The sequence below is a fragment of the Acipenser ruthenus genome, chromosome 7 (assembly GCF_902713425.1).
Source record: "Acipenser ruthenus chromosome 7, fAciRut3.2 maternal haplotype, whole genome shotgun sequence".
Lineage (NCBI taxonomy): Eukaryota > Metazoa > Chordata > Actinopteri > Acipenseriformes > Acipenseridae > Acipenser > Acipenser ruthenus.
The window spans coordinates 65,851,858-66,126,130 of NC_081195.1; the positions used below are offsets into that span (position 1 = coordinate 65,851,858).

Genomic DNA, 274,273 nt, shown 5'->3' on the forward strand with positions numbered 1-274,273 from the left:
AGTTGAGAGGGAAGTACACGTCTTATGCTGATGTATTATTAACTGATCACTGACTACAAACCTAAGAAAAGTGTTCAGTTCCTATAGCAGCTGATTTATCTCAGGAGATGATTCCACATCAACAGCATGTCTACGGAAACCCATTGCATGCCCTCCTGTCATGTAAAGAAGACACCACTTCATTTCCAACTGTGTCCTCTTATATTGGTTTCTGTGCTGAGCTTATGGACTAGGGCATTGACTAGGCTTTACTTTTTTAATATTTTAAGACTTTAATCAAGTACCCTTCTTTATTTTAGTATAAGTAAATGCAGTTCCCTCACCTATGTTCATAGCTCAATCCTTTATAAAATCGGATTGCAAATGAACCTGGTATTCTGGTGGAATGGTAGACAGGAATACAATCCAATCCAAGCTTTTTACAAAAAGAAACAAACTACTTGCATTTATTTTCCTTCCAGCTACAACATGCTTTAGAACATTGACATAATACATCGACAAGACCTTTGAAAATATGACCACATGCATTGAATAAATCCCCTTTCTTCTGATGCCTGTTAGCCTGCTCTGTGTTGCTTTATGATGAGTGTTGACGTAAAATATATTTGATCTGCCAATCAATGTGCCCGGTGATAGTGTACAGTGAACTAAACAACATTTTCAGTATATATATATATATATGTGTGTGTGTGTGTGTGTGTGTGTGTGTGTGTATATATATACAGTGCCTTGCAAAAGTATTCAGACCCCTGACCAATTCTCTCATATTATTGAATTACAAATGATACATTGAAATTTCGTTCTGTTTAATATTTTATTTTTAAACACTGAAACTCAAAATCAATTATCGTAAGGTGACATTGGTTTTATGTTGGGAAATATTTTTAAGAAAAATAAAAAAACTGAAATATCTTGCTTGCATAAGTATTCAACCCCCACACATTAATATTTGGTAGAGCCACCTTTCGCTGCAATAACAGCTTTAAGTCTTTTGGGGTAAGTATGTACCAGCTTTGGAGTGATTTTGGCCCATTCTTCTTGGCAGATTTGCTCCAGGTTGTTCAGGTTGGTTGGACGACGCTTGTGGACCGCAATTTTCAAATAGTGCCACAGATTCTTAATGGGATTGAGATCAGGACTTTGACTGGGCCACTGTAGGACATTCACCTTTTGTTCTTGAGCCACTCCAGTGTTGCTTTGGCCTTGTGCTTGGGATCATTGTCCTGCTGAAAGGTGAATTTCCTCCCAAGCTTCAGTTTTTTAGTGGACTGAAGCAGGTTCTCTTGCAGTATTTCCCTGTATTTTTCTCCATCCATTCTTCCTTCAATTTTAGCAAGATGCCCAGTCCCTGCTGATGAGAAGCATCCCCACAGCATGATGCTGCCACCACCATACTTCACTGTAGGGATGGTGTGTCTTGAGGCATGGGCAGTGTTAGGTTTGTGCCACACATAGCGCTTTGAGTTTTGGCCAAAAAGCTCTATCTTGGTCTCATCTGACCACAAAACCTTTTCCCACATCGCAGCTGGGTCACTCTCATGCTTTCTGGCAAACTCCAGACGTGCTTTCAGATGGTACTTTTTGAGTAACGGCTTCTTTCTTGCCACCCTCCCATACAGGCCAGTGTTATGCACAGCTCTTGATATGGTTGACTGGTGCACCATTACTCCACTCCCAGCCACTGCACTCTGTAGCTCCTTAAAAGTGATTGTTGGCCTCTCTGTGGCTTCTCTCACAAGTCTCCTTTTTGTTTGAGCGCTGAGTTTTGAGGGACGGCCTTTTCTTGGCAGTGCCTGGGTGGTGTGATGCAGTTTCCACTTCCTGATTATTGATCCAGCTGTGCTCTCTGGGAAATCCAAACATTTGGATATTATTTTGTACCTTTTCCCTAATCTATGCATTTGTATTACTTTATCTCTAACTTCTGTAGAATGATCTTTGGTCTTCATTTTCCTTCAGATTCACAGCCTGACCAATGATCCTTCAACAGTGGGGTTTTTATCCAGAAAATGTGACAGCAACTTTAATGGTTCACAGGTGGAGGCCAATGGTATGGTAATTGTGTCCTCGTTAGGGCAATTTCTTTCATCAGTGTAAACTGGGAGCTTCCACAGCACAGGGGTTGAATACATATGCAAGCAAGATATTTCAGTTTTTTATGTTTCTTAAAAATATTTCTCAAAATAAAACCAATGACACCTTACAATAATTGATTTTGAGTTTCAATGTTTTAAAATAAAATATCAAACAGAACGAAATTTCAATGTACCATTTGTAATTCAGTAATATGAGAGAATTGGTCAGGGGTCTGAATACTTTTGCAAGGCAATGCATATATATATATATATATATATATATATATATATATATATATACTGTATATATAACAGATTATTGCTAGAGTGAATTACAGTGCTACATAGGAGGTCCTCTATTTTTAATGAAAGCAGAAAAGAAAAAAGGATTTCAAATAAATTCTTTATTAAGCGTGTAATCTTTTGAGATGGGGATAATTATTATAATCATCCTGTAACCAATTACTCAACTAAAATCCCTGGGGATACTTAGCATATTTGCAATTGCCAGACCTGTCATTGCTAAAGACACTATAAAGGAAATACGAGCTACTGTATTAAATCATAAGCCCAGAGCTTCTTCACGCCCCCTCCACCACCCCCCACCCTGCACATTTAAATATGGTGGTATAGCCTTCATATGGGCAGCAGTGTGGAGTAGTGGTTAGGGCTCTGGAATCTTGACCGGAGGGTCTTGGGTTCAATCCCAGGTGGGGGACACTGCTGCTGTACCCTTGAGCAAGGTACTTTACCAGTAAAAACCCAACTGTATAAATGGGTAATTGTATGTAAAATAATGTGATATCTTGAAACAATTGTAAGTCGCCCTTGATAAGGGCGTCTGCTAAGAAATAGATAATAATAAATACGGAACTACCCTATTCTAGTCTAGGAAATTCGGCTTTGTCTCTGAAAGTTATTTATTCTGTTTATTTGTAACACCGAGGAAGTTGTTTCTTTTATGAATCCCAATAGCATTACTGTTCAATGTCATTAAAACCTTAAAACACTCAGACATTACATTACTTAATACTGGTGAACCAGTTGTGACTTTTCACTCATAAAATAAGCAAATTAAACTGTGACGAGTGTACTCACATTTGGGGTGAAAGGCCTTTGGCTTTGAGATATAACTCTAAATGATTAGGCAAGCTGTCTCCTGCCATTGAAGATGGGGAAGGAATTCCTATTGTCTTACTGTAGCAACCACAGCTGCTGCAGGAGTTGAGCACTTCGGAATGCAGACCTCTTGCAATTAGAAGCCAGGAGGAGCTTAGGGAAACTAGTTTTTGTCAAATGGTGCTGAATGGAAGGGTCACTGCCCTGACCTATTGGAATACAAAGTAATGGAGTAGAGAGTTCGAAAACACTTGAATTCCTAAGCCCTTGCTACAGTAAATAGGGCTAAAGGTTTAACTGCAATTTAATGCATTTAGTAAGATGAAAAAGGAAAGTATAAGCCTAAGCAAGTGGAACTAACAGGGTAATAATTGTATTCTTTAGTCGACAGAGTTAGACCAATCCCAACCCCCACCTTTTACTAAAGTAATGTGAAAGGAGGAATGGGAGGAAAGTCAATTATTGTAGTACTGTGTTTGCACGAGTACATTGTAACATAATAACATTGTAATTTTACTATGTATCTGTTCTGTATATACACAGTAATTCGAGACACTTCATGTAAACTATTACCCAGCTTTGTAAAATAACTGCCACAGAAGGGTTCATTTTTAATAAACTGAACATCTCAAAGTGTTTTGAGATGGGGGGGTGGGGGGGAATGAAAAGGAAAACAAAGTAAAACTACCCAATATAAACTTTTTATCACATCCCAGTCACAACCTCATCATTCATATGTAACCCCTCCCATCTCTACGATAATCATCTCTGTTTACAGAATGTTTGTGTATGCATTCCATAGAGTGCATACTCAAGGAACCCTAAGGTCATCGCTTAATTATACATCATGTCGATTTTACCTTGTGATTCTTTTTCATCTGGTGGCACTTAAATCCAGTTTGATTCCTCCTGGACAACAACATTTTCTATGTAGTGCATGTCTGTACAATTTTCTAAAATGGTTTTGTTAAGTATTTCCAGGACGACAGATGACAGATTGATGAGAAAAGTACACCAGTCTTTAGTGTCAGCATGACTGATGCAGCCCAGTAGCATTTATCTTGGTCGTGTACACAGTGCCTTTGCATTATGTACATTTCCAGCAAATGGAACTTGTATGAAATATATTTGTTGACAGGAGAAGTTGCACTGAGTCTGTGTTGTTATGTGTTTGCAAATACGACATCAGCAGTTTTCCTGTTTGGAATTTTGTATAAAGGTCTGTCATTTACTCCTCTTTTTGAAAGAAGAAAAATCTACCAGGAAAATCTGTCCTGTAGTTCTTCATGTGATGTCCAGAACATGCTCCCTCCTGGAACAAATATGTAGGGTTTCTGTTCCTACAGGAGCATTGTTAAAAGAAAAATCCCCTTTCTTATGTAAAACGAACAAGATGGAAGGTTTTAGAAATGTTTTTAGGTTTATTCCTCAGTAGGTACCCATGATGTGTGAACAAAAATATCAAAGCAATTGGGCTTATGTTAAAAAAAAAAATACTGTAACACTTTACATTGTGTCTCTAATTACTATATATCTACCTAGTAGTTACATAGTAAATACATGTGTACTTACACATAGTTACAATGCTGTTATGCATAGTTACAATGTACTTAATGGGTACATTTTTTGTATGATATAAGTAAGTACACAATTGTACCAAAAAAAGGGTTAGGGTTAGGTTTAGAGTTAGGCGTAGTGGGGTTATGGTTAGGTTTAGGATTAAGGTTAGGATTAGGGTTGTATCATTGTGACAGAGATCGAATGAGTCTTAGTGTTAGATCTCCCTCTCGACCTGTGAGAGCACGGTATACGAGGAACAGAGTACCCTTAATGAAATGGCACGACAATTTATTCCGTAGGGTAGATGGAAGTCGGTCAGTTCGGAAGGGGGCGGAGCCATGGCACCCGAGCTCAGTGACCCAGACGGTAAGCGGCGTGGCATCCGAGGACTGGAGGAGCGGATGCGCTCGTTAACCTCGGGGTCATGGGCGAGGGTATAAATAGGGGGCATGGCTTGAGTGATCTGTTCCTTTGCATATGGTTAAAACATATAACCGAGAAGGAGCCCGAAACGTGAACGCGACCGTGAGTGTTTTGTGTCTGTGTCCTAACACTGTGTGTCTTGTGTGTTGTTGTCTCACTAAGATTACTGAGCACGATCCGGAGCTGCAGCCGCAGGCCAGCGAAAACCCGGACTTCACCACTCACCTGTCTCACTTTCGGAACTGTCTCTGTGTTTGCACCTTTTAACACTTGTATCACGCACTGTCTTTGTGTTCGTGTTTAGTGTGGGTGTCGGAACGGGACTTTGGGGTTGCGGGTCAAACCCGTAGGATTACAATTAGAAGTGATACACGCCGCTGTATCACTTCCAGCACTATTATTATTTACAGGTTTTGCCTTGAGGCTCTGGACATTTATTAAATTAAATAAACACCCTTGCACCTGTACCAACATCTGTCTGTGTGATTATTCTACACTGCACTCACCTGCACGTCATTACCACTTTGCCACAATCATGCAAAGAAAAATTACACATTAACTATAGTGTAACCATGCATAATAACAGTGCAATTTTGTGTAAGTACACATGTACTTACTAAGTAGCTACTATGTAAATACACAGTAATAAGAGGCACTTCATGTAAAGTGTTACCAGAAATATAGCCCCTCAATAGGTACAACAAGGGATACAGCAAAGTTAAAGTCCTGTAATGCGTTTCTTTAGTCTTTCTTGAAATGTAGTGTATCTTAACCTAATGTTTAAATAATGGGTTTATATAGAAGCAGAGGAGAAAACTGATTACACAAGAAAAAAATGAGTAAAAATAAATGAAGCCAACGTATGCAGAGAATATAAGGGTCGTATTTTACTGTTGTGCAGTACTTTCTTGATCCAGGACCAGAGCTGGGAGATAGAAGTGATGGAGACACAAAGATTGCATCCAGGTTCCCACTGCCTTTTTTTGGCCACAGTGTCACTTTAGTAACGTGACCATTACGACTTCAAGAAAGAATGCACAGGAGAAGCATATGGGCATGGAAGGGTTGGCTGTACTACACTGGTCTAGTTGGCATAAGTCATTCATTATTGTAAATGCTAATGTATACTGAAGCACTGGATTTATGACAGCAAGATAAATGTTGAGTGTTTAGTTAGATGTTTAAAAGGATTTTGCACAGTACTTGCAAAATGAAAGAAATCTGAGAGAGCATTGTAGTAGGTAAAGCTTAGAAAGAGGTCTACACTGTTATTATTACACCCTTATTCAAATTGTGCTTTTCTTGTTCTGGATGTGCTGCCATGTTACAGAAAAAAGAAGCTATGAAAATATAGATTCTATCCCTCAGTAATGTTTCTTTTATTCTTTCAGTCTTGTCAGAAGACTGGGCTTCAATTGCTTTTTGCTTCTAGCAGTTTGTAATGGCTGTCAATATGATTTAAGGGTTTTCTGTAGATGCTCTTGTATTGGGCTTGGGTCTCTAAATTACTTTGGAAATTATTTTAGATAAACTGCTATAGGCATAAGTGCTGAATAAATGCATGAGTAAGCAAACAGAGGAAGAAGATTTCTTTAACATGTGATGTGTTAATTATTGCCAGTTTCCTTTTTATATGAATGGAGATATGGATATGTTACCCATAGGCTAGTCCAGAAACCAGTTGTTTGTGCACCAGATGAAATTAAGACATGTAAAACCGCAGTTAATAATGTCAGATGTCGGAGAACATCCTTCCTGTAAGCAGGCTTGGGGCAAAGAGAAAATTGTGTTATACTTTTAAAACAAATGTGTAAAGCCATGAGGGTATACACTTAGCAATTATTTTCCAAGGCACTTTTGTGTGTTATTGCTTGAATTACATAACTACCAAGAAACAAATGTGCTTCATTTAGCATTATAGTCAAAATGTAATGGATGAGTTCACAGAGAAAAATATACCATGCGTAACATTAATTTACTAGTTTCCAGCTCGGTGTCTGTATTGTCAGAGATGGGTGAGTTGATGAGCTCACATTACAAGCCCCAGTTTTCTAACCTTACCATGGCCATTCCATTTTAAGTTAGCTTGTGTCAGGTTGATAGGGCTACAGCAGGTCAATTTGAAATCGATTTGAAAGCTTTAATGTTCAGATCTGCAGAAAATGACATATCCAAGGCAAAGGTTGAAAAATTGTCTCCACTCAACCCTAATAGATCTGCAGCTTGAGAGAGACGTACAGAATTTAAATATATATATATATATATATATATATATATATATATATATATATATATATATATATATATATATATATATATATATATATATATATCTCAATACAGACGTGCTCAAATTTGTTGGTACCCCTCCATAAAAAATGAAGAATGCACAATTTTCTCTGAAATAACTTGAAACTGACAAAAGTAATTGGCATCCACCATTGTTTATTCCATATTTAATAGAAATCAGACTTTGCTTTTGATTTTTTATTCAACATAATATTGTAAATAATAAAACAAATGAAAATGGCATGGACAAAAATGATGGGACCGTTAACCTAATATTTTGTTGCACAACCTTTAGAGGCAATCACTGCAATCAAACATTTTCTGTAGCTCCCAATGAGACTTCTGCACCTGTAAACAGGTAGTTTGGCCCACTCTTCCTGAGCAAACTGCTCCAGCTGTCTCAGGTTGGATGGGTGCCTTCTCCAGACTGCAAGTTTCAGCTCTTTCCATAGATGTTCGATAGGATTCAGATCAGGACTCATAGAAGGCCACTTCAAAATAGTCCAATGTTTTGTTCTTATCCATTCTTGGGTGCTTTTAGCTGTGTGTTTTGGGTCATTATCATGTTGGAGGACCCATGACCTGCGAATGAGACAGAGCTTTCTGACACTGGGCAGTACGTTTCGCTCCAGAATGCCTTGATAGTCTTGAGATTTCATTGTGCCCTGCACAGATTCAAGGCACCCTGTGCCAGGCGCAGCAAAGCAGCCCCAAAACATAACCGAGCCTCCTCCATGTTTCACTGTAGGTATGGTGTTCTTTTCTTTGAAAGCTTCATTTTTCCGTCTGTGAACATAGTGCTGATGTGACTTGCCAAAAAGCTCCAGTTTTGACTCATCTGTCCAAAGGACATTCTCTCAGAAGGATTGTGGCTTGTCAATATGCATTTTAGCAAATTCCAGTCTGGCTTTTTTATGTTTTTCTTTCAAAAGTGGAGTCCTCCTGGGTCTTCTTCCATGGAGCCCACTTTCGCTCAAAAAGCGACGGATGGTGCGATCAGAAACTGACGTACCTTCACCTTGGAGTTCAGCTTGTATCTCTTTGGCAGTTATCCTTGGTTCTTTTTCTACCATTCGCACTATCCTTCTGTTCAATCTGGGGTCGATTTTCCTCTTGCGGCCGCGCCCAGGGAGGTTAGCTACAGTTCCATGGACCTTAAACTTCTTAATAATATTTGCAACTGTTGTCACAGGAACATCAAGCTGCTTGGAGATGGTCTTGTAGCCTTTACCTTTACCATGCTTGTCTATTATTTTCTTTCTGATCTCCTCAGACAACTCTCTTCTTTGCTTTCTCTGGGGTCCATGTTCAGTGTGGTGCACACAATGATACCAAACAGCACAGTGACTACTTTTCTCCATTTAAATAGGCTGAATGACTGATTACAAGATTGGAGACATGTGTGATACTAATTAAAGAAACTAATTAGTTTAAAATATCACTATAATCCAATTATTTATTACCTTTTTTAAGGGGTACCAACAAATGTGTCCAGGCCATTTTAGAATATCTTTGTAGAATAAGCAATAATTCATCTCTTTTCACAGCTTCTTTGCTTTATTCTATGACATACCAAAGGCATGCAAGTATACATGATAAAATAGTTTTTTATTTCATCACTTTTCAGGAGGAATGAAGCATTATTTAAATGAGCTGTAAGGGTACCAACAAATTTGAGCATGTCTGTATATATATATATATATTGTAAAAGGATCGCATTCACCATAGTTCGTTGCCCCTTTAAAAACACTGACCCAACACACAGAAATTGATTTTTTGAAGCGCGGTTGCACTATTTTTAATTAAAACACAAAAGCAAAAATAAACAAAACAAACACCTAGCTCTTCTTTGAGCAATAACCAATACGAAACAGGAACCTAAACTAAAAGACAGGACAGCTAAGCTGTTTACCTGTAACAAAAAATAAACAGAACAACACTGTCACAAAGACGGCCGGAGTGGGTGGCGTCAGACCAGAAGCAGGAAATAAACAGACAGAGATGTGGTTTGGTGAAGCTGAGCGAATGCTTTCGCTCAGCATTTAATAAACAGAACAGAACAGAAAATAAAAGGTTTTAACAGACAAACACGGGACACGGCACTTGCGCCAAAATAAACAGGTAAACAAAACGGACTAGACAGTAAACTGACAGACAAACGAAACACGGCGAGTGAGACAGTTATTCACTTTATATTTACGTTCTTACTTTCTTACTATTTAGTTTCTCCTTCTCCACACTCGTTCTCCACTCACCGAACACCTAACAACCTCGAGTGAATGCTACGTGTCTCTATATATACTGTTGTGCTGGGATTCAATTACTAATTAATTATTCACTTGAATCCCAGCACGTGAATTAATTCTGTGCAACCCCGTGCTCTCATATTACATTTAACCAGCACGTGAAGTGATTTGTGCCCTCCTCGTGCCTAAATACAAATCTACCTTTTTTAAATCACACGTGAAACACAGACCCGTTTATATCCCGTGTACCAATCTATACACCAACATTAACACACGCACGCAACATACAACACATAATAAGCACACAGGGGCGGGGCACATTGCCACAAACACACACAAAACAAAGGCTTCACTCTACCTTTTTTTTCCTTAATTTTTACGGCTGTACCCACACACCAGCACAGTCGGGCCTCTGCCCTCTTCAGCAGCCGCCCAGAGCAGACTGACTGCTCTCCTTTTAAACCCTGCACCTGGCTCCAATTTTCAATAGTAGCCAGGTGCAGGTAATGATTAATAATAAAACAATTAACAAAAACAATTAAACAATTAAACAAAACAAAACCAAAATGTGCCTTATGCACATGTTTTTCTGCAGGGAGGTTTTAACCCCCTCCCTGCTGTCTCACAATATATATATATATATATATATATATATATATATATATATATATATATATATATATATATATATATATATATATATATGTTAGCGTTCAATCAAACAGCTTGGAGGGAATTACTTCTTCAGCAGTCTTTTACTGCAAAACTACGTGCTAGTCATTAACTTTGCTGTTTGCATGCAGAGCACCTTTTCTTGGGGGATTGTTATTTTTGACCTTTTTCATAATTGGAGTGAACTTAGAGGAATTGTGGGACACGGGGGTCTTATGGTGATTCTGCATGTACTATGTTGAGTGACACATGCTTAATAAAGACTGTCAGTGAATTCTCTGAATGTTTTACCTGATAAGGTCCCTGTGTGTGTCGTAGTAATGCTAATGCATTAAGAACATTATGTCACCATTCATCAGTTAGTTACCTTTTGCACTGCTTGTCATTGTTTATTAAGGATTCACTCTGATGGAGTTTGATAACACTTTACATCAAGTGCATCCATTTAGTGTTTATTTACACAGTAGTTACTTAATAAATACATGTGTACTTACACATTATAAAGTTATTATGCATAGTACAATGTCCTTAATGTGTAAGTATAACCCCTAACCTTTTTGTGATAGAATTGTGTCCTTACATATATCGTGCAAAAAGATTTACACATTAAGTACATTGTCACTATGCATACTAACATTGTAATTATGTGTAAGTACACATGTATTTACTAAGTAACTACTATGTAAATACACAGCAATTAGAGACACAATGTAAAGTGGTACCTGGAGCTCTTTGTATTGCTTTTGTATGGGTTCCTGATAATTAGAAGCCTACCGGCTACACACTAACAATTAGTAGCCTGGCAAATCAGCAATTCAATGCTCTGAAGAAAAAAAAGAATTGGATTACGTATAGCAGTGCAGATAAGGAACGCTGCACAGCCCAGAACGTTTGGCTTTTACAGCATATCATGTTTAATCATGGTTATGCCCCCATGCACTGAAAGGTATCATGGTTTTCTGCTTCAGTACGTTATCTTTTCTTGACCACTTCCATGTTCCATTATCCACCATAATGTGAAGGACAGCTCTGGAGTGACTCAACCGGAATCAAGTCCCAATTACTGCATGCTGCTGCATCATAAACACACTACTCCGATATATTTTAAATGTTAACTACAGCAATTTAGTTCTGCCCAGTTAGTCCTGCAGTTGATGATGTCTCATTGAGATCTTTTGAAAACCCACATAATTTGGGATCAATTAGCTACTAGGACCCGCATTGAACTGCCAAATGGCCTCCTCGTTTGTAGATTTCCTCATGAATAAAAACACAACATATCTAATTTGGATTGGATGATACTGAATATTTTTCTGTATTTTTCTTTCAACTATTTTTTTTTAATTTCAAGGGTATGGTGGTGTATATGTGTGTGGTATACGATTTGTTCTAAGAGTATGTCTCTGCAGTTCGGTTGGTTGTATTATTTGGCTAAGTGGTAAGCCTATATCAAAACGGTACTGTAGGTGGCACATGTTTCACAATCAGGTCAAATTTACAGCATCTCTCTCATCTGTGAATCTCGGTATGAGCTCAAGCTTAAATGGCCACCCACATAGGGGTAGTTTGGCACATCCTGACATGTAACTAGTTAACCATTTTTTCTTTAAAATTGAGAAGAAAACAAAGTTTCAACCAGTTTATTAACAACCAGTTCTTGATGTCAGAGAAAATAAGCAGAATAACAGGCTTCAGTCCCCCAGGGAGTTCAGCAATCAGGAATAGGAGCCTGAACTATAATGAGAATTCACATTGGAACACCAGCACTGACCAGCATTCAGGCATCACTTCAATGTTTCCAAGGCTACCTAAGTTGATCGTGTCAGCCAGTCCCATTAGAAACTGCACATGTTGTTGGATGTCAATTTTAAATGTCCCTGTAAAAAGAAATCCAGTCAAGAAATACAAGCAGGTGGATTAAACTAGCTCAGAGATTTTGCCTGGTTTCAAAAAGCTGATTTAATGGGCCAAAACATGGAGTGGCATAATAAATAACAAATCTATCTGTGCTTTAAAATACACACTGGGGAAATTCTTTAAATATAAAACATAGAGACACGAGTATAAAAGGTTACCATGGTAAATTTGCATACATGCTTTTTCCATGGTTATGTTATGCATTCATCAGAGTTTACCATGGTTTGCCATATGCTTTTCAATATGCTTTGCCATCCCTATCTGGGCTTTAAAATGCTTACCTAAGCTTCAGCATGCTTTCACTATGCTTTATTACACTTTGCTATTCTTTCACTTTGGTAAACTTCTGAATAGAATCCACCATGTTTTAAAATGTTATTTTGTATTAATTGAGAAAAGTGAAATTGTCTTTTTTGACTCTGTAAAGAGTAAAACACTACAACCACATCTTTTTTTTAAAAAAGCAACTTGCTCATTTAAACACAGAATGCAATAGACTTTCAGATCAGATTGACTGGCAGCTGTTTGTCTCATAATGTCCCTCACACTGAGTAGATCCATTAGGGTTGAGTGGAGACACACATCAACCAAATAAGCAAAATCCAGAATTCATCTTGCCATAATATGTTGTGAGATTCAGGTTTCAGCGCTGACATTGCTTACTGAATTTAAATTGCTAAAATCATTCACACATCTATACTTGTTAAACAAAATTACTGCCAAAAGGCTTTGCTATTCTTAGAAATGTTTCTGTTGCTGACAGCCACTGAACTGACAGTATGACAGTATGACGCATACTAAGTTTTCTGTCCAGAACAAATCAACTGCATCAAAATGTAATTCATTTGCCATTCCATGCATCTACCGGAACTTTGATTTGAACAGATACTACATTTCTTTAGTTATCCAAATGTCCAGTGGTTTGATAGGAATGCATACAGTAGAGACAGCTGTTTCCGAGGCACTGACGTGCAGGAGGTAGAACATTAATGCACTGTAGGTCTCATAAATAACCAGCACCCTCAGAGTCTGAAGGAAAGCAAGATTAATCATTCATGGCCAGTACTTGGTTGACCTCCATGAAACATTGGGAGCTGCAAGATATTATGTTGATGGTTCTGGGGATGACTGGGCCTCAGAGCTCAGCCCCACTGCTCCAGGATAGTATTGTACTGCTGGAATGATATATTTCAGAAGAAACTCTGGAGACATTTAACCCAGGTAACCCATTCTAAGAAGAGTCGTTGTCCTGGGTGGCCATGCTAATGCAGGTCATTACAAATCAGCTAATTACACCGTGTAACATTTTTTTTTTTTTTTTTTTGGTTCCTGGGTAGTAAGTGTTATTTCCTAATTGCTTATGCCTCAAAAGTATAGAAAATGGCTATTATTCCCCACAAACTTTGCTTTTGTGACCAGGACAGTGATATTTTGAAATTTACCTATTTTCCAGAACATTCCAGATAGATTCAGTGCTGAGTAAACTTGGAGTAACTTCTAGAACTTTCTAGAACTTTCCAGTAATATAAATAGTAGTATAAATACAGGGGCCTTAAGCCCACCAGTTCAGTTTAGTTCCAGCTGCCTAAGTGGATACATATCTGCATTTTTCTGAGATGGCATAAAGGTCATAGGAGACTTAAAAATGGTGGCATTCCTGATGGGTCTCCAAGGCGGTTTTACCAAGTTTCCCTGCTATCTTTGCCTTTGGGACAGCAGGGACACCACAGGCGGGACTGGCCACAGCGGACCGAGTTCTCTGTGGGGAGGAACAACGTCAAGTGGGAGCCACTGGTGGACCCCCGGAAGGTGCTGATGCCACCACTGCACATCAAATTGGACCTTATGAAACAATTTGTCAGAGCTCTAGATAAGAAGTCAGCAGCCTTCAAGTACCTTCAAGACTTCTTCCCTAAGCTGTCTGAGGCAAAGGTCAAAGCCGGTGTCTTCGTCGGACCACAGATAAAGAAGATCCTAGAGTGCAATGAATTCCCCAAGAAGCTCACTAGTAAGGAGAAAGCGGCTTGGAACAGCTTTGTCGCAGTGGTTCGGGACTTCCTGGGCAATCACAAGGCCGAAAACTATGTGGAGCTGGTTGAGACTCTGGTGAAAAACTATGGCACAATGGGCTGTAAGATGTCCCTCAAAGTCCATATCCTTGATGCTCATCTTGATAAATTCAAGGAGAACATGGGAGCGTACTCGGAGGAGCAAGGCGAGCGCTTCCACCAGGATATACTGGACTTTGAACGCCGCTACCAAGGACAGTATAACGAGAACATGATGGGAGACTACATTTGGGGGCTGATTCGTGAAAGTGATTTACAGTATAATCGTAAATCTCGAAAAACTACTCACTTCTAAATCTTTTGTAGTCATTTTTGTATTACTTTAGTATAAATACATGTTAATTTGGATTCATATGTTGTTTTTTTCTGACTTTATGTGAACGAAAAGACACAAATTTGCCCGTTTTCTCATTGGAAATAGGTAAATTTCAAAATATCACTGTCCTGGTCACAAAAGCAAAGTTTGTGGGGAATAATAACCATTTTCTATACTTTTGAGGCATAAGCAATTAGGAAATAACACTTACTACCCAGGAACAAAAATTGTGTTACATAGTGTTACCAAACAAGTCTTCCTCTTGCCCTGCTCACCTCTTCTCTGCCCAATGAGTTTAATAATTTGAGTGGATATTATGGCAATTTAAGATGTCCAGAACATAAGTATTCTTTAAAAAAAAACAAAAAAAAAAAACGCTTTCAAAATGAAAGGGTATATAGATAGCAGGGTTAAAGTAAACAATCCACTTCATGTGTCATTACAATAAACATATAAGTACTCTGTACTGCATTTATTCATTGTTAAGAGGTTCAATTGAAGAACAGTGATGCTTCATGCCCCTAATGATGTTTAAGTGTGCTGGTAGAACAGCATTCATCAGCGTAACAGCAAGGCATTTTTAAAATAACAAAAAACACCAACATATTAAATGTAGTCAACAGATTAAAAACAACTGTTGTTTAATAGAGCATGTTTTCTCTTCTAGATGAAAGTAAGTGAAAAGTAAAAAGATTATACATCCAAAGTAGGATACAAGTGGACTGCAGTACATGGAGAAATGCTGATGCATTACAGATAGGGTCTTTCATTTATATAAGATGCTTACTTACAAGTACTATAAAGTAAGTTTAAGTACTTGTAACTAAGTTCTTAAATGTTAATAATAACACTAATTATAAAAGATATAAAAGAAAAAATGATAACTAGAAATGGGATAGTACAGTTTTACCAATTTGTCTATAATCTGCAATAATGTTTCTCTCCACTAACTGAATCTGAATGATCGCTGCCAGCTGACTTATAAATAAATTCCCAGGCATCACAATGGCCTACCACCCTGTACTAATAACATATTCCAGCTGTACCACTGAGCGACTAATTAACTCTATGCCATCTATTATCATACATAAATAATAATAATTTACATTTACATGGAAACAACCGCAGGGGATTCATTGAGTTTGATCTTTTTTTTCAACCGTTTTGAAGATAAAAGTGTGTTGGCATACTTTGAAAAAACATTGCGATATACTGTATTAAATGTTAAATACAAATTCAGTGCATTGGTTCAAGTTAATTCACTAACCTACACCGCAAGGAGGATATATAGAAATTAGATGAAGGGAGGACATTGTGGGTCATGAATCCATTAGCAGTCATTTTGTTTTAAATAAATATTTCATCCTGGTTTTAATTCATGATACTTTATTAGTTATTATAAAAATATATAGTAGATGCTGGAATTACCAAGATTCATCATGACCAGCACAATCACATGACTGCCAAGGTACTGAAAAGTCTATTTGCTGATTTGTAGAAAACCTATGCTGGGAACCACTTAAGTAGATGTGTAAAGCTTCAGTTCTGGTTATTGCTGAAGACCCTTATAGTCAAAGCTGAGTATAAGTGGATGTTAAGATTCCATGATAAGTGCAGCACGCCTGACAGCATGGCATTTTAATGCTGCATGTAACATAGCTTCTCTTTCTCTTTGATTGGACTGTATGGCACATGGGAATGAAAAACAAAGACAAAACCATGAATAAAGCATATTATTAAAATGCTGTTTGAAAGAATTCCAGGCAGATCAAGAAATAACAAGACACAAATACAATAAGATGAAAGGGGTTTGTTTTCTGTCAGGTTCACGCAAAGGACTATTTATTGCAAATAAAATATATTGTTTGAAATGTACCTGACAGCTTGTTTAAGTAAATACTACTGTCAACAAGGTCACATAAGCTTTAAACTAAAAGTATGTTTTTAATTTACTCAGTGTAAAATCTACCACAGCTTTATTTAAGTGCAATAAGCATCTGTTAAGAAGAATTAAATCACCAACATACAACAACCAAACTCTGGTCAGCCATTCCGTTATTACTCAATAACAGAATGGCAAATAAAGCACGGCTAATTGACGACACCTGTTACTGCTTACTGATGAAATGCTTCACAGGGACACTTGAGCCCTGCTTTCAGAAAGTTAAGTCTTTCACTCAACTCAAGTGATTATTTCAGACAAACAAGAATCATCTTCAAAATATTGAAGTATAATAGTGATATTGACATTGCTGTGGTGTGTTACTCAGTTATAATGGAACTCCCTCATGAAAATAAGGCCCTCGACCTGTAAAAAAGCAATGCTGCCATGATTCAAATGCTCATATAGTTCAATATGTGTATGGCTGTGCTCTGCTATGATCAGCAAACTTTCATTCCAGAAAAAAAAAAAAAAAAAAAAAAAAAAAAAAAACGTGGTCCTAATGGTCTTAATGCTCTAAGCCAACCTGTATAGACATAATGAAGTGGACAGGGAGCTCTCTCAAGATGAGAGGTGCGAGAAGAAAAACAAGGTTTAAAATAGCAAGGAAAAGGCAAGTATCTTGCATTGTGCTCTCTTTGAATGAAATATACTGTACATATAGTGTAAGTTTAAGTGCTTATGTCCCTCTAATTAGATAATTGTATTCTCTACGGTCTTGAAAATGAAAAGACCACTGAATAAATCATCACTGAGGATGGGTTTTTTGAATCATACATTAGAAATGTGGTATGGACACTCCAATGCTGTACTGTATTCCTAAAACCTGTTTTGTTGTTGTTGTTGTTGTTGTTGTTGTTGTTGTTGTTGTTGTTGTTGTTGTTGTTGTTGTTTTGTAAGGGCCCAGTTGCTATCAGATTTATGGTATGAATCATTAATCCTGCAGGGCCACTAAAACACGAGCTACAGTACATTAAATGATGAGCCCAAAAAATAGTGTGCGCGCATTTGTCAATAATACATATAACAGAAGTACAGTCTTTTGAGATATATGTTTTCTTTCAAGTAACCATGAATGATTTAAAAAAAACAAAAATTATGACATATGTAAAGAATGGTTTTCATCTGCCGTTCTGTCTCTGCTATCAAATTAGCACTTTGCCATCGTTAATCAATTGAAATGATATTGAAATGTATTCAGATGAAGAAAAGGGCATGGAATAGGGTGAGGATCAATGGCTGCTCTTCAGTTCTATTCGCCAGACATATGTATGCAGGCTAGATCAGTGTCTATATATAAGAAAGTGCTTGCGCCATCTAGTGCACAGCTGTGTATTGCCAGAATAACAAAAAGAAACTTGATCATATGTGGCAGATCACTAGATGGCATTGGCTCATATCTGGCAGGAAACCAGAACTGAACTCAGGTGAAAGAACTAAAAACAGACATTTTAAAAAAATCCAGAACACAGTATTTAAGAAATTGTATTAAAAAACGTTTACAAACAGATGGATTGCAAGCATAGAGAGAGAACGTGGAGGAAAAAATGACTACAGAAAACGAAAGCTACTAGCTGTTTACATTTTAACCAGGACACCAGAGATAACACAAAATAAACAGGATTTCGCTTCAAAAGACTGAATCTCCAACAGCGTGTCCCCCTATGCTGGTTGGTCAGTTGATCTATTGGAAGTGTATCTTCTGCAGAGTCACCAACATCAACAGAAGGGCACAAGCTATTCATGGGAGGTCTTCCATCCAAACCGGTGGAAGTTGTGCAGATTGTCTGTTGTTTCTATTTGACATATCAAAAGGCTCTTGTTTGCAGTGTATTTTATCCAACAATTTAGAGGAAGGTTAGAAGCTCATTTCAGAGCACTACAGGAGATATTTTGTTACAAACAAACTTTCCAACTCCTAAAACTAACCCACAACTCGCAGGCATGCTTTTTTTGTTTGTTTGTTTGTTTGTTTTTTGTTACTACGAACATTTTATTTTTTATTTTTTTGTATGCTGTGTTTACATCGTAATAAGAAAACCCGGCTGTTTCCTCAATCACATCTCTTAGCTCCAGCTGTGAGGATATCACTGCCAGGCACACTGATTTTAGCAGTAATTAAAACAGCTAATTAAATTATATTAAGTTGGTGTGTAAGTGCCAAGATAAATGTTCTCCAAGCTGACAAATTGGTCTGACTAGTTTGGGGGGGGGGGGGCATTGTTACATTCTCTGGCAGTGTCCTGAACAGTAATTATCAGATGGTTTAACAGGAAATTGAGATACTGCCAAATCTGATGGCCTGTGTAAAAAGGTGCATATCCCTGATTGATGTTGATTTGGGAAAATTAGAATTGTATAATATATCATATATAATCATGTATATGTTTATATATAATATATAATGGTCATGACTCTGCAGTGCCTTGAAAAGTTCAGAGACTGCAGTGCAGAGGATGTGAGCTAAAAGGATATGAAACAGCCAGTCTGTGTGAAATCAAACATGTAATAGTCCATTCTTCCGCACATTAGCCTATCTTGGGGTACCTGCTTGGTAGTAATTTACTCTGTAAGTCAAACTGATGCGTTACTTCTACTACTTGCAGCAACAGGTAGTTATTAACAACATTTTCAAGTTCTGTTACTTCTCAGGCAAAATAGCATACATTTTAATTATGAACATTGTAGCTGTGTGGATTATACAGTATCTGCAGCTATCTGCACCGTACTGTTATGCATTGCTCCACTGCTGCTGAAAATGATTTTGTAAAAATAAATTAGTATCAGGTTTATTAAGGAACTGAAAAATCATCACTAGGCAGTTTGTGAATTAGAATTAGAATTGCTTCATAATCTATCTTTGGCATTAGGTTGGTTTCCAGCTGTTTTGAAAGATGTCTGTGAATTGGGAGAGCACCTGGAGCTCATTAATACAGTATTCTTTATTCTCCTTTTAATCCTTGTGCTGGGGAAAATATTTAAACACACATTTCTTTACATGTATTTGAAGGCAAAAAATGCTGTCACCGTCCACCAGAAATGTCACAATTGAGAGCAGTGAGAAATATGTATTATAATGTGTTTAGCCTTGCACCGATTTACCACTTTGCAAGAATGGCCCTTTAGGATGCATTGACAAAATACAGCAACAAAGATCAGGGAACCAGTAATAGCTTTAATTTCTGGAGCATAAGAGATAGGATTCACATGCTTTCAAGACCACATAGATCTCTTCTTTCCAGACAGTAAAGATGCAATGGAGCGATTCATCACTTAGAAAGTGTTAATGCTGTAATTGTTCATTTGCTACTTTTCTGCCTGATGAACCCATACGGAAAATAAATATATTTTTAATATATGGAATTATATATATATATATTAAAACCTGAAATGTATTTATAATATATTTTCTTCAACATGACATGTTGCTTAAATATATTTATAATATACTATAAATGTATTTTGTAAATCAGCTGTGACAGGGTAGACGAGTGATCTGACGTCAGGCAGAAGCAGGAACAAAATACTGACACCAGGGACTGCAGTTAAAGTAAGAAAGACTCGTCTTTTTATTTTTAAATAACAAAAATAAAATAAATATTTTTAACAAAAATAAACTGCGCTCACAGAGCAAAAGAAAAGGGTTGACAAAAACAAATCTCGCACACAAGTAATAACAAAACTCAGGTCAGGCTGGGCAGTCGCCGTCACTGTTCCTGTATTGTTTTTTAAATAAAGTGTCTCTCTCTCTCTCTCTCTCTCTCTCTCTCTCTCTCTCTCTCTCTCTCTCTCTCTCTCTCTCTCTCCGTTCTCGTTCACTCTCTCCTTCCAACACCACCCCGAGCTGGAGAGCTGCAGGCTTTTTATATCGTGGCCGAGGGGTTTAACTAGCTTGCAATTAATTATTCTATTACCCCTCGGCCACAATCTGCACAAGTTTATTAATTACAACGTGGATGGGGTTTCCCATCCACGCTACTAAATAATAACAAAAACGGCTACGCCGTCACTCAAACAAAACAACAAAACATGCGGCGCTCGCAGTCACCTACACATAAACAAAACATTAAATAACACAGGGGCCGAGGGGGAACACCCGTTCTGAAAATAAATAAACAAATTAATGTACAGGGCACCTCGCCCTGTTACATCAACATATTCACATTTATACATTTTATTTGTCTACATTATATTCAAAATACATTGTAAAATATGTTGTAAATAAATATATTCACATTAATATATTTAAAAGTGTATGCAGTTTTTTCAAACAATATATTTATATATTGCATATAATGGGAGACTGCGAAGGTTAGGCTGCACTAAATTTAAAACAAGAAGTTTATCCATGTACAGCAGATAAAAACACAGACACTGTGATTTTGATTCGGTAAATAATTTTATTCTTGATGGAACAAATATGGCCGTTAATCAATCTTTCTGCAGATACCGAAGTGTTACAGATACCTCATGAAAAATAACTGGGTTAAGCCTAGTATTTAGAAGAAAAAAAAGAGAGGTCAATAACAATCAAGGACACAATAGGCTGTTCATATTTTAAGTCACCTTATATTTAAACTGTATGCTCACCAATATGAAAAAAAGAATGAAATTGTAAAAATGTATTTCCAGTTTATTAGTGGATTTTTTTTTACATTCATAGCTCTATTTTCAGCAACAATTCCATAGCTATTAATGAATTTTTAATTGGAAGCAGGAGTTTTTTGTAACGTCTCATAGTTTCAGAAGAACAATGTTAGCAGGTCTACAGAGAAGCAGCCCAAACACCTGTTGTAATGCAAACAGCCTTTTAGCATATGTTGAAAGCGTTTCATTTTTGTACTTGAGTGTTTTATATACACTGAATTTTTACAAAATGTTGATATATTCCGTTTTGTTTAAAGATAGTAGTTATTTTTAAGTGAAATTGCGGAATTCCATTCCTTTCTTATTTATTTGCTTCATATCTGTTTGGTGGAACACATGCAAAATATGGTGTGTGTCCAGGCACTTTACATTATGTAATATATTGTGAATACATTATATAATACATGTTTAGTAAATATATTGAATAATACATTTCTGAAAAATACATGGACAATATAATTGATATATTGTTACTTGAAATTATATTTTAAATATATTTAAAATATGTTTAAGCAAATACAATGTAAATATGTTTTCCATATGGTGAAAACGGGCCAATTTTGTAATATGTTAAATATATTTTATATAACGTTACATACATAATACATATATTTTTCCATATATTTTATCATTCCCAAAGACTATGAGTTTTATATGAATAATGTTTACAAAAATATATTTAATATATATATTTTTTTAGTATGGGAAGGGATCTACGGAACGCCAGTGGAATTTGAATCACACACTTGATAAACCAAGAACTGTGTTAAATAGGGGGTGTAGCATTTGTGTTTCTATCTTTTATTTATTACAGAAAGAGAAACATGGTTAAATGTTGTCCCTGAGAATATCAATTGGTGTGCTCAGACACATGTGAATACATGACACTACATCTAGAATGAAGAACAGGAGTATTTGGCACTCCATCATTTTAAATCTAGCTGTGATCCCAGTATAGCAGACACAGGCATAAAGCCCTAAGGTTGGATTTAAATTCCTCATGAGAATCTGAACAAACAAGAGCATGTGTGGGCCCATGGTCAATAAAGCAAGCAGGCAATCTGAGTGACAGTGCTAACCTGAAAGCACGTATCTAGCACCATCTGCTTCAAGGTTTTAATTTCCTCCAGCTCAGTATATATGAGCAGCATATCATCACCATGTGGGTTTTTATTCTCAAGCTCCTTGAGCTGCATGGCTTGTTCAGTCACTCTTTAAAATACTGGCTAGCATATCTTCTGTTTAAGAATCTCCTCAAGCTGTATCTTTTAAACATGATTTCATAAAGCTGCCATCCCATGTCCGTAAGGCTGATGCTAATTGATAATCCAGAAAAGGTTACACTTTATATTAAGTGTTACTAATTAATGCGTATTTACATAGTAGTTACATAGTAAATACATGTGTGCTTACACTTAATTACAATGTTATTCTGCATAGTTACAATGTACTTAACATGAAAATCTTGTGGCACGATATATGCAAGTACACAATTGTATCATAAAAGGGTTAGGTTTAGAGTTAGGGTTAGGAATAAGGTTACGGTTATACCATGCAAAAAGATTTACACACTAAGTACATTGTAACTATGCATAATAACATTGTAATCATGTGTAAGTACACATGAATTTACTAAGTAACTATCGGTACTATGTCATTATGCAGCAATTAGAGATACCCCAGAAAATATTGCTTTTGAAATATCTTTAAAAAATGTAAATCTTTTTTTTCTTCCCACTGTTTTGAGTTCTCTGGGCAATGACTATAAAAGAACCACATCAGTGAAATATAAATTAGATTGCAGAATATTAGTGGTCACATTTTTCATTAAGTGTGTCGGAGCCTGACCTCTCTTTTATTAAAAACAGACGTGACACGGAGTGCTCGCAACCAGAAACTGCCTCATGCAAACTGATTTTTTCTTTTACAGGTTGTGAGCGCAGAGGGATCAATAGTTAACTTGTGAGAGGACCTGCTGTACCTGTGGGCAACTGCAAAGAGGATTAACAACATCCAGGTTGTGAGGGCCTACCTATGAACACCTACAGTGAAGAGCAGTAATTACTTCTCCCCTCTGCAGAAACGGTGTGGCTGTCACTCATCTGATAACTACGATTACAATAAGAACGTTTACCCTACACTAACCTTCAGTTATGGGAGCACTGTTTTTAACAGGGAAGCGCATCACCCCATGTGACACAATGCCAGTCTCACAGAGCGGTTTGAAGATTGTTCAAAGGCTGCTCAGAAACCTCCTTGAACTTAACAGGAAAGAAAAGAAAGAATATCTGTACCAGAGATGTGTACAGAACATACACAGAGGATTACTAACCAAGTAAGAAAGAAAAATATCCATTTAACCGGATAAGGTGTTGTCAATATTACCATACATGCCATCAATCATTTACTATTATTTATTTATTTTTTTATGTGTTTGTTTTACCAGAAATGCCCTCAGAGATAAACATGTAATTAGTTCTTCATTAAAGATGCACTAGAAAATGACATGCAATATAAATTTAATCTCTTGTGTAAGATGACATCAGTGCTGTGTGTCTATTGTATATTAATTGATTGATGAATATTTCAGTTTTAAATTTTTCTTGAAAGAATTTGCCATTCATACTCACTAATAACTAATAACTACTTTATGAATAACACATTTACCAAAAGACTCTTGTGGACCTGAAAATACAGGGCTGTCCCGATTAACAACCCCTATTCTTACATATTCCCCCGAAGCAAAACCATTGCCCTGCATAACGTTTTTTTGTCAACACAAATAATGCACACACACACACACAACTGTCAAGCAACATTGCAAGAGGTCTTGCGTTTCCAAACACACCATCAATAAGCCTTTATTTATTATCATACGAGTGGACACCACACCAGGGTAAATTGTTTTATAATGCAGTGTATGTCCTTTGGCCAGCATTTATCATGATATGTCGCTAGTGGAAATGAATGTCTGGTTGTCAAATTCCAAGATCTTCCTGAAATGCTAAATATATTCAGCAACATGAAAGGAAAGTTACAAGGTCAACCCTTTCCTTTAACCTATTAAGTACCAAATTCATTATAAATCAAAACACAAGATATACAACATGTATTCAATGTACTTAATGTACACATTAAGTACATTGTAACTATGCATGATAACATTATTATGTTTTATTATTATTTAATTATTTAGCAGATGCATTTATCCAAAGCAACTTACAGAAATTAAACACAATACAAAAGTATATAAGTTACAGGCAATCAAATGCAAAACAAGCACATATATGCAATATATACAAAATACATATAAATAAAGGAAAATACAAAAAGATATATAAATAGGAATTTACAAATGAAGATTGAATGTGTGGGTTTTGAGAAGATGGGGGAAAGCAGTAAAAGACTGAACAGTCCTGTGGATAACTGGTAGCTGGTTCCACCACAGGGGGACGAGGGAAGAGAAGGAGCGAGCACGGGAGGAAAGAGAGTGAAGAGAAGGCATAACACGTCAGACAGTATGAGCAGAGAGCGGGTGAGAGGGAATATAAGGAGACACGAGGGATTGGAGATAGGAAGGGGCAGTATGATGAATAGAGCGATAGGCAAGAGCAAGGGACCTAAATTGGATGCAAGCAGATATAGGTAGCTAGTAGAGAGTGTGAAGCAGATGGGTAGCGTGAGAGTAGAGGCATTGGGAGAATACCAGATGAGTATTTTGAATAAGTTGAAGAGGGTGAATAGCCAAAGCAGGGAAACCGTCAAGGAGAGAGCAGTGTGGAGTAGTGGTTAGGGCTCTGGACTCTTGACCGGAGGGTCATGGGTTCAATCCCCGGTGGGGACACTGCTGTTGTACCCTTGAGCAAGGTACTTTACCTAGATTGCTCCAGTAAAAACCCATCTGTATAAATGGGTAATTGTATGTAAAAATAATGTGATATCTTGTAAGTCGCCCTGGATAAGGGTGTCTGCTAAGAAATAAATTATTTTATAAAATAAATTATAGAGTTACAATAATCCAACCTAGAAAGAACAAAAGCTTGGACCAGGAGTTGAGTGGAATAAGTAGATAGAAAAGAGTGGATTCTATAGATGCTGTTAAGAAACAAACGACAAGTATGCGTTAGTGAAGAGATTTCTTGAGAATAGGAGAGGGAAGGGTCCAATTGTAATGATGTGTAAGTACATATGTATTTACTAAGCAACTATGTAAAGTGTTACCGTTATCATAACAATATAGTTAAAGAGAAAATTAAAATAACAGTAGATGCCAGTTAAAAAATGCTCCAAAAATTACAAAGTAGCCTGTCCTCAAATGAGGACAATGGCACTTAATGAGTTAACATGGAAAATAAATTGCTAACATACCCTTTTAATAAAAAAAGAACAGTGGTCAGCCCCCACAGTGAGGTAAAAACGCAGAAGGGTGACACATTAATATATTGACTTTCTGCCTCTTGTTTCATTAGTTTCCAAGTCCCCAGGACTCAATGCGGTCTCACGTCTGGACATGCTGGTCAGAGGTGGTCTTCTTCAATCTCTGATATGGCAATTACTCCCCTTGGGGAGTCACACGTAAAGGAGGAAGCAAATAAAGATGTCACACTGGATAAACTAATCAATTCTACAAACAGCGCATGATAAGATTTATTTTTGCAAATGAAGTATCGACAGGCTGTAGTTTCAAGAAGATTGCCAACTGTTCTGACCTCCAGTTGCTTTATTGGCAACTATCTTCACCAAGTCCTGGTGTTTAAGGAAAGTGGGGTTTTATAATGGAGATATATGGTGATTAGTTCTAACAGTCACAGATAAAAAAAAACACATTACTTTACTCTGTAGGGTTCCTTTCCCTTTATTAAAGTATATCTTTTTCTTTTAATTTGCTATTTGTGTTGAAAATACATCTTATCATCTTACTTTGGAAGAGGTTTAATGAGGGAGCCCTCTGTGTGCTTAATCAGCATTGGCTGTCAGCCTAAATAATTACTGTGTCCTTTAGATACATGTTTGATCTTGTATGAACTGTAAAATATGGTCCAGTCTTGAGGAACTTTGAAGCTGGTATATACTTCAGTCCGGTGCCCATTGTGACTAATATTCACGTGCTCCTCACCACTTATGAATAAATAAGCTTCTGTTCGCCTCTTAATGTTTGCAATGCTTCAATAAGCATAATGGATGGAGACTAATAATGCACAGAGAATCAACAACAGCTCAGCAATTAACATGTTCAGCTGGTCTTTGTTCTACAAGCCCCATGTGAGCAGAATCTTGCTCATTAATCTGCAAGCTGATTACAACCTTTGTGCAATATTGATCTTGGTTTCCACAGCGCTTTGCCTTGAACTATAGATCACTCAGTTACCAGAATAGTCTCCACAGGGCAGCAGTGTGGAGTAGTGGTTAGGGCTCTGGACTCTTGACCGGAGGGTTGTGGGTTCAATCCCCAGTGGGGGACACTGCTGCTGTACCCTTGAGCAAGGTACTTTACCTAGATTGCGCCAATAAAAACCCAACTGTATAAATGGGTAATTGTATGTAAAAAATAATGTGATATCTTGTAACACTTGTAAGTCGCCCTGGATAAGGGCGTCTGCTAAGAAATAAATAATAATAATATTTCAGCCTGCCTGGGTTGTGACTGAGTGACACAGTGTCCAATCATTTAAAAAAAAAAATCTTGCACTTTGTGCAGACTCATAAATGAACATTACTTTGATGTACAGTTTAACCACATAATGGGAATATATCAAAGAAATTCACAAATGCAACTGCAACAGAACCATTTCCCCATTGGCTTTTTTTAAATTCAATGTTAATTTGTTTTTAATCACCCAGATAGAGCCATACAAGACCTGAACTCCAATTTTACACTTGGAGAAAAGGATTTTCTTCCCTTTCTTTGCAAAAATTCAATCCACAGTAATATAATTGCTTTATTTTCTTCCCCATAATTTTATTTATTTATTTATTTTTGCCAACCTGCTGCTTTCTCTGATAACTGACATGCCTAACTATCAATTACGGAGTCTCTTCCCTATTCAGAGCCTGTGCATCCTGACTCAACCCACAGCACATTGATCAACACATTAACCTCAGGAACTGCAAGTTGATTGTGTAATCCAGTTCTGTACAAGTCACATCCAGGCTATTTGTCAATATGTCCAGAGTATACCAGACTAATATTTCCATTTACAAAAAAAGAATGGACTTCCATCAGGGTCAGTTATCGGCAGATTGACCTATCTCTTAAACTCAGCATACCCAATTATCAGCAGATTGACCTATCTCTTAAACTCACCATACCCAATTATCAGCAGATTGACCTATCTCTTAAACTCAGCATACACAATTATCAGCAGATTGACCTATCTCTTAAACTCAGCATACCCAATTATCAGCAGATTGACCTATCTCTTAAACTCAGCATACACAATTATCAGCAGATTGACCTATCTCTTAAACTCAGCATACCCAATTATTAGCAGATTGACCTATCTCCTAAACTCAGCATTCCCAATGGAACTTGTTTCCACTGGGTTAATTATCAGCAGATTGGCCTATCTCTTAAACTCAGCATTCCCAATGGAACTTGTTTCCACTGGGTTATCAGCAGATTGACCTATCTCTTAAACTCAGCATACCCAATGGAACATGTTTTCAGAAGTGACCTGAATTCTACTTTGAGATGCAGGAAAGCACTTCTACAAATTGTTTGATGTTTGATGACACTTATTTAAAGAGTACATTTAATTAACTGATTTTTTTTTTTACATTCCCCTTACTATTTTATGGTGTTTGCAACCATCCTAACTTGTTTTGGGTTATGAGGTATTATTTATTTTTATTTATTTTTATTTTTTATTTTTGAGAATCCTAAGTGCCGACAATGACTGTCCTTACTCATTCCATTCCAATCATGTGACAACGTGACTTTTCAATGACTCGCCTTCCTCACTCCATTCCAATCATGTGACAACGTGACTTTTCAATGACTCGCCTTCCTCACTCCATTCCAATCATGTGACAACGTGACTTTTCAATGACTCGCCTTCCTCACTCCATTCCAATCATGTGACAACGTGACTTTTCAATGGCTGTCCTTACTCATTCCATTCCAATCATGTGACAATGTGACTTTTCAATGACTGTCCTTCCTCATTCCATTCCAATCATGTGACAACGTGACTTTTCAATGACTGTCCTTCCTCATTCCATTCCAATCATGTGACAATGTGACTTTTCAATGACTGTCCTTCCTCATTCCATTCCAATCATGGGACAACGTGACTTTTCAACTCTGCCAACCCCACCTACTCAACATATATATATATATATATATATATATATATATATATATATATATATATATATATAGACGGGGCTGACAGAGTTGAAAAGTTAGATGTCATGTGATTTTAAAAGAATGAGATGTCTTTCATCTACTTACTAATAAAGTTTATAAGACATGTACTGTAGAAAATGCTGCATGGTAACACTTGCAACACCCCTGTTCTCTTTATCTAATGACATTGTGGATTGTGCACCATGAAGCATGCCTCTAGCTGCTGTGAATTTTACAAAAGATCGATTCCAATACCTGCATGTGATAGTTACCCAATGCTTTGATGTTCCTGCATTGCAATGATATACAGGGATTTTATTTTTAGAGAGATACCAGACATTGCTGCACTTAATGAATTATAGTAATTAAAAAACAGACAGGAAAGAATGTTGTAGGAAATGCAGGTATTGCATAACAGAAATATAAGAATATTAGGTAAGATTTTACACTCTAATTACTGTGTATTTACGTAGTAGTTACTTAGTAAATACATATGTACTTATGCAGAGTTACAATGTACTTAATGTGTTAATCTTTATGCATGATGTATAAATTATAGATACATTATACAGTATATGAATGTATATTATAGTTTTTGTTGATGCAATGCTTACTGTTTGTGTTTGTCTAAGATATGTCCACTTCTCACATCAACTATTCCTCATTCAGCACATTTTGTTCTACTGCAGGTATTCCTCTGAGGTCTTCTGAAAATGTCTTTCTTCTCCTTCTTACTCTGAACAATATGCTCTTATTGAAGTATCCCCTCCACTGCTGTGAGCAGGAGGCTTTTGCTCCAAGGCGATTCTCTGTGTGTAAAGTTTTCTTCTTATTTTGTACTGTATAGAGACCAGCATGTAATAATCCAATCAGCGTTTGGCTGCTGCAGTGTTAAATATGCAGAACATGCCATCAATCAAATACAAACACGTGCTTCAAGAGATGGAGGCTAAAGGTGAACACGTGGTCCTATTCTAAAGCAAAATACATGGTTAAAGAGAGAAATAAAACAAGTGTAACTTATAAAAGTAACAAGAGTTGCAGGGAGGGTCAGTTCATTTCTTGGTCCAAAAATCTAATTCCATCGCAGAGGTTCCATAACGTCCACTTGTGGTGATGGAGGGAGGGACAGACGCCAAGGGAATAGGAGAAAGTCTGCCTTTTGTTCCTCAAACCAAAGCAGTGTGTACAGAAGCCCTGGACATCTATCTCCATCACTGAATGCACCTGGTCAGCCACGCTTTCCAGGCAGTGTTTGTGCTCTTCGGAGTTTAAGCCTGGTCCCAGCTGAGCAGCTGGGGGTGCACACTTCCTTGCTCCGCTAACCTATCCGACATCATCACAGTGCCAATGATCCTTTGTCCCTGTTGCACCTTTACACTATTAGTTTCTGTTGTCTTTGTGCAAATCAAAACACCTGCCAGCTACTACTACAATATACGCTCTCTGTCAATGTCTGTGAGATCTGCTTCCCTGCCCATTGTGACTTGCAACTGGGGGACGCAGCTTTTTTACAATACAAAATACTGGTCATGTCAGAGTTAAGGAGTGTGTTTCTGGCTTTTTGTCCAGCTCTGAATGGGTTGGCTAATGGTGACTAATGCGAATCTATTCCACTTGTGAGGAAAACTGATTTATGGTTTTTCCCCACCAAGAAAGAATTATGTTGCATTACCCATTCAGAATAATCAGAATGTTAAAAGCTTTTTTTCTAAACCTAAATGTTTAGTCAATGTAAGGTAGTCAATATCTGAGATATTATATCTTTGTGTTAGGAATAATCTTGGCTTTATATATATATATATATAGAGAGAGAGAGAGAGAGAGAGAGAGAGAGAGAGAGAGAGAGAGAGAGAGAGAGAGAGAGAGAGAGAGAGAGAGAAACCAGGCAGCGAGCGGGTTAAAATCTTCCCTGCCAAAAAGACGTGTGTATGCACGTTTATTTAGTTTAATGATTGTGTTTAATTTGTTAATCATGTTTAATGTTAATTATTCCCTGCACCTGGTTGACATTGTAAATTAGAGCCAGGTGCAGGGTATTTAAAGAAGGCAGTCAGTCTGCTCCGGGCTACTGTGTTGAAGAAGCCCGACTGTGCGCTTGTGTACAGTCAAAATTAAAGAGTAAATGTAGTGTATAAACCTTGTTGTTTTGTGAGTTAAACTGTGCTTGTTTTGTTTCGTTTGTGCCTGTAAACAGCTTAGCTGTCGGGCTTATTCGAGAAGGTTCCAGTTTGTGTTTTAGTTAGTGCTCGTAAGAGCTTGGTGTTTTCGTTTTTCATTGTATTTATTTATTTTTTTGTTATTAAACATAGTGCATCCACACTTTAAAACCTTCAATCTTGCGTCTGGGTTTGTATTCAAAAGGGCGAAACGAACTTCACTGTATATATATAGCATAGCCCTGTTGGCAATCCCTGATTCCTGAATATCTGAAATAATATACACCACGCTGCATGCATATCAAGCAGCCGTAACTTAAAAACTTCAGTGCAAGGGCCACTGGGTCTCGAGAAAGTTGGGGGAAAATAAATCGGTATATTTAAAATAATAAAACGGGATATACAGAAGAGAGACACTAAGCCCTACAGAATAGCCCTATTTTTGCAATGTAATGCACCACCAAGTACTGCTATAGACAATAAAAATTGAAAGCTTAAACCCTGAAGATCAATTTTAGATACTGTCTAAATAGTTGCATTTAAATGAACTGTTTCCTATCACACATATTTTTAGATCTTCGCACTTGCCCCTTTCTAGCTGTGGTATTATTCAGTGTATATTGTTTACATATTGTGGTGTTTCAGAACCCAGCAACCGTGCACACACTGCTATATAAGACTACTACACTATAAAAACACCACACACTGCTATACAATAGTGTGCTACAAGACTATACAGACCTACCAATGTACTCCATATACCTGCCATTGCTTGGCAGAAGGGACAAAGCTGTTATTGTTTTTGCACAGCTGAAAAGAAAGCAGTAGGGAGGTAAAGTTGGGCTCTGCCTTTATAAGATTGTTTGGTCAATAAAAAGTCTCTCCTCAAGAATTACGGCAAGTGCAGTGGTGCCGATATCATAGCATCTTGATCCTGATAAGGCACTTGCCACTGTGTATTGGTTATGTCCATTGGTAAGTCAAAATGTTTGGACACAGACCCATTGAATTTGCAATTCTATGGCATGGAATATTAATTTGTAAGGGTATATAAAATATCACTCAGGTAACACACATTTCATGAATTCCATTTGGGATGTAGAAAAGGGTCTATATTGTCTCAGGATGTATTACTATTTTCTTTTAAATATGCTGTTTTATAAAAGTTACAAGAATTTTCTGGTGATCCCATCTTTTAGTCTATACTGTACACAATGTTATAATTCTGTTACTGTTTGCCTTCAAGTCTGACATATTCACCCTCTTATCACTAAAGACAACAAAACCCTAGAAGATTAAAACAAAAACAAAAATCTTAACCCTTTTTTCACAGAGAAATTCTGAGTAACTCAAGAAGCAACCTGTCCAGCCCCCTGTATTGGCTGCATGGTGAGAACCACACGGGTTTTGAAGACAGAAGTTCCAGTGCAATGGTAATTACTCATGTTTGATTAAAACATATGTGCAAATTCAGGACACTAAACTGTATCATTTAATAAAGAATGCTGGTCATGAATCATGTACAATATTAAACTTTCATTAAATTTGAATGTTTTATATCACTGCAATTGAATCTGCACGGCTTGAGTCCTGTTCTATTATGAAGACTGATATTCTCAGTTTTTCACCCAAAAAAAGAGCTTTTTTTTTTTTACATGTGTAACAGTTACCTTGGAGACTGGCAGTCGATGGTGGGTGTGAGGTGGGGGAGGGGGTATTGTTTACCCATAAAATACATCATAAAATACATTTTATAGGAACATACTGTATATATGAAACATATATTAATTACATGTCAGTAAATAAGGAACACATCCCAAAACATCGTGATCACAAGATAACGGAATGGTAATATCAAGATCTTCTGATGAATTATCTCATGATCTCGACATAATGACAATTTCTTTTTTTCTGATGGCCTCAACGAGCTGCTGTGTGTATATATATATATATATATATATATATATATATATATATATATATATATATATATATATATGCAAAATAACTTACCAGGCAAAAACAGAACATTAATTTAAGTTGAAATACAAATGAAAAGCAGATTTAATCTTTTGGAAATGATAAGCGAGTATATTTAATAAAAATCCACTTCGAGCTGTCACTCTCATGACTGATTTATTTGTTAACCCCTCACTTGTTTTCTGTGATATATGAAATCAGTATCTCTTTTCAGTCACAGTTAGCAGCAGAGCAGATAAGATGCACTTTTCATTCCAACTTCCCTGAAGGAATTAGAGGCGCTGAGCATTGTGGAATGGTCATTTTAACCACTGTAAAAAAAATAAAAAACTTGCCTCTTTCTCGCAAAACCTCCACTTTCTATAATCCTTGCTCCTGGCTCGATGGCATTTTTAATTATGAAAATATTGTAACGTGCATGGGGTGCTCTTATAATAAGGTTTCAGACTGGACGTTCGTGGAGCAGAGACAGCTGGGTAAGTGGCAAGCTCACTGACCTGTGGAGTTGTGGAGGGACACCTTCGTGGGCTCGTCTGGATGGTGTGTTGGCAGCAGAGCTTCATGCATCAGCCATGTATGTCATTAGTATGGACGGGGGACCCCTGCAATCTAAACCCCACGGAAATGTTGATTGTGTGTGCAAAAAGCCTTTAAAAACATTACCTTTTTACTGCATTAGGCTACAGTACCTTGAAAAGAAGACACCAGTATTGGTTTTGATCTGCATAATCTGTTCCAAATCACTCCTAACAACCCAAATCACCCCAATGCAGCCAAACTGCAGCAATACCATGTGGAAGAGTTTTAGTTGACTCAATGCAAAGCAAATGCAACCTTTAGACTGGACTGACAAACCGTGATCTATGATACAGCTTCAGAAATATCCAATTACTTTGCGATCCCCCACTGTCAGTAGCCTTCCTGCTGACGCAGTATCTTTCCTTTCCATTGGCCTTGATTCGGTCGACTGTTCAGTTTTTGTGATCACGGAATCACTCTGGACATTGCTGGAGAAGAAGTTTTCTTATCCCAGACTAGTGAATATTATTTTCTATACCTAATGAGGACATGGGTCAAAAGTATAAAAGAGTCAGCTGGCACAGGCTATGTGAGATCCATTGTGTACAGAAAAAAACAAGAAGAACCTCAAACAGACTTTGCCTAATATGCATGCACTGACTTTGGGATAACTTCAGACATTAAGCCTTTTTTATTGTGGCAGTTTCTAAGGCAGTGTGGCAATGTGCCCCGCCCCTGTGTGCATATTATGTGTTGTATGTTGCGTGCGTGTGTTAATGTTGGTGTATAGATTGGTACACGGGATATAAACGGGTCTGTGTTTCACATGTGATTTAAAAAGGTAGATTTATATTTAGGCACGAGGAGGGCACAAATCACTTCACGTGCTGGTTAAATGTAATATGTGAGCACGGGGTTGCACAGAATTAATTCACGTGCTGGGATTCAAGTGAATAATTAATTAGTAATTGAATCCCAGCACAACAGTATATATAGAGACACGTAGCATTCACTCGAGGTTGGGTGTTCAGGGCGAAAGAACGGGAGAGAGAGGAGGTAAAAATAATAATAACAAGAATAATAATACGTTTTTCTCACCGTGTTTGTTCGTCCCTGTTTGTTAGTGTCTGTCCGTTTTGTTCGTCTATTTATTTTGGCCTCAAGTGCCGTGCCCTGTGTTTTGTATGTTCAAACCTTTTATTTTCTGTTCTGTTTATTAAATGCTGAGCGAAAGCATTCGCTCAGCTTCACCAAACCACACCTCTCTGTCTGTTTATTTCCTGGCTCTGGTCTGACGCCACCCACTCCGGCCGTCTTTGTGACAGGCAGCAAGGGTAAAAACCTGAATTCAGGTGTTGTGTCACCATGTATTCCCCACGTCACACAAAAACATTACACACATAAAATCAGTATATTTAAAAAAAAAAAAAAAATATTCAGTACACAATCATTTTATTAAAACAAGAGAAGAAGGCCATTATTTATACATTTATCTTAATAGAAAATGTTTTCTTTTGCTGACAATAAAGGACCATTGCTGCATTTAAACACCTTGTAGTTTGCACATCCAGTCAGCCCTGTGGGTGGATTTGAAAAATTACGCATGTCAGAGAAAAAACAAGACCATTTCTTGTCTTCTTTCTTTTCCTTTGCTCTGCCACTAGATGTGAATCCACTTAAATGTTAATACAAAAAAAACTGGCTTATCAAGTCAAAATGGAAATATAATCACAGAGCCGGAGTTGGCTCCACAAGCCCACATCTGAACATGTCACAAATCCAGACAGTGATGCATTACTGTACAAAAAAAATATTATCAGAGTTAGAATTCCATAGATGCTTCGCTTAAAATACAGAAGATACAGACTCTCATTTGGAAAAGCAGCTCTGTCAACACTTCATTGAAAATGGGACAATATGTGTTTTTGAGGTCTACTGTATTATGCATGAAACTCAGGTCATCACTAACCTGTGTGTTAGGCTGTTACTTGAGCAAAATTAACATCTTATTTATGTATTTTTAATAAGGGTCTTGGATCAGGTGGATAAGCCTGTGAGTTCAACACATTAATTCAAAGGGATTTGTAGCGGACTAAATTAGGCAAATGATCGAAAGGGGCTCAGTGCAAACAAACGACAGTGTGTGCTTATGCCCTCCAGCAAGACACAATTCTCGGTTAATATCTCATTGGCGTTTTGGTACTGGGCTGCTAATAAAAACAGTTATCAGGTAATTCTACATAAACAGCCACCATGCTCTGGCGTTTTTAGAAGTCACCTCGTTCCTACAGAACTCCACAGAACTCATGCAGTGCATTCTGAGAGCATAAAAAGAACAGTGATATCAATGACATTTTAGTGTGGCATGACCCATATTCCAATCAAGTACATATATATATATATATATATATATATATATATATATATATATATATATATATATATATATACATACATACATACATACATACATACATAGATACATTTCTGCAACCGATAGCTCTGGTGTTGCAGCTACAGGAACATGTATTAAATTACTATGTTTGGTTTGCATAACAACATATACCTGTACAATAACTTTATATTAGTATACTGTCTCTTTAATTTGGAGCCTTCTGAAGAGATTTAGATTTTTCCAAATGAAAACACTGATTGTCATTAGTAGTTGTGCTTTAAACAATTGTATAATAATGCCCTTTTTTTCTTTTGTGTGTCGTACATGAGAGTAATTTAGCTACACAGGACTGGGAAATCTTGTAATGCAAATGAGCATGCTGGAATACCGGTGAGGGATTGAACAACCATGCACAAAAAATACTCTGCAATTAAAAATGTCTCAACTGAAGAGAAATAACATCATGCAATATTTTTTAATAACATTCTTTTGCCCTGCAAATGCAAGGGAAAATACACCACCCTCTTTTCTTTTTTTTAACAGAAAGGTTTCTTTTCATGTTGCAGGAAAATTATTAGAGCGCAATTTGCAATTCAGATCAAGTTCTTCTCCGTCTTAAATTATTATTATTATTATTATTATTATTATTATTATTATTATTATTATTATTATTATATTTTTTTAAGAGTAAAAATGTTTCAAAGAGATGCCATGCTATAAATATTTATAATTGTCACAGATTAACTGGTTGGAGATTTCCTAAGCCACTGGAAAAATTCTTCTTCAAAGAGACTGTGCCATCTCACATTAGCTTCCACAATTTCCACAGCCCGTGCAAAGGCAGCCGCGGCCCCACCTCCGTTGGTCTGTATAAAGTCCTTTAGCTGAAAAACATAAAGCAGCTTTGTATGAGGAAACAGTGTTGCAGTAGATGGATGTTGGATGCTGGAAGCTGGATGCTGGATGCAACTTGAATGTTAGTTGACAGGGAGTTGAACTTAGATCTTCTTTTAAAGAGTAAGTAGTTTCAGATTACATTTTTTTTTTTTTTTTACTGTCTCCTTACATTTTTCATGATATTTTTCTTATTGTAATTTCTCAAAAGCTGTAATAAGGTTTCAGTTCTAGTTGCCTGTAATAGGTATAGACTTTTAAAAAGTAAAACTTAACATTTGAGTAATTGCAGAATTAATGATTCAAATAAAGGTCAGTAAAAAAAAAAAAATACAAATAAGATACTGTTATTGGAAGCTACTTGCCCTTCAAAATTGTAAAGTCACCCCACGTGATTAATTTTAATTAAGCCAACAGTTATGAGTCACAAGTAACTTCCAGAGAAAACCCGGGTCCTGAGAATCAATAAGAAAAGCAAGACCCTGTGAGTTGACAACGTTATGTACAGTACGGACTCATGAGCATGCTGTTTCATTGTGCTGAGCTGAATCATTGTTCTACAACAGCAGCTCAAAGCTTAGAGTCACATACAGCTTCTGCGCAGGTGAACCCTCCTGGAAGAGTTGCACTTAGAACGCAGGGTGCCTGCTGTCTAGATGCAACCTGAATGAGAATGATAGAAGTAACGTTACAATTGGATCAGCTTATCAAAGTGAATCTAAACTTGCCTTTTGAGTGGATGAGTTAGTGCTTGGCTGGGGTGAGATGTTTACTTTGTGAATTGGAAAGACCCCATGGCACAGTTTCAAAGAAGAGAAAGGGTTGTATTAAAGAAAACAAAAACTCACCTCATTAAGCTCAGCCTCTGTGTTTAGAAACTCTGTAACACCATTAATGAGTTTGGAATTTATAAACAAGGCTTCTCCATACCTGTAAGGATACACAGTTTTATTTAAACACTTTTTAAATGATAAATAAGGTTTTTTTAATGAGCACAGTAAATCATCCTTGCGTTTGAAATGAAGAAATCACTAGATGGGGCTGGCAGTGTTTAATTTACCAAGGGGTTTCATAGTTAACACAATAAACAAAACAAAACAAAACAAAAAAGTCTATACTTGCTGAAAAGGCATTGATTTATGGACTAATGATACATGGCTTTTTCAAACATTCAGCAAACACTAAAAAGTTCAATAGAAAGTTAATAAGAATGTATACCTGGTATTTAAAATGTCCCACTTTTCTCTGAAGTTCTTCCAGGCTAAATGTCTGCCATGCGGGTTGCGGCCCACGTGAATAATGACGTCAATGACATCCTGATCGGGAACCAGATCAGAGCTCAAAGAGAGGTTCAGCAGTCTTGCAATAAAAAAAGCAAAACTATTCATTAGTGCAGGAGACTAGATGTATTCAAAAACAGCACAACAAATACCAAAGAGTCACACAGGTTCACATGAATACAAAGAAGAAACATATTAACAAAGGGTCGAACAAATTGGGTAGCAGCAACCAGGCATCAGGATTCATAATGCCCTGACCCACCCAGCCCAACTCCCACTCCCTTCCAACTTGTCCACTCTCTTGAGGCAGTCTGGCATCAAACCCCCAACAAGGTCCTTCAGAGGAACACATCCAAGAGAAACCCTTGCAGGCCTGAGAACTAGAAACCACGTCCCTCAGTTTCTCCGCCACTGACCTCTTCCTGTTATCTATTGTCAGATATTTAACCTCAGCGAGTTTAAGATGAGTTTGAAGCATTTGAAGATGCATTCTGCTTCTTCAGGGGTACTGAGAGGAAAGAGATCAATACTGTATAAAGAAAGACTGGCACAACCTTTGAGGAATCAGACAGAGCGCAATACAGGATTTAGATCTTAGGGGCAGCATGCTCCGGCTGTAAGGTTTTGCTGGTGGATAATACATAATGTACGTTTGATAAATCTACTCCTGGTGCCTGGCAACTCTAAGTCCCAATTTCTTATTTCTTCTATGATGTGTGGATGACTCCCTGTCAGTTTTGCCTCCCTAACCTAATTTTGCCTTTAACAGGTAAGTCACTTCCTGTTTTGATATTGTTGGCCAATTGTATTCTTTTGAGATGGTATATGTAATCCAATTCTCTGGAAAGGGTGTTAAAATGGAGGTTGGTTAAATAAGACAAATGTAATTGTTACCCTTATAACCCTTACAGAGATCATATTTATTATTCTGAAAATGAACAAACAACACAGACAAACTCTGACACCCCATCCAGAATTTATATTTTGTATCAATATTTTAACAGGATGATGCAGAGTTGCAGTTTTTATCATGGCACCCGTGGAGACACAGAGTTCTATTCACAGTGGCAGACCTTTTCACTCTAACAGAACTACTAAAGAAATGAACAGATTCAAGAATACAAATGGGATGTCAGCTTCTTAAATGCAAGATCAGCCTCCACAGTGGGGATACATTTATTTTCATAAAATGGACAGCAGCCAATTGTTGGAGTTCTAATCTCATGTCCCCAATGGATCATGATCAGGAACTCAAACTTACCTAAAGGACAAATGGGGCAGAGATGCATGATATGCTCAGTGCATGAGGCCTATGAAATGTGGCGCAGTAATTCACTTCCTGCCAGCCCTACTGCATATATAAAACAGCAATCTGGGTAAAGGGAACTGTAACCGTTCCGTTTGCTTTAATCAACAATGGTGCAAAGCAATACACATGTATGGCCCCCTGTATGCCACAGTAGTGATTAAGGGGAATGCCTGAGGCTCACGGATGCTGGTTCGAATCCAAGCTCGACTACTCACTGCTCTTGGGGCAAATGTCTAATCCTCTTAGTTGTCCCGCAGCTGTAACAATGGGTAACCTGGAGCAGAACCGTACAGACTTAAAGTAATTTGAATTCAACAGGCCAGTGGAGTTTATTATTCGCCTGTAGGAGTTAGTCATTTGCTTGCATTTTAACCACAGTTGAAACTATGCAATTTTAGTTAGAATTAGAATAAACATTTATCTGCCCCAATTATTTGGTAAAAAAATCTTGAAGGGGTTTCAGACGATATACTGTATAACATACTGTCGACTATATTTATATTTTGTATTTTGTATTTTTTTTAAAGCAAAGTGTTTAGTTGAGAGACTGCCTAGATGGAATGTATTCTAAGGTAATTATGACTGGTCATGTCCAGTGGGTAAGTGTATACTTAGATGTTTAATGAAGACCATTAAAGGAGGCAATTCTATAACCTGCCTAATTAAAGTTTACTTGCAACAGCTGTCATTGCATACAGTATATGCAACGAAGGAGAGAACTTATTTAATTTTTGTCCCCATTTTGTAAGAACTAGGCAAGCCTATTAGGCCCTGAGGGCTCACCTACCTGTTCAATAGGAATGTGTTATCACTGCAAGTCAGTGCCTCCAGCAGCACCTTTTTCTCTGAGATGGCAGTCGACGAGTGGAATTTCATCCATATGAACTCCCACACATCCTCGTCCATTAGTGACACTCCAGTGCAGTAAACGATGTCTCTGACATTTGGTGGGATTCTGGAAGGATATCAATGGCATTAGAAATGAAAAAAATCAATATGAAATAACCGCCGTACTGTACAGAAAACAGCAAAGATGTTAAAAATTGAAGCCCAGGTCACAGGTCGGTGTTCTGTTACTCCATTCCAAAATGATACAACGATACAGCTGGGGGGGAAAACAAGAAAAAGACAAATAATAAAGCGTGCGATATAATGGAACATTCATTCATTACAGTGCAAGATTCTAAATTCTTCTTTTAGAGGGTTCTTATATTGAAAAATATATATATATATATATACTGAAGTTCACATTTTAGTGTTTGCAGTGTGGCTAATACACAACTTTGATGTGGGTAAATTAAAAAGGTTTTCAATATATAAATAAGTGTTGGCCAGTTTTCAGATACACATATATAACACATACTGTATTCTCAGTCTAATGTTGTGTTTATCTACTTTCATTGGAAATGCTTAAAGAGAACGCAAGTTCTATATAAAGTGTAAACAAAGGCTTTCCTTTGTTATGTGGATATGAGATACATAGGCTAATAACTTAAAATGTGTGGGACGTAAGATTAATTATTGTTCTGTGAAATAACTTTACTCTTAATTCGGTTCAAAACTATATCACATTTTAAAAGAGTAATTTCACCTAGAGTAATAAAGAAATGCTTCATAAGAACAGTGTTATGATGGGGGTGGAGTGGGTTTTCTTCATCCGAAGCAACTTGTACTCACCTACCTACAGCAGAAGGCCTGCTATTTAGCAGGGAAGTTATAAAATTGGCTTATTTATGTAAAATAAGCCAATTTTTATGTAACATGTAAAAATCATCAAAGCCACCATGATATTGATTCTGACACCTTAAGAACTAATAAAGTTCAGACCAAGTTTTATGTCAATTGGACGTGGTTCTCATCATAGAGCTGAACCCTAAGTGTGACAAACAGGCTGTACTGTATGTACATCTGCGACCGCTATATCCCTGTTTCCAGGGATATGCAGTGGCTAAAAATAAAACAAGTCCATGTGCTGTCAAAGAGTTTCTGACATGCTGATTCCCCCAAACTGCTCCATTGCTTGGTTGAAGAAGTGGAGCAGTAAGAGGCTGTGTGGCAGAGCTGCTGACTTGCAGCTACACGACACACATCTTTGAGCCACTGAGGAAAGTGTGTCACCTCAATCGGAGTTTGGCAGGCTTATAATACACATCAAAACCTCAACTGCCTAATTATTGGAAGATGAGTGAGTAACAGCTAATACATTTTGAAAAATGGCACACTACCAACATATTTAGGATCTTTTCTACCTGAACCAAAAGACTTCATTTCCATAAAATGACCTTGGATGAGGCTAGAAAAAAGCTTTTACTGTCATGTGTTAGACATTACATTACGATTACATTTAGAGAAAGTGTTGGAACACACTTGAGTAAAACTCATATAAAATGCTGCCCTGTTCCAAGTAAAGGCAAAAAAATATTGTATTCTTGTATTTCAGTAATATTGGATTTCAAAGTATCCTGCAAACACACGTGCACGGACAGTGAAAAAACATCATAAAAAAACTTCAGAAAATCGCTGATGAGATTCTGCTCTGGTAAATGCTCAAGACACATTCAATGCTTATCCTTAAATTTGCCATTAAAGTAAAGCTAAGCAGTTCAAACTGTAGGAGCGCAGCAGTGTATGAGAAGCAGTGCTCAGAATGCTGACCCTACTGTCTGAGGAAATGCTACGAAGGTTAATAGTCATTGCAGTTGGAAAACGCACAATTAAATAGTTTGGTAAGATATTTCTTATTCAGTAACTGTAGCTCGGGCATATAAGCTTTACACGCAGCATTAACATTGAAGCACCTTGTTCCTACAGTCTGCTGAGCATTCTTCCATTCGTGTAATAGCTAAATCAAAATGGAGCTGATTTATAGGTACTGCATGCTCCAAATGTCAAGCATGAAATGGTCACAGGACTAATTTGTTATCGCTAATAAATGGACTGAAAATATTATAACATGTGAAGTGACATTTTACTGTATGTACATAACATGTATATAAAATAACCAGTGAGTGTAATAAGCAATTAATGCTAGTTAAGAAGTTGGTACTTCAAACACTTTCAAGACTACAGCTGCAATTTACTGAAACGCTGAGTTGAGTTTTTAGCCTTTTCCTGCTCCTCGCTGGAATGAAGCTGGAAGACAAAAGGGACACGGACAGCAAAGTGGTAAGGGAATGCTATGCTGGAACTGGATCATGGCTGATCCAAAGTGGTAAGGGAATGCTATGCTGGAACTGGATCATGGCTGATCCAAAGTGGTAAGGGAATGCTATGCTGGAACTGGATCATGGCTGATCCAAAGTGGTAAGGGAATGCTATGCTGGAACTGGATCATGGCTGATCCAAAGTGGTAAGGGAATGCTATGCTGGAACTGGATCATGGCTGATCCAAAGTGGTGAGGGAATGCTATGCTGGAACTGGATCATGGCTGATCCAAAGTGGTGAGGGAATGCTATGCTGGAACTGAATCATGGCTGATCCAAAGTGGTAAGGGAATGCTATGCTGGAACTGGATCATGGCTGATCCAAAGTCACAGGTGGAGGAGAGAAGGGTAAAACCTCCATGCACATCAGCAAGCACCGATGCCTTTGATAAACATCGTTAGTACATCGGGACTTGGTAACCAATAGAACAATCAATCAAAGAGGTTAAAACTAGAAAGTATAATGTGATTAAAAGAAGACAGCACTGAATTGCTGAAAGCAACGGGGTACACCAGTATGAATGTAAATGCTAGAAAACTACATCTGCATGTGAGAGGTCAGGTATTCAAAGTCACATGTCAAAGTAAATTATATTCTTTAACTCTCTTATTAAGTTTGTGCTGTATACTTAAAACCCATTCACTCTATTCATCTGTATCTGTGCCAGGTGGTAATTATCCCACAATAAGAACTTGTGATATCCATTTATGTGCAGTCGCAAGTGACTGGTGACACATAGGGGTAAGCCATTGCTGTCCTCTGTGACATCTGAAAGGCAGCAATCAAAATGCAGAATAAGCTGAATGCGTCAAGAGTAAGCTGTATTGACCAGAACACTGCACAAGGAGTCACTCATTATTATGTTCACAAAGTACTGGCAGTGTGGCTATTTATTATATTACGAATACAACTATCCTTAAAACTGGCCACATGATGTACCTCTGACAAGACACGTGATGACCATGAAAGAGTTTGCTCAATGCATTTGCACAAGAATAGGTTCATGCGATTATTACAATTTTATGAGAAATGTGAACTTTACTACTTGTACCCTGCATCTCTACAACCTAAAGTCTCCCACACCTGTTTTTGTTGCTTGATATCCATTCAGAAATAAGAGTTATCGCCTGCTGGTGACAGTGCTTGCTCCCGAAGCTGCAGGCTAACATAATAACTTCTCGGCGTAGCTCCCTGTGAGGGAGAAAAAAACACATTTCAATTAAGAGCTCCTCGTAATGTGTGGCGCTAATTGCAAAGACAGAGTTGAATTAAGAAGAAAGAAAGTACTCAGTCTGATAAGTGGCTTGCGCAACAGAGCCATTCACAGCACTTGTGGGCCAGCCAAGCTTGTGATACATTGAGGCAACTTGCTTCAATATGTATTCCTGTTAAGAGACACAAATCACAGAATCAGTTAAATTGTGGTACAACCAAGTGGGGTTGCATACAGAATCCTAGAAAAAGTGCTCGATCACATCTGAGATGGAGCCTCTAATGCTCCGCACTTCGTCAGGGGTTGATGATTTGCACAGTACGGATGGTAACAGGTATAAAAGGTCAAGCCACAGCTGATACAGCCCAGTTTGAAGCCACGCCTCGAAGGTGAAAGCTGTCTGACAGTCTGAACGAGGTGTAATAGTCGGGCGCCATATTAGTGGGACGAGCAATGGGGACACCTGTGAGCTAACCACATACCCAAAAACAACTGTGTGGAATGGGATTTTGCAGTGGAAGGACAAGGGGAAAACATCACTTGCAGCTAGAACAGGCTGACCAAAGAAAATCACTGCCAGGGAACTGTCAAGTCAAACAGGCACACATTGAGGATATTGAGCAGTCTTGTAGAGGGACTTCAATGACAGGTTTCTAATGGAATTCACACTGGCCCTACACTAAATGTGTTTCAATGGGTAGTGGACCAACATTGTTTTTACAAGGACACTCTACAATATAAGAACCAGTGCAGATAATTATTTTCAGATTTATAGGAAAATATACTTTGGGGTGAGATATTTGTCTGTTTATTTTGGTGACATTGAGCTGTTACCTCATTTTCAGGCCACATGTAATGTAATAGATAATAATAATAATAATAATAATAATAATAATAATAATAATAATAATAATAATAATAATAATAATAATAATATTGCAAAGTTGCTCTTTCCTTAATAACGAGTTCTGCCTTTTCAGTATTAACAATGTGTGTAATTCACCTACACTAAAGATGCTGTATTCTTCTGTGCGGTCCAGCAGTTTGTCAAGATGATAGAGCACACGACTGGCTGCGTGCCAGGGCAGAAACTCCTTCTCTTGAGAAAGGTAGCGCACTATCTCAAGAGGAATGTTCTGGGGCAAGTATCCAGCCCTGTAAGGATAGAAAGCTACAAGGTCACATCACCAAACAAAAAAGAATCATAATATATAATAATAGAAAGGGAAATGTATACAGTATATTTTCGTTAAAGAAGCTTGACGTTATATTCTTCTCATATAACGGAATCCACTCTTAATCCACATGCTTCTTTGTAGTCTGACAATGAAAAGTAGACATTTTAAAATAAATAATAATACCAAAAAAATGTATAACTTATTGCCATCAGTAATGTTGTCAAAGTGCTGACAAGCTCAATTAAAAGCAACAGCAACACTAATTTCAGCCATATGTGGAGCAATCTCTCAGAATCTTCCAAATATAATTGGAAAAACTCCCAGGTATATGATTCAGAACTGAATTCAAGATTTTTTGTTAGTGATTTTTGCTAGTCACAATTTTGTGGATCTACGGAGACAGACACAGGGGTTGAGAACTACCATCTCCTCTAAAGTAAAGCACCTCTGTGACCTCATTTACCCTTGATTCAATGAAGGATTCCAGCCCAGAAGGAGAAGTCTCCACCATCACCACAACCACACACTGTCTCCTATCAAATTAGTACAGCACAGAATCCAGAACCAGGGGGCACAGTTGAAGATTTAGTGGAGACAGAGTGGTGAGGGTATGGAATGGGTTACTCAGCCACCTTGTTGATGCTTGGGATCCTCAAGACCCCACTTGACAAAGTTTTGGGAACAGGGTGAGCACTAATGAGCCAAATCTTCTCCTTAGTAAATGTTCTTATGTTCTACTGTTAAGAACCTACCATAGGTTTGGTTATTTAACAAGATTAGAATCCACGGTATGAATGGAACAGCTTTCATTAACTAGGAGGTTTCTGTTTCTCCTGCTGTTGTTTCACAGTTTCCCAGCATTGAGGTAGAGAGGGCAGGAGAGGCCACTCATTTGAGCATTCGTCATCTTGGACCACTGTATCTACCCTCAAATAGCTAAATAACATTGAGCAGCTGGTCTTTCCCATGTAAAGAAACCTCTACAGCAATCTTATTGCCATACATTTTCACTAAGCAGCATTAAGGTGTATGTTATATGCTCACCTACAGTATGTTCATTGTAATAGAGATTGGCAAATGAGTGTTCAGAATTCAAATCCAGCCTAAGACAGCATTAACTCATGAGTCGAGGATTTGGACTTACTTCCTTTATTTGCACTAAAGAGAGGCTGTCAGATTAGAATAACAGTCAGAGGATTCCATCTTAAATGAACAGCTGAGCTGCAGTATCTGGACATTAAAGGGTTAACAGGAGGATGATTGCTCAAAGACTACCAATTTAACCATCATTTTTGCAATTGACCTCAGTCACTCTAAAAATGATCTCCTACTTGGGTTGCCATGAAACAGCAATCACAGCTGCACTGTTATAATACGCAACTCTCATCTTTAATGAGTGCAGTTGTTACAAGTAATAAAAAAAATAAAACAGCATCAAACTTTGTTGCTGTTGTTTTGTTTTTTCTACTTGAACAAAATGATGCATCAAACTTAAATTGAACAGCTTTTCACATAGCTTAGGAAAGGACTGACATCTGTTTCATTCCAGAGTGCTCTACATAGGGAGCCTGGTAGCAGTCAAAACTAACTCATAGCGCAATATGTTCATGGACGACACGCTGCAGGCAAAGCTGTCAAATGGGGTTTTGTGTGGTTCCGTTTTGGAGTGTCAGTTAAATGAAGGTACCATATGCTGGACAGAGGTACAAAACACTAGCATGGGTTTACAATACTGTTAAGTGTCAAAGTATGGCAGAGAACAAAAACAAGCAAGCTGCTGTTATAAACACCTATGTGAACAATTAGCATGCTTGATTCTGTTTTGAACATAATAAACATTTCAATGGGATACAAAATCTGTGACACAAAATAACACACAAAAAAGGAAAATGAAATCAGTTGTGTTGCCTTTGTCATCTTAAAAGAAGGATTGGCATGGTGTGAGTGCATGCAGGAACAAACACGAAGCCAAAGCAGTGAAGTATGCATAGAAGCATTAGCAAACAGTGCAGTGCTTATAGTCCAGCCCCTATAACAAACATCTGGGCCATGGCAGAAAAAATGAATTTTGCTTAAATATCAGGAGGCAAAAAAAAAACAAAACAAGGGACACTGTACAAAAAAAATCTGCTAGATTTAACTTGCTGTAAATATTGCACTACTTAAAACTTGGAATGTTTTCAGTAATGTAATGTCTAGGAAAATGTTTTGCAGATTCAATGGCTCAAACAGCTTTTGTTCTCTACTTAAGTAGAAAAAAAGCAGAAAAATAACCAGCAATGTGCTGCACCGCTGAAACTCTTCAGAATACACACCGTACCTGGCAAGATTAAACACATCGTCGATGAGGGCTGCGCGGTTACCAACGGAAATCACCTGGAAGCATCAATCACAAGCTGTTTAGTGTAAACAGAGAATAGCAGGGGGTCCACAGAGAAGAGATTAAAAAATAAAATGGTACAAGAACAAAAAGAAAATCCGTTACCTCAGGGTTCCTCATCAGCTGTTCAATTAAAAGTCTCCAGTTTCTGAGATCATAGTTTACCCTGAAGTATCCGGTTTGGTTTATGTTTCCAAGCAACCAACTCCCATCATCCACTGAGCCGATTTTGTGGGATTCTAAAAATAAAGAGCAATGTATAACACGTTTTAAACTTGCACATGTAATTTTGCAAGTTATTTATCCATTCTCCATTCATGCAATGTATTTACAGTGTTGATTATGGTTAACCATGGTTTGTACTATGCTTGAATATGCTTACCTGTGCTGTGCCATGAGTTCACAATGGCTTTACTTTGCTTTACTGCATTTGGTATGCCATAGTAAACTTTTATTAGGGTACGTATGGACCCCGTAAAGATTCAGGATTATTAATGTTTTCCTACATCTCCACATGGAAGTGTGGACATGTTCAAAATATATTCATGTGAAAGCCTTTTGAACATGCTCACCGATTCATTACACCTCAAATTACACACGTTTTATGTGAAAATCGACCTACAGCTCTGGCCAAAAGTTTTGCACCACCTATAATTTTAGGATTGAGACATAATAAAACACAAAAAACTATATTTTATTTAACATCAGTTTCTTTATAATTAAAGAAACTACAAAATGATAATGCAAAAGTCTACCGGAAGCCATGTTAGATTTCGAAAGGTCACATTTTTCAATTTTTGTCAGTTTGTCAAGTATATGGAAAAAACTACAAAGCGGTATGTAATTCAATATGTTAACGTAACATTATTCAGTAGGTTTCATTCAACTTTCTGAAGCAAAATTAGTTAATTGTATAGGGCGATGCAAATCTTTTGGCCACAGCTGTATAAACCAACACATAGAATTTAAAACAGTACAAACTGAAAATGAAAGGCTTTCATATAGAGGACTTTAAAGTCACTTGGTCACTTCACGCTGTTGTGGAAAAAAACATTCAAGCAGAGCGATGAACCCTAGAAAGCACAGACATCAGGTGATGGGCAACAACAGTTTGGGATGTTAGGTAAAAAGTGCATTAATGGCCACCATCCATCTCGAGAAAGCGTTAATCCTTGGGTCACTCAATATTGCATGATGGATGGAGTCCATCAATTCAATACAGTATTTTTCTTTTTTTTGCTATGGCAGGAATACAAAAGTCACCAGGTAATATCGTAGTCATACAGTGCAGAGGAAGAGGTACACAGAAATCTTGGTTTGGAACCCTAGCTTCTGCTGTTTCACCTTCGACCTCTGCACCTCAAATAGCCTTGGCTACTTCAGGAACTCATTGTGGGAAATAGATTTTCCAATTCTAATCTTATGTTGAGAAAATGAAACTGGAAATTGAACAGGGACTAAGGGAATAATTATATTGTATTACATATAAAGGATTTTTTTGTTTGTTTGTTTTTTTTCTAATTTATACCAGTCATGTTTCTTTGTTGAGAATTTTCTACTGACTGGAAAAAAATATATATTTAATCTATATGCTGTCTCAGTGGAATATGAACCTTAACTGAGAATAAACCCATCAATAATATTATAAATAGAACCATCATTTCCCCTCTAAATTAGTAAGACAGAGCAACATAATATGAAATTAATTTACTCTCCCTTTGCAGCAGTCACGAATTCAAACACAACCTTCCCTTTGAAATATGTTAAAAATCTAAATTGAATTGCATTGGAGACCTTGATTATACTTGGGAAGCAGGTGTACATTTTAAGACCAAGTTAGAAGAAAATCAAAGTGAGACAAGACAAATTGATCTCACTTATCACGATGCATGAGCAGCTCAAAAACCAAACCATTACGCATTCTACCATTGCTAGTCAGAAGATACACAGTAAATAACAGTGTTTTCACAAGGGTCCCTTTATGCTTGGGGAGCATTCTTAAGCCAGAACGCTTCTGTTGTAAATGACACCTAAGCAGGAGAGACAAAAGATATGAATGTACCTGATCTATTAGAAACCCATATGATTGATTCGGGGGAAATGTGACTTGAATTTCCTACTGAAATCGTTAATGGAATTTGCCACTGGAAGCTGAAAAAAAAAAAGACAGATGAGAGTGCAACACATTTACAATTAAGGCGTGCGTTTGACAAAGAGTAAGACAGTGAAACTGCACCGGCTTTGACTGGCTAAATATAAATTGGATATAAAAAAAAAGACACAAAAAAAACTAATTTCAGCTAGTTCATTTGGAGTGATATTTTATTAAAAGCAATATCATTAAAATAAAAAGGACTGACAAAATGTATTATCTACCTAATACGTACAAATGATACCCTTACATAAATGTTTTTAAAAATACCATTGGGATATCATTATACGGTAATACTGTATTACCTTGAAACACTCTAGCAGAACCATTAACAGACCACAGCACTGCCTGCAATAAAATGCCAGTGCATATTGTGTGTGATCATGATTTTGTGATACCTTTGGCATGTCAAAATATGATTATTTTTCCCATTGTGGTACGGTTTTACCAATGGTTTTACCATTGTAGCTGCTCTTTAGTTTCCATTACTTAACCATTGCATTGTCATAGTGTTTCACAGTGCTGCTACCCAAGAGCATTAACTACTGTAATTAAAAATGGACAAAAGTTTCAGTTGGCATATAATAATCCATTAGCTTTTTTTCCCATGAGATGGGTTCCTTCAGTATCTCCATATTCTTTAAACCACTGTGTTTAAAAATAGGCACACCCACTGTGTTTAAAAATAGGCACACACAGACAGATTATCCTTTAAATGTTTTTTTTTTTTTTGTATACAAATCTCTTTAGTGAGTTTCTTTAGTTTTCTAGTCTACTGTATTTCTTAAAATCAAGACTTGAGGAAATCAATACCCAGCATAATCCTTAATGGTACTACCAATTACCTATTAACACGTCATCTGCCTTTCAACAAAGAGGGGGGTCTATAATATGGAAAGAAAGGGGGTAATAGAATTTCAAATTATATGCAACATGAAGCAACACATTTAAAAAAAAAAAAAAACCCTAAGGGATTGGATTTGCTCAGTGCAGATTCTGTATTGGTAATCGCAGACAACTCTAAATTCAATCATATCTAAAGGAAATCTCATTGACTGACAGTGTATATGTCTGCTGTGCTTCCAAAAGACGCCTTTCCTCGATTGAGGCTAGTGGGACTCGATGGAGCACCCCATTGCACGACACCAACAGATACAACATATCCGCAGTTCAAGAAGACACAACAATTAGCAACTTACCTTTCCACATCAAAGTCAAACAACCACAGCTACAAATTAACCAGGCAATATAAATCGGACTGGAATAATGTACTGGATGTGGATGGCTGCCATTTTGTCAAGGTGATCAAATAGGGTACAAATAGTCTGGTTAAATGTCCTGGCTTGAAATGCCTCAGTGAATTACAGAATGTAAAGCAAGTCAGATTTGGTAATAACAGGGGAAATGTCACAGAATGCCCTTGGTTGATTTCTAAAAGGAAAGGGAGACATGGAAGTAGAAGGCTAAGCAGGTCAGGTGGTTTCTGTTTCGAATCCCATTTCCTCAGCGACTGCTACTTTAAGAGCACACATGTTTGATCTCATTAAGTAAAGTTTCAAGATAAAGAGCTCTATTAGGAATCCACAGCAGAAACACAAAGTCTGTACATTAATGATGCAAAGTGTTTTTCTCCATTTGCAGCTGAGGTGCAACGAGTGAAGGGATTTCTAAATTGCAAATTATCTTGAATAATTAATCTCATCTCAATGGCGGATTAAGTTAACCCATTACTGTGCTGTATTTGTTTTAAAAAAAGTGCAATTGGGTTATTTAGCACTGCAGAGTTTTTAATAAACCTTAACTGGTCGAATGTTACAACAGATTGACTGCTATGCAAAAGAAAAAGTGTGTGGGGAAGCAAATGTAGCAGTTATTGTGGCTGACCAGTTTCACAGGTGTGCAGTAGTACCTGTAGTGGAATGCATGGTGTTTTCAATGGTATTTATTCAGGGATCAAAAATAGTCCAAAATGGCAGGCATATGTTAGACAGATGATTTATTTATCTCTTTAAAAATTTGATATCACATGTTCTTTAACCCTAGAAGAAGCACTGTTAACTGTGTAATATAATACAGTATTTACAAAAAAAACACACAAACAAAATTTTTTTTTATTAGTAGGCAGTAATGCATGAATGCCAAGTTCTGAAGTGTTGCGATCTTGGTTGTAATTTGTAAAGAATCGTGTTTTACTCATGCAAATGTAACCTCAGTTGCAATGAAAAAACAATACATCAACTATTGGAAACATAAAAGTAATCTAACATTAACAATATCAATGGAACCTGGGTTATGAAAATGTTTATACCAATGCGCATGATTTATTTAACATAGTAACAGAGATGAATAGTGTACACAGAAATCACAATTCCAGGATGCTATTAATATCTTTGCTAGACTGGAGTATTGATTTCAGGACACAACATTTTTCAAACAGTGATGTGGAAGAAACAGGTCCGCTACAAATCAGATTTTACCAATAATTTCCTTCCTGAGTTTTACATGCTTTTAATCTCCAGTGAGATGGATAAAAGGTCACTCCAAGCCTGGAAACCCAGGAAAGCCTAATCACACTGCTTAGTAAAAACATTTTTAACTTAATCGTAAAATGCTACCTTGGTGATCCAGTGGTTAAAGAAAGGGGCTTGTTACCAGGAGGTTTCAAGTTACATCCCAGCTCAGCCACTGACTCTGTGTGAGACCCTGAGCAAGTCATTTAACCTCCTTGTGCTCTGTCCCTGGGATGAGATGTAAAATCAAGGTCCTATTGTTTATTTCTTAGCAGACATGACTCTGTAAGTGACTCTGCAGCAGCAGTTGTGATATATAGTTCACCCCCAAGTCTCGCTTTTGATAAAAGTGTCAGCTAAATGACTAAGTAATAATAATGTGACTAGATATAATATTTCAAGACTCTGGAGAACAATCCATGCAGCCAGACCGTGTAATACATTGCATTTTTGTACTGCAGCTGCAAGATACGATCAGGGATGAAATTAACCATCATAGAGTAAGTGAAGTAAAAATATATCAGAATATTGATTGTCTAAACAGAGTGCTTCATTATTGGAGACGAGAGCACTCGTTAAAGCAGCCATCTCATTTCCAAAGGCTTGGAGCGTGAACTAAAGAGACCATGTTCCTCCCTCTCTCTGACCACAACTCATAGTATCACCATCATCACAATTCCCCTGCCCCCTAAATTGTTCAGTGGTGGGTAGATGACTGACTGTTTGTTCATCCAGTAGTTCTAGGGGATTCAGCTGATACTGCATGAGGACATTTGTAGCAATCCCTGTCTCCTCCAGCCCCACAAGACAGCAATGTAAGCCTGGCCCGGTTAGTCTGTTGCTAGCAGTAAGTAGTTATTTGTGACAGAGATCGAATGATTCTTGGTGTTAGATCTCCTTCCCGACCTGTTAGGGCGCTGTGTAAAGGGAACAGAGTACCCTGGACTGGATGGACTGACAATTCATTCCCAGGGTTCAGCGGAAGTCAGCCATCTAGAATGGGGGCGGTGCTACGGTACACTAAACCATTGACCCAGAAGGGAGACGGCTCGGCATCCGTGGATTGGAGAAGCGGGTGCACTCGTTAACCAAAGGGTCATGGTTGACGGTATATAAAGGGGACGTAGTGATGTGATCTGTTCCTTGTGATGGTTATGCTAAGAACCGAAAGGACCCGTACTGTGATTATTACAGTGAATGTTTTGTTTGTTTTGTCTGTCGGTCTAAAACACACTGTTTGTTTGTTTGTTACGATCCAGAGATGTCACCCACGGCCAGCACTAAACCCGGACAACCCTGCACATTGTTTCACGGATAAAATGTACTTCACAGCGAGCACTACAGCACGCACTTTGGACTATTGTTTATTATTATTTACAGGACTGCAACTCATAATTATCCACTGCGCAATACACATTGCTGTGTATTGCCACCCATTTATTGTTTACTGTTTTGGTCATCAGACCATTTGGATTACAATAAAACAGAAACCATTTCACCCGTACTTTGTTGTCTGTCTTTTCTTGTTGGATTACTGCACCTGCACTTCACCTGCTCTACTAATTACCACTTTGCCACATTGAGTCATACAATGATATGGACTATAATACTGCACGTTACATGCTGAAAAAGAGGCACCGTTTCTCTATGACAGACAAACTAGCCTAACACAAATCCTGACAAGCGTTTGAATGCCTTGAGCCGATCAAAGTCATATCAAAGCTGTTGCTCTTCTCCAGTGACACTACTCATCAAGTGAAAAAAAGCCAAAAGTTTTACAATCTATAAGAGCTTGGAAACTGTTCCATTAGTTCTGGTCCACTGCCTCGAGCTGGAATTTCTCAAAGCATTCAAAGATTCAGTTGTCAAGACCACTCCTCCTCCTTAGGCCTCAGGAAACTGAGCCACTTGATGTGTGAGAACAGCTGGTTGGTATCCATGCCTTCATAAAAGTTTGCCACTGCAAATCTGCTAATTAATTCTTCAGTCTTCCCATGCTTTTCCCATGATTATATTAAGCATTTAACCATTTGACACCGAGCCATTCTAATTTCGGTGCTTAAGCACCAATGACACGCTCTCTTTTCCGAGATGTCTCACGGCAAAAATAAGCCATGGGGGAAACAAATCAGTGTTTCTCAGCCTTGTCATCAAATAAGGCTAGGTACTAGGAAAATAAAACTGTATCCCTACTTGCAAATTTCCATGATACATGTCAACAACGTGGCGCACAGGAAACGTGTCTACCAGCGCATATTTTGACACAACTCCTGCCACAACAGAACAGATGCCTGATCAACGGCTCTTTTTGAAGGTAATTGTCTCTGAAATTATAATTCAGTACACATTTAGATTCAATATCTAAAATAAGAACTTGAATAGTATTTCAATGTTTTTTTTTTCTTTTTCTTCAGATGCTTGAACAGGATGAGAAGAGGCATGTGCTGTTGATGGTATTTATTTGTTTGCTTGGTAAAAGTGGTTGCCACAGTCACTGCATTTTTACATTTACTGCTTTATCACCATATCATACACCATCTGATTCAACATAATTCACTTTCTAATTGTACTTCTGAGAATGAATAGAAAATACATCTGCAACCTTGCATTTTTACATTTACTGCTTTATCACCATAGCGTTCGTTTTTTCTATAGTTTTTATTTTTTTCTGCAGCTGTTGACTTGTTGACTTCTATATATTTTGTATATACATATTATTTTCTCATGATACCACTGCTTTACACCATATCGATCGTTTTTCTGTAGACTGTATATTTTTTATTTATTTTTCTGCTGCTGTTGACTTCTATAACTTTGTACTACAATGTACTACAATGCATTTAGTAGGAAAAGCGATATAACTGAGAATATTGTCTTGCTGTACTTTGCGCATGGTTCTAAACATAGAGTAGAAACAAGTGAAAAAAAAGCAATACCTGCTGTTTGAGGGCGCAGAATGCTTGATGTCAAAGATGAAGTGTTCCTGGCTGATCGTTACGCTGTTGTCCACGCTGTCGTTCTTTGTGATGGTGACCACCGGGTAGCCCATCTGCAGTGTCCAGAGATCCATCACTTCCTTTATATTTATATCCCTTCCTTCCTTCTGCATCGCCTGGAGGGAGAGTCAATCAAGCGGGGCCACTAATGAAAACCCACATTTACTCTGAATGTGAACATTATGAGACACTTCATTTATATGATCACTTTGAACGGAACTCAATTTGGAAGCCCTTCATGCATAGATGAATACTTAAAGCCAGCGTTCAGAAATTTTCAAATTTACTTTAAGTGCTTATTTAAATACAACGTAATATTATGTAATGGTGTTGGTGTTGAAACATCAGTATCTCAAAGGCTTTGGACATGAAGTGAGCATGATACCCTCCTCTGCTGTCTAGTACCATTTGATCAAGTTCCAGCAGTTGATATCAATTTTAATTTCAGGACTTGCCAAGTTCCCACCAAGCAGTTCTGAAGGTCAGACAAAAAGAGTAGGTGATGCAATGCTGTTTTATGAGAGACACATCAAATAAAGGCCTTTGATTATAATGTATGGAAAACAAACTAAACATTGCACAGTGTGAGCATTTTTTATTTTTCTTCAGATGTGCATCAATATGTGAATGTAAATTATTGCTTGCTCTAGAATGTGATCCTGCAATATGATATCAAGCTAAATGTATCTGATTATTAAAAAAACACAAAGACTTACACTGTAAGGGAGTTAAAAAAGGCTCCCTGGATGAAAGCATCAGCAGAAATAGAATTAAAAGGAGTGGTATTTAGGTACTAAAATGATTCTACATGGGTATTACCACTTGAAGTAACTTTAAGTAGCCTGATTCACTGTTTGAGACATTTTATTTATAACCAACAGGTGTGTGACTACTGTGACCATTTTGTATACTTGGGTAGCCTCTTTAAAAAATAACAAATGAATAACAAATACATTTAGTGTTTTACCTCAGAGAACTTGTTCCACAGGTCATCTCTTCCTGCATTGCCATACATATGAGTTATCAGGTAATCCTAAAATTTTAAAAAACAGCATGTTCATTTTACTTCCTAACACATTAACTGAATTTCTCTTGCTTAAAAAATACATTTTTTTCTTTTTAATTGAAGAAAGGGGAGAGAAAGTAGCACCTTAAAGGAAAAAGAGTAGGAATTTGGCCCACTAAGGCTTGCTGTTTTGAGTACATTGTTTCTCTCTAGGCTGGTGTCTTATTGATTTTTGAATGGCCCTAATGACTGAGCCTCTGCAAACTCACCTGATAGCCTATGCTGCATTCTTTTTGCACATTAGTCACAGGTACTTTAACATAAAACAACTGACCTTCACGAATCCTTAATAAAACAATTGACCTTCACAAATCCTTCCATGGATATAACTGCTAATTGCACTAAGATGGACGAAAGTATCAAGGATTTATTACTGCCATTTGAAATATTTCAATAGTTTCATACAATAACAACAGGTTTATGACCTCAGTAGCTGTTCATAAGCCACTATATGAAATTAACATAATTATTTCCAGACTCATTTTTAGACTGAAGCGTTCGTAAGAACGTGGAGGCTGGATGAGAACCTCCAACCACACGCATCGCAAGTGGGCCTCTTACCAATTATGCAAAAGAGCCAGGCTCGTCTGCATTTGTGGTCACAAAGCTTTAATCTCACCTCAACGACTGGGTCAGAATCCGTAAAGACAGTGCATCACACCCAACTACAGTACCCTGTTGTCTAATTAAAAATCACAAGTACATTCAAAGAAGGTTGATGTTCAACTGAAAGCAAGTCATCGCCAGCAAGCATTTCCCCTAAAATTGTGTTCTTCAAGTCATGTCACGCTGCTGTGATAAAGGGTCTGCAACTGAACACAACTGTTCTCTATTGTTTCATCCCAGCACAGCAGGAGAATCCATCCCAGTGACTCTTCAAAGTGATGACAGCCTCCACAAAGCTTAATTGGAGAGACACATGCAGCAGGGAGGACATCTAATGCACAGGCTTCCTATAACTTCTTATATATATATATATATATATATATATATATATATATATATATATATATAGAGAGAGAGAGAGAGAGAGAGAGAGAGAGAGAGAGAGAGAGAGAGAGAGAGAGAGAGAGAGAGAGAGAGAGAATTCTGGGAGTCTGGAACCAACTCCCCAGTAATGTTGTTGAAGCTGACTCCCTGGGATCCTTCAAGAAGCTCCTTGATGAGATTCTGGGATCAATAAGCTACTAACAACCAAACGAGCAAGATGGGCCAAATGGCCTGCTCTCGATTTTAAAATTGTGAGGGCCATTAGACCGCCTTGAACATTCCCAGGCTGTATTTGAGTTTCTCAAATTTCCACTAGGGGGTATTCAACTTTCCAAAGGTTTGATCAGGTCCAGTTAGTGTTTACTTTTCTTTTTAAACAGCTGAAGAAGGGCTTTTGCCTGAAACGTCTTGAAAATAGAAGATTTTTTAATCTTTAAAAAAAATCTTTATTTAGCAGATGCCTTTATCCAAGGCGACTTACAGAGACTAGGGTGTGTGAACTATGCCTCAGCTGCAGAGTCACTTACAACTACGTCTCACCCGAAAGATGGAGCACAAGGAGGTTAAGTGACTTGCTCAGGGTCACACAATGAGTCAGTGGCTGAGGTGGGATTTGAACAGGGGACCTCCTGGTTATAAGCCCTATTCTTTAACCACTGGACCACACAGCCTTATATACAGCTCTGGAAAAAATTAAGAGACCACTGCAAAATTATCAGTTTCTCTAGTTTTACTATTTATAGGTATGTGTTTGGGTAAAATGAACATTTTTGTTTTATTCTATAAACTACTGACAACATTTCTCCCAAATTCCAAATAAAAATATTGTCATTTAGAGCATTTATTTGCAGAAAATGACAACTGGTCAAAATAACAAAAAAGATGCAGTGTTGTCAGACCTTGAATAATGCAAAGAAAATAAGTTCATATTCATTTTTAAACAACACAATAATAATGTTTTAACTTAGGAAGAGTTCAAGTACAAGGTTGTCCTGGAAGAAAACTTGCTTCCTCCTGCTCTGACAATGTTCCCCAACTCTGAGGATTGGTTTTTCCAGCAGGACAATGCTCCATGCCACACAGCCAGGTCAATCAAGGTGTGGATGGAGGACCACCAGATCAAGACCCTGTCATGGCCAGCCCAATCTCCAGACCTGAACCCCATTGAAAACCTCTGGAATGTGATCAAGAGGAAGATGGATGGTCACAAGCCATCAAACAAAGCCGAGCTGCTTGAATTTTTGCGCCAGGAGTGGCATAAAGTCACCCAACATCAATGTGAAAGACTGGTGGAGAGTATGCCAAGACGCATGAAAGCTGTGCTTGAAAATCAGGATTATTTCACCAAATATTGATTTCTGAACTCTTCCTAAGTTAAAACATTAGTATTGTGTTGTTTAAAAATGAATATGAACTTATTTTCTTTGCATTATTCGAGGTCTGACAACACTGCATCTTTTTTGTTATTTTGACCAGTTGTCATTTTCTGCAAATAAATGCTCTAAATGACAATATTTTTATTTGGAATTTGGGAGAAATGTTGTCAGTAGTTTATAGAATAAAACAAAAATGTTCATTTTACCCAAACACATACCTATAAATAGTAAAACCAGAGAAACTGATAATTTTGCAGTGGTCTCTTAATTTTTTCCAGAGCTGTATATATATATTTCCAGGCAGTCCCCTGCTCAACAACACAAAAGTTATTTATGAAGGGTAGACAACATGAGCATTGAGGTTTGTTTCCCTGTGATAGGATCAGGAAAATTCTGTGAGTGATCCTACACTAATAATGCACAAAGAACTTCTGCTTTACATCCAATTCAAAACCACTACATGCTGGGGCATCAGTCGGTGGAAGGTATCCAAGGGATTAACACAAAAGATTTGTATCTTTTGTATTTGTAACAGCAATTTCAGCTTGGATTTTGATTGTGTTAGATCTTGGGAGCTAAGCAGGTTGCCCCTAGGCACTTTGAATGGAGATCTTCAAGGCAAGCTTTGTGCAATGTGGGACACATTGACTCCTACCTCCTACCAATGCTGTGTTAGAAGCATTGAGATGTGGGACATGCCAATGCTCTGTGTTAGAAGCATTGAGATGTGGGACACGCCAATGCTCTGTGTTAGAAGCATTGAGATGTGGGACACGCCAATGCTCTGTGTTAGAAGCATTGAGATGTGGGACATGCCAATGCTCTGTGTTAGAAGCATTGAGATGTGGGACATGCCAATGCTCTGTGTTAGAAGCATGGTGATGTGGGACATGCCAATGCTCTGTGTTAGAAGCATTGAGATGTGGGACATGCCAATGCTCTGTGTGTTAGAAGCATTAAGATGTGGGACATACCAATGCTCTGTGTTAGAAGCATTGAGATGTGGGACATGCCAATGCTCTGTGTGTTAGAAGCATTGAGATGTGGGACACGCCAATGCTCTGTGTTAGAAGCATGGTGATGTGGGACATGCCAATGCTCTGTGTTAGAAGCATTGAGATGTGGGACATGCCAATGCTCTGTGTTAGAAGCATGGTGATGTGGGACATGCCAATGCTCTGTGTTAGAAGCATTGAGATGTGGGACATGCCAATGCTCTGTGTGTTAGAAGCATTGAGATGTGGGACACGCCAATGCTCTGTGTTAGAAGCATGGTGATGTGGGACATGCCAATGCTCTGTGTTAGAAGCATTGAGATGTGGGACATGCCAATGCTCTGTGTTAGAAGCATTGAGATGTGGGACATGCCAATGCTCTGTGTGTTAGAAGCATTGTGATGTGGAACATGCCAATGTTCTGTTTTCTTTCTGGATATTAAAGATCCCACAACACTCCTTTTTCAGAAGAGCAGGGTGTCCAAACAATGTGCATCCTGCCAGTACTGTAAAGTGACAATATGAATAAACTGCATTCAAAGTATAGCACCGGTAACTGCCACTAATTTATACCAGTATGTCTTTAGTTTTTTCCAACGGCTAAAATGAGAATCTGAATGAATTAAAAACTCAGGCACAATGCAACAGCGGTATTTTTCCATAATGAGTAGGTAGCTGATATTCGATATTTAAAAAAAAATAAAAAATGCCAAGGCAAATTAAACAACATGGCAGAAAAAGCACTGATTAGAGTTATTTTGCAGGTTTTGTTAGCATACAAATAAAAGTAATGAATGTATGGAAAATATTTCTAGTAAGTAAAATGTTGCCACGTGAAAGCTTGAAAAGTTAATAATTTGGGAAGTATTTGGTGCTCACTATTCTCTTTATTTAATGTATGTATGTATGTCTGGTTGTATGTATTTTATCTATTTATTTATGGACACTGTATCTCTTAAGGGAGTTGGTGCTTTACAGCTATGTGACCAGGTTTAAAAGATTAATTTGCTTTTGTACTCCAACAGACACCTTTTTATTATGTTCTGTGCTTTTGTGAAACAGTATCTGTTACTTAAAAATGTCTAGTTGACATTTAATGGAAAAAAAACACACCATAGCTCAGCTTACACTAAAAGGAGAGATATGTAGTACAGATTCTGTGTTACCTGTGAATTTTATAAAACTGAATTATATAAACTTTATTATTCTATTTGTCTCCTATGTGTTAAAACCTTGAAGTAATATCTCAACATGAAATGAAATGCCACCAAATTTCCTTTCATTTGGTTAATGTATCTGCAACAAAACTATAAGGGAGTGTCAGTGTTGAGAAGTGAGAAAATATTTAAATATGTTCTTTGTTTTGTGGTATCATTCATTACTAAACATCCAACCCAATTGAGCAGAGAGAAAGGGGTCTTTATACAGTGGCAAAATGTGCTTTTAAATAGATCAAGGAATCAAATTCACTAAAATGGAAAGATGAAAACAAAGCAGAAACTGTGGACTTTTAATGGTGCATCCTAATTTTGCATTTTTAACAGATTTATTTTTTTATGTATAGATTTCTAATCTCCTGTAAAACTAATCTGATTAAATCAAGATATCTTGAACTGTCAGAACTAATGACTTGAAGTGACTCGAGCCAGATTGGTGACTCAACTCGACTCGATTCGAGCTTGGCATTTCAAAGACTCGACTCGACTCGAGTCCCAATTTTGGTGACTTGTTACAACTCAGTTTGATCCTCTAACATCTAAACATCTGCTGTATCCTAGGATACAGTGCAGGGCTGCTTATTACAATGTCAGAGTCAAAATAAAACAGCATTTTAATCAAAATATTGTGTATTTCCTAGAAAACAGTACCGGGAAAATGCTGAATAATAGACAAAAATTGGGTATAAATCAGTAAAAGCCGATGTCAAGTTAAAAAAAAATCCTGTAATTTTTTGGTAAAATTCGGAATAAACCGGAGACGCAGAACACTACTTATGCTTCACCATGCTTTCACTATGGGAAGTGTTACAAGGCAAGTGGTAATGGATTAACTACAACCCTTAAGCCCATGTGAGTGCCCGAGCCTTCTCCAAGGTGCACTTCACTTCAGGAGGTGTGAGTATAGAGAAAAAAAGGATGGAATAACAAGGTCTACAGTGTAGTTTCCTCACACCACTGTTTTTAATAGCAGAATGATATATATTTTCTTTAAAAAGTCGATCAACAAAAAAAGCTGCTCTCAAACCCTTCCTCTAAAATCCTTTCCAAAAGGGAAACATCCCCTAATGATTTAGCCTTTGAAAACCACAACATTGTGTTACTCTTGTAAACACACTTGCAAATGATGCATAATACATTGGCTGCAGCAAAGTCCTGATTGTCTTATCAGGGTACAACAGAAAACAGTGCTGCTAACACACACCTAATGATCTGCTACACAATGACACCCACTGTTATTGCTCAGCTGCTGCATATTTCAAGGCAAGCCTGCAGAACAGGAGAGCTTTGAAGTTACCAGGAGGTGGAAAGAAATAAGATTCCACAGACATTTCGGGATATTCTTTCATATTTGAAATGATGCTGTATCACACAGAGCTAGCAAGATAACCTTACTAAGCACCTTACTAAGCCCCCTCGTTCCTTAAGAGGCACCCCAATAATTTGAAAGGTTTGTAAATAAATTAATTAGCAGGACAGGTTTTGCCTTGATTGACATAAATTCACTACTAAAATATCTCAATTGCCTGATTTCTTAATTCATATTAAAGGTACCTAAATCAAAATAAAAACTGTCACATCAGCAAATCAGCACGAAAGTGGATTTAGCTGTAGAGCACATGCCTAATCCTAAGAGAGAAATAAGATATGTATGAATCCATTTATCAAGCATCAGCACTACAGAATAAGACCACTGTACTTTACTGAAATAACTCATTACAAAGAGATGTAATCACCAGACTACTGTCATTATACAACATGATAAAAGCACAGCAAAGTGAAGAAGACAAAGAAGAAGAAGAAGAAGAAGAAGAAGAAGAAGAAGAAGAAGAAGAAGAAGAAGAAGAAGAAGAAGAAAGGCAATACGATTCCAGAAGCATATGGGGTTACCTCAGGTTTCAATTTAAGCCATATCACACAGGGCTCCCCTTTCCTACAGAAACTCACTTTCTTCAAACTATGAAGACTGCAGTCCTAATTTACAGAGCTGATTACTATTGACTAAATGAATCACACAAACGCCAAGATGTTAAAAAATACAGATAAGCTGAAAAATAGTGTGTAGGTGGACTCCATAACAAAGATCAATGTTAAAGTTACCTCAATCATGCTCTGTATTGATTTACAAGGATTATTATCATGTAACTGATTTAACCTTAACCAGCCTTAACCATGTAAGCAAGCATATCCCATTTAACATGCTTATATATGTAAACAAGCATGTAAGCAAGCATATCCCATTTAACATGCTTATATATATAAATCAGTTACATGATAATAATAATAGGAAAGGGGAGCCCTGTGTGATATGGCTTAAATTGAAACCTGAGTAACCCCATATGTTTTATATATATATATATATATATATATATATATATATATATATATATATATATATATATATATATATATATGAGAGTATTCCGGGTCAAGTTTCATTGCACGGTTTCTGCATTTGATCTAAACAGAGTTCCTTTTCTTTTTAGTTGGCAGGTTGTGGATTTTCTCAATACATTTTGATTAGGCAGAGTTATTACACCAAAATTGAAGCCGATCCCCAGATACAGCTTATTAAAATTGTTCCCTAAGAACTGATAAGATTGATTGCTCTGTCACTCCTCTCTTGGTGTAATTGTGCTGTAGGTGAACATCAATTTACTTCAAGGGACTACTCTGAATGCCAGACTGCTGCAGAAATAATTCATAATTTACTGCTGTTCATAACTGCGTTTACCACAAACTGATGTAAACAGAATAATACAAGCTTTATTCTGCAATGTGCTTACGAAATGTCATTTAGAAAGAGTCTAAGTAGATTGTTCAGGGGGCGTTGTGTTGTCTATTTCAAATTGACCAGCAAAGTGACTCTGCTTAGCTGTGTCAGGTGATTGGGTGATAAGGGCTTTTGAAATACTGAGTACATAAAAATGTGATTGCATTTCTGATGCACTCACTAGGTAGATGAATTGCACTGCGGATCCTTTTTAAAAAAATCCTATTTTGTTAGACGGCATGGATACCATTCGTCTCTGATTATATCTTTCATCGTAAAGGACAAATTTGTGCCTGTTTCAAAATGATAACGAGAAAAGAAAGCAAAATATATCCATCTTACAGAATTTCCATGTACAGTATTTATACTGCTGCGTACTAAAGTGATCAACTATTTTGTACAAATAATCAGTTACAAATCGTTTTAACTTTGTTGTATGTCCAAAGTTTAATGATATGCTCGCTGCAATGATCTGTGAAATTACACATGCAGCCCATTCATGTCTTTGTTACGGCTGAACAGAGACATTTTCAAAATCATCCAAGGTGCGGGCGTCAGGACCTCATTTTCCACTGTGCTATAAGGCATGGCTTGTTTTATTTAGTAAGCTCAAAAAATTATTGGACTTCCTTTTACTCTTAAATTGATTTAGTTTTACTACAGCATCGCCCTTAAACTGGGATATTTAACTTAAATGAAGGGGAAGCAAACAGAACAGCCATTCAAGGTAAAACTATAAAACAACTCAAGCAAACAAATGCTTTGGCTAATGCATTCATAGGTATTATAAGAAACAAACAGCATCACAATTAGTTCAACAAACATCTAGTGATCAGGAATAGAAAAACAAATAACTCCTGTATTAATCAGTCACGCATGACACAGTGAACAGACTCCAAACGTGAAACTTAGACACATGGGAATGATGTTCTAACAGAATGTGTTATAAGTGGAGTGCACCTGTATAGTAATATATATATATATATATACTTTAATCTGTATTCCAGTTTGAAAATCATCATGAGCTAGATTTACTAAGCGTTTATAAATGAACAGTTTATTTTATTCCACGATGAGCAAACGTTGCTTAGCAGGCTAATAATGCAATAGTTACGTTTTAATAAGCACTGCATTCTCATTCTCTTTGAAATCAAACACACAAACAACTACTGCAGTAACTAAAACCATTGCCAATTGTTATTGTTCAGGTCCTAAACCTGGCAATTACATTATATCCCCAGTACTGTGCATAGAGCATCAAGTTTCCAGGGGGCACTTGTAGTAAAGGCAGGCAGACAATCTAAATGGATTTAAAAGAAATCATAGTATGACCAGAATTAGTCGATCAGTACTCTGGTCTCCTGCTAGGGAAGAGCTGGTAATAATCCTACAAAGACTTAGCATGCACACCTGACCAATGATTGAAAATACTACTGAGCCCTGAGCAGCACAGATAATATGCTTGAAAGGAAATACAATATCTGGAGAGTCCAAATAATGTTTCATGCTACAGATATAAGGCACTGTTTTACAAATAGCAAACAGCTCTAAACTTACGTTTAATCCCATCTGGAACACTGGCTGTCCCATAACATTTGCAAGCATTCGGATTAATGCAGCACCCTGTGAACAAAATGGGCAGAGTTCAAAAACTGTAATGATAATAAGGTATTAAAGACACATAGTTTTTATACTTTAGACTAAAATATAACTTCAGAAAAAAAGTCTTTAAATTAGGCTGTTCTAGAATCCATTAAAATTCTGAATTATGAAACCCATACTCAAGACCATTTCAAAATGGCTTTCTGCAAACCCACATTGCTTTTTGGAACACTTCAGTTTAATGGTCTGTTATACAATAATACAGACATTCGCATTCAGAAAACCAAAGCATTCGGCTCACAGAAGAACATTTTTACTTTAAAGTGTGCACACTTATCTTAAGGGATTAGGAAAGACTACAACAAACTGTTTACCTTACTTTTTAGCAGCTTTGTCTGGGTATGAAACGTTACCGTTTTCCTTCCTGTTGATTACAATCACTTTGTATTTCATATTCTGTTTCTCTGACATTTCATACCCATATCAAGTTGCTATTTAAGACAAACACATTCCTGTGCAAGTAGCCTGCGATATTAGATGCTCAATGCTCCTTACTTTTCTCTGTTACGGTGTGTGTGTGTGTTTATAAATGCTACTTTTTAACTGTTTTTGCTTGTAGTGGAAAATTACATGAATATCCAAAACTTTTACAAAAAAAAGTCTTTAAATAACTAGTTAAAGATTTGTAATCAAGTAGATAATAACATGTTTACAGATGCTTTTTAAATGGATAAACTGAATCGTATTCAGGTGATGTCATCAGAGATACAAATATAGTCACACCACGGATATACCACAAACTACAGAGCCATATGGAAAGGGTGTTTTTAATGAATGTGTGATGTTGTTCACCTTTTTATAGGCAATCCAGTCAAACACTCTGTCTATGTCTGTTGCCTTCAGCACCTCCTGGGATATGGGGTGGGAGCTGGCGAGGCCATCAAGTAGCATCACCTCGTGTAGAACATCCGTCAGGAACCTCTGCTTCTCCTGAGAACATCACAAACAACAAGGACATTGGCTGGCTTACCAGCCTCACACTGCCCAAAACATTTAATTTAATGCATAGGCAAAATCATTCATCGACCGACACCCAAAGTGAGATTGTTAGCCAAACAGGACAGAAGATTACATACTTTACTTTCCCCTGAAAAAGATCAGATATAGTGTTCTAGAGTTCAACTGCAAGCACAGGCGGTGTGTATAAGAGGTTTCGGGAGGCTAAGCCTCCCCAAAATAAATTGCCCAAACCGTCACAAGAAATTGTTCTGACCAACACAAAAAATATTTGTGAGAGAAGAAGACTGATTCTTTTTTCCTGCACACGCGCAAAGCAGGTCTAACAAACATACTTCTCGTTTTCCTACTGCGCAACCGCCAGACCGCTAGGGCAGCTGGGATATCAACATCAGCACTGCAGTACAGATACAGTTGGATTTCAATGTCATTGTAGGAGACAATGCTTGGCTGGTTTAACGTCAATTCTTCCCGCCGATCTGAGCCCCCCATACCGCTGCAGGAGGCAGCCGACGAAGCTCTAAATCCTTTTCTCTCGTTCCCTTGCCTGGAACATCCTCTTCACAATTTCTACATTTATTAAAATTGCTGTTATCTATACAAACAGCTTGATCCGAATCTGATTTTATAGAACTTGTGGCAAAATATTTTCGTAGCATACTGTCTGTTTTGACACACCACCATTTTGTGAGAATTTGATCATTGTGACCCTACAGTCAGTACATACTTCCTTTGACTGTTTGAACAAATGCCACCTTTCACAACACTGTTTGTGGTGCCAGGTTATGAATGTTTCTGATGTTTTTTCTTTAGATTTTTCCAGTCCTTAATTTTCAGTGAAAGCAGGGTCTTTTGAACTTCTGAAAAAGTGTCTTCAAGGAAAGCAGAAAACCGCATCTGCCTGCTTACTGTACTCTAAATATGAAAACATATTTTAATATTCTCATGAAAATGAATGGTTTTGCTTACCAAAGACAGTTTTCGGATACACAAGAAAAAAGGCTATGACGGTCCTGTTGCAGTATCACCGAGGTCCAAAATATAGGATTTAGTTGGAATTTCAATGTCATTCGAGGAGACATTGCTTGGCTGGTTTATGTCCATTCTTCCCGCCAATCTGAGCCCCATATAGATATTTGAAAGTTTACGACAAGAGTGCAGTTATTTTTATTGCAAATATACCTTATGAAATACGTTGAATGCCCCTTGATTATAAGTACGAGAGTAAGTGCATGTTTAGAAGCTTAATAGTCAGTATTAATAATTGATTTAAATTGGTGTGAAGTGATGGAAATGGTGTTCAAAATTGGTGTAGGTACTGTACGACTGCAGAACAGGTTAACAGATTTAAAGGTTTTTTTAAAAAAGTGCAGCTTGTTATCCTTACTGTTTTTTCTAATTTGCTTAAATATGCATAACATGTTTTAAAGTACAAGCTAGTGCTATGTTAAACTTCATTTATTTTGGCCGCCTTATTTGGAAAAAAAACAATGTCAAATATATGTGTAGCATCCCTGAGTGGTTTCGAGGTCTGTTTTGTGCTATAAATTATTATACAGTACAAGTTCTCAAAAAGATGCAGGAGAATGAATCTGGTTTACAGCTTTTATTTCAAACTCAACACAATGAATTAAACTTAGTATTCACAATCACTAGTAACAGAGTAATAAAAATGCAAGTCTTAATTTTTTTTATATATATATAATATCTGTGTATATCTTCAATAAATGCAGGGGGGAAGTGGAATAGCCTACCCAAACAAAAGACTCACTCACCACCTATGACTGCAAGGATTCTTTTTTTATGGAAACATTAGATTTATACAGTGCCTTTCACTGGTACCATGCCAAAGTGCTATGTGACAAATATTAGAAACAATGCGATTGTTTCTAAACAATGTGATTCAGCCTGGTAAACACATTCTGCAGTATACTACAGAGAAATGGGTTATTTGAAACCTGTGGGAACAGAGCACATACACACCTCAGTTTACAAGCACAGCACACATAACAACACACTCAGGTCAGTCCATCACATACAGTATTTATAAATATCAATTGTCTGCTTAATTGTCCAAAATGATTGCTCTCTGTTGCCAAATTATGGAAGAGATGGTCCCATCTGTCCTTGTGTGCCGTTACCAAATTACACTGAATGCATAGGCCTAGGAATTCTCAGGACTAAGCAATTAGCACTGTCTCAGGTATGACAATGAGAAGCCAGTGTATTAGAACGTTCCTCCCTCAGCAGCTTGAAACCCTGTCCCACACAGTAATGCTATGACCCCGCCAGCCTTGTAATCTTCAAATAAATCAGAGAAACGGGAGAGTGAGCTGCGGCATCCTTAAGGGATATTAACGACTCATTTGCTGTGAAAATGTATTTTTCAAGTGTCAAAAAAAAAGAATGACAGTTTGCACCGTCTGGGGAAAATTACAGAAGTAGACAACCACAATGTGTGCATCATGTAGTTAGATTTTTAGCTCTCGGTGTTTGTAGATGCATGAAACCTCTTTTCCACTGAGACCCTGAGTGCCAGAATTCAAAAGCATGAACACACAAATGCTGTGATGAAGGCTTAAGCTAAATTAAAATATATGTACAGTTGTAGACAAAAGTATTGGCACCCTATGCTTGCATGTTTGTCACCTGTTAGGCGACCTTAATCCCTGCGGGCCTTGAACAGAAATGTAGCCATCTCTTCTTTCCTGTTTATAATTCACAGTAGTGACTTGCATTTACGATACTCTAAGAGCTGAGCAGCTAACAATTGTGAGTTCTAAATTTGATTTGACCTTGCAGCTCAACTTTTAGAACAACTAGATAAATGTATCCATGGTATGACATGCATTAAAATGTCTCTTTTTAATACCGACCAATAAGCTTATGTTACAGCAGTCTTGTAAGCTGATTACAGGCAGCATATTTAGACCTAATGTCTTTCTCAGGTATAAAAATTGCATTAATCACACTATAGATGCCCAGCTGATCAAACTACTCATCCTACAGACAAGTGATTAAAGGGGCACTACACAGCATACCAGCAGTACTCTTGTAAATATTGTAAAGGAAAACATTCATTCTCCAGCGGGATATCTTCAAACTTCATTACCTCCTTTACAACTGGGTAGACCTTTCTGGTATGACATCATTCCTTTGGTACATTGTGGGTTTTAAAGGTCTGCAAGGTAAAGGATCTGTTTAGGGAAAGGACCTCTTTCCAGGCTGCAGACCCAAGGCAACATCTTGGCATCTCTCAATCAAGATGGTCTGCGAAAGACCTGCTTCCCATTGTCTTTGCAGAATTCTTTACCTGCAGTTACACAGCCTTTTATCGAGCCTCTGAACTTTGATGAATAAAACTAGTTGGTAGACTGAGCCTTTTATGGAATTGTTTTCAGTTCTATTGAAATGCTAATGCGCTGTTGTACTGTGGTATTCCATTTCAATGATGTCTAGTTGCAGCCAGCCCTGTCCATTTCCCAGGGCACTCTTGAAAATGAGACTGTGCTTCTCAAGAGGTTTTTCTAGGGAAGGTTTTTTTTTTAATAAATAAATATATAGATACATACATACATACATACTGTGGCAGACTAGGGGGAAGAGGAGAGAAAAATGTAGTCCATGAGGGGCTGAGGGACTACATCCCCCAGAATGCCACAAGAGGGAGCCAGGATGAGGCTCACCTGGCTCTAACTATGAAAGAATGTCACCTGCCTGCGATTAGCTGTGAATTATAATTGCACACACTTGCTGGAAAGTAAAAGTCATACCAACACCAAGTATGCCATGAATATTTGAATCAGTCTAATTGTTTACGAAGCTCATGCATGTTTTACTCAAGACGTCAGTTGTGCACGATTGCTTTATTATAACTATCTTCCTATTGTACCTGCTCCTCTGCAAAGCCAGGTCACCATTAACAACAGATTATTTTGTCTCTTTGTTTTTTGTTTTCTTTTGGAATGCGTTTATGGCAATTTGTGTTTTACAGAGCTATCATTAGCTGGTAATGCAGCCTGATTATTAAGACATCATTCTGGGTATAATCTTTTTTATTAGTCTAAATATGCAATTTCCATTAGAAAATAAATCCATTTGAGATAATAATATGGTACGTGCTATTAAAAAGTTTCACATTGTAAATGTAAGTCTTTATGTCCGACAGTGTTCTAATTACCTGCTAGACAACTGATAATGGCTACAGTTAGGTGTCCCGAATGAAAGTAAATTATCCACAGGTTAATGATTACTGTGGAGAAACCAAAAATCTTTTTTTTTTTTATGTTGTGACAGGGTGCCCACCCCTTGTGCATATTTATGTATATATTATTTATATAATATTTGTATTATTATTATTTATATATTTGTGTATAATGTATTTGTATGCGGGCAGATGAAGCCGTCCGTCAGTGTGGATGGGGCAAATACCCCATCCCTAGAACTCTCGTGGGAATGTGGCTGGAGCCTTACTAAGGTAATGTATTAATAGGTAATCAAAGCTCCAGCCACAAATATAAAATGACCCACTCTCGGCTCATTAGGGAGAGAGAGTATCGGAGGCAGAGATATACGTGAGGTAGAAGAGAACGATTAAAACATTTCTATATTGAAATATACTTGTTTCATTATCTGTTCTGTGTTTATTTCGTTGGCCAACGTGCCCTTTCCTTTTGTGTTTTTATAATAGTGTTTTTGTTATTTAATTTAATAAATATGCGGCTGCGGCCTATTCAGCCCTGTACCTTTGTTTTGACTGCTGCTTCCTGAACCTGACATCACGACCCTCGCACCACTCTGGCCATCACTGTGACATATGTGTATGAAGGCATTTTTAAAATGTGTCTTTAGGTTTTTGGATTGCATCATTCAGACTACTTATAATTTGAGTTGCTGTTTGAAAGTGTGTTTAGATCTTCCAGCCTAGTCCTTCTTTGAACTGTTCTTCCATAGTGACTACCCACCAATGCATTGAGCCTGCACCAGTAAATGGTGTATATGGAGCGAAGTAAAAAGCAACACTGTCAAGATGTATTCAAGTATGAGAAAATAAAAAGCTGAAGAAAGTAAACAGTTATGTTTTAAGGCTTTTTCTATAAAGTAATGGTGTATAATATCATGATTTGTTTTTAATTGTAGTGAACTCAGAGATAAGCATTCTGAATTATAATAAACAACAAGGCCTAAAAACTAATTATCACTTAATTAAGGTGGAAATGACTAAGGTGTACTTTTTATGAAGGACTGAAAAATGAGAGTGATTCACATCCCCACTTTTTCGATGAATCTGGAAAACTTGAATGGGTGTACTTTAATTAACATTTATTAGGAGACCGTGATTAGTCATGCCTGCTAATTAATGTACGTTTTGAAAATAAGGAGAAAACTAAAAGGACTGCAAAACAGTTCCGGGGTACATTTAGGTGTTTATTTTTTAAATTTTTTATCATGTAAATAACCACTTAAAAATAATGCTTCCTTTTCATGTTTTACTTTTTTCTGCAAAAACATCATCATCATCATCCTCATCCTCATTTTTTTTTTATTAGTAGTAGTCAATTACGTCATCATCATCATAATGATCATCATCATCATCATCATCGTCATCATCGTCATCGTCATCACCATCATCGTCATCATCATCATCATCCTCATCCTCATTATGTTTTATTAGTAGTAGAAATCGTAGTAGTCAATTCTGTAGTCGTGGTACTATTATTATTACTAGAGTGCATCTGCAGGTTAGGTTTGCTTAGACTGCTAAGAATCTTACTATAGGTGGTAATTCCTGGAGTTATAAAGACCGGGTCCTGGCAAAGATTGAGCTGTGTTTCAGAATAAGGAAACATCATTGGTCCCTTACATATATATGCCAAAAGCATTTTAAACAAAATAATATGGCTAGCACTTTATGTTAGTGGGCATACATAAATATGTAATTCTATTGTAATAACTGGGTAGCTACTAATGGTCCATGCTATAACACGGTAACTGCATGTATAAATGGTCTTCATCATGTCTTTACAATGTAATCACATTAGGTAACAACATATTGTTCACAAAGACATTTCCAAGTAATTACACAGCATGTACTGTGTATGAGCAGAATCGAATGGTAATTACATGGTTATTATAAGGTAGTGACATTGCTATTCATGTCCTGTAATCTAAACTGGATGAAATACAGGTTTTAGAGTGCTCAATAAGGTTAATGCAGTAAAGGTCGGAGCGCATAAAAGCAGACAGCTCTACCCAGCAGTGAATACAGGTCAGTCTGAGGAGACGTCAAAGCATTAACTGGGTTATGTATAGATTAAGCCTCACACTGAGCTTGACCGCAGAAGGTCATGCATTTGAAACTAACCACAGTAATTAGTGGGCGCTCTGCCCAAGAAAACCCATATATGAATAAGGATCGGGAATAAAATCAAGCTATCCACTCTACTATCGTGTCTAACATTGCAGAACTAACTGTTTTGACTGTTCCAGAATGTAGAAATGGAATGACTATTTGTGACAAATTTAGAGTAAATAGACTTAGGAAATACAGGAAGTAGTAAATAAGGTGCAGGACTTGGAACACAGAGTTAAAATACTGTCCAGTTAGATGCTGTACACGTGGCTGTATGATACTATGGTGATCAGGTGCGATTCTGGCCATACTTAGTCCTCCACAAAATCAAGCTATTCCAAGAACGCGTAACAAGAAAGCTTGGATTTAGATCTGTAGGTATTTGTCCTCGGGCAATGCTAATTTGTTGTGTCTGCACAAGATCTGCCACAGGCATGTAATGCCCTTTCAAATCCCAAGCCTACGCTCCTTGTTGTTTCATTATCGTTGTGCACGACTGGTAAGTTGGTAGTGCAGAAAGCAATTGTCCATATTTACCAAGGTCTTTAAACCAAAATGTAATTTGCACTGACATAAATAAAACTGTAAATGTAATTTGCACTGACATAAATAAAACTGTAAATTTAATTTGCACTGACATAAATAAAACTGTAAATGTAATTTGCACTGACATAAATAAAACTGTAAATGTAATTTGCACTGACATAAATAAAACTGTAAATGTAATTTGCACTGACATAAATAAAACTGTAAATGTAATTTGCACTGACATAAATAAAACTGTAAATTTAATTTGCACTGACATAAATAAAACTGTAAATGTAATTTGCACTGACATAAATAAAACTGTAAATGTAATTTGCACTGACATAAATAAAACTGTAAATGTAATTTGCACTGACATAAATAAAACTGTAAATGTAATTTGCACTGACATAAATAAAACTGTAAATGTAATTTGCACTGACATAAATAAAACTGTAAATTTAATTTGCACTGACATAAATAAAACTGTAAATGTTTGCAAAAAAGTTTATTTCAGGACTTGAATGTGTGTTGAAGGTGTTTGTCACATGTTGTAATATTTGCATGTTAATTTGCCTTGCCAAAAAAACTGCACTTTGGAGCAGAGGCCTTGATAAATCTGTCCCACACAGTATGTTGTCGTGTTTGAAGCAGTTTCTTCCCCTGACAAATACTTTACTTTGTTTTCTATACAGCATCGTCTACAAACAGGCACCATTCTTAACAACTGTGTGTTTCATTTAGCAGAATCCAGACAGGATATGGTTTTGATCTGGTGAATTCACTTAATGTGTCTCAGTGGCTGCTTTGGGCCACTATTTAATGAACCTCGTGGGCAAAAGTACTGGACTTGGCCCAGATTAATTTAGCACTGAATGTTTTTGCTATTCATTTGACCCAACCACTAGTAGACAACACAGTCAAAAGCAGGTTGACAAAAACAATTGAGAACATGGAATGCCACCTACAGCTCATTATTGGCAATTATTTTGCAAACATACTTTTTTATTGTTCAATTTGTTTTTTTTCTTTTTTTCATAAAGTAATAGAAATTCAAATGAAATGCTGATAAATACACAAGGCTTGTTTCTTTAACTCCTCTGCATATACATGTGGAACACTGACAGTATATTTTACACTTAACTGATTCAATAGATACGCTTTGCTGGACAGCTGATGCTTACAAGTGCACCAGCTGGTACCGCTCGGCAATCCCAGAAATAGAACAGACAGGAGTACTGCGGAAAGGCAAACTAAAAGCCATCTGAGGTAATCTGACATATTGGAGTTAGGTAACTTACCATGTGCCAGTCTGGGAAGAGGAAGTCTGCACCCAAGAATTCAAAGAAATGGGCAAATCCCTCTTTTAGCCAAACATCCTCCCACCACACTGGTGTCACCAGGTCCCCAAACCACTACGGGAGAGAAGAAAGAAGGTTGAGTCTTTTAATTACCAAGGACCTGAAACATACCGGTCTTTACAGGTATACTTTGTTGCATTTTCATAAAGTTTCATCTTGTTCCTGTTCTGTATCATAATTTATATTTTTTCAATCGTTCTGTGGTTTGGTAGTTTGAAAAATGACCACTAACGTTGTACAGCTGTACTTTCTGTGCATCGGCAGGTTGACAGACATGGTCAAACTTGGGAAGGCATTTATCTCCACTGGTGTTTATATCAGTTGATTACACCCCTTCTTTGGAGCTGCAAATGAACTTTGAGCTCCTTACAAAAGGTAGATCTTCATTCATCAGTGACAATTGCAAAGTGGTGTCGGTTCTTGCTGCAGTTTTGAAGAGCGGACAAGTTTGCCTACTTAAATTCCCCTAATATAGTAGCTTTCTTCATTATCACAAACTGCAAGAAAAATAAGCTAGCACAGTTGCTGGTAATGGATCTTTGGCCATAGCCATCTATCTATTTAAAAACTTCTACTAAAGCTCCAAGACAAACCTGTATATCAGATAACCTAAGGTGGTATGCGAAGAGAACCAGATCTTCCAAATATTTCCTAAATGCCCCTAGCATCACTAACTCTTTTCTATCATGTATTTATAAACTGTTAAAATGAATTTTAGTTGGACTGTAAATTCTGATCTGTATGCTGAACCTGTAGAGTTCAGTCCCATCCTTCTGATTCAGGCATGAAGGAAAAAATAAATGTGACTCTAGGTTTGCGGATGTTGTGTTTAGCCTAACAAATACATACAGTATATAGAAATAGTATTTTAATCACCATAATGCTGGCTTGTTTTTTCTTTCTTTCTTCTTTTACAGCTTTTTGTTTTTTCAGTAAGCATTCCCAGCAGTGTTGTACTTGGCCCCCCGTTGATACACAGCAGAAAGATTACCATTCCTCCTGATCTCATTCCGGATTTAGAAACTCTTTAATATGTGTACATTTATGAAAGTAGGCATGACGAACAGCAGCTCTACTTCTATGTCTGTAGTTGGAATTATTGGTGGGTATTCTAAGGATGACATGTCCTGTAAAAATGATCAACCATCAAAAACAAACACCAGTATGACAAAACAGGATACTTGTTAGCTTGTAAAACTAGCCCTGTAATTTATTATTGTGTTCAAATATCTTTAATGGTTTGAGAAAATGTAAAGACACTGAATGCACTAACAATGCACCCAGATCAGTGCAACACTACATTTAAACATCAAGCACATTCAGCAGGTGACCTGTTTAAGTAACATTAACATGATTAACTGCTGAATGTTTTTGTTTTTTAGTAATACATTTTTTGTGTAACTCTGATTACATGTAGACTGTTATGTAGGACAGGGCTACTTTGTACAGCGTGATACCTTCAGAGAAGCTTCAAAGTTGAATAAATTGAAGAAAACCGTGAAAAGGGAACTGAAGCTAATGAATGCTCTGGAAATTGGGTTTTACAAGTTTAATTACCACAACTTTAAACACAGGAATGTGAGAAGAGGCTGGTCTGTGTACTGTAGATATGTGACTTGAACAGCAGGATCAATTAAATACTTCCATACGTTTGAAATGAAAATGCAACTTTGTTCCAGGTGCCTTCTGTGCACTCCCCTAAGCATGCCTTGGTTTATTTACTGTTATGAGCTTTCTGCAAGACAATATTAAGGATATTGAATGCAAGAGCACCTTTGAAGTTTCCAATCCTTGCTACTGAGCTGTGGTTCCAGCTGGGACTTCATTAGTCACCCGCAATATCTGCACTTGTCAGAGAATGTAAATGGCTAATCTGAAATCAGAGGTTAATAAGTGAGTCAACCCAGATGAGATGTGGTCAGACCTGAACAGCAGAAGTTACAAGACGAAATAATCTGCTCCATGTGGAGTCTTCACTTTGACAAGAGTGGCATTTACTGTGATAAATCCCAATGGAATTTCAGATTATTTTTTATTTATTTTCATTTAGTTGTCATATGATTTTGAATATCCAGTCTATTTACATGAAGAATGAACAAAATTATACAAATAATGAATATGCGTTGGAAGCTAGAGAAAAAAATGATAAATGGAAATATTAATTTCACCAAGTGTTTTTTTTTTTCAATTGACACAGTGATTAATTTAGCTAAACTATTACAAAACGGAGGCTGTTATTCATTATAATTAAATACCAATTCATAAAAGTCGAACCATTTGCAAGTCTTTTTAAAACCTTTCAGCAGATCGACTGGAGTGCAGCATGATTGCATTATTGTTTTACTGAGTATATGCAGCTGCTTTTGCAATAAACTCCACGTTCTTTGCTGTGTGTGCTCCATCCACAGTACAGTGATTCCAATAAAATGTTTCATGTTAAAGTCAGCTTCATCTAATAGTCCCCAAAGCAGAATCAGCTTTGTTTAGTGGAGCTCTTCGCAAGTTGATTATAAAATGTCAGTATGTATTCAACTGTGTCACTGTTTTATAGAAAGGTCTCTCCAGCATGGTAGTATCGTAATGCCATTTGTGAATGCTTGTGGAAAGAGATGAATAAGAGCTATTCTCTGCCAGTACACCTCAATTCTGACCTGACAGAACACTGCTGCCATTTAGTCCTGGGGCTCTACTGAACAGAAGGTATTAGCAGATAACTATACTGAGAATCACTTGTGACTGCAGGTGTTACAGAGTCAGTTAAGTTTCTTATACTTTTGACTCATTTAACTCATTTAAAGGTATAAATCTTTGTAACCAAAGTAATCAGGAGACCCCCGCCCATCCCATCCCCATTAGGCTACATGTATGTGTATAAGACTACAGGTGCACAACTTTTCTGTTATATATGTTAGCAATATATAATGGCTCATATATATACATATATATATATATATATATATATATATATATATATATATATATATATATATATATATATTATTTTTGAAGTGTGGACAGAGTCTGCCTCTGAGTCTGTAGGGACATTTCTCTATGAGCACATAATTGAGAATGCAAGGATCCTCTCTCTTTTTTCATTATCATTTAATGGAGTTACAAGGTACAGCCAAAGGCTCCTGTGTTGCAAAGCGGACTCTGGTGGGCACAGACAGCCAGCTGGCTGGAAAAGAAGCTGGATCCACAGAATGCCAGGAAACAGTACCATCCACACACCAAGCCAATGCAACAACTGAGCAGAGGCTGAATCCAGACTGGACTAAAAACAATATATAATGATTACAACTGAGGAAGGTATACACTGATCACCCATCTCTTGATTTTAAATTGGTGCAAGGTGCCAGCATGGTTGCTGGTATGCCAGAGCAGAGTTTTTTCACTGTTGTTCTGTTCAGGGTTTCTTTGCACTTTGTGGGGTCACTGATCCAATGATCTAAAACTTTAAGTTTGGTGAATCAGGATCATTTTGTTTGCTGTTTACTTTAATATGTATATGAAAAAACTGAGTTCTGAGTTGCTAATCTGAGCATGTATTACTCCATGCAGCAGTTGTGTGTCTGTAAACTTGGTATACACATGCTTTACAGCTAATTATTGTGGTTCTATCTCTAGGTGAGTTACTTCTGCATGGTTTCCATCTCACCACACTGTATATAATGTTGTATTTATTGTCTTTGAGAGGCTGAGTTTTATATTTCAAGACTTCACTGGGAGCTGGGTAGACAGGTGGCTGGCTTGCTATTTCTGCGGTTAGCTCTTCACTTCTGTTTTTTCCACTCTTATTGATCAAACGGTGAACAAAGCCAATATCAAATTAGTAGAAGTGTGAAAGTTCAGATATCCATGAATAACTGATAGCAGGCTCAGCAGGCAATGTAGCCAAGCCCAAGACTTCACTCACATATAGTCTATTGGGAAACTCCTCACATCTAAAAACTGGTTGTTTGCCATGAAGCACAAAGATTTGTACCCAAAGACATTTTATTTGACATACGAATACTTGGACGAGACCAGACAATGACTTCCTAAGGGTGATTTACTGTGCAGTCTCATTCAGTTTTGGGCTACAGGCACTGTGGACTGTGTAACTAAGTTCCCGAGGGTGAGAAATGAACATCACAAAGACTCCCTTGACTTAGATGCTCCTGATTGATAAAATACATTGTCGTCTTTGATCAGACCCCAGGTAAACTCTGTTTACAGTAATTATTCTGTGATATTTTGAAGTAAAAAAAGTTGTCTGCATTATCAGAATGCTTTTGGATATCTAGATCAGGATGCATCCTTATGTATATAAAAAAGTTGTTATTTTTAAAGATAATGTTTAAAGGCAAGGTGAAATCCAAATGGCTTGCACTACTATCTCTGTGTTTAATATTTATACATTTATATGTAGAACACTGAGTGAGAGAGTTCCAGGCATCACCAGATGTCCAATTACTCCTAAAGCAAGGCCACACACTTTTCTATCTTTTTACTAAACTTTATTTTCCTGTCTCCTGCCCTCAATACAAGAGTTCAAACCCACTCATGCATGAGGGGAACTGCAAGCAGAATGGAAATCTATCAACTTAACTCTCTTCATTCAACCCAGGCCAAGACAACAAAAGGTTTATTTTGGCCACGGGAAGGAGCTCAATCAATGGCACAAAACAGTGATACATTTTTTTCTTCATATATTTCTGTATGTGACAAATACTGTGCGGAGGTGCATGTATAACTGGTGTACTTGGTCATGGGAAAAGGGAACTTGTGATTTTCAATAATACAAATGTTGTTGCGCTATTTCATTGTGTGCATAGCTGCTAAAACTAATAATTTTTTAAAACAGCAACATTACAAATGCATGCAAGGAAAGTGATGCCATAATCATGGGGGGATTTCAGATGGAACAGCCACACTGGTTGTGGAGGATCAGAGCTCTAAATGGTGTGAATGGTGAATGGAAAATGATTGGGTGAGGCACAAGCCAGGTGGAAGATTTGGTCAAAAATGGTGGTATACTGGACACACATTGCACTGCAAACTCAACATGGTATCTCAGCCATGTTCAGTTTAAAACAGAAACAATGCGACCCTACAATACACTAACCAATTTATACTAGATACACACTGTAGGGACCTATCCACAAGAGAGTCTTCTCCAGTATGTGATTACCTTCTGTTTCTGAAGATGTAAAAATCTATTTAATATTACAAAACAAGAAATTGAGAGTTCTTCAGAGACCATACATTAAGCTACTGAGTTATTTGGTTCTGGTTTGTTTTGCCTTTCTAAACACAGACTGGAGTACAATGCTTTGATAATAGGCCCCATAGCTGTTAGGTGCCATTAAGCTGCTGAAACATTGATTATCCCAGCTGAAATATTGTATTTAAATGAAAACTGCTGAGCCAACAAGTACCTCTACTTCCTCAGAGGGAAACACCTTTGTGGTTCTTGGTTAACACACAGCTCTGTCTTTTTAAAAGGAAGAAAATGACAACACAAACACGTGAACAACTAAATGTACAATAGATGATTTTGCATAGGAGTACTTCAATGGGGTATATCTGGCTTTATATGATCAAACTCTTGAATATGTATTGCTGGCTGCTGTATACCAAGTCTTTGCTTTCATTTTTAAGAGTAAGTAGTTTGAAATATTTTTTTATTGCTTTTCCTTTTTTTTACATTGATCCTACTATTGCATGATGTTTGCAATCTAAATGATAATCCAGGTTCAAAACCTGTATGTAACAGGTCAGTCAGATGCATGCTTTTCAGCAGATCTGTTACAAACTGTGCATGGTGCTTGCATCATGGAAATCATTTTTATTCTGTTTAAAAGGGCAGCAGTGTGGAGTAGTGGTTAGGGCTCTGGACTCTTGACCGGAGGGTTGTGGGTTCAATCCCAGGTGGGGGACACTGCTGCTGTACCCTTGAGTAAGGTACTTTACCTAGATTGCTCCAGTAAAAACCCAACTGTATAAATGGGTAATTGTACGTAAAAAAATAATTTGATATCTTGTAACAATTATAAGTCGCCCTGGAGAAGGGTGTCTGCTAAGAAATAAATAATAATAATAAAAGTCAATAAACTATAAAGAAAAAGAATGAAACTGATCATACCTGGTGGCATATTTCATGTACGATAACCATAGTGACATCCATCAAGTATGAAATTGATGAGACTCCTGGATCCAGTAATATCTTCTGCTCGACAAACACACTCAGTCCCCAGTTCTCCATCGCAGCATACGGGTGTTTAGGCACAGCTAAAAGATCTAGAAAAAAAAAAAACATCATAAATGTACTGCATGGTTTGCAATCATTGATTTTGGAAAGCACCCTACATTTATATAGCACAGTTCAGAAACATCTTTGACCCAATGCATGTTACAGAGGTCCAATTCATAAAAGAGATACTGTCGATATTGGATACACATTAAAGACAGTGGAGGAATGGAAACGTACATTGTATAATTTATTAAATCTCAGCACATTTACAAAACATGGTTTAAAAAACACACTTGTGGTAATATAGGGATTAACATATATAAAAAGCAATCCTCACATGTTGTATTATATATTATATTAAGTTGACTCCCCTATTGCAAGTCAGTTTCAGTAACAATTGGTAATGCAGCAGATCTATCTGACTGGATTAGGGCTGATAGTAGTAAGCGCTAGGTTGACAAGACTTCTATCTCTTTGCTCTATGCAATGTGTAAGCTCTTTGGAATTTATGCAAGGGTGAAGCACTATTTTCTTAATGAATTGCTACAACTTGTATTTTTTAAAATCATAATGTGTGCATTATGAAGAGATTCACTGGAACATTTTTGTTAGCTTTATGTCATTTTAAGCATAAAAACAAGTCTGACAGCCAAGTGGCTATGCAATACATTAGAAGTCAATGACAAAATCTTAAAACTCTTCCTTTTGTGGAACAGGTGATAGGATCAGAGCTGTGTGGTGATGTGTTTTGGAGTGCCTGAGAATGGTATTGGCCTCTGCAGTAGCCAAAGTAATAACTCTGGTAATCAACCGAATGTTGCATTTGAAGGTTTAGCTCAGGGTCAGTCATAAGGGCAAGGATCATAACCTCCACACGCAACAGCACCCTGACATTGCCTGACTGAACTTCTTAACGGTGTGACATTCCCAGCATTAATATAAACGATGATTAATACAATTAAAACAGCACAGCAGGGATTAATGAGCTGCATGAACACACACATTACATGACATTTGCATCACATTTAGTTTATATTACAAATAAAACTGGTTAAAAATGGAAAGACAGTTTCAGGTTTAACTAGAATACAGATAGCACCTGGGCATTTAAAACAAAACAGAATACAATTCAACCTGACATGGCAAATAATCAAACATCAGCAAGCCATTCTGGACTGAATGCCTGGCTGAGTCCTTGAGCTCTTACACAGTGCCATATCTCTGCTATCCAAAAAATGAGCACGTCTGGAAAAATTAAAAGACAGCAACGCCAGCCTGGAGAGATTCCGATTTGATTATTAAACATAACGCCCTGCTGGTACTCCATCACAGACCTCTTTCCATCATACTTGTATTGTGTTTAGTGGTGTTAATAACCAGATAAATTAATCCCCCTGAGGATACACCAGAATAAATAATGGGATTAAGCATTTACAGCCACCCCTGTTTAGGTTATTAAAATAGATCCCTTTTATTTTGTCTGAAGATACATATTATTTAAACTTATTTAAACTAAATCATGTTCAAATAATCAAGAAACTGCCCTTGGAGCTGTAACCGCAACAGAATAAATAACATCTCCCTGTCTGCTTGCCTTTGTCTTCTCGGCAGTAAACTCTGTGGTTTGTGACAAAGAATGGACAGCTCAATTTTTATATTTTCCCTGCCATGACAACCCATCTCATCACTGGACTCAGACACCCCACCACCACACCAGCCTGCAGTGCTGGAATGCAACCAGCTGAAGAGAAGTGGGACACAGGCACCAGCCTGTCGGGTCACCCTGCCACTTGAAATCTTGCATCCAGATGAAAATCTCAGATTTCACGCTGCACTGTTGAACTTCCCCGGCTTGAAGGAAATTGAGGTGATTAACTTGGACGTTTCATTTAAAATGAAGACAAATTTACAAGGAAACGCTGCTGGATATTAAAACATGGGTTTAAAAAAATGTCATTAAAAAAATCCACTCAGATGTATACAGGTTTTTTTTTTACCAAATTTATTTATATTTCTATCATATTTTTTGATATACAAATTATACCCAGATGGCTCAGAACACTGTATCCAAAATAATATTATGCAAAAAAAAGGACAAGGTCATGAACTTTTGCAATTCATTCACATTTACTCTGCAATCTTATATTCCATAACAGTTTGGAAAGAAACTGTGATGGAATGCTAAGGATAAACTGTCATGGAATATTCCAGCAGCAAAAACTTCTCCCTTGTACGCAAGAGGGTGAACCTCAAAGATTATCTCCAGGAAAGCAGACAACAACAACAACAACAACAACAACAACAAAAACATTTATAAACGGACAGCGGCAGGCACTTCTACTCAATTATTTAATTTAGACAGTGGAATAAAATCAACACTGTAACATAAAATAGAAGGTGTCTGGTATTCTTGATTTTAAATTGGCCTGTATTGGAACCCTGTATGTGTTGAGTTAAGATTGCACGGATCCGCGGCATCTATGGGCCGCAAGTTTAACTACATTAATATAACTGCATGTGACAGGGTGCCCCGTCCCTAGATATACGTGCACTGTATTGTTATTATTTTGGGTGTTTTTCATTTGTTTATTTTGTTGTAAATATTGTATTGTGTTTGTTTATATGCGGGTGGACGAAACCCGTCCACTATTTAGCATTGTTTGATTTGGATCGGCAGGGAGGGGGTTAAATTCCTCCCTGCCAAAATACATGTGAGAATGTGGCTGGAGCCTTAATTATGTAATTGTTAATTATTGGTTAATTGGGCTCCAGCCACAAACTGCAAAAGCAAGGAGAAATCCTTTGGCAGGTGGAGAGTAGGAGTATGTTTAACAGACAGACAGAGAGAGTGAAAGAAAGAAAGAAAGAAAGAAAGAAAGAAAGAAAGAAAGAAAGAAAGAACGGAAAAGGAATATGATTGCTACCTTTATTGTGAGACATATATGTACTCGTTTCTGTTTGTTTTGTTTTGCCCCTTGGGCTTGTTTGTTTGTATTTTGAAAGTCTTTATTTCGTTACCTTAATTTATTTAATAAAATATGAGTGCAGCAGTGCCACCACCACCAGCCAGCACATTTAGGGTATACACTCGAAAGCTAGGGCCAAAAGTTTTGCATCACCTAGAATTTTAGGATTGAGACATCATTTAATAAAAAAAATATATATGAACATATTTTAGATCTTTTATTTAACGTCAAGTAATCAAAGAACATACAAAATGATATTGCAAAAGTCTACCGGAAGCCATAATAGTAGTACAGTATTTCATGTTAGATTTCGAAATGTCACATTTATCAATGTTTGGCAGTTTTTCATTAAGTATATAGAAAACTACAAAACTGTATGTAATTCAATATGTTAATGAAACATTATTCAGCAGGTTTAATTCGACTTTATGAAGCAAAATTAGTTAATTCTGTAGAATGATATAAAACATTTGGCCATAGCTGTAGTTTGAATGGATGGTACGGAATATAAATTAGCAATGAAATGTTTAATCGCAACTTGATAAGCAATTGTCCAGAAATATGCACAAATGTATGTGTAACATAGAGATAGAAGGGTGTATGGACAGATAGCCATCCCCACATATCCTCAGTATCTGGTATCTCAATAACTGATGCTAAATTATTTTAATACTGCGTTTCATGACAATTGGATAAGTGGTTTCCCAGACATACACCAAAATGCATAGTGTGACAAAGTGTGTACAATTCACAGCCTCCACTATTTATATATATGTGCTCTGATAAACACTGCAATATCAAAATATCAGCATTATTCTAAAACCAGCATGTCATTATACTGTCAATGAGAAATCCAAAACACAATGTTTCATTTTTAATGGCAAATATCAGCAATAACTAAAGCATATATAGCTAAAAAGTTACCAGCCTTATATACAAGTTGCTTTTTATAAAATGACATACCATGACATAGAATCGTGTTGCTGAATACATTCTGTACTGCTTTCTGTGGAACTGTTTTTTAAGCTCTAATGCACTAAAATTAAATTGCCATGTTGTTATGGAAAATGCCACGTTCATTAATAACAGCTGGATGAAGCGTATTGCTAGTCTGGAATTACAAGGGGCCACTGGTAATTACATTATTATTATTTTTATTATTATTATTTATTTCTTAGCATACGCCCTTATCCAGGACAACTTACAATTTATTTTTTTTACATACAATTACCCATTTATATAGTTGGGTTTTTACTGGAGCAATTTAGGTAAAGTACCTTGCTCAAGGGTACAGCAGCAGTGTCCCTACCAGGGATTGAACCCACGACCCTCCGGTCAAGAGTCCAGAGCCCTAACCACTACTCCACACTGCTGCCCTACATACATCAAGTTCCCTTCTAGTGCACCATGACCTACAGCAGGAGAAACACTAGCTACAGTGCTGCAGGCTTTCCATCTGTGCCTCTATTGATTACATGCACATAGTCAGCATTACCTACTTCATATCGATCCTCCCTCTTTAAAAACAAAATGTGCAGGTCTGTCACTTCTTTAGGTAGTTGATGTGTTAAACATGAGAGGAGGTCTTAAAACATGAGAGGAGGTTTTAAAACATGAGAGGAGATGTGAAAACATGAGAGGAGGTTTTAAAACATGAGAGGAGGTGTTAAAACATGAGAGGAGGTGTTAAAACACGAGGAGGTCTTAAAACATGAGAGGAGGTGTTAAAACATGAGAGGAGGTTTTAAAACATGAGAGGTGGTGTTAAAACATGAGAGGAGGTGTTAAAACACGAGGAGGTTTTAAAACATGAGAGGTGGTGTTAAAACATGAGAGGTGGTGTTAAAACATGAGAGGAGATGTGAAAACATGAGAGGAGGTTTTAAAACATGAGAGGAGGTGTTAAAACATGAGAGGAGGTTTTAAAACATGAGAGGTGGTGTTAAAACATGAGAGGAGATGTGAAAACATGAGAGGTGGTTTTAAAACATGAGAGGAGGTCTTAAAACATGAGAGGAGGTTTTAAAACATGAGAGGTGGTGTTAAAACATGAGAGGAGGTGTTAAAACATGAGAGGAGGTGTTAAAACACGAGGAGGTCTTAAAACATGAGAGGAAGTGTTAAAACATGAGAGGAAGTGTTAAAACATGAGAGGAGGTGTTAAAACATGAGAGGAGGTGTGTGATAGAGAGAGAAAGGATCGATGCTGTAAATCTCCCTCCCGATTAGAAAGGGCGCTGTGTAAGGGGGACGGTACGCTGCCTCCTAGATCTACCACCTCGGTGGTAGGTGGAAACCGGAAGGTGACCATATTAGGAGGGGCGCGTAGCTGCAAGTACTCTGGACGATTCCAGTGCAGTCAGCTGCGGGGCAGCCCTCTATTGGAGAAACCAGGCGACGCGTTGACTGCAGGGAGGAGTTTGCTGGGTACAAAGGGGAAGCAGCTACGTCAAAACCTCCTCTTGCGCTGAGTTTAAAAGCGATCGGCCGGAGCAGATGTTTGTTTTTGTGTGATTACATGTTTTGTGTTTGTGTGTCAACAGAGGAGCAGGAGGATGGGAGGCTGTAGCCAGCGAGCCAGCACATACCCCAGAGCACGCCCCTCATCGCACAGCACTTCACAGCACAGCGCATGCACCACAAACCCTGGAAAAGAAGAGCACATTTTCGTGCACAGAGGATTGTGGTTATTGGAGTGTGTTTTTGTTGCTTTTGTTTTAGCTGGATGCTGCTGAGTTTTGCCCCATTACCATCGCTGGTACTGGGGCTTATTATTTATTATTATTATTATTATTATTATTATTATTATTATTATCATTATTATTATTATTATTATTATTATTATTATTACTTATTTTTCCAAGTGGATTTATTTTATGATTTTTTGTTTGTTAATTATTAAAACCTTTTTGTTTTGGGGAGAATTCAGTCTGGACATTCACTTTCTACTGCACAACACCATTCACCGTGTCACAGGTGTTAAAACATGAGGAGGTGTTAAAACATGAGAGATGTTAAAACATGAGAGGAGATGTTAAAACATGAGAGGAGGTGTTAAAACATGAGAGGAGGTGTTACAACATGAGAGGAGGTGTTAAAACATGAGAGGAGGTGTTAAAACATGAGGAGGTGTCAAAACATGAGAGGAGATGTTAAAACATGAGAGGAGGTGTTAAAACATGAGGAGGTGTCAAAACATGAGATGAGATGTTAAAACATGAGAGGAGGTGTTAAAACTTGAGAGGAGGTTTTAAAATATGAGGTGTCAAAACATGAGAGGATATGTTAAAACATGAGAGGAGGTGTTAAAACATGAGAGGAGGTGTTAAAACATGAGAGGAGATGTTAAAATATGAGGAGGTGTCAAAACATGAGAGGAGGTGTTAAAACATGAGAGGAGATGTTAAAATATGAGGAGGTGTCAAAACATGAGAGGAGGTGTTAAAACATGAGAGGAGGTGTTAAAACATGAGAGGAGGTGTTAAAACATGAGAGGAGATGTTAAAACATGAGAGGAGGTGTTAAAACATGAGAGGAGGTGTTAAAACATGAGATGAGGTGTTAAAACATGAGAGGAGATGTTAAAACATGAGAGGAGGTGTTAAAACATGAGAGGAGATGTTAAAACATGAGAGGAGATGTTAAAACATGAGAGGAGATGTTAAAACATGAGAGGAGATGTTAAAACATGAGAGGAGGTGTTAAAACTTTTTTATGCTTGCAATTTTGAGAAAGATTGCAGCATCAGCCTAATGACCTGCAGTACATTTTCCGTAGTGGACCTCAGGAGAAAATGCTTGATTACTTAATGTCAGCTAATTGTGTGTAGAAACATATAAAACACCAATCATTTCTGTGTTTCTTTCTTTTTTACAAATTAGAACATAAAGAAGCACAGAAACCAATGGAAAATGGAATGAGCATAATTCTGCTGCATTTCTATATGCATAGTAATACATTTTAAAAAATCAATAGAATCTAAAATAACATAAGCCCAGTGGGAATTTGGTCATTTTAAAAGTGTTTTTTATTTCAGTAAATGTAACACATTTTCACAGAACAACGTCAATCCATCGTGCTGACCGTGCATTATTAATACATGCTAAATAATGACATGATTTTTTTCTTTTTGCGGTAAAATGGCTTTGGCATTATAGTACAATGCTATAATTGAATCACACCATTGCTGGCATTAGGAAGCAATCATCTTTTATGAGCATCAGTTTTGAAAATGTTCTATCCTTGCTATTGTACAGGGTCAGTACTGACACGGTGGAACATTGCCAAAAGCCATTTTCCTGAAAGAACAGTTAATAGAGCATGTGATACAGGGGAACCCATAACACAACATATCCTGCAACTGCATGCACTCACTGACAGCAACCACGGCAACAATTTCTCTCATTTCAGTTCTGATTTTCTTTCATCAGCAATTGGAAAAATAAAGTTTTAATACAAAGCTGCCTTTAGTATGTGTTTTGCTCCAACCGCTATGAAAATTTATATATACAGTGCCTTACATAAATATTCACCCCCCTTGGACTTTTCCACATTTTGTAGTGTTACAACCTGGAATTAAAATGGATTTAATTGGGATTTTTTCCATTTGATTTACACAACATACTTAACACTTTGAAGGTGCAAAATATTTGTTATTGTGACACAAAAGTTAATTAAACAAAAAAAAGACATTTGTTGGTTGCATAAGTATTCACCCCCCAGAGTCAATACTTGGTAGAAGCACCTTTGGCAGCAATTACAGCTGTGAGTCTTTTTGGGCAAGTCTTTACCAGCTTTGCACATCTGGATCCTGCAATTGTTGCCCATTCTTCTTGGCAAAATTGCTCAAGCTCTGTCAAGTTGGATGGGGACCGTTGGTGAACAGCAATTTTCAAGTCTTCTCAATCGGATTCTCAATCGGATTGAGGTCTGGGCTTTGACTGGGCCATTCTAAGACATTCAGGTTCTTGTTTTTAAACCAATCCAGTGTAGCTTTGGCTGTGTGTTTAGGGTCTGTCCTGCTGGAAGATGAACCTCCGCCCTAGTCCCAGGTCTCTTGCAGACTGAAACAGGTTTTCCTCTAGAATTTCCCTGTACTTGGCTCCATCCATCTTGCCCTCAATCCTGACCAGTTTCCCAGTCCCTGTCGATGAAAAGCATCCCCATAACATGATGCTGCCACCACCATGCTTCACCGTGGGGATAGTGTTCTCAGGGTGATGAGAAATGTTGGCTTTGTGTCACACATAGCGTTTTGCACAAAGGCCAAAAAGTTCAATTTTGGTCTCATCAGACCAGAGAACCTTTTTCCACATGTTTGCTGTGTCTCCCACATGCCTTTTGGCAAAATCCAAACAGGATTTGATATGTTTTTTTTCAGCAATGGCTTTCTTCTCGCCACTCTTCCATAAAGCCCAGCTTTGTGGAGCGTCCGGGTTATAGTTGTCCCATGGACGGTTTTTCCCATCTCAGCTGTGGATCTCTCCAGTACCTTCAGAGTTACCATTGGCCTCTTGGTTGCTTCTCTGACTAATGCCCTCCTTACCTGGTCACTGAGTTTTGGTGAACGGCCTTCTCTAGGCAGAGTCGCGGTTGTGCCATATTCTTTCCATTTTTTAATAATGGATTTAACGGTGCTCCAGGGGATGTTCAAAGTTTGGGATATTTTTTTATAACCCAACCCTGATTGGTGCTTCTCCAGAACTTTATCCCGGACTTGTTTTGATAGCTCCTTGGTCTTCATGATGCTGTTTGTTTAGATATGCTCTCTAACAAACTCTGGACCTTCCAGAAACAGGTGTATTTAATCTGAGATCATGTGACACTTTAATTGCACACAGGTGGATTCCATTCAACTAATTATGTGACTTCTGAAGGCAATTGGTTGCACCAGATATTATTTAGGGTGTCACAGCAAAGAGAGTGAATACTTATGCAATCAAGACTTTTTAGTTTTTTATTTGTAAATCATTTTGAAAAATATGTAGATTTTTTTCCCCACTTCGACATTATGGACTATTTTGTGTAGATCAGTGACAAAAAATCCTAATTAAATCCATTTTAATTCCAGGTTGTAACACTACAAAATGTGGAAAAGTCCAAGGGGGGTGAATACTTATGCAAGGCACTGTATATATAAATTTTCATAGCGGTTGGAGCAAAACACTTTATTTTTCCAATTGCTGATGAAAGAAAATCAGAACTGAAATGAGAGAAATTGTTGTCGTGGTTGCTGTCAGTGAGTGCATGCAGTTGCAGGATATGTTGTATTATGAGTTCCACTGTATCACATGCTCTATTAACTGTTCTTTCAGGAAAATCTTTATTTTATATAGCGCCTTTCATAGTGGACCACCATCACAATGCGCTTTACAAGATAAAGTAAAAAAAAGAAATAAGCATAATACATTAAATACAGTGAAAAACACTGCATAATACATTAAATACAAGGCTCGGATGTGAAAAGAATTCTAAAACATTGTGGATGCAAGAAAAAAACAATTGCAACGACACAACAGCTAATAACAGATATCAGGCTTAAAGAGCATGGAAAGCAAGAGAGAACAAATGGGTATTTTTAAAGCGAGCGATGCTGGGAGCATCATGCACCAAAGCTGGGAGAGAGTTCCAGAGAGTCGGAGCCATGAAGCTAAATGAGCGTTCTCCAAGTGTGGTGCACTTTTGCTCGGGGATAACAAGCAGGTCAGAGTCGGAGGACCTCAGCTTGCGGGCAGGGACATAGCAGGTCAGCAGGTTGAGGAGGTACTCAGGACCTGTGTGATGAAGGGCATTGTAGGTGAGCAGGAGTTTTGAAAGTAATCCTGAACTTTACAGGTAGCCAGTGCAGCTGGGTAAGACGGGGGGTGATGTGTTCACGTTTTTTACATGTGGTAAGGATCCTGGCAGCGGCATTCTGAACTAGCTACAGCTGGTTTATGGCACATGCCGGGAGACCACCAAAGACAGAGTTGCAGTAGTTGAGTCGAGAGGAGACAAATGCATGACAGTATCTCCACATCTGGGAGGGAAAGGTAGGGACGGACTTTGGAGATGTTTTGAAGATGTAATTAGAAGGCTTCATACTGTGGGGGAAGGCAGCAGCAGACGGTTTCCAAGGTTCAGGGCAGCTATATTGAGATTCTTAAGTTGAGTTTTAGATCCTACTAGAAGGAATTCAGATTTGCTAGTGTTGAGCTGAAGAAAATTGGCAGACATCCAGGCCTTGATGTCTTGAATGCAAGCCGAGAGCCGGACCATGGCAGAGGGGCTTCCAGGGTCGAGTTTTAAGTAGAGCTGGGTGTCATCAGCATAGGAATGAAACATGAGGCTGTGTTGGAGGATGAGATAACCCAAGGGAAGCATGTAGATGTTGAAGAGAAAAGGCCCAAGAACAGACCCTTGAGGGACACCACAAGTGACTGGGTTTGCAACACCACTGCATCCAGCATAGAAAACAGACTGCATGCATCCAGATAAGTAAAAGGACATCCAGGAGAGACAGGTTCCAGAGATCCCTGCATAATTCTGAAGGCGGTCAAGAAGAATGCTATGATCTATGGTGTCAAAAGCGGCTGTTAGAGGTCCAAGGGGCACGTGGCAGTAGTTGATTTCAACAGTGGACCGGAGACATCAGTAATGGAGAGAAGGGAGAAGGAGGAGAGAGCAGGAGGGGCAACCAGAGACAAGTCAAGGTGGTCAAGTAGTAAACTGGGTTTGTGGCGGGAGACCGTAGAATAGAAAGAGGAGCAATCATGACAGGTGAGAGGAGGATGAACGGGAGATGGATCTATCGGTGGCTGGATGTAGGATTTGGTCAATGGTCTTAAACAGAACATTGGGTTTACCGTGTCCCATAGTTATGATTTCAGAGTACTTCACCTGGGCAGCGGTGAACACACGTCTGAAGCTACCGAGGTGGTCGGTCCAGATCTTTCTGTGAACAGTTAGTCCAGACGACCTCCACTTGCACTCAAGCTTGTGGCAGGCAGACTTAAGCAGTCGAAGTTTGAGGGTGTACCAGGGGCAGTTTTGATCTTTCTTGACCGTTCTGGTTGTAAGCAGGGCAACAGTGTCGATGATCTGAGTAAGGGTGCTGTTGTAGAGGGTCACAGCATCGTCAACCAAAGACGGGAGAGTACCAGTTATATATATATATATATATATATATATATATATATATATATATATATATATATTGCTTATAAAGCCAAGACATTATGACAGAACAGAAAATGATGTCCCTCTGACTTTTTTGTGTCTAAATAATGCCAAAAATGGATTATGATTGGAGTGAAACATTTGTTCTATATTTTCACTTTCTGGTACATGTAATGAAAAAGTTATCCAAACGTCATCATTTTAGATACAGCAAAGGCAAGTTATAATCCCCCAGGGCTACTACAGCAATAAAGATACCAATGCAACATATAAGAAATCCTTTACAAGAATTCAATTAAATATATATGTGTGTGTGTGTGTGTGTGTGTGTGTGTGAACATTTTAAAATCTAAAAATAATATGACAGGGACACATTAAACTTCACGAAGCCTATTGTTTTTCATCTTAGGAAGCTTGTCAATAAGTTTGTTGGGAGAGATTAAAAGAAAACAAAATATTTGCTTTCGACAAATTACTACAGGAACAGGTTTGACTAGTAAAAAAAAAAAAAAAAGAGTGGTGTTTACAAACGTCATGCTTGAAGTTTATTGATCTTATGTACTTTTTCCCGTTACCAGTTCTTGCAAAATGGGCCCACAGAAGACAGTTTTAATATCCAAAGAACTGAAATACAGAAACACAGAGATTCCAATATTACATAATAATGATGTGTCCTGCCCTTATCAGTCCAATGACTGCAGCCTGATATACCTCTTCAGCTCATTCCCTGAGCCGTTCCGCCCTGCCTGTGCTGTGCCCGGGGCAGCCCCATCACACGCTCTGCTGTTCATCTCTCCCTCGTGTCACCCAGGCAGGGTGCACTGCCCTGTCTGACCGACCTCTAGAGTCCTAGAGTGCAACTGTCCTGATTTCACTTTTAAACAGCATGACACCACACAATCTATGCGTCCGTCAAATTAAATCGTGAAGTTATTATTATTATTTTTTTTTTTTATAGTTCATTTTGGTTATGGGTGACAGTGAATCTTTTCATGCACTGAAGCTTGAATAATGATACACAGTAACTTTATAAAATGGATGCCATTATGCACTCACAGGTTCAATTTCACTGGATTTTTGTTTTTTTGAGATACCCCTATAACTCAATTCACTTTATTTTGTTTGCGGGAATCACACCCCCAACCCCTACCCCCCTCTTTACACACTGCAGTGCTCCACAATGACTACAACGTGTTTGGTTTCCTTTATACACGGAATGTCGAATGCATCCAGTGGGATTTATGTTTTTTCAAAAGGTGGTATGCTATGTGATGAAAAATTGACAGGAAACACCTACAACTATAGCCAAACGTTCTGTATCACCTACAATTTTAGGATTTAGACATAATAAAAAAAAGAGTATCATTTAGATGTTTTATTTAACGTCATGTAATCAAAGAAACTCTAAAATGATATTGCAAAAGTCTACCAGAAGCCATAATAGTAGTACAGTATTTCACGTTAGATTTCAAAATATAAAATTGTTTAATTTGTCAGTTTTTCGTTAAGTATATGGAAAACTACAAAGCTGTATGCAATTCAATATGATAATGTAACATTTTTCAGCAGGTTTCATTTGACTTTATGAAGCAAAATTAGTTAATTCTATACTGTATATAATTACCTGTACATACCTCCTCTGTGATTTGAAATATAATGAATGTATAGCAGCACATTATAATCGCTGCCAAAAACTTACCGTAAAACGCAAATAGTGTGAAAACAGGCGATTTGAAAAAAAAAATGATTACACTGGGATTACAGACTGGAAAGCGAGACCCAGAGTGGTCCAAGCTTCAGATTTAGGTTTGACCTGATCCCTTAATGGAATTGCAGGGTTGAGTTCCCAATCTGCATGGATCAGATTCCAGAGCACTGGCCACAATGCTGCGCACTGTGGCCTAAGATGGGACACTGATTACACGGTTCACTGTTTAGACAGTAAAGACAAATGGTTTTGGTGCTCCATCATTCATCATCAATGTAATTAACGAAGCCCCTGTGAAGGGGTGCATGGCGGTAAGGAGACTCAGAGACCAGAAACGCTGTAGTTAAACTCTTATGCACATTTATTTACATTACATTTTCACACAAAACAAAACACAATACTCACTGCCTTCACCTCCACACTACCTGTCCTATCCACATCCCCACGTGTTTTCGCAGGAAGGAATTCAACCCCTTCATCATGTTAAAGATGCAGACTTTTTTTTAACACTGTACCCATACATACATACATACATACATACATGAAATCATTGAAAATAATATTGTAAGTTTTACAGTTACAGACTCAACTATGCTGACCAATTATATTCTAAGAAAATATCTATACATATTTTGTTTATTTGGTCTGAAAAAAAAAACCCCACATAAAAGCAATTCAATTTTTTGCACCCAGTATATCCAGTACAATGCATTCTAAAATGGTAATGGATCTAAATACCACCATATTTTAAATAACTAAACAGGACCCTCCCTGATGTTTCACATAGTTTTACACTTCAAATATAACTAGAGACACCCATGCACCATTAGAATCAATCGGTGCACAATTTGAATTTTATAAGTGGCAGTATTGAGATCCACCATTGTCTAGATCAATTGAATTAACCCACTAGCCTGTCAAGGAATAAAGGGTCTGCAAACAAACCTCTTCTTTTTTAATGAAGTCTCCATAGACAAACACTAGACGCGAGAGTTACTGATCATAGCCACATTATCAACGGGGTATTGTTTCCCTTCTGCAGAACAGTTACCTTCTTTGTGAAACAGAACAAATAAATCAGCCTTTCAATGCACCTTTCAAGCTGCACGGAGAAAGCTGTGATCTGCAAAGTATAAATAGGTCAGCAATTGACCATGCAATTGTCTTATCTGCTGTTTTGACCAAGGCAACACATGGACCACCTGAGAGTAATTCTTCTGTCATCTCTAAACTCTGCAGGACATGGATTGGCCTTACAGACTCAAAGGAAAATGAAGAGAGCAAAAGAAAAATTGAACATGTACTCTATTATTTGATGTGTTGGACACTTCGGAGTTGTGGCTGCGTGGTCCAGTGGTTAAAGAAAAGGCCTTGTAACCAGGAGGTCCCCGGTTCAAATCCTAGCTCAGCCACTGACTCATTGTGTGACCCTAAGCAAGTCACTTAACCTCCTTGTGCTCCGTCTTTCGGGTGAAACGTAGCTGTAAGTGACTTTTCAGCTGATGCATAGTTCACACACCCTAGTCTTTGTAAGTCGCCTTGGATAAAGGCATCTGCTAAATAAACAAATAATAAAATTAATTAATTTTGGTCTGACCGTATTGACAAAATAACTACTGTACTAAAAGAATGGGTTGACTGATCCATAACCACATGACCATCTGTGGACTGTGTATGACCTGAATCCTGGAAGAACCAAAAGATTGCATTGATGCTGCTGACAGATTCAGTCAACCTCGGATCCATACTGTACATCCATTCAGCTTTAGCCCAAAATGAGAACGCCCCAAACCTTTTCTCTTGAACAACGTACAGCTTAACTACGTGCACACCTGGGATTCCTTCAGATATATAAAGAAATGTCTCTTCTGTAACTTCTGCAAGGTTCAATAAATCAGAATCCTGGTCTTTGTTGCAGGATCAAGTCTCATAAGCTATTTGATCGTTTCTCCCTGCTTCCGAGGCATAAAGGTCTGAAGCAACTGTGATAAACGTCAAGTCATCATTAACCTTTTAGTCTCTTAGTTAAATGTCTTTTTAATATACAGGATTGCACGTAGGGTTAGGGGTATTAAAATGAAGGTTTTAGTTGAAAGTACATGGAAAAAAATAAAGAGGTACACATATTCGGTTATTGGTTCCTAGGGATATACTTTGCTGAGCGTTAATAGAACATGCAACAATTGTGGAGCAAATAGTTGTTGTCTCAGTCTCCATCATCTCACCGTACAATAGGTATAATAAGAGAACCAAAGACAGCACCTTTGCCTTGATCCTCAGCCTACGGCAGCCCACAAAACAGATGGAACAAACTGCAAAGAGCCCAGCAGATATTTGCTTCGGAATGTATTTTGGAAGCTGTCATTTAGATAAATCTTATACAGTTACCCCTGTGGTTAATCTAAGGTATGGCTGTTGTGGATACCAGCATTCTGCGATCCTTTCATGTGTATTCTTCCTAGCACAAAAGAGCCCAACAGCAGTGCATTAGGAGCAGCAATCATTTAGCTGCAGGGGATAATTAAAATCAGGATGCCACCTTTATGTCAAGTTCTAAATGTCAAAAGCTTTTTATAATTGAACTGAGGAGCCCGACTCATGGGGTTTGTGTAAAGGTTAAAATATGAGCAGATAATGCTACGCATTTGAAAAATACTAATGCTGGGACAAATATTTGCATATTGAAACAATATGTTCTGCGGCAAACAACAACATTTACAAATGACTGCATCACAAAGACATCATTCATAGAAAACCCATGCATAAATTAGGGTTGAAATAAACAACACTCATTCTACTGTACAGAATAGTGTTTCTCTCCTTTCTTTAATAGGTCATTTGATGAGTTACCTTGTTTATTTTACTCCCATTATATATGGTTTGAATTATACTTTTGTGTTCCAGCTATTTCAAAATGTAAAAGATATATAAGAATATTCATTCAGACATGAAAAACTGCCAGCACTAAATACTACATCGTGACTTGCTTAGTTGGAGCATTGGTGTTATTATGTAAGGCTCTTCGTAGGGATCTCTGTAACCAGTTTGATGTTCACAATCTCAAATGATTCAAACCGGACTGAAGTTCCATGCAGAGACAGGGCTTTACCTTACAAAACTCACAAACACAGACAAAAGTAGTATATTAGAGACTGCTGTGGCTGTGAAGCGAACTTTAACGGTTGAGGTGTTAAGGTCAGAGTTCTCTGGGAATCACAGTAATCCCTGCTGATAAGGCTGAGGACTGGATTCAGGCTGCATCATCCTATGCACAATTTCACAAATGTTTACACGTATCACTGATAAAGTAAATAAGGTTTTCTTTTCTTTTTTTCCTGTGGCAGAGCAATTGTGTTAATGACTGCTGTCAAAGGGGCCCGAATCGTTTTTTCATGATCAACAGCCATGCCCACAGTTTCATTATAGCAGACAGAAGTAAAGGTTTAAAACTTGTTTTGAATATTGAGTAGCCATAATGAGGTGAGGAAGATGGTGGAAAAAACACATTTTTTTAAAAAGTGCTAGCAAAACGATGTTGTTGCAGCATTCAATACCAAAAACTATGAAAAGAAAATGGCATTACTATTTTCACAGTAGGAAAATAAAAACACCACCACAACATCCTTAAATTCACACAGTGAATCGTAAATCATGCTGTAAAAATAATAATTGACTGTACAAGCAAAAACAAAGCACGAACAAAATGGGTTCATTTGGTTTCCCTTATTAAGAAGTTCATTGTCATCTATGTTCCTCATGTTAAGTAAGCTGAAGTGCGAGGCAGAAGCCAGTACTAGTTCCGTAGCTCTTCAGGAGACAAGACACACACACCAAGGATAAAAAGATAAGGGTGCACTGTGATATCTCTGATCTCCTGCTTCACATCTGCTGTGTTCAAGTAAAACTCCTTTACTGTTCACTGTGTTGATGTGGAGGTGCCCTACCTTACCCCACAGAATTGAAAAGCCAAGTTAAGCTAACAACCAGGTTGCTGTCAACACCATTTCCAGAAGTAGAGTATAGTACAAATCATGCAGTTTCTTAGCTAAAGTTCAACAGGGATATATGAAGTTCTAAGTAAAGTGTGAACAGAAATAATGTTTGTGCCTGCGTCTGCCTATTTCTACATGTCCCGTCCTGCCATCGCTTAATTGGAATATAACTGCATTTTCGACACTGGTACATAGATATAAAGCTGCTGCCACATTTTAGTCAAGAAACTCATCTCAAACTCACCTATCTGTGACGGGGTAAGCCTGCCCCTGTATTATTTGTGTGTTGTTGTTTTGCAGAGTCCTGCATTGGGTCGGGTACCCGCGAGGCCCGCAGGTGACCCACAATAGCGGGTCGGGTTCGGGTCGGAATGTGAACTTTTTCGCAGTTTGAGGTTCGGATGAGGCGATTAGGGAGGAGTCAGCTGACTAAGCAGTGTTGTTCTCTTTTGTTTCATACATCGCAAGATCTTTTTTATCACGTCTGCTTGGTGATATTAAAAATGCCTGTGGATGAGGTGAAACAAAAGATAGCGCAGGGTTTATATCATGTAGTGGATAATAGTTCAAGAGGTAAATCACAAGTGACCGGATTATTTGCTTGTAAAACCTGTCATTATGTTTTTGTAAATAACAGCCACAAAACTCTCTGTGAAAGCACAGGTGTAGCTCCCTTTCAACTGGTGGCACGAAAGGAAGACAGGTATTTTATAGTAAAGTAAGTAGAGATAGTTAATGTTACAATGTTAAAATATATTCAGACCACTAGAAAAAGCTACCACACTGTATAGCCTATTGTATAAACTCAATCTGTGGAGAATGGTAGAGATATCTGTGTGTGAATGTGAGAGCGTGAGAGAGTCAGTGGACGCAGGCAGTAGGTAAAGGACAGACACTTGTGGGTTCGGGTCGGGTTGCAGGTCTTATTAAAGCAGGTCGGGTCCAGCACGATACTTGTTAAAATAGTTGGTCTGTTTGTTTTGGCCAACGTGCCTTTTTGTTTGGTGACAGATCAAATCTTTTGTTTTGTTTAAATAAAAGAAAGAGCACTGTAGCGACTCACCCCGCAGCCCTTGTGAGTGTGCTTGTATTTCCTGGTCTGGTGACGTCACCCACCCAGCCATCCTGCCACACTATCTTAAAATTATTTTGCTTGAGCTTACAAGCGCAAATTAGTTACTACCACTTTCTCTGTAATTTCTTCTTAAGTTTTTGCTAAAGAAATTAATTGAAATTATACTGTTGTTTTTTTTAATCCATTCCTGCTTTGTGAATGGATGAACTGGCTACAGGTTAGACAAAAAAGTTAAATAAAATAAATCTTGTTTTCCCCTCTGCCAGTATGGCTTTCCTGTCTGGAGGCCGAGAGTCTCAATTCTGTGCAGCTTATCATTTATTCCTTCCAGAAAGCATGAACAAATTTAAAAATGGAAAATACTAAATATAGAAAGTTCAGGTTCAAGAGCCTTCACAACACTGCACTACCATCCAATAAATAAAGTATTAATACACCAGCAGCTGTTAAGGGACTGGTGATCAATGGCCCTGACAGATTCTTAGTGACCCTGCCCTGGCCTCTGACTCTGTCAGGTCCAAAAATGAAGCACAGTGTGCTGTACCAGATTTGTTTACAACCTGTACCCTTTAACCCTTGCCTTGCTGGCACTCCCAGCTTGATAAGACTGCTGCTGTTTTAAACAGGTGTTAGTAGATGGTTAAGTCTCCCTCCCTTCAAAGAGCATAACACTATGAGGATTTTTTTAAACTGGATTCCTTATATACATACTTTACATACAGAAATGAAATGGCAGCCTATTTAGTCTATTTCAACTCTATCCTCAGTACAAGTCCAAATGATAAAAAAAAAGAGCTGAACCATGCGATGAATCGACTGGCCAGTACACAAAGTCTAGTGCACCTTATCACATGAATGTAGAGAAGTAAGCCTACTGATTTGATTGGTCAGCGTGAAGTAGGAAGTGACTGGTAATTATGGCTGCAGAGGATTTTGACATCTGAAAAGCCAAAGACGTCAATCAACAGCAGATTAAAAAATAATGATTTATACTTCCTTCTGCAGCTTACATTGCATTCAATCTTGGTGCCACTTCAGTGTTGTTCTGCCTGCGTTCTTCAATGAGCTTGAAAGATGGCTTTTGTTTCCGCACTGGTGCTAATAAATGAACAATGTGAAGCCCCTGTAGCTCTAATAAATTCCATCTGAGAACTGGAATCCTACAACCCTAACCCTTGGCAAGATTCCAGTAGATCTACGTCACAGATGAGGCAATGGCCTTAGGCCACGCTGATCACACACACCACACAGTATCAGGGTAAAAGGGTCACTGTAGGGATTTCAGATTCTGGTGGAGGCTGTTCACCAACAGCAATGCCAATTCCCTTTCTGTATCACCCAACATTCACAGTAGAGCATACTTTTCCATCCTGTTCCAGAGCAGCACCCAGTGTTACAGAGGGCAATCATGTGTTTACACTGACACTAAGATTTCAGTCTCAATAACACCAAAGCCCTGTTGGCTGATGGTAGTTTTGCTTATTTATAGGCTGTTCAGCAGTGATTTGTAGGAAGTTATGTAGGAAATTAATGCAGACAAGAGACAGAATCAGCTAGGAAATCTGCTACAGTATATCCAGACCTTCAGTGTCAAAGGTCCAAGGTCAGTTATTTCTGAAGTAATAAATGCAGCTTCCCCAAAAGTCTTGCTAATTGGTGCAAAATAATAGTTTGCAGCCCCTCAAGCTAAGATAGTTTCTAAAACTAAAGAGAGCTTTGGCTGGTAGAAGGAATTGAAGAGATTGATTTGCTTGTCTCTGTGGAAACCAATACAAACTGTGCACATGTTCCACATAAAGCAAGGACTGCATTAATTCAGAGACAGAAATGACAGGGTACATTTGTGACACAGTAAGCATCTGTTAGCTGATCCGGTCTTCACTTGAAATTGGTTTTCAGTCCAACTGCAAGGAGCCCCTATTCATTACAGTGTAAGCTGCCGTGTCAGAGCAGTCTCCTGGCAGGAAATGTTGTACAGAGGACCACGCTTACCATTCGTAACTTTAAATGCCCAACTGAAGTCCTAAAAAGAATCGTTTTATTTTGTGTCAATGTCTTCTGCATTATAATTTCTGTCAGTTTGTGCCCAGCCTCTGCTAATTACATCAGGGGTTATAGATGGATAATACTAAACATTGCAGGAAAGATGAGGCAATGAGATAAACATCTTTGACCTCATTAGTCTTGCAGCCCTGTGTATGCAAAATGATCTTACCCTTTTGTACAGTGTTGGCTTGGGGTTAGTGAGGTAGCTGGTTCTGCAAGCAAAACACACATTGTGCACTTCTTATCACATCACGTTGCATGTTTAATATCTTAATTTACTTAACCTAACTTAATTGTGTAGACTTTAGATCCTTAGTAGAAATCCAGAGTTAGTGCAGCAACCAGGGACTATCCCCTAACAGAAATGTCAACCCCTAAGTGTTCATACCAGTGAGACCCTGCTGAAAAACCTTGGGAGTGATGAAAAACCTTAACCTAGACCACTAGATTTTGTTTTAGAGGGGGGTTTGCTGGTGTCGGATCAAGATTTTTGCACATGGCTGACAGCTACGCCACTGACCTAGACTTAAGGGCTATGCACACTAATACAGCACGAGTACATAAAAAAAAAACACAACTGTAGCTAGTCATGAAAAGAAAATACTGTCTGCTTTCGCTCCTTTTGTGGAGACGAAGCAAAAATAAATAAAACAAAGAAATAGTCTGTGTACACCACACACAAAAAAAATGACATTTAGCAGTGAATGTTTATATGTGATCTGGTTTAACATGTAAATTATTCAAAAAGAATACATCTACACATATTTCTTTGTAAATATTGAGAATTAGTTTTAATATACTTTTTTTTATTGATTTTCAGTTTTAATAAAATCGTCAGTTAGTATGTGATTGTGATTATTATTATTGGTCAACATTATTAAAACAAAGAAGTGTCATTTTACAGATGTACAAAACCAGTGTGTGGTGCTCCCCGTCACTTTGACTAAAATTAAGGTGAAATAAAGAGAGATAGACATACCGCCAATTTCCAATTGTTCTGTTATTTCTTACCATATGGCGTCTTTCTTTTTATTGTCTTTATAATCACTGACACTGGCATCATAACAAACATTATATTTTTCAACTTTAAGAATTATCATTGATGTCCATTTTTTATCATTTATGTCCATTTATTTCTGTGGTAATTTCTGCGTGAACGAGACAGTGACAGTCTGACAGCCTCTCCTTCGACTGTCTGACTACTGACGTGCTGTGTTCAGAAACATAGAAGGCTCGCGCAGAAAAACTGTCAGTTTGAGACAACAAGGCAATTCTATCTTTGGAGTAAGGGGGGAGTCTGCGTAGCAGCTACAGGAATATAGAATGGTAATGTCCACCTCTTCATGGTGACCCCCCCCCCCCCCCCCCCAATGAAATAATACGCTTGGACAGTTGTATTGGATTTACCGCTGTATCATGTATAAAGGGTTTCGCAGCCTCGCAAACAATAACAAGCTTATGCACAAACGTGAGAATCCATTGCACAGCCGTGAGACTCAAAATTGTGAAAAAACGTGAATTTCACGGGTAAACCTTGAGACTTGACATCCATGATCTAAGAGTAAAATGTGCTTTCAGTATTGCATGTGTCCCCACTGTTCATCGTAACCCAGAAAAAGTCAGATAACCCCACATTGATCTCCAAAGCAAATGCTGCAGGATGTGGTTAATGTATTCTGTTTTCTGGGAAGCTGTAATGTTGCTGTGCTGAGTTCGCTGTAATTGTCTGACACAGTTCATAACACTGAGAGGTGTGCCAGTGGTACCAGTATTTCGATTCCTGTTCTGTAAAGTGATGAAGAAGAAAAAAAAACGCTAAGCAGTTAAGTTTGTTGTCACAGTCCTTTCTGTAACGCTTTAATTCACAATAAACAAGATCGTTTTTGTTTTTTTAATCGATTTAACCTACTGCTGTTTTTTCCACTTAATTAAAAAAACAAATGTTACTCCGACCTCCCTTCACGCTGCCAAGCCAATCGCCTACCAAGCAGCTGAACCTGGGAGACAAGGACTCGGCCTGGGAGGTCTCCACCAGGACGGGTTAGCACCTCTCCTCCCTAACACCACAGGAGCGCACAGATCAATACACATTCCCGTGGGTCCTCAGCTAAGACCCTACGAGAGTAAGATTGCACAGATCAATACACATTCACATGGGTCCTCAGCTAAGACCCTACGAGAGTAAGATTGCACAGATCAATACACATTCCCGTGGGTCCTCAGCTAAGACCCTACAAGAGTAAGATTGCACAGATCAGTACACATTCCCGTGGGTCCTCAGCTAAGACCCTACAAGAGTAAGATTGCACAGATCAGTACACATTCCCGTGGGTCCTCAGCTAAGACCCTACAAGAGTAAGATTGCACAGATCAGTACACATTCCCATGTGTCCTCAGCTAAGACCCAGCGAGAGCAAGATTGCAACCCCAGTCACAGGACCTACCCAGCTTTCCCAGCGGCAGAGCTTTTACTGTGTGAGTCACTGGGAATTCTCATGTGATAAAACATCACACTGTTTTATTCCTTTCAAATGTTTTTAAAAAACTGTGCACATGCGTTTCCTTATTTTCTGAGAAGCATACCGACTTGGCACCATGGCTTTGCTTTCCAAAACCTTCTCCAGACCATTTAAAATGAAATATGTACGTAGAAGAAAAGGGACCTTGCCATTTTTTTTATTCCTACAGCTGTTACTGAACTTGATCCAATTTTTTTTCCAGTAGTCTTACATGTGATGAATTGGGGTCCAGCTTTAGGCTGACAAAGTAGCCCACCAGGATTAGTTCAAAAGCCAGAAGAAAAACGGGAGTGTTTTAAACTAAAAGATTAGTTAAGTAACAGAGTTTAACAAGGTTTCAAAAGGTAACACAAGCATTATGTTAAAATAAATCAAATGCCTGAGCAAAACATGAACCTTTGTGTCAGGCAAGCCTTTGTTAAATTGATTCTGATCCCTGTGGGTTTTTTTTTTTTTCTCAAATCCAAAAACAAAATATTGTGGCAGCAAATCCAAACACCATGCTGTATATAATTCTTCACTTTGAAGGCTGTTGGTATTTCCAATAAAGAAGATAATAATCAGCTTGAAATACAGCGTAAGCTGCTGTGTTTAACTCCCTGCCAAAAGGATTCTGTTCCTCTTGAACAAGAAATGAGCAGGTTGTTTGGCAGGTTGTTTGTATGCCAGTGTGTTGGACAAGAAGAATATACAGTACAGTTTATCAGTGCTGCTTTCCAGTACTACTAATTACAAAGAAATCTCTCACTTAACATTGTTATTACGGTAGTGAAAAAGTCAAATATCTGAAGACCAGAACTCAGTATATTTGTAAACATCATAAGATGGTAAGGGAAAGGTAAATAGAAAACAATACAGTGGCATTTAGCTAATTACCCTGTGAATACCATGTGAAGCAGATATTGTCTATTTAACTTTTTTTTTTTTTTTCCTCTGCAGTCATGTCAAATTAAATCATGCAGTTATAAGCCTTCCAGCAGTCGTAGATTGCAGAATGCACAATTTTTCCACCACAGCTTCTATTTTGTAATAGCAGGGTTATTGGCCTGTATTCACCTAGTTTTATTGAGTCAATAAACACTGCTTTTTTCAATGTAAAAACGGTAGGGGAAAAACAAACAAGAAGGGAAAAAAGGAGTGTATCAATGTGATAAAGCTCATTTAATGTGGTCTACTGGACTCTAAAAGAGAAGACTATGCATAACCTCTACAAAGCTTACTGAATACAATCATTGTTTTAAATAAAGCTGTTGGTTCTAAGTAAGTAAGGCAAAGCTGTAAAAACATCCAAATTGCCAATTAACTTCCTGTCAAATGAACTGCAATATACTTCGGACCTGAGTCGAAAGAGCAATGTGCCTTTTGTACTTGTTCCTACAAATTAAATAGATAATTAGCTTTTCTTGTAGCTCTAATCGCATTTAATTCAGTTTTACATGGAATAATGTTTATAGGCAATTGATGTAAGCCAGACCAGTGGTTTGCAGATTTACTTTATGATCTTTATTGTCTGCTGTGTTACAATACAAATTCATTTGTAATGTACCACAGCATCCCAGAGCGCTGTACAAAACTAAAAACAGAACAAGAGAGCTCATATGTACAATATACTCCAACTACAACCAATTATATAAAAGCACATTCAAAAAAAGCACATTTTCAATGTATACTTTAAAATAATCCAATGTTTCAACCTGCCTCATGTCAACCGGAATAGAGACCCACAAACGAGGAGCACACAGCTGATTTAAGACAGGTTTTTTGGAATAACTAAAAGTTACGAATAGTTAGGATGGCCCTTCTTACTGGCTTGTTGATCTTAAAAAGAAAACCCTACATTTCTTCCAGTAGACATTATTATTATTATTATTATTATTATTATTATTATTATTATTATTATTATTATTATTATTATTATTATTATTATTGTGTTGCACATAATGCTCCCTATAGGTACTAAACACAAACTTCTTCACAGACTTCACATCAGAACAGTTGTACAAACCAACCAGCAAAAACAGCAAAGCAAATTAACTTTTTTTTTTTTTTTTTGTGAAAGTACTCTTGTTTGTTTGGCCTCCATATCACAATGACAAGTTATCTGTGCCACTGATTGCCAGCTGATCATTGTTACTATTTTGGAATTAATCAATGGACTGATTCAGTCTGTTCCCAACGGTGCTGACTGATTTTGATAGATCTGTTTCTCACAGCAGGGTTCCATGACCAGCTTGAAAGTGAGGAGTTACTGTGCAATTTTTATTAATATATCCACACGACCTGCGATCGGCAGACATTGCAAACATGTTGACTGTCACTGACTTCCTTCCCAAACACGTTTCAAACATGTGATGTGTGAATATAGTAGTAAGTGCTTAAACATTTTTAAAAAATACAAACAGCTAAATTAACAGCCGTCGCCTTAACAACTCACTGGCCAAGCAAGCATGCCTGATCTTGAAGTCTTAAAAGCAACACTAATGATTCAACCTCTGACACGACCTCATAAGCACACAGGAGTGTGTGAGGGAATAGATGTGCTTCAGAAAAAAATTTTTTTTGCTTGGCAGTCTGACTCATCTATTCTAACCAATGTCTTTAATTCCCCCCCCCCCCCCCCCCCCACTACTGAGGTTATGTCTACTCCAAAAGAAATATGGCATGTTTCCATCGCACCACGAAACCCGTCTATAAAAATCAATCTTATCTCATTCTCTTATCCAACTGGGACTGGCCTCAGATCCACCTGCAGTCGACAATCCAACCCTCAACGGGTATTAAGCAAAGGTCAAGGATCGACAATGTAATTCCGATTTTAAAATACATTCACATTCATCCAATATTTCCCTGACAGTACAATTAATTAACAGTCTTCAGTTCTGTTTCAGCCTATTCACACGACTGAAATAATACGAGATCATCACATTTTGAAAACGCTATTGGAAATGGAGTGAATGGCAATCATGTGGAGCCAACATGTGTTGGCCGCACATTAATAAGGCAGTGGGAATGTGGTATTATTTCCTCTGCTGTCCGAGGTCTGTCATTTGCATTGGGAGCTCATTAGTCACTCACTACAGACCGGACGATCAGGAGTACCAATTCAAACCAGTTTCATTTCAGTCTGCTGCAGGTGGAAATGAACAGGACTGATACTGCAGCGTTGCCACTCACAGACTGAGTCACAATCAATTTTTGTTTTTGATGGCTGTAGAAAGTAAAGACCAGAGAAACAGTACAATTATTAACAGCTATTTCAAAAGAGTCAAGCAGTTTAATACAACATTTACCAGCAAACTGAAGTTGTAATTGAAGAGACTGTGAGATTAAGGTCTGTTTATAAACTGGCACATGAATATTCTTTGAAAATCAAACACGTTACCGGCACACTACTGTTTTATTTATCATCCATTTCCTGAAAAGCTACTTTACTTTTAAATCCCAGCATGACACATACAGATATAAAATCTAAGTAAGAAAGACCCAGGCACCAAAATTAGGACACACTGTAGTACTTTACCAAAGCACTTTATCATCACGTAACCTAATAATGTTGCATATATACAGCACAGGACAATACAATGAAAAAAAAGGGTTATACAGTCAGCATTCGGATATACGACACTCAGATACATGTCAGTCACATTTTACCATCCTTGTATTAAGAATAAAATCAATCCCCTTATGTAACTAATTAATGCACTTACCCGTCACATGTGATTTCCGACTCCATCACCAGTTTTCTGATACAAAGCTCATCTCTTCAATGTTACAATTGACTTGTTTAACCATCACAGCCCACGTTTTTTTTGTTTTCCTGGGATAACAAATCAGTCTTTATTGTGCACTGCAGTTACACAGCACTTCCTCCAAAGACAAAGCGAACTAGACAAGGCACGGTAATGTAAAAGTTAATCATTAAACAGTTTTAGATACTGTGATGCATTTTTTTAAATCTGTAATCTTTAGTTGTGTTTGTGCATTTTCATTTGCAAGTGAACTGTGCAATTAGGGCCTTATTGAGCACTATATTCTGCAATTTTGAATTCTGACTTTGGATACGGTTTTAATTCTGGAGACTGTGTTGTTATTTTTTTTAACTTTTGCTAAATTGCATTGCGTTTACGTTTTAAGCAGTTCTGTGCGTGGGTAACATTTTGATTTAATTTTGCTGTTGGGTCGTTAATAGGGAATTTTACATACTGCTACAATACGTACCGGATTTAAAAGTATGTATTGTATTACAGTCCACATGTACAGTTGTCTCTTTTTGCAAGTGACATTTTCAGAATCATATCGTTCTGAATTAAAATACTACTTCTGTTGAAAACATAGTACTGTACCAACAAAACCAACTGCAGTACATCAAAATGGAAGCCTACTTATTTTAAAAAAGTCCTTTCAGCTATGTGTTTTTGACATTGTATTTTTTTTGTGTTCCCTGAAAAAATGTTTTTGTCTTTTACTGCTGTTATTCCCCCAACTCGTGCGCTAACAAATTTCAATGAAAGAATCAACGTCTTCATTAAAACTCAGTTGGCTACAACATCCATTAGAATTCAGCCTCCTAAAAAGATTCAAATGGGACTCGACATGGACAGATAGAGGCAGCTCTTTATTTATTTGTTGTAGGTGACACACTGTTACAACCTTTATGTTTAACAATATATTTATGACAAGACCTCTCGTGATTCCTGCCTTAGGAGAGATAGTAAAATGACAAGACCTCTCCTCAAAGGCACTGACATGTTAAAGCTGGGTGTGTAATTATGATCAGCCCCCTGTATATGACAGCTTGCTTCCCTTGTAAAACATGAATAGCTAAAGCGCTTCTCGAAAGGCATGAGAGCCTGCGTGTGTCACAGACTCCAAGTCTCCACACGGAAAACCTTCCTACAACAGTTGATAGCTTGTTGCCGATTTCAACACTAACAGAATGTCGGCAGTTCAGCTACCCTTTTGGTTTCTAGAACAGTTTCAAGGGCTCTGCTAAAAGATTTTCTTGCATCACGTATTTTCTGCTTGCTCTCGGCATCACGTCTTCATATTTTTATTTGGACAGCAGTGCCTCTCCTAATGTTCCTGAGGGCAAGCAACTGCTGCTTGCACCTATCACGCAGATGGTGCCTTATATAACCACAAAAAAAATAAAAAAATAATAATTCCATTTAGTTTCAGACGTTAGTGTAATTTGTAAATAGTTTTCATTAACCCTTTGTGTCAGTTTCCAGATTCTGCCAAGTTTACTGCTTAGGTACCTGTTCACAAAATGTTTTCGATTCCTATTCAAGTTTGATATATCTTGTTAAATGCCACAAACAAGTAGTAAATTGATAAATGGATCTGGTGCACCCCTGGGATGTCTTGCTTATTAACATATTTCTCCTATTTATGGATACCAAAAGAGTTTGTTTGGATTAAAAATGGGCAATAATAGCTTTGTTCCTAGAAAATTTATACATTTTTGTTCCAAACATGTGAAAGGTCTTGCTCATTAAAACCATTGGCATATACTGTACAGTAGTGCCCACCGTAAGTATTAGCATTAGTTTCAATATTATTCTCACGAATAGCGTGCAATAAACGGTTGCCCAGATTATCTTCACTGAATCAAATCGAGATATCGAGTTGAGGGGGTTGGGAATAGGAGCAGGCTTCAAGTTATTGTACAGGCTATGAAAGTTGCCACAGTTACAGAGGGGGCAGAAATTAGAGCTGCACAGTCTAGTGATTGACAGAAGACATTAGTTAGCAAGCCAGGTAAATGCTGATATAAGCAGAAACACAATGGGACGTGACAAAGAACACAGAATGGGATAGAAAGTAAATATTAAGAAAATGGTGTTATAAAGTATCCCTTTAATTAGTTAATTAACTAGTAATGGTTGTTCGCGTTTCTGAAACCATAGTGATGCAAAAAATGAATCGATGAATCTATTATTAGTTGTCATGGCTTTTATTTTGCGAGCCTCAATTAAGCATTCATCGATCGATAATGCCATGATTTATACATTGTTATAACAGTGCATGGATGTTTTCAGTTGTTTGTAGGCTTTGTGAAGAGTCTACACACTTTTCTTTCCCTGCCTCTTGCTATTGAATAATAATGTATTCTCAACGCATTGATTACTATTGATTATTAACTATCTGAAAATTGATTGCACAACCAGCACTACTGTAGCTGAAGAACAGGTGATTAGCTTTTCATGAACTCTATGATACATCCCATCTCGCAGTACTACAAAGCAGCGCAGACTGCAGGGTGTAGTAACAGCATGTTTATGAAATGCCATTCTGTTTGTTCAAAGCATGCCCCACCAGAACATAAAAAAGAAACTGATGCTTTCAGCTGAACCCCATTTTCTCATACATTCACACATACATACACTGAGAAATGTACCAGTTAGCCTACCTAGTTTGGGTAGAGAATACTTCACTTTGAAATAGTCTTCATAAAACCCTAGAAGTCTCTTTGTGATATGCAGCGCATAGTCTCCCGATCCTCTTTGGATTGCGTCAGGTCTGGCATACAACCGTATCTATACAAAAAATACAAATAAAAAAGGAAACATTAGGGTTTATTTATTTGTTTACAAAAAGTGTGCACAAGCTTTAGTTTAGCTTCCATCTACCAAATATTAAGCTAGTCATTGAATGTTTAAATGAAACATTGACTGAACCCTGCATTTGACAGCACATTAAACTGCATTTGATCTGCACATCAGTACAAACATCAGGATCCAAGCGGCATGACCCAGATGCAGAAAAGCAGCTGAATTCAATGATTTTAAACAACCACTAACTCCAGAACCAAGTAGTCAGGTGGGTGTTCATGTAGGGAGTAAGGAGCCAGGGAGTGCAGAGTACACAGGAGTGGGTATTCATGTAAGGAGCCAGGGTGTGCAGAGTACACAGGAGTGGGTGTTCATGTAAGGAGCCAGGGTGTGCAGAGTACACAGGAGTGGGTGTTCATGTAAGGAGCCAGGGTGTGCAGAGTACACAGGAGTGGGTGTTATTATTATTATTATTATTATTTATTTCTTAGCAGACGCCCTTATCCAGGGCGACTTACAATTGTTACAACATATCACATTATACATTATTTCACATTATACAGATATCATATTATTTTTAAATACAATTACCCATTTATATACAGTTGGGTTTTTACTGGAGCAATCTAGGTAAAGTACCTTGCTCAAGGGTACAGCAGCAGTGTCCCCCACTGGGGATTGAACCCACAACCCTCCAGTCAAGAGTCCAGAGCCCTAACCACTACTCCACACTGCTGCCCATGTAAGGAGCCAGGGTGTGCAGAGTACACAGGAGTGGGTGTTCATGTAAGAAGCCAGGGTGTGCAGAGTACACAGGAGTGGGTGTTCATGTAAGGAGCCAGGGTGTGCAGAGTACACAGGAGTGGGTGTTCATGTAAGGAGCCAGGGTGTGCAGAGTACACAGGAGTGGGTGTTCATGTAAGGAGCCAGGGTGTGCAGAGTACACAGGAGTGGGTGTTCATGTAAGGAGCCAGGGTGTGTAAAGTAACACAGTATTTTTCAGTAGGGATATCATGTTCCATTTCATTTCCTAAACTTTAACATATCTTAGAGTGCTGTTACTTGTTTATGATGCACTACAATGTAATGTGTGCGAGAACACATGTGTACAAAATTAATGTATATGGAAAGAATACTGAATAAAATAACAATAATGGTGAAATGTTTAGAACAAAATCTATTAACTCTGCTACACTAGTTTTACTGCACTGTACTTTTTTATTTTGCAATTAATTGTGTATCGAAACCACCTCCGGGGGGAGGAATTGCTCTTTTAACAGAACAGATAGGTGAACTCTCTCCCCGGGTCCACTTTGCTGTGAAGGTGAACAGTAGGGAGTCCAGCCCAAGGGAACACTCACTATCATATTAAAGCCAAGTATGGAAACAGAGTTAGTTCAAACAGTACAATTGAGTCTACTGCAGATGAGTGCACACATTTACAAACATCTGTAAGAGTGGAAGCTGTACTTACTGTATGCCTTCAGACATCTATACAAATCACTCTGCAAAATTGTCTGCTAACTCTGCTCTAAGGCAGATGCTGTGCAGCTGTAAATAGTGGTTTGTTTTTTGAGATACAGATTTCCAGGAGTGCAAGAGAAGTCAGTTTAATAGCTCTGCTTGCTGATTGGAGCTTTATTTTGCCTGCTCCCATGGTGAATAATGACAGGAGTCAAAAGTGTGAAAATTGACCTTGTTTTGTGTATCATCTCACATCTTGAAAATGTAAACAGGGTCATATCAAGCCTTCAACTAATTAACCAAGTTGTCCCAGAATTCGTTGCCCCCATGGCACATACCAATCACATTATCCGTTGCAAAGTCTCCAGTGTAAAACTAATTTTACTTTAGTCTGATCTAAATGCATCATTTCAAAAAGCACTGCAGGTTGCACATGCTAATAGTTTCTACATGGCAATCACTGAACATCAGCAGCATGAATACAACATTGTGTATTTCCATGTATTCATTCCTGTAATTAGGGGGTTTAATGGAAATCAAACAAAACTCATAGAGGTGATTTTTTTGTTTACCCTTTTGTGCTTTATTCTTTTTTATATTTACTATATCAGAAATATCTTTCTGTTTGTGAAATAAAAAGATACAATGTTTTGCAATATGCAAAAACCTTTTCAAATAATGCATGGAGAGCCTTCTAACTTTCAAATCAATTGTAAATTCTGTTTCCTAAGATTGTTGTTTAGTCATTAAAAAATAAAACCCTGTGCATTCAATTTCTCTTGACAGCTGGTCTATTTACACGGGTTCTTTGATGTGCGGCTTATTTATTTATTTATTTATTGTATGTCTGCGTGTTTCTATTTCTAGCCTAACTCTTCAGTTACATTTTAACAAGATAAAACAAGCGTGGAACTTCTGAGAAAAGTAAAACCCTGGCTTTTGCACTTGTTTTAAAACAGGGCCCTCTAAGATCAAAGCTGAATTAAACCAAATTAACTTCACACAATAGTGTATTTTGCAACTTCTTAAACTGCTATTTAGTAATGTTGTATATTTCAACCCAAGGGGAACTGTTTTCCAATATAAGGTGAACACTGCAGTCAATATCTGTTTGATAAACTCTTATCTGTTAAATTATTAAAACATTTTCATCTAGAGATCTCTGTGGCTGCTCTGCCATTTTGTGTTTTCTGGGCTGGTGTCAGAGGGCACTGTTGACTGCTTGACTGCAGACCTTTTTTTTGTGACCATGCATTAGCCAACTGGGAGGTAAGTTTCTATCTAATAGTTCAATCCATATATATAATAGGAGACGTCATTTCAAAATGGGATACAGCTCACAATTTAAAAGATGTGATTAAAATTCAAAAATGTTTCCTGAATGGCTTACTGTTTAGTAGTGAGCTAAGCAAGTGTTTATATAATTAAAGTCAGCAGCTCTACATATAACACAAGAGCAAATATTATTGAATAGGAATAATTAATATAGCAGACATTATGATCAGAGGTTCGTGCCGCATTGCAGCAACCAATCAGAATACAGGTGCATGCGTTACACCTACAGTACAGCCAATCATATTCATGCTTTGTGGCACGAGGTATCCTCAATAAAGTCAAGCAAGAAACTTCAGTCCAACATAATAATAATAATTTGCTGCTGCAGGAGAGGTTATTTTATTAACAACATCACCCTATTATGCTTCTCCGGCCCTCCAGCTTCATATCTTAAAATCCTCTGTGTGACTAACTTCTGTAGTTTGTGGTCAGATAGTGGCTTACTGTTTTGTGTGGTTCTTACAGTACATACTGCAAAGATTGTATTCTGCTAGAGCCAAAGGCAATTTCTATGGCCCGACACCATTGCATAGTCTCTTAAGTCTAAGGGACTGTACATTCAATATGTATTAAAAGTAACAGAAAAGGTACTTACTGTGATACCGCTATCTGTAACAGTTTCCTTGAATGTGAAATTGCACACTGCCCAAGCAAGATAGTAAGTGGACATTCGAGGAGTCCTAGAAAAATAGTCAGTGACCCATCCATCTTCTTCAGAAATTGAGGCTTCGACCGGCATGTTGGACAGAGACAAATATGTGCTTTCGTGCTTCATGCTGATTTTAAATGTTGCTTTATAGATAGGTTCGTCAAGACAGGGAAAGGCCTTTCTTGCATGAGTGGGAGAAAACTGGGTTACTGCAAGATACCTGAAACAAAGACAAGGAATAAATAATTAGCTAAAGCAACAAAAGAACACAATAAAGAGACAATTGCTCAAAGAAAGAAAATGTCAACCACATAATTATAGTACGCCTTGACATTATAAAAACTATGCAGAATAATATTAGAGCTGTAAAAGAACAATTAACAAGATACAGCCTTCAACAGCTTGGTAATATGAAAAAGAAAGGCAGCAGAACAAACACCAGCAAATGCATTTTCATTTCCCAACCAAGCAGAGATCAGAACTCATGTTAAAAGTAGGTTTCCATGATCTTAGAATATGATTCTCTGTTCCTCTGTACACGTAAAAACAAAACAAAAATGAACTACACTTAAATGGTCTCCACTCTCGTGCACTGGCATTTTGTCATTTCCACATTGGACAATTCCCATGAATCACCAGCATCTTCCTCGCTGAACTCCAGGGTTTGATGAGTACCGATGACAAGCTTCTCAGCGTCTCTCTCTGGCTTCAGGAAGTGAATAAATAGACTTGTGTTTCCTGGAACAGCTGGTCCTTCAAACCACTGCTCATCCAGGTGGGGTCTTACAGATCTGATGCAGATAACCCTGCACTTGCATTCCTGCCTCGCAAGCATCAACGAGTGCTGCCAGCATCCCCTTGACCAATTTCCCATGCATCTCACTTCAAAATACTATCAGAGGTTGACCCCCGGCTAGACTTGTCCCTGTTAAGATGTTTGATTTGCATAAACTTGGCACACAAAGGGCTCTGCTTTGATTATCTACAGCTGCATTTTGTCCCGTCTGTTTTAAATTAATTTAATAGACCCCCTATAAACCACTTCAAGAAGTATTTCAATCTAGTGCCTCCAAGGAGTGCAAAAAGAGACACTGCTGTATTAAAATGCAGGGCCATCCCTGGCAGCATTTTCTGAAATCAATCCTTCTTCTCTGCACAAGGAAACTGATCTAGGACCCCTAACAGATGGAATACAGCTGTTAGCATCTGTATAATTTCCCAAGCATTTCAACTTTAGTATTAAACACATTCATATTTTTTTAATGTTAACCTATTGTGGAATGTTTGTTACTAATCAATTATAAAAAGCTCATCGTCACATTTGTTATGTTTCTGCAACATGTATTCGTGTAAAAGTCTGGAGCCAGATTCTCAAAGCTATTTACTCCTAAATGTGATTAGCGCAATTTTGCAGAACGCAAAAAAAAAACACCAATTAAATGTATAAAACGAATAAGAAACTTAATACGTTGTTTCATACAAGCCCCTGAATTAACGTGTCTTTGTTGTTTATTCTGGTTTGGTAACTTTATTGGGTGCATTTCTCCTTTCTGAAAAAAAGTGCTAATGACGAATTGGAGTTTAACAGCATTGAGAACGCATCCCTGTATATGTGTACAGCATTTAATAGCATAAGGAAACCACCATAAAGACATATGTAATAAATGAGCTTACACTGTACACTTACTGCTGTACTATGAAATAAATGAGCTTACACTGTACACTTACTGCTGTACTATGTAAACACTAAGGCTAGCTCCTATATTTGGCCTGTATATTCTTGGAAACGGTTAAACGAAGACAAATTGAACGTTTACAAACATTGAAACATTTCAACTCTAACACCCCTGAGATGGACCATGGAGTGCTGTTACCGTGTTTCCTTTATTTATCCCAAGAACATCTTTCTTTGCATCTAAGAAAGACAAAAATATAACTTCTTAACTATTTTGAAAATGTTCCAAAAGTGAGATGGCTGTGTGGGAGTCATTGGTGGAGCTGGCATAGATTGGAATAAACACATCGTTCACTGATCAACAGATGGCTGGTGCTAACATTTAGAAAACTGCCACCTGAAGTATCCACTACACACCCTGTGGCCCATCAAAGGATGTGTTGCTGATTGAAATAAGCACTAAGATACGTGTACTACATTTACATCCCACAATAATAGCTACAATAACTACCAATGGCACCATAATGTTTATGAAAACAACTAACGGTGGGAATAGAGCATGACTGCTTTACTGCTTTATGTCAATGCAGGGGTGTTATGTAACATTTGTATTACTAGCGACAGAGTGATTTGTTTATTAATAAAGACTGAATTAACTTCATATACTGTTGCCTTTGATTTTTTTCATGAATGTTTTTCTGCTAGTCAGGATAGAATGTACGTTTCAGTGCCAAGGAAAAAAAATTCAGACTTAATACTGCAACATAATCTGTTTAATATCCTCAGCAACTAGGCCTCCAGCTGGGTTCAGTATTCAGGTGGCTGACAAACTAGCATATTACACTTAAACTGTAATTTTATTCACAGCAGGGGTTATCATTAGAAATAATAATGAGGTTCATTAATGGAAAGTATCAGTAAAGTACATATTTTGGTCTAATAGAAGTCTGCAGGTGCTAAGGGGATTAGCAAAAATAAAATGTCATTAAATTGCCTTTCTGAACTAATCTTTGGAGTTCAGTACCTGCCCTAAACACTTCAACTTCATGTGTAATGCAACTTTATTTGGATTTTAATGCAAAAGTGAAACATATCCAAAGGCTGACATTTGCATATGCCTATATATATACTAGTGTACATTTCATTAAAAGTGCACAAAATGTACCACTGTAGCCACCTACACCCTATAGCGAGTGAACATGTTTTTCAAAATTCCTTTTGTGGAATGCAATCCTGTACTGGGGCAAACTTCATTAGAAATCTATACAGTTCATAAACAAGAAAATGAAAGTGGCAGTGATATCTAATGGAAACAGTTGAGTAACCCCTTTGATTTGCAGATAATCTGTCAGGTGTTGGTATTGGAAGTGTGGAGGGGTGATTTCATAGATGGATATTCCACATGCCTGGACTATTTCTTAATCTAACCTATGCCTTATGTTGGCAATCTGATCTGCTACATTGTTATGCGTGTGCTTTACATTCACGTCTGGATGCAGACTTGTAGCTCATGAGCTCAGACAGCTTATGCCAGTCTGGTAACTTTTGACATTAGGTCAGGCGTGTTTATACCGAAGGGGCGGCCAAGGCGTGTGGAAGTTGTCAGTATTCCAATATTCATGTCTTTTATAACGTTACGGCGTAATATAACTATGTGGATTAAATGTAAATAAAAGAACGCAATTCGCAACAAATTGGTTGCTTATAATCTATAGGCTGATTTTAGGTCTCTACCTTATACATCTATGACCAAAGGTTCTGCATCACCCTATACCTAATTCTGCTTCAGAAAGTCGATTGAAACATGACATTTTATTTTACATGTGACATTTTGAAATCTAACTTGAAATAATGTACTACTATTATGGCTTCCGGTAGACTTGCGATATCATTTTGTAATTTCTTTGATAACATGATGTTAAATAATATCCAAGTTATATTCATATCTTTTTTTATTACTGGGATGTCTCAATCCTAAAGTTCTAGGTGATGCAAAACGTGTGTCCATAGCTGTACATACTATATATTAGCCTAACCCATAGCAATGAGCAGTTAAAGCCTGGGCAGAGGGGTGCTTGCGCATTCAATCGAGTCATGCTTGACACTGTGACGTTTAAATGACTCGGTTTGGTACAGTATCCCTTCTGTGATAATGCAGGCGGTTCCAAACATCTGTCAAAAAATAAACATCAACGGCAATTAAAACCGAGAGCTAGCTAACCTGTCAAGAGTCCCGAATAATGCTGTCTAAACACATTTTTACGAGCACATTTCACAGGCGCTTAAAACAGCATTATCTGCCCTGGAGTAGTACGAAGAGTGCATCTAAAGATCAATCTGACATATTCGAAATGCATTCAGAACCAGCAATAATACAATTGTTTTACTTATCATTTTTATTTTTTTTATCCATACCTTTTTTCTCCGTACAATACATAGGAACTGCGAAAAAAACCAAGTAGTTCATCCTCTATGTGAGCTTGAAAAGTTATGTTTACTTTGTAATTTTTCTGGGACTCTAGTTCTCTGTGCATAGCGATAACAAAAACTTGATTCGCTGGATATCTAAATTGCCGGTGAATCTTGAGCGCTCTAGTCTTTTTGCCTTCTGAGTACACCACTGCTTTCTGCACCGCCAGCCTGTCCGCGTGCAGGACGACGTACTTTGTGGAGTTGAGACACTGCAGTTCAATGCTGACCTCTCCAGAGAAAGTAAAGTTGTCCATGAAGACGGTAATGTGCAGGTCATACTGGAGAGGTCTCAGTGAACCGGGTAACCTCAACTGCCGCCAGGGCTGGAAGGAGTCTTCGCCCCTGTGGTTGAAAAGCGCGTCCCTTGACTGGTTGAACTTGGTGAGGTTCCCATGAGAGGCGCTGGTGGTGCTGTCCGCGTTGCACTCTTCGAATTTGACACTGAGCAGCACAGCGATGACGGTCACAACGATGAGGGTCAGAATGGAGATAGCGAAAGCCAGAACCAGTCGTTTGTGTACGGTGATGTGCCGCTCCGTGGTCCTGGGTCTTACCACTACGGTGTCCGCCCACTGATCTGAAAGGCCCCTGCCGTTCCTCATTGTGTCTTCTATTACCATTGAAGTAAAAGATAAGCTTTTTTCACGTGTGTTGTCCAAAGCCATGCTACTCTCGGTAGCTGTTAGTTTGAAGGCAACAGGCAAAAAAAGGGAAATAGGTTACCGGAGTAACTCAGCTTCGGTAGCGACACATTTGAGAGTCGGCATAAAAGTCTACCCCGGCATTCTGTACATGCAATAGTAAAATGTTTATATTCACAATATGAACATGATACGAATCGTCTTTACAGTTCCAAAATAGCAGGTTGGTCTACTTTTATCTTATCACGCTCTGAAGCACAGTCCACAGCAAGCTTTTTCGGTTTATCCAAGATTACATTTCCTTATTATTTGTGTTTGTTTGTGTCTGTGTTATTATTCTTGTTTGTTTGTTTTAAGATCCCAGTCTCACAACAGGAACGACATTGCAAAGAAAGCGAGCCACAGACTGCACACATAGTTAGAAAACCTCTCACTCAGTCACTTACTCGTTCTAGGCAGAGCTGTGCTCGAGACCACGACCTGCAAATTGCAGCCCACTCCAAAAGGACTCACGGCGGCTCTCGGGCAGTGGAGTAGGCAACGTGTGAATCACCAAAGCAACAAGCCCCCTCCTATTTTTTTCCTCTCTCCCTCTCTCGTCTCTGTATATGTTGAACAAAAAAATATATGTATATTCAGCTGAAGCGTGAGGAGAGTCCATGCGATCCGAGCTGACAACATACACTCCGACAGCAAAGGCTCATCATTAAGTTAGGAAGTGTGGCACAATGTCAGGGACACCTCTAACTTTTTTTTACATGTCTTGACCAGAATGGTTGATATTTCACCCCTTTAAAACAAACACAGCATCCAAGCACAGCAGGCATGCTTCGTTCTCAGGCGCTAAGTGTAACTATAGCCTGGTGCGTGTGTGCTGGAAGGGGCGCGGTTTGAGACGAGCCTTCACAGGGTTGCGAGATTAGTAAAAAGGTGAATTTATAGGCAGATAGTCTCTCTGTCATCGGTTGTCCTTAGAGCACAGGGGTTAATAATGCATAAACTGTGTGTTCACTATAAAATATGCTACACAATTTCTTGTTTTAAACATTATACATATAAAAGTACAAATGATCTGTGCCGTAAATAATAACACAACGTATTATTAATACTGCAGGACATGTTTATTATTATTATTATTAGTATTATTATTAGTAGTAGTAGTAGTATTATTATTATTAGTAGTAGTAGTATTAATAATAATAATAATAATAATAATAATAATAATAATAATAATAATAATAATAATAATAATAATGTAAACAGTGATCCGGTTATTCAAATGACACTTTGTAGCTTTTTGTTTGTTTATTTGTTTTGCAGCTTGTTTTAAGGAACTGAATACATATTGTCATTGTTTATCTTCACCTAGTATTCTGCGAAAAACGTGAGACCGTGTATCATAAAGGTTTGGGTTTCTATTTTTAATTATTGTTATTAGGTTTTGGATTAGGCATTCAGTACTATTGTACAGTTTTTACTTGTAAAGCTCGTGTAAGCTTTCAAAGCGCTTGCCTCCTCAATTACTCCACCTTGTGGCCTAGTGCCGAACATTATCCTTCGTGCAATAATTGAACAAATACCAAATGTTATTATTATTAGTAGTAGTAGTAGTAGTAGTAGTAGTAGTAGTAGTAGTAAATTATTCCTGCAGTATTAATAATACTGTAGCGATCCTGGGGTGGGTGGAGGTGAGAGAATCATGATAGTGTAGGGCGGGTGTGTGTGTGCAAGGGGTTGCATTTTGTGTGTGTGCGTGCATTGAGTGTGTATGCGTGCAGGGTGTGTGTGTGTGTGTGTGTGTGTGTGTGTGTGTGTGTGTGTGTGGAAGAGAATTGGGGTGCAGGTTTGGCGCGAAAGATAATGGGGGAGCGGGGGCATGGCAGGGAGAAGACCGGGAGTTTGCAGAAAGAGACAGAGAAGTGTGTGGGGGGAGAGATAGCGATCGAGAGGGAAAGGATCAGAGGAATCAAATACAAACAATTTGCAATCGTTTATTTTCATTTTCGACTCCCAGGTTCCCTTTCCCTCACTTATGATTTTATTTTGTGATTACTTAATTACTGTAAATAATAAACGGCTTGAGTCTTTATCTACTCACGGTTGCCGTCTCATTTCTGTCCCAGGAGAACCCGAAAACGTCTGTAAAATTGTGACACTGTGCCATTAAATACAACGCAAGCAATCTTTAAAATGTACAATACAAATTATTTCAGACATGTTTCATGCGCCTTCTTCTTCTAAACAACTCCACATTGATTTACAGCTATTGCGAAGATAAACGTCGTTGTTATAGGCATTTTCTTCATAGCTTCAATAACTTATTGGGGAAATTACATCTTCATTGCAGTTCAGTGCACAGCATTCAGCATTTCTTGGAACTGATCCTTATTGACACTGCAGAAGGGTTGTGAAACTAACCAGAAAATGATGACATCAATAAATGAGTGCAAAGATCCAGACAGTGCACCTATCTGCAACATCCAAACAAATGGGTCATTAATATGCCACCACATCTTACATACAACCTGGACCAGTTTCCCTCAATAACATTTCAATCTGGGTTATTGTTAATTAAAATGTAGCTCTTAGCAATGGCATTTTAAAGAGTCAAAACTCAAATGAAATGACCGCAAAGTGAAAACAGAGAACAGGGGAGAAGTACTTAGGAGAACACTGACCCAGTCTGGTTTTAAGCAGAGGGGCTTCTGTTGTTGAGCGACAGGTGGTGTAGTGTATTTTACACACCACTAGGGGCAGTGCAGCAGAGTCTCTACTACGACAACCCTATGGTTCCATTTGCAGCCCCCAGTACAGGACTTTGCTTAATTGTTGACTTCTGTGTAACAGGTAACTACATTACTACCCCACTCATGCCTGTGGCAATACTCCCAGCTCAAGAACTTTGGTACTAAAAATTCACACTCTTGTTTCCAGGCCCTGAACTTCTCCACCAGACCCATTTACCAACTGGCCCTTTATTAATGTGTTTTGATTGTGCTATGATTTCACCTTTATTAATGTGTTTTGATTGTGCTATGATTTCACCTTTATGATTCTGTTTTGAAGGTGCTATGATTTCACCTTTATTATTCTGTTTTGAGGGTGCTATGATTTCACCATTATTAATGTGTTTTGAGTGTGCTATGATTTCACCATTATTAATGTGTTTTGATTATGCTATGATTTCACCATTATTAATGTGTTTTAATTGTGCTATGATTTCACTGAAACCTCTAGTGTAATTTATTAAAGAACTAGTAGCTTCAAATGACTATGATGTTTGCAATCATTCTAAGTGGTTATGGCTTCTGTTTCTCCAGTAAAAAAGATTATTTTTCTCAAAGTCTACCTGGATTGGAGCTTGCTTTGAACAGCCTTCCTCATTCCATTCCAGCCCTTTGACAGTTTGACCTTTCAACTCTGCCAGACCCACCTACTCTGTCTGTCTATCTATCTATCTATCTATCTATCTATCTATCTATCTATCTATCTATCTATCTATCTATCTATCTATCGTCTGTAGAGTTGTGACACTGTGCCAGTAAATACTACGCAAGCAATCTTTAAAATGTACAATACAAATTATTTCAGACATGCTTCATGCGTCTTCTTCTTTTAAACAACTCCACATTGATTTACAGCTATTGCGAAGATAAACGTCGTTGTTATAGGCGTTTTCTTCATAGCGTCAATAACATATTGGGGAAATTACATCTTCAGTGTAGTTCAGTGCTAAATCAGAAAGATGAATGGTTCATGTTCATGCTGTTTCACTGGTTCAGATGAAACCAGAATCCTGCACAGGGCCTATAGACCTGGAGCTAAAGCAATCAGGGCCTAGGGCAAAATTCAGCGACTGGGTCTCATTGCCAGTCATTTTGTGTCAGTTTATTTAGATTTTTTTGTTTGTTTGTTTGTTTCCAAACAGATTTATGTTGTTTTATTATTGTTTTACTTATAGTAGCACTGCAGGCAATATAAACTGGGGAGGGGGGGGAGGGGAGTGCCGCTATCAAAGGGTGAATAACTGCAGTTGTTTCAGAGGGACTGTCTAGTAGATCGCAAACCTACACATGAAATATGATACTGCTCTCCAAACTGAAGGCCTATTAGAGCATGGAAATAGATGTCAACTGGGAGTGCGTGTGGTGATATATTACAGCATGCAGTAGTTATAAAAGTTTAGGGCGTCACACCACTGAAAAAGCATAGGAAAGGCATGGTGAAGGAATGATAAAGCATATCTGAAATGCTTGGTATAGGGAATGCTTAGCAAAAAATCATTCTTAATGTCATGCACCATAGTTGGGGCAGTGATACAATACATCTATGTCACCCAGTACTTCAAGATACTCAATTCAAAATATCGGGTAAACTTGTGAGGAAGTAGCGTACACTGAGATCAACCTACACCCCACCAGGATGAAAGTGTTTTATTAGAGAATTTTACAGCACTGAGGAATCACCCTGGATTGAAAAATACAAATCTCCCTGTTATCTCAGGATTTCCTTTTAAAATAAGTAGCTGGTGCAATCCAGATATGACTTAACCAGGGTACAGGTTGATCAGATCAGCCTCTTAGTTTCTTATAAGAGGCACATCTTCCCCATTGATGTCCCACAATATTCCCCCCTTTGGGGGGGTGTTTTTTTCAGTTAATCACAGAGTCTGTGCCTTTAATACTGCAGTTGGAAATGATCACATGTATCTGTGTGTTCAAGGAGCTTGGTGCCCTAAAAGAATGCAGCACTACATCACTGTGTACGCAGTGAAATGCATATACTGTATAGTACAGCTCCATTGGAAATAACATTCCTTAATGCTTCTTTTCACTAAAAACACTGCAATGGTACCAAATAAAGTGCATTTTATTATTTTACCCTACCAGAAGTATTTACTCATAACATATAACTAAGGGAATTTCATTTAGACCAGGCTTCATCAATTAACAGAGCTAGCCACAGCACTTGTTCTGCATCATGCTGAAAATCATCATAAATACATACTGGAATCTATACCATAGCTATTCCAAGAAGGCTGGTATACTAACAGACCCCCTCAATACTGTGTGTACTAATAGCAGCGTGCTTTCAAGTGCTAGTTAATGACGCACTGTCCTACACAAAATGCTTGGCCTTCAAGAAAAGGCACCAATTATTTGTCTTCCCGTTTTCTTTACTGTATGCTAAGGGTTTTGTAAAGCATTGTAATTGATACTGACAGAAGCTTGGTTTCTGGAAGCACGACTACAGTTTGCACAATTAAATTGACAAGTGCATGCAGGGCATCCAGGATCAATTGCACAACGGAAACCCAGAGAGGACAACAAAAACGTCCCTTAATACAATAACTGATTGTGAGTTGTTCACATATATTAACGTATCCGTGAGCAACGCCTACAGTAAGTCATTTAGTCCCAGTTGAAGATTAAACCTGAAGCAAATTGAAACACCTGCCATCACACTGTCAATGGGGTGTATGGCAACCATGGGCAAGCAGGGTGGCCCTGTGAACAAGCTGGTTAAATTGTTCACTTGTAACAGAGAGATGCAGCTTGTATATATTACAGAGGTATTTAAGTCTAAACCCTTAAAGTATATACTGCCTATGTGTTATTGTGTGTGTTTTTAGGTAAAGTGTTTTGTCTGTATCTGTTACTTTAAACATTAGCAGTGTTTGACAATTTGGGAAATAGTATAAGTTAAGGTACAAACATACAAAAATCCATTTAGATTTTTCTTTCTACTTTATAGCCTTTAGAAATTCAAACTGTCATTCTGTAATACAAACATACTGCATTGCACTTTAGGTAACATACATTTACTGTGCACATATAAAAACCACATTCAGTAGCATACGTCCAGACAGCTTAAAAGCACACTGAGAGGCAGGTAGATAGGGATACAGTTTATCTAATCCTTTTGTTTAGTCAAGCTACTGAAGCAAAAGTCACCCCTAATTCATTTCATTAATGGAGAAGTGGTTAGGGCTCTGGACTCTTGACCCGAGGGTCATGGGTTTAATCCCAGGTGGGGGACACTGCTGCTATACCCTTTACCTAGATTGCTCCAGTAAAAACCCAACTGTATAAATGGGTAATTGTATGTAAAAATAATGTGATATTTTGTAACAATTGTAAGTCGCCCTGGAAAAGGGCATCTACTAAGAAAATAAATAATAATAATAATAATAATAATAATAATAATAATAATAATAATAATAATAAAACATGGCATTCTTTCATACATTACTTAATGCATGTGCATCCCCAATGATGCGGAGTACCGATGATATTTTGACCCTTTAAATAATGTTGACATTCATTTATAGGAGGCTGTGTGGTCCAGTGGTTAAAGAAATGGGCTTGTAGCCAGGAGGTCCCCGGTTCAAATCCCACCTCAGCCAATGATTCATTGTGTGATCCTGAGTAAGTCACTTAACCTCCTTGTGCTCCGTCTTTCGGGTGAGATGTAGTTGTAAGTGACTCTGCAGCTGATGCATAGTTCACACACCCTAGTCTCTGTAAGTCACCTTGGATAAAGGTGTCTGCTAAATAAACAAATAATAATAAGACCTTGCCTGTGAATAATTTGTTACAGTATTCCTTTTAATGATGATGCTGTATTTCTGCTGTTGCAGTCCAAAGTTGGTATTCCTTTTGAATTTGCTACAACTGTTAGCAGCTTCAGTAAATGAAAGCAGGAGTATTTCCATACAGTCAGTGACTGCTGATCCCACCAACAGGCCTCGGTATAACGTGCACCTTTTCTGTCAAATTGCCTGAGGTTCCTACCAGTTTAAATTGATCTCCTACACAAAATAAGAAATGAAATAATTTGTCATGATACCTTTAGTTTAGCAAAACTGTGCAGTGAATGTTCCTAGTGAATAGCAACTTGTCTCATGTCTTTCAATTAGTATGACATATAAAAGCATGACCCTTTTAAGGTAATACGCTCAATTTACAGCCAGTTAACACACAGCAAACTCCTCTAGGGCTTATATACTGTCAAGAACATGACACACCAAGTGGATCAATTCCTTTTTATAACACTGGATCATTATCTTTCAGCTCCTGAGGAAATGACCATGTCCTGTAGAGATACATACTGTACACACACAATACCAATAAAGAGACAGTGAAGGTTGCATAAGCAGGCTGCAGCTCCTCTTGAGTAAGTACGTTTCCTCACAGACAGATGCACTGTGCCGCTGTGTTCACTGAAACACTGCAGCAGACCACTGTCTGAGGTTATGCCAATAAGATTTGACATTAATCACATTTGACGTGACTTGTCTCGATCGTTCCTTTCACCCACGGAGAAGCATTTATTAAATATCTTTTAGATCAAGGACTAATATGAGTGTTATACACTTCACATTCAGTTATATGCTTTCAAGTACTACTATATATATATATATATATATATATATATATATATATATATATATATATATATATATATATATATATATATATATATATATATATCAGCCTCTTAGTTTCTTATAAGAGGCACATCTTCCCCATTGATGTCCCACAATATTCCCCCCTTTGGGGGGGTGTTTTTTTCAGTTAATCACAGAGTCTGTGCCTTTAATACTGCAGTTGGAAATGATCACATGTATCTGTGTGTTCAAGGAGCTTGGTGCCCTAAAAGAATGCAGCACTACATCACTGTGTACGCAGTGAAATGCATATACTGTATAGTACAGCTCCATTGGAAATAACATTCCTTAATGTTTCTTTTCACTAAAAACACTGCAATGGTACCAAATAAAGTGCATTTTATTATTTTACCCTACCAGAAAATCATCATAAATACATACTGGAATCTATACCATAGCTATTCCAAGAAGGCTGGTATACTAACAGACCCCCTCAATACTGTGTGTACTAATAGCAGCGTGCTTTCAAGTGCTAGTTAATGACGCACTGTCCTACACAAAGTGCTTGGCCTTCAAGAAAAGGCACCGATTAATTGTCTTCCCGTTTTCTTTACTGTATGCTAAGGGTTTTGTGTGTATATATATATATATATATATATATATATATATATATATATATATATATATATATATATATATATATATATCTTAGTAGCTGTTTCTCTTCAGCGTAGAACATGAACCTCTACTGGCCAGGTGCCTGCTGAGTTGGCCTTTGTCCTCCAGGGTCTAGTAGCTCACCTACTAGCTCAACACTGGAGCTTCTGGATGTGAAGAGGAAATTGGCTTAGTCGTGGGATCGGAGTGTTAGAGTTATTTATTATAATTTGTTCTTATTCTCTGTAATAATTATTCCATTTTGATGTATGGAGATTTTTAATCAAATTGATATGTACCACATACAGTACAGCTAAAAGTATAGTAAACAGTCATTTTATCATGCATCAAATTATATTGACATGACATATCAGATTACAGTTATAACATTATTATGAGATCATTAACATTAAATAATAGACCATCACTCAATGTGCAAGGTAGTGATTTATGCCTTTTTATTACCAGCAATTAATATTAGTCATAGTAGGCCTGAGAAAATTACAACAACTTATAAATATATGAGTTTACAGTTAATAGTCTATTTATAGACAAAAGGTACATTTAAAAAATGATGTTCCGGTTGTCTGACGGTTGTATGGAGCGCAATGCTCAGATTTTCATTTTTCACTTTTGGGTGTGGTCTGTGTTTCCCATTCCTACCCCTCTCTGCATAGTGCCTTTGCCCATACATGGCCATGTCAGCTTTTTGCTGTGATTTTACACAGAATTAACACCCTTCCCCCAGGAATAAACACATTGTTGAGGATCCAGGACCCCAGGACCCCAGGACCCCATCCAAATGAGTTATACAAAGAAGAAGTTTTACAAATTTATAATTGTAACAATGTGTTTTCAAACACAAACACACACACACACACACACACACACACACACACACATGTTATACAAAGTAAATGTTATTATTAAAATATAGAAAATTAAGCTTATTCCAACAGGAGGACACCCACTGACCTTCAGTTCTGCTGATCTCTTGGGGATTGCTGTGAGGAAATGTAATTGAGGGGAAAAACTGGGGTAAAATGATTCTTGTCAATATTGAAACAGGCAGGAGAAGCATTCAGTACAGCAACATTTCCAATGATTCCTGTTTCTTCTGTTTTTGGGGTTCACTTACTATAACTTTACTCTTTGTTATCCCTGATGTGACAAAAAATATCTGTATGTCATAAAGCAGCATTTCCCATTCACTTCGCTGGTGAGTTATTATTACTCTGGGATTCAATGTTATTGAACTCCAACCAATAAACTCTGACGTCCCTCCTCCTAGCTACTACATGCCTTGTCTGAATGTGGTGAAGATACAGTTTACCTCCCTCATACTAATTCTCCCTATCACCTCTGTCCAGACCTTGGCAGCTCTATGAATAGTATTAGAAAGCAATGTCATGGATAATGTATTTCATCTTCACCTGGCACAGTGGAACCAAAAACATTCAGAAAGAACCCTACCATATTTTCCAATCTCTACAGTTGTATGTATTAAATTATAGGTTCAATTATGTACAAAAAATAAAGTCAAACTGTAGCTTTTGCATTAGGAGTTCCAACAGTAATCTTGTCCTCCTGCTGCAGAAGCATTGCAAAATGTAGTGAAGCACAGTGAAAGCATGGGAAAACATAGGTGAGCATTGTAAAGCCCAGAGAGGTATGGTAACACATATTTAAAAACATGGCAAACCATGGGAAACTGTGGTAAATACATAGTAAAACCATGGGAAACTGTGGTAAATACATAGTAAAACCATGGGAAAACTGCAAAAATGCCATGCAAATGTAACAGGGTAAAGTTGTATAAGGGGCAATATTAACATGTCTAGGTTGATTCCTCTGTACGCTGCAGACAGTCGTTTGTGATTAGGCTGTGCAATATGCCTTTGCAGTCTATGCAGTGAATTGTCAGAACCAATATACAGAGTATGTGTTCCACAATGTACTTTTACTAAACCCTTCTTATTTTCACAAGTATAGCACACCAAGACAAATACTGCCGAATGAAGAATGATTTTATTACAATATTTAACAGTTAATTTTATTACAATATTTAACAGTTATACTTCGAACCCTGGTTCAAGAAGGGTGATACACAGTACCATAAATTCTACCATCACAGCATAATGTATCATTTAAAACATATCAGACAGACATGGCTTCTTATTTTTTTCTACCAGAGGGTGTATCGAACCTCTCAGCATTGAAACAGGTTCCAGTGTCTACAATGATGTGCAAATCGTATGTCAGCCCGCCACCCCCTTCAAACAGCTACCACATCATTCCATTGTGAGAAGCAGAATACATGACAAAGACGCAGTGCAACCCAAGGTTATTGTTACAGCTGTACTGAAGCATGCCAGAGCCCTAACGCTACACTGAACAGGTATCAATGCGTGTCATTTGAATGAATGTTCTGTTTTATAATGGGTTACAGGTGAAAATAGTCTATTGTCCCAAAAAAAATAAATTCTCAAATTCCCCTTTTGGATGAGTGCTTTAACTCAGACCTTTGGTATGAATATACACAATGCTTTGAGAGCAGTTAAAGCTACAGTCATACTGTACATACGCAATGTTTGCACTGCACTGTATATACAGCTCTGGAAAAAATTAAGAGACCACTGCAAAATTATCAGTTTCTCTGGTTTTACTATTTATATGTATGTGTTTGGGTAAAATGAACATTTTTGTTTTATTCTATAAACCACTGACAACATTTCTCCCAAATTCCAAATAAAAATATTGTCATTTAGAGCATTTATTTGCAGAAAATGACAACTGGTCAAAATAACAAAAAAGATGCAGTGTTGTCAGACCTCGAATAATGCAAAGAAAATAAGTTCATATTCATTTTTAAACAACACAATACTAATGTTTTAACTTAGGAAGAGTTCAGAAATCAATATTTGGTGGAATAACCCTGATTTTCAAGCACAGCTTTCATGCGTCTTGGCATGCTCTCCACCAGTCTTTCACATTGATGTCGGGTGACTTTATGCCACTCCTGGCGCAAAAATTCAAGCAGCTCGGCTTTGTTTGATGACTTGTGACCATCCATCTTCCTCTTGATCACATTCCAGAGGTTTTCAATGGGGTTCAGGTCTGGAGATTGGGCTGGCCATGACAGGGTCTTGATCTGGTGGTCCTCCATCCACACCTTGATTGACCTGGCTGTGTGGCATGGAGCATTGTCCTGCTGGAAAAACCAATCCTCAGAGTTGGGGAACATTGTCAGAGCAGAAGGAAGCAAGTTTTCTTCCAGGACAACCTTGTACTTGTTGTCAGAAATGTTGTCAGTAGTTTATAGAATAAAACAAAAATGTTCATTTTACCCAAACACATACCTATAAATAGTAAAACCAGAGAAATTGATAATTTTGCAGTGGTCTCTTAATTTTTTCCAGAGCTGTATATATATATATATATATATATATATATATATATATATATATATATATATATATATATATATTTGGTGTTTGAATGCCAGCTTGTACATTGAAAGAATCAGAAAGATATTCTTAAACAAGGTTTACATCTGAATAGACAGACACACAGCCCTATGGCACTCAAATTCCTAGGTATTTGTTCATTTTACTTAAAGCATCACACACAGTGTTGAGGTCACTTCTCAAGTCCTGGACAACATTCTCAATGCTTCTGGTGTCTTTCAACATTTCCACACTTTGAGTGTAAGGGTTAAAATACACTGAGAATGGACGTTTGATTGTTTTCGCAAATTCCCTGAAAAAAAAAAAAAAAATGCCATTCAGTTATAAAAACAAGTCATAATCATTCCATCATAGTTTTTTTTTCCCCAAGCTCAAACAATTACCTCATCTTGTCTTTGGCTTCTTCGAAACTTTCAGAAACAAAATAGACATCTTGGAAAGTTGTAATGAGACACTCTTGATTGCAAGTGGTTCTAGGGTCGAACTGCTTTACACTCGCCTTATCAGAGAGCGCATGCTGTAAAGACACCAGCGTAACAGCATTCAGAACATTGCGGGTCTGCTTCAGAGTGGAAATGACCTGGTTAGAGGCCATGAAAGCCATTGTATACCTTCAGCTCTCCAATAGAAGACAGCAGCCCTGCCCCATAGGCCCGGAGCTGCCCTTCCTGTTTGCAAAGTCCAAACTCTATGGTGAAGAAATAGCACTGAAAACAAAAAGAAAGACAATGGTCTTCACTCCAAAATAATGTCAGACAGTGGAATATTTGAATTTTACATTTTCCCTTTACCAGAACAGTGAAGTGTATCTGTGCTCATAAAATACTAGGGGTGGGTATTGGGACTGAGGATCTGTATTGCAATATATTACAATACTGAAGACAATATTGTGATATATTGCGATACATTCAATGCCAAATGATCTTCTGTTGCCAAAATAAATCTACACACACATATATATATATAAACTTTGCTTTTTGTCATTTTTATAAACTTTAAAGTATTAGAATGTAATATGAAACTCTCATATGAAATGCCCAGTAACACATTTGTGTTGGATCATGTGCACCTGCTTCCAATTTGAAAATGAGAAAAAAACAGTCCTGGTTTGAAACCTATTTAAAATTCTCTAAAAACATTGATTTTAAATGTATTTTTTTTTATTATTATTATTATAAATAAAATATTTATTTTAATTTGATATTAAACATGTTTTTCAAAAGTGCATCCTATGACTGTGGCCTTAAACACAGGTTTAAAGCTGCTTTTTATATCAGTGCAGAGCCCCGGGGTTTGGAATAAACGACTGACCTTGCTTTTAAGATTTAATATATATTACAAAAAAATAAATAAATGCTACACATTTATTTAAAATGAACTGCTGTTTTTTTGTTGTTGTTATTTTTAAAGATCAAATGCGGTCCAGGGGGGGGGAAAGATAACCACCAAAGAAAACATTTACCCGCTAGCTGCTTTCAAAACAAGCCAGGGTATACCAAGAGAACATGCCCCACACCAGGGTCAATGCAATCCATTAGACTGGTCATAATGAAGTGCATTCTTCCTTATTATCCAGGTGAGAGATTCACAATTCTGATAGCTTGTTTCATGCTTAAAGAACCCTAAAGTAAAACTAATGTACACAGAATGAGTACTGGCCTCCAAAAAGCAAAACTTGGGTAAAGATGTGTCTCAAGGGGGTAATTTGTTCTGAGTTCTGATGCTATTCTTTCTACCAACCAATTTATCTACATGAATGTCAAATTTCAAACGGATGTCAAAATATCACATCAAATATACTTTGACACGGCTAATAAGCAAGCTGGCACTGATTGGTTTTAAAAATAAACCGTAACCAATATTCCTGATTCCTGATGATTTAAATTTGATTATGAATTCAGAAACTCTGCTATACCTACTTGAACAAGCATCAAGCCAATTTATGGAACCTACTATGTTTTTTGTTTTTTTTTGTAAAGAAACCTAGCTTAGATTAATTATTAACTCCCCCGCACCCCCTCCTGCTCCAACCCCTACACCCACTGCATCCCCTACTAACTCACCCTCCTTCTCCACCTTCTCTCCCCTCTCAGACTCTGACCTCTCCTCCCTGCTTCAGGGTAACAAACCCACCACGTGTGCCCTGGACCCCCTCCCCACTCACCCCTTTCAAGCTGCTGCTCCTGCTCTACTTCCCTTCATCTTCTCCCTTCTCAGCACCTCCCTCCATTCTGGTCTCTTTCCCTCTGCCTTCAAACAAGCCTCTATCACTCCCCTCCTCAAAAAACCTACCCTCGACCCCACCTCCCTCCAGAGCTACCGTCCTGTCTCCCTTCTACCCTTCCTCCTCAAAACCCTCAAGCAGGTTGTACACCACCAGCTCTCTGCTTTCCTGTCCAGCCACTCTCTGCTCAACCCTCTCCAATCTGGCTTCCGCTCTGCTCACTCCACTGAAACCGCCCTCCTGTCTGTCACTAACTCACTAAACTCTGCCCAAGCTGCCTCTTTCTCCTCTGTCCTAATTCTCCTCGACCTCTCTGCTGCCTTTGACACTGTCGATCACTCTATTCTACTATCCTTTCTCGCTGACCTGGGAATCTCTGGCATTGCTCTGGCCTGGTTCTCCAACCGCACTTACCAGGTAACTTGGCGTGGAGCAACCTGAACACCTCACCCGCTCCCTGGACCCCCTCATCGCATCCTATGGTTTCTCATACCATTTCTATGCTGATGATGCTCAGATTTTCCTCTCCTTCCCCACCTTTGTCTGCACCATTCCCTCCCGTATCTCTACTTGTCTTCCTGCTATCTCCTCCTGGATGCACTCGCATCACCTCAAACTCAACCTCTCTAAACTGACCTCCTGTTCTTTCCCTCCTCCCCCTCCTCTGATCTCTCTATCTCCGTTCCTCTGGAATGTACCACACTCTCTCCCTCCTCCTTAGCTAAGAACCTCAGAGTCACCCTGGACCCCTGCCTCTCTTATTCCCAGCACATCTCCACTCTGGCATGCACTTGCCGATTCTTCCTGAGCAACATACGAAGAATCCGACCCTTCCTCACCAACTACGCCACCCAGCTCCTGGTCCAGGCCCTGGTACTCTCCCAACTAGACTACTGCAACTCCCTCCTGGCTGGCCTCCCTGCGTCCGCCACCCGTCCACTCCAGCTCATCCAGAGCTCCGCTGCTCACCTGGTGTTCTCTCTGCCTCACTTCTCCCACGCAACTCCACTGCTCCGCTCACTCCACTGGCTCCCGATCACCGCTCGCATCCAGTTCAAGACTCTTGTACTAGCCTACAGATGCCTTGACCAGACTGCACCCAGCTACTGTTTAAACAGTAGAATGTGTTCTGTGGAAGGTTATTTATGCTAGTGTGGCATGGTGCTGAATTTATATCACTGGTCAAAGCACTGTCAAGCCCTTGGATGAATGTGCCATTCTATATTAGATTGATAACGGACTCACTGTTGCTAGTTTCTGAACATCCTCATCGGAGGCTCCCAGTGAGGCTAGTCCAATCTCCTGTGAAAACTGGGCAAACTTTGGATCGGCAAGGAGAGGCATGTGTCCCAGCAGCTCATGGCATGTGTCCCTAAAGTAAGGAGCAGAGATTTTTACATGAAGTGTCTCTAATTAATACAGAGTAGTTACTTAGTAAATACACGTGTACTTACACATAATTACAATGTTATTGTTACAATGTATTTAATGTATACCATTTTTTTGCAAGATTCTAACCCTAACTCTAAACCTAACTGAATAATTCTAATCCTAACTCTATCTAAACCTAATTCCAAACTTAACCCTAAGCCACCAAACCCTAACTCTAAACCTAACCCTAATCCTTTTCTGATACAATTGTGTACTTACATATATCGTGCAAAAAGATGTACACATTAAGTGCATTTTAACTATTCATAATAACATTGTAATTATGTGTAAGCACACATGTATTTACTATGTAACTACTATTATTACTATTAATTTCTTAGCAGACGCCCTTATCCAGGGCGACTTACAATTGTTACAAGATATCACATTATTTTTACATACAATTACCCATTTATACAGTTGGGTTTTTACTGGAGCAATTTAAGTAAAGTACCTTGCTCAAGGGTACAGCAGCAGTGTCCCCTACCAGGGATTGAAACCACAACCCTCCGGTCAAGAGTCCAGAGCCCTAACCACTACGCCACACTGCTGCCCATGTAACTATGTAAATACACAGTAATTAGAGACACAATATAAAGTGTTACCAAAAAAACAAACAAACAAACGAATCTAGTTTAGCAAGTAGCCAATGCATGTCAGCACATGCATCTATATAATACAATGTACCTGCAGTGTCAAATAGCTTGAGTTGGTCTCTGTTAAGGCCAGACACTTACGGTTCAGGGGTGTAGAGTGGGTCCGTGCCGTGGCGTATGTACTGAGTACAGTTGAACACTCGGTAGGCTAACCCAGCTAAGAAATCCCTGGGTGACAGGTATCCTGCCACAGGCCGGACTGCGAAACCAGATCTCTCTGAAAAGAGAGTGACATCCTGCTGTGATTCCAATCATGTTACAGCCACTGCTCTGGCCCTTTCAAATGGGATTTTGTCACCATGGCAACAAAAAAACCCACAAAAAAACAAAAACATATGGATCTCAATTTTGTACATGTAGTGCCAAGGAATGCACAGTTGAGTATGCCTTGGGCTATATGTTTGTTCTGTATTTCTATACTATTACAACATGTAAAGGCGTTCATCAAAATGTCTGTAGTACGCGTCAACACAAGCTTACTAGCAGCTTCTACCAAGAGTAATTACAAGAGTGCTAGGAACAGGAATGCAGGGTCTTCGGAGGTACTGAAATGTCTGTGATCGGATTATTTTCAATGATTCAATGTATGTTACCATAGTAACAAAAGCTCTGCGTCTTTACCATGAGAAATAATAACGATAAAACAGCAAATAAATAAAAACAGCTGTGTTTAATTGGGACAATTCCCAGCAGCACCTGCAGGTTCCAGAGCCATAACTCGTATTTGTGCTTTCGAGCGCAGTGTACTGTTGATCGATCGGTGTGTTAGTGATCAGCAAAGAAGCCCAGGACTCATTCACTTTCATCCATATCTACCACTCTACAATAACATAGGATAATGCTATAGCCAAGGCTCATACTTTTCACGTCTTATAGTTTTCACAGAATTTGTTGCAATATTAAAGTCTGATATAAGTATAAACTGCACCATATCAACTGAACTGCAGAACTACGAGTGGAGATTTAGCAAAATATCAGTTTTGTGCAACTTATTTTTCAACTCATGAAGTAGGACTGGGGCTACAGTTATTATCTGTAATGTTGTTATCTGTTTTAAACTGTAGAGCACAGATGTTTTGACCAGGATAGGAAATCAATATCTTCAAACATAACACACTGTACTTATTGGATTATCAGAGTGTCTTTATGTTTTACATGATGTATTGAGACCATCTCAATAGCAGTTTCCTATTATAGCTCACAAGTTATTTTAAATTTCTGAAAGAGTAATTTCTAATTCAATCTACTGGCCCCCGGGCTGATGATGTTTTACGATTACATATGTGCTGTAAATGTATGGAGTTACATCCTCGTAAGAGACGCATGTAGTAAATATTAGTAAATGGTAAATGGTTTACCCTACAGTGTGCCGGCATTTTCAATGAAACCGAGTAAGACACATTGTGGAATGCCAAAATCTGAATATTTTTAGCCCTTTATTAACCAGTATTATTGGTTCTACAGTGAAGTGGTCAACCATGAAACCCACAGTGTAACAGCTTGTGACATTTGAGAAAGAAAGACAGCGCTTCAAAGTCTCAACCCACATGAGTCATTTTAATCGTATAGTCCCCATGCTCAACCAGCCACTTCATCCACTGCATTTTAAACAGCTTCTCAAACTAGCAATTATCCCTCAGATATTTGACTGTCAGGTTTCATTTTGAGGTGATTACTAAGAGTGTGCTCGGAGCTGCAGGGCAAATCTTACTGAATAAGGGGGGGTTGTATTATGCAGGATTGTTTTCGTGGTTGAGCCAATGAGATGCCAGGAATGGTGTCCTTTCATCAAGAGGCAATCATTTCTAACTTTGTTAATCACATTTTCAGAATTGAACCCAATCCAAAATATCTAGACTCTTGAACCAAATATAGGTACAGTACTGGCTATTAAAACTGCTGCACATCCCATACAATGTCGCCCTTGCAACTGGAATTATTATGCCCTGGGTTGCTGTGTCTGCCACCTCAGTATAGTAACCTTTTTTAAGTTTCTAGTTTTTGTTACATAGTAATTATTATGTCCAAAAAATGCGAACTTCATTGGGTTTGAACCCTACCATACTGTACTTACAGTAAACGGCACTATGGTTGACGGGGGACTTAAAAATCTCATTCAATGGTCGTAGTTTTAAGGAATCCACTGTGGTGAGGACAAGGCATTAAAAGGGACTACCAGATGGGGTTTTTTTTAGGTTTGAGTGCCTCTATTTATCTTGCGGACATCCTATTCATAAATGACAGGGGTACAAGACATACCTTTCAGGAATTTAGAAACATCCTCAAGCTGTGGCACATTGTCTTCCCTGTACCCGCAGTGTTTCATCAGCAAAGGAAGGTTCTTGAGATATTCCCGACAGGCGTGAGTGGGATAAAGCTTCGTCAACTCTCTGAACACTGTGCCCCAGGTCTTCACTTCCTCTTCCGTGTACTCGACTCGGGGGATGGGCTGCCCACTAGAGAGAAGAACAGAAAAGATGTACCGCTGGAATGCAGCATTTTGCTTAAACAGCTACAATTCAAGACTTTGGTACAGTTCAGTGGTTTCAACTCCCCAGCAGAAATTCCTCTGGGATCATTCAGAACGTTGTCAAACTTCTAAACTGAGCCGGAGTTTATCCTGCTGATGGGATGTTTTCCATTCTCGTGAAGCACAAATGCCGATTGTGTTATGCCTTTCAGCAAGCTCTGGCTCTAAAGGTCTCATGAGGGTATCTGGTATGCCTTCTGGACATAGCTACTTATTTATTAACAAATTGATAGTTTGGTAGCCATATTATGATTATTTTTTAATGAGCAAATGATTAGTTGGCGATGTTCGTGATCAAAGTAGGTCAAGTTAGTTTCAACCTTTTAGTAATCTACCACTATTGCTTGATGTTTCTAACAAAAGTCCTTTCCTAATTTTTTGTGATTCTTTAAACAGTAAAATCTGTACATCTGTGGAGGTGAAATTACCAACTTCTCACCGTTCTTTGCTTGGCCGCAGCAGCTACGTCTGGTTAATTAATTTCTGTGGACATTTTATTTAAAAGGATTGTTATATGAATACCACAGCCGCGTCCCAGTCATCTAGGGCACCACAGTTACTATTGTAATGGGGTCTTGCTTGCAGCAGTTTACATAAGATTTCAATGAAAGGCAACTATCTGGATGTTTCACACAGAAACGTTTGCATATATCAGGGTTTGTTTCTTGTTTTACTCAGTTATAAAATACGGTATCACTTTAGATAGTCTCTAATTACTGTGTATTTACATTGTAGTTACTTAGTAAATACATGTGTACTTACACATAATTACAATGTTATTATGCATAGTTACAATGTACTTAATGTGTAAATCTTTTGCATGATATGTGTAAGTACATAATTGTATCAGAAAAGGGTTAGGGTTATGATTAGGCTTAAGGTTAGGGTTATATTGTGCAAAAAAATGACTAAGTACATTGTAACTAAGCATAACAACACTGTAATTATGTGTGAGTGTTACCTAACAGCATTTTTGTTTTCAAGCTGCCTCTAAAACCCCTTTCACTTATCAAGCCTTGTACTAATTATTCTGTTCTCAATAGGTTATTTAAAATATTTATTGATTGATTGACTGAGGTAGAAATCTTTTTTGGGGAATAACCTGGAGATGAAACATTGTTGTTATGATTCTACAAGGAACACTGTATTTTAAAGTGTCATTTAATTTAAGCAAGTCTACCAATCATGCCATACACCCAGGCTCTGAATGTCTGAGGTCTCCGACATGGAGAGGATTTCTGTTTAATGTCTCATCCCTTCTGAGCTACCAACATCGTTTCTGCAGCTCTGCTTAATTCCCTTTAAGCATTGACCAAGTACTGCCCTGATCAGAATCTACTGTGGTGCTTATGCAGGCATCATAATGCTGTCATCGGAAATTAGATAAAGCACAGACCAACACAGAGAGGAAGAAAGTCATCCCAAAATCCCAAATGCACCCTTTACACTTTTAACAGCTTATTTGTTCAACATGTTTTGGTCCACTAGCCATTATGGTTTGCAAGTTTATTAAGACAAGATAAGGGTGTTGGCCTCTGTGCTATATTTACTGTAAAAATAGGTTTAGTACTTACTATTTGTAATTCATGGCAACATCCACAAAATATTTTCGCCTTTGTCGATAAACATTGTCTTTAAACCCCTAAAAAAAGGAGACATGTAGCATTCAATACAGTCACATAACTGAAAATCTGAAAAGAAAAACTAAAATGACTAAAGTGAATCAATAAAGAGGTTTTATTATATATATATATTATATAGGAAGGTTTGTTATTATGGCCACCAATTGCACTTTGAGTCGCTGGACAGTGCAGCCCTCTGCTCCACTTGATTGAGCCAAGGAAAATAAATACAATTTTTGACAACACAATGATGGGGAGGGCGTGAAACACTGTACTAAATGCGAGAGGGCTGAACGATAGATGCTTAAAAGGTATACATTAGACACAGAATTATACTCCCTTCTTGCATCCTGCTCTGTTTCTAGTCTCCCCCACAGTGTGGAATAGAGGGGACATGAAAATCACTTTGCCTTCTAATAGGACAATAACTGTGTTTAGCCTGTCAGATATTCACTGCAATATTCCAAAGTGTGCTACTTAGCGGCAAGACTTTTTAATGAGTCTGAAGTTTACCATGGTTACAGCCTCCCATACTTAAACGATTAAGATGGCAGTAATTAACTCCAACACGGTCTATTTTTACCCCAGTGTGAGTGAGTTCATGAAAGCAGCGAGGTGTTGGTTCTACCGAGATGCTGTAATTAAACACCGGGGGTGGGCTGGCACTTCAAGAACATCAGCCAATCAGACCTACAAACAGAGCTTCCCTGTTACTGTGGCGGTCTCACATTCCATTCATTTACAATGCAGCAACCACTTTCATTGCCACTGGGAATCATTAAAACAAATTTATTTATAATCATATGTCACACCTGTAAGTATGTCTACTGATCCAAAAAGAACAGACCGGTTTCTCCATTTTCGATATCGCCAAGGATTAAAAGTTTGCCGTTCGCCTCCACATAGCACACTTCAGTTCCAAACTGCTTGGAGCTGTTTGCAATGACTTCATCCCTCAGAGCTTTTCATTTAGCTTTGCTAACCTGTTCTTTACTCTCTGTATCACCGCTGTCCCTGAGTGAAGGATATAGCAGGACTGTATCCTTCATCTACCCAACACCACTCGAGCAGAGCTGGAAAACTCTTCTTATGCCCCATAATCATTTACATACAATTAGCCCTGCTATTGGCTTCAATTAGTATGCTAGCCTGACAGTAAAAGCTATAGAGGGATCGCAAAATCTTTACAGCATGTGGTAACTACCTGAAGGTAATTTTAATGCAGCAATAAATTGCCTTGTTTTGTATATCTGCCTTGAAGTCATTCACTTTAACTGTATTATATTTAGTCATTTGTATTAGCAAGTGTTGAAAATATCAGAAGAGTACAATAGTTTGCTATTCATTTACAACTAAATGTTTTATCAAACTATTTCAATGATTATTGCCCAGTAACTTAGTTTTCCCCATGTATTTCCTATGGTATTACCATGGATTTTTCATAGTATTAATATGTGTAACACTTTACTTTAAGTGCCTCTAATTATTATGTATTTACATATTAGTTACACAGTAAATACATGTGTACTTACACATAATTGCAATGTTACTGTGCATAGTTAACATTTTTTTTTGCATGACATATGTAAGTGCACAATTGTATCAGAAAGGGGTTAGGGTTAGAGGGGCTAGTCTTAGGTTTAGAGTTAAGTTGAGAGTTATGGTTAGGATTTGGGTTACATCATGCAAAGAAATGTTGTACATTGTAAACATTGTAATTATGTATAACTACACATGTATTTACAAAGTAACTACTAAATAAATACACCATAATTAGAGACACGTAATGTAAAGTGTTACCAAATTACTGTAAGAAGAAAGGGGGGTTCGTACCTGTTTAAAACCCTAGTATGTGTGTTCTGTAGGATTCTCTATTGTTGTTTTTGCTAAGATCATTATTTGCCAAGATTACTAACTATTCCAATACAAATGGTTCTGAAAAGCTTCCTCAGGGCTGATGACAGGAAAGTGACTTACAGGATGATCAGCGTCCAGTTCTGAGCCGTACATCAGCACTCTGTGGGAGCACTGATCCAGCTCTGCAATCTTTCTGGGGAACCAAGGAACACCATCCAATCCTGTTAAATAAAACACAGAACACAATGAGCTCCAGAACTCAATCGGAATTTAAACACCGTCCAATCCTGTTAAATAAAACACAGAACACAATGAGCTCCAGAACTCGACTGGAATTAAACACCATCCAATCCTGTTAAATAAAACACAGAACACAATGAGCTCCAGAACTCGACTGGAATTTAAACACCGTCCAATCCTGTTAAATAAAACACAGAACACAATGAGCTCCAGAACTCGATCGGAATTTAAACACCATCCAATCCTGTTAAATAAAACACAGAACACAATGAGCTGCAGAACTCGACTGGAATTTAAACACCATCCAAATCCTGTTAAATAAGACACAGAACACAATGAGCTCCAGAACTCAATCGGAATTTAAACACCATCCAATCCTGTTAAATAAGACACAGAACACAATGAGCTCCAGAACTCAATCGGAATTTAAACACCATCCAATCCTGTTAAATAAGACACAGAACACAATGAGCTCCAGAACTCAATCGGAATTTATTAGTTAAAAAGGCAATCTACAAAGTTAAGAGGAGGAAGATTTTCTATGGTGGAAAATTCACCTATATTATTTTAAAATGAATTCCTGGCTTGAAAGTATAGATAAGATTTATACTGGTGGGGTTAAATTATTACCAGAAAGAGGGTAGTTGAGGTATAAACTATATATGTTTTAATTACTTTAAAGATTAAGTAGCCAGGTTCCGAAAAATATAGCATTATATGTCACCACATGTTGCTACAACTATTTAAATAACATACCTGTCATTTTTCTTCTCATTGTTAAAGTAAAGAAGCATTAATTACAGTGCAGAAAAGTGGAAAAAGGATAAATTACTCTGAGTGCATTTCCGTGATAAGAATACCGCAGGGTCATTTAAAGATTCAAACATCTGCTGTCTATAGTTTCTGTAGATAAATAGCAGTTGTCAGACGTAAGGTTTCCCAAAAGGAATCAGACACTGCATATAGCATAATGATACAGCAAGCTGATTAGAGATAAGACACTGTGAAGAAAGTCATTAAACAAAGCTTCCTGCAGAAAACAATTAGCAAAGTACAAAGGAACAAGTGGCTTATAGGTTACAGTGCTAGCTAGCATTATAAAAAAGAAAAGCCTTGCAAGAGGCTAGAGCTTGGGCTGGAAATACAATTAAATCAAATAATCAGTGAACGAACAGCAGAGTAGATCAGCGGAAGCCTGGAAGTCTCAGGTACAAAGACAGTCAAGAAATTTGTGAGCAAGGGAGTGAAAGACCAGCATGAAACAAATGACTAATAATGCATTTTCTGGTGGACTTAGACATTGTAAATATGGACCATGGTGTTGTCAGATCTTAATACAATGCTTGTTGAAATTATGGCTGGGTGTAATATTGACCAACATCTGGAGTCCCATGCAGTAAGCATCATAGATGAAGTCAAAAGATGATCTTCTTCTACTTTGATAGACTTTGATTTATGACTGAGAGTGGGGGCATACCTGGTATAATCTCTGTGCAAAGCTCTACAGAGACAATGCCTAACAGCTACAGGGTGGGTTTGAATACTGAATCCCGAATGGAGAAGGCGCCCTTACCCCCCTCCTCCTCCTGCTCTGTCCACATGCTGTCGGGAGGGTTCAGAGTGATGCTGCTGCTGTGGAGTTTCAGAACCAGGATCAGCTCGTTAAACTCTTTCTTGCTGCAGTCGCAGTCGGCGTAGATTTCTACCTCAGAGTTTCTCCGCTTGGACTTTCTCGATTCGATGTGAACAAGATTCACATGCTTTTCCTAGCAGGTGGAGTGAAGAAAAAGTGACAAGTGACATCTTGTACATTGACAAAAGGTGAAACATTTCTGGAAAAGCAATTAAGAGTGTTGCTTGCTTTCAGACAACCTTGAGCAGTCTATGGCTGCCTTATTAGTAAATACAATAAAGCAGTTAAAATATAGTAGGGTGCAAAATGATGGAAAGGCAAAGAAGGGCAGGGTGTAGGGATTGATCCCACTGTCATTTACTTACACAGCTGATTTCACTTTAAGTACAAAGGAACCAGTAGTTTTTTATCTTTACAAAATTGGTATTTGCATAAAGACTCATGGCTAAAGCTCTGACTAGCATGCATATAATTGCTTAAAAAATTGTAGGTTATATGGGCACAGGGGCCTCTATAAAAATAATCTAAGGAAAATGCATTTAAATATTTGACAGGTGCTGAAAACATTCAGGGGTAAATGTACTAAGATGGGCCAGTCGCAGTGCAAACATACTGCAATTTGCAACAGTTCACAAAGTATACATTTTGTCATATGCACTAAGAGAAAATATGTTAATAGAGTCGCAATATACTAATTGAAATATTTGTTGTGTCATCTTAGCGAGATCTCTACCACTGCGAATGTCGTGCAACATCTTTTAGAATAAATAACGAAAGGCAGTTTAAACTCATCAGATTCTATAGTGGGGCCCCCACCTTCACCCCCAAATAAAAAATGTGTTTCTATCAAAAAGCTTTTCATAATCATACAGTAGCCCCTCACTAAACCGGATATGTTGTCTGACATAAGGAGGTGTTGGGTTTTTAAAAAAAATGCAATAAAATCACACACACATACATTTATAGTGCTCAATGTATTTTAAATGTATAAATCATTGCACTGAAATAACACCTATATGTTTTGGGCAGGCTATACATTACATTATGAAAAAGAAAATCTGTACTGTATACAATACAGTAGTAAAATCAAATGAATACCTAGTGCACTTTCTATTTAATTTTGCCTGTAGGCTACCAGTAACACAAAATAAATCATGCTGCTGCATTGTATACATTGGTGTACAATGCGAATAAAAGATTATTTTAAATTGAAACTAAATGATTTTAGCTTTTTTTAAATTATACCACTAATTCATACTATCATGAGTAGCCTATAAGCCAAATGTATACTGTCAGTTTGTATTTAAGTTAGTCAGTGGTGCAGTGCTAAATTGTGCACAACTACAACCCACCTGCACATTAATAGAATAGGTGTGTTTCCTATTCCTATACAGATCCTCAGAATGAGCTGGAGGGGTTAGCAGCACATGTGTGCAGTCTATTGCTCCCAACACGTTGGGGAAACCAGAAATGTCATAGAAATTTGTTTTCAAGGCTTGTAAGTACACCTTTCTTTTAGGGAAAAAATTGTATTTGGGTGTTCGCCTCAAAAATGCATTGAGCACAACTGGCAATACACGAGAAGAAGCAGACTGGGAAATGCCAGCAACATTTGCGACTGTTTAAAACATGCTTTCAACAGTTCTTAATATTTTAATGCAATGTAAGTGTCACACTTGCCGGCAGCTTTAGTACATCTCATTGTAATATTTGAGAACCCTCATTTGCACTATCTCCACCTGCTTTTTGCGAATTTATGCAGGAACACCCATAATTACATATTCATCTGAGGTTGAACCACAAAGAAAAACTGCTGCTGTAAAGCATTCCCTAAAAAGTCGCTAACAGCATTGCGCATGTTTCGTACATTTCACCCTAGGCTTCCGACTCGTTTGCAGCTGGTTTGCGACTATTGCGACACCCGCAACACTTCAGTGCTTAAAAATGCTCAGCTCATCTTTGCTGTTAAAAAAATTAATAAAAAAGAAACTCATTCATTATAATGCAAAGTCCAAACAGAATGTGGTGAGTCTGAGTTGTGTCACCCGCATTCTGCATTCACAGATCAAGCACAAGCACGTGACACATTTTCATTGAACAACTGCTCTGCTGACCTTCCACGCCTTTTAAACACAAAACAAATACAAATTGCAAAATACAAATTGCATTACAATTTTAGGAATGCTTGTGCGTTTAGGCAACTCAAAAATATAAAAACGTTACTGTCCAGTGAATGGTGCCATTTTCTCTCTCCCCCTCTTTAAAATGAATTTAATAAACACAAACCTGAAAGATTCTGAGGGCTTTTACCAAGCAACCAACTTCGTTTTTCAGGGAGAACACCACCGCCATTTTCCCACCATCAGCTGCCTTGTTTTTCACTTTGCCAGCTTCCTCAATTTTACTAAAAACACTCTTGTATTGCTATAATAGATAGGAGAGTAAAGTGAAAAAGTGTACATGACAATTAACATTTGTATATATGTACTGGTGCTTAAATGTGTCACCCATTAAAACAATGATGAAAGCTATAGAATTCCACAAAATAAAAATTAAGAACATTTTAAGAAACAAGTCAAACCACAGGGCTAGTTGAAGGGTAGCTTTGGCCAAGCCTGGCTAGTGGCAGGAACAGATGCAGGAGGCAGCAGGCCTAACATTTTTCCCAAAACTTTAAAAAAAAGTTTGCAAACGGCTTACATAATTTCCGTATTTAAATGGTTCCACTGGTTTAAACTAATGTATCAGCGTATTAAAGAATGCAACATTTGTAAAGAATGGCTTAATATAGGTAAAGTTACTGTTCTTTAAGACGTTATACCCTTTCTTGAGTTACTCAGGCCATTTTCAATATGATTTAATATGTTGCAAGCTCATTTCATTACTATGGAACTGAAAGGCAGGATTCAGTCCAACTCCTCGCACGCAGGGGAGCTGGAACTAGGGGTGCTGGGGGTGTGGCAGCGCCTGCTGGATTGAAGTGCTGTGCACCTGCTTCCATCATATACAGGGGTTATGGTTTTGTTCAATGGCTTTCAGCACCCCCACTATAAAAATTGTTCCAGCACCACTGCTCGCACAGCGGAGTAGCAGAGAGGTTTCAAGAACTCGAAATAACAAATAGTCTGGATTACAGCAAGTCAAATATTAAAGGTTAATTGAGGGGGAAAAAAACTTCATGAGTGTGGAAAGACAAACCCAGAGGGTAGAAGTCCTGAGTTGTTTACTGTATGTCTTTACTCACCAATGGACTATTATTGAGTTACCTGTGCATGCTCTCTCTATATAATAGAATCTTCCTTCACAGATAAAGTATTATTGTGATATATATTGTAACGGAGTGGCACTCACTCTCGTTCGTTCTGTCCCTTTAAAACACAGACCCGACACAAAACTGGAGGTTCAGCGCTTGCGTGCACTTTTAATGAAAAAAACAAACACCTAGCTCATTTCAGAAGCACTGACTAGCTCGCAGGACAGCTAAGCCGTTTACCTGACATAAAACAAAAACACAGGGTTGTTTTTTTTTTTTTTTTTTTAGAATACACACAGTACTCACAACCGTGACTGCACGGAACCAGAGCACACAGCCTTCTTCTTCCTTCAGCAGTGCAGAGTGCAGAACAGACTGGCTGTCTCCCTTTTAAACTCTACAGTACAGTAGAACTGTAGAACAAATTGTTGCCAGATCGTAGATTTCATTTTCTTTAAGATTTTTCCTAGTGTCTTCTTCTTTTGTATAAGATTATGTTTTTGTTTATTGTTGTGCTTGCCTTTGCAATGTCATTATCTGTGGTGAAAAGTGGCTCATTTGCAGACAGTTTTTTATTTTTATTTTTATTTTTTTGAGACACAACTTTTGTAATAAGTCAGCATTACTTTATTTGACCGAATTCATTATAAAGCCAAAAACTAAACAACAGAGAAGCAGCAGATGCGCTTTCCTGTTTAAAATATTACAAAGAATAGGGTCCAGGCTAAGATGAGGTCCTCGTCTGAGTGTTGTACCTAATTTGGTTGTTGCCAACAACAACTTCCTTAATTTAGAAAATAACTAAAAACTGGATGGTACTTAAATTGAAGGGAAAGCATGTTCTGCCTCTTGAAAGTACCTAGAGCCCTGTTCACTAGAATACAGCGGCAGATTGCTCGCTCTGCTTCACTTGAGGAGGTTTTGGAAGACTAACACACTGAATCCCTCATCTTAACTGAGCACCACAGTGTCTTTTTTTATTTTGTATCCAGATTGCTGGATGTCTTGGGCATGACGGTGAAGAGAGAAACTTTTTCATAGAGTCCTAGACTGAGTTTTATCTGGCACATGATCTTAACAGATGTGCACACACTAACTTTAAGCAAGTACAACTTGGTAGGCTGGAGGGAATGAATGCCCCCATGTAAGCAAACTGACTGTGTCTGCTCAAAAAATACCCTTCAAGTGATCCATCTGAAGTTAACCTGGTGTTAGAAAGGCAGGATTTAAAAAACAAAACAACATCAAATGAAATCTGTTAACACCGGCAACTATAAGTGGTTTATAAAAAATAGATTTGCTTTATCGTAGTGTATTTAATATATATATATATATATATATATATATATATATATATATATATATATATATATATATATATATATATATATAAAATCTACTAAACAAAATCAAGTACTCACTGTTTGGTTGCCTAAATGGTGCTCATCAAACATAGCAGAATCCAAGGATAATCCTCTTCTTGCCCAGTATTTGCTGGAGAACATCATCATTGCTGGTTGCATTGTGGATGCAATTAGTGATCAATTTCTTACAAAATATAGTGTATGAGAAAACAAAAGTAACTGAATGCTAGCGATTCATTCAGCACTGTGGGTCTTGGTGCTTTTTTCTCCTGCCTGAATCTTCCGTTCTTTATATACTGTCCCAGCTGATGCAGCTGATGTAGATAAGGCTCCCCATTCAAGATAATCCTGACATGCCCTTTGTTGAGAAATCAGCTTGCTGGTGGTTTATAGAGAAACACATTTAATGTAAGGGAACATTTTGTACATTTGGATGTAAGATGCTAATGATAGGGAATTTAGATGTTTATGAATAATAATAGCTCAAATGTATGGACATGTTGCATATACAGTAAAACATTATTGTCAATGTCCCAATTGAAATTCAGTGGGTTTTAAAGTCTTAAATTGCAGAAGGTGTAATTTGTTCTATATTTTATTGTATTCAGCTCTTTACATTTTATACATGTTTTTCTAGACTCTATTTTAACTGTTTGTTAACGGCAATAATACACCTCACACATGCAGGTGGAAAGGGGTACAGCAGTATATGAAACACACATAATTTTCAACACCTTCAGTTGGTGGAATGGGGTGCAAAACTACCTGGAACATTAACCATGAGCGCTTTGAAGAAGGATTACTCCCATTTCCCGGGTCGGACAAGGATGAAATCTTGTTTAACCTCGTTTCCAGGGATATATTCATTTTAAGCACCCGTGGGTGCAATGCACCCCTTGCCGCTGACAAACAACTCTGGCATTAGGGTGCTGTTATTATCACTGTGAAAACCCATTTTCTAAAAGAAGAATCATGCATGACATCTCGTGCAGTGATGTGTTTTGCACACATACATTAATTTAGATTAACAACAAAGCTCTAAAAAATGTTTTTTTTTTTTTGAAAGGCATGATAATGATCAATTAATGAAATAATCTCTTATCTCCATCGAAAGAAAAATGCATTTCAGATGTGCCCACTTTATAACTGTTAAACTCTCTTTTGTGATCCCTGTTCATCTACATCAGTGTAGCTACACTCCAGAGGAGATGTGAAGATATCACTAAATACACTTTTGGCTTTGCATTACCCTGAAGCATTTTTTCAATGTATTCAGATGCTTCCTGAGCCCTTTAAAGAAACGTTTTTAATCCTTTATACACAATTCTGTTTTCAGATAACTAAATTGTGCTTCCAACCCACAGCTTTCTCTGCTTCCCAAACAAGTGTTGAAACACAGATTTTAGTAAGCTATTTACACCCGACATTTATTTGCACAAAAACTGCCATCTGCAGCACAAACATTTAGTGTACACGTCTCTGAAGAGCCAGTATTGCTCCGGAACAATTTAAACACCTTGCAGACTCATCTGGGTCTATCCAATTGATCTAAAACTGTGGATGACCTAAATACTGCCATTGTTTAAATCATGAACTCAATCATCACAAAGCGCTTTACAAAGGTAGGCTGTGAACTGTGCATTATATGCAGAGTCACCTACAATAGGACACTGATTTAACATCTCATCCGCAGGATGGAGCACAAGGAGATTAAGTGACTTGCTCAGGGTCACGCAGTGAGTCAGTCAGTGGCAGAGGTAGGATCTGAATCAGTGACCTCCTGGTTACAAGCCCTGGACTTTAACCACTGGACCACACTGCCTCCTATGAACTGTGGAATGTTTGATTTGATCAATAGACTAATGATCCTTTACAACTAAGATCCCTTGAGCCCTATTTTAATTGTGAAAAAAGTGGGCAGATTTGATCAACGTCACTTTTAATGGTAAAATCTATCTGTTTACTTAAATAAGTTAAAAAGCTCCAGTTCGTGGAAAGCTGCCAATGCTGCTCAGCGATGTTGTCAGATTCAACAACATACCACTATTGTTAAATCTCACATTGACTTTTGATATCAGCAAGACATTCCAAAATTCAGTATTACCAAGGATTGTGGCCAGATTTACCAAACTAGCCTATACTTCACTCAGTCTTACTGCTTCAATACATTTTTTTTTTATTAGACTTTCATTTACTTGTATCACAGTCAGAGGAGAATACCCATCTATAACTTTCGCTTTAACACTTTTATGGAGACGAAGACCTAGTAAAACATAAAAATATTGAACAAATTGATAAGAAACAACTTAATACAAAGAGCGCCAGCTGACACTGCAAAAGTGTTTTTAAAGGCTCTCCAGATTGCAGCCATGTGAGAGACAAGCCTCTTAATACAAAGTTTTAACTACGAGAGCAGTTCCTATGGGAATAAAATGAACATTTGACAAGAGGGAATCATAATTTCGTTCAACATTTTGGTTGGGTTTTTACAGTAAGTCTTGGTGATCTACAATAACATAATCTCCAGTATGCAGCAATCGATCAATTCTCCAAGATATCGAATATATAATTTTCAGTCTGGAGATACTTTTATAATTTTGCGGAGTAAATGACAAGCATAAGGAGCCTATAAAATCTCTCCAAGGTCACTCAGGGTGATGGTCAGTATCCTATCACCTGCCACACTCAACATTAGACCACACCACCTGCATCCTGGGACCATGGCCAGATGTATATAGTATTGTCATTTACTATTCATGTTTCCTCTAATATATGATGTTCAATAACCTCTTGGGTCCATTTTGTTTATTCAAATTCTATAAACCATTGGTATTTATGATAACAAGATTTTTTATGAATAACTTTAACAAATTTTTATTCAAGCTTTTAAGGTTAAATACAAAAAAACATTCTATTTTTAACAAACAAAACAGGCACATTTGTTCTAGTGAAAAAAAGATAAGAGAAAAAGTATTACAGGGAACAAAAAGCTATCATAAAAGTGAAGCAATTTCCTGTGGGACAGGATATGAAAAAGCCTGGAGATGGGAGTAAGCCTTAGATACCTCTTTATGAATCTGATGATGTCTTATGAACAGATTAAAGAGATTTCAGTCAACAGCTTTTTCTTTTTCTTTGTTGCCTTATTTTTTTTTATTTTTTTAATACTTCAGCACCCTTCTGCAATCTGCTCCTAAGTCGTGTGTGTTAGGGAAAGCTGTATGGTCAGTGATATATTCAACATCACAGTCAGATCAAGAGACCATCGCTAGCTGCAACACTACAACGCACATCCTGCCTAAAGTACATTTCCTTTACAAAAGATGAATACAACAGTGTTTGATGTGCCATGTATTTTAAACAAAATGCAATATGATGGCATACAGTTGCAAAAGTTCGTAGTTACATGAAAAATAGTTGCAGAAGTTGCTTTGCTTCGTTTATTTTTAAGTTAGTTTTCATATTCACAGGTAGTCTGCAAACTCTGTTGAAGAAAATGTTTACCTTGACAGTTCTAACAACTTTGAACTGCCAACATGACAAAAGCTGTTTACACATTGTCGAAGCCACTTAAAACCATCTCAATTGTAAGCTCTATCAATTGAAAATTACAGCTGAACACTGTGACACTATTATACAAAGCATACAAATCACGTTAAAGTAGGTACATAAGTCTGTAACATTTTTCTTTATCGAAAGAATGATCAAACACATACAGTAAGTTCATTGAGCATATACACCTGTATATATCCAAATACCCACTGTACCTTGCTTTTCAGTAACTATAATTTATAGAAGTCAAATAATTATACTGATCACAATGTAAAGTAATTTTTGAGCATATTGTTTGAATATACATATATGAATGAAAACAAACTTATTGTCAGGCTGTGCAGTTCAAATGTGTAAGTAGCTTCACTCTTTTGCATTCTTGCTGTAAGATAAAACATTAATGAATGCGGTCTTTAGAATAATTTCTATGTGTCTTCAATCAACATTTCCACAAGCAATACTGTCATATGCACCTTAGAATTAGCATGAAAACTGTTCTTCTTGTCCATGATTATACCATTCCATGATTATCACAACTGCTCTCCTTTAACCCTTTTTTTTATTTTTACAAAGCCGATCAACTTTGTTACAACTACCAAGATTTAAAATGTATTAATACATGGTTCAGAACATTTTAATTAAAAAAGATCAACCTGATCTGAACCCCAACTTTCTTTATAGTAAGAAATATATGTATCATCAATAAGCGAAAAGGAATGCTTATTTAGAATGAAAGGACATAATGGTACAAGTAATTACAAAAATAATTAGATCTTCAATCTTTGTTGATCATTTTTTTCATTATCAACAGTGCCAAAGTATAAGAAACGTTTTTAAATTACCAACCAAATATTTAAAATCAAACCCTTTGTATCTTTGAGGTTGGTGGGAAACAAAAATGTTGTTGGTATAAAGACTGCTCAGGTTTTCCAGTTCTATACATGTGCCAATTCATAAACATGTGGTGCAGTCTCCCTGCGCCCTGAATTTCCGTCCCTTCCATTTGGCACAGGGTTTGGCTGTAACTCATCTGTGCAAGTTGCATTGGGTGGGCTCCTGGTACCAAGTGCTCTGTGTTCACATATTTCTGCTGCAGGAGCTGCTGTGTCAGGTATCACTTCCAGGATCTCACGAACTGCATAAGGTAAATCCTAAAACAAAAACAAATAAGGATTTCAGGATTAAAGCAATGCACTGCACAGTGCATCTGTGTACAAATAAAAAGCATCCCTACATGCATAATGTGTAACAGAATGAAGCAAAAAAATATGTGAAAATATTTATTTCTCAAACAATACAAATCAACATACCTTGCAATTTTTGATCTGAAAACAGATTGCCTCAGCTTTGCGAAGTACCTCTTCCACGTCCAGTTTCATGGAAAGCTCGTTGATGTGCTATGATAAAAGTGAACTATAAAATTCAGAAAGCAGCACACTAAAACTGAAAACCTGAAGTATTTAAAAAAATAAAGACTGAAACCCATGTATTACTTTTGTAATTGATATGTGAACCAAAAGGAACTGCATGTGTTTGTAAAATACTGTACAATATAAATGAGAAAGCATTGACGATGTATATGGTGAATGCATTGTTCATGAAGGGCTTAGGGTCAATTGTACTGACAGATCATTTGAGACAATAGTGGCAAACTGTACATTTGTGATGTAATCTGCTATACAGTGAGACTGGAATTTAGAATTATTGCATGAACCCACTGAACACCACATACCCTGAAATCTGCTATACAGTGAGATTAGAATTTAGAACTAGTGCATTAACCCACTGAACACCACATACCCTGAAATCTGCTATACAGTGAGACTGGAATTTAGAACTAGTGCAGTAACCCACTGAACACCAGACCCTGAGGAAATTAAAGTGCATACTTCAACAGAAATGTAAATACATACCATAATTAAATAATACAAAATTAAGAAGACACCAATGTTATCACCTTGAGAATTTCATTAAATCCGTAATGTTCATCCATTATTTTCTGTTTCTCAGAATCCAATATGGCACAGCAAACAAGCAGGTGGAAGTTTTGGCAAGGCAATCCAGTCCACATCACCTTTAACAAGAATATTGTAAAAAGAGGTTTTAGGGTTTATTATTTTTGATGAATAGATCACGTGCCTCTCGCAAAATAAAACTAAACTGCAAGTACAGAAGTGTTCCATAAACCAGAAGAGGAAAAAAACTAAAATAAATATGCCCAAACTGCCACAAGAAGTAACTGGAGTAGCAAATAAGCACCAGTAATAAAGGTTTATTATATTAAAGTTACAGTTTTAACATTGTTTTGCTGTATAAAGAAGATGCAATTGGGCTTAAATTGCTTCGCCTCTGTGTGATGTTGGATAAAGGTTGCTCCTATAAATAGAGTATTAAACATGTTTCTCCAAGCTCTTTCTAACTCTAATTCTTGGCTGGCAGTAGAGTCTCACCTCCCATAGCCGCAGTACATCCTGGAAGCTGAACTCCCGTTTGAAGCGGATTAGAAGCCACCGGAAACAGAAGTAGAGGAATCCTGAATCTTGCGATTCTGTGCAATAAGACAAACAGCGATTTAGCTTCTGAATATTTAAAATTACACAATGAACAATCAGTTTCAGCAAGCATGGTTTGTTTGTTTTTTCTATACATTATTAATAAAACTTCGAACCCTAAACTAACTTTGAAGCGGAAGTTTTGACCAGAGATTCACCAAACAGCAAATCAAGGACAGATCATCTAAAAATTGATATCCGTTGATAAAACCTTAATTTGCGCAATTCCGTACGTTCTCAAATTTTAAATTACACATTGATCATACATTCCAAATCTCCAGCTGTTCTCTGAAGCATCATGCAATTCAGTATATATCTCCACCACTCCAGCAACACATGGAATTTCAGTCAATTACGATGCAAATCTTAACATGTCATCTTTACAGATTATGCTTTCAGAATTAAGCAAACAAGGTTTTCATTTTTTAGTTTTTATCAAACATGCAGAATGTGCCAGGCTACTTGAGTGTTTCAGAATCAAATAAACTATTGCTCATATTGATAAAGACATTTACTAGCATATGGAACTATAATAATATGTGAAAGTGCCTATGTGAGAATCCATGAAGTAAAGCTTCATCCCCTTACCAAGGTAATTCCAGAATGCAAGGTCTAGCAAGCGCAGTAAAGTGCTGAGCTGAATCAACTGGGTCTTCATCCCCTGCATCTGCTCCTCAAAATTATGGTGCTTAAAAATAAATAAATACACATAATTTAAGTAAATTCCTTTAATGTATAATTAGGGCGTCTGATTTTCGGGTTTTACCCAATTTCCGGTTAAACCTGAAAACTCCCTGAATAAACATATACTGTATATGAATAAACACATGCGCAGTTGTCTGTGATTCAAATGCAACAGAGCAGAACTGGCAGTGATGACAGTAAGCTGATTTACCTATTAGAAAAATGTGGCTTCTTTTTTTTTAATTTTTTTCTTTAGATTTTTTTTTTTTTTTTTTTTTTTAGATTTTTCAAAATTACAGCAATATAGCTTCAAGGTTTTTGCTTTTTTTGCACACTTTTCTTCCCAGTTATTTGTTTTATGAGTGTGTGTTTAAGCCAAGAGCATTTAGATGTAACAGTTGATCGTTTCTCTTTGTAAAACAGCATGGAGTACAGTTGTTTAGTTTTCCCGTATGTTCTGTGTGCAATTATTTATGCAACTCCACTACAAAATAAAACTTGATTGGAACGGAGAAATGCCTCTATATACAGTACGTGTGTGTGTGAGAGAGAAAGAGAGAGGAGAGACCGATGTTGTCAAAAGTTTGCATACCCCAATGTGTGGAAATATACATACGTTTGGGATTTAAACTGTTCGATGACAACTTTGTTGTCAACACTTTGTGCTTAAGCATTTGTTCATTTCTTTCTAAATAAAACCAGAAGATTTCTACCTGAATATTTATTATTTCTTGATTATATATAAAAAAAAAAAAATACACCTGATTTCTTCATTAAATAATTCTACCCGATTTTAAAAAAAGCATTCACCCGAATTTGTAAAAACATTTCACTCGAGAATCAGACACCCTATGTATAACACAGTAATGATGGGGTCCAGATGAGATCAATTTTGGTGAAAGTATATAGTGTAAAATAACAAGATTTAGCTATTTTTCAGTTAATGTGGTCTGTCTTAGTAACCTATGCAGTAGCAGAATTGCATTTTGAATCTTTAGCTTGCAAATATTGCCTACTGACCCATTATTTAGCACTTACTATGCTTTTTATACAATCAAAATGCAAGAGAACATGTTTTTTTTATTAAAAGAAAGAAGATTTCTAATACTTAATTAAAGCCCTTACCATCTGATCCATGAAGGACACAAAACACCAGAAGGCATCCACTTCATTTTCCATTACATAAAGAACTGGAGAAAGTAAATCACTCATTCCCTGAACATACCCTTGTGGGGGAAAAAAAAAAAAACATTAAAGTGAAATTCATCATCGTGTAAAGAGAACAAATTTTACCACTCCAGGACATGTATTTAAACTTTAAACCAAACAGTTATGTTTTTCTGAACAAATGGTGTCAGATGTGAAGTGGTGGCAGCGGATTTATTAAAACAAGTAACTGAAGTCATTTATATTATTTTTATCACTTGGGTGTCACCTCGGTTAATTCCGTTTTTTCAAAATCAAAAAAGGTTTCACATTTTTAGAAGTTCTAGGCATTATCACAATTCATTATACATATATTGGTAATACCCAAAAATACAAATAAGAAAGCACAGGTTTATTTTCTTATAATAACTACTAGTTATACTGGGTCCAGAACATTGTGAGGGTAGAATACACAATTTAAGACTTACCAAGATCAAAATCATACATGCAGTACGTCATCAGAATATCATGAAGTAAAATAAGTCCTGGATTATCTGGACCTTCATAAAACGTGTTGGTTCGGTCTGTTCTGTTCACATCTTTCTCTAGAAACATAAACAATGATTATTTAGCATATATCTTTTTCCCTGTAGTTTACAGTTTCACAGATTGTGGTGCAGAAAAACATGTGTAGAAATAAAACATTTTGTTTTGCATTGGATCAAAATAAGGCTTATTTTGGTATGTAAATACGCATTACACACGGAACCACGTGACTCAGCGATGAACAGTGAAGCAGTTTTGGTCACTGATATGTTGACATCTCCAGCATACTGCCCATAGCTATTAAACAATGGTACTACATTTACAAATGCTAAAAGAAACTTAAGTTCAATGACAAATGTTTGGTCTAGAAGTATTTTTCAATGAAGACTTCCAGTTTGAAACAATTAATACAATTGATACATTTATAGAACTAAACTAGGGGATTTCAGAATGGAAATGTCTCTTTTCCTACTGTATACGTTAGGTCTCTAATACGACAGGTCAAAACTGTTTGTGCCGTAACGCTTTTATTATAAATGCTAAATTATTCTCAGAGCCTAACAAAGACCAAGGACTACATTGTCTCTACACCGATAAACCACGTTACTGTCCAACCTAACACCATTATGCTGCAAGGACTGGACATATATCAATACGCTCAAAACATCGAGGCTATAAATGTTTCTATGGCAAGCAGTGTTCATTTTTGCTCTTTCCAAAAACTGTCAAACACTGTCCTTCACTGAGAGGAACAGAAACTAAAGCAGAATATATTTTCAATACGAAGGGGAATTTGAGCTCCATTTACAGCCTGTTAAAAGCAAATAGGACTAAAAAGGCTAAAGTCAAGTTTGAAAAGCTTTCATTCAAAATGTTATAAAATTTGTTATCATAACATCAATCCAGTGGCATTTTGGCAAATGCAGACAGCTTAATAACGTGGTTTATGTAAAGTATTTAAATACTTTCAAATGCCAAAGTAAGTCGGCATCAAGTCTTTCTCTTTGAATCATTATCAGAGCAATCCGCAAACCATGATAGCAGTGTGGAGTAGTGGGGTAGCAGTGTGGAGTAGTGGTTAGGGCTCTGGATTCTTGACCGGAGGGTCGTGGGTTCAATCCCAGGTGGGAGATACTGCTGCTGTACCCTTGAGCAAGGTACTTTACCTAGATTGCTCCAGTAAAAACCCAACTGTATAAAAGGGTAATTGTATGTAAAAATAATGTGATATCTTGTAACAATTGTAAGTCGCCCTGGATAAGGGTGTCTGCTAAGAAAGAAATAATAATAATAATAATAATAATAATAATAATAATAATAATAATAATAATAATGATAACTAAGTCACACTTCTAAACAGCACCAGAAAATATTTTATAGATTAATAATCTGAAGAAGTGAATAAAGGGATGCATTGCAATCAGTGGGTTCAAACAATGTAAAATCAGCAGTCCTATACTGAAATATAGCGTAGTATTAATTCCTGTCTATCGTAGTTTTGAGATACCAAAATAGCCTGATATTTCTTTTCGTTTTACTTTATATAGTTTATCAAAAAAAATGGCAATACTTCAAATGATTCATCATTACCTATGAGGCTTCTGTAATCTCTTAATCTTGAATTTCTTTTTTCTTGCTCTTCGCTGACTGATTTCCACTGGAGTTTCATTCTGAAGTATTCGTCACTAATTAAGAAATAAATGAGAACAAGTGAACTATGCACAGACCCACTGGCATGGGGAGACTGGTTTAACACATAACCATACATGTAACAATGGTTTACTTACTTGTAAACTCTATAGTGCAGTTTTCTGCAACCATTCTACTACTGTCACAGAAAAAAATAAATACTTACGTTTTTCTTTTTTGCGAAACCTTTCTGTCATCTCTCGTGCTGTTCCAAGGAAAATAACCCAGCAAAAATTTCCAAGCCTCTTTTCTTACTGCATGGCAAAGTCCCTAAGGAGGCAACAGCTATTTATTAATACACCAAAAGAAAAAAAACAAAAAACAGAATAACAGACTAAATTACAATCAATAACCTAACGGCCCTAGAACAAAATATATATATATTTTTTTAATAATCTGCTGTTACATTATTTTGTGAGGCTATTACAAGGTAGGCATCAAACTACTAGGTTACCCACTTGTTACCCACAATACACGAGGGACAGCGTTAGTAACACCTATTTGATTTAGCCTTTGGACTTATACCTCGACTTTCCCTTACAAGATATATACATCAGTGTCTACTGGGGGTGTAAGTCTTTAAGAGGTTTCCGACAGCCAGCAGCTGTAAACAACTCTCAAGGTCAGCAGCAAGCTCTCTGGTACAAAATTGTAATCAAACTTTAATTTTTCAGAAGGAAATTTACTGCTTGCTTACAAAGCAATAAAGACTACCTTTTTGATTGCCATTAAAAAAACTGTGGGTTCCATTCACAGATAACTGTAAATGGACAGGAGTCAAACTAAAACTCCCCAAATAAAAATAACTTGACCATCCCCAATGTAATACATTTGTATGCATGCAGAAGTACCTGAAGAATTTACAGTGCAATCACACAAAACATGAAATGCACAGTTTTTCATTTTTCCATACTGTAACGCCCTTTGGCTTAAATATTTTATTTATTTACAAGTCTATTTAGTTTTGGATCAATCAAGTTGGATAAAAAATGTATAGGGTTATAGAAACAATTACCCCATTGAAAATTCTTTGCTTTAAATCATGAACATTTTGTATTCTTCCTTCTGTGTCCATATTCTTAGTCCAGTCTTCAACAGAAACTGGTTCTCTTCTCTGAACATCTGGCTTTGTGCCCAAATCAATCTGAAATGCGCAGATAAGTTATTAACATTGCTTGTCTCTCTGTCAGCCAGCTTGCAGGGATGTGCTGTCTATAAAGGTTAACCCATGAATAAAGGCAATAAAGCCTTTCAAGATGATCTAACAGGTATTCAACATTTCAAACTGTTTTTACAAGCTTAGCTTTGTGATTTGCATTCGATTTTTCCCAGCTATGATGAACAATGCCAATCAATAAGTTCAAAGCAAGCTTATAACACTGCAGGTCTCTATAGACAGTACAAGAAACTAATACAAGTAGCCTTCAAATACACATTTTCACTCCTTTTCATTTTTTTATTTTTTATAAATGAAGCGTCTGATGGCATACTGATTTCAGCCCAAACATACTGTGTTCTGCTTTCATCTGCTTTTATTATTACCATATGCTTACTTGGAATTCTCAAGAGCATGGTTTCTGTGAATTAACACACAAAGAATTCAGCTATCAGTGACTGCTCCATACATTAGAAAAGTCTTACATCCTGTGCCACAGAAATCACAAGCATGTACCTCAGCTCTGTGAATCAGGCAGGAATCTGAAAACAATCGGAGACATACTTAACAAGCTGCTAAGCCTTTTAAAAAAAGCAAAAGTTGTTTCCATGGGTACTGCAAGTGATACAAAGGGTAAAGGATAAAGGCCAATTAAAAATGAATTATGCAGCTAATGAGAATAAATGTTTACTCCTTATAAAAAGGAATGGCTTACTCTTTTAATTACTTCAAAGCCTGGCTCCTCCTGATGGTTGATTTCAAGCCCTGGAATGACCTCATTCAGAATGTCTGCCATTTCTGCGGCTGGTCGTTGTTGGTGTTCAACATCAGCCCCTCTAAATGCATCAAATAAGTAGTTGGTAACTTTAGAAAAGCCTCCCATTGTTGTTGTGTAAGGATCTTTCCTAAATTTCTGGAAAAAAAATAAAACAGCAAAGAACCAGGTTAAAGTACATTGTGCTAATAACATAATTCCAGTAAATCTTATCTAATATATGTTGCTATCATTTTTTCTCAGGTTTTTCTAAATGAAAAACGCACACGTTATTGTAAAAGGTGAATTTTTAAACGGTAATTGATTTGAAACTGTTGGAGAACGTTTAGAGTTGCTTTTCCTACAAGGACTCAAACTACCATAAGCAACTCAGATGTGCTGGACACATTCCTTTAATGGGATGCATAGCATGGAAAAAGAGTGCAAGATATGCTCAAGGTTTATAAATGCCATGAAAAAAATACCATTCAAATTAAAATGTATGTTTAACATAACGTGTGCCTCTTTCATACAGCAATATATAGGATTGTATATAGGATTAACTGGATTCATTTTATTAGCTGTTTGTACTTTTAAGGTAAGCCAAACAATATTTTAATTGCTATGCAATATAAGAAACCTCTTCCAAAAAAAAAGTGACAGCCAAAAACCATACAGGAGCAAGGGACACACTTCATTCACCAGTTTAGCCAACATTAACTAGCAAATGAAGGTTGGAAAATAGATGGTCAAGGTACAGATGGGTATCAAATTACATGTTTTAAAATGAAAATACATGTTTGGTAAAACATAGGCATGTTTCAAACCATTTGAGACCTATACAGTGAATGAATGATTATTGTGTTAACTGCAATCCCTTTAATCTTGTGGGATTCCAATATACAGAATTAGATAAACTGAGTTTGTCTGCCAAGGAAATGCACATTCAGTTAAGAACTCCCACTAAAGGGTAACAGCCTTAATTTTAAACCACTTAACAGATACTATTTAACATATTATTTCCCAAAGATACTTGTGTGTTGAAGGAGGGAGTTGTCAAATTTAATAAAAAAAAATAAAACAATCCCAAGATTCTGAACACGTATTACATTACAATGTAATAATGTAATAAACAGCAGTATAGTACATTATATTGAACTTGGCAGAGCGATGCTGCCTATGCATATAAAGAAAAGGAGTACCTACTTGAACAAGGCCAAACGTGGTATCATCAAATAAGTTCTCAAAGGACTGAGAAAGAGCCTTGTTGTAGTTGCTGACAATTAAAACTCTTTCATCAAATAGAGACCTAATGGGAAATAAATCACTGTTGATGACCTTGACATAATTTAACATCACCTACAGAATCATATAGAATTTGAATTACCAATGAAATATTTGATCACAATTTGATAAGCAATTCTCCAGATATATTATTAATATTGCATATACAGACAGATGGCTGAGCGGACAGACAGACACCCCCTACAGTATATCCTCAGAATCCGATACTCTCAATAGCTTATTCTAAATCATGTTACTACCAAGATTCATAACAATTGCATACTCTGTTTTCCAGATATATGCAAACATGTGTGAAGTGTGACATACAGAAGGACACCTGGCTTCACTATATCTACTTCATAGACAGTTTCATCCTCAGCAGGGAGTAATAATAAATAAGGGCTAGTCCCAGTGTTAAGAGTCTAGAATGGTATCCACTTCCTATTCCTGTTATGTAATAATTAGCACTGAAGGTATAAGTATGGGTTGTGGGATAGGATTTATTCATTGATAAATTATTATAAGTTATATATTTGAGAACATGTTTGTATTATAAGATTGCATGTATGTTATTTAAAATGTTTATAAAAAGACTATTACAAATAAGTTTCATAAACTGGCTCTTGGAAAATCTTTCACACAAATACGATGATGTATTGGTTTTAAGTCTCAATACACTGCCTCTCTCAAAAACAAGTCATTTGTACATGGAGTACATCCAGGTTATCCCCTGCACACTGCCTCACTGCCTCACTGCAGTAAACTTGTAAACTCCTTATAGTGAGGTTAGTGTGCTACAGGAGGAAACACCAATGACATACTACACAATACAGCCCAGGAAAAACGGGGAAAAAGAATGACCAGTGAATACTATGAAGACATGTATGAGAGTTACTTCTATTTCAGCCTATTCCCTCAGCCAGAAGCTTCTGGTTTTATAATCTATGGAAAGACTGCTTTCATTGCTTGTTTTTGCAGCAGAGTTGATATAATACCTAGTTAATGACATTGAGATTTCCATGTGGTTTGGTGACTTGAAGACTTTCTGAATTATATTTACCAGGCAGTTTTAATCAGAATTTAAGCAAGCATTGGTCTTCCTCTTCTTCAGGCTGAGTTTAGCAAATCCCAGTTGTGAATTTAGAGACCTTGCTTTCTAATTCAAAGTATTAACACAATTTAACACGGAAACATGCAATATCACTGTGGCTTTGATAGCTTCATTAGCAAACAAGGAATTTGAATAGGTATTGTATAATTAATTCCAATGCTGATGAAGGTACTGTTATTTTAAATCCAGCAACTAAGATATTATATTCAAGTCAAACACAAGGGAGACTAAGGTTGATTTATCCCACCAGCACCTAATCCTTACAATTTGATTATTAAAGCCGGTGATAAGAACTTTAATAACTGCTATCTGTTTTTTGAGCTTAGACATGACAGGATGGTAAGTATGAGGTGATGAGAAATCGGACGTGACATTTTCTTCTAAGAGGTAGGCAAGGGATTGTGTAAGCTCTTTTGAGGAGTCAGTAGTTAATGAACAATCACATCTTCTACTGCAGTCAGTGGGACTGACGAAGGGCAAGTCATTCATGCAAATGCAAGCCTTTTCAACAAGCAGAACTGCTGACAGTTCATAAGCAAACCTTTAAAGCAAAACCATAAAAAGAAAACATTTAAATGAAGTCAGAAAAAAACTATTTGTTACTAACTGCTTTCTATTTTAACTGCAACACTTTTTTTTCCCTGATAACTGCATTTCTGCATTACAAACAACACATTTATAAGTGCTGCTTATAAACACTACTACTGAAAAACTGAGTAAGCTATTTAAAAAAAAAAAAAAAACTATTATAGTCATAAAAGTACACATTCTAAAGCTGTACATACAGTACAAGCCCTAAATGAAAATACTTCAAAAAACTGTGGTAATTTTGGAGCAAACAAAAAAACACTTTAAGAACCTAGACAAATGACTTGTTTGGAAACCCATGTCTGCCTATCTGGACTCAACATCGAATGCATCATCCATATGGAACTAAATCACCCTGACGGACACTAATGACATTTATAAACAAGGACCCTACACATAAGCCACGACGAGTCACTCTCCATAAGGATACCCAGTAAAATGCCATGTCTTATCATTGCTTATCCACAATGTCCAGTCATGCCTTTTTCACAAACTCTTTCTTTAGCTGGCCATGTGTGGGGGGAACACAGCCTCCAGTGACATATTTAGATTTAGAATGCTTTCTGAATTGCAGTATTTACAAAACCTGCTATTTGCTGAACAAAATTATTATTAAACCACATCAAAGGGCCCTTTTAATGATCCGCTGGCATTTAGATTAATTTTACCATACTACGGACCATAAACAGGGTGTGTGTTATATTCTAAATAAATGACAGTATGTTATTAACACAATTGTAATTGTCATTGTGCTCAGCATACACAAGCCTTTTCCCATACACAATGAAGCAGAAAGGCACATCTTAGTAATAGTAGTATTTAAAATTACCTATACATGCACACTGGGCCAGGTATCAAAATATTTCTGTTTAAACTATAATGCAACTCGGTGCAATTATATTTTACGATCTGCCTGAGCAATTTAGCTCTTAGAATTAAAAACATTTGGGAATCAATCCTTTTCAGACATGCCCCCTACTACATAAGCTAAAATAACTTCAATAAGGTTTTCTTGTTAAAACCACTTGTCCAAGTCTCTTTAATTGTTAATTGCAGGAAGTCAAATGTTTTTTTTTAAGTACTTACTCATTTATCAGCACATATTTCTTAAGGCAATCTATGAACAAATCACTGCCTCCTTGATGGAAATGAAGGGCAGGTAAGGAAGTTTCGTCTTTAAGGCAGAAGACGAGATGTGACCAGCCCTCCAACTTTATTTTGATTGTTTTCAGGTCAATCACATTAAAGAAGAAGGCCCATTTGCTTCTTTCATGTACATGGTTTGATGTCCCTGAAATAATTACAAGACGTTTGTTTGTGACAGTCATACAGAATATCAAGGTTAGAGCTTTTGTGTTTGTTTGTTTTGCTTTTTCTGGTACAGCAATTATTATTTTACTAGACTTTATTAAAAAATAAAGAGAGATAAATAAATAATAAATAAGACATATATTGCAACAACAAATCTACACATCACACATCACCCCGACTGTATTAATATTCTAGCAGACCTTTACCAGTCTTGGGTGTTCAGTGATTTTATTACTATAAAGTGATGAAACAACAACTAAATGTCATTTTTAATGTAAAGATAAAGTACAAGATCCCTAATGTTACTTGCTTGACATTTACTGCTTTGAAACCAACTGTTACTATGGCAACTATAATTAATATAAATAACTCTCAGCCTGGTCAACATGTTTTTGTTTTTTTTATGCATACAAACTGTGATACAATTGATCTTTTTCAGAATTGTTTGTATTCTATGTCAGTATTATGCAAACTGAACTCAAAGCCAGTATTTTTAAAGACATATGGTCGCATTTTTTGATCACTCAATAACCACAGGTTTGGGATTGAAGAATTGTGGAGCATGTTCATATGTATATTTCTAAAAGTCAATATCCACTATAAGGGGGCTAGATGTGTTCAGAGACTCTGGATCAATAACACAACTTTGAGGTGTAATCTAAAGATTTGGTTTACATCTCATCTATAGAAATTAGCAGCCACATAGCACACCTAGACAGAATATACTAGGGGGATAATGTTAGATTTAAATAATATTGCCAGAGAGTTCAATCCACTCTGGGGAATACAATATGTCCTGGTCTCACCAATGAAGGCTTCATGCAGGTTGTAGGTTTTGCATGTACAGGATACACCACAGAAGATTGCTGTGTGATCCACAAAATCTCTGACATATGGTGCTGATGTGTGTTTAACTGGGAGGTTCTGGGCAGGCATTCTTGCTGTACACTTGCTGTACTATTTTTTCTCAAAGATGTTTTTCTAAACTGACAGACAACTGCCAATGTCCTGCTTTACCTGCAGTCCCTTCCCAAGTGTTGGAAGAGATGATGCTATATTAGTATTTATTTTCTTCAGAGTACCTTCTTGTCACATAATGCATGACTACACATGCTGATCTCTCATCAATTCTACTGCATATGTATATAACAACCATTGGCAGTTGCTAGGTTACTGTACCGTAGCAATCGCCAAGGGCTGTGATTGATGGCTGAGAGTGGGTAAAGAAAGTTCAACACACCTTCTCCATTTGTGTAAGGTTTCTTTTTGAAGGAGACAGTGTTGATCATGTCCCATTCAGCTTCACAGCTGTGCTGATGTTCTGCATTCTTTTGTGTCTTGTCTGTGGGACTCTGCGTCCATTCTACAACTGAACTGGAATCCTAGAAAAGAGGCAAATGTTATGTATTATATAGAATTTCTGCATTGTGCGGTGTAAAAGAATAACATAACCTAAAATGTAACATTTTAAACTCTTTATTTTTAAAACATTTTAAACAATTCAGACAAAATATCATTTTAAAAAAATATAATAATTAGATAGTTTTAGGAAAACTGTAGAAATAGATGCATACAAAATGCAACTGGCAATACTTTAATAACAGCTGTTTAGTTCTTTGAAAGAATAAATTAGGTATACCTTTCCAGCATAAAGCATATTTGATAAATCAACACCATCTTCCAGTGGTTTATATTCCACCACTAATTCACCATCCTGGAAAAGAAAGAATATCTGTATCAGTATTGTACCCTTGTATGTCTTAAAATACCAACCTCTACCCTTTGTAATACAGCCAAAAAGACAACAAACACTCATCCAAATGTTTTCACCCCATTACAAGTCTACCTTTTCAATAATCCGAAGTATGCCTGAAATGAGGGAATCTTGGTCTTCGGTGCTCGAGTGAATAAAAATGCCATCTTGCTCATACACAACCTGTAAGCAAACAAGAATCAATAATAAGAGCAATATTGAGTGTGCATTTGTAATACACCATGAACCATACAGTGCATGCTACACTTAACATATGGAATTTAAAGCAGGGTCAAATGATTGTTTAACTAAACAACACATTGCTTGTGGACATTTACAATATTTATCCACCCAGGCAATCCCTGCAGAAGATATGCCAGATAATCTGTAGTTATTTATTTTGACTTTCTGCCTTAAAACGCCTCTCTGTTCTAGTTTATATATATATATATATATATATATATATATATATATATATATATATATATATACAGTGCCTTGCAAAAGTATTCAGACCCATGACCAATTCTCTCATATTACTGAATTACAAATGTTACATTGAAATTTCGTTCTGTTTGATATTTTATTTTAAAACACTGAAACTCAAAATCAATTATTGTAAGGTGACATTGGTTTTATGTTGGGAAATGTTTTTAAGAAAAATAAAAAACTGAAATATCTTGCTTGCATAAGTATTCAACCCCCACACATTAATATTTGGCAGAGCCACCTTTCGCTGCAATAACAGCTTTAAGTCTTTTGGGGTAAGTATGTACCAGCTTTGCACACAGTGTCGGAGTGATTTTGGCCCATTCTTCTTGGCAGATTTGCTCCAGGTTGTTCAGGTTGGTTGGACGATGCTTGTGGACCGCAATTTTCAAATAGTGCCACAGATTCTCAATGGGATTGAGATCAGGACTTTGACTGGGCCACTGTAGGACATTCACCTTTTTGTTCTTGAGCCACTCCAATGTTGCTTTGGCCTTGTGCTTGGGATCATTGTCCTGCTGAAAGGTGAATTTCCTCCCAAGCTTCAGTTTTTTATCGGACTGAAGCAGGTTCTCTTGCAGTATTTCCCTGTATTTTGCTCCATCCATTCTTCCATCAATTTTAACAAGATGCCCAGTCCCTGCTGATTAGAAGCAACCCCACAGCATGATGCTGCCACCACCATACTTCACTGTAGGGATGGTGTGTCTTGAGGCATTGGCAGTGTTAGGTTTGAGCCACACATAGCGCTTTGAGTTTTGGCCAAAAAGCTCTATCTTGGTCTCATCTGACCACAAAACCTTTTCCCACATCGTAGCTGGGTCACTCTCATGCTTTCTGGCAAACGCCAGACGTGCTTTCATATGGTATTTTTTGAGTAACGGCTTCTTTCTTGCCACCCTCCCATACAGGCCAGTGTTATGCAAAGCTCTTGATATGGTTGACTGGTGCACCATTACTCCACTCCCAGCCACTGAACTCTGTAGCTCCTTCAAAGTGATTGTTGGCCTCTCTGTGGCTTCTCTCACAAGTCTCCTTCTTGTTTGAGCACTGAGTTTTGAGGGACGGCCTTTTCTTGGCAGTGCCTGGGTGGTGTGATGCAGCTTCCACTTCCTGATTGTTGATCCAACTGTGCTCACTGGGATATCCAAACACTTGGATATTATTTTGTACCCTTTCCCTAATCTATGCATTTGTATTACTTTATCTCTAACTTCTGTAGAATGCTCTTTGGTCTTCATTTTCCTTCAGATTCACAGCCTGACCAATGATCCTTCAACAGTGGGGTTTTTATCCAGAAAATGTGACAGGAACTTTAATGGTTCACAGGTGGAGGCCAATGGTAAGGTAACTGTGTCCTCGTTAGGGCAATTTCTTTCATCGGTGTAAACTGGGAGCTTCCACAGCACAGGGGTTGAATACTTATGCAAGCAAGATATTTCAGTTTTTTATTTTTCTTAAAAAAATAAAACAACATAAAACCAATGTCACCTTACAATAACTGATTTTGAGTTTCAATGTTTTAAAATAAAATATCAAACAGAACGAAATTTCAATGTACCATTTGTAATTCAGTAATATGAGAGAATTGGTCAGGGGTCTGAATACTTTTGCAAGGCACTGTATATATAAACATGTTTGTGTGTATACTGAAGGGCATAATAGAAGCTGCCAATATCAAAACCACTTATCAATTATTAGTAGTAGTCGTAGCAGCTTTTGAAATCTCTAAAAACACCGAGTAAAAAATATTTGCTCAGGGAATTAATACAAGTACACATACTGTACCTGCAACTGAAAAACGTACATTTATTATAATTAATAAGTCAAACTAACATTTTACCTTCTCAGATAACCAACAGTGCACACTCTATTTACACATCCTAAAATGACAGAGCGTGTTTCAATACTGACAATGGAAGCGACTGTTCTATGCTCGAAAGTGAGGAACACCAAGGGCAGGCCATCATCAGCTTCTATCTCAGTGCACACAGTTACTACAGCAGAACTCGCCAAGCGAAACTCGTGAAAACTTGAAAACATGTTCAGCAAAGTCAGAAACAAATGCTGTTCTGAATACACGTCATCATGTCCATTTTCTCTCACTGTCTGTTGAACATAAACAGTCAGTACTACACTACTATGTAATGGGGTTTTCTCGGTAAAGTTTCATTTCAGGAACTGGCATAGCAATTTCAAAACGGATGTGTTACATTTTGAAACAGTTCCGATTTGCCGTAGCACCACCACACAAACTGTATTAATATTCGAATTTGTGACCTATGAAGCTAGTATGACCTTAATCATATTTTTCGGCACTAAAAAACACAACATCAGCTTGTAGTATTGTATTTCTTAGTTTTTCATCGTCTTGGGTTTGCCAATTTTAAACAAAAAGCTTTTTAATAATTTAATAAAATGCATGTTAAACAGTGTAAAATCTAACCACGGGTTTACATGTTCATCTTAAACACAAAATGATTTCGTGGAATGCTAATACTAGTAGTAAAAATAATAATAAAAAAAAACATTCAGCTGTGGCATCCACATCACTCTTGTTTTCTGTTTACATCTGTTAATTAACAGTCACAGAGCGCCACATGTGTTGAACCTGCGATCTTCCTGCTACCGATACCCTCTTTATAGTGTAACAAATCAGTCCTATGTTGTGTTAAATCGCTTCTGTGTAGGTTTTATTTCAGTACCTTGCCAGCTGTAGGAGCCGCCATGTCGCCCGCTGGTGTTTACGATGACGTAGCACTGCTCACGTGCCTGTCAGCACTCCATAACAACACAGACCAGTCATCGAGTGGAGGCGGAGCGCAGGCGCACAAAAGACAGACCAACAGGGAGGTTGGCGCCTGCTTGTGAGCAAAGGGAAGCGCACGTAAATGTAACTGTGGGAGTGAATAATTGGTCAAGTGGTTATGCTATGCTGGCTGCTGACAAGATTTCATGCGTATAGCACTGTGTGTCTGACCTATTTACGGGTCACGATACTGATGTAAAATACGCTTTTGAAAATCTGGGATGGGATTGAAGATATCAGTGGATCTGTCCTGCTTTGGTATCTTCGGAGCTTCAATCCAGAACTCCCTGTTTTAGTCCTTTAAAAATGTGACTCACTACCTCCCTTCTTGGTGAAACCCAGCATGTATACTGGGTATAAGTGTGGGCAGCAGTGTGGAGTAGTGGTTAGGGCTCTGGACTCTTGACCGGAGGGTCGTGGGTTCAATCCCCAGTGGGGGACACTGCTGCTGTACCCTTGAGCAAGGTACTTTACCTAGATTGCTCCAGTAAAAACCCAACTGTATAAATGGGTAATTGTATGTAAAATAATGTGATATCTGTATAATGTATAATGTGGTATCTTGTAACAATTGTAAGTCGCCCTGGATAAGGGCGTCTGCTAAGAAATAAATAATAAATAATAATAATAATAATAATAATGTATACCAACGCCACCTGCTAGATACACAGTACATGAAATGAAACTGCAGGATATCAGTAGCTGTCTTAATTAACGGTGGATGACTGGTGCAACTATGTAGCCAAAAAGCAGTATTTTACACACATAGGTAATTCAGTGCCTTCACATCTTGACTATGCGAGAGATATAACCTCGTCACACCACTGCAGAATTGGTGAATCATGTCTGTGTACCGTAGATTCTGTAAACATGGGGGGGGGACGTGGTAAACTTTCTTTCTGAATAAACACTTCTATTAATAATATTACATTCTAAGTAAACTGGTCGCAGTCTGAAGGTTACATTATACGATTAGGTTTTGGATCAAATCCAAATTTAGCCAGTCAAAGCCTCAGGTGTCAGAAGCATGCAGATTTGTCGAACTGTACGTTTTTCAAATGCGTTGACGTTTCTACTTATCCAAATATGTCTGTTTTCCATCTTTTTTTGTGCAACTTCCAATGGCAAATTTAATTTACAATTTTCAAAGTAATATTTGTTGTTATCTTGCTTTGGAATCATTTACAGCAAAGATGCTGCATGAAATGAGCACCGTGTTCCTCATAAAGACGAGTGTTAGAATGACTTATAGAACTTATTTACAGATACAGTATACTGAGAGGCACTGTATGTATTATCTTGTAAAAATTGTAAAGTCGCCCTGGATAAGGGCGTCTGCGTCTGAATAAATAAATAAATAAATAAATAAATAAATACTAATAATAATAATAATAATAATAATAATAATAATAATAATAATAATAATGATGATGATGATGACGATGTGTATAGAATGCACTGTAATCTGAATAGAACCTATATTTGTGAATGATGAACTGAGCAGTCCCCAGTGGCTCAAGTATATGAGTGCAGGGTGAGTCATACAATTAGGAGTTAGAATAGTGGTCATGTTGAGTTGCCAGTATTGGCAGGGTGCCCTCCTGGAAACCTGCACTGGCCTTTGTGCACCCGGGGGTTAGGTAGGAGAATGGGCTGGGGATAGTCCACCTGGCTAGTTCCCCGTTCTTCAGTGACCCCTACTGGTCACCTACAAGTCCAGACGGAGACCAGGTTTCAGCAGTTTGGTATCATCTGTTTTTTATGCTGACCAGGTGAAAACAGGCAATTGGTAGCTTGCTGATGTTCAGTCCTCCATGATTGGTAAGTAGGTTGCTGCAATGAGGTGACATTCGAATCAGGCATTTCAAATATTGTGTAGAAAAATGGGAGCGAAGCCAAATAAAAAAAATATAAACAACAGGGGACCTGCTTAAACACTGCACATGTGCAGCCAGTGCCTTCATAAAGCAGTTTCATGGTTTGTCTGAGAATAATATACATGTTCACCATTGATCTAGCATTATATGTTTTGTTTTCAACTAATTAATTACCAGCTGCAGTGAAAAGACATAAGAATTACAGCCAAACTGCAAGTGTGGCAAAGGGGACGACTGACATGAAAGGGATGGGAGTTCTTCCTCTGTTAGGATGATGTGAGGAGGCCTCTAAATTAAATTTTACGGTTTAAAAACTCTCACAGGAGGAAAAGCAGCACACACACTCCCTCCTCAGAGGTACCATAAAGCCGAGATGTATATGTTTAATAAATAATTCACACACGCACATTGGGGGGATTAGCAGAAGCAGCACGTTGCTGTTTAAGAGCCTTATTTTGTGATGTCTGTCTCTCAGCGCTTTTCTGCTGGGAAATAGCCTATTTCATAAACTCAATTCCAGTAGAATGAAAATGAATAAATAGCAATTCCTGTTAAAAGGCTGACAAATACCTGACAGATAACAGATATCAAGAAGAAACAGGTCCCTGGCTTCCTATGTGGTACTAAAGGGCTGTGTCTTATAAATAACGCTGTAGCAGATCTAGCCTTTTATTATATTATTTTCATTAATGGGGCAGTCTTAGATACATTTGTGCACAGGTTCAAACTCAAACTACTGTATATAAATAATAATAAAAAACATCTACTCATACACAGGGGTCAATAAATGTCTGAGATCTAGGAATTACTGTCCACCAAAAAGTATTAATCTTCTCTTGTCTCTTTCGATTTTGATGTGGAACTGACTAGCCATCCGATCCTTAAGATATCAGTACAATCTATGCTCTCTAGATACACTTAAAATATGCTGAACCCAGGGCACCCCCCACCCCCCTCCCCCCTCCGAGTGGCTCCCCTGGTAGAAGCGCAGCCGGGTGGTGCGCAGGGTGAGTCATACAGCGCAGCTTTGAGTCCTGGTGGTGCAAAGTAGGCTGGTCTTCGCTGGGGACTCCAAAGGGAGTGTCGTATTGGCTCAGGGTTAGGGAGGTAAAACCAGCATGGACTGTTTCTCCTCATCACTCTACAGTGAACCCTGCTGGCCAGGCGACTAGTGAGCTCAGAGCGGACACCTGCAGGGCTGGCCTTTGTCCTCCAGAGTCCGGTAGCTCTCAAGTTCCTGGGTGAAAAAGGAAGCTGGCTTGGTCGTGGGATCTAAGAATGCCCACTCAATCTTCAGTTCTCCTGAGCCATGTGGGGAATTGCTGCAGTGAGGTGCGATTGGGCATTCCAAATTGGGAGAAAATCAGGGGGAAAATTATAATTTGGACACACTAAATAAAAACAAATAAAAAAAAATCAAAATTCAAGCTCTGGGTTTCTGGATTCCAGAAAACTACAGTGCCTTTTCAACTGTACTTGCTCTACCAGCTTCTATATACACTGTAACACGAGCTGTCAGAAAGAGACAAGGATACATCTATGGACCTTGTTATTGCTCTTACTGTATTAAAATGAATTCATCTTCTCTGCTCGCAGATTTCTCCATTTCATTTTCAGCGCAGATTATTTTGCTGTTGCTTTATCGCTTGTTGTAGCCAAGCTTGTACTTCTTGTGGTTTGGCTGCATAGTGTTTTATCACCTTCTACCACTGGCTTCATAAACTATATTATTTAAAGTGTATTTCTGCATGTGGTTGCTTTTGAATTTCCTACAGAACTATTTGTGTCCATGACACAAAAAACACTTTTTTGAGCTATTGTTTTTATTGTTTGTGTCAGAACGCTCACAAATACTCTCTTGTATCAATATTGTTTTTTTGTTATATTGGCACTAACCTCTGGAATTCCATTCAGTGTGTGTATCTTTTTGAACAGGCATTCCATAAATAGTTTCTATATCAGTCCCAATCAGACCCCACGCCAGGGTCATCTTAACTGATCATGCAACATTATTATTATTAGTAGTATTTTCTTAGCAGACACCTTTATCCAGGGCAACTTACAATTGTTACATCACATTATTTTTACATACAATTGCCCATTTATACAGTTGGGTTTTTACTGGAGCAATCTAGGTAAAGTACTTTGCTCAAGGTTACAGCAGCAGTGTCCCCCACCTGGGATTGAACCCACGACCCTCCGGTCAAGAGTCCAGAGCCCTAACCACTACTCCACACTGCTGCCCATGTGTGGCACTATTCCTTTAATTCATTATTTTACCCTTTCTTGACTTCCGTTGCTTTCTGGTTTGTGGATGACACCTTCAGTCCTTCCCCCCATTCGTCCTGGTTCATTGTGACGTTATTACGATCTGTTCTGTTTAGATCAGTTGAATAGACCATCTGAACCCTGGGCGCTGCTAAATGCTCCAGTTTTTTTCACCAGCTAACTAACAGCAAACTACTCATACTACACAGCCGATTGTGTGACATGTCACATGACTCACCTGATTTGCATAACATTGACAGTTCATCATGTTCTGTCCCTATTATCTCTACTGTAATCTAAAAGAGCAGCTTTGGCACCTGAATTCTCATATAGCTGTCCTCTGCAAGAGGAAATTAACTTTGTATTCTAAGATGATATAGGAGAGATACCCCTTTCAATAATGGAACAGGACATCGCCTTAATTATTGCAGGCACCCTGTCTGCAGCACAATGTGCATTGTTAAATATCAGCCTGTCTGAGGCTCTGCAGCTGCTTGCCCCTGTCACAGCATGCCAATGGATGGCATATCTTTCACTGTTCATGAATGTGTCTCCGAAACTGGATGTGGCAGAACATCCAACACGGCACACAAACTGTCTTTGCCCTGGAGACAAATCTTCCCTGGAGGGGAGGGGGGGTGTTGACGCAGTTGTCGGTGTTGCTATTTTTATCATCTTTTAGATTGCATACAGCATAAGCAAATTAAATAAATTGGTTGACATCATTTTGCATTTTGAGATACTGGAGCTAAACAAAGACAGTTTGTTTCTGAGCTGATACAAAAGAGCCACCTGGTGATCAAATTGCAGCACTGTTCTGATTTTGGTGCAGCATGACAAGCTGGAACACCATTTCCTATGTTTACTTTGTCATTTATTAGTGAAATTCATAATTACCCATTACTGAATGGCATAGCAGCAGCAAGTCTTTTTGTAGAAACCGTTTTCTGATTACTTGGAAGAATGTTGTGCAGTTACCCCATTCACAAAGATTTTACATTTTTTTAAATATCATTTTTTCAGTCTGTTATGCCTATTTTGTGGTGGTTTTGTGTTTTTTGTATTGTTTAGAGTGAGTTTGGGGTGTGGTTCAGTGAGTTTGTGTGAGGAATGTGTGGAATGTGCCTGGGCTAATGAGGTGCGAATTGCCCAATTAGCCCAGGCACCTGTATAAAAGGGAGTGGTTGGGTATGTTAGTTGGTGAGTGTTTGTGAGAGTGAGTGGTTATTTTTTGGTATAGTTTGTTTAGAGCCTGTTTTTGTGTTTGTCTTTTTGGTTGGCCATTGTGCCTTTTGTTTTGTGTATTTTGTTTAATTAAAAGTCTTATTTTCCCTGCACATCCTGACTCTGAGTCTCCTTACCCCGGTCAGCCTGTCACAGCTATATATATATATATATATATAGATAGATAGATAGATAGAACCGCTTCTAATTGTATGAGTGCACGTTATCGGGTTATTGAGTGAGTCAGCATGTGGGAATATAAGGAGGTGGTTATTGTCTGTTGTTACGTATGTACACTTACATTTCTACAAGTTTGTCTGACGGTCTTGGACTAAGTAGTTCCTTAATGTACTATGCAATTAAAAGAATAGCAGTTTCACTTGGGACCGTTGTAGTTGTTTTGTAAATTGATTGAACTCTTAATGTGAAATTCAGTACTGCAAGCGTTAGAATAAACCGTAGGAATAGATCTGATCTCTTCCTCTGATAAGACAGCAGTTTAATTTACTCCAAATGAACAAGTGGAATTAACAAGTTTTTATTTGAGAGGCAATGGGGATTTTTCAGTGTCTGCTAGGGTTATCATTAAACAGCTGGCAGATTCAGAGGAAGCTGATGAAGTGCACCTTCTGTGTGAAAAACACAACTGGTTCAGTTGCCATTAACAAAGTGGCACCTATTGTATTTGCGTGAGTATTTGGGGAAGGGGCAGAGGATTAAAAGCAAGACAATATATGTTTGAAGAAGTGTTTTGTTGTTTTTTTTATTTTACAAAATGGTGCTGAATTCACATGTAAAATGAAGAAACCCTGGCACCGGTAACCATGTAATAAATTGTGACTCTGAATGCACTGCTAGACAGATTCGGAAGAAACAAGCCAAGCATTCCCGTTCCCATGAAGGAGACATGTGCGTGTTTTGGAATGTATAATTGACTTTCAACTGATATCTATAACACTGAGCATTCCTCTCATTAGAGTCTGTAATGAATATGTTATTGGAACATTCATGAGGATATCCTGAGAAGCAACATTTAAAATATAGCAATGTATCAGGGCTTCTCAAGTTTCCCTAAAGTAAAATACAGAATAAATATTTAGCAATGTATCAGGACTTCTCAAGTTTCCCTAAAGTAAAATACAGAATAAATCCAGCAGTCTTTCTGATAGACCAGAACCAGGAGAAGGTGAAGTTCTGGTGTTTTCCGGATTGTATGTCACCGCTACCTAGCAGCAAATGACCAATAAACAATGACAGTAAATCACAGAAATATGAACAATGTTTTACAAATTCTTCATTGCCTCAACCCACAACTGCACTCAAATTATTATGTTTGAGAATTGCAAACAGTGTTCTGGAAACTATTACGCCAGTAAGGGAGATGAGGAGTCAAGAGTAGGCAAAAAGAGCACGCTCTCTTCGGTTGGACAGGTAGGAACTGAGTTAGGACAGAGCAGAATCAGCAGTATATACTGCCAAGAGTTGCCAAAGAATTGCGTGCTCAATTGTGCTGAAATCTGCTGGAACTGAACCAGAAAGCACAATGCTGTCTAAAGCCCCTTTCACACTGGTACTCCTACCCAGGTCCAGACCCGAGTTCTGGCTACCCGGGTCACAATCCTGCATAGTGTGAAACCACGTACCTGGGTCCTACCTGGGTTTACCTTGATCCCAGTGACCCACCTCAGCATGTGGATTGACACGCTTTGACCCGGGTTGAGCGAGACAAAATGCAATAACAAACAGCCATGCCTGCATAAAGGTTTCACTTCTAGGTTTCTGCTAGAGATCTGTTTGGCTATTTCAAAGACAATGCTATAGAAGTCAAGGTAGCTATTGCATTTCTGTACGCGAATGGCTTTCTTTGCTGTTTTACTCCAGTAGTCTAGCTCAGGGCTAGGCAAAGTTGGGCTTTTCAGTCCAACTCTTAATTTCTAAGATGTTCTTAATTGTTTCATTGAATCTGTAAGGCTCTAAAATAGTTAATTGTTTAATTATACCTGTTAAACCTGGAGTGGAATGGTCCATGACTGCATGGTCTCCCTGGTCTAACTGCAATCATGCAACGTTACCTACACCACACAGGAATTGTTCAGAGAGATCTACAGCGTTGTATTTGAAAAACTGAATGCATCCTGAATTAAGAAAGGAAGGTTGGCTCACAGTATGATAGCCAGTAAACACCTCAGAAGGTGTTCCTATGGCAACAGTCTACCACCTCATGACCAAGCTCAGATCTGACGACAACACACCTCTTGTCTCTTTTCTTTGTCTTCCTCCTCTCTCTTTTTACTCTTTCGCACAAGATGATGAGCAAGCAAGTTGGTGGATTGAGATGCAGTTTGGTGTTTTGTTGTTTTTGATGGTGTTAATCCGGGAGGGAAAGTGAGGCAGGGTCACCCCACATGGGATTTTACAAGTAGCTAAACAGATGGGGTAGAAATTGGTAAACTGTTATTTCTATTCTCAATGCACTTGAATGTAATGTATTTACATATATAAGCCTTCTCCTCTCCAATGTACTGTGCTCAGTCTTCTAAAGAATAAGGTGTCAGTAGTTTCTTTTCTTTTTGGTGCTAATTTATGTTTACTTGGTGTTTTTCAGTTCATTGTTTCACACATTTGCATCTATGCTCTTGGGACACAAACTCAGTCTTCCCCAGTTTTTGGACAATTGGAAATCAATATCTTGATTAGGAATGAAGGGATTGTGTTTTCTACGACCAAGAGGGTGAAGTCAAAATCTATTTAATTGATTTTTAACTGACAAATCACCCAATTGAAGCAACTTTGAACAATAGGACTTCTAGGGACACAAGCATGTATATCCAGACAGAAATATGTCCAAGCAGCCCTATTATAAGAAAGTAATTTCTCTTGTTGTCCTCACAATGCAATTTCACATGCACTTCCATTCTTGATCTGTGGCGCAACACACAGTGCTGTCTCTTATTGATGGCTCCCAGCATTATAGTAACGGAGCACTGTATCTACTAAATTAGTTAATGGGAAGCCATACCTATTGGCTTGCTACAAAGCTATTCCATTTGTCTTCACATTTGTGGAACAGCTGCTAACACAGCTGTGCATATCAACTGTCTCCTGATTTGGGAAACTTTGGTTTCATTCTATAATACATGCCACTTAAGATGATCTTTGTTCACATTATATTTGAACTGCGGGAGATTTAGTCCACACCCGAATTGAATATTATGGTATGTGACGTATAGCACACCCTTGTATGAGAGACATCAACAGTTACTCAAAGAAAATAAAGCTGGCTCCACGAAGGCACGTCAGAGATGGATTCTGTTATTTCTTTTAATAGCATTACTCTGAACTTTCAATCCCAAGTGAAATACAGATAAAGAAGGGATGCAAGATCAGTTGCTGAGATCAGATGGATTTCATAGTTTTGTCTCAAACCACCAAGCTTATCAAATTACAGAATGGAAACTAGGACGATTATGTTCTGTCTCCCACATGACTGAGTCCTGTACCGAACAACACTCCTGATCTTCAGTCTTCATTTCAATAACTGTCTTGGGTATCCATTGAAAAGCCTTTGCCACTGCAATTTAATTAAGAGCTACATGATTCTATTGTACATGGTGTAGCCCTCTGATGTGCACATTAGTCTAAAAATAATGTATTTTTTTTCCAGCATTGCAAAATCTACTGATTTTTAATAAATAAAAAATATTTATTTAGGAAGGCCATATGAGCTTCAGGTAGCTTGTTTTCAAAGGCGTCCCAGTACAACAGCAGGTTACAGGTTTCAAAAATAAAAATAATAAAAACACATAATAACAATACACAAAGTACACATTCGGTTTACACAGTACATACACATGGCCTACTTATGTACTGGAACAGTTTTTTTTTTTTTTTTTTTAATTACAACAAGAGATGTCACATCTAAGTCCTGTGGGTAACAGGTTCATCTGTAGCAGCAGAAAAAACTAAATATTTTCTTCCTGCAGCACTTTTCACAGATGGTATATTGAAATATGTTGTGCCACAGACATTACGTAGGCTGTATTTATAGGTAAACTCATGAAATAAGCTGTTTAAATAAACTGGTAATGTGTTATGTGCCCCTTTAAAAAGAATCAGATTCCAGCGATAATTCCTTCTGTTAGCAGGCGATAGCAAGTTTAATCTAGAATACAAGCTGCAGTGATGCTCCAGTGGAGTACACTGAAGTACAAACCTACAGATCCTGTTATACATTGTATGGATCTTCTTCAGTGATTCCTTACTAGCAGTCCTATAGATCACATCATTATAGTATAGAATAGGGGAAAAAAAGTTGTTGGGCTAATTTAACCCTTACTGTAAAGCTTAAACAGTGGCACTGACCATACAGTACTGCAAGCTTCCTACCAATTTTACTAAATACATCTTTAATGTGTTTTTCAAATTTAAGAGTTGTGTCAATATAAATCCCTACATATTTAAAAGTGTTAACTCTCTCCAATGGTGTAGTATTACAAGGAACAATAGAAAAATTTGATCTAGTATTTTGTATCATTTTCTCCGAACTAAATAGCATGATATTGTCTTTTTTTCATTTAAGATAAGACCATTTTCATCAAACCATTGTTGAAGTTCAAGAAAATCACTCTGTAATATCTTAGTTAAGTCATGGATATTATCAGAACTATAGTAAAGCACAGTATCATCCGCATACAAATGTACAGAACTCTTCTTGCAGATATTAGGTTTTTCTTTAATAAAAACAGAAAATAAGAGAGGACCAAGAATTGACCCTTGCGGGACACCTAGGGATATAGGCATGAAGTCAGATTTCTTTTTTCCCCCCAAAGACAACATCCTGAGAACGTTCCGATAAATATGATTTAAACCACAACAATGTAAAACCAATAACTCCAAGATTACGTAACTTGTTCAGAAGTATTGTATGGTCAACTAGATCAAAAGCTTTAGAAAAGTGGCGCCAGTGAGTTTCTTTTCCCCTGTAGCCTGATAAATATAATTTTACTTCACCCTCATTGACCGGTTTAAATTTAAAGCAAGATTCAGAATTGCAGCCAGTAAGGGTTTCATAATCAATAGTTTTTAATGTACTTGTGTATTCACTTAGATTTGTAAAGTAGTGGTTAAAAGCATTAGAGATTTGCACTGGGTCACTAACCATTTTTCCTTGCAGGTTTAAGTGCGAGGTAAAAACCCTTTTCCCTCTATTACATTACTTATTAATACCCTGCCAGAAGGTATGTGGATTTTTTTAAATTTGTATCTATATAATTAAAGAAATATTCAGCTTTTGCTTTTCGTGTTAAGGCTGTACTTTTAGTTCTCAGGTGTCTGTATAAGGTCATTTTGGCCGGTCCTTTATTCGTTTTAACCTTCCAAATGCGACTGGACAATGGTCGCTAAACTCATCGGCTAGTACCACACATTGGGTCTCTGCCTGGGTTTTCGAGACCATAATCCAGTCTATAAAAAAGTGATTACCTGACTGCGAATTTATCATAGTAGGCTGATTAATAATTTGATATACGTGCCAGTCATCCAGCAAGCTTTTTGCTTTTTCAGAACTCCTGTCTTCCAGTTTAGGTTTACATCGCCCATTAAAATCAATTCCTTGCCTAATTCCATCTCTCCTAAAAACTTACTCACGTTTTCAAAAGTAGATGGATCAGAGGAGGGGGCTCTGTATAGACAGCCAACAGTCAACTCCTTATTTCTGCCTAATTTAAGTTTAGCGAATACAGCTTCTAAAGGGTCAAGTTTTGCTTTGGTTTTGTAAAACGGCAGATTGTATTACTGTAGTAATCCTCACTTTGTATTACTTGGCACCTTGCATTAATATACAGGGGTGTTCATTTTACATTTTTATATTTAATACTTTTATATTATTTTTGTAAATAATATTAATACACACATAATAGACAATACAAAAACCATGAAACCTTTTGCACTAAAGTTCTATTTGTCAGTATCTTAGTTCTAATGCTAGTAAAACAGAAAAACAGTAACTTGTTTGATAATGTCACAATCATTAGTAAGATTGATGTTTTTAATCTTGCTGACTACTGTAAACAGTAAGCATTGCTTTAGCTCACTGCTGCCACCTGGGGCATACCTTCATCACTACAGCAGGACCTCACAGCGGGGCTGAGGATGTGAACTCAAAAGCTGCTCAGTGTTTTATGTACGAATACTATCCTACACACGTCAGCAATGGTAATTTCATGTTCAGATATGGTAATCCAGCATTAAAATGAAAAGCATTAAAAAAAAAGACAGCTACCATACCACTTGCGAACTGATTTTACCAACGCTGCAGCTAAAATTAAGGATGAAAGGTGATATTTCTTGGAGATCCAATAAATAAAAGGTTATTAATGTTGTATGGCCAAAAGTTTTCCATCACCTAGAATTTTAGGATTGAGATATAATAAAACTATATGAACATAATTTAGATATTTTATTTAACATCATGTAATCAAAGAAACTACATAATGATATCGCTTAAAGTCCACCGGAAGCCATAATGTCACATTGTTCAATTGTTATCAGTTTTTCGTTAAAAATATGGAAAACTACAAAGCGGTAGGTAATTCAATATGATAACTTAACATTATACTCCAAACAAGTATCTGTTTCTCTCTGTGCCTATATGTAGTTCAGAAAAAAATATATTTATGGTTAAAAAAAAACGTAAGCAAAGAATCCTTGATCATCATATATTAATTTATCTAGAGATTTATAATGGAGGCAAAAATATATGACACTAATTAATAATTAGATGGTTAATCAGGGATTTTATCCTAACTGATCGTTTTGAGAGAGATCTTGATAAAATAGTATGTTGTTCAGTTGTACTCTGTTTCACATTGCTATTTGGGTTATTATTACCTGTAGTATCACTATACTTAACTCTGTTATTCTCCACCTTTTCCAGGAACACCACTAGGTGTCAGAAAGGGTCTTAGCAAACATACTGCTGTAAAGAGATCCTACAGCAAACAAGAAAATAATACTGAAACATAGGATAAAAGCATATATTTAAGCATAATTAAACACAATTCACTCTTAAATGTTCCAACCATGGCCCCCCAAATTGTTTTGATATTAAGAAAAATAAATAAAAGTGCATTATCAAAAGTCTATCAACCCTTCGTGTATGTACTATATGCTCATGCACTTTGCAAGACTTTATATATACACACAATTTCCCTGGCACTTAAACAAACCTGATAACTAATGCAACGAGGACGAAAACACATGTTTAATTGTTAAATAAGAAATAATCTGTTTCTTATCTCTCTGTTGCCTGATATTTTTATCACACATCTTCAGAGTTGCAGAACACCCTTCAGTGGATATATGCTCCATAATGTGTGAATAAACAAAGTATACCCCTAGGGCAGAGAACACAAGATACAACAAAGGGAAATAAATTGGGTTCTAGTAAACACTGCAGTGTGCTGTAATGCTTTAGCCAATATGATATTATAAATGTTTCTAGATTGCATTTTTTTTTTTTTTTTAAACTCAAAACAGTAATGTTCATAATAATGACAATGTGTTTTATTACAAAACACAAGAGGTTTCAAAGAATGTAATTCAAATGAAAAAAAAAGATTACAATTCAAAAATATGTGCTTTCACCAAAAATTGTTATTTTCATTTTACAATCCTTAACAAGACTATTGTACACATTTCTACACCTGCAACTCTTTTCCCAAAGCTTGTAAAAGCAGATAAAATATTTAATATGTATTGTACAATGTTTTTTATATATATATCAAGTCAGCAAACCATGAAATATAGTATAACAAAGCATTGATAGTGATGAGCCAGTGCAAAAAAAAAATAGTATGTTGGATATCTGCCAAATTAAAAAAAAAAAAAAAAGATCATGATAATTGTTTGAAACTTTGGAAGTGACACAATTCACCACAACAATAAAAAAGGATTTGAACATATACATTTCCAAAGAACATGTACATAAGTTATTAAATAATAAAGATCTGATTTAAAAGAAAAACATAATAGAAGCTCTTCCATTTCTACATGCGCATTAACTGTGTCATTAAAGAATAAAATGATGAGGGGATGGTGCGGGGGAGAAAGCCATTGTTAACAGATGAGTAACTGCATATTCATTGGTCACACTCCACTAGTTTAGCACTTTCACAAGTCTCTTAAGTGTTAGAAACGGGATTACATGAAAATACTGTTAATTGTATTCCGTTGGGTGAACGAACTTGTGACCTTGAACAGCGCAGTCTTCATTTAAATGGGGGGGGGGGGTGGGGGGCAAAGATTCCGTTTTGAAGGTTAGCCGGATGAACAGCACCCTCCACCCGCAGTGGCAGCATTTTGGGGTTCATCGTCCACTATCTGTACCCCTCGTCGTGCTGTTCCTGATTGGCTGGAGCCGTTACCTTTTGCTCGCTCGTCTGCCTGTGCCGTTTCAATCATTCCTGTTGATTTAAAAAAATATATATAATAATAATAATAATAATAATAACAACAATAATAATAATAATATAAAAAAATAAAAATAAATAAATAAATTATGGTTTGTCAATTCTAGAAGTACACCTATAAAATAAAATCATCTACTGTCTGTTGATCTGCGCTACAACTACTAGACCAAAGTCCCCCTCACTAAACATGCTCGGAAACATACCTGAGGCATTAACTTACTTTTACAAAGGTCAAGAAAAAGTTCTTCAATTCCTTTGTTCAGTTTGGCTGAAGTATGATAGTGTTTTGCCCCAACTGACTCTGCATATCTGAATGGGAGTGAGAGGGGGGGGGGGGGTGAAATCAATTATTTAAAAACAGTATCAAAAGCTATTTAAAAAAAAAAAAAAAAAAAACACACACCACTGTGGACGAATATCTGATGTTCGCGTCAAAGTGGGGAGCATTCTGAAAAGTTTAAATGATGCATGTTTAAATCCACCTACCCTTCTGCTTCTTGTACTGATACGTGTCTCTCTTTTTCCAGGTCTACTTTGTTACCTACAAAATAGAAAATAAAACAGTATAATGGCTTTCAACCAACCTCATTTTCAGTAAGATTAAAACTGCATTGAGATGAGTTTCAAGTTGAACTGTCTCATAAAACTCTTACTTCCACATAGAAATACACAAGAGGTTTACACATCCCAGGAGCTCTCATGTGTTACTGATCTTTTGTTCATATGTGCCTTAAAGAGTTAAATCCACAAATGTCAAAAAAAAACCCACAATAAATGGTACTAGGAAGCATAAGGAAATGTCATTTTAAAACTTACCTACTATACATAAACATATTTCATTCCCCAACATTTTTCTTAATTCTTTAACCCAGTTTTTCACCTACAAGACAAACATGAAATACATTAGCAATTCATATTTCTTTTAGGTTAGGCAATTTATTAGACTTTGCTTTAATAGAACACAAAAAGACGCATAAAGAATTTGTTGGACAGAGAATCGCTTGGGCTACCAGCATTAGAACTGCAATTTGAGCAATGCAATCTGCAGACCTGCCAACCTTGACATTTTTTTTTTTTGAGTAGCACTCTTTCACGCGGACATCTCGGGGGTCCAGGGGGCTTCCCCCCAGAATTGTTTTAGGGTATAAAACGGCTAAATGCTACATTCTGGTGAGTTTTGAGTATGAATTTTTCAGTAAAAAAACATAATTAGATTAGCTATGATTGTTTCAGTTTAAATTTAATTTGTTTACCATAGTATAGATGAAACCTTTTTAAGTTATACCAACTGAAACTTATTTCAAGTACAGAAAATAGCCATTTTTGTAGTATGTTTGTATTTTATTTACTGTCAAAAAACATAAATTGAAATGTATAAGCTTCTAGAACAGAGAAACAAAGCACTTTCAAAAAAGGAAAAAAAAACTTGTAAATAGTCACTGAGTCAGCACCAAATGTAATAGCTATCCACAAAGTGAGCTGTTTGGAACAGAAAGGAATCCAACAGGTCAAACTGCACTTTCAGATCCTGAATGTTTAGCTTCACAGGTGCCTGACTTGGCTTTTCTGAGCAAGGTGTCACTAAAGGGTTGTGTGTGACACACTTGCTGCTTCGCTGACATCATGACTTTGTGCGTTACCAGTGAACTTAGCATGTCTGTGCTCAGGCTGGCTCTGTTGGGTTTTGTTTTTGGTCACCAAGCTGAACACTCTTTCACAGTCAGCATTACTGTGGAAGATGACCAAAATGCCTAGCGTGGTAACATTACAGTAATACCCAATTCTTTTGTTCTGGACAGAAATATAGTTTTCTTCTACAGGATTCCTGCTGATCCAGACAGGAGGGTATATGGATTTCAGAGATTAAAAGAGAATAAAAAAAACGAAAAAGACTGGAACCATTCGTTTGTAGTGAGCGCTTCATAAAAAGTTACTATCAGTGAACATATATTGGTAGTTCTGATATTACGTTATTATTATTAGGAGTAGTAGTATTAAGTCCTTTAATACACACTTTAACACACTTATTGTATGGCAGTTTTTTTCATAAATATTTATCTATACAGTTAAACAGGATTACACTTATGCGAGTCGGTGATTCCCAGTCCTTACATAAAAAAATATTTTACCGTTAAAATCCATAATGCTACATTAATGATCTTACTGAACTTCAATATAAAATCACAAACCAGCCATTTATGACTTGTTTAAAGCACAATGAAACGGCATTTATCTACAATGTAACTGTACGCTACTTGCAAAGTAAACAGAAGCCTTATGTACTTCAACCACATTAACAATGTTAATGCTGTGCTCATTTTTATGAAATCAAATTTTACTGACATCCCTGTATGGTAACAGGCGTTTGTGAAAAACGGGACAACGAGCCAAAAACAGAATATTAAACTTAAATATTGTACTATATTATTATAATAAATGTTTGTACTTCCTCCCTCGCCATTCTCGTAAAATCCTCATTCAGCTGTATTTTCTTTTCATGCGATGCAGTTATCTAAACCAAGCACATTTTTTTTTAAAAAACGCAAGTGGGTTTTTTCCCCCCCCAGACAAAAATGAATGCATAACGAATGCATTAATAAAAAAACAAAGGTACTGTAGCCAGTTTGAAATAATTTCCTCACAAGTCACAGAACTTCACACTCCCTCCAGTGTGTCCGAAACTGGCAGTTGAAACACAAGCGAGTCAGCTCAACAAAGCCTGATAGGCTACAGTAGAATGTCAGTGATTACACAAAGAAACTGGGTGGTAGGAATTTCTGTCAGTCAACCCATGATAACTTTTTTTTTTTTTTTTTTTTTTTAAACAGAGGTTGGATCGTCAACTAAACTCAAAAGCCTGACTGGTTATTCTATTACGTGAAAAAACTCAAAACCTAATTGGTTAATTTATCTTGCTTGCCTTGCCCTAAAGCCGGCTCCGACGTTAGATGCAACACTTTCTCTTAACCACAGGACACATCATAGACGATGAGCGAAATACTATTGCGTATCATCTCTGATAAAAGCGTATCCACGTATTACCAACTCAAAATGCGTAGCGGATACGCAAAATGCGTAGAGGTTAGCAGGTCTGAAATCTGTCATTTAATATGTGTCATTGCGACAGCTTGCTCTTGCTTTTAGGAAAACTCTGAAGTGAAAAAGCAAGTCACTTTCCAAACTATTTAGTAACCTTCTAGCTTTATTAACAGAACAGCCCATTATGCTACCACACAACTGTAGAATAGATTCCATGTCTGTACTGTAACACTGCGTCTCAATATGTCCAACGAAATAAGTCACAAAAACAGTCTGTTGGTTAAAAAAGTGGTTCTTAACACACCGATTTGTATTTTAACCGTTATTTGAGCAGAATTAAGACAAAGACACTTTAAACTTAATATTATCTGCATGGTTAAAACCAGGGACTGAAACTAAGAAACACCGGTTTTAAGCATCTGTTATATTATCTAGGTTTTGCAAAAACTGTATAAAAGGTGTTGCTATCGAGGCTAGCCGTACCTTCTGAAAAGAATCCTCGTCTGTGATGTCATACACTAATATGGCTCCGTTGGAGTCTCTGTAATATATTGGGCCCAGGGCGTGGAACCTTTCTTGGCCTGCTGTATCCTGTATCGATAAAGAGAAAATAAACACTGTAGGTTACCAGCATCTAAGTGGAGTGGCATGATCTTCCTATAAAACAACAAGTTTATTATTAAGTACAAAGTTTGTCCCCATTTTTCTGAAAAGAAAAAAATAACAATTTAACACTGCAAAACTAGCAGAAAAAACTCAGAACAATGCTGTGGGTTCAAAAAGCGTTTCTTTGATAAAAGGTATATTAAAAAATGGTTCCATTAACAAATCTTTATATATTTCATCATGACATTCATAAAAAAAGAAAAAAATGACAGTACAAAATGTAAATAAGCAGAATCATCGCGAGCCATTTTTAAATACTGGAAATGTCATAGATGCGCAGTACCAGCAAAGCAGAAAAAGTGGTGTGGTGTAATAGGGACCACCTTCCATATTACTGGAGGTCATTAATGATTAACACAACAGACACGAGCAGCAACACGCAAACCTCACGGCCCAGGGCAGGGTGACGAACAGCCGTGGAGACGGCAGACAGTTCATTCTCATACTCAGGCCAAAAGAAAATAAGAACGCTCTTACTCATTGATAATATATAGTACAAAAAACATACCCATATCGCAAGGTTAACTCATTGATAACAGTACAGAAAACATACCCATATCGCAAGGTTAACTCATTGATAACAGTACAGAAAACATACCCATATCGCATGATTAACCCATTGATAACAGTACAGAAAACATACCCATATCGCAAGGTTAACTCTTTTCCCTCCGATGTTCAATTTCTTTGTTAAGAAGGATGCCTGAGGAGAAAAAAAAAAGTACACATTAGACATGCAATCCTTCTTCTGCATGATTTCAGTTATTCTTGCATTATATTGCATGGTGATCTCCAAAACACTAAATCAGTTACCAAAACACAATCAAGGCTTTAAGCCAGGTGGACAAAGCTGGCCCTTCCACTGCTGGTCTTTGTTCCAGCCCTGTTCTAAACTGTTTAATTGAACCAATTAAACCTCCATCCACACCATGAAGTATGTTAGTGATATGACTTTATATGACACTGATGTATTGTTGTTCAGTGTTGGTTTTGCACAATAAGTGTGTTTGACCTTGGTTAATCTCACTCACAACTGCCAGAAAAAAAGAGCTTACCACTGCTGAAATTCATCCTTACGGTAGCTGTGTGTAAAGCTTGCAATGCCTAGGAAGGAACAAGCACTTCCGACAGTGCAGCTTCTATAAAAAAGTTAAAGCAACGATTTTAAACTGAAACCCAAGACGATCACTTTATGCTCATTACAATTTCCTCAAATAAAAAATAAAAGCTAGCTAGCCCTGTACATCATAAAATAACTAATTCGATTTAACACACTTACTGGATGCCAAGACTGAGTTTAATGGTCTGTATCATACGTACGCTTTGTTAACAAGCATGCGCCAAAACAGGACCTGCCGAATCACTTGACTGCCTGTGCCTTTAAAAGGATGTAGTCTAGGCACACTAGCGGCACACTCATTCGCTCTTGTCAGTGGCAGTCAATGTTTCTTTCTAGCTGCTCGTCAGACCTTTTGCTGCCAGTCAAACTGATGGACATGTGTCTCTGCCCATCAACTAGCTTCTGAAAGCGTCTCTGGCGGGTATTTCCCAGTTAACGGAAACGCTGGCAGATCAAGCAGCATTGCACAGAACCATGTGGACACTGCAAGAATGTTAGGCATGAGCCTGGGCTACAAATCTTAGGTCAGCAATGCCTTGTCTTAAAACAGAAAAACATCAATGGCCACAAGCTTGGGCATAGCTGAGTTCAGACTGAAGTCTGCAGTCCAACCCTATGGAAGTAAAATGAAATACATGCACTTTGAAATGTATTTTATAAGCACCATGTGCAGCTGTGCGACAGAAGATTTGTTTCTAATTTAGCACAAGGGAGAGGGCAGTGAGGTACACTTCCTTAAAAGATAAGACTTCAAAACCACAATATGATACTGTGATAACATGGGTAGGATTCAAAATAAACTATGCGTTTTTCCAAAACAAAACAGTGTGTATATGACAATTATTCCCATTTCAATAATATACTTAATTGAAGGTAGTTCTGAAATGAAGCACTGTGTGCAGGGCTTGTGTGAGTTTCAAGCCATGTGGCCTGTATGTTTTTTGTTTGTTTGTTTTGGTGCTATGTTAAAGTTTATCTACACATCTCAATAAAAGTAATCACTACTGCCACTCAGGTTAGCTTTTTCCTATAACTAATGCAGACAAAATTGTAACTTTTCTTTAGTGGAAAAAGTAACTTTCAGTACTCAGGAGACACATCACCCAACATGTGGTTAAAGTACTGTGCAGCAAATGAATGTTTTCTGTCTGGCAAGTACTGTACTGTCTGCTTATTGTATCTGAAACAAAAACACATTGGACATGTGAAAAAACGCCAGGTTATGAAAAGTGCCCAGCCATTTAAAAAGTGGAGATATCAAAAACACAAGCCACGTTTCAAGAACCATTGGGGCAACCTTGTGTTTTTGATGCAAGTTCGATCCGCTTTTATTGCGCCTGTAAAACACAAGCCAAAGAGAAGGACATTTTTACCTTAGTTTGGTGACTGATTTATCTTACTGTATGACCAGGTATTGACTTTTTTATTTTTGTTTATTACATTTTACCTAAGAGTGTTGGGAACTACAAATTAAAAGTGAAAAGGTGCTTTTGGCTGATTTACGTTTGCTGCGCCAATACCCTGAAAACATGTAAACTGTCCTTGCTGTATAGAGAGTCTCTGGATTATGGAACATTTTGTTATGTCACATAAGGCAAATTAGCAAAAAATAAATAAAAACCAGCTTAGTAAGATGTGCGTTCTCATTTGTGAAGAGGACATGTGATATTATGAACTTGAATTGGACTGGTTTCCTCTTGATTTGCACCTCCCGCCTCTGTGACGTTGCTTCAGCCACATTATTACGTGATCCAAAGACGTTTATTTGCATTTTGTATGTCCTAATACAAACAAAAGGAGTATTGTCAAAAACAAAAAGAAGAAAATGCCAACTGCGTGCTCTGAGAAACACCAGCTGTGAGTACAGCCAACCTGACATTCCTACTTTTTTCCCCCAAAACATTTGTATGCTGTTGCTGTATTTTATTTTTAAAACTAAGCATACTGTCTCCTTTATTGTATGTAGGCTATCCCTGCACTATATCTGTCAACATAATCACAATGATATCTAGGCTAGTATTCACACACATTATGCTGTACCCAAGGCCACTAAATAAAACAGCTTTGATAAAACCAGAGACCTCTTCACCAGTCTTCTGCAGTGCAGTCAGTCATACTGTAGCTTCGGTCCTGTGTATTCATCATGATCATTTACAAACTGTTAAACCAATAAAACTAAACCCTGAGACATCATTCACAAGCTATTTACTAAATGACTTGTGTTTCATGTTATTGTATTGCTCACTTCTTGCAGGGGATGGGGAGAGGGTAGTAAGAATGTAAAAAGAAAGGAACACTAGCAAGCAATATTTATTTTGAGCTTTAACCTTAAATATTTTGTTTTCTCCAGTGCAAAGAAATTTTATTTATTTATTTTTTATGGAAGTGCACGCATCCTTCACCTCCTTCATTGTCCTTCTAGGACAATTAATTTTCAGCCTGGAGATGAGTATTACACAAGCATGCTTTCAACAAAAAAGCAACTTCACTTCCTTCCCTTTAAGGTTTCGAATTACAGCCAAACCGAGACATCCTCCCAAAAACGAAAGGAAAATAAGAAACCTGTCAGCATGAGCAGAATCTTGTGAGGCTGCAGAGGAAGATTACTGGGCTATTTCCAAACTGCACCCACGTTATCCAATTACTGTGGAACTCAAAAGAAGAAAGTTTCATTATTGCTGTGGAAATCGTTTAGTGCGGTTTTCTGCCATTCAGTTTAATGTTAAAAAGACGAGTTACCGGTCAGGGCTTTAGGCAGCACTGTTCTGTATATTGTATAGTATTTGGTTAGATATATACTGTACTTAGCCACAAATGTCTTTATAAAGTATGTCTTCTTTACAACAACAGTGTACGTTACAAAATTACACACACTTCACTAGCTTGGCCTAATGTACATTACATAGGAAACGGCTTCCTCATAATGAACAACTGCTGGATGTAATCAAGTCAGACTTTTTGTTTCTACTTTAATAAAATTATCTATAGGCAAAAAATAGTAAAGGCTAATAAATGTTCCGTACCATATTTCTACTGTAACCTGCAGTTTGATCCAGTTTTGGGGCAAGACGCTTATTAACCTTAAATCTATAATTGCTGCAGGACTACTCTTTCCTCATGGGAGCAAAAATCAATAAATACATGGATAGTCTTAACATCTAGGCTACCAATCTGGTGCACACTTAGCTATTAATTCCCTAACCTACAGTATATAAAAAAAATAAATAAATAAAATGATCCTCAATCTGATCTAAAGCAGACCTCCCACTTAAAGAGATACTTTATTTAAATCTAGATTTTTCCATAATGTTATTTCTTATGTCATGCTGACTACTGTACCTATTCCAGCAAAGATTACTCCTACAAGCTGATTGTGGGGAAGCATATTAGTGTTGCATAGGCTTCAGGGCACTGTGCGTCACCTATGGGTGAAGCACCCTATTGTGCTTTCCCAACTCACAGCACTATATTCAGCCCTAATGACTCTTTTTAGAAGCATGTTCTGCAGGGATAGTTGCAAGCGTGGAAAATAATGATCTAAGCTGAAGCAATAGAGAATCAGATTCAGAACATTCATAACAGGACATTACAAAGATTAAATGTTAGGATAAGGTAGGTGTATTGAGTATGAGTGTTTTGTAGATCATGATGATTCTAAATTGTAAGTTTGTGTTGAAGCGCTACAGGTAGATCTGTCAACACTGACTACAATAATAATAATAATAATAATAATAATAATAATAATAATAATAAATGTGCGTGAGGCATGTATGTTCTTTGGCAAGGCTTCATCAGGAATGTTTTTTAACATTTTAAAGTGTAAACACAGAAAACCACTTGCAATTTCTAGGACCTTGTTTTGAAGCAAGTGCAAAAACATTGTCACATTTTCTGAAAGGAATAAAACAATTATGTATTTGATTCAAATAGGAAAACTCAGGCACTGCCCTGAATTACCTATAAACACTACACACTCAACAGTACTACATTCAGAAATACTAAAAGAAACGGAATATAGTCAGCGTTGTCTCGCTGAAACATCTGCCATTAAATGTATTGCAATAAAAAGTTCTCCATTCAGTATTGTAGGCACACTGACTGCCAGACCTTCCTCGTCAATGCCAACACGAGGTTTCTCAGGAAGCTCTCTATGTAGTAGGTCCATTTTAAGGTAACTGTGATTCACACTGAGACAATGGTGAACAGTATGAATGAATGGAAATGCCCTTTAACATACACCAAAAAAAAGGGCTTCCCATTCAAGTTGCACTTCAGAACTGGTTCCTTATCAGAGGTTAATAGCAAGTCTGTTTTTGCTGTTGGTGAAGGGGGGGTGGCAATTTGTCTTTTAAAAACTACACTTTCACATCACTCAACCAGCACACGACCTCAAAGATTATACAAATAAGGTAAATTCCCTTAAAGGTTCATTTAAATGTTTAAGCCAAAGCCTGAGTGCAGGTAATTTAAGAGATCTTAAGTAAGTAAATAAATAAATAAATAAAATAAAACAATAATAAACAGTGGTATGCGATTATAAAGGGCACAACTGAACGCGTCATACCGTTTCCACAAATACTAAACGAGAGTCTTCCATATTAAATTACTGTGCCCTTGCTTTTTTCTACAATTTGTGTAATATAAATGGTTAATGATGTACCGGTAAGATGTTTACCCCATGGACACACACACACACATAAAATAATACAATAAGAGCCCTTAATCGATCAACTACTTATGTCACTCTTCATAATTCACCTGCAAACGACACTTGAAAATATCCACGACACTAAATAACGCATACTCTACCCTACATTGATTTGGGAACTGGCACCGTTATTTCTCATACGCATTTTTTATACTTTACAATCTACTGTATGTTAATAAAACGCGTGATTCTAGTGCAATGTAGGAGTGTGGCTTCCAGTACACCCCCTTGATCAATCCGAACAGACGTACTCTCCTGATTGGTTTTAGCTATTCTACTACAGTCCGATTCCTCACCTGATCAATCCAGGTGTATTTCGAGGCCCAGCCTGGGCGGTTCCAATGTCAATTTGAGGCAGCAGGCTACCGCTGTTGCTAGATATAGATATATATATATATATATATATATATATATATATATATATATATATATATATATACACACACATACACACACACACACATACATACATACATACATACATATACACACACAGATATAGATAGAAACAACGCAGTTAACCCCTTCCAGTCCGGCAGTGAACATACGCAAAAGCCATACAAACCTGCAACGTTGTGATGTGTTTGTCGTTGAACTTGTTCTCGCAGTATCGCAGCACCAACGATGTCTTCCCCACACAGCCTTCTCCTAACAAAACCACCTTAAAAGAATAGGTTTTATTACCGCCCCCTGTTCCACCAGCCGCCATCGTGAAGTCCTTGCTTTAAAAAAAAAAAAAAAGGTAATTCAGCAGAATTCCAATTGGCGTGTCACATCCGACATCTAAATCTAAATCTAATAGCTGGAAACAGAGAGGCGATCCAATCCCAGCGTGAAACGCGGCCGATATCAATAAGCTAGGCACAATCACACACACACACCCTCTCTCTGTCTCTCTCCTGTCTAATGGCGTCTCTTTCCTCTTACGTCACACTGAGCATCACATGATGAACCGGGCCGAGGCAAACGAAAACAAAGTGCAAGTTCAAATTGGAGAACGCAGTGTAGTCGTGTGTGGGACTCGGAAACAAACAAACAAACAAATGCATTATGAATGAGCAGTCCGACGTTGATATCCGGAGATCAAAGAGAAATGAGCAATATTTTAATAGCAAGCCACGGTATAAAATTGCATGCAAACATACCAGAACGGTATGATATGAATATTTTAGTCCAAATTCTAAATTGTAGTAAGATACCGTAATAGCTGACATTAAACAAAAAAAAAAGTTTTGTAGCATATTACACATTTAGTTAAATTAAGAATATATATTTGTCAAGTGCAACCTGAAGATCAAAAATGGGTGCATACATATTACTGATTCACTTACTTTGCTGCAAGTCACATGGTCAGATTGCAGTTGACCATTGGACATATTTGACAGATAGCAAAGGAAGTGATTAGGTACCAGGAAACAACAGCATTATTATAATTTAATGCAGCTGTATTTCGAATGTCTGCATATTCTGAATTAAAATAATAAAAAAGGAAGCAAAGAAGCAAAAGATAAAGGAGTATAAAGAGTAAGAAATGTGATTTTAAAATCTTTCTTCTCACTCCTTTAATATGTACCAGTTGTGAGAGTTTGGCGCTGTGCTGCCTGCTGTAAGTGTGTAAGTCTAAGATATGTAGCAGGCATCTTGCCTGCACTGCAGTTAAGGTACATATTAATAGCCTGGGTTTGGTTTTCTTCACATAATGGACATAGAACTTTCGACCCTTCAATGCTCACCCCGCTCCTAGTAGCTTGTTGATCCCAGAAGTCGGGTCTTAAAGAATCCCAATGATTAAATTTCAACAACATGACTAGGTAACCCATTCCATACCCTCACCACTCTCATGACTAGGTAACCCATTCCATACCCTCACCACTCTCATGACTAGGTAACCCATTCCATACCCTCACCACTCTCATGACTAGGTAACCCATTCCATACCCTCACCACTCTCATGACTAGGTAACCCATCCCATATCCTCACCACTGTCTGTCCAATGAAGTATTTCCTACCCTCTCCACTTAATTTCCAACTGTGTCCTCGTACCGTGCCAAGTAGTTTGTTTAACTTGTCTGCAATTAGTCTAAATTATTCTGATTTGCTTTAATGTTCAAATTTATTTTTAATTTCAATCTCAGTCTAACTGGTTGCAAAGAATAGTTGGTTAAAGCAATAGAGAGGAAATAATCAAAAAAATAGAGCAAGAGAGCTCAGACTGGTTGCAAATATCATAAACAGATAAGAGAGGAGTAAATTAAAACATTGCAGTGACATTTGAAACTTCATGAACTTTAAACCCAGATGTTATGAGTCTGCATACAGCACGTTTTAGCATGTGACACCTGACATGACATGACTTTACAATGTGATCCTAGGGTCACATTCCACTTGACACCAGTTCTTAAACACATGATCTGTTCGTTTAGAGGCGTCTGTGCAATTGCACAAAAACATTTTGAATGTAGCTGATCATTTTTTTATGGAAAAAACTAAATGTTACAGTTTGGAAATTCATTTTCATGGGAAAATGTTACAGGGTACATTATAGTGTGTTGTGGTACATCTAAGTTGGCAATAAAATGCTGGCTGAGAGTATAATAATAATTTGGTCATAAGCAGTATCCAGTTTTCTGTCTCGTCCCTAACCCCATGCATTACTTCTGTTTCTTTTTTTTATGTAGTTATACTCTGAACAGTTGCTGACATTAACAGCAGTGCCTCTTATTCCTGACAATTGCTGATTACAATTCAGCCTGCATTGCTTGTTAATGACAAGAAATCTTAGCCGTTGTGACCAACATGAATTCCGAATCATGAATAACCAACCACTGCTCTTTCAATTGCGTTATATTAAGCCGACTGTGTCGCAGCTCACAATAGAGGTCCTTTTAGTGGTGGTATGAGGCTGCTTGAGAGTGCTTGACTGGTAAATGTCAGCCCTCCTGACCTTGTTTGAAGAAGACAAATTGCAGCAAAGGTTGTAGGCTGAGCCAACATGCACAGCACCAAACAAATAAGGGGCATTTAGAGATCTGTGTATATTTCCAGTATGCATAATCCATGCCAGACATGTATTGGTGTAACTGGTGACCACACATTGTATATTCAGTGAGTTTAGAGCAGTAATGTTGAAAGGTCACATCACATGTTTGTTGGGGCCTCTCTCACAATTGGAAGTGTACATCCGAGAAACTTGCATGGATTTATTTAAAACAAAGGGTCCCTTGACTTACCGGCCACCAATTGTAATTCTAGTCAAACCTATTGCTGAAAGTTATGTAAATGATCTATTATGAGTGCTGTAAGCAAGCTAAAACCATCTTCTAGAATCTCTTTTTAGTTTAATCAAATCAGAAATGTCAAAACTAATCCTAAAGCTAATAGGTGGATTGGTAAAATGCCTCATAAAATATTTTTTAGCATAATTGCGTACGGTAAGCCATACATAAATCCTATTTCGGTCTGTGGTATTGAAATGCCTGTCTATGTGTTGGGCCCTTGTTAATGAGCCATGTGATATTGAAGTCGTCAGACTTGTGTCCTTTAAGCATTTTGCTACCACATAGTGAATATACAAACCCATGCCTGACACAAATCTATTCGTTGCTTTGCCTTGTTTTTAAAATTAAAAAGTGAGGTTGCACTTTTAAAGGCTGATTCAAATTCTGAATTGCATCCTCACAAAGACCTATACTGGGTATTCAAAAAAGAGATTGCTGTATACGGGAACCTTCTATAATTACATTTGCATCTGTATAGCATTATCTTGCACGCTATTCAGGTTAGTGTCTCATCTTCTTAAACAACTACTATTGTACTTTGCTGTCTATTCTCAGTAACATGCCTTAGTACTGACTCCGGCAGCCCCGGTAAAAGGTGTATAGCAGGCTGAGGGAGGCGCTAGTGTAGGACGGAGACCCGGGCCGTGCGGGTAGCGACGGTTGGGGTGAAGCTGCCGAGCGCAGCACCTTTTATTTGTAGTTTTGTTTACTGTGTTTTATTTCCCCTGTTCCTTTCGCCTTTTGATTATTGTTTTGTTTGCAACACTGTATCCTGTACCGCCCCTGGTATAGTTGTGGCTCTGTCGCTACCATAGTTGGTACGGCAGACCACAGACAACAGCGCCCTCTGCGGGCTGAAAAGAAATTGAGCTCCCATAATAAAACTGGGCACCTGTGCGGTGTTCCTAAATTACTTCTCTGTGTCCTGTGTGTCAGTGAATTACCCACCACCCTTCCACACCTGTATATACTATTTGATTTTTTTAAGGACACTGTCAGAGTGTAGGGAATTAATAGCTACATGTGGCAGTAAGGATATCATGCAGCTAACTGGGATGAAAGCTACGGAAATACTAGATTTGGAAAGGCGTGATGAGTGTTCTAGAACCCATTCTAAAATATCACCGCATCACATACACCCCCTATCCTGACAGCTGCACTGGGTCTGTGCTGTGTAAATTGTTAATCACATTAGGCATGTCATACCAGAATATACCACATGGGGGCACAAAGCTTACAGACAGGCATGGTGTGAAAAACAAAAGTATACTGACCTTGAACAATTAATGAGGAAGGAATTTCAGCTTAAAGCAGAACTGTATTGACCAGAACTGCGCTGCCCAGTGTTTATTTGAGTGCAATGTAAATAAACGGTTCAAACTGTCCAGAAACCATATCCCTTTTTTCACCTAAGATGGATTATACCTGTGAGAATTTCAAATTATTATTTGATGCACTGCAAAGGAATGCTTAAAAGCACATTTTGTCCCATAACAACATACATGCCATTATGTCTGATTTGCAGTGCAACAGTTGCAGATATGAAAGATTATACCATACAACGTCACTATGATACGCTGTACAAAGCAACATATTTTGAGTTTATTAGAAATTAAAGACGCTATGGAGTCTCAACGAAAGGAAAGGGCTTTTTTAACATCAAGAAGGCATGGAATGTGCAGAATTACCTTGGAAGAAACTGCTGGTGGCATTACAACAGAGGGTGTGCGCCATGACTGAGCAAAGAGTTGATTGGCTAGCAGAGTGCTGGAAAAAATTAAAGAAAGAAATGCAGAAGTAATTATTGTCTTACACTGGATTCTGCATCAACAGGCATTATGTGGAAAAAATGTGCTGAATTAGAACACGTAATGAGCATTGTTATCAAGAGTGTGAGAAAAGAAGTGCCAAGAAGAGCGATCAGAATTATCCCGGGTTTAAAAGGCATGTCGTATGCAGACAGGGTAAAAGAATTGAATCTATTCAGTCTTGAACAAAGAAGACTACGCGGAGATCTGATTCAAGCATTCAAAATCCTAAAAGTTATTGGCAATATCGACCCAAGGGACTTTTTCAACCTGAAAAAAGAAAGAAGGACCAGGGGTCACAAATGGAGGTTAGATAAAGGGGCATTCAGAACAGAAAATAGGAGGCACTTTTTTACACAGAGAATTGTGGGAGTCTGGAACCAACTCCCCAGTAATGTTGTTGAAGCTGACACCCTGGGATCCTTCAAGAAGCTGCTTGATGAGTTTCTAGGATCAATAAGCTACTAACAACCAAACGAGGAAGATGGGCTGAAATGCCTCCTCTCGTTTGTAATGTTCCTTCTTATGTTCTTATTTTTTTAAGTGCCCTGACAGAAGTGATAAAAAGGTACGTTTCAAAGTGGTACTGTTTACTATTTCGCATTTTCACAGCTTGTCGGTATTGGCCTACATACAATTTATATAGACATTTTCATGTACGCAGGTTAGGGTCACACAGCAACAGGGAGAGTCAAACAATGGTGGGGAATACAGAGTGGGAAGGGAACACAATTACAAACAATGGGAACAACATAACACAGCATGTAAACACACATACACAGGAGAAGTACAGCACAACACAAATGCACAGATCGGTACAATATGTATATATATTTTTACCAAGTGAAAAGTCTTAACTTAGATGGCCATTGCTGCCAGATCTTGCCATACAAACAAATTTTCATAACCAAGTGTGGCAGAACGGCAGAAGAGAGCCCTGCACACTATTAAAGGCGGCAGGACAAAGCCCTGCTGATTTAAAACGTATTATTATTATTATTATTATTATTATTATTATTATTATTATTATTATTATTATTATTATTATTTATGTATGTATATGATGGCAAGAACACTGGTGTTTGAGAGGAGAGAAAGAGAAAGAGGAAGAGAGCCTGAGAACGAAACATACAAACCTATAGGATCAGTGAAGACGATTGCCAAGCCTGACTGAGGTATTGTTTTGTTTCTTTTGTGTTTGTAATTTGGTTTGTTTACTCTTTTTATTTTCGCTCTGTGAACAATGTTTTTTTTTCCTGTCTGTGTAGTTCCTGCTTCTGGCCTGATGTCACCACTCAGCCACCCTGTCACACCAAGTAATTCAGCAGGATGTATTTATTATGTGTTAGTGAATCAGTGAATCAAATGAACAAATCTGTTGAATTGATTCATTAAACTGAATGAATCCAACAAATAGAGTCAGTTAAAAAAAAACTGCACATCACTAGTTTTCAGGCTAGAAAAATAGGTTTAAACAGCACGCCTATTGGTGGGTAAAGCCTGGTATCCAAACAAACTGATTATCGCTCACTTTAATGTGTACAATATGATTATCGCCCTTTAGTAAATACGGTGTGAATGAAGCTCATCTCATTATTCAGAGCGGGGCGCCTCATTTAAATACATTATCATGCATTACCATACACATCATATATTCATTCTGATTACCATAGTGTGGCACAAAATTAGTGTGCACCATAATATGCCCACTATTTCACGCAATAATGAATAAAATTGCAATAGTAAATACGGAAATCATTAACGCGCACAGTAATTGCAATTATCGTGCACCATAAAGTTTAGCGCCCTTTTGTAAATGAGGCCCTATGCATGCACCAACACAAGAGAAATACATATTTATTTAAGTTTGACAATTAATCAGCAAGATTTAGTCTCACGATTCAGAGTGCAAACTATTTTTATTTTTTTTGAGCAGGAGTGGTATTTAATCATAATGTTTATACTTTTATTGGTTTTGTCATATCATCCTATACATTACATTGACCTGTATGTGATTAAAATCTTTACAGTAAATAAAATATGGTTTAATTACAATATATTTACATTGGACCAGGAAGGAAATTTTAAGTCATCATCAGACCCATCATCAGACTCAAAGTCGTTACTTAACAGAATCTCAGAGACAGTGACGTTCGTGCAGTCCTTACATTTACACATGTCTGTACAACACAAGCCACAAGACCGACACGAACACCTTCCTGTCTCGCATTTCAACTGTCCACATCCGCAACTGATGACCTGTACAACACTCTCTGGGGCTTTCACTGTCATCCAAACCACCCACAGGTCATTGTTGTCCATTTTTCAACTATGGCCAGCAGGTGATGGAGCTTCAATTTTTGGATTCAGAGCTTGCCGACAGATTGCTGCCTGGTAACTGGCATGTTTTGTGTGTTGTAGTAGTGCGTCCCTTGTAGGAGGCATACTCCGCTCAGATGGTGACGATGACGCAAGGCAGAACACCCTGTAACGAACATCATTAACATCTGATGATGAAGGCTGACTATACAAATGACACACACATTTCTCAAGAGCAGTGACAACAGACGCTGATGGTACAAATTCTTGTCCAAGCTGTATAAATGCTTCAATGAATTCTTCATTTTTGGTTGCCACAGTGAGCGCCTCCTTATTTCCTGCTGGCTAAGACTCACCCCTCATACTGTGTTTCTGAGGACTGGGATGCCTTGGTCCCTTTTGAGAGGATTCGCACATACTCCTTGTAGGATATTGTATGGTATCGCACTTCTAGTGCAACACAGTCCTTCTCCCTGACATGCACCAAGATGCTCTCATCAGTTGAGCAGCCTGCCTGCAACTAACTAACTTGCATGCAACAAAAGCAGGAAGATAAGGCCATGGTGTTCAAAATAAGCAGGCGGCCAGTGCATTTCATTGGTTACTTTGATGGTTGTGCCTCCCATTCTTTTCACAATGAAAAAGGAGGGAGAGCTCTTTTTAATAGGCTAAAGTTGTTCTCTATACCATGATTTCTCTTTATCTTTATTCTTAACTCTGTGACACATATTCCTGTTCTTTTGCTTTTCAGATTATTAACATTAATATCATTTATTACTATTATTACTGCTACTTTTTTCCTTTTATTTATTTTTTCCTCTGGGGAGGTGGGAGGGGTAGAAATTGGATGGCGAAGATTTACAGCGATATAAAAAGCAAAAATATATAGACTAAAATAATATGTAATATTGTTGTGTTCCAATAAAACAAAGCAAAAAAAAAAAAAGAAAAATAAGGAGACACAGCTCTTGGCTCTCTGCAAACTCAGCAACTCATTCATAAATGTGTAAATTATTTTAAAATCTGGTTAACATTAATTAAAATGTATAATTATATGTAATACTAAATCCAAAATGAATATACCACAGGAAAATGAACATTGTAAAATCATATCATGTAATAGTTAATATGAAGTCAAATCAGTCAAAGTATATGGAGTGCTTGAATTGTATGTTATTTCTTTTGGTATTTACAGATTACCAGTTGTATTATTTTTACTTGAATTTTAGCACACTGCTGCCATTTATGCTATTCTGAATTTTAAAGTATATGCCTTTTAGCCAGACTGTCTCTATAGGTGATATGGTTTTTAACATAAAGCTTAATTATTCACGCATGCTTACTATACACGCATATGGGATATTGAATTGATTTATAGGATTCACAGTCAAAGCAAAGGTTGTGTATATATTCACAACTGTCCAGCTCTACATTAAAGTTGGTTTGGAAAGCCTAGGTGATGCAGTTTCGAATATCAAATGAATATCGAACGTCAAACTAACTTTACCACGGTCCCGAACCTACCTTTATTTCACCTTTATCTTTCCAATGGCAATGTACACAATATCGAAAATAAAGGTGTACTTTCTTTTATATGTGTTAAAGTAATTTACTCAACTAAATTTAGTGTGCAGTTCAGAGTTATAAATGGGACTACTTTATTGGCATAAGGATATTTAATAAAAAAACAAATAATTTTTTGCCCATAACATGATTTATGCTTTTTTCTCCCTTCAAATCCACTGTTTGACCTGGTTCATAAATGCAATAAGGCCCTTCAGCGTGAATATACAGACTTCTCGGGGGTTCGATGTATACGGACACCCTGTCGGGCCTTATTGAATACATATATACATATATGCGTCATATATGTATATATGAAAAGGATCAATGGTGCTGTATAAGGTAAAGCCAGGTGGCTTGGTTCTCCTGGCTTCTGTTCTTATGTAGAAATCAATGTAAGATGTATATAATGCATAAGTTGTATAAGGATAAAAACGCTGTTTCTCCTCCACTATCTGCTTATTAAACATTTTTACCAAACTCTTCCCTTTAAAACACAAATGCAGTATAAATCCATCAAATTATTAAACTAATAGAAGATCACTGGTGTATAAAAGGAATGCACAGTGGGTCTCAGTGATCAGTCTCCCTTATCATGCACCCCAGATATGTACTGTACCCTCCCCTAGATAAGATGTTGCATGCTCCAAATGCTTACCATTGAAACTGACCACTTTCCAGATAAGATGTTGAATTATTGCTTTTCTTGTTTATTTTTAGTAAACACATACACATCAATTTTGAGATAGTGGTTCGGCCTTAATACCCCAGGTGGGGAGTAATCTGGATTTATTTCACTTACATCTTAAGAGCCTTATTGCGGTACACTGCAGAAGGACCCTACCTTCCCTTCACTTGTTAGGGGGTGGGGCAGCACTCCGTCTCTTCTCAGCATTTTCTGGGACCTCCACTGCCTGCTCAAGGTTGTATAAAATAAGGGAGACAGAACATTTTCTGAAAACTGAACTAAGGATGCATATCATACTGCTGTGACTTGAGAACCAGAAAGAAAAAAAGTCACAATAGAAAACTACAAAGCAAATGTGTGCAACTAAATTAGGGACCATTTTACTTATTTTAAGTAAGGAAGCATTCATTACCACCTAACTGTACATACACAGGTACAGGAAAGTCCCTAAATAGTTGAGGGCAGCAGTGCTTGAATTGTAACACGCCGGTATAATAAATCCTTTGTTTGAAGATCGAGATAATACATTAAAGTACTGCCTGCTTCCCAATATTTAACAGGGGTTGCATTCTGTGAGTTTGGCATGTTGGTTAGTATCTTCATGGTAATGACAATACCATTTTACTGGGTTATCAGCATTGAAATAATCTAGCTCACACACACAAATCATTTGCATAAAAGTAAGTAGATAGCCACGTTTTACTATAATTCTCAGATATGCCATTTAGGTACGGTACAGACTGCTGTTTCTAGAGAACATCACAAGGAAATACTTATAAGGAAACATTAGTTTGAGGCATATCTGTTAAAAAAAAACAGATCTACTGTTTCCCCGACAATGTTTGAAAGGGGAGAGATGAATTTAGGTGAGTACATTTTTTTTTAATGGTAACACCTTTATTAACGTTGCTTTATCGAGTAAGTCACATTGGGTCAATTGTAATGAACTTGACAAGTCTGTCCGTTGTCCTGTCCTTATGTAAATGTCATGTCAGAACGGTGCTAACTGTCTGTCTTCTCAGATTCATCTTAGTACCAAATGCAAAGAAAAAGCACAGGCAACATACCTATGACTGTTTGCTACCTTTTACACTTGGACAGGAGAAGAAGTAGGATCTTTACTTTTAAAAATCAGATTATTTAAGGCAAATATTTAACTGTGCTGCTTTAAAATAAATGTTAACATCATGACACAGATGGAGGGTAATCTTAATTATATATTTACATTTCTCTCTATAGACTGAGTTACTCTTTATTGGGTTTCCTTTAATTTAATTGAAACATAATTTACAAAAAAAAACATATATAATCAAATGTAAACATTTAAACAAGTGTAAAATCCATAACTTTATTTACCATAACATATAGCATTTAACTGTGTGCCACACTGTTTACTGTATATATTTTAATTATATTAGCACTTTGAGATGTGTCAGCTTTACATTTGCTATTAAATACATGTATTTGGTTTATTAACTTTTAATAGTATAAGGAACACACAAAGAATTTTAATTTTTTTTTTAATATTACGCTTTACTTCGTGGCATAGATACAACTAAAATTAGTTCTGTGACATAATGATACAATGTTTTGTGTTTCGTCATTTACACGAGTAAATTAGATTTACCCTATCCCTCTCTTTGGCCGTTTTTTTTCGTCCACAAACCTGATTTACACGAGTAATTCTCCCAAACGTGCACGCGCATCGCTATTTCACATGTAAATTGACACGCATGGAAACACCATGAATGTATTTGTAAGTTGCCGTTACAAAATATAGGAGGAATACTATATTTAATATATTAAACTAATATGAGTTATGAGTTGAAGCACTCCGGGCAAGATTTTCAAAAGTTTGTAAATGTTAACTTCAGTGTTAATCAAGAAATGTTAATATCTTAACGAGCAGTGCTTCTTGTGACTATTTATTTCGTTTGCGTGGGAATTTAAAAGCAAATCTGTGTTAAGTATCATCATTTATCAGGAGTTAATTTGTACTTAGAAAAATAGGGTTTTAATTAACGAAAGAGTATATAACTCACCTTCAAACAGACATTTAACAGACTGCTTCTGTGATGCTGATGATACAGAGAGAGTGAACAAGTCCAGTGTTAATTTCTTAGACTACCTCGATAATTCAATATTTGTAGTTATGAAAATATTTTAGCCTTTCCTATACCTGTGGTTGTGAATGAAATGTATTCACTTATTTTAATCATTTGTAACAATGTTTGTTCAATTGCTAAAATGATATATCGTTATTTGCACCCAGTGTAATGTTACTACCAAGAATGTATCAATGCAACTATTTTAATTCTGCATATGTACATTATATGACAGCTGACATCTACTGTAGATGTAATTTGAATTAATCAACTTGGCTTTTAACACCTGTGTCTACTCCACACAAGAACGAAGAACAGGCATCAAGGACACACAGCGATGCACTAGGAATGTGATTGTGATCATTGACATGGATTTTGCCTAAACGTATTTCGTAATGTTGTCAGACTCCCCCCACACTTTATGTACAATGTACACTTTCACCCTCACACGTTTGTATGCATATAATATGTTCTTATAATACTGTAAGTGTTCGGTGGCTACTTCTAATCTAATAATAAATGATTAGAGGAATTTACAGATCAATTAATTATAAACAAATTGTGTATTGGGTTGGGGAGCTCTATCATAATTTGAAAAGCTTAATAAATGTATAATGAAGTGTTACATATATGTTATACATGTATAATAACTAACACCAATGGCACTTGAAATGTATGCATATAGCCTACAATCGTACATATTAAAATACATACAAAAGTACATGTCATCATAAGAAAATAAATTCCAACCAATATACACAGACGGCTTACGGTATTTTTTTCTTTTTAACCAAAAAAAGATTGCGACATGCACATTAAAAAGAGTTGTATATAGTAAACTGTGGCAAAATACCCTCCGAATGAGGGTAAATGACTAATGGGGTTTAATTTTTATTTTATTTACGGTTTGGGAGCCGTCAGCCTGTACCCTGGTAGTTTCCATAACAGCGAATTATGCTTCCATTTATTTTTCTTGATCTCATTAACATGCATTTTGATTTACGAGTTCCCATTATTTGGTCGTTGAGACAGGAAGTGATGTAGGTGACCTGCGACAATTAAGCTTTTTAACGAGAAATGCGTTCATTAACGATCTCATCGACTCAATTTCAAAGCATTAACGGATTGATTTAATGAACACTTTTAGTTTGAAAATCACTTTCTACTACAGCTCTTGTTACTATACCATGAGTTTGATTCAATAAAAATGGCTTACGGTTAAATGACTGTGCAACAGATAAATAATCCTGAGGTCTCAGATAAATATAGACTAATGAGCATGATCAAATGTATTTTAATGGGTAGGCTTCAAGAATTATCAGCATTATTATTAATCTGAAGTTATGACTCTTTGGGCGGGAGAAAATGTGGATAACCACTGTTTTAACCGTAGGCTGTTCATGTAAATGTCAGATGTAATGGTAGCACCCAACAAAACTGCATTGTTGGATGTGTGTCATGTCCATTTGTCTCTGTAATGCCTGATTGTTAATTACATGCACAATTGTTTAATACATATTACAGCTTTAAATTCTCTAGTTTATTGTGAAATTTGTAGGCAGGATAGCGCTGTGGCCCAGGATGTTATTACCAGGAAGGAGCTACAGTTATTAATACAGGAAAAAAGCAGGTACAAGAGCCAAAATAACAGGTTTAAACAAAACACTAAGTAGGCTGGGCATTCCCGTTTACAAAACCATTCAGAAAACCATTCACAAACTCTCTTCAGCACACAAAGAATTTCTCCTCCTTTATATACAGGTGTCCATTCTCCAATTAGCTGGGGATTGTTGACACCTGTGATTGTTGGCAGGGGCAGATTTAACCCCATCCCTGCCAGCCTTAGTGTTTTCTACTTTTATAACAACCTTGACTTGCATAAAGAAGGAAAAACATTGATTTTCAAGGTGTGATATCTGAAGCATAATCAACAAGCACAGAGAAACAGCATGTGTAATTGACAAATCCAGGACTGGAAGACCCAAAAAGCTGTCTAACAAGGATGAGCAATACTTGAAGATAATATCCTTAAGGAATAGAAAGAAAACAAATGTTGAATTGACAACAGAACTGGCAGAAGGCACAGGTGTCGTTGTCCATCCATGAACAGTCCAAAGCACCTTTGACCATAGTTCCACAGTCCAATTTCTGCATTCTTATGCATATTTTAGCCTTTTATTCTTGTTCCCCTTTCTTAACAGAGGTATTCTTACTGCAACATATCCTTTAAGTCCTGATTTCAAGAATAACCTGGACAATGACACCTGTGCCTTCTGCCAGTTCTGTTGTCAATTCAACGCTTGTCTTCTTTCCATTCCTTAAGGATATTATCTTCAAGTATTGCTCATCCTTGCTAGGTTTGTCAATTACAGATGATGTTTCACTGAACTTGTTGATTATTCTTCGGATACCACACCTTGATGTTTTTCTTTATGCAAGTCAAGATTGTTATAATAGTAGAAAACATTAGTGGAGGCTTTGAGTAAATTGCTGATGCTCATAATGCATCAGAGCAGAAAAATGCAACATGTCCAAGACTTTTGCACAGCAGTGTATATATAATGAAAAGGATCAATGGTGCTGTATAAGGAAAAGCCAGGTGGCTTGGTTCTCCTGGCTTCTGTTCTTATGTAGAAATCAATGTAAGATGCATATAATGCATAAGTTGTATAAGGATAAAAACGCTGTTTCTCCTCCACTATCTGCTTATTAAACATTTTTACCAAACTCTTCCCTTTAAAACATAAATGCAGTATAAATCCATCAAACCATTTAACTAATAGAAGATCACTGGTGTATAAAAGGAATGCACAGTGGGTCTCAGTGATCAGTCTCCCTTATCATGCACCCCAGATATGTACTGTACCCTCCCCTAGATAAGATGTTGCATGCTCCAAATGCGTACCATTGAAACTGACCACTTTCCAGATAAGATGTTGAATTATTGCTTTTCTTGTTTATTTTTTATAGGACTGTTAAGTAAAGTTCAGTATGTATTGTAACCTGATCATCAGTGTGGTGCTGCTTTGTTGGGGTAAGCTGACAGCCTCCTCTCCCCATTTTACAGACTCATCTCAATGTAATTACACCACTTCTGGTGATTTTAAAGAGGGAATATGTTAAAATTTACCATTTAAGGGGAAAAAAACACTATGTATACCCAGCAAATCTCACTTCAAAGAGGAATTGGGTAAATCAAGGATTCAAATGCATTTCTTATTGTTTTCGCAGCAAGCTGTGTTTCTTTTCTTTAGAAAAACATGCAAACACTGCATGAAAAAGCTGGGCAGTAGTTTAAATTTAGTTTAAATAAGTTATTGAGTCAATTTCTTTATGATTGTGTTCATGGAGTGTGTATTATTATTATTATTTGCAAATAAACAGCAAGTAAAAATTGCATTGGTAATTCCAGTGCAGAATTATTGCTCTAAGCAATACTGATTATTGTTTGTTTTTTCTCATTTTAGCTGAGCAGGTCTTTGCACAAGCAGGTACTGTATTTATTTAAATACTGTTGTATGATAAGCTGTCACCTGAGACTAAGATTAGATAAATAGCAGATAGTTAAATATGTGATAATAATGTGTTACACAAGTTTACTTGGAATTCGACAAGCAAGATTTATTTTAATAGATAATCCTTTCCACAAAGAAATAGGAAATACACAAGTGCACTCCATACACAAGTGCACTCCACAACTAAAGCTCCAGCTTCACAGTCAAGCAGTTTACTTGTGCAGATAACGAGAGTATCAGAATCAGTATGTGTGGATATATATATGTACCCTGTCACAACGTTTTGCAGACCCTGTATTTCGCTGACATGCTTATTCAAGAATACAAAAAGTCCTCTGAGAAAACACATCACATTCTCATTTCACTGAGCTCCAAATAAGCGCTGTTCTTACTACTGTTCAATGTGTGTGACGTTTTACTTGGGAATGTGCTTTTTATATTTCAGGGACTCTCTTCTACCTTTCTGGCTCTGCCAATGGAGACACAATTAACACCAAGGTAGATGATGATGGCTCAGGTTTGATTAACATTTCAATGAGCATTTCACTATTTGGAGAAACATACAACAAGCTTTTTGTAAGTACTGCACGATGTGTTTGTGTTTGTTCAAGCTTTATGTAAGTACTGCACGATGTGTGTGTGTGTTTGTTCAAGCTTTATGTAAGTACTGCACAATGTGTTTGTGTTTGTTCAGGCTTTATGTAAGTACTGCACGATGTGTTTGTGTTTGTTCAAGCTTTATGTAAGTACTGCACGATGTGTGTTTGTGTTTGTTCAGGCTTTATGTAAGTACTGCACGATGTGTGTTTGTGTTTGTTCAAGCTTTATGTAAGTACTGCATGATGTGTGTGTGTTTGTTCACTGCCCAGCTGTTCAACAATATAAATATCCAAAAAGTAAACTTGTAACACTGTATAACGTCCCACTGAATACGTGTTTTATCAATGATATCTAAAAGATACAACAACATCACTTCAAGGCACAACCATGGTTTTAACAAAAGTACATTCTCGTCATAGAGAAGCATTTGTCCATATTCTACAGTACAGCACTGGCTGAATACAAATCACTCAGAAACATGCTGGCCTGCTTTATTTCTGGAGGTCTCTTGATTGGGAGTATGATAAAAAATATGACAGTAATAATTTTAACAATCTTAAGAACAGTGACATTTTCACCAGCTTATCATGATTATAGAGGTTAACTGTCCCTTAAATTCACATTTTTATATATTTGAATTAGGTACAGTCCTGTGTATCAATCATACTACACATTCAATGTGTAAGATTATGGTACCAGGAGTAGGGTGGCTGCACCTTTTAATGATGTCAGAATAGGTGCCGAAGGTGTAGGAAGAAGAAAGAAAGCACAACAATAGCGGTGCATCTGAATCACAGCACTTTATTATGAGTCTCTATAGAAATGCATTCAATATAAGCAGCAGATATAACAGTGAAGGTGGATATTACCCCAGATTCTAGTGGGAGCACAGGCGACGGGCGTCTGTTCTTCAGCAGGAGGGAGCTTTGGAAAAGATCGGCTGCCTCTGTGTTTTGTCCTCCAAGTCTGTGTCTCAGTCTTGCACTATAACCAGCCTTTTTATCTGTCTTACTTTCTGTCTTTGCTGGGTCATCCCCAAGCAACTACTAGGGCAAAGCAAGCGGTGGCTTTCAACTATTACTCCTGATTCACATTCCCACACATCTTCAGTGGACCCTTCATTATCACTGCCGTCTCCAGTATAGACCTTCAATATGTTCTGGCCTATCTTGACTTGGCAGGCAGTCCTTACTTAACAAAGAACAGATGCTACCTCTCACACATGTATAAAAAAGTTCAGTTCTCAGCAAGAAAGAGTTATGCAATTAACATGATTAGTATAAGTGTATTAAAATACTACAATGGTTAAAAGTACTAGATGTTACAAATGCTGTAAAAAATTGTCCATGCTTAATGGCAGGCTTTGTCATAAGACCCCTTTATGCTTGTTTTAAACGGTGTACCACCAAAACCAACACAGTAGTTTTAACTAGAACAAATGGGTATGTGTATAAATACCACTCAGCTTTTGCTTGGGATCATGATTTGCTTGGGATCACAATAAATGGTCAATCTGCAAAGCGTTTTCTTTTTCAATTGTTTTTAAATGTGCCCTATGCATGTCCCAGCCTGTAACATGGTAAATAAAAGCTCATGTTGACTTGTATCCCTTTTCAAACTTCTAGTTCAATTGATTGATTTATAATTTTCTAAAGTCTAATTAGGAACTGTTTATCCCTTTAGGTCAGCAACAATGGCTTGATTTCATTCAATGAAGTATTCACTTCCTTTACCCCCAACTTATTCCCATCACCTACTACCCATACTATCATTGCACCATTCTGGACAGATCTGGACAACAGGGTTAGTGGAAATATTTCTTACAGAGAAAGCAACGACCCACAGCTTCTCCAGCGGGCAACTCAAGACATCAACAGCTATTACCCTCAACTGGACTTTAATGCCACCTGGGTTTTTGTTGCCACATGGGACAATGTGCCGTATTTTTCAAGCGCACAAACGGTAAATTAACAAGAACTTTAAATACTGATATCTGAAAAACACTAAATATGGAAAAGTAAAATATGTAATAAAAATAACAATTGTACTCGAGTAGCGATCATGCAAAATGATGATAATGCATATTTCATTAAAAGAATGAGAGACAGGGAGGGAAAGGTTATACCCGTGTACGGTACCAGTGTCATCCTTTGTGATTAGTTATTATGTGTTGTTATTGTTGTTGCAGAAGAACTCATTCCAGGCTGTTTTAATCACAAACGGACACAATTCCTTCATTATTATGAACTACGGATACATAGATGTGACAACTCTAAATGTGTCGGTAAAGACTTTATATTTGTATCCTATAGTAATACATAGTAATGTGCTGGTCAACAAAATCTAGGCACATTGAGAAACACAATATGGTGTTGATATACAATACAAGTTATTTTTCAAAGTAATTTACTACCTGAATGCCATTGGGGGTGCACATACAGTATAAGATACATATATTGCTCTAAGAAGTACTGGGGATTGTCAGAAGTTCTCATCAGGTATGGTTTCTAAAGCACATAAAAATATAGGTAGCAGTTCAGATTACAGGCCATGTATAGCCATGTAATGACATTGTAATTACCACTGGCTTCTGCTCTTACACAGTACCTACTCATATAATAGATTTATCATCATAACTATTACTGTCAGTTAATGAATCACCTGCAGATCATTAACACTATAATAAGGAATTATTCATTTCCCTAAAATATTACTACAAAAATTTTTCATCACAAGATCTTTCCAATTCAAGAATCGAACACATTTAACAGACAACTGGGGATATGAGAGGTGGATCATACTATTAGGTAAATGTCACATTGTTCTGAATAACTAATCTTCTTTTTCTTTTTCATCTGACTTCCAGGCTGGATATGAAAGCAAAAATGTATTTTTCAACATTCCTGGTTCCATGCAATCTAACATTACCCAAATCAATTCAACCAGCAATGTGAATTATCCAGGGCGCTGGGTGTTCCCTGCTGATTTAGGAGGTACATACAATGGTATCAGTCCCCACATAGTCTATTCTGTCTCCATGTGGAGAAGGTCTTATGAAGGAAACAATGGAGTTTAGCAGTCTGAATGAAGCCATACAGAATAATGATACTGTGATATCTCTGGAGCAAAGCAAAGCAACTAGAACTAGAAGAGACATCCTATTTGAAAGAGGAACAATTACATTAACTGTCAATATTCACTTTTAGATCTGCATACTTTTATTATTATTATTATTATTATTATTATTATTATTATTATTATTATTATTATTATTATTATTATTATAACTGTCTCATAATGTCTTTAATATGTAACATTCCACACCTATAATGCTAATTCCAAATCTAAAATGTAACTGTAATTAAGTGCATCATACATATGCCTCCCTCCCCTGCAAGCCAAAAACTACCAGAAGCTGCTGTTTTAACACTTTCATAAGAGCTAAATCTTTAGCTTCTGTTATCGAATGAGAAAGAGACACTTTCATTCAAATAAAGCCCTACAAGCATATTGGGTACACAGACATAAGTGAAACCATGTGATTTTATAATATATTTACAGTATATTATAAATAATAACAGATGACTAATAAATTCCATTAGTAACTGATAAAGCTTTTGAAAGACAATAATTAGCTTGACTTTTCATCTCACAGTTAAGGATGTTATACAAAAGTCCCTTCTTTTCTTTTACTAGCTTAATAATAATAATAATAATAATAATAAATATTATTATTTTTATTATTATTATTATTATTAGTAGTAGTAGTAGTAGTCGTAGTAGTATCAATTTGGGTAAAGATCATAGAAACTGTGGCAACTCTCAAAGATTAGAAATGTCTGGTCTATTTATGTAGCAGGATAACGTTAGAAAAAAGACTCAGAGAAAGCTTCAGTTGAAGCGGATATACAGACTTTTAATAGACAAACAAAACACAGGAGCAAACAAACAGGCACGGTGGCCAAAACAAAAGGTTTACACAAGACACTACTGCACACAAAACACTGTTTTCAGGCTGGGCATTTGCCTTCACTGACCAGTACAGCAATTACACACACAGTTTACCAACTCACCACCTCAAACACCTTCACCAAACGTGGACACTGCCCACTTAGCATAAATGAAATAATTGGGGAATGGCCACACCTGTGATTGCTGGCAGGGGTGGGGTTAAATCTTACATTCGCCCACACACCTTACATTCCCCCACACACACTATTTAAAGATGCAGGGCTAATGCCCTGCCATAATATCACATAGCTAATGACAAACTATTAGATGCCATGTAACAATAGATATGATTAGGTAGGGAGCAAGCCTAGTGACACCCCTGACTAACTATCAATCCTCTTTTAAAGGTCTTTATCCACCTGGTGATGTAAGAATAGACTCTGTGGGCACCGACTCAGTTTCTCTAAGCTGGGGGAGACCACCCGGTATGGATGGAATCCTGTATACCTTTAACATAACCTACTCCAGCTCCTTTACGGGTTACATTGGAACCACCAACGCAACTTCCAATTCCACAATCATCTCTAACCTGATACCAGGAAGCGAGTACGTCTTCAATGTCACCACAGTACAGGCCCATGGGAGTGAGAGCACATCTGTTTCAGTGTCTGTCTATACAAGTAAGGAGCATTTCTGCATTTCAGAATTCAGAATATTTGAAGACTGTTTACATCACATGGAAGAAGCACCCAGGACTTCAGATAAATGTCTCTTCCACAAAAACAGCAATTCTAGCTGCTTTGCTTAACTCCTCAGAACTGATAGGATCATAATTCTGTCTAGATATAGCTTCAGTCAGACTGCTAAACTCTATTGTTTCATTCATAGATCCTACTCCACCAGGAAACATAACAATAGACTCTGTGGGCACCGACTCAGTTTCTCTAAGCTGGGGGAGACCACCTTCTATGGATGGAATCCAGTATACCTTTAACATAACCTACTCCAGCTCCTTTACGGGTGACACTGGAACCACCAACGCAACTTCCAATTCCACAATCATCTCTAACCTGATACCAGGAAGCGAGTACATCTTCAATGTCACCACAGTACAGGCCCATGGGAGTCAGAGCACATCTGTTTCAGTGTCTGTCCATACAAGTAAGGAGCATTTCTGCATTTCAAAATTCAGAATATTTGAAGACTGTTTACATCACATGGAAGAAGCACCCAGGACTTCAGATAAATGTCTCTTCCACAAAAACAGCAATTCTAGCTGCTTTGCTTAACTCCTCAGAACTGATAGGATCATAATTCTGTCTAGATATAGCTTCAGTCAGACTGCTAAACTCTATTGTTTCATTCATAGATCCTTCTCCACCAGGAAACATAACAATAGACTCTGTGGGCACCGACTCAGTTTCTCTAAGCTGGGGGAGACCACCTGGTATGGATGGAATCCAATATACCTTTAACATAACCTACTCCAGCTCCTTTACGGGTTACATTGGAACCACCAACACAACTTCCAATTCCACAATCATCTCTAACCTGATACCAGGAAGCGAGTACATCTTCTATGTCACCACAGTACAGGCCCATGGAAGTGAGAGCACATCTGTTTCAGTGTCTGTCTATACAAGTAAGGGGCATTTCTGCATTTCAAGATTTTTCTTCCCTGGGAGGATGCAAAATAATTTGCACAATCAGGAAATTCATGTTGAGTGAATTAGTATTATAAGAAGTCATTTATAATAAGCGACTGCTTAAATTTGGGAAGGGAGGGAGCATGTAGAAAACTTGTAGTATCAGGAAATTTGTTGAATCTGATTTCTTTTTTATACGAATTGACTGTAGAATCATAATCCTATAGTTATCTGGCTTCAGTCAGACTGCTAAACTCTATTGTTTCATTTATTCATTCATAGATCCTTCTCCACTTGGAGAAATAACAATAGACTCTGTGGGGTCCAGCTCAGTTTCTCTAAGCTGGGAGAGGCCACCTGCTATGGATGGAATCCAGTATACCTTTAACATAACCTACTCCAGCTCCTTTACGGGTTACATTGGAACCACCAACACAACTTCCAATTCCACAATCATCTCTAACCTGATACCAGGAAGCGAGTACATCTTCAATGTCACCACAGTACAGGCCCATGGGAGTCAGAGCACATCTGTTTCAGTGTCTGTCTATACAAGTAAGGAGCATTTCTGCATTTCAAAATTCAGAATATTTGAAGACTGTTTACATCACATGGAAGAAGCACCCAGGACTTCAGATAAATGTCTCTTCCACAAAAACAGCAATTCTAGCTGCTTTGCTTAACTCCTCAGAACTGATAGGATCATAATTCTGTCTAGATATAGCTTCAGTCAGACTGCTAAACTCTATTGTTTCATTCATAGATCCTTCTCCACCAGGAAACATAACAATAGACTCTGTGGGCACCGACTCAGTTTCTCTAAGCTGGGGGAGACCACCTGGTATGGATGGAATCCAATATACCTTTAACATAACCTACTCCAGCTCCTTTACGGGTTACATTGGAACCACCAACACAACTTCCAATTCCACAATCATCTCTAACCTGATACCAGGAAGCGAGTACATCTTCAATGTCACCACAGTACAGGCCCATGGGAGTGAGAGCACATCTGTTTCAGTGTCTGTCTATACAAGTAAGGGGCATTTCTGCATGTCAAGATTTTTCTTCCCTGGGAGGATGCAAAATAATTTGCACAATCAGGAAATTCATGTTGAGTGAAAAACAACATTTCTGGATGCTTTGGTAAACTCCAAAGATGTTCTAGAATCATAATTATATAGTTGTATGGCTTCAGTCAGCCTGCTAAACTCTATTGTTTAATTCATAGATCCTTCTCCACCTGGAGACATAATAATAGACTCTGTGTTCACCGACTCAGTTTCTCTAAGCTGGGGGAGACCACCTGGTATGGATGGAATCCAATATACCTTTAACATAACCTACTCCAGCTCCTTTACGGGTTACATTGGAACCACCAACGCAACTTCCAATTCCACAATCATCTCTAACCTGATACCAGGAAGCGAGTATGTCTTCAATGTCACCACAGTACAGGCCCATGGGAGTCGGAGCACATCTGTTTCAGTGTCTGTCTATACAAGTAAGGAGCATTTCTGCATTTCAGAATTCAGAATATTTGAAGACTGTTTACATCACATGGAAGAAGCACCCAGGACTTCAGATAAATGTCTCTTCCACAAAATACAGCAATTCTAGCTGCTTTGCTTAACTCCTCAGAACTGATAGGATCATAATTCTATCTAGATATAGCTTCAGTCAGACTGCTAAACTCTATTGTTTCATTCATAGATCCTTCTCCAGCAGGAAACATAACAATAGACTCTGTGGGCACCGACTCAGTTTCTCTAAGCTGGGGGAGACCACCTGGTATGGATGGAATCCAATATACCTTTAACATAACCTACTCCAGCTCCTTTACGGGTTACATTGGAACCACCAACGCAATTTCCAATTCCACAATCATCTCTAACCTGATACCAGGAAGCGAGTATGTCTTCAATGTCACCACAGTACAGGCCCATGGGAGTGAGAGCACATCTGTTTCAGTGTCTGTCTATACAAGTAAGGGGCATTTCTGCATGTCAAGATTTTTCTTCCCTGGGGGGATGCAAAATAATTTGCACAATCAGGAAATTCATGTTGAGTGAATTAGTATTATAAGTCATTTATAATAAGCGACTGCTTAAATTTGGGAAGGGAGGGAGCATGTAGAAAACTTGTAGTATCAGGAAATTTGTTGAATCTGATTTCTTTTTTATACGAATTGACTGTAGAATCATAATCCTATAGTTATCTGGCTTCAGTCAGACTGCTAAACTCTATTGTTTCATTTATTCATTCATAGATCCTTCTCCACCTGGAGAAATAACAATAGACTCTTTGGGGTCCAACTCAGTATCTCTAACCTGGGGCAGACCACCTGCTATGGATGGAATCTGGTATACCTTTAACATAACCTACTCCAGCTCCTTTACAGGTTACATTGGAACCACCAACACAACTTCCAATTCCACAATCATCTCTAACCTGATACCAGGAAGCGAGTATGTCTTCTATGTCACCACAGTACAGGCCCATGGGAGTCGGAGCACATCTGTTTCAGTGTCTGTCTATACAAGTAAGGAGCATTTCTGCATTTCAGAATTCAGAATATTTGAAGACTGTTTACATCACATGGAAGAAGCACCCAGGACTTCAGATAAATGTCTCTTCCACAAAAAACAGCAATTCTAGCTGCTTTGCTTAACTTCTCAGAACTGATAGGATCATAATTCTATCTAGATATGGCTTCAGTCAGACTGCTAAACTCTATTGTTTCATTCATAGATCCTTCTCCACCAGGAAACATAACAATAGACTCTGTGGGCACCGACTCAGTTTCTCTAAGCTGGGGGAGACCACCTTCTATGGATGGAATCCAGTATACCTTTAACATAACCTACTCCAGCTCCTTTACGGGTGACACTGGAACCACCAACGCAACTTCCAATTCCACAATCATCTCTAACCTGATACCAGGAAGCGAGTACGTCTTCAATGTCACCACAGTACAGGCCCATGGGAGTCAGAGCACATCTGTTTCAGTGTCTGTCTACACAAGTAAGGAGCATTTCTGCATTTCAAGATTTTTCTTCCCTGGGGGGATGCAAAATAATTTGCACAATCAGGAAATTCATGTTGAGTGAATTAGTATTATAAGAAGTCATTTATAATAAGCGACTGCTTAAATTTGGGAAGGGAGGGAGCATGTAGAAAACTTGTAGTATCAGGAAATTTGTTGAATCTGATTTCTTTTTTATACGAATTGACTGTAGAATCATAATCCTATAGTTATCTGGCTTCAGTCAGACTGCTAAACTCTATTGTTTCATTTATTCATTCATAGATCCTTCTCCACTTGGAGAAATAACAATAGACTCTGTGGGGTCCAGCTCAGTTTCTCTAAGCTGGGAGAGGCCACCTGCTATGGATGGAATCCAGTATACCTTTAACATAACCTACTCCAGCTCCTTTACGGGTTACATTGGAACCACCAACGCAACTTCCAATTCCACAATCATCTCTAACCTGATACCAGGAAGCGAGTACATCTTCAATGTCACCACAGTACAGGCCCATGGGAGTGAGAGCACATCTGTTTCAGTGTCTGTCTATACAAGTAAGGAGCATTTCTGCATTTCAAAATTCAGAATATTTGAAGACTGTTTACATCACATGGAAGAAGCACCCAGGACTTCAGATAAATGTCTCTTCCACAAAAACAGCAATTCTAGCTGCTTTGCTTAACTCCTCAGAACTGATAGGATCATAATTCTGTCTAGATATAGCTTCAGTCAGACTGCTAAACTCTATTGTTTCATTCATAGATCCTTCTCCACCAGGAAACATAACAATAGACTCTGTGGGCACCGACTCAGTTTCTCTAAGCTGGGGGAGACCACCTGGTATGGATGGAATCCAATATACCTTTAACATAACCTACTCCAGCTCCTTTACGGGTGACACTGGAACCACCAACGCAACTTCCAATTCCACAATCATCTCTAACCTGATACCAGGAAGCGAGTACGTCTTCAATGTCACCACAGTACAGGCCCATGGGAGTGAGAGCACATCTGTTTCAGTGTTTGTCTATACAAGTAAGGGGCATTTCTGCATGTCAAGATTTTTCTTCCCTGGGAGAATGCAAAATAATTTGCACAATCAGGAAATTCATGTTGAGTGAAAAACAACATTTCTGGATGCTTTGGTAAACTCCAAAGATGTTCTAGAATCATAATTATATAGTTGTATGGCTTCAGTCAGCCTGCTAAACTCTATTGTTTCATTCATAGATCCTTCTCCACCTGGAGACATAATAATAGACTCTGTGTTCACCGACTCAGTTTCTCTAAGCTGGGGGAGACCACCCGGTATGGATGGAATCCAATATACCTTTAACATAACCTACTCCAGCTCCTTTACGGGTTACATTGGAACCACCAACACAACTTCCAATTCCACAATCATCTCTAACCTGATACCAGGAAGCGAGTACGTCTTCAATGTCACCACAGTACAGGCCCATGGGAGTCAGAGCACATCTGTTTCAGTGTCTGTCTATACAAGTAAGAGCATTTCTGTACATCAAACGTATGTTTATTTGGAAAATATCTCCATCAGATAGAAATTGCACCAGAACTGCAGTTAAATGTCAGTTCAATAAAAACAGCACTCTTAGCCACTTTACTTACCTCCTGTGATCTTATAGTATTATACTTCTATAGTTATATGGCTTGAGTCAGACTGCTTAACTATCCTGTTTCTTTCCTAGATCCTTCTCCACCTGGAGACTTAAGAATAGACTCTGTGGGGACCAACTCAGTTTCCCTGAGCTGGAGCAATCCTTCCGGTATGGATGGGATCCTATATAGCTTTAACATAACCTACTCCAGCTCCTCTATCAGTTACCAAGTCTCCACTAGTGGAAGCATCAAATCCATTATCATCTCTAACCTGATACCGGGAAGCAAGTATGTTTTCAATATCACCACAGTGCAGGCCCATGGAAGTCAGAGCACTCCTGTCTTACAATCTCTCTATACAAGTAAGAACCATTTCTTTATAATATTGAAAGCAAATGGAGTTGAAAAATAATGTTGACATTTTTTTTCTTCCTTAGTTCTCTATATGCATGTGGTTCTGTGAAAACAATATTTAACTACATTGAAATCAGGAACTAAAAAAACTAGCTATAGACCCCAGTTCATGCTAATGTATCAGTATGGGCAATTCAATAATATGGAATGGCATTTCCTGTAAAAGGTCAAAGTGATTGGATGAGGTCAAATGCACAGCTATCAAGAGCTATCCTAAACTCAGTCTAATTTAGGGTAGTCCTTGTCTAAGAATTTATAACTTGTCCTAGGTCTGGGCTATTCCAATCTGAATTACATTTGTTTGGAAAGGTCAGTGTAACTGTTAACCATTTAATAGCACCTAACAGTATAGAGTGCAGCCCTGCTGTGGGGAGAAAAGTACTTGGTGGTCTCTCTGGATTTACATTTAATCAAGGCATTTGAATGTGTTTCTTCCTCAAAAACCCCACTAGTTGGTGGGATTGTCAAAATATGCACAGAATCATCAGCATCAATATTAACAAAAAAAAAAGAAATAAGTCAATGTCAAGAAATCAACTGAAGTGATCAAGTCAAACATGTCTGATCCAGAAAAAAACTTGGAATCTAGGTAAAGCAGTCTTCACCAAGTGAGTCAAATAAAGTATTGTTAATGTCTTCATTGAAGTGTTGCAGCCATCAAAACACAACATACACTTCAATCGTGCTTCTGTGTGTCTAGGTTTCTGAGATACAGTACAAGCACCTTTGTGATGTATTTCTGTGTTGTTTCCACCGATCCACATTCATATATTCAAAATGTGGAGGGGGAAAAAAAATCAAGCATCTGCTAAAGGCAGCATAATTTGAAACACTGAGATTCGCCCAATCATTCTGTCATTGGATTTGAAAGCAAATAGCCAACATGTGTTCCCAGAGGGGTCAGTAACCCACATGCCACCTTGCCCCTGGCACTCTCCTGTTACACGCCTTCTTTTATTTTTAAAGTTCCTTCCCCACCTGGAGAGATAAGATTCGACTCGGTGGACACTAACTCGGTTTCTCTGAGCTGGGGGGAACCTTTTGGTATGGAGAAGGCATCGTACAGCTTTAATGTAACCTACTTCAGCTACCTTTTGGGTCATCAAGGCTACACCATTGCCAACTCAAATTACACTGTCATCTCTAACCTGGAATCAGGAACTGAGTACTTCTTCAATGTCACCACTGTGGTGGGAAAGGGAGCCAGCAGTATACCAGATAATGGTGGACAAAGCACACCTGTTTCAAAATCTCGCTACACAAGTAAGGAGAATTTCTGGACAGCTTTCTTTATGAATTTCAGCCTATTGTACATATTCTTTCTCCAAGTAGCATTATCCAAACTGTTTAATGCTATAAAATAAGCAAGTTTTTTTTTTCTATTCTGTAACATATAATCAGGCCTACTTGAAATCTTATTTGAAAGAACATGATTGGAAAATATTGTTTTGTATTTTATGTATTTATTTATTTATTTATTTTTTTGCATTGACTTTGTTAGACCCACACAAATGATCTTCTGACCAGAAAATAATGAACATTAAAATCAGGGACAGGTTCTCAGGCCACCCGTCATCAATTCTTCTTTCTCACTCACTGTATGTTTCCTTTACAGAAGCTGCAAACCGTGCAATTCTTTCTGTAAAATACAGGTGCTCTGATGAACCACAACAGTGCCAGAAGATAGTAGAGGAAAAGGTAGCTATGTAATTATTAACTATATAAACCCTTGGCTAGCTTAATAATTTGCACTTCTGTTACTGCAACTCCCTTGCAAAGTGACAAATATGTTAAAAATGTTAATGGTCTTTTTTTATTATTATTATTCTTCCTGACGACCCTACAAATCTCTATTTCGCTTTTAAGGAGCACACTAATAAAAGCAGTGGCCTTATTTGGGAAAACTGTTTATTAAATGTTTAGCCTTGGCATAGTTCAGGAGGCAGAGCGAGGGATCCTGCCTACTAAATTAACTGGAAACCGTTTATACCCAGTTCCTGTGTTTTTTTGCTGCCTGCTTCCTCCCCTCCACCACCTGCCAAGGGCACTCTTATGGGGACCCCCGGGCCCACACAGCCATTGCTCCTATCTAGTGAATTTGTGGTATAAAGCGAGGGCACTGAAACAGTGTTACTTAATGTATATAGCTTTATTAAAGAATCTGTTTCATCCTGACAAATTATGCCTGTAAAAAAAATAAAAAAAAAATAATAAATTGACCGGGTAGAAAAATTTATATATGTTTGTATTAAATACAGTGGATACTCCATACATGTTCATGGAGTACTGTAGTTATTCCATAAACGAGAAAAGCCTAATAACTGACAAGATCAATAATAAACACAACACTCAGTGAAGAGCAAGAAGCATATTTAAACCTAAATAACTGAATCTAGAATGACTTTTCTTTGATCAAGTTCTGTGCATTACAGTGTAACAGTGCAATTCACCCATTTGTTAGGAATCTTGTTTTCTAGTTACAAGGTATTATCTTTTATTACTATTACAAAATTATTAACAAGGTGGGTTTTCTTTTTGTGCTGCAGTTTCGAGCCATATTGGGGAAGTATCTATCTGGAGTGCCCTGGAGCATGAAAATTCGAGACAACCGGAAAGGGAATTAATCATAATGCTGATGATAAAGAGCATGCATATATAGTACAGTCTCATATTCATGTGATTCAGCTATCTGGCATTTCTGTGTATCAGATGCAAATGACATTGCATTCAAATTAGCTGTACGGATTTTTCATAACTATATATTTAAAAAATATATGCAAGTTTTTACTTAAGGGACCATGGTTTAACTGCTTTTTCTATTGTGTTGGTGACATACAAGGGAACTTGCTCTAACTTGTTAATAAATACCCAAGATCTCAAGTTATATAAATTTATATTTTAAACATAGCACAGGAAGAAGGAGAAAACACAACACATTTGTTTGAGTTGGTTCTTTGGGATACTTCCAGTGAGATGCATTTGCAAGGTTGCAAAATTTACCCTGATTTTCTGAATCATTAAATTCATCTGCAATTTTCAATAAATTACTTTTATGTGTTTAATTGATTTAGGGCTGTTTCGAGTTTTTTTTTTTTTTTTTTTTTTTTAATGTATTAAAACAGTTCATATAACCGTTAGCAACAGAAATAATACAGTAAACTTTCCATATACATGTTTATAAAATCATCATACAATGTGACTTATTTATAATACATAAAAGAACATCTTACATTATAAAAAAACATGTATAAAATGTACAACTCTAAAGGCCGCCACACACCAGACGCAATGAGATTTTTATTTGGGTGACTGGTTTTTATTCAATTGGAATTTTACTCAGTCCTGTACAATTATATAAAAAAAAAACAAAAAAAAAAACGTGCTTACTATGTATGAGAAGATTTAGTTTCGGTTTCTCTTACAGAGAAATTTGAAACAAGCAGGAAAAAAATATGTATTTTAGTTTTAACAGAAATCAATTTTTCGTCTTGAAAAATAACTCAACTACCGTTATCTTTCCTCTTCTTGTCCCGCCCCATAGCAACCAATACACACTCCTCATTCGCTGGTACAGTACTCCCCTGACCTCCCAACTCCCACCTAATAGGCTCTCGTTAACTGTCAGTAAATGTACTGTATTCAAGCCCCAAAATCACACAAGAGTATATTGCTGCAGATCGGAGCCTCTCATGGCGCCGTTTCTAAAATGCCTTAAATCAATTAATAAAATATTGCAGCGTTTGTAAAGCATAGTATTATTAATAAAGGCCGCCCTCGTTTAAGGGCTGCAGTCATTTTGATCAATTTAAAATAAACGCCGCGGCGCCAAATTGAAGTAATACGGTACTTATCAAAAGTGCAAGTTCCGTTTGTTTTCTCGCTGCAGTTTCGCTTGTCACATCGTGTCTGGTGTAGCAGCCTTTACAACTCAACAGTTCTTGCAACTTGTACAACGCATACTCTTTTTAACAATTTGTTTGAACAAATCTCTCATAAAACAAAAGCGAAAACCCCCTTTAACTTTATACTACAATTTATTTGCACGCCATATTTATAGCTTGCCTTATGAACAATGGCATAGCATATGAGTATGTATCAAGCTGAGATCAAGGGTAGAAAAATGTACCTCAGATTCACCTCTGTTAATTTTCAGATCAAATGCCTTCTTACCAGCAATCAGTTTAGTGCATTATAATAAAGTTAATCATAAGCGCTAGTGACCCAGCATAACTCTTGAAACAAGCAGAACACCCTGAACCCAGGAAACCTGCCCAGCTAATGCTTGGCTGTTGATGAAGGCTTTTTCTCCATTTTACATGATGGAAGCATTTTCTTTATCCTCAACAGTAAACTTAGGCACGTCTGGTAATGTCTTGCTGGGATTCCTAAAAACAAAACAATCTGTTTTAGAAGCGGACTGCACATCAGCTATTCTGACTACAGTTTGAGAAACAGTTTTGCTATACAAATAGGGGAGTTTATTCTCAAAACTACATGTACTATAGGAGACACTCGTCCAGCTGGAAAAAGGGGGGCACTCTATCGGGATTTCTTTTAAACCAATTTGCTCTTTAAGTCAATGCAGTGTCAATTGCTTTTTGATTCAATAAAAACGGCCAGACAAACTTACACAACTTTATCAGTTTTCTTCAGGAGTCTGCGTGTACAGGGAGACACCATATTGTCTGTTGGACTTCTGAAGACTTTGCTGGAAAGAGAAGTACAATTCAGTGATCCTGCAGGAATTAAACAAAGCCTGGACAGAGAGGGACTTTCTCATGACAGTTTGATTAGCACGACACAAATGCCTTTCATTGACTTTCCACAGTCGTGAATTAAAAGCTGCTCAGTCTTTTGCAGCTCTTATGACACTGAGGAGGTTGAACCCTTGTTATGTTCTGGGACTGAGCTACAAGTGAAAGTGTCTTTAACAAGCTGATTTGCTGTTAGAATGGTTTGGATGGAATGCATTGCATGAATTGCTGTTAGAATGGTTTAAATCGAATGCATTGCATGAATTGCTGTTAGAATGGTTTGGATCGAATGCATTGCATAAATTGCTGTTAGAATGGTTTGGATGGAATGCATTGCATAAATTGCTGTTAGAATTGTTTAAATCGAATGCATTGCATGAATTGCTGTTAGAAAGGTTTGGATCGAATGCATTGCATGAATTGCTGTTAGAAAGGTTTGGATCGAATGCATTGCATGTTAATAGGATTTCTGTCTAGATATTGTAGCTTTAGGCACGCACTAGTGGATATAATAGTATTTAACCTCTTTTTGATAGAATTGGTGACAATACAATATATTAAACTGAATGGTAACAGCCTATAAAGGTGTATTAAAGCAGTTATATTGATCAATGTGGTAGCTATGCAAAGATACATTCTGAATAATAGACCTGTATTACTACACACACAATTAAACATTTTTGTAGATCACAATACATTCAGGTGTCAATTTAATAAACTGACAAAGATTTCCCCTGGATTTCCCCATCAATTACCTTATCAATTATGTATATGTGTTCCTCTACATGCTATATACATTTATATAATTTAGATAATTTGTTACTCTACATCTGCGCATTAACTGAATATTTTACTGGAAAATGTTGAGTAAAAAGAATGAGAGATTAGTGCTAATCAGTGTTAAGCGAAGGATGAGAATTAAACATACATCTCTTGGATTTTCTTCCGTTTCGTTAGACTTGGTGTGGGAGGCTGTTGGGTTGGATTGGCATTCTTCTGCAAACATTTCTCTGAGCTCATGTTCAGTACTGTGAAAAAAAAAGTTTGAATAATGGAAATATATTTATTTTGTCCTTGTAAGTCGTACTATATTTTTCAGAAATATAATATAGGCAATTCAGACACTGTACTGTTACACATGCATCTATTCTGACTGTCAGTAGTTCACTTGGAATCCCCGTATCCCGCAACTGTTCAACTGCATGCAGTTCAATATCTATTAAAATGTCGGCTCAGATCGTTAAACACCTTTGTAAAACAAATATAATACAATAACAACCGCACAATGGATTTAGTACAGCATGTAGCTTACCCTTGTTTGCACTGTACCACTAGCTAGTCTACAGAAAATAAAAAATGTACACGATTTAATAAATTCAGTATATATCAGTCTTCATTTCACAACATTTAGGCTAAGCAATGAAAATACATCTGCAGTAATACATACCCGACTGTTACAAGTCTTATAAATCGTTGCTTCTGGTTTGTTTTTTAAAAAGTCAGCTGTTATAAAGACGGTTCGAATCTGGAGCGCGTTGACGTATTTCAAATACTGTAATGTAATTGGTGGTTGCCATAGCGATGGTAGTTTAGGATCACACCACCTTCTGAAAAATGACACGTGAACTTCATAAAGAAAGAAAAAAACCTGTTTGACAAGTAAGTGTAACCGAGAGGAGCGGTTATTTATGTATTCATTTTAAATGCAGTGTACACCTAAAAAATAAAAAATAAAAATAAAAACAACTTCAAACAAAATGTACACTGTACCACCGACATTTCTCGTACATTTAAAAACATGGATAGCACGGGCAAGACATACTGAACAGCAGATTGCAAAAGTCACAAGTCTTGTAACAGCCTATGTGAAGGTAATAAAGGCTATTCCGGTTCCTTTAGTTTCTCTCATTAAATGCAATACAATATTCTGGACGCACTCCATCATACCCCAGCTTATTGGTCAATGGCTTGGAGGGGCAATTCTTAAGGCATTATTCCCTAAACGGGACAATACATTACAAAACAAGCCTTCAAAAAAAGCGGCCGTGCTGTATTTAACTTTCCCAAGAGTAACAGAAACTCATTACAAACTATGTACCGGTAGTGATGTTTATCCAGCAGTAGAACGACTACATAGAGCATTGGGTATTGATTGGAAACATTGTGCTTTTTGTAAATATAATGCTAAAAATGCTGCCTCTCTATTATTATTTACATTTATAAGATGGATCTTCACAATACACTGATCTTGGGTATATAGATATATGTGTAGGCCTATGCGTATGTCATATAGAAATATCTGTTCTTTTGTATGTTTTCCTTTAAATGTAATGAGTATTTCCTCTTGTTAATCCAGTTTATTTTATTCTGCCCTTGATACTATTATTTGTATTTATATTATGTACTTTTCTTATATGTCAAGATTTGTATTCTCTATCCTGTGTCGTGAAAATCTACATTGTAAAATTGCATTGTTAACAAAAATAGAATTAAAAAAGTTTTGTAACAGCCATATGCAAAAACTGGCCTAGAGCAAAACGTTTAAAGTAGACCCACCCTTTCATAAAATGTGCTCAGTATCTTGCAGCTCCATTTCACTACATAACGTTTACAAGGTATGTAATCACATTTTGTTGAGATAGACTGAGCACATGAACCCAATGCTAAGCACAGTAAGAAATGACAAGTACAGCGGGTGATTTTGGAGCCCTTTATTTAACATGTCTGTTTAGTTTCTGCTCCAGTACAATTTTGCAGCACCTGCTTCTAAAACAGAAATAAACAGACCAGATAATACAAGATCCCCTAAGCATACAGCTTTACTTTCTGTTTGAAAACTTGCACTCCTCAATTTGGTGCTGTGGTTTCCGTGATTAGTTGGGTCCAGTTCCAGTTGTATTGTACAATTAAATCAGCTAAGCTCATCACAGAAATGGTCACGTTTAATTTTATTTTGCAGAAGATCAGATCAGATGTACTGTGTTATTTTTTTTTAAATGTACCAATGAAAAATACCCAATCCAACAGCATTTTTTAAATTTAAACTAGGCTCACATGCCAAGCCCTCCCTGTGGTGTGATCTACCTGGTGTGATGTAACTGTTACATCCCTATAGCTGACATCACCTCAGCACACAAGACAACTGGAAAAGAGCTCACAAAGACAAGCAACATTTTCAATTTCCTCTTGGGGGCGCAGTAAACTAAACAGGTTTTGCATTACCCTATAGAATTCACACATTTTGCTTCATAAAGTCGAATGAAACCTGCTCAATAAAATTACATTTACATATTAAATTACATAACGCTTTGTTTTTTCCATATACTTAAAAACTGACAAAAAATGATTACATAATGTTAAATAAAATATCTAAATTCTGTTCATAGTTTTTCCTTTTTTTAATTATGGCTCAATCCTAAAATTCTAGGTGATGCTAAACTTTTGGCAATAGCTGTCTGTGTACGCTTCCAGTCCCAATATCAAAAAGACATTGAGGCATTGGAGAGAGTACAGAGGAGAGCAACACGATTAATCCCAGGATTGAAGGGCATGTCATATGAACATAGACTGAAAGAGCTGAATCTGTAGAGCCTAGAAAGGAGAGGTGACTTAATAGAGGTATTTCAAGTTTTCAAGGGGTTTAACAAAGTAACTGCTGAGAATTATTTTTCACAGGTCACAGAGAACAGAACCAGGGGCCACAGGTGGAAGCTGAAGAAGGGAATATTCAGAACCGAGGGGAGAATTAGCTTTTTCACAGAAAAGGTGGTGAACCATTGGAACAGGCTGCCGGACAGAGTTGAAGCAGAGACATCGGATCCTTCAAGAATAGACTGGATGCTGTCATGAACAATACGTATAGCCCTCTCTGTGACCATAATAAGACCTTTAGCTAGGCGTCTGGAGGAAGGGCGGTCCATTTAGCCACGGGTTCCCAGAGGTTTCATTTGCCCTACTCACTTAGTTAGGATCTTTTTTGTTTTCCCTCTCCTGAGTGCTAACGGACCACGCTTGCATCAAAGCGAGTGAGCAGATGTGGGCCGAATGGCCTTTTCTTGTTCTAAAATGTCTTATGTTTTTATCTGTGTGATTATATATATATATATATATATATATATATATATATATATATATATATATATATATATATATATATATATATATATATACACACACACACATCGTAAATAAACAAACTTCAACTCCCGTGATTCCGAGGGTCAGTAGTAGTCAGGTGACATGTCCGCGGGAATCCAGGGGGTTTTAAAAGGCAGGTCAGCAATTAGAAAATGGGAGGAGGTAATTGTGAAACGTACTTTGTGTATAGCAGCAACTTTGAAATGCCGAGTCGTGTTGTCGGTTCGTTTCACTAGCTGAGTACAGATTGTACAGTAACTGTTTTAATGGTGTGTGAATGTCAGCGGAACACAGAGTCGACAGCAGCCGTGCTTCGTTGTGCAGAAGTACGGGAACAAAGAACATACTACTTTATTCCAGAACCGAAGGACCTGTGTGGGGTGACTGCAAAATAATAAGCGAGTAGGGCTTGTGTTTTGGTCTGGCCGGAGGAAGCTGCAACGTGTCTGCAGTCTGGAATGAAGTGAAGCTGGTGCACTCGCCAAACACTGATCCCAGACCGCATACTGGCGGGATCCATTTGTGCTTGGTTTCTTTTAAAAGAAAGACCGCGTTCTGTTTGTACCTGTTTTGAAAAGGAAGACACCGTATTAAATGGACTGTTACTCACCTGCTTACTTGCCTGCTGGGTGCAGTGTTCAACCCGTTTTCTACAGCTGTATTAATTTTTGCCAAACTGAATACTTTTAAACAGGCAACGTTTTATATCGGCGCGTATAGTGTGCACGTGATGAATTTAAAAGCCGGTGGTTTGTGGACTGTTGTTTTACTTGTTCTTTTAAGCAACCGCATTATTTTCATGGACTGTGTTATTTGAGTAAGGCTGGTTGCTTATTTCAGGAACAGAAAACGCCATTTAGTTCTATATGCTGTGTGACGCTGAAATGGCTGCAATCGCCTGGGGTTTAAAGTGAAGACCCAGACTTTTTTTTTGTCTATTGAACCGGGACTGTTTGGTTTAATGAACGGTGTTTAATAATATACCCTGGAAGGAAACAAACCACACGGACGGTGGTAGTTGTGTTTTATTGTAGTTCGTCAGGATCCAGCCAAGCAGCGGACTGTCAGTGTTCACCAGCAGAGGGCGACAAAGGAACCAAAAGAACGCAAGGATGGCAATCGCAAAGACTGAGGGGGCGCTAAAGGAGCATCTTCACCTGTTGTTCCTGTGTGGACCGCACGGGGTGCAGTCTTTTTGGTACCAAGGGACTTGCTACTTGGTATACTTACCTGTTCACCTGGAAAAGTATTAAAAACTACATTTACCGACAGCCCTTGTGGATTATAAAGAAAGTGAACAAGTGACACTTACCTGGCGAGACTTTCTGTTCTGAGACCAGATTTACCGTTGCCAGCAGCGGCTGGATGGAACCTGGACTGGTCTCTGATTGTGAAAGTAATACATTTTTCCTTGCAACGAGGACAGCTCGTGCAAGCAATAGAGAGGGTTGAAGTGAGATTAGTGGGCAGGTTTTATTTTTGTTTATATTCATAAACGTTCTGTTGAGTCTTTGAACTTTGTTTAAGGAAATAATAAAACTGCCTATTCAACCTCACAAACTGCCTCGGTGTCACCTCTCATGCTGCCAGTTGGCTACCACATTAAAATACAGAACAAATCGATTATTTTATATATATATATATATATATATATATATATATATATATATATATATATAATTACACATTAATACCCCTCTGTGTAATTATTTTGATTGTACTGTATTCAGTCTAGTGTATACTATTTAACCTCTTTAATCAGAATGAATATTCATATTAAGGGGCAGAAGTATCTAGTTCTTGGCTAAAGGCGCTATAAAAATGTAAAAAAAAAAAAAAAAAAAAAAACTTCCGTCACTGAGCATTAAAATAAACCCAGTATAACATAGAACTACTGCATGTACAGTACCACAGACTGCCACTAGGTTGCGCACATGTACACAGCAGGGTGGGAGTTGTCCTTACTGTTCTCAGTTAATTCTAAATTCCAGAACTCAGGAAGACAGGCCAGAGAGCTGAACAGAGTGCTTCCATCCTGGTCATACGCTTCTTCCATCCAGCTCTTTTTAAAGCAGGCACACCAGTTCACAGTATGAAAAAAAAAAACTCTTAAATTGTATTGTGCCACAACTCAGTTTATTTTGATTTCAATCATTGTAAATGTGTGCTACAGTATTCTTATTTTGTTTAATAAAGAGTAAGTTAACATCACAGTGCTTTTGTTAATAATACTAAACATATGTATCCATGTGCTCATTTCAAAGCTTGAACCCATTAGATATTTTAGTGTGTTTCTATGAATTAAACGTATTCATGAAACTTGTTAGAGTCCACATTTTCTCAAAAAAAAAAATATAATCTGTCTATTCATGAAGTAGAGCTTTTTTTTTTTTAATAGGCCTTATGTAGAAAAAAAAAAACCACTAATATTTTAACTGTGCATTGAATCTACTTCATCTACAGCACTGTAAAGAATTTCAATATAAAAGTCAACTGATTTCTCTATTCCTTCCTATTTAAAAATAAACATAACTTTATTTGAAAATACTATTGGAAATGAGTATACATTAGGAAGTGGATTGTAAAGTCAGACCCCAATGCGAGACATGTAGAATGATTTCTGATTAATGTGCATCAGGGGTACAAAGCTGTGGTGTCCCCCATACCACAACTCTAATGCATAATAAAATACCCTCTTGCACAACCTTGTATTACATTTGTTTTTTAAATCATAGTGTATACTTCATATGAATAGATACAATAATCACATTTCTTGCCATTTCGATTATTACACCACCAGTTGAAGGTAACCTTTGCAGAAAATCAATTGCATAGCACATGGGTATAAAACTAACACTGAAATTGATCATGCAGATCCCCCTCCTATTTGCTATGTGCATTACAAAATACCATGCACTTCATATAATGGTTTCAAACCCCCAGCAGTGTGAACTCCTTTCTGTAGCTGAGTGTTGACGATACAGTGGAAGTGTATGTACAGTAAAGTACTGTGACACCTACCTGAATTTCCACTCCGTGACACTATACCACCACTGACAGCAGACATGCTTGAGTTTCATACTTTATTGTAAACAGTTTCAAGGTTCTCTGATCTTTTCTGTTTCTAGCAGGTTAAAACATGATGCGACGTGGCATTTAATTACTCATACAAGAAGACTCCCTTGAAAAAGAGAAACAGCTGACTTTCAAATTTGAACCGCTTAGATAAGTGACCTAGAGTTACAAATAACTTGTTATTTGACTGTTTTGATCGGACAAAAAAAAACCAAAATGTATTGATCAAGCTGTTCTAGGCTGCTGTTGCTTTTGCCAATAACTTATCAATACACTTTAGAAAACAAAACAACAAAACATGTCATGAGTCAATGCTTTGGGGATTGGGCCAATAGTTTTCACTCTTAAAAAAATAACATAATACTGTAAAATTAAAAACATAAGAAAAAGCCAGAATGAAAAATGAAGACTTGAGTGAATCAATTACTACAGAGCCCTGTTTCTTGTATCCCACTGTCTGGTTGGACAAACAGAGCATTTGCTTTTTTTCCCCCAGTGCAAAAGTATCTACTGCACTGGCCAAAACCCCCAGGCCATTCCAGGCAGTATCAGCGCGATCAGTATGGAAGAAAACAGGTTCACAGCATTGTTGTCCAGAATAGGTTTTCCACATATCCGTTGTGAAGAGTTTGTTTGGTGGTTCACAACCTTGCCTTTATCATAACCTGCAAGAAAAGAGGTACATTTTTCAAATGAACGCAATGTATACATCGTATATGTTGCGTTCCTGGTGGCAGGACTATCAAAGTTCTTTTCAGAAATTCCACCAATGCTGCCAGGCGACAGGCATCATGTTGTAATCTGCGGTGAAGGGGTTGCACGTGAAAACAGATCTACAGTATCATTTCAAAAAGGGTGGATTTGTTTATGTTTTCAACTTTTTATGCCACAACCAAGTTTTAACACAATTGGATAAGCACATCAGTAAAGATACAAGTGTGACGCAGATACTTCTCTGTTGTTACTGATGCACAATGACTTGGTAAAGAATGTTGTGATCAAGCTTAATCACAATTGGTTAAGTGCTTCTCTATAGAAAAGTGTGGCATACATATGTACATACACCCACCCCTCGCTATACTGCGGATTCGGATATATCGCGGTCCTGGAGTTGACTCCCCATTTTTACAGTTGAACTGCACATGCCTTAGTTGCAATATACATAGACAGTTTCACTTACAATTACTGTTCTTTTTATTTTGTACTGCACATCAAACTAAAAATATACAGAACAATTAAAAACAAAGCATTAATATCATACTGTTATCATATACACACGTATTGCACAATAACACAAAGCAAATTAAATCTCTACTTGCTGAAGCGATTTTTTAAGCAATGCACTATCAAGTCACAGGGCAGTGACGTCAGCTCCCGAGCAACAAGCCTCCTATGTTGGGAGTGGATTCTTTCAATGCAGCGGTTTGGGCATTTGAAAAGGAAGATTCATGAAATTAATTAACCCTTTGCAGTCCATTTATTAAGTGCGCGTCAGGTCCAATTTATTTTCACACGCGCAGTTAATTTTAGACGCGCTGTTTAAAATGTATTTTATTTCACAGTCAAACGGGTTTAAATGGCCCTGCATATCAACAAAGCACTCACTAGGTTTCTCCAGCCCCGCCCCACCCTTTCTTTCGCTATCGCTTTCATCTATGTAAGAAATAAATAATAATAAAAATAATAGTCGTACATACCGATCAATCATCTCCGGATCACTCGTTTTATCACCAAACTCCTCAATATTGCGATCAAAGTCATTATTTTATTACTATAACATCTGAAAAAAGCTCTGCAAATGTCCACGATAGTCTCTGTGCGCTGACGCACTCAGCCAGCTTGTTTACTATGACAGCCCCGTTATCTGATATCAGGGCCATATGTATGACTATTCATGAGATACGCCTTTTTTTTTTTTTCCCGACTTGTCTCGGCTCCTGTCGCTCCCACTCGGCAATTGAATGGTTTTCTTGGCTTTTTCCGGAGAAAAAAAATGCTATAATGATGTCGGACCCAGTCCGACAAAGGACCTGAGAGGAATAATTGCAATGTCGGACCCAGTCCGACAATGGACCGCAAAGGGTTAAGTTGATGAGAAGCAATTACCCTCCGCAGGACAAATTAAAACGGTGTGCTGCTTTTTATACGAAAAATGAGAAAGCAGGTTGCGTAGAGGATTTATACTGGACCCTGACGCCCCCGATAAAATGAGGGAGTGGTTGTACAGTACTATTTGTTATTAGCCTATTTGTTTTTTCTATGGGTCTCTCGCTATATCACGGCCCTCAGTACCTAGCGGATTTGTATCCGACCCCGACACCCGCGATAGATCGAGTGGGTGATGTACATATGTAAGGGTGCCTGCTCCGTATTTATATTCTTTCAAGCATGGAAGCATCTCTGCAGGCTTGACTGAACAAGGGCAGTGATTGCAGTCTCCAAACGCAGACATTACAACAATAGTTTGACTACTGACAATGTTTTTGCTGTATTTTGTATTTCAGTGCCAGTGAAGGCCAGCATGCCAAGTTAGAACTTAACTGTGCAGCCCAATTTACTGCATGTTTTCACCACAGACTGTCTTATACCAACCTGAATATTGCATAGTGGCACCTATGTAAGAATCCAGCAATGACCCCAGTAATCCTGCCATGGCACCATACACAACAATGGGCCACTGTGGAGCAGCGAGGTTCAGATCCTTCACAAAGAGCAGCTGACTGACAAAGTAAGCCAGTCCCACCACCATTCCACCCAGGAGACTGGCAAGAAGACCCACTGGAGTGACCCCCCCATTCGTACCTGAAGAGGGAACAAAGAATAGAAATTATAAGTAAGGAGGGAGAAAGTTAGCCCATAACATGTTGGTAAGCATAACCAAGCAAACCAAAAACAAAAAAGTGTCTATCTGAAAGATATTCAAGTATTCCTGGCGAACACCATTGCTTTTAAATCAGGAAACAAATGGCACAACAACCCATGAACGACAAGCCCCCCCAAATGAGTGCTCACTGTTGTAGGTGGGGACAGCGATGCCAATAAACTTAATATAGTAGTTTAAAAAAATAACTAAAATAAAAACAGCACAACCTACCCACTGGGACTTCCCTCCATGTCGTTATTAATCTTGGTGAACTCGGACTAAGGACAGGTGCTATTTCAGAGGCCCACGTGTCCCCAGCACTGCAGGCCAAGGCACCCAAGAGGGATAAGCACATCCATGTTGCACTGTACTGCTTCCCAAAGTCCACCGGAATCTCCCCAGGGCCAGTTTCAATCATGTACAGCAGAGCAAGTTCTGTAGGGACGCCTCCATTACAGAACACCTGCACCCAATTCCTCTGACCACCTGCAACAAGAAGCAAAGAGAATGGGGTTCCATAGACAGTGAAATAAACCATGGAACAAATATGGAATGCATTCAAAGCACATTTTACCTTCTTTATAATCTGCGTCAATACGCTTCTTCACCTCCCCCTTCCATTTTGTTAGTCTGGAAGATGTTAAGAAGAATGCCAGCAAGGAAGCAAAGAAGCTCATGTTAGCCATGGTAAGAATGAATCCGACCACAATCGCTGAAAAACAAGACAAGAGGAGAGTAGACGTGAAACGTCTGTGGCGATTTCTTAACCATCTTCAATGTATAGGCGTTGCACGAATTATTGAAAACACGCTGTCGACAGGCTGCAGGCCGGAAATTAGCTAAAAAGTGAGTTTTATTAAATGGCCACAGAATCATAATGTTTGAGAATGTTCCTTATGAAAAACAGCCGTGTTAGGAACATCTCCGTACACAGCCGTGTTAGGAACATCTCCGTACACAGCCGTGTTAGGAACACCTCCGTACACAGCCGTGTTAGGAACATCTCCGTACACAACTGTAAATACAAAATGAGAGCAATTAGTATGAGGAACAACGAACAGCCCTGTGACCTGCATATGGACACCAATGTTCTCTCAGTAACTTGTTTCTTTACCAAGTGATTAACATGCAGAAAACTCTAAAGTGGGACCTACAGTAAGGGATATTTGCGGATACTGAAGCACCTGGCAACAGTGCACCTACGAGGACAGACAGCTCTTACAAGGTTGAATGAGTCAGTGAAATGTTCTCAGTCCCACCGTTGCACAGGCAGATCAGCTGCACGTTGCGTTAGCATTGCACACAAACACAATTGTTCTTTCAGAACAGTATGAACAATTTCATTAATGAAAATGCAGGCCTTTTATCACACAAACTTCTAGCTTATCACCATTCATTTTAATGAACCCATAATGTGACTCCTCACTCCAGTGCCCATCCACCCTTTCACACATCGTGTGCCCTTATGCAAACCATGTGCTCTGTAGCCACAGATTTCAGACAGGGCTGTGAAAAATCGATGTATCTTCCTTTAGCCAGTTTTCCATGCTTAACAACACAACACAATTTACTGTTAGCATGGCCGAGGAGCTCAGTGTAGTTCCTAGAAACAGGACGTGATGATTACAATGAATCTTATTTATTGCTGCTTTTGTTTTTTCCTTCAATAAAAGGTTCTTATGCAGTGCAGTTGACACATGTTTTATGTTCTGTACTATGAAAACACTACATGTTACAATATGTAATAATACAGAACACCAATTATTTAAAAAATGTTTTGTCTTTCTTTGAAGGCATTGAGAAATATGTCTACTTGAAACATTTCTCAAAGAGTTTATTTTAATATTATTTGTTTATTTAGCAGACATCTTTATCCAAGGCGACTTACAGAGACTAGGGTGTGTAAACTATGCATCAGCTGCAGTCACTTACAAATACGTCTCACCCGAAAGACGGAGCACAAGGAGGTTAAGTGACTTGCTCAGGGTCACACAATGAGTCAGTGGCTGAGGTGGGATTTGAACCGGGGACCTCCTGGTTACAAGCCCTTTTCTTTAACCACTGGACCACACAGCCTCCTATATTACTGAATCCCGGTTTCCAGTAGTTGTGTGTAGTGGCACATATACAGTATTTACCTCCCAACGCTCCGCTGCGGTCAAGGCTTTTCCTTCTGAGACTACGCGAGGTAAGGATGAGGGGAACCAGTACTGAGAATAGCCAACGCCATGGGGAGACAGGATGTAAAGTACCTGGAGATAAAAAAAAAAGGATTTAAGCAACTTATTGCAGTGAATTTAAAATTACCATGAAGAGATATTTGACAGTACAAGAACAAAAGAAAAAAAACATTCTAGAGGCAGCAATTAAACAAACGAGGTGCTAATTCGTTACACTGGTGTGCACAGAGAAAAAAAAGATGACAGCTGTGTGCACATGTACAAACAGACAGATTCCTTCATATTGTAACCCCCAGATTCTGACACTGGAATCATCTGAATTCACCTAAACCATCTGGATTAACTCGAAGCGCACACATCTGAACACAACCTCAAAAACAATACCAGCCTGTTGTACATTATCAGCAGTGAAGACAGCCACACATCTTACGAGTTCAACATGCCTAGAATTGCTATCTTTTGTGAAACAGGTAGCAAGACAACTTGCTAACTAGAAGCATGGTAAGAGTGCGTGAAAACCGTGACGTCATCGACCTGTGTAAGTAAAGGCAAAGCTCATATTGACTGATACTTACCATAATACGTACTAGCAGTAAGCGAGACTATCCAGAATGACAAGGAGATTGCCAAAGTGAAGCACAAAATGATCATATCCATCATCATCTTTACATACTCTTTAAACAAAATCTCCTCTTCAAACTGTGGCATTGGTGCAACTGGAAGCGAAACCTGAGAGAACAAAGTCCAAATTAGTGGCGCACGTAATCAAACACCAACAGGCACTTTTCTTGTTATGGTTAAATAACACATTTTTGTATTTTATTTACAAGTAATCTGCATACAATATTTAATTGCGGTAAATAAAATAAACGATGAACACTGCTAATATAAAGAACAGATATCTCGTACTAGAAAACCGGAAGGCAATAACATTCTTAATTAATAATAATAATAGTAATAAAGCTATACATTAATGACAAACAAACCATACATTTTAGAAAGAAAACACAATTAAAATAGTTGTGTAGTCCTAGTAGATTAAGGCCTGTAGATACACAAACACGCTCAATGTACCTGTGTTGCTCCATGATATATGGCATCTTGCACTTAAAATACACATTGTGAATAATTATTTCTTGTTTTGGCTAATTGTTGATACTTAAAAAAACAAACTAGTATGCTTTACAAGAACCTATAATCGCCATTTACAATCATAAATAATGTACAAAACGAGACGGTTACTACAAAATCAAAAGTCAAAGAAATGAAATAACGTCACTTCTGCAATTAGACCCGCCCCATGGCAAGTTTTCAGTTAAAGGGCCGGTGTCCAATTTGTTTCACTTTTCTTAAATTACTTTTTACACAATCCACTCGGTTTTGGTGAAAGGCATTGAAACCAATATTCTTTTAATATCTCTACAATTAGCTGCTGTCATAATATTTTGGGGCGCAGACCTAAAACTATTTTGTCCTAGACGACAGTGCTGTCTGTCTGGACATGCTACTCCTCACCATGGCAACTGTTACTGACCGCATTGGCGTTATTATGTTATAACTTATATATAGCACCATGTTCTGTAATAATATACAGCTACATAAACAGGCTAACCACAGGATTTGCCACAGACAGCAGAAGTTCGTTCGTTAGTGTTTTTTTTTTTTTTTTTTTTTTTTACTGGTTACCCATAAAAAAAAAAAAAAAAAGACAACATTTTCCTTAAATATTCTGCAGTATGTACTGCACTAAACTACAGTGTTTTTGGAAAGTAGTAAATTCATTTTTATATTGATAACTACCTGGTATATAAAAACCTCCCCACAGGTTTACAACAATTCGATTTGTTTAATTGAAGACACCAGTCAATGGTGTGTGTGATGATCACGAACGAATACCCTACACTACCTGTGTCTGACTGACACCATAGAATTCATTGGAAATGCAATACTCTTAAGACTTAACACCAAAGCAAGTGTCTGCTCAGTCCCCTAAGCAATAGTTTGCAGTATTATTATTGTTTTCATTAAAAACACGTGCAGAATGTTTAACTCTGAGTAAACAATTCTAGAATCACTTGTGCGTTTTGAGAATCTTTCATTCTCCATTGGTCCTAGAATGTACAACATCATATAACATTATCAAAAGCATTTCAATACACTGTGAAATCTTTGTATGTTAAAATTCAACAGGAAACCCAAACTTACTAAGAAAACTTTTGTGATTGGATTTATTTTTAATTGTTTTTAATCTCAGAGCTCAAGAAAGGACAGACGTTTTTCATAAGCTGCTTTATCACTCTTTCCTCAGTTTTGTATTTCCCTCGTACAAAACATACCATTGTGAATCATTTGATGGCCCTGGACCATTTAAAGAGAAATAATATTCAACAAGTACATACCGACATGCAAAGAAATGATTGGATCAAGAGATGAAATCCGTTTCAGGCATCAAACTCCACAAGTCTATCCGCAACTGCTTTTAAATTGACAGGGTTGTGTTGTTAAGTTATCCATCTGGTTTTTCAAAGCATGTGACTTGTGGTAGATTTTCTCTAAAAAATGTTAATCTAGTGTATGAAAAGGATTTTCTGTGGCAATTAAAATGTTTTTACCCTAACTGGGTTGCAAACAGGCAGTGAAACTTCTAGACACCCATGAAAAGCCTTACATGCACAGCGCTCTGCTTGCTGTAGACCTATGACTCTTTGTGAATTATTGATATTTCATGTGTTTTTTAATCAACACAATTAAGAGGTGCCGAGGTGCAAGCAGTTGCAATTAGGAACTGGAACTGCACATTCAAAATTAGCAGTGTGGAGTAGTGGTTAGGGCTCTGGACTCTTGACCAGAGAGTCGTGAGTTCAATCCCCGGAGGGGGACACTGCTGCTGTACCCTTGAGCAAAGGACTATACCTAGATTGCTCCAGTAAAAAAAACCAACTGTATAAATGGGTAATTGTACGGGTTAAAATAATGTGATATCTTGTAACAATTCTTCGCTTCACCGTGCACCAGCGAACCCTGTAGTCTGGCCGGGCGCCTGTGGGCTTGCCTGTAAGCTGCCCGAGATCTGCTTTGTCCTCTGACGCTGTAGCTCTTGGGTGGCTGCATAGTGTGTCTGCAGTGTGATAAAAAGCGGTCGGCTGACAGCACAAGCTTCGGAGGACAGCGTGTGTTTGTCTTCACCGCTCCCGAGTCAGCACAGGGGTGATAGCGGTGAGCTGAGCCTAAAAATAATTGGCCATTCCAAATTGGGAGAAAATAATAAAAATAATTGGCAACGACTAAATTTAAATAATAAAAAAAAGACTGCCAACTGCAACACATTGTGTGGAGGTTTTGTGATCTGGACTAAAATCACAGTGCAATCTGATAGAACATATAACCAATTCCTGGGTGTGTGCACAACACCATAGCAGGACAAATACTGTTGACTTCTCGTGGGTCTCTTATCAATCGTGCAGTGGAATCCTGCTTAAAAATGTGTATGACCCACTTTCCACAGCAGCCTCATTCATTAAAGGAAACCAATACTCTGTTTGTTATTTCACTTAACTGAGTGTGAAAAGGGATGTACGTATGAGTGTGTGCATGACATAAAGGACAATACTGTATAGTTTTTCTTCCCTACAAAGCTGTCTCGACATGTCTGCAATTAGTAGCGCTGAACCTAGGGATAGCTGTGCTTATCTAATGATCATTCTACCCTAGTTCACTCAGACTTAAAAAAGCTATGGCATTACTGCACTTGCATGTAGGTGCCAATTTGGTTGTAAAAGACCCTAACTTCAAGAGCTCATATCTTCCACAGAAAACACACATTGATTGTACCATACTGTGATATTATTTTTAAAATTTAGAGTGCCCAAATCTTTTAAACTTGTTTTTCTCACCAATCTAGAATGTCCAATTATGTCCCCTCATCGCAGGAACACCCCTCAACACCTCAGAAGAACTGAGTGAGTGTCCATCCAATCCCAAACCAGTCGCCTCTTACACCCAGGAGCTCTGCAGCGGCTCTTGGCAAACTACTGGCCCCTCACAATATTATCTGGTTTCTTCTTGCTGTAAGGCAGGCTGCAAATCTGTACGAATGGCACCACAGAACAAAATATGACTAAGATGTTATCCATCTTCAAAGTCTAACTTGAAAAGGTCACTTATCTGCAGAACCAATGTAAATGACATGGCCTAATGATGTGCCAAAAAAAGCCTCCATTTGCAAACAACGCAATAATAATACTACTAATGCTTCTGATAACTATAATAAAAGCAGCGTTGCCTCCTTCATTGTTAACACTTGGAATGAAAGTATAAGGAAACAAAAGACAAGGTCTTCAGTAAAGAGTGATTAAGGATTCGAGAATGTCGCTTCGTTAACTGGAAGAGTGTGCTCCCTTCAACACAGCGCCCAATGAGCTCTTATGTTTCTGAATTACTAAATGTAGTGGTTCCTAGGAGGCCATATTCCCGGAATCCACAGGAAGCACAGCTAGGCCTAACTTCATTTTTTGTAAGTATAAAAAAGAGGTTTATTTGAAGGTCTACCAACCTGCGCTACCTTATTTACATTATTCTAGTCTTTATTATGATTCGGAATGATTATAAGTACGTAAGTTACCAATATCCCGGAGGGAGCTCAAGCTATGACAAAACGGGCCTCACTGAATCCATAAACACACGGTCCCGAGAATTAGCATTGTAACAGGATGATTTTTGTTAGCAGCAGTATTGCGCTGCTAATCAGAAACTGTGCTTCTTTTAGTGCTTGATTTGTAGTTGATGTTGAGTAGACCGTGAAAAATCACCAGAACTAAAACGTAACGCACTCTCCTGACGTTTTAGCTGACTAGGTCAAACTTTCCCATTAAATGAAAAAGAAAAAAATACGAAAAAATACAGGGTTTTTTATACAATTAAAGACGTTCTGTTTTCAGTTTTGACAGATTTGTACCCAGACTGCAGAGCCATGTAATACATTGTTGCTATCACTAGACAGGGCGGCTAGTTTAGCTAATACCACCATGGAGATCTCTGTGTGGCAAAAGGGGCTTCAGGTGTAACTACACAGTACAGGCCTACACTGGATTTTGAAAGTTCATTATAAATCTCACCTTGTCTCTTATTTGTAGGGCTGCAAAACAGTGAATTACTTCTTTCAGTCTCCATAGTATGACGGTTTAGCTACATTGGTGTAAACATTCACACATTCATTGCAAAAATAAATATTAAAACATTAGCGTATTACTGGCGCCCTCTTGCGAAAGCAAAACATAAATAAAGAAAAATAGCGTCACTCGACTGTTCTGTCAACTATTTCACAATTGATCTTTTTTAAAGCACCACCAGCTATAAACAAATCATGTTAATTATAATTTTTTAGTGTTGATTTTTTTAAGCAGTCTAAGTTTTTTTTTGTATACTGTAAACCATTATTTACGCTACATACGTACGTTATCTATTTTATGACTTGTATCAAAACACCTACCCATACTAAGGAAAGTTGAATAACATTAACTTAGTTGTGGACTATATATGCGGACACAAAAACACAAGAAATACAATAATACTTCAATACTTCTTTATGTTACAATTAACCAAAGCGACTGAAGGAAAGGAAACACGGCATATTTGCGTAAAGTGCGCAGTTTCCGTCGATTATTTTAATCGGGTACTTCGGTGTGTTCTCGCGATGCATTGCAGAGCAGGCTTGGCAGTCATGAAAAGGGACAGAAGATAAGAGACGCTGTGAGAGAATTTCTGCGTGCTTGATCACCGGAACTGGCGGAACTTAGAGCACAGTAGTGCAAATTCTAAAGATCCAGTCGAAAAGAACTAACAATGGCACTGAATTCGAGTAGCCGGTCGCCGAGGGAGGAGGGGGAGCTGGAAGACGGGGAGATCAGCGACGATGACAACGATGAAAACCAGCTCGTGTGCCCGGACAAGAGGCCCAGCAGCAGTAACAGTAATGCAGGGCGCTCCAGTCGGAGCTGCAAGCCTCCGCCTCGGCCACTTTCTCCACACATTAGTGGACCCGGACACGATTACCGCATGAATATGCAGTTTAACCGGGGACCCCATCCCCCCAAGTCAATCGGACACAGGCAGAAAGGTGGACCGAACGGACCGGGCAGACCCGGTTCGGGACCGCTTTGTGAGTCTGGTCCCAGGTCTTCGTTCTGGGAGCGCAGCAACAGCGCTTTTGACAGACTCGGGCACCGGGGCCGGTGGAGTGCGGGGAGAGGAGATCGGGGAGAGAGAGGGATAGGAAGGCCGCCCCCGGGCCGAGTTGGATTTACTGGAAGTGCAAACAGAAAGGAGTCCCCTCCCAGAAAACGTATCCTTTACAGTATTTATTTATAACAACTGCAACAAAACAAAAAAAAAACAAATAATATAGTAAATGCTGTATGTCTTGTAAGTGTAGTGTAAGCATGGTACCATACATATAGGCAGAACAGTGCCGCCTGAACAGATTATATTATTGGGGACAAATGTTCATGCAGTGTAACCTTTGTAGACTTGGTCATACCGGTAGTGTAGGCCTTTCGTACGTAAGCACTAATGAAACCGAATGCTAACAGGGAAAAATGAATAAACGAAACCGGGGCACTGAATTACGTCACCTTGTGAAATTGTGTAGCTGAGGCCATTTGCTAGCAGCAGCTGCTGGGTTTCGTTTTTTTTTTTTCTCTACAAAATAAATTCCTGTTGCAAATGCTTGAGTTTGTACAGTGTGATATCAACAATGATATGAATACCACAATGGAATGGTATTTAGTTCATCATGTTGGGTAATAACCAGGTCGTTAAAATATGCCATCCAATCAGAATATGATATTATTATTATTATTATTATTATTATTATTATTATTATTATTATTATTATTTAAGTGAAACATCTAGATAATTGGAGAAAACAACGTTCTGCAACAGTTATGGAAAATGTGTCGTTTGAGAGTGCGTGCTATAGTGTGAGAATGAAAAAACAGATTCCATGGGCTCGTTTTGTTTGAAACTAAAAGTTGTCCAACAGGTTTTAGGGCTGCTAGTGAATCTTTGATTGTAGCCAGTCTTTAATGCAGTAGTGTCCAATATGTGTGTTTTAATGTAATACGTTACACATATTGGGTACTTATCCTTCTGTTTCCTAAAACATGTAGCACAAGACCTAGATTGGTGTGGTGTTGGGGCCTGTGCAAATACACAGAAGATTGATAGAGAGTGAGTCTTGGGCTGGCCACAGTAGTCTGATTTATGTAAAACATTAGATTTGTATGGAATGGCCCTGTTGCTAGTAGAAAGCGAATTCTAGTAATAGCTAACATAGGGAGAAGTAGCAAGCAGGTTTGACAGGGGAAGGGGGTACACAATATGTGCCCCCTACAACCTGGAGGCTTAAACAAGAGGCTGATTTCTTATAAAGTACTAGGAGATTGCACAGAAACCTTAGCTATGGGGGTTTGGGATACTGCAGCTTTAAGACACAGGTGGAATGGTGTACAATACATTAGTGGTTCCTAACCCTGGTCCTGGGGACCCCCCTGTGTCTGCTGGTTTTCATTCAAACTGAGATCTCAATTACTTAACTAGACCTGTAATTGAATTTAAAATTAGTTTAATTAAACTTTTAATTGTTTTCAGCTCTTAAACAGTTGCAGATTTCAAGTTAGCTATAACATTTAAGTAACTTGAACTCTGCAACTGTTTAAGAGCTGAAAAACAATGAAAAAGGTGTAATTAATTAAATTCAGTTAAGGGTCAGTTAAGTAACTGCAAGCTCAGCTGGAATGAAAAGCACCAGCCATGGGGTCCCTGGGACCACTGCACTATATCATGAATACATTTGTATGTTGGGCTCTAAAACACCCAGGTTTGATAACCCATCTCCCTGGAAGACAAACACAGCTAGCTTCCTTTACTGCTTGCTTAGCAAAATCATTTGGGAGACCTGCGTTGAGAAAACCAAACTACAGTACAGCCAAAAATGTAAACAGTATTGAGGACAGCTTCGAAGACCTGCTTATGAAATATAAGCAGATTCAGCATGAGCTGGAATGTATTAGGAAGGAAGAGAGGACAGCCTTTACCTCCAAAGAGGAGTCCCCGCGAAAGGAGCCAGCAGTGTCTGTGAGCGCCAGGCAGAGTATTCTAGTGCCCAGCAGTATTGAAGAAGTGGAGGGAGAAAACGCGGAGGAAGCCGTTGCTCAAGATGCCCAGAAACCTTTTCAGGCCTTCAATCTGAAGCCTTTGAGGCAGAAACTTCTGACCCCGGCTGAGCGGGATCAAATTAACAAGGTTCCTGGCAAAGAAGAACCCACGCTAGAAGAAATTGAATTGAGCCTCGCTGAGCCCAGCAGCACTGCAAAAGGTACACACAATCGGCCAGGAATAAAATGGACCACAGTGTTAGGGGCATTAAAGCTGCAGTAATGGCTTTTAAAAAGATATATGTAGGTATTCTCTTACCTCATTAGCCATAGCAGCCTTCTTGCCCTGATATGCCCCTTGTTGTTCTTTAGCATGTTTAATTTGATGTGTGTTTATTTTTTTGTATTTTTTGCTGTAGTGAAGACCTTTTAACCTGCTAGGGAGATTCACTCCCTGTGCAATTGCAATCAGTATTGGGTCCATTCTAAAGCGCTGGTCAGGGCTGGAAATAAAATTCATATTGTATAACAGTTTCACCCATTTCAGGTTTTAACAGGAGACTGATAGGCCACAGTGTGTAGGCAACAAGCTTAGGTGTGACTTATTAAACTCACTAAAACCAGGAGTGGATCAAACTTCTTATGCAATGGGAGTCTTATTTCCATCCCTGGACTTGGTTACTTCTCCTTTTACAGTATCCTATTATTGGGTGTAATTTGCACAGGGAATTGTTACTGTAAAATGTAATAGCCCTACACTTCTGGATAGATGGCAACAAAGTTTACCCAGATTGGTTAGTGTTAAAAAGGGTAGTATTTGAGTTAAAGCCAAATGCTGTCTAAAAATGCTTTTCAATCCTACTTCATCCAAAAAACAGCTTCAGAAACTAAAGATGACAGCTGTTCATCTTCAATTTTTGCTTGTATACTCTTAAGCCACTATCATTACATTAAAGTAGGTATGACAACCATAACATTTTCATGATGTTTTTAAAGGGATTAGCAATGTTCAGAATTTAGCATTGTTTGTTTAATTACTGAATTAATTGTTTCTTTGTTTGTCTTTTAAAGAGTCTGTAGAGACGGACCTGAGTGTTTCCTATGCAAGCAGCAAAGAATCAGATGATCTTCCTGAGAAGGTAATTTTTTATCTTATTTTTCTTAAACATCACAGAAACCATTATCTTAAATGTGCCATTTCCATGTCCAAGCTGCTAACAAATCTGAACATGCGCTTTTAACTGAACAAAAGGCGCGGTTCATACATCATACAGTATGACCTACATGCTCTCTGTTCCTCTAAGGAGGTCGTTAAAGACGACGATGACGAGGTGTCAGAGATGCAGCTGCGTCTCCTCGCCCTGCAGTCTGCCAGCAAGAAGTGGCAGCAGAAAGAGCAGCAGGTGCTCAAAGAGAGCAAAGAAAAACTGAGCAAAACCAGACCGGCACAGCAAAAGGGCAAAGCAGCCGTCAAACCCCACTGTGGCAAGAAAAGCAGCAGCGCAGGTGAGCATAGGTGCATGTGGTATGATTTCTCCAAAGAAACTAAAACCATTGGTGTTAAAGTTTGAGAATACTCTTTTAGTATATCGTCCAAACATTTCTCCAAATACTGGGCTGAACCCAGACTACTTCTATTACTGTACCTATTTGTTAACCTTATTACAGCAATGCTAGGGAGCTGTGATCTTCAATTTGAGAGACTAATGTATACAAAGTTTTCCCTTCAAGTGGCCGTTGCATATATTGGCTAGTGCATTTCTCCACTACGCTTGTACTAGAAGTTTGTTTTAATTTTAAATGGTGTATTTTATTATTAGGTTCAGCTGCAAAACAGGCGTGGCGGAAGCAGCAAGTGCGGACGTGGAAGCTGCAGCAACAGAAGGAGCAGGAGAAGCGGCAGAGAGAGGACGAGGAGAAGAGACGGGCGGAAGAGGAGGAGGAGCGCAGGAAACGGGAAGAGGAGATCCGCAAAATCCGAGACCTTTCCAACCAGGATGAGCAGTACAACCGCTTCATGAAGCTTGTCGGAGGGAAAAGGAGTTCGAGAAGCAAGGTAAAGTCGAAACAAAAAAGCGATTTTATTAATATCTGACCACTTAGCATAAGGATACCCACATGTAATCCCACCTGTGATCCATGGTAGAATATATAGTAATACTAAACTAAAATAAATTAGTTTACAAATGTTTTCCATTGAAGACATTGAGAAATACTTATATTTTTCAATTGCCAAAGAATTGAATACGTCTGCTTTTGTATTCCTACCTTACCAGTAAGCGTTCACCCCTGTTTTGAAGGAACCAGCAGCAGTGGCTATGTATTACAAACTAGACTAAGACCTCCGTAACTGCCATTATTTAGGTGTACATTCCATGCCAGTGTTCTATCAGATACTGCCCCCTAGTGCCTCATTTGCTTTCATGTACAGGTACTGGACAAAAAATGGCAACACCTGGGTAAATGAGGGACACCAATGGCTTCCACACAGGTGTGGCTCATGCGTTAAGCAAATAACATCCCAGCATGCTTAGGATCATGTATAAAAATGCTGGACAGATCTGGTTGCCTGTAATTATGGCTAGCATGGCTACAAGAGGAGACCTCAGTGACTTTGAAAGAGGGGTGATTGTTGGGGCACGTTTGGCAGGAGCTTCAGTGACCAAGACAGCTCAACTTGCTGATGTTTCACGAGCAACGGTGTCTAAGGTGATGTCAGTATGGAACTCCGAGGGAAAGACATCATCAGCATAAGGCAACAGTGGGCGGAAGCACATACTCCAGGATCATGATATCCGTGCATTAATTCGAAGTGCAAGGCAAAACAGGCGAGCAACTGCAGATCAATTGACTGCAAATTTCAACCTGGGGCGCGAGCAGCCAGTTTCATCAAAAACAGTCCGCCGAGAACTCGGAGCGGAATACCATAGTGACCCAACGCCCTATTAAGTGACTTTACATTGGTGTTTCCATTTTTTTGTCCACTACCTGTACCTTTTCTTTTTTATTTTTACATTGACACCCTAAACCTTTTCTTTTTCCTACACCACCATTGCAAGTTAGACATGTGTCTCTGCACCAGGCCAATTTGCAGGTTATTGTAATTGAAACCTAATCACAGCAGAACTCCGCTGGGACGCTTTGGTCTTTTCTCCTTTCCTGGGGAATAGTTATTCAGTATGGGGACTGCAGGTCTCGGGTATTTTTAGTACAGCTGATGGTTTTTCTTTTATTATTCTGCTAATGAGTATGTTCTTTTGCTTAATCAATGGCGCTGCAGAGCGCATCTCAGAGCTGGTGACCTGTGGTAAACAGGTGCTGTTCCTGCGCTCTCCCTTGAGGGACGTTGCCAGCCATTGTTCTCAGCAGCAGCAGCCCTGCTTTAGCGGCTTTTGAAGCTAATTTACAACACAGGTGTTGTAGTGCTTTGTAAATCGGCAGTACTTGCAGTGAGAAGAAACCCTTGCAATGGATATTACACTTTTTATAAGGTGTTCTTCGTGTTCGCAGACTTCAGACTCGGAGCACAGGAAATCTCTGAATAAACAAGGCACTGATGCTTCAGGAAACCTCTACCAGTATGACAATTATGACGAGGTTGCGATGGAAACAGACAGTGAAACCAATTCACCAGGTAAGACGAATGTGTGTGTATTTATGTACACATTTTTAAAACCTTTAGTCTAGCATTTGGGGATGGTGATGCCACGCCCATGTGGTGAAAACTACACAGCACAGAAGACCTGTCCACCTGTCCATATATATGTGTGTTGCAGAAAATAAATATTTAAACAAGTAGTATTCTCTTTGTGGATTAGTTCTATTTGAATTTGCTCTTTTTAACACTTTTTTTTTTTTTTTAAATCAAATATTAATTCTTGTCACATTTTAATTTCAGTATCCTCCCCCATGCATAACCCATTCGTACCTGAATTACCACCATATTTTCAAATGGCACCCTTCCCTATGGGTTTGCCTCCACATACAGTGGTAAGTTCCAGTCTTGATTGTCTCATTATTTCATGACCTTATATTTCAATGTACTGTCAACTTTAGGGTTACTACTCAAGTAAAACTACTTTATTAAAAACATATTGCATGCATGTCTACATCCCATAGGTCATTCCAATAATAACTTGGATTGCTTCATTGTTCAATGCTTCTCTTGCAGACCATGCAGTCTTTGAATGAGCAGTACCTGGACAGTCTGGATCCAATGGAGCCTCCTCCGCCACTACCACCCCTCCCCCCAGACGAGCCAGAGCAACCGCCCAAACCCCCATTCGCTGATGAAGAGGAGGAGGAAGAGATGCTACTCCGAGAGGAACTTCTTAAGTCATTAGCTAGCAAACGGCCTGTCAAGTCAGAGGTAAATGCTGTGAGCAGTTGATTTCAGGCCAGCAGGTGGCGATCTTTCATAAGTTACCAGCATCCCAATGCGTTCTTAAACCCCTGGACGAAGCCTTTTCAGATCTCAACTTCTGTATTGCTTGGTACAGATGTTAAGAAGGATATTTTAATTTAACAACCAAAAAATAAACTCGCTTCCATTTAAAGTATGTGTTTCTAGGTGCTAATTCCATAAATGGAGAGTCTCATTTCCTTTTACAGAGTTATGTGCTCTGTGTTAGAAACAAGTAGTCTTAGATACTTTACTGTCTTTGAAAAAGAAGTCCATCGCAAGGAAGGGCTACAGAATGAAATATTTCCTGTCTTCCATTTTACAGGACACGTCCAGCAATAGCTCTCCACCCTCACCTCCTATGACGATCACAGTGCAGTGTTTTCCAAGCAGTAATTTATCAACTGTCAGTATAAATACTGCTTCTCATTCACGTTCCCTGAGTACCAGGTTTGTTCGCGGACCTCCAGCCCCACGTCCCCTATTGGTGGTAAGGAAACATATATTTCTACAAATGTGTTTTTTATTCGGTACTCTTATTATGGGGGATTATTTTATTTTAAATAAGCTTCTATTTGTAGTGGTACGTGACTTTGTAAACTTGCCTATGTAAAAGCAGCTAACTCCTTTTGAATGTTTCAGTTGTCTGTTAGTTCTGGAAGAATCTTGATATGCTTTTAAATAAATAAACAAATACAAAAAACTTTACAGAGAGAATAATGCAAGATTAATTTGCTGTTACTAGGATACCTGGGGACCCACAACATTAGTTGGTAAATTTATAAGAATTGTTATCTTGCGTGGCGTTGAAGGTCGGTTACTTTGTTTTTAAATTCTTACAGGTTCATGCAGGTACCAAGAAAATGGGTCTTCTGTTCATTTCGGAGTCTTTCTGTTTTCATATAGATAATTTAGTTAACAGGAATTCTCTATTCTTTTGTTAAGTGACATAGCCTTCCCTTTTCCCTTTGATTGATAAACATCAGAAAGCTTGCGTGCAGTACAGGTGTCGGCACAGATTATAATATATATTTGTTTTAAATAAACAGTGCAGTAACATTCTGCTTTTGAAGAAATAACGATCAGCTCGGTTTGCGTAGAAAAAGTAATTCAATGGGGAAGTAGATAAAGCATGAAATAGAATAATAGAGGCATGCCCGCGGTCACACACCAATGATTTTGTTTTGCAGCTTCCCAGGCACAAAGCCGTGGTTGTGCAACTGAACAATTCTGATGACAGTGAGTCTGACGGCGAATCCTCCGGCTCATCCAGATTTGTCTTTGGGGGTCTTGAGTCGATGATTAAGGAAGCAAGGAGAACAGCAGAGGTATTTTTCTAATACACATTTTAAGATGTGTAATCTCTTTTAGATATTCAGCCAACAGCTATGGTTTTTAATGTCACCATGGTTAAAAATAAAATCTAGTTTGGATTCCCTATATGCAAACTCACAATGGGCTATCCCTATAAATATGGTGAATACACTAAAAAGACTATTAAAGTTCTGGTTAAAAGCTATATCCTTTTAAAATGCAATATACGTAGGGCTTCTGTTCGGGTTGTATAATTTTCTTTTTTGGTACTTTATTTTTTATCTATTTAAGATACCCCGAAATCCTGTGGGCTCTCTCTCTCTCTCTCTCGTCGCTTTTTATATACTGTATACAATTATTGTTTTCGGTTACTTTGTCACAATATGTATAGTAACTTGACAGTATTTGCACACTTAAGTTGTACCTTCTTTCCTTTGCTGTCTTCCTCAACAAAATCCTTATGGTCACGGGCACATCTTCTGGGGTTTTTGTATGTCTAGGTATTTTTTTACATTTGCTGCAGTTTGGAATTTTGTTTGAAATCCTCCCTATCTAACTGTAATATGGTCTTAAAGTCTCCGTTCTTCCTGTAATTGTAATCTTGTTTTAAGTCTCACAAGCGGAGTCTCCAATAGAAATGTAGGAATTTGCTGCCACTCAGTAGTTGGGGTGGGTTTAAGGTATTCACATCTATTCAATCAGTGCGTTTACATGAGCATAAGAATTCCGATATTTTTCAGAAAACTAAGTTTTCCGAAAACTAATTCCGATATCAAAAGTCATGTAAACACAGTTTTCGGAAAATGTATCGGAATATTCCTAGGGTCAGTTTTCGGAAAACAGCACCTAGAAATTTCCGATTCAATCCCGAAAACGAACCAAATGTATATCATGTAAACGCACTTTTCGGAAAACTTAATCTGATAGCGTACTGCACATGTGCAAACTCTGACCTTCATTCCTGCACGTGGCTTTCGAAAACAGAGAAAATAATAATATGTAGTCGGTCTGCATGGATCCATTTGTTCTGTTGAATCGTATTTTGTCATATACTTGTACTTGCTAGAACCGAAGTCATTGTATTTTATCTTGCTCTTAATTGTATTAATACTTGTACTGTGATTCTTTTGTTTACGACTGTGAGTCGCCCTGGATAAGGGCGTCTGCTAAGAAATAAATAAATTAATAATAATAAATATTAATAATAATAATAAAAATAATAATAATAATAATATTATTATTATTATTAAGTTTTGGATAAAGTAATATTTGTCCGTATATTTTTTTAATAGCCCATACTGAAGCAGCACGTATTCCAGCTTTAAAATTACGTGATAATTAAAGATGTCTGCAAAAGAAACTGGTAATATTGAACAGGATGAGCTGTTGGAAAGGCTGATTCCACATTGTGGTGAATCTGAATAGAGGTATAGGATAGTAATCTTTGAATTTAAGACCTGACACTTAGATAAAGCACTTGTTATTGGTTATTGGATTGGTCTCGTCTCTATCGCAGAAAAAAATGTCCGGTCTGTTCAAATCGTACTTAGGGTACTACAGTACTTTGCATGCAAAAATATCCTGCGTTTTCCGAAAACTTCAATCCATGTATACAGTTGAATTCTAATTAGACTTTCTATCGTTAATTATGTAAACACAGAAAAGTGACGTTTTAAGAAAATCCGTTTTCTGATTCAGTTTTCGGAAAACACTTTGTCATGTAAACCTACTGAATGATAGATACAAGTCAGGAAGGACAGACATTGCCCAACTGCACTGGGAGAAGATAGTGTCTGTGTGTTTTTTTTATATATAAAATGTGGAAAGGGGTGAAGTCATTGTTAAGTAACCATTTTCAGTGTTTTTCCATTGTTTATTGGTGATACACCGGTTTTTTTTTATTATCTAAAAGTGAAAATCAGAATCCCTAATTATAAGTCACGTCCATATTGGCAGCAGCTACACTTATTTTGCTGAGAAATCTCAAACTTGAGATTTCAGTGACAAAACGGTCTAAATGTTTAAACCTCAACCGGTACTATATAAACAGATTATATACATGAATATAAGATGTGTCATTTTTTTTCTTTAGCTGTAATGACCTGTAATACGTTCAAGTGTTTGGTGGCTGTCTCTAATCAAGATGAGAGTGTACTTTCTCTTGCACTCTTTGTATGACAGACCTGGCATGAGAAATACACTCATCATTATTAGAGATCACCACCGAACACATAAACATACAGTGGAAGCAGCAAGCAGCTGTAGGCACATCTGCAAATGCAGCAGCACACGTTTATCTGATGACAGCATTCTGCTAAACGTGTTGTTGAATAGGTGAATCGCACAGTTGTGTATGAATCCGTCCTTTCAGCACAGCAAAGTGCTGGTGCTGACTCCTGGTTTATATCAGGCTGTTTGTGAATACAGATGGTTTCTAAAGGTGTTCTGCAACTGCGAGGAGAGGGTCATGCAAGGTCTACGTCATTTTCCAGTCATTGGACATTTTACTGTGCGTTTTTATCATTGATTTCATTATTCAGGATTTTGCATTCTTATATTTCATGTGCACAAGATAATCCTGCCAAGATCCTTGGCTGACAATGACATTTTAACATTTTTAATGTCTCTTAAAGTTAACAATTTTATTTAATTTTATTTGTTTTTTAATCTGCAGGCATCTAAACCAAAAACTCCATCAAGATCAGAGAAAGAAAACAACCAAGTAAAAACACCAGAGGCACTACCAGTTGACAAGAAGATTGAGTATAGGCTGCTGAAAGAAGAAATTGCAAGGTATTGTGCAGTACAAAAGAATTTAACTGTAAACTTTCTAGTGTTTCATTAGTTTCTTATACCACAGCTGTTGCATGACTCGTACTTTTTGTAGGATTTATGTACGACTTTTTATAATTTTTTTTGTTTAACACTAGAACCGCCGCGGTTATACTGAAACCTAAAACAGCCGCAGGCAGTTGTCATAATGGTTACATTTTAAACAATATCAATATTAAAACGAAAGACGAACTATCGGATACAACTTACACGTTTTATTCAAGCACGTTATATCAAACATCTGCACGGCCGAAACAACGTATCTAAATTAACAATTAAACATAAAAGGGTTTCTTTTCTAACTTACCACACATAAAGCACTACTTGAAAAAATGAAAAACTATAATAAAATATACATTTTAAAAGAAACTAGTTTGTAAACCGGTATATGTACATACAAAACTGTAAAAACAAAATTGATTTTTTAATTTAAAACAAAAGCAACATTTGTTTTCTCTTGCGTGTGTCACTCAGTGCAGCACAGAATCCAGGTTCAGCTGCAGCGGCCTGCTGCTTTGCAGTTTTGTGGTTGACATGTCTCTGCCGAAGCGCCGCGGCTAGCCAGGTCCAGTAGAGAGAACAGGCTTGTATATAAAAAAAAATAGAATATTGTAGGTTATATTCAAAATAAAATATATATTGTAAAAGGCAGTCAAAATAATTGCTTTGGCAATTCTAGGTGGGTGGGATTATAACTTCCTCGTTTTCGTGATCCTGCCTCTCAAACGCCATTCAGGTATTTAATACATGTATTTAAGAAAAGTCATAAACGGACAACTGCATAACTTTCAGACACGCAGAGTAATTTCAATTTGAAAACCTAAAAACGTCAAAATGACTGCCATGGCAGCTCTAGTGTTAAACTATTGTCTAGGTTGAGGAGTAAATTCCCACAGTTGCCCCATTTCTAGAGGCCTGTAATAACTTATAATATTCAACTAAATGGACAAATGATCTAAATATGTATCAAACAGTAATTCAATTGCAGTGTCATCATTGTGTGGGTTTTTTTTTTTTTTTTTAATTTTATTTATTTTTAATTTATTTTACTTATTTTGTAGTCGAGAGCAGCAGAGGATATTGAAGTCTAGCCAGTCAAGGGGCAGCCCCTCGCCTGCCAGCTCTGACGTGGAATTAGATTTTATTGGAAGAACTGTGGCCAACTTGCAGGTCTCGGAGGCTGAAAACAAACTGATGAAGCACAAGTAAGGACTTGCCAAAAACAAGCCAGCATGACTGTAGGAGGAAACGCTTGTCATCAGCTAAATGGTGGACAGTGGCTTCAAAGCCACATTTTGTAACAGAAACTGGGGGAGCTGCTACGTCAACCATTGTGCTAGCTTTCTGATTGGTTTCTTATGTAATGCACAGAACACAATATTGTACATAAAGGTTTTTTAAATACATTTTATATATATATATAGAGATATATAGATAGATATATATTACACAGATACAGTGGTTTTCAGAAGTATTCACCCCCTACCAATAATGTCACATTTTGTTGAATTACAAATAATGTATGCACAAACTTTTTTTGTTCAAAGCTGTAGTAGTTAAACTGAACACTGTTATGTGAGGAGGGGCTTAAATGTCAGGATAACTTGCAAAGAAAATATACAAAATGACATTTACGGGTTGCATACGTTTTCAGCCCCTTAAGTCAATACTTGGTAGAAGCACCTTTTGCAGAAATTACTGCTATGAGTCTTTTTGGATAGGTCTCTACTAGTTTTGCACTGTAGGATGGTGACATTTTTGCCCTTTCTTCATGGGAAAATTGTTCCAGTTCTGATAAGTTTATTGGTGATTGTCGATGGACTGCAATCTTCAAGTCTCGCCATTAATTTTTGATTGGATTCAAATCAGGACTTTGACTGGGCCACTCAAGAACATTTAATTTTCTTCTTGTTCAACCACTCCAGTGTGGCTTTGGCTTTTTGCTTCGGGTCATTGTCCTGCTGAATTGTGAATTTCCCAATTTCAGAGTCTTGGCTGAATCAAACAGGTTTCCTCCAGGATTCGCTGTACTTTGCACCATCCATTCTCCCCTCTATCCTGATAAGCTTCCCAGTCCCTGCTGAAGAGAAGCATCCCCATAACATGATGCTGCCACCACCATGCTTGACAGTTGGGATGGTGTTGACTGGGTGATGTGCAGTGTTGGGCTTGCACCAGATGTAACGCTTGGAATTTAGACCAAAAAGTTCAATTTTTGTCTCGTCTGACCACCAAACCATTTTCCACATGTCTGCAGTATCATCTACATGCTTTTTCGCAAACTCCATACATGCTTTAAGATGAGACTTTTTGAGTAATGGCTTCTTTCTTGCCACCCGTCCATACAGGCCAGCTTTGTGTAGGGACCAGCTTATTGTTGATGTATGAACACTGACTCCCATCTCAGACACAGAACTTTGCAGATCTCTCAAGGTCATTGTTGGCTTCAGAGTGACATCCCGAACCAGTTTCTTGCTTGCCCGGCTGCTCATTTTGGGAGGGCGACCTGATCTGGGTAGTGTCTAGGTGGTATGATGCATCTCCCACTTCTTTATGATGGACTTCACTGTGCTGAGAGGAATAATCAGTGCCTTTTGAAATGTTCTTGTACCCTTCTCCTGCTCTGTGCCTCTCTACCACTTTATCCCTGACTTGTTTCGAAAGCTCCTTGGTCTTCCTGGTTGCTTTGTTGGATCACTATGTGAGTTGCAGCTTGAAAGTCTTTATATACCTGAGGGAAATTATCTACAAGTTAAACCACTTTTGAGCACACGCAGGCTGATGCCTTTTCACTAATTTTGTGACCTTTCAAACAAATCATTTGCACCAGAGCTGATTTAGGGCTGCAGTAGCAAAGGGGTTGAATACTTATGCAACTGAGATTAATCTGCTTTTCTCTGTAAATCTTACTTATTCATATTCTATATGCATTTTTTAACTTTATCAATGTGGAGTAGTTTGTGTAGATTCTACATGTAAAGTCTAATTTGAAAGCATAGTGGAGTACGCTCAGGTGCCAACAAAATGTGAAAACTTTGCAGGGGGGGGGTGAATCCTTCTGCAAACCACTGTGTGTGTGTGTGTATATATAATATAATCTCTCGTAACAAGGAGTATATTCCACTCCCACTGTAAATTGGTTAAATGTTTCAGATAGACTTTAATATTTGTTCTTGGATAACGAGCTATCTAATACAGTTGATGTGTGCTTTTACACTGCAGCTAAAAAAGGTTAGGAGTCTGTAAAGGAGCATCACAATCACTGGACCAGCGGTTGAACTTGTGGTGTTCTGTGATTGCTGAAGCAAAGGAGGACTTTGATTTGTAATATCTTTTATTTTCTCAAGAAATCTTCTGATGAAGGATGAAATGCTTCTGAAGCACCTTGTCCAGCAGGAGCTGAAGAAGAAGGAATCGCTCAAGGCGTCTGAATCCAAGTCTGCCGGGCTTAAGGAGCAGTTGCTGGCAACTGAAAAGATTGTTAATGCCAACAAAACGCTTCTGAAGAAACTTCAAGAACAGGTTTGTCTGAGTTCCTACTTTTAATATCATTAATGTGGTAAACTTCGAATCAAATCCCCCAGTGTATGAGAATTGTTAGCTTTATTTATTTATTTTTAACAAAGCAAAATAAGGAGTATGAGGACTGAAAATTGGAGTTCAAATCCTAGTTCACTTATGAGGTCCTGGTTAAATAAGTGTCTGTTAAATTTGTTGGCAATACATTGTAGTCGGTCATTTATTTCTGTTAGTCAGAGCTGTAATTTGTCTTAAGTGACTAAGCTTTTTGTTTAAATTGCTCATAAACTTTAAATTTTGACCTTGGCTTTTAGTAATTTTCTGATTGCTTTGTTCTTCCAGATCCACAGAGTACAGCATCGAGTATCTACAAAGAGAAATCAAGCTTTGAAATTTGAAAAAGATCTTGCTCAAGCCAAAGCAAACGCTGGTCATGGACAAAGTAAGCGCAAAAGTGAAGCGAATTACCTGCCGGTAAGTTTAATTGAACCCAACATCTGCTGTCTTATCTTTTACACTTTGCTGTTATCTTTATTATCCATACAAACATATGTCACAATTTAACCTCAACATGTATCTAGAGAGCGGTGTATCAGTTTGTGATAAAACTTGGTTAGGATCTTCTCAAGCATGAGTTTACTGAGAGTAGCAGAGTCTTGGGGTAAAAGGAGCTGCCCGTACGTTTGTCTTTACAAAAGCAAAGAACTGTTTATCTAATTGGTCTAAATCTTAGTTGCATTTTTTTATTTTTTTTTTATCACAAATGTCAGTGTACATTGCGCTTGCATTGTTATATGTACATAAAGTGAATGGGGGTCACATTGATTTACTTTTTTCATGATGGCTGATATTTTATTTTCAGCTGTGGGGTTCTGATACCTTTTTTTATTTTTTTCAAATGATTCCATAGAGTTTCTACCTCGGTTAAACAAAATTGGTTATACTGATCTATGTTTTTTTATGAAGCAATATATAATATGTAAATATTTACAAGTTAAATCCTGTATTAAACTTGTTTTATGCTTCAATTATACAGCCAAGTAAGCTTCTCAGACTGGACCCCAATTCCCCAGGAAGCCCCGGGAAGCAGTTCACAGAGCTGATTGCCCAGGAGAAGAAACGTCTGCAGCAACTCGAGTCTGAGTACGCCCTCAAGATCCAGAAACTTAAGGAGGCACAAGCCCTGAGGAGCAAGGAGCTGTCTGCTGAGAGCGTGGTCAGCATAGAGGAGGAGCTCCCGGAGTTCAGCATCCCACAGCCCTCTCTCCACGACCTCACCCAGGACAAGCTGACCCTGGACAGCGAGGAGAACGAGGTGGAGGACGAGGTGCTGTCCCCCTCGGTCAGAGAGCGGAGGCGCTCCTTCAGGGAGTCCAGCGCCTTCACCAAGCCTAACCTCAAGCACACAGAGAGCCTCAGCAAACCCGCGAAAAAGACAGCGGGGGAGCCAGAACTGTTCCTGGGATTGAACGTGGACGACCTGCAGAAACTCTACAAGGAAGGGGACCGCTTGAAGGAGCTGCTCGAGAAAAGCACCGCCCCGAAGCTGGCGTTGACGGGCCCGCCAGCACGCGGACAGGTAACAGCAGAATTGAGTGAACGGCATGTGTGCACATGTGGCTTGAAGTACGCACTAGCCCAGCAACCGGTCCTGGAGTTTGATGTTAAATAAATGTATTCATTGTTCCTCTCCTATAAGAACATAAATTCAAGAATGAGAAAAGGCCATTTGGCCCACCTATGCTTGCTCACTTTTTGGTGCCAGCATGGTCCGTTTAGCAATCAGGAGAAGAAAAACAAAAACCTTTAACCATGTTAGTAGGGCAAATTAAACCTCTGGGAATCCGTTGCTAGACAGACCGCCTTTCCTGCAGGTGGCAAGCTAAAGGTGTTATTGTGGTCACATGTAAGTCTATTCTTGAAGGATCCAATAGTCTCTGCTTCAACAACTCTGTTATAACTGCAATCCCTTCAGTCTATTAACCTAAGCTTGTTACCTATACACTGGGGCTCATAGTAAAACCAGGAATGGGTGAAACTGATATGCAATAGGAGTCTTATTTCCATCCCTGCTATACACATACAGTTGAGCGATAGAAAAGTAATTTTCTGCCCAATACATTATTTAAAAAAAATTTTCGTGCAGGAGGTTCCTGTGGATTTGGATACAGTAACGGCTCAAACAGTACGTGGGGACCTGAAGCCAGCCTCATTTGGACCCTATCATAGCCCTCTCCTTGTTTTCAAATCATACAGGTATGATATCCCAGGACATTTTTATATAATAATAATAATAATAATAATAATCTTTTATATAGCACCTTTCATAATGGACCACCATCACAAAGCGCTTTACAAGATACGTGACTAGGGTGTGTGAACTATGCCTCAGCTGCAGAGTCACTTACAACAACGTCTGACCCGAAAGACGGAGCACAAGGAGGTTAAGTGACTTGCTCAGGGTCACACAATGAGTCAGTGGCTGAGCTGGGATTTGAACCGGTCAAGTTGAATTATGGATAGCATTCAAATTCATTTGAATTAGCAGTGGGATTGGATACATAGTTATATTTAGTTATTTGATACCCACAGTTGTGCTTTTAATATTTATTTATTTATTTATTTATTTATTTATTTATTTATTTTCTCTAGGTTTAGCCCATATTTCCGTACCAAGGAGAAGCTATACCTCAGCTCAGTTTCATACAGCAATATCATTGAGCCAAAGAAGTGTTTCTGTCGGTTTGATTTGACTGGCACATGCAATGATGATGATTGTCAGTGGTAAGTGGTCACACCACAAAATGTGTCTATTCAGAGCAGCAGCTTCCACTGCACTGTTGACAGAGCTACTTCACAGTACTTTTATCACCATGTCTTTACCTAAGCTCTCTGAGAGCGGACATTGACACTCAATTAAGAAACATTCCCTCGCTTACTTGTTTGTATTAGTGTCCATATAGTCGGCTACAATCAATGCCCAGAAGTCCATTGAAAAGCAAGTTTCTAAGTGGTGAAAGTGTACTACAAAACACAGCTTTTAGCGGCAGCTAGCTGTAGTTTAATGAACAGGGTTTCATTTTTTTGCCCAAAGCTTTATTTAGTGTCTTTTTATGTAACTGTGTTAAGATCTACCCCCTAATATAATATGTAAGGCACCACTCCTTAAGTGTAGTTGTTATTTTTCAGGCAACACATGAGGGACTGCACTTTAAGTAGAAGCCAGTTGTTTCAGGACATTCTTTCCTATAACTTACCTGTGGTTGGCTGTTCAGAAACCAGCACTGGTGAAGAAATCAGTGTTGCAACAGGTAAAGTTTCTGTTCTGTTTTATGTAACCTTTTTTATGATGAAGCATTGCACACAAGCCTAACATGTTTGAGGTGCAGGCATCTTGTTTCTGACAAATTACCAGCTACTAAATTATTGTCTTGTACAAAATACACCATAAACTGCAGAAATAGAAAGGGGGAGACTTTCTGACCTTGATTAAGCAAGGTAAATAGACACAATGGCTAGATAGATTGGAAGTATTCTGATGGCTCTGATTCAATAAATACATTTAAGACATTTTGAAAAAGGTCAGCAAAATGTGTTCATGAACTGTCAGGAATGCATTTTAAAGTAAGTGTTGTTTTTCAGAAAAATACCTTGACAAACTGTTTGGTATGAACAAAGATCGAATGGCAACAGACCCAATGGCTGTTCTGCTTGTGAGCAAAATAAACGAAAGCAAGAGCCACAGTAAGTATTTAAATATGAGTTTGTTTGAAGGGTAGGGTGCGTCCTTTTTCAGGGGATAAAGTTTACATGGTTTTGCAGCAGTTCTTAAGTTTGAATATCTTTCTCATGAAAAACTGAGTGGGTTTAGAAAGAATTGCAATTACATAAAGTTCCTGAATTTGTTTGCATTGGATTTATTTATTTTATGTATTTATTTATTCATTTATTTCCACCCCCAAGCCCCACCTTATACAACTTGCAAAGAGTTAAGGACATGGAGGCCACAACAGCGGAGAAAACCTGACCCAGACAGCAGCAGCAGTGATGACGAAGAAAGCAAAGGATCAGTCAGATATGGTGAGAAATCCCCCCCCCCCCCCCCCCATATACACAGTTACGGTTTAGGCCGTCTGTTTAATTCTGATCTGATCAAAGGAAAAGTAACTGTGCATGCAGTGCTACAGACCAGCAAATGATAATCCAGTTTTGTCTTTGTTTCCAACTTTTCTTTCTGAACTTGGAGCTCTTTGTGTTGCAGATCGCTCTTGGAAAGCCAGCTGTGCACTCGATGTGTGCGTAACTCCCGATGATGTCAGATACTTCACAAGTGAAACGGACGACATCTCCAACTTGGAAGCAAGTGTGGTGGAAAGTCCTAGAGATGTCCAGCTATGGATAAAACTGGCATACAAGTACCTCAATCAAAAGGAGAGGCAAGTCATTTTATGCTGTGTGTGTGTGTATCTATATATATATATATATATATATATTACACATACCTGTGTGTGTATGTATGTATTCCTAGTTCATAAAGCAATTACTCAATGTGTTGGTTTGTGTGTTTTGATGTGTATGTGTTAAGGTACTTTGACTACGAGTTAAGGAGATGCTTTTCTGTTCAAATATGCCTGCCGTAGACATTTTGGAATGTGGCCTAGACCTGCCAAAGTGTTCTGATGTTAGTAAGCGCCAGCACCATGCTTCTATAAAGTCACCTTTGGCTGATCCGACCTAGTTCGCATATATTTGGCAGGCAGCCAGAACAGAGAAGTTCCTGAATGTTTCGGGTGAAACACTGTTTTATAAACAAGAAAGAAATGTAGTAACTGAGTGATTGAAATGACAACCACTGTTTTAAGGTATGTGTCTGAGATCTCCCTCTGTCTCCATGGTATTGTTCACCAGTGTTAAACTGCACTGAAGCATGAACTTGTGGCAGTTCTGGTTTCCACAAGCAGTAGGTGGTTCACTGTGGAGGTGTGATTTTTTTTTTTGCATGCAACTGTTTCCATCACCCAATAATCAGAATCAGAAATGCTGTAATGTTGTCATTCATTGATGTTTTTGTTGCTCTCCCATCAGTACCCCGTCGGAATGTTTGGATTCTGTCTTAAATACTTTGGCTAGAGCACTTGAAGACAACCGAGAGAATCCCGAAGTTTGGTGTCACTACCTCAATCTTTTCGCCAAGCGAGGAACAAAGGACGAAGTGCAAGAAATGTGTGAGACAGCAGTGGAGTATGCTCCTGACTATAAAGTGTGGTGGAACGTAAGTCAGGCTTTCTGAATCGTGAACTTTTAGAAATGAAGAGGAGTAATTTTAAGATAGTAAGATAAGTAGTCAAATGTTTTGGCTAGTGCCTCTACATCAGGATAAACTGACTTCATTCCGAGTCTGAAATGCAGGTACGATGTTGCTGTCTGCATCAATGCAATTATTATTTTTTTGTCCACTGCACATTACTTGGATCACTAATCAGCTTGCCAGGTATTTTAAGTATTTGGATTTGGACACACAGCTGTAATATCTGTTCACCTACCAAGATTGCTATAGTAACAGCTAGAAGTAATATTTAAGTATACATTTCTTGAAACAAAAGTTGTTTATGGATTTAAATAAATCTGCAATGAAATGTTGGAGTTGCTCAAGAGTAAGCAGTGAACAGTCTTGCAGCTTCATGCATACAATATTTTTGCAGTTCCTGAACTTGGAGACTTCGTTTGATGGCAAGGACTATGTCTGTGGTAGGATGTTGCAGTTCCTACTTGGGACAGCAGGGGGAGACAACAAATCGGAGCTGCTGTCATTTCAGTTGTTGGAGTCGCTACTTTATCGAGTGCAGCTCAGCCTGTTCACTGGCAGACATCAGAACGCACTAGCCATCTTGCAGGTGCGTAGGGTCCCAGGGCAGTTTGAGTTAGAATATGATGGTTTAAGGTTTGTATTCATTGGGTTGCACACCATATTCTTTTTTTGGGGATGGATTAAAACTGCAATATTTTGCATGCTATAAATTGAGAGTAAATTGCATTGCTGAAAACAGTGTTGAGGCTAACATAAACAGAATTTATTATTTCAGAATGCATTAAAGTCGACTGATGGTGAAAGAAGCCTCGCAGAACACCTTATCCTCAGTGATCGCTGCCTGGCCTGGTTGGCTTATATACATCTTATTGAATTTAATAGCCTCCCTGGTAGACTGTACGATCCAGCTCACGCCAACCCTGCAAGGATAGTTAATAAGGAGCCCTTCTTAATCCCATGGCAATCTCTGCAAGATGTAAAGACAGATCCTGACATGCTGTTTGCTTTGTTTGAAGGTAGGTGTAAACTGCTGGTTGACATTCATTATTGAATGAGTAAAAGCTCCTGAGGGGTAGATTTAGTAATAATACAGCATAGTTCTGCTTGATAAACCACTATTATTTTGCACCTGGACTGGCCTGTGTTGGAAGAGAGATATCTAGGTAACACTCACCTGGATTTTTCCAATCGATTTGCCATTATAGATCCAATAAAGTTCCAGCCCAAACCATTCCAGGTACCAAAAAGTGTCAACTGTTTCTTATACAAAGTTCTGCATTTAAGTTTTTGTCCCACTTTAATGCTATTACACTGTGATATAAAATGAAGGCATTGTGGTATAAAATCAACTATTAGACAAAGTCAGAACAAAAACACAGTGTAGTGTGTGAAATGTTTACTGCAGTACCGTGACCCTGCCATGTCCCTGAATGTAGACCTTGGCACTGCAGTTTGTGTGTGTTTATTTAATTTTTAATCACTGACGACCTTGAGGGCAGGTGCTACTTATCTAAGTTAGATATGGCACCGCAGATTTAAGAAAAAAAAAAAAAATATATATATATATATATATATATATATATATATATATATATATATATATATATATATATATATATAAAATAATGAGCTTTTCCCCTTTCTTGTAGATGCTGTACATGCATGTAGCGATGAGAGCCTGTCACCTGGTGAGAGGACTGCTGCCTGCCTGCCTATATATAGAAATATGATTGTGTTGAATCAGGTTTTGGACAGGTAAGGGCTTTTTTTAATTTGGTGGAAATCTTACTTGTTTGCTCACTTTTAACAAGCTGGTAATGTGCTTCTGTTTGTTTAGGTGGGAGGCAGCTGTCAAGCTTTGTGAGACTCTGTTAGTGCCTTGTCCTGACTGTTGCATGGTGCTGGAATCTCTGGCACAGCTATATATAAAAAGACAGGAAGCAGATAAAGCCATTGATGTGTGGCTTGGTGCTTTCAGGAAGAATCCTCACAATGCCCAGATCTTTTATTCTACCTGCAAGTTTCTTGTGTTGCAGGTATGTGCAACAGATGCATAAAAGGTTTATTTCTGTGCCTTAAATAGTCTGATTTATACATGTCTGAAGTAATGTATTCACTTCTTCCACTTTGCTGCTTGGTAGAGGAGTAGTAACCAACCTCTGCCCTTGTTTTAAACGAATGCCATGGATAAACAATACACCAATGCAATGTAGATGATTCTATTACTTGCATGTAACACTTTGCAATAAATAAGTATATCATGGTGTATAGCCTGAATATTTAACACGCAAGTCTGACTGAACTAATCTTATCTCTCTTTCCCCCCTACACAGGAAAAATCACATAACATAGCCCCTCTATTTCAGGAATTTGTTATGTCTTTCTGTGAAAATACAGCGAGTGAGCAGCATCCTGTAAATGTACTGCGGTAGGTGGTGGTGTTTTTTTTTTTTTTTAAGGGATGGGTGGAGAAAAGTGAATACAATGATTTGCATTGTTCATCAAATGAAGTCCTCTGCTTCAAAAACACTTCTCTCTGTTGTGGTGATGGTCTTGTAAATGGTAGTTATTCACTTATGTTGTAAGATGAGGAAGCAAGCAGCATTAGTCATTTTAATGGGACAGGAAGGTAAACCCAGAACTGTGGAGCATGAAAAGTTCTCTCATAGTAAAACAATTTCATCACACCTTTGATACCATTTCGATTCCTTTAAGTAAACATTATTCACAATGAAATTGAGTGCAGGAGAACGGAGACTCGCTACAATGCAAGATTGCATGCTCAAAGAGGCGTAAAGGTATTTATTGCAGTAAATAATGTTGACAAATGCACACCTCTGCAGACAGTTATACAATGAACTGTTCTTTTGCTTTTACCCTTGTAAACGGCTGAAACTGTCATTATACAGCAGTAACCCTATTGCCATTTCAAAACGAAGGGCTGTCAAAAGCTTGTCCTGTCAGAAATCGCCTTGCAGGCCAGGGTTTAATGTACACTATCTACAGCTAACACCATTTAGCTTTTATAGTTTTATTGGCAACTTCGCTAATCACAGTGAAACGGTAACAATGTGCCATTGTTGGCTCTTGCTCCTTTGATGGTTAGAAGTGATTATCTAAGGCCAGGAAAGGTGATGGGCATTAAATCTAGGCTGTAAGAAAATGCTTATAATTATCTGTTTTATTGATGCCTGAAGGGAGTGATGATGAGTGACACGGCTAGAACGTGGGACAGGTGTTTGAGGCTGTTGTGAAATGAGTGCATTCACAACAGTATCTGTATGACTCTGTATTGTGTGGTGTTGGAACTGTGCCAGCAAAAAAAGCAATGAGCTCAACTGAAAATCTAAATGGGGCCCTGTTATTCTTATTGCAGTGTTGTAAAGGTTTTTTTTTTTTTATTTTGTGTGTGGAAGTAAACCAGGGATCTGGGATATTCTCACTTATGGACTTGGGTGTCAACCTATTTCTACTCTCTTTTTTTCAGATGGTTCATCTTGTCCACCGCATGTAGTCTAATGTCAAAAACAATGCAATACACAAAACATGTTTGTCCATGTTAATCCATTATCTTGATGTGTGGAAAACATGCAATATGCTTTGCAAGTTGAGTTAATTATCTCCCTTTTTTAATATATTTTAGATATCTTCTAGATGTCCCATTGCAGTATAAATTCAAAGCCCCTTGTGTTAAACCAGAACTCAGTGATCAGCTTAGCAGCCAGATTCCCTACATGTGGCTCATCCACTGGTAAGTAAAACACATTAAGTTTATATTTGGTATAATATGTTGTAATTTATGCGAGACAACTGAATTTATGCGAGACAACTGAATGTTTCAACAGCATTGTAATCTGTGTGTTTTTAAAACGCTGAATCTCATTGTCAACATACAGTTTGTGGCAGACTATCCATGCCAGTGTGGGAGACGCAGTGGATGCTTTTGAGAGGGCTTTGGGCACAGTGATGCAGCAAGACGTGATGCAGAAACTTTGGCTGGAGTAAGTAAATTACTTTCCCCCCCCCCCCCCATATTCATTTTGAGTCATCTGTAATATGGGTTACCCAGCTTGTCTTAAACTCTTGTTAGCAGAATCTAGGACAGGTGTTTCATCCTGCTTGCCTTGTTCTCCTTGATTGCCCTTTTAGAATGTCTCCCCTGCAGTACCCAAAGTAGCTTGCTGCTTATAACACAAAAAGTATCTACTTTTAATCCTTGTAGGAAAGGCCTGTATGGGGATAATGCTGATTTGTGCTATCAATTGCATATACTTACAAGAGCCACAACCCATTCTTGTGATGTATTACCAGCTACCCTGTGGCCTGCAAGTGCATGCATGTTGTTTTGTTTTATGAATAATAGTTAATGCAGCAGCGTAGTCATTTTTTGTATGTTGCCTAAAACTTTTGACAGTCCTGTTTTCTTTCCAGTTATCTCCTTTTTACTAGTAGTAAACTCATTGGATCCAAAACTAAGAACCGAGACTTCAAAATGTTTACAGATCTCGTGCATAGATGCCTGGTGACTGTCCCCACGAGATTTATTATTCCTTTAAGCTCGGCAGATTACTGGACCAACTTTGAGTTTCACAATAAGGTAAAGAAATTCCTATTGTGTTGCACTGAGCATCTTGTCCATCATCAGATGGTTAAGAAGTTAAGCCTTTGCATTACATATGAAAAGTCATGTGCTTCAATTCATTTCTGATATCAAAGCTGTGCTTCCTAAATTAATTGTGTGTGTGATTTATATATTATTGTTTATTATTATTATTATTATTATTATTATTATTATTTATTTCTTTCTTAGCAGACGCCCTTATCCAGGGTGACTTACAATTGTTACAAGATGTCACATTATTTTTACATACAATTGCCCATTTATACAGTTGGGTTTTTACTGGAGCAATCTAGGTAAAGTACCTTGCTCAAGGGTACAGCAGCAGTGTCCCCCAGCTAGGATTGAACCCCACGACCCTCCGGTCTAGAGTCCAGAGACACACACACAGTGGAACGTTTCACATCCGACCGTCACATAACCGCCCTGACCAATTAACCACCCACGATCATTACAGGGGTAATGGCGTCAGCAGCATGTGCAACATCTGCAATGGCAACAAAAAGAACGTGTGTTGTGTTTAACAACCCAACAAAAATTGGAAATCCTCTCACGACTTAAAGGGAGAAACTAGGGAAAAGATTTTGGGATAGGCAAAAGTACTGTGACAATTATTAAGAAGGCAGAACCAAATCTAAAATCGTTCAGTGCTTGCAAACAAAGACAGCTGTGTATCCAAGACAAGAAACTCTGCCACTGCAGAAGCGGCAGAGGCAGACCCAGCATAGCAATATATTCTTAATCTTGTTTACATTCGCTTACTTTTTAAAGTATTTCCCTATGTTTAAAGCAGTTTGCGCTTTGTTTTTGTCCAGTAACCTATTTGTGCATGTGTAAATGTCATTTTCTATATATGTTCGCAAGTCTGACATTTTCACATATCCGCCTATACCCCAGCCAACAGTGAGTTGGATATGCAACGGTGTACTGTATATATAAAATCTCTTGCCTGTGCTGGTTTTAGTAAACCAGGTTGTCTGTGACATGAGACTTGACAAGAAAAAAATGCTCTGAATTTTGCTGTTCAAACGAGAATAGGAATCAACAGAGGCAACCTTTTTATTGGTGGTCACCTGTAAACTGCAATGAAGCATGGGCCTCGATCTGTTCAGAAACTGTTTATTCTGATGTTGCCATTGTCAATTAGAACCTAGATAATGGTGTCATTTGTATTCAGATTATTTTTTGTAAGTTAGTAATGCCAATTAGGTAATTAAATTTTAACCATGTTGACCAATGGGGATTATTTTGAGGTGGGTCATTGATTGATTAATTTCAAACCAATTGGCTATGGAGGTCCCCTTCACACCTTCCTTTCGTCCAGTGTATTGTGACTAAAGACGTAGCAGTCGACACTTTAGACAGATTCCCTAACCCTCCCCTTCTGCATATTGTTTGCTGTGTGTTCTGCAGATCATATGCTTCTATCTGAGCTGCCTTCCTAAGTCTCAACATTCCAAGGCTCTGGAAAGATTCAGATCCGTCATGCCAGCTAATACTGACCTGGCACTAAGGTACTGACAGATTTGGGTGCTGAAAGTGCATACCTACAGTACTCTGAAAGGCAGCTTTCCATCCTTTGACTGTTTTTATGGTAGGAGAACGATAACCCAGCTCACTTATTTTTTGTTTAAAATAGGGGAGGAGTTGTCATCTCCTGTGGTCTTCACCGTCCAATCCAATTTGAGAAGGGTGTCTTTTAATAATGTTGCTGTAGAATCAAAAACTTAAACATTGTTTTCTGTGAAAAGCGTTTGTTTTGGGGAGGTGGGGGTAGATAGTGACATTATGTGTGTTTTTGTTCCCCTAAGCTTTGTTTCACAACATTCACAAGTGGTTGTGTTTATTTATTGTGTTTAAGTCTGTGATGTAGCTGAATTAACATGTTTTATTTTCTAGGCTGCTCTGGCAGGAATGGCATGATGGGAACATTCAGCATCTGAAACATCAAGCCAGAACTCTGACCAGCAGCTCCCCAATGTGTTTGACCATCTGGAAAATGTAAGGGAATTTCAATTGGTTCATCAAAGCATGTTTTTCATTTCTCTAGCCCCATGACGTGATTGTATTTAAGCAGGGGGAAAAAAAGCGCATTTGTTTTTCAATTGCTATGCTTTATGGGGTCAGCTGACATCAAGTGTTTGTTTTCCCTCAGTGCCATTGCTGTTGAAAAAGAGCTCAAGGGACTGGCAGAGGTAAGTTGATCTGTGTGTGTCCCTGCTTGTGAAGTATGGAAGATATACATTTTTTACTTTGTATTATCTTAACCCTTTTAAGGTACAAGGGACATATGTGTCCCACAAATAAAATTAAGCTAACTTTATTCATGCAATCAGGTGCAAGAAACAGGGTTTTCCGACTGGTTGGATCTGGTCGTCCAGATTGTCAGTTTCCTCCTCGTGATACTGGAGTCCCTCCTCAAATGTATTTTAAGAAGAAAGCGTTTTGAACAACAAGCGCTCAATCGTGTCCCTGAAGGGGTTAGGGGACATACACGATGTGTGTGGGTTGTACTCATTTTGTCATTAAGAACCTGGGCAGCATTGTCAAAGTTCCCATTTATTTATTTTTGTTAATCGGGAACGTCAAAGAGGCGCTAATTGCTAACTTAAGTTTTTACCAGGTTGAACTTATTTTGATGCTGGTCTGGACTCTGATTAAAAGCCCCTTTCACATTAGACACTTCAGACCTGTGCCGTAACCCTACCCGTCTACATGTTTAGGACAACGTGTCAGTTTAGGGTACAGGAAGCTTGCAGTGGGTGCCTTTGTAAAGGGGGTGTGCTGTCCACCTCTATAACCTGTTAACATTGTAAAATAAGGCCTTGATCTGTTTGTGTGGCACTGACTGTGCCCCGCTGTCTCATTGCTCTCTTTCAGGCCCGTCACCTTTATCGACAAGCTCTCCAGAAGCTACCTCTTTGTGCCACACTATGGAAAGATGTAAATTTCCTTTTTTTTTCCCCTCCCCCAATATAAATAATTTAAATAAGTATTTAATATATTATAACCCTTTTTTAATGTGGTACCGGTTTGCTGACAAGGTCTTTGTGCATTCCCTGTTTTTTTTTTTTTTTTTTTTTTTGTTTTGTTGCAGCAACTCCTGTTTGAAGCTTCAGAAGGAGGTAAAACTGATAACCTGAGAAAGCTTGTTGCCAAATGCCAAGAGGTTGGAGTCAGTCTAGACGAGCTCCTAAATTTAAGCTCAAACCGACCAGAGGGAAAGGATCACTGATGCAGGGGTACAGTTAGTCTTCTGTCCCCCAAGTCCGAATGGCCAAATGAGAATAATTCTCTCAAGAAAAATAAAAATAAAAAGTTTTATGTCTGCGAGAGGCAGACTGCACCAGCTGTCAGTACTCCCCAATACAGTATTCTTTCCTGGAGCCAGGGAACATTTCCAAACCAGATGCCCAACAGTCAAGAAATACGAACTCCTCCTGATTGGCCCAAATCTGGGTCCTTTATAGAATCTCCTTACATCATGTACGTAAGTATGGTTCTTCAAAATGATACACATGGTTTTAACTTGTTTTTTTGGTCTTTTGTCTTTTTTTATTATTTCTTTTCCTTTTACAATATTTTTTTTGTTGGTACTGTCATTGAATTTACTTGAAGTTCAAGTTTATACCCGTGACATCTTTCTTTGGTGTTAATGTTTACATGTTTATTGGACAGCCAAGTGAAAAAATATATAATTTTTATATTTTGCTTTACCTTAAATATCTATATCGATTATATATATCATTTAATTTTTGAAAAACAAGCTTTTGTTAAGATTCTTTTACAGGTTTTTATTTTAACAAAAGAAAGCAGCAGGTATTGTGCTGAAAGTAGTTGCCACATTTAAGCGGACTGGCATGTGAAGTAGCTGCCAGTGGAAAGCTAATGAAGTGGTGCTCTCTCTGATTCTGGGACTCTGCTGCACAGACTACTGAACCATGACAATGTAAGCACCTACTGTAAGCTGTTGGGTGATGCACTTGATTCCATGCACCCGAGTGCATCGGTACCCGAGGATGATTACAACAAAAACAAAAAAATATTAAGAATTAAAGTTGATGTGCAATCTTGTTTTGTAAAAAATACATTAAAATAAAAAACGTTAGAAGTCCAAGAGCCATGACGATCTTTCAAATGTTTTGTATTAAATACTACTTTGTAGTATTCTTATTTTGAATGTGTTTATATTAAACTTTTTTTCAATATATGATTTAAGAAAAACAATCCATCTGTCTGCCTTTTTATTTATTTATTTATTTATTTATTTATTTAGTATTTCATTACCAAAAAAAATTGAGGAAGGGTCTTTTTACTCAAACATTTGATTCATGGTATGCTTGTAAAGACAATAAATAACATTGCAGGCCCTGAATAGCGCTAATCCTGGACTGCCCAAAGGACCCTTAGATGAGGCAGTAGATTAGTGCTGATCAGGTTTGTGAAACCAGCAGACAGTGAAATGACACACATTTTATAAAGGGTCTCTTGTGTATTTGAAAAATACACATCTCTGAGCATGGTAGCAGAAAGACAGGAAGAAATGAATGGGTATACTAGTGGTAAGGGGGAGCCGAGACAAAGGGTATGACCTGAGGGTTTAGGAATTTATATTAGATTCAATGTGGGCTTGATCCGCAAGTGGAACTGAACAGTTCAGTCTGAAATTAAGCTTTCCAGTAGAACCTCTGTCATTTTAAACCAGTAAATATTCTTGAACAGAATACAAAATAAGGACACAAAGACATGATCTAAGCTGCTCCAAACGGGTAAATCTAACTACTGCCATGCTTTCACTTCATTCTGCTGTTGTGCCCCCCATCCCAGGGTTTATAGACCCCATTTCTAAAATGAAAATGCAGCCACATACTCTCTGGAAACCAATTTAACTTGATCACACCCGCACAATAAATATTTTTTACCATCATTATTATTATTATTATTAATTTCTTAGCAGACGCCCTTATCCAGGGCGACTTACAATTTTATTATTTATTTACATACAATTCCCCATTTATACAGTTGGGTTTTTACTGGAGCAATCTAGGTAAAGTACCTTGCTCAAGGGTACAACAGCAGTGTTCCTTACCACCAGGGATTGAACCCACGACCCTGCGGTCAAGAATCCAGAGCCCTAACCACTACTCCACACTGCTGCCCACACTGCTGCATCATCTGGAAAGGATAATGAGTCAGATAAATAGATCTGATTAATTCTGATAAAGGGTATTGGATACAAAAAATTACCATACAGCTGTATTTGTAATTTGAACATGTAGTCTTGGCATACCTTGGAGATGGGCAAATGGAAAATGAAGCATACTTTATACATTTCTTCAAATAGGTTGCACATGTGACACTGTAAAGCACTTAGTATTATTAGATCACAGTGAAAAATGTGTCAACAAGCAAGTTCTAATTCATTAAACAACCGAGGCAAAGCGGCATGGGCCTTCAATCGGATGTGAAAACTGGTACCTGTCCTTATGGACTTAACACATCTGTGAACTTTGTGCTCCTTCCTCCACTAGAGTTTGTTTTTCCACCTAAGAAGTGCTTATCTGTATCAAAATGTACATTGATCAATATACGTTTTGAGTATAGTGGTATAATGTGTCCTTAGGAAAAAGGCTATACTTTATCTTCTGTATGGTTTGGTTGAGTACTGTAATTCAGATGTTTAGTACATTGAAAGGTACCAATAATTTCAGATTCATCACATTAGTAGCAGAAAATGGCTCACAATTCTGAAGATGCAGAGCAGAAATAGTATAATTGATGGGTGTACATATGGTAACCTCTATAAACCATCCCGTACTGAAGCCAGTGACATTTGAAATCAGCATTGTTTTTCTTCTATTACAGCTAATAAAGCACACTGTAACTGTAAATACTGTGCACACAGATGGCTGTTCATTATTCATTTTTAATGTAATACTATTTTCAGAAAACCCGATTTTTAAAACTAATCACCTGTGGAAAGTGTTGAGTTGTGAAGACAGTGTCATCCTTCTAATGGTGTAAATGATACATCTGTAGGCCAAAATAATGCAGTCTGTCTCAGGGAGGACAACCAGAGCAATAAGAGCTACTGCTTAAGCAGGCTTTTCTCATTCGGCGTTCATTCACCCACACTCATTAGCCAGATTTGTGATCATTTTATCACACTTTATTTGTTTTTAAAATCCATGTTACATTGTGGCACTGAGAAATGACTTTGTTTTTGCCACCTTAGGGGGTTTCCTTCATCTGAGAAATGTTGCTTCTGAACTTGAATGTTTTGTGTAAGGAAAGAATCAAAGAAAGAAAGAGAAGGTTAGGATGTTTGAAACTTGGTTCTCAGGCCAGGTAATGGACCCTTAGGGCAAATGGGAAGGAAGATCTCACCTTAAATAACCCTGTCTCTACCCCAGCTAGGCGTGAGGTGGGAAAGGTAGCAGGGTAGACACTGTTGCTAGCACAGTTAGGGGTGAGGTGGGAAAGGGAGAAGGGTGGCTTTTTATTTGTTTTATACATAACTTCTTTTTTTTTTTCAAACGTATGTTACTCTTAACAGGAAAAACGTGTGCCACATTATGAGTACGGTCTAATGCTCACATACCAGCAATACACTCGAATGAAATAGAGGGACAAAAAAAGTCATTATTCAGTGACCAAAGTAGATTTCAGATAAACTAGTAAAGCTTTTAACATTCCCCAATAGACTTGGTTTGATATCTTTAACATTCCCCAACAGACACGGATTCTCAAACCGCTTTACTCCTTATCGCCATTACGGTTTTTTTTTGTTTTGTTTCCACAACAATCCAATGAAGGGACGTCTAAACACTCGCAAGTTGTTTGTTATTCATTTTAGAATTCTGTTTTATTTTTGGTTTTATTTATTTTTTGGTTTCAAGGAATCGTCTCCGTGTTTCGTTCCTTACAATTGGGAGTTTTGATAGTTTTAGGGATAGTAGGGATAGTTTTGAGAATTTAGCCCAACATGACAACATGGACCACCATCGTGACAATAATAATAGATCATCGTACACCTGCTGTGGGGTATGAATCTCGATCAAACTAAGCGCCCCTGAGAGAAGATGCAGTGGACCATGTTATTAAGCGCAGACTCCCAGTGCAAGCTGGCATTATAGAACGTATACTTCATTCAGCTTTCAGCAATGCTGCATGCTTCAAAATAATTAGATTTATTAAATTTCGAACACATTTTTAAAAAAAGATGATTTAATTAACTACTTAATTAATTAATTATGAACCTACAAAGTGAAAATGCCCTGGATCCAAACACTGTCCTAGTTTTTACAGGCAGTAATGATACACTTCCTACTGGATTCACTGATGAAACGTGAGAGCAGTCACAGTACGATTTGAGGAGCGGAGCCTTGACAATACCCGTGGGATGGACAGATGACAGTAAGTGGAGGTCGTTACAATTTCCTTTTTTTTTCTTTTCTCTTAGACAATGACGACTCAGTCAAAAGAATGATATAACAAGAACGCTGTTTATTTCAAACAGCTTGTTTGAACTTCATATATTGTACATTCAATTTTAAAAAGTGGGTCGTTGTTTCATTGTGAGGGGTTTAATCGCACATCAACCACCTCACAATTCAGCACAATCAACCCAAGGAAAAGAAAGGAAGGGGTCGGGAGAGGACTGAGGGTGTGGCGCCTGTTTTGTTTTCTTTTTTATTCCTTTAAAAAAACAGTTTTTTTGTTTTTTTTTTGTCTCGTTGATTTTCCAAATACAAAAGTGTAACATCAACCCCACAACCGGATGAGATCGCATCTGCGGTAAAATAGTTTCCCTAACGTTTTGTTTACTGCTATAATCAGCTCACTATACTTTTAGATTCAATCTGGTTCCATTGCTGCGTTCGTCGCAATGACGCAATCTGATTAGTATTTCACCTTGAGCTGTGTTGCAGGAAGTCATCCCACATCTTGAGTTAGACTGTGGTGGGGTGGCTATCAAATCTAATGAAGCGCAAACAGCTTTCTGAGTTTTGCGGGAGTACCTCCCCTCTAATCTACAGAAAACTGCAATTGATTTGTTTAGTTTTGTTTCTGTTTCATTGTCAAATGAACCAAAGCTTTTATCTGAACCCCAATTCCCACTTAAATACGCATAGTAAACACATCAGTCACGTAGCCTCCCCCAGTATTGCCAGTAACGTTAAGTAAACGTTGCTGGACATGTGTGTTGTTGATTAATATTCACAGAGGAGTTTGTTTTCTGTTGTTTGTCCGTTCCAATAAATCTTCTCCTTGTTTTGTTTCGATTCCATGTGTTGTTAATTGCAAAACCAGCTGTCAGTAACAATAACCCCCAAATAAGTGCTCTCTTCCATGCCAATTGAATAATGAATGTTTCCTTGGTAAATAAGGTCAGTTTATAGTAACATTTCAGGTTGGTACACATTACATTCCCATTATCATTATGCAGTATATGCTCCCATTTCAAAGCAAACTTAAAGCCACACACACACAGGGAGAGAAATAAGTAAGTACATTTTGGCACAATAGAACCCACACCACACAGAATGAATTCAAACAAGAAGTATGTAATTATGAAGCTATTTACATTATTCTGGAAATCATTTTGAAGAAATAATTGAGGATTCCCAGAAAATGGTGGAAATAATGTATCTTGCATATGGTGGTGCAGCTGTTATCACGTGTAATACTGTCATGGTCTGTCTGCCTACCAATAAAACCTATCAATAAAATGATCGATTTTAGCAGCTATCCAAACCACACGCTTTGGAATGGAGGAATCAGTGATATGTAATAGGCCTAAACCCTAGAGCTTCCCATAACATATACATTGTTTTATTTACACTCTTCTGAAAGTATCATTTTGTCCACATCTTTTAACATAAGTTTGTTTAAATGACGTAACCAGAGATTAGCTTTGGGTGGAGTACTGACGTTTATGCACACAAACAATTTTGGATTCTGTTTTTTTTATACAGGGTGCATTGCCAAACAGGACTATAATAATTTCTTCAGCGCGGAGATCTGATTGAATTGTATGTTGATGCTTCAGTTTAAAGGCCAGCAGTTTCTAATCGGCAGTTGGAATGGGACCAAGGCTTGGGTGATGATGTGCAAAGCTTCCTTCATGAATAACCACAATCACTAATGATATTTGCGTTCTTTTCAAATTTCAAACAACATCAATAAGCTTGGTTGCAATCACTGTCTCCTGTGATTAATATGTGACTCATTTATCTGCTTCAGTACCACTAAAACACTCTCCTTATCTAGTGCGGTTTCTACACTTTAAAGTCTCAGGTGTAACACTATAATGCATCCCTCTCTTCCGTGTCCGTGCTCATTTGCACCCTTGGTTTCCTTTTCCAGACAGACGCTTACCAATGTGAACCACATTTAACACACTCTGGGCTAAATTCTCAAAGCTATTTACTTCAAATTGTCATGAGCACTTTTTTTCAGAAAGGAGAAACACACCCAATAAAGCCATCAAACCAGATACACAAAAACTCTGACCTTTTAACATGTTAAGGAGTCTTGAGATGTTTCCTATTTGTTGTTTAGAATCGTAATGTTTTTTTTCTTTCTTTCAGATAAAAATCTCAGTGCTGATGATTAGGAGTGATTAGCTTTGAGAATCCAAGCCTCTATGTTATTGAAATGTGGGACAAGGCAAGCGACACACAGTTAAATATTCATTCTGAACAGGGACATTCTCCAGCCCCCTCTCAGCAGGAAGATGTAATACCAACATGAAGGAGGGGCTGTCCTGTCACTTTCAAATCTTATCTTATTATTGGTTTTCTTTCCACTCCTCTTTCTGTTTTCGGATGGTTGGCTGTCATCCCGAATGGCTGTAGGGTTTGTTACTACAATATGAAGTTATTTGTTCTCTACATCTATCTGAC

The 274,273-nt window shown here is 37.8% G+C and overlaps 7 protein-coding genes and 1 long non-coding RNA gene across 14 annotated transcripts; 2 read left to right on the forward strand and 6 right to left on the reverse strand.

Annotated features, from left to right (window-relative positions):
• Positions 1-34,716: 34,716 nt before the first annotated feature.
• On the reverse strand, positions 34,717-118,450 carry LOC117414806 (thyrotropin-releasing hormone-degrading ectoenzyme-like). The gene is made up of 19 exons (XM_059027630.1): positions 116,858-118,450; positions 112,714-112,987; positions 109,178-109,304; positions 80,195-80,349; positions 74,008-74,121; positions 65,665-65,802; positions 64,768-64,833; positions 55,761-55,826; positions 54,734-54,909; positions 49,198-49,286; positions 47,241-47,374; positions 47,076-47,131; positions 44,585-44,732; positions 43,652-43,749; positions 43,448-43,555; positions 39,947-40,114; positions 37,789-37,929; positions 37,419-37,500; positions 34,717-36,560 (listed from the first exon to the last, which is right to left on the reverse strand). The coding sequence occupies exons 1-19, from the start codon at positions 117,577-117,579 to the stop codon at positions 36,417-36,419; spliced, it is 3,006 nt and encodes a 1,001-aa protein (XP_058883613.1). The 5' UTR covers positions 117,580-118,450; the 3' UTR covers positions 34,717-36,416.
• A 10,646-nt stretch (positions 118,451-129,096) lies between these two features.
• Positions 129,097-146,155, reverse strand: LOC117415915 (tryptophan 5-hydroxylase 2-like). Its single transcript, XM_034026845.3, has 11 exons — positions 145,937-146,155; positions 143,549-143,686; positions 141,203-141,395; positions 139,510-139,610; positions 137,485-137,552; positions 135,640-135,836; positions 133,462-133,597; positions 132,539-132,665; positions 129,681-129,776; positions 129,453-129,586; positions 129,097-129,361 (listed from the first exon to the last, which is right to left on the reverse strand). Exons 1-11 carry the CDS (start codon positions 146,036-146,038, stop codon positions 129,187-129,189), a joined length of 1,467 nt encoding a protein of 488 aa, XP_033882736.2. The 5' UTR covers positions 146,039-146,155; the 3' UTR covers positions 129,097-129,186.
• Positions 146,156-148,737: 2,582 nt separating this feature from the next.
• LOC117414460 (TBC1 domain family member 15-like) lies at positions 148,738-167,346 on the reverse strand. Its single transcript, XM_034024214.3, has 17 exons — positions 167,200-167,346; positions 164,099-164,188; positions 163,892-163,966; positions 163,493-163,634; positions 162,028-162,232; positions 159,165-159,267; positions 157,920-158,117; positions 157,064-157,192; positions 156,215-156,318; positions 155,950-156,044; positions 154,302-154,418; positions 153,793-153,893; positions 152,572-152,671; positions 151,882-151,979; positions 151,389-151,505; positions 150,742-150,828; positions 148,738-150,582 (listed from the first exon to the last, which is right to left on the reverse strand). The coding sequence occupies exons 1-17, from the start codon at positions 167,221-167,223 to the stop codon at positions 150,367-150,369; spliced, it is 2,001 nt and encodes a 666-aa protein (XP_033880105.1). The 5' UTR covers positions 167,224-167,346; the 3' UTR covers positions 148,738-150,366.
• A 12,346-nt stretch (positions 167,347-179,692) lies between these two features.
• Positions 179,693-191,654, reverse strand: LOC117415909 (ras-related protein Rab-21). Its single transcript, XM_059027631.1, has 8 exons — positions 191,555-191,654; positions 191,239-191,395; positions 185,489-185,548; positions 184,663-184,770; positions 181,957-182,020; positions 181,627-181,681; positions 181,361-181,449; positions 179,693-181,134 (listed from the first exon to the last, which is right to left on the reverse strand). Exons 2-8 carry the CDS (start codon positions 191,380-191,382, stop codon positions 180,989-180,991), a joined length of 666 nt encoding a protein of 221 aa, XP_058883614.1. The 5' UTR covers positions 191,383-191,395; positions 191,555-191,654; the 3' UTR covers positions 179,693-180,988.
• A 25,256-nt stretch (positions 191,655-216,910) lies between these two features.
• Positions 216,911-220,113, forward strand: LOC117414629 (receptor-type tyrosine-protein phosphatase eta-like). The gene is made up of 4 exons (XM_034921953.2): positions 216,911-217,158; positions 218,177-218,473; positions 218,826-218,908; positions 219,757-220,113. Exons 1-4 carry the CDS (start codon positions 216,966-216,968, stop codon positions 219,832-219,834), a joined length of 651 nt encoding a protein of 216 aa, XP_034777844.2. The 5' UTR covers positions 216,911-216,965; the 3' UTR covers positions 219,835-220,113.
• A 180-nt stretch (positions 220,114-220,293) lies between these two features.
• Positions 220,294-223,518, reverse strand: LOC117414779 (uncharacterized). The gene is made up of 4 exons (XR_004546291.3): positions 223,412-223,518; positions 222,893-222,992; positions 221,841-221,918; positions 220,294-221,595 (listed from the first exon to the last, which is right to left on the reverse strand). It is a non-coding gene; the product is annotated as an uncharacterized LOC117414779 (long non-coding RNA).
• A 5,652-nt stretch (positions 223,519-229,170) lies between these two features.
• On the reverse strand, positions 229,171-239,635 carry LOC117415058 (transmembrane protein 19-like). Of its 6 annotated transcripts, none has more exons than XM_059027636.1 (8): positions 239,334-239,635; positions 238,113-238,304; positions 234,795-234,948; positions 234,178-234,291; positions 232,614-232,751; positions 232,271-232,525; positions 231,769-231,978; positions 229,171-229,841 (listed from the first exon to the last, which is right to left on the reverse strand). In XM_059027636.1, exons 3-8 carry the CDS (start codon positions 234,925-234,927, stop codon positions 229,684-229,686), a joined length of 1,008 nt encoding a protein of 335 aa, XP_058883619.1. In that variant the 5' UTR covers positions 234,928-234,948; positions 238,113-238,304; positions 239,334-239,635; the 3' UTR covers positions 229,171-229,683. The 6 variants fall into 6 exon arrangements, with proteins under 6 accessions (XP_058883619.1, XP_058883618.1, XP_058883617.1 ...); XM_059027635.1 differs by lacking the exon at positions 239,334-239,635 and adding an exon at positions 238,841-238,921; XM_059027634.1 differs by lacking the exon at positions 238,113-238,304.
• Positions 238,672-268,586, forward strand: LOC117415643 (zinc finger C3H1 domain-containing protein-like). 2 transcript variants are annotated; one of them, XM_059027632.1, is made up of 36 exons: positions 238,672-238,732; positions 239,923-240,559; positions 242,156-242,593; positions 243,444-243,511; positions 243,677-243,878; positions 244,193-244,428; positions 245,883-246,006; positions 246,271-246,362; positions 246,544-246,741; positions 247,100-247,264; positions 247,965-248,102; positions 250,763-250,881; positions 251,982-252,125; positions 254,268-254,442; positions 254,782-254,913; positions 255,476-256,018; positions 256,586-256,695; positions 257,092-257,223; positions 257,629-257,750; positions 258,082-258,183; positions 258,403-258,519; positions 258,701-258,875; positions 259,525-259,711; positions 260,142-260,333; positions 260,523-260,763; positions 261,397-261,502; positions 261,585-261,783; positions 262,081-262,175; positions 263,391-263,498; positions 263,644-263,748; positions 264,179-264,344; positions 265,779-265,879; positions 266,265-266,366; positions 266,521-266,560; positions 267,246-267,308; positions 267,463-268,586. In XM_059027632.1, the coding sequence occupies exons 2-36, from the start codon at positions 240,061-240,063 to the stop codon at positions 267,598-267,600; spliced, it is 5,874 nt and encodes a 1,957-aa protein (XP_058883615.1). In that variant the 5' UTR covers positions 238,672-238,732; positions 239,923-240,060; the 3' UTR covers positions 267,601-268,586. The 2 variants fall into 2 exon arrangements, 1 of the variants encoding a protein (XP_058883615.1); XR_009329206.1 differs by lacking the exons at positions 238,672-238,732; positions 265,779-265,879; positions 267,463-268,586 and having other exon boundaries at positions 239,722-240,559.
• The last annotated feature ends 5,687 nt before the right edge of the window (positions 268,587-274,273 follow it).

Excerpts from the sequence above, each read along its gene's own strand:
- LOC117414806 (XM_059027630.1), bottom strand. The coding sequence starts at position 117,579 with ATGGCTTTGGACAACACACGTGAAAAAAGCTTATCTTTTACTTCAATG. Across the intron at positions 47,375-49,197 it reads ATGGGTTTCTAATAGATCAG|AATCCCACAAAATCGGCTCA; the intron begins GTACATTCATAT and ends CTTTATTTTTAG. Across the intron at positions 37,501-37,788 it reads TGGGACATTTTAAATACCAG|GTATGGAGAAGCCTTGTTTA; the intron begins GTATACATTCTT and ends GTATCCTTACAG.
- LOC117415915 (XM_034026845.3), bottom strand. The coding sequence starts at position 146,038 with ATGCAACCAGCAATGATGATGTTCTCCAGCAAATACTGGGCAAGAAGA. Across the intron at positions 135,837-137,484 it reads GTTGCCATGAATTACAAATA|TGGGCAGCCCATCCCCCGAG; the intron begins GTAAGTACTAAA and ends TCTTCTCTCTAG. Across the intron at positions 129,362-129,452 it reads GAAGCCAAAGACAAGATGAG|GGAATTTGCGAAAACAATCA; the intron begins GTAATTGTTTGA and ends TTTTTTTTTCAG.
- LOC117415643 (XM_059027632.1), top strand. The coding sequence starts at position 240,061 with ATGGCACTGAATTCGAGTAGCCGGTCGCCGAGGGAGGAGGGGGAGCTG. Across the intron at positions 256,696-257,091 it reads CTTGTTTTCAAATCATACAG|GTTTAGCCCATATTTCCGTA; the intron begins GTATGATATCCC and ends TATTTTCTCTAG. Across the intron at positions 266,561-267,245 it reads AGCTCAAGGGACTGGCAGAG|GCCCGTCACCTTTATCGACA; the intron begins GTAAGTTGATCT and ends GCTCTCTTTCAG.
- LOC117415058 (XM_059027633.1), bottom strand. Across the intron at positions 234,292-234,794 it reads TACTGCTAGTACGTATTATG|GTACTTTACATCCTGTCTCC; the intron begins GTAAGTATCAGT and ends TTTTATCTCCAG. Across the intron at positions 232,752-234,177 it reads CCGCAGCGGAGCGTTGGGAG|CGATTGTGGTCGGATTCATT; the intron begins GTAAATACTGTA and ends CTTGTTTTTCAG.
- LOC117415909 (XM_059027631.1), bottom strand. The coding sequence starts at position 191,382 with ATGGCGGCTGGTGGAACAGGGGGCGGTAATAAAACCTATTCTTTTAAG. Across the intron at positions 182,021-184,662 it reads ACGAGGATTCTTTTCAGAAG|GTGAAAAACTGGGTTAAAGA; the intron begins GTACGGCTAGCC and ends TTTGTCTTGTAG. Across the intron at positions 181,135-181,360 it reads TTTTCTTGACCTTTGTAAAA|GAATGATTGAAACGGCACAG; the intron begins GTAAGTTAATGC and ends TTAAATCAACAG.
- LOC117414629 (XM_034921953.2), top strand. The coding sequence starts at position 216,966 with ATGGATGGGATCCTATATAGCTTTAACATAACCTACTCCAGCTCCTCT. Across the intron at positions 217,159-218,176 it reads CTTACAATCTCTCTATACAA|TTCCTTCCCCACCTGGAGAG; the intron begins GTAAGAACCATT and ends TTATTTTTAAAG. Across the intron at positions 218,474-218,825 it reads TTCAAAATCTCGCTACACAA|AAGCTGCAAACCGTGCAATT; the intron begins GTAAGGAGAATT and ends TTTCCTTTACAG.
- LOC117414460 (XM_034024214.3), bottom strand. The coding sequence starts at position 167,223 with ATGGCGGCTCCTACAGCTGGCAAG. Across the intron at positions 156,319-157,063 it reads AGCAAAGAATTTTCAATGGG|GGACTTTGCCATGCAGTAAG; the intron begins GTAATTGTTTCT and ends TTGCCTCCTTAG. Across the intron at positions 151,980-152,571 it reads TGCATTCTGGAATTACCTTG|AATCGCAAGATTCAGGATTC; the intron begins GTAAGGGGATGA and ends CTTATTGCACAG.